This window comes from Pithys albifrons, chromosome 4 (assembly GCF_047495875.1).
Source record: "Pithys albifrons albifrons isolate INPA30051 chromosome 4, PitAlb_v1, whole genome shotgun sequence".
Taxonomy (NCBI): Eukaryota; Metazoa; Chordata; class Aves; order Passeriformes; family Thamnophilidae; genus Pithys; species Pithys albifrons.
This window is the reverse complement of record NC_092461.1, coordinates 50,470,339-50,757,606: the sequence shown is the minus strand read 5'-3', so window position 1 is coordinate 50,757,606 and position 287,268 is coordinate 50,470,339. Positions and strand designations below refer to the sequence as shown.

At 40.9% G+C, this 287,268-nt stretch overlaps 4 protein-coding genes and 1 long non-coding RNA gene across 14 annotated transcripts in view; 4 read left to right on the top strand and 1 right to left on the bottom strand.

The window, feature by feature from the left end:
• The first annotated feature begins 21,418 nt into the window (after nt 1-21,418).
• LOC139670908 (uncharacterized) lies at nt 21,419-35,240 on the top strand. The gene is made up of 3 exons (XR_011697605.1): nt 21,419-21,478; nt 28,671-28,793; nt 35,206-35,240. It is a non-coding gene; the product is annotated as an uncharacterized lncRNA (long non-coding RNA).
• A 19,008-nt stretch (nt 35,241-54,248) lies between these two features.
• Nucleotides 54,249-56,955, top strand: KCNS2 (potassium voltage-gated channel modifier subfamily S member 2). The gene is made up of 2 exons (XM_071553056.1): nt 54,249-54,612; nt 55,144-56,955. The coding sequence occupies exon 2, from the start codon at nt 55,181-55,183 to the stop codon at nt 56,612-56,614; it is 1,434 nt and encodes a 477-aa protein (XP_071409157.1). The 5' UTR covers nt 54,249-54,612; nt 55,144-55,180; the 3' UTR covers nt 56,615-56,955.
• Nucleotides 56,956-72,694: 15,739 nt separating this feature from the next.
• Nucleotides 72,695-192,073, bottom strand: STK3 (serine/threonine kinase 3). Its single transcript, XM_071554097.1, has 11 exons — nt 191,925-192,073; nt 184,444-184,524; nt 183,877-184,005; nt 180,022-180,136; nt 171,748-171,912; nt 171,168-171,335; nt 140,067-140,204; nt 138,103-138,228; nt 128,189-128,381; nt 117,526-117,701; nt 72,695-73,173 (listed from the first exon to the last, which is right to left on the bottom strand). The coding sequence occupies exons 1-11, from the start codon at nt 191,945-191,947 to the stop codon at nt 73,015-73,017; spliced, it is 1,473 nt and encodes a 490-aa protein (XP_071410198.1). The 5' UTR covers nt 191,948-192,073; the 3' UTR covers nt 72,695-73,014.
• A 21,289-nt stretch (nt 192,074-213,362) lies between these two features.
• OSR2 (odd-skipped related transciption factor 2) lies at nt 213,363-219,217 on the top strand. Of its 3 annotated transcripts, none has more exons than XM_071554095.1 (4): nt 213,363-213,617; nt 216,458-217,184; nt 217,844-217,943; nt 218,648-219,217. In XM_071554095.1, the coding sequence occupies exons 2-4, from the start codon at nt 216,529-216,531 to the stop codon at nt 218,828-218,830; spliced, it is 939 nt and encodes a 312-aa protein (XP_071410196.1). In that variant the 5' UTR covers nt 213,363-213,617; nt 216,458-216,528; the 3' UTR covers nt 218,831-219,217. The 3 variants fall into 3 exon arrangements, with proteins under 3 accessions (XP_071410196.1, XP_071410197.1, XP_071410195.1); XM_071554096.1 differs by having other exon boundaries at nt 213,363-213,621; nt 218,730-219,217; XM_071554094.1 differs by having other exon boundaries at nt 213,363-213,621.
• A 60,483-nt stretch (nt 219,218-279,700) lies between these two features.
• Nucleotides 279,701-287,268, top strand: part of VPS13B (vacuolar protein sorting 13 homolog B) — a 427,169-nt gene continuing 419,601 nt past the window's right edge. For 6 of the 8 annotated variants that reach the window (XM_071554086.1, XM_071554089.1, XM_071554090.1 and 3 more), the window contains exons 1-2: nt 279,719-279,826; nt 280,933-281,110. In XM_071554086.1, the coding sequence (XP_071410187.1) occupies nt 280,964-281,110 (147 nt within the window). In that variant the 5' untranslated portion in view covers nt 279,719-279,826; nt 280,933-280,963. Of the gene's footprint in view, nt 279,827-280,932; nt 281,111-287,268 lie in introns of all 8 variants that reach the window. The other 2 variants (XM_071554088.1, XM_071554087.1) reach the window with 2 other exon arrangements.

The window sequence follows — 287,268 nt, the reverse complement described above, 5'->3', positions numbered from 1 at the left end:
CTCACCCATCTTCACCCAGTCACCTCTGCCCCAGCTCAAAATGGGGAGCAAAGAGGTCGATGCTTCTCGAGGCTGGGCAAATTGTCTTGGTAGTCAAATGCTGCAGCGGTGCCCACTAGCCTGTCAGTGACCTTTTCAGTGTGGTTCTCTGTTGCCAAAACTGCACAAACTGGTAGGAGATTGAAAAGGAGTGTAAGGGGAGTGGGAGGAGAGGAGCAGACCAAAATATCTCTTGAGGACAGTTGCTGTTGTTTTGCTTCATTCCTGTTGGTTCACTGCCTAAAATACAAATGTGACTGTGGTTTTCTCTTGCATAAGACAGCTATTGGAACAGGTTTTCTGTAATGTTGTCTATAGAAAACCCTTGTTGAATTGCATTTGAAGTTCTAGCAGTGACAGATCATTGTTCCACACTAAAGTCCAGAAAAATCCACTCTGTCTAAGCATGCCAGGGGCCCTTATGGCATCCTTTATTTATTAAATAACTTGGATTGTTTTGCATATATAACTCCCAAAAATTATTCAGATTAATTTAACTTTTTTTTACACTGCAAGCCAGCCTTATTACAAAAGTAAAGAACATTTTAGAAACTATTTCTGCTCAGTTGCTACCCTCCATTAGAAAAAACAAATATATGCAAAAGTGCCTATGCTTGTGCATTTCTGTTCAGGCTAAAAGTGTTGCTAAGGTGTTTGACATAAAGTTATTAAGTCCTTGGGACTGAAGCTTGAAATATCATGTAGAAATGTCCCATAAAGTGGAAGTAGAAGACGGGATCTGCAGGATGTTTTAACTGACAACATTACTTCAGTGGTGCATAGCTGTGTCCAAAGTCAAGTTCCATTTGAGGGCACTTCTGTTTGAGGGCTGGCAGAATAGATTATAGACACTTCAAAAACATGAAAATACAAGGTGTTTTCAGTGGGGACCACAATACATTAGCAAACCAGCAGGGATCTGGCATCAGGGTAAGAGTCACATCACTGGGGACATGTGCAGAAAGCACCATGTGCTTCTTTTTTGTACATGTATTTTCAGTAGTTGTCCTTGTTGTTCTATGGGGAGACTGGGGTAGCTCAAAAAACAGCTCAGGGAAAGTATCTGCAGAAAGGTGACCTGGATCTGTTTTCACACCCGAGTAAAGGCAAAAGAAGTGCATGTTTGTGTCTGGCTGTGGTGGCTGACCCACATCAGTACCAAGATGTAACTGTTTCTCCCTTTGAGAAGCACACTGCAGGAGGTAGCACTTGTGAATATGGAGGAGATGCTGCTTGAGTTGGTTTGTTGGAAAATCTCAAGGTTGGTTAAACTGAGTAATCTGCAAAGTGGCAATCTGACTCCTCTTGTTCTATTGCCAGTCTTTTTTTGGTAGAAGAGAAGGTACACAACCTGGGAAATTACATTCACCTTCTCTAGTGGTTCTCATCAAGTTTTTAACAGCTTGGCTTACTTCTGAGCAATGGAGATACAACAGACTATTTTGGGTGTTAATTGCATGGCTTCCCTTACTTAGATGCTGTATTCCTATCTGATATTGTTTAGCCAAGCAACAGTTGCTTTTAACAATAGATAGTGTTTCTCTGTTTGGTCACAAGGATTTGGAGACTGCAATGGATGCTTTGTCAACTTGAGGTTCAGGTGATCTGGTACAGTGTCAGTTCCATGTGTCTCCCTGAACTCTGGCTTGTATGATGCTGAGATCACAGAAACAGAGTCATTATGCAGTTTCCTACCTCTAGTTGCTTTACCCTTCTGAAGTCACCCACAGAGAGCTTGACCTGGTACCAGGATTCCTTCATTTCGGATACTCAGTGAGCTTGGATGTCCAAAGAGGAACACTGTGTAGTGGATAGCAAAGAACAACTTGTGAAAGACGTGTCTTGATTTTTACAAGCAGTTTTCATCTTCCTTCCCCCAGCAGCTTTACAAGACCATGGATCATTTTATTTGCTAGCAATTACAGTCGTGACTGGAAGTTGCTTTCTATCTTGAAGTCTGCAAATGTACATAAACCAGGTGTCCTGGAATTAAGACATACATTACAGACCTTGGAGAAGGCTTTTGTCCTTCCTTTCTGCATGGTGGATCAGTGAGAGATTTGTAGACTTTGGACATTTTCATTTTTGCCTTTAAGACCTTACCAATTTAGGCTTAATCCTGATCCTTTTAAAATCAATGTCAAAGTTCCCACTGACTTCAAAAGAGAGCCTGAGCTTTCAAATACTTTAAAGAATAATTTTAAGCAAACAAACCCAATATGAATAAGAACTGCATTTTCTCTCTCTATTAGGCATGCAACTTATTTTCTCCAAATGTAAACGTTACCTGGAGACCTAAGCAGTGATGTGGTTTTTATTATTTCTTTAGGAGGCTACATTACCCAAAGTATATTCCATGCATTCTTCTTCATTTAGGAGCCAAACATAGCTATGTAAAGTGAGCGGCTTGTTTACAGTAGGCCCTTATGGCTTGCTATCAAATTAGTGTCAAATCAGGGCTGTAGTAAACAGAGGTCAAAGATCAAACCCACAATTTCACATAAAATTCCAGACCATGTACACAAAATTTAAAATGCAAAATCTTCAAATCACAAGACCATCAACTGCTCTTAAAAGTAATCAAAAGCAGGATAAGGACTGGAGGGAATAAAATTGAAACAGGATTTTAATCCAAATTTTAATGGAACAGCTACATCATGGGTATCTTTTAACCATGACAGCTGATTCCATGCTACTTATTACTTACCATGAAACAAGGTTTTGATACATCCCACTGGCTATTCATACATGCTCTTTTACTTTATTTTCTCCAATTTTAAGTAAAGATAAAATAAATTACAGGAGAAGGGTTACTACCTAAGATTTTACAGTGGCTCTGTTCCGCTAAAACCCATGGTAGTTTTGCATCACTCCTTTTTAGTGCATTAATTCTCTGTGTTCAGAAGAGGGGACAATAAGATGCTCTATTTTGTGCTGGAACCACCGTGCTTGAGCACGATCAGGTCCCTTGGCTGATGGTACCTCCCTCAGAAGTTCAGTGGCCATGAGCGTGTCTCACAAGAGTTCCAGGATCATGCCAGTTCCATAAACGTGTGTTAGACTAATGCCCAGTCTGAACTGGTCTGAGAGGAATTCTTTTCTGCACCCAACTAAGGAAAAGTAAGAATGTCAACTCCCTATAACTGAAACATATTTGTTTAATGAAGATTTGGTTGCTGAATGCCACCAGATGTCAGCATACACTACGTGATTAAAAGCAAGTGGCTAAGACCTCTGAGAAGTGGGCAGTAAAACAACTGCCTTCTGTCTCATGGAAATGATGGACCAGCTCAGCTTTAACAGGGGAAAAATTATGGCAGGGATTAGCTGGAAGAAACTGATGTGTGGTTCTACTCAAATACAGGCTTAATTCTTCCATCCTTGAGGTATATCTATCTGCATGTTCTTTACCCCTTCTCCCCATCCACAGTCTGTGAGGGGCCTGTATTGGCCCTGTCCCCAGCTTCCACCTCCCAGGGGTTTCCTAGCATGGATCCAAAGACCTGCACCTTCCTCAAATCCATGGTAAGGGGGAGAGGGGAATTTGCTGACAATCTAGAGACCTGGTTTTCACATTTGTATCTATGGAAGATACACCTCAAGCCCAAAATACTGCAGCAGTATCTGATATGACTATGAACAAACATGAGAATTCACCATGGAGGTGGGAATAAAGAGTGGTTTGTGATGATTTAGGGAAAAAGTATGAGTAGCAGGAAAATTGTGATGTGATTTTTTTATTCCCTTGCATACTCTTTCCTGCTCTGGCAAATGCCAGAAGATCAAAGCTGTCCTTTGGATGACCCAGTTTAATACCTGATCAAATGAAGTTTTCTACTATAATCTATGTATCTGAGGGTTGTATTTTCTCCTACTGAAATCAGTGACACAGCTCTCAGAGTAAGGGCTAACCTTTGGAAACCTGCAGCAAGGCTTCTTCCCTGACTCTTAATACCTGTCTTATGGCAGAACATGTAATACAACCAAACATGCCAATCTGTATCCTGGTGGCTGGATGATGTAAATTCTGTACACACTCTGTACAGTTTTCTCTTCCTCCAGTCATATGCACCTTTTGAAACAGCTAAAGCAACAAGGCCCCTTCAAAACTGTTTTTCTTAATGAACATGTACAGAGCTGAAACCATTATTCTGCCACAGTAAGTTTTGACCTAAATCTGCCAATGTCCACACACATCCCAGGAAATCACAAAACACTAATCTATCAGAAAGCACAAGTCCAAATAAGATAGAACCATGAGAGCACCAAGCAAGATGACGTTCCTTTGGAGCTGTGAGTCAAAAAGCCATACATCTGAGTTTTCCATACATGTCCTCTTTTTCTCTTTTGGAGTTTTAATTTAGTTTTGAGGATTTTGCTGTGTTTGGTTGACTTTCTGGATGTACAGCAGCTTTGGTTGAAGGTCCAGTGCAATAAATCCAAGTGCACTGGCACTCCTCCAGACTTCACAGCCATGACTACTGTGCTGCAGCAAATAAATTCTGCTCAAGGCACGTGCTGTTGTCACACGCACCAACAACAGACCTGATGCTTTAAGGGAACTTCAGAGGTTGCACGTTCATAGAGAAGACACAATGCTTCTGGACACTGTCAATGCCACTGCCTGCATGCTATTCAGCTGTTTTGCTCCTGCTCAGCCAGGCTGGTGTGCCCCAGAAACATCAGAGGTTGTCCCAGAGGCACGTGTATGTAGATGATCTGTGCAACAAGCTCACTGCACATGTGCATGCACTAACATTGCTCAAGCAATCCAAGGGCAAAAAAATCCATCTGGTCTTTCAGTCTCATCCATGGCATGAGCTGGATCAGTCTGAGGGTGGTTCTGTTTAAATCAGTTGAGTCTCAAAAGAAGGGCATGTCCTCCCTCTGTCTTATGTTAGTGGTCTGGCAGTAAGGATAGGGGACAAACAGTCAAGAGACTGTCTAAGGAGTACCCAAGTGCCTGTTTAACCTAGGTCTATCCATGGTTTAGGAAATCTTCCCTCTTTTGAAGGGAATAAGGGAGGTACCTTGTTCCAAATCAGTGGAATATCCTTAAACAGGATTTGGGTGCCTGTGTGCCTTTGAAGATCTGACCTGTGCCTCAGAAACCTTATTCCACTGAATAGCCCACTGACTTCAGAGGAAGGAAACTGCATATTATAAAATCTGTATTCCAAAACCACAGTGAAACCAGCCCTGGAGCCAGATACTTTATGTATTACAGCCTTGACAACACTTACATATGGTGGCAGTGAACTGAAACAGAGTGTGATAAGGTCCGATCTGGATTGAATCTGCTTTAAAAAAATAGTGATTTAAAAATAAAAATTATGGTATTTTGGTAAATCCATAAAATCCCTGCAATATTAAACATAAAAACTAAAATAACCTCAGGCAAACTCCAGGATAACTGGACTGAGAACATAGTGCTTTCTTCCCTCCAAGAAATAAATTGTTAACATGAATATCACATATGTCTCTATGTGTGTGAGTGTGATGGGAGCAGGGGAAGAGCTCAAATCTATTTAATAACCAGACAATTGATATTGCAAGGCTTGTATATACACAATATTCCATGTTAAAATATTTGGAGAATTGGAAACAAGCTTTCTTCACATTACAAAGGACAAAATCTCTTTATGCTTTCGTGTTTTAAATTAAGATTCAATAGGTTTACATCCTTAAAAGTTCTGTCTTCATAAATGTACTCTTTTGCCTTCTAAGAACAGATAAGATATTCTGATTATAAACTAGCTTTTATAAATGCCAAAGATCAAAGTCTCATGTTTTTTTGCTATAACTACAACAATACTCACTGTAGTGTTTTGAAAATGCTGCTTTCATCCTTGTAAAACCATTCAAGCAAGCAAAGTCCATACAGATCTTCAGAGACAGGGATGAAATTTGGGGATTATTTGGACAGCCCAACAGTAAATAATAATAAATCAAGAATGTGGTGATAGAATTCTTTCGTGGAGAACATCTTCAACGAGGTGTATTGACACAGATGTTTCCTGAAAGAGCAAGTAGAGATCCCTGAAGCATTGGCTGCAGAAGTGCAGATGTTTGCTTTGTTGAGGAATACTGTCACCGTGTAAGTAAACAGGATTTTGCAGGGTTATCTCTTGGGGGTGGTATTACATTTTCTTCAGGCAAATGATGGATTTTAAGTATTTCATTGGAGAGGAAGCTGACTTCATTAGTGGGAAAAATACATATTTTGCCTGTGATTTGGGGCTTTTGTTTTAGACATAGACAGTTTTGTTAGAATATGTATTCAAGTTCTTAAAAATAATAAATATAGCAAATACCTCCATTAGGGATGCTTCATGAGTTTTAACTTTCTTTGGGGTAAGGATTTATTTTCTTGCCAGAAATTTCGTTCCCTATTTACAGTCTGCAGAACATTCCTTCCCATGTTACTTATATTTTTACCATATCATAATAATTTCAAGATTAATAGATTTAGTTTTTTACCTCAGACTGCAGGACAATGTCACTTTTTCAACTCAGACACAAGGAACTGATCTTTCTTTAGAAAATATGTTTTTTAATATTAGAAATCCATTTGCAATACAGAGTTTACAGACTGTTTATGATCGTTTTGAACACGATGGAAGGGGCTAAAAAAAGAGCAGTTTAAATTGAAATCAAACTATACCAGACAAGAAAACATATTATATAAGGAAAAGATTTACAGGATTTCAATCAAGAGTGGCTTATGTGTGCAACATATGGAGAGGTTTCAGTTTGGTTGTGGCGGATCCTCCAATTCCTCATCCAGTCTTTGCACATGTGGAATAAATGGATTCCACCCAAATCTCGAGACTGCAAGGTTTCCTTGTGCTCTGTAATATACTCTGCTAAGTGGAATAGGTTTTGTGTGTTTCTCCTAAAGGCTGGTGATCAAATCCCAGATGCATGTGTGGGTGGGGAGAGACCACTTTCAGTCCATAGTAGAGCAGGTTTTTTCAACTATTAGCAGAATTTCATGCAGAAACCTACTCATCTCTTTATAAATCAAAAGCAGCAATTCCTGTTATTTTAATAAGCAGAGCTTGGAGTGTGCACAGATACCTTCACTTATTGCCATGGTTATATTGATCAGGTTTGTATCCACTAGTTGGCTGGCTCAGGACATGTGTAACAGAAATGTATTACAGAAACCGTGGAGATTGGCTTTATAAATAGCTCAAATCCACACAGAAACTGCAAGCTGGGGGGAATTTAGGTCTTTGACATTTTGAGGAGATTTTAGTTTTTCCATTTTTCCTAGAGAGTGATTTTAATTCTCTGTGAGAAATGGTTTTTTGGAGTTTGAAGGGTATAAGAGGTTTTCCTTAACTTTTCACATTAGATGAAAGATGTGTTTGTCATTTCTGTAAAGTCTTGTCTCCTCTCCTTGTCTTTTCTATTTTTATGTTACCCTTCAGGATGAATCTTTTGTTGCATATCCTCCTTTTCCCCCTCTGTTCTGGGATATGGAAATGGCAAAGTAGGGATTACGTCCTTAAGCCTGACTTCTGAGATGGCATTTATTTAGCCTGCATAGCTCCTGGTTTGCTAATTTTGAAAATCCAAGTGTAGACAAAGACTACTAAAAAGAAGAAGAAGAAGAAAATTCTAATTTCTTACTATCAGCCATGCAGGGTTAGCCTGGGAGACAAGAAATCCCAATGGACAGGCAGGCACCATGCCAGTGTCACAAGGCCTTCCCAGTCCAAATAGGAAAATACATCCCTGGAGACAAGAGGGAAAAGGGGTGTGAGACATGCTGTCTTTCAGCTGGAATTGCTGCCTGACAGTATCTGCCCCAGCCTGGGCAGGGCTCTGTCTGGCTCTGTAGTGCTGCACAGGCACTCAGGTCTAAGTGCTCGAAAACAACCTTGAGCTGTTATTGTCTTATGTATCCTACGGAATGTGAATTTCTTACCAATACAGCCACAATACTGGTAAAGCTGCTTGTAAAATGGATTTTTTTTCTTTCTAATGATACTTTTTTGTTTGTTTTTTAAATTAAACCTAATAAAAATCAGAACTCAGTCTCAGGTTTCCAAATGAACATTTAAAAACTGTCCAGGAAAGAACGTCTTCCCACAGACAAGACAAAAAATAATTAAGAAAAGCAAATTAAAACAAATATTTTGTTTGAAAAATGCCAAAAGAAAGCATATTTACCAGGCATGTTAGCATTTTTAGGTCACTCATCAGCCTCAGGTGTGGCTTGCAAGTGTTCCCTGTGTTGATGGTTTTAAATAGCATGTTGCAAGAATCAAGCTTTGCAATAAATTAGTTCAGTGCCAGTTACTTAATTTTATGCTGCCTGAAGTTGTGAATACAAATTCCTCTTATCCCCGTATTTTCAAGAAAGAAGGGAGCATTTAGTATCTGTTATTTTTAAAAATTTGCATTCTGGTAGCACCAACTAAGACTCCACAGTACAAACATGAAAAAATGGTTATTCTTTCCCCCAATAATGATTTTCACATGAAGATCATGAGCAACTTCTCTTTGCTCTGAGCAGTTTCTTTCAATGATCCAAAGGCACTGAAAGCAACTACTTCAGAATCATGTTAGCTCTGCATGCAGTCCCATTATAAGCAGTTTTTTGTTTAGGATTCCCCATGTGTAGCACAGTGTCTTGTGATGTATGCTTATTTTCCAGCACATGCTGATGCTGCTGAACTGTCAGAAAGAAATGCCTTCCTTTACAAGTGTAGCATTGTCTTTGAAGTGGTTTGTTGTGAGCTGCTTCTCAGTGAAATTGTGTGCAAAACACACCACAAGAGAATGGAAAGGGAGGTGATTTTAAATTAAGTAGAGAAAGCTCCTCAAGGGATGGCTCAAGTATTGTAGCCCTACAAAACCTAAACTCATGCACAGTTCCTATTTATCCAGTGGAGAATAATCACAGACAATATCTTTGGAGTTACTAGAGGTTTCATAAGCAAAGTTTTTAGAAAGGGGAGATTTTGCTTGTTTTGAGACTGTTAAGAAAAAGGGTGATCTAGTTCTCTGAAGGCTTTTAAAATTCAAACCAAAACAAACAAAGGAACAAAAAGCTTGTTGGCCCTGAGAGCCAGCAAGCAGAGCCTGCCTGTACCATGCCATTGAAATGATGCTGAGGGCTGGGGCTCGAAACTTCCCTGGCTGTAGTGCCTGTGCTCTGCAGCTGAGCCACCCACTGCTCGCGGAGCTTGGACGGGAGCAGGATCAGCCCAGTGTGATGGTGCTTGGCCTCCCAACAGCTGCGTCACAGGCCTTGTTTATGGTGGGAAATACACTGTGGTGGGAGTCACCCGGAGTTTCTAGCAACATGTTCTAACATGATGTAATTTCCCAGTGAAAACCATCCCACTGATGTCTCTTTCCAGTTTCAAGGCCAACAAACAACATTCCTGTTGGGCTTAGTTGCTCGTATTGCAGAAGTGTCCAAAGATGCCAATGAGAAGAAGATGCAAGCTCTTTCCTCGTGTACTTCCAATCCAATGTAAGGCAACTATAACAAGCCCAGGTGAGACTTCGCATCTGTTCTGCATGTGCAGAGCATGAACCAGCTTAATTATGACAGCTTTAAAGGGATTCCATTTAAGCCAGTGAACTTGTTCAGAATCAAGGTTGCAGGCTACCTTTCTGGGTGCAGCTGTGATTGGTGTCCTCCCCTCTGTTAGAATCAAAAGGGATGTTAGCCTCCCTGTCCCTCCAAGCAGGTAAGTCGAAATCCTGTTATAATTGCTGGCCTGAGTCAATACTGGGGTTAGGCTAAAAACACTTCCACCTGCATTCCTAAGAGCAAACCATAGGGATGAGGATGAGGACAGCTGCCACGAGCATCTTCTCCATCAACACAGCTGGATCTTGAATAGGACATCTGTCCATGCAGAGGAGTGGAAAGTTGCACTAGGTACCTCCAAGGGTGAGCAGGCAAAGGAGAGCAGGGATCTCAGCAGAAACATTCACCTGTGTAGTGTAGGTACTTACACAGTCTCACAGCTCTTAGTTACTTTATGATTTATAAGGTGTGTACCAAAAAATACTGGCATTTCCCTGGCTCTTTAGCTGTCCAGTGGTGCTTAATGATTTCCTACAGGCAAAAGCAGATACTTCAAAATCACAAAGTCTCAGCTTCACATACAATTCAACATTTACACCTGACAAAAAGTTGTCTCAGGACAGTGCAGTGAGGGATAGAGAAGCAGAGACAGGGGAGGACAGAAAGAGCATTGAAAATTACTTAGATGTACTGAGCATCTTGACATGTTGGGTGAATTTTGCAGGAGGAAAAAGATATTATGGCAATAACAATAATAATACTTTGCAGTTGGTATGGAGAAGGGCTAAAGCAAGCGCTGAGCTCACCCTGTCCACAGGGAGACCATGGGATTATCTGATCTGTTTGGTTTCACTCATGATATTTTTTCTTACATAAAATTTTATGGACTGCAACGGATTTACACCTGAAAAAATAAAAGCTGAAGCCATTGTAATTACTTACTCATCAACAGAAAGAGGAGAATCTAGAGTTAAGATCCTAGTTTAGGACATTTTTCTCTCTCCTAGCTAATTGATAGGAAGCCAACATTTTCTGTCAGAAAAATGGCACAGTAATGTAGAACTGAGCCTTTTCATAAACTCCTTCCATGCAAGGAGGATCACTGAACACATTCTCAGCACACAAGAGATTCATTTATCCTCCTCTTTTCTTTTAGAGTTGGCAAGCAAAAACATCACAGCCTGAAGTCCTGTAGCTCTAGAGACAGCATGGTCTTGGAATACAACCATGATCTCAGCTGAAGAATTCAGGAAACCTAAATTCCATAGCACTTGATAGCACTTGACCCCTACCCTAGGATTTCTCACATTTGCAGCTAGGAGGGGCAATATATTTGAGTTTATGGTGAAAATCTGGACATGGAAAAGGATGCTATAAGAAGAAAAGTTGGTGTTTGCATTTCAGTTCTGTCCAACCCACAGCTGCAATTAAAATGTATTTGCTTTGTAAATCATATGAATTCAGGGTCTCTTTGCCTGGCTACAAGCATTGCTACAGCCTTGTGGTCCTGGCTTGATGCCCTCAGCTCCTCCCTGCAATATTCACTGGCAGTGAGGAAAGCCCAATGGTAGGTGCAGGTGTCCCCATTACCTGCCATGCAGGTATGCAGGGCCGTGGAAGTCTGACAGCCTCAGGTGATGTTTCCCTCTCCAAAGGCACTCTGATACTTCAGAGCTGACAGCAATGATCTCTTTTTCCAGCTAGAGAGAAGGTAAATACACAGAGTGAAAATCACCCATCTGCAATATCTTAAGTGCTTGAATTAAACACCTCTGTGCAGGAGTTTCCTCTGCAAATAGTGTCTCTCTTCAGACAGCAAATACTGGTTTAACAATGTCACTTCTCACTGCACAGCCACAATTCATTTATATCAACCAGTCATGTGATGAACCTGGTTGTCTCTGGGGGAATTTGATAGCCTTTATGGGATCAAATGTAATCAAACCCAGAGAAATTAATAGAGGGCAAAATAATGTCTCTATTTTGCCATTACTGCCTAATGAAAGGAAAAAGTGTGCCGTTTGTTCCAGAGTAGTTGTATTTAATACTGGGATTCTTTGGGGGTTTGATGGAAGCTTTTATTTTAATCAACTGCCATCCTTGGAAGAGTGGGTATTAATTGCTGAGGTGTTCTAAGCGGCATATTAATATTGAGATCTTTACCTTATTCGTACAATCACCACCAATTGCTTATAGGTTGCAAAGGAGACAGTAGCAAACCATGTGTCCTCCTGTGTAAAGCCAACAATCTCCTCAAAATTTGTCTGTGTGCCTACAGAGACATCTTTAAAACTGTGTGGTTCTGGAGGCTGCAGTGCCTAGGAACAAGCGTGTGCACTGAAGACAAGAAGAGCTGGCTCTAAGTTAAACCAGTGGATTTGTATTTATTTTCTTTTGCTGCTTACTGCTTTACTAAGAGAAAGAACATTTGTCACTTGCTCAGTTTTTCCAGCACTGCTTTGTCTCTCCCTTTCTCTCTTTCTGCATAGCCTTCAGCCGATTTGTGTAGGATATACATGCTGTCTCCTACACCCCCTTAACTCCTGAAGTCTCTGAAACGCCTACACCCTTTTGTATCCACTAGAATGTTTTGGGGGTTTTTTTAAGCTGTAGCAGATGCAGAGCCCCATCACACATAGTGGGGGAGGCAGAGGACACCCACTGCCAAGGGAGCAGAGGAAGGTGTAAGGCAGCGCATCCTGCTCTGCTGAGAAAGCCTTCCGTGCCACCCTCCTGTGGATCTAAAAGCCCAGTTTGCGTTGCTCTGTGTAAGGATGTGCAAAATCCTTATCATGGCTATAGGCTTCACGAATGAAGATTTGGGAAGGGCTCTACCCACACCTGCTGCAAATGTGTTGGTGGCTCAAGAGGCCGATGTGATGCTGCCACTGGAAACAGCTCAGAGGGAGTTAAGATCATTAACACCACTGAAATGAAGCTTCATCTCTTCATCTGTGTAGGGCTACAGAGCAGCAAATGTGAGTGAGAACAGCAGCTCCTGCCTCCTCACTGTGCAGGCAAAAGACATGCAGGCCCTTTCCCTCCCTGGAGAGGGTCTGTCCTGCAGCAGCTCTTTCTAGATGTCCCTGCCCACATTGTCTGCTACACCAGCATACTCCTGGCCTGTTGCTCTCCTTTTGATTTCACATTGGGATGGCAAAAGAATAACCCTTTACAAAGTTGGCCTTTGACAAACATTTCTTGTGGTGGTCATCATGCCTTCCCACCAGGAAACAAAATCTCCCTCCAATGGCAAACCTTGTGCACACTCAGATCCATAGAAGGGCCATTTTCTCATAGGCCAATTCCCATTGCTTTCTCAGGGACTCTTGGAGTTCTCCATTATGGAACTTCATAGATATATATTTACTTATGGCCCTACCTTGTTTCATTTCCTGCCAGCTTCTCTCTAACAGCTTACTTTGTTTTAACCCCATGAAGGCGGGATATTATCAGCCAGGAAAATAGAGAGGATCCCAATATTGATGTACTGATATTTATGACGCAAACAAAAGGCACATATATTTCTTCATTCTTCCCTCCTGGAATTTCCAAATATGCCTTAACTTACAACAGTAGCATAGTAAGGAAGAGCCTCAGCATCAGGGGAGAACAAAGCCAGACTATTGTCCCTTCCCATCTTTTAGGAAATGGAAATGTGAGAACTTCAGTGACATCGTATGCAGGTGGAAAATTAATGCTAAAGTCTTAGAGGAGTGCCCATTTATTACCTGACACTGTCATTGCTCAGAGGAGTCACAAAAATTGGATTGCAATTTTGAGTCCTTTCTGCTTAGAAAATTGCCTTATTTTTAGAAAAAGACATTCCTGCATTTATTTTTTCTTTGTGTGATAGATTTTTCCCATCCTGAGTCTAGGACTTTGTACTTGCCTTTCTTGAATTTCACCTAATTGCTTTCAGACCATTCCTTAAATTTATCAAGATCACTTTAAATTCCTCTCCTGGCTCCCAAAAATCCTGCCAGTGTGGTGGGCATGTGAGAATTTCCCAAGCATGTTTGGCCTTCTATCATTCAAGTCATTCATGAAAATGAAGGACAGTACCAAGCGCAGGACAGATTCCTATGAAATCTCCTGCATGCAACTATTCCTGTTTGTCAGCAAATTCTTGGGAACTACTTTCTGAGTACCTTTTAAATTACATTTTCCAAGTATTTGTGGATCCTTCCCACAGCAGTTTCAGCTAGACCAGGCTGCTGAGTTTCTGCATGAGATCATCAGAAAAGTGTCAAAAATCTTATTAAAGTTGAGATACATCACACCTACTTCCCCCTTTCCATGATGTCCATTTCTTTTCAAAGAAGGAAAGTACATTATTTTAACATGATCTGTTCTTGACGATTCTGTGTTTCCTGTTTCTTATCAATTTTTTTCCATCAAGGTGCTCCTAAATCAATCATCAAACTCACCACAATAAACTGCATGTACATCTCCCTGCTTTGTTCTAACACACTATCCCCTTGTTACAATTAATTATGCTGTGCAGCCTTTTAAAATTTATTATTTTCCAGTCTTTTTGATAGAATTTCTTCACCTTGTACATCAGCTGCATTCACTCAAAATGTTTGGGGTTAGCTGCATATTTTTGCAACTCTTGCTGTTGGCACTGGGCCCTGTAAGTCTTTCTAATAGTTACCTTATTCTTAAGTAGTAGTTTCTATTCAGCTTAAGAACATGCCCTTGTTTCTCCTTTTTGAATTTCCAGATGAAGAAGGGGCCTTGACTGCAATTCTCCTGAGAGTAAGGATCAACTCTCAACAAAAATATTCGCCTGAACCTGGGGAGGGTGTTGCTCTGAAGAATGGTCTGACATTGCTCACAAGTGAATTTATGTGTATGTGTTTGAACAGGGATGGCAAAGGTGTTGGGGCAAAACCAACTTGGTTTTAGGCCCAATCATGTCTTTTAAAAGTGAAGTTGCACTTTGGGGTTCCTCCAGAGACCAAGCAGATATGCAGGAGGCTCCAAGTATCTCCATCATCAATGTTTTTTTCTCATTCCTCTCATCAGGACAATGTAAAACTTTGGCTGGATGAGGGAACTGATCCAGCAGAAACAAAAACATTTTAGCAAAGGCTTTCCTTTTTATTTTTTGCTAATCTGGTCCAGAGCAAAACTGCACAAAACACTGAGGCAGTGCCACAGAGGCAGCAGTAGTGCAGCTGGAGGCAGAGAACAGCCCTGATGAGCGCAGGCATTCTGCAGTCCAGCTCTCAGGGTAGACCAGCTTGTAGATCTGAATTAAGTGCCAGTGAAATGCCATGCAGAGCAGAACTGATCAGGAATTTTTAGTTATTTTTCCTCACAAAAAAGTTTACATTGCAACTGTTGTCAAGAAAAGGGCAATGGCCAGAAACTTCCTTTTTAATGTTTTGTAAATAATTGAAACAGGATAGTTCAAGGGGTTTTGATTCAGAGCCATCTTTTTTCAATTGTAAGTTAATTCATGAATTTAATAATATGATATCAACATCAGAGCTGTTTCTAGATTATTACCGAGGCTGAGTAGATTAATGGGACTCTATGGATTAATGGCTGCTCCCTGAAAAAAAGAAATGCAAGGCCTTTAGGATGGAATTTCCATCTTCTTCCTTTGTCAAACACTAAATATTTATACTTATTTGAGGAAGAAATGTAGGACAGACAGAAGTGATCTTGCTGCAGGCCACAAAATGAGCCAGGGTGAGCTGGATAAGGATTCAGGGGCTGAACTTGATTTCTCTGGGCTGTGCCCTGATGAAGTGGGAAACCTTCTGTTGTCCAGTGATTTTGAGAGGAACAGTAGTAAAAGCTTTAGCTTCAGGCAAAGCTGCCTAAACTTGACACAGCAAAGAAGTGGACTCAAACAGAATGGATCAGCTCAGGGGACTGATTTACCCTTTATTGCATAGTTACACAAGGTAACTGCTCTGCTTAACAGCATGCTTGATAGGGAAAGTGAAACTTTGCATATGTCCTGAATAGCATCACATAGCTCAGTTAACTCCTGAGATAAATGCCAGAGAAGTAATGGCAGGGTCTGGCCCTGCTGGAATGTGATGACTTTTAAGAAGTATAAAAGTCAAATGAGTTGTTGGTAGAGAAGATATTTTCCCAAGATGTAATCATGGAAAATTCCTTTCGAGAGCTGGTGTTTAGACCTCAGAAAATGTACAACAAATTGCATCGTGATTTATTTGTCAGTGTCTTTATAGGTTGGGCGTTACTTTACCCCACAGCTGGAGTCAATTTTTAATATTTAAAAGTGGAAAGAAAGCAAAACCTAAACACATACAGATCTGTCTGTTTTAGATTGTGCTTTTCCCAAACATTACTGTTTAGAATTGAACCCTGAATTAGATTTCTGCAGAGGCCAGCTGGCAACACAGAATTAAAATAACTGGGACTGGGTAGACTATATAGAAAGACCTCCTAAACTGCAGTTAGCTGATCTGGTATTCATAGTCACTCCAGAAATAAATCTAATCTTTCCCTTCTTCTGATAAAGGAGGGTCTATCTTTCTTCCTTTTTTTTTTTTACCTTCATGTCTTTCTCACTCTTTTTGTCTTTCTGTTTCTTACACTCTTTCTCCCTACTCCGTTGCACTTTGCTGTACCGAGTAGGTGTGGCGCAGTGCATGCTTCAAATACAGTAGTTGTTGGTTACCATGAGAGCCTGTTGAAGAAACAGATAAATAGAGTGAGGTGGCGATGGATGATGATTTACATCACTCTTGAACCACACACATTCAGAGCAATTAATGGTGAAACAGACAACAAAGAAATTTTCTGGTGCCCATCAGCTTTTGCTCAGCCCAAAAAGGCTAATGAAATAACAGCTGGAGTCAGATCTTATTTCAAAGCCCATACTATACCTACATTTGAAAATTCAGTCTCCTGTGTCTCATGCTCAAGTTCTGTTACAAAGTTGTGCCTGGTTTGCTGCAGCATTAGTGAACTGACAGGCCAGTGCATAAAGCACAGCTCCAAGGACCAGGATCTGGGCATTTTATTGCATAGTCTGCCAACGATGTGCCGGGTGATTTCAAAGCTCAGCACAAAAGTGAGTTACCATCATAGGCAGATAATCATGGCATGACTAAGCCCCACTAACTGTCTCTACATGTGTTTATAACCTCTAACTCTGCCACTAAAGGCTATGTAACAACTTTACTTGGTCCTCAGAGAAAGATAGTTAAGCTGGATCTGCAGTGGGCTGAGAGCAGAAACACAGACACAGCTTGGCTAATGCACAGTGAGTTGTTAAGTCCTTGTTACCAGCTCCTGTGTTGAAGTGCTGGGAAAATTCACTTTGCTTCTTCATATCTTAGCTACAGACAGTAATGACATTGTCTGACTCACAAAGATACTGTCATAGTCCTTGGTAAGCACTCAGAACTTCTCAAGGACCTTTGGAAATGTTTTAGTTGCTTTATTGTTAGTGTGGATCTATTATACAAAGAAACAAAAATCACTATTTATCCCCAAGCTTCCTCCTTTTTCTTAAGGAGAGGTACCTGTGGCAGAAGCCTTATGGCCACTGACAGCAGCTTCCAGCTTCTCAGAGGATCTCTGTGTTATAGCAGAGCACACATGGAAACAAGATCATCTTTGCATGGCATATCGGACGTCATGCACAATTTCAGTCTCCAAGTTGCTGGTGAGTGGCCCTGGCATCCCTGCAGGGAGCCATGGATATGTTTACCAACAAAAGAGCTCTGTAATATGCAACATATGGAGATAGAAAAAACAACTCTAATTGGGAAAGGCACAATCTCATTTGGTAACATTGTTGTACCTCTTAATAGTATTTTATTTATTCTCTCTTCCCTACTGAGTCATGGTGGATGCCAAAAGCCAGGACCACCAAGCAAATCTGGCACCTTTCCCAAAACATGCCTTGCCTGAGTGGATTCACTCAGTGAAGGATTGCAGGGAGATGTTCTCCTTCAAAGATTTTTATATGATTGGAAGGGATGTTGCGAGATAGGCAAAGAATGCTTCCAGCTGAGAAAGGCTTTAGTTTCCTGACTGTCTAGTCCAGAGCAAGAAACTTTTTGGCTGTCTTTGTGGAGCTGCTGTCTGCAGATCACAAGGCTCTTGGTTCAAACCTCAGCTGTGAAAATGTGCACAAAAGAAGCATTTTATTCCACAGATGGAGGACATCTCTGTTGAGGAAGGCAGCTAATTCAGGGTCTGGCCAGCAGCTGGCAGTCCTGGCAAATGATATATTTTTTTTTAATATCAACTCTTGTGACTTGACATCCCCATCATGAATTTTCAGATCACTTCTTTGAAGATCAGCACAATTATGAAAGGTTTTCATTACAAACCTTTGAGGATCAGAAGGAGTCTTTAGAGCAAGTCCTTGCTCTTAGGGACATCTGGTCTGGACTGGTCAGGTTCCATCATGATACAATTAGTTTATCTTTCAAAAATCTGCAGGAGGTGAGAAAGGTAGTGCAGACTGTTGTAGTGGCTAATGGGAAACACCAGTGAGGAGGGCTCATTCCTTTGTGTCTTAGGTTCTACGTGCATTCTTTGACAAGAAGCATTTTGCTTGCTCTAGAGGCTACCCTAGTCATAGGAAACATGGCAAGGAAGTTTCCTGACAAAACTATACTTCATGGGAAAATCCTTTGTTTCTGCTCCTGTGAAGTTTTAGTTTGAAAAATCTCTTGCTCATTCAAGCTTTCACCAAATTAAATAAGCACAACCCTGCCTGGATTCTGGGCAGGATAAGCAAAACCAGAGCCCTTCTCTCTGGGTCTGTGATGCTGGGCCAGCCCAGACTGCCAAGTCTGCCGTAGGCTCTTGGCAGCTGGGACTTCAGCTTGTAGGCAAGGTAGCCACAGTGTGAGTGACTCTGGCAGCCAGTCCCAGCCTGCAAGACAGAGAGGGATGCCTGGCAGCACACCGTGAGTCTGGAGACCCAATGACTGCAAAGAGTGAGAAGCTTGCACGCTCTGGTTCTGAGCAGGTCTTGGCTCCCTATGTCAGGGTAGGATGCTGGCATCCCACAGGGCCTCAGGTGGAGCTACCCAATTCCCACCTGCAGAGCCAAGTCCTAGGAGGACTGAGACAAATCTCAGTGATTCTGTCTACACAGCAAGATAGGAAGGTGCGACTCTTGCACTTCCTGAATTCAACTAGAAAGGCAGAAATAAAGTTTTCAGGCCAATTTGTTCAAAGACAATATTTTATAAATTTTTCTCAGGTCAGACTCTCTTGTTTTGGATCACCTCTGGTGACACAACATGTTAATATGTCTCACACTGCTAAAATGAGAAATCTATTTTGAACTACAGAGGCTGCTTAAGAGACTATCCCTTTTCCTCACACACATGCAGACTTCTTATGAGCTGCATCTGAATCTTACTCACATGAATTACATGCTCAGCTATGTGAATGGAAAGGATTAGATTTTAACTAGAGCTACCTTTTTTGCAAGAATTGTGCAAATCTCATCAAATTATTGGAAAATTTTCATGTCCATAGAAAAATTCTCAAAATCAAGGAAATGAAAGAAAAACACTTTTTTGGTGTGCAATAAGAGCATGGGAGATGGAAAAGTATATAACATGCAAAGAACAATATATAAAAAATGAAAACAGACACAAATGTAAAGGATTCTCTCTCTCTCAGGCTCCAACTCATTTGATCCACCATGCCAGCTTTATTCATGTTCAAGCCTTTTTTTCTCTCTGTGGCAAGGACAACATACATGCAGAGTCTTGGGATAGAAGGAAACTTTAAAATCATGCAGCTGGATCTCATGTGACAGAAAATCTCAGGAGCTGATATTGAACATGTGCATATACAGACTTGAGCAACATAAACACATGCCCAAGTAAATTGCTCCAGCACTAAATGGTGCCTAGTATGACAAATGTGTCTGCATGCATCTACCTGGTAAGATCTGTTTTAAAAGTGGTGTGAGAAAGGAAAATATTTTAGGTAAGTTGTCAAGTTTTGCTCAAGATTCAGGCATAGTATGTTCTCACTTACCTGAGGCATGAGGAGGTTTGACTTGGGTACATTTCTCTAGAGAAGCCAGGTGTGTGTTGCATATCCCCAAGACTGAGTGCAGTGCATAAATGTGACCCAGCACACCACAGCCCTGCCTCTGTTTCCTCTCTTCAGCATCACTTGAATGTGATGGTCTTGCTGCAGTCACTACAATAGCTTAGCCTTAGCCACAGTTATCTTACTGATAAGGCTCTAAGCTGAACAAGACAATCCCAGCAAATACTTTCGTAATTCCTGTGGTTAAATTTCACTCCCCAGAGACATATGGGCTCATGAGATGGACAGGAAATTTTCCTTCATCCCACTCTAAGCAAAGCACTTCTTCACAATCCTGAGGAGGTAGCACTGTTGGCAACTGTAAAGGTCTGTGTGCCGGCAAGCTCTGTCCTGTCTGAGAAACATTTGCAGCCTCAGGAACTTTTACAGAGACCCTGAAGAATAGCAGAGAAATAAATATGGAGCAGTTCTGTGCTCCTGATGAAGTGCACAAGAGATTGAGCTAGAAATGGAGCTTGCAAGAAGAACCTGAATGGAGGCTCAGGGTCACTTTCCCCTCAGTTGTAGATAGTTGTCAAGTGGCACAGCTGATCCTTCCCAAAAAGCTACAGACATCTCTGTACAAGAAACAGAATCCCCAAAAATATGTCCTCATCAACACAGTGATTCAACAATATGGAGGGAGAGAGCAATTCCAACAGAAACAATGAAATCAGCCTTTCCATTCCTGGCAAAATATGACTGAGGTACTCCCAAGCAGTGCCACAGAGTGGTGTTGCTGGGTATGAAAGAAAGAGCATTAACCTTTAGAAACAAATCCTCTGGCTTTTTTTGTGTCCAGTTTTATAGCACATATAAGGAACATGCCTGAAGGGTCTTAGTAAGACTTTTATATTCCCTTTCAACAGTGTATTTTTAAATATGCCAAACAAACTGTTGTCCATGTTTCCCAGTTGTCAGGAATGGAAGCTATGTAGCGTTGCAGCACTTAAATTCCTGGGTGAAATCTTGGCTGCACTTAGTCATTGAGGCATTTGCTATTTACTTCAACAGGGTGAGAACTGCACAGCTCTTCCTTGCCTGAAACCACAGAGAGATTATCTGTGTAGTTGGCTGCAGGAGGTTTTCTCGGAGCTGTTTCATGGGATTTTGGGGTTGCTGCCTCTTGAGAGGAATTCTTCATTGTTTCTTGTTTGAGAGATCTGTGCTGCGTTTAAATTCTGATGTCAGATATACAGGGTCTCTCACTCCAAAGGGTGAGGTGTGAACATGGACCTCAGAGTTGGAAGGTCTCACTTCACATGATAAGAAAGGAAAACATGTGACTATCCTTAGAACACTTCAATTGCTTCTTTTGATTAAAAAAAAAAGATATTACACAGGTTATGTGTGAACTCCCAGACCTGTGAATGCCTTTGAACATCCTGGACCAGGGACACACCCAAGTTATGTCCTCCTTCTGTACTTGGGCAAAAGCTGCCCACAAATGATTATTGCACCCGCCTACACCCCATAAATACATCCAGAAACTGGGTCTAGGCAGAATCCACTGTGTCCAGGTATCTGATGGGAATAATTCAGTGGTGTTATGGGTTCACCTAGGTGGGCCTAGATTTGGGCTCTGAAGTTTGGATTAGGCCGAAGCTGTCAGCTGACTTGAGCTGGGCTGAGCTAACAGCTGACCTCTTCTAGCCAGTAACTTTGTATTCCATACCACATTATGACATCATCTCCAGGGAAAGTAGGAGCCAGTGTGGGAGTGGTTAAGGCAGTCGCTTCTCAGCCCTCCTCTTGGGAGGATGCACGATGCTGTCCTAGGGGGGATGGAGAGGACCAGGCCCACCACTGGCTCACAGGGTACCTCAGGAAAGTAAAATGTGTTGTTCTGGGTCTCTCCTTTCTGCTTGAGTTTGTCTCCCTGGGGAATAAGCTTCTTCTTAAGTAATGTGTAGTTAAGACAGTAAAGTTTGTGTGTTCGTTAAGAAGTGAGGAATTTGTTGTGTGTTGCAGACTTGTGTGAGTGTATATTTGTACTCTCTTCTAATTGTCTCTTCCTTTCTGTAGAAATATATGTAGTTTTAGTATAAATGTAGTTTGAAGTGGTTTTTTTTCTTTCCCCTCTCTTTTCCTCCCTTTCCCTGGTGTTAGGAGGGAGGCTTTTCTCTCTGTGCTTGAGGGGGGTTGGCAGTTGCTTATCTCAAACCAAGACAGTTACCTATATCTGAGTCATATGCAGTTTGTCTACTACTGCCTATAAAGATGACTGATGATGCTCCATTGCAGTTCTCTATTTTGTTATTCTTGAGATTAGCTCAGTTGGTTAGAGCCTGGTCCCAATAACACCAAGGTTGTGGCTTTGGTCCCCATATAGACCATTCACTTAACAGTTGGACTTGTTGATCCTTGTGGGTCCCTTCCAACTCAGAATACTCTGATTCTGTGATGCAATGTTAACTCAGTCTATGGGACACATGTGTTCTAGAAGAACTGCTTGTGAATGTAAATGTGCTCTGCAAAGCCTTCAAAAGTGAGAGCTCCACTTTTCTGCCACTGGTACATTTGCTGAATTTATTTTCTGGCTGAATTATCAGTCATTGATAATGATAATAACACCTAACTTGTATATAGCATGTTTCAACAATACATCTCAAAATGCTTCACAAAACAACACAAATCCCTTTTATTTCCAAATGCCTCTGGAATTTCCATATTCCTAATTTATCCATTGCTTCATACAGTCTGACAAAATTTATGAGGAAAAGGTGATGAAAGAGGCCTTTGCATGCTACTGTTATCTAGGAGAACATCTCTGCTGTGATACACAGATGGAGAACCTGCAAGAAAGGGTATGTGCAACCAGGTCAGTGGAGAGAGAGCCAGCAGCTGTGTGGGCCCAGCCCCACACTCAGGCACAGCTGCACTGAAACTGGCCTTGTCTTTGAGTAGGTGTAGAAAAAACTAAATTTCACCTACCTCCTTATGGCAGTGGGGGAGCCTCAGAGAGTGATTCATAGGACCTAAATAAGGCAGTAAGCAGGCAGCTGCCTAGAGCTAGTCAATCGGAACATAAAGCACAGAAACACAAATGGAATTTAGCCCCAGTTGTCTAATATAAAAGATCTGCCAGGGACCAACTCACTGCTTGGGTGGTTCTTCTGATGGTAGTTTGTGGTTTCAGTTATTACTTTCAACAAAGGAATGAGGATAATAAAGATTTCTGAGTCTAAATTAATCTTGTAAGGCTTGTAAAAGTTATATTGTGTACCAGCTTTGTGTTAGGCACAATCCAGAGGCTTTTATTTGCCATTATATCCTTGACTTCTGAAATATGCACAGTACATGGAGATACTGATTCTACAAAAAACACAACGATGAAACTTATTCTGCATTAAAACACTCATTGTTGAATGTCAAAGGCCTCTCAGGAGAACATTTCTTGAAAACAGAGCACCTCAGACACAGCAAGATCAAAATTTTACTTTGAATTTAGAGTCAGACACTGTATTAAAAAAAAATAGCTACACTCACATGACTAGCAAATAGGCCAGAACAGTTTCTAAATAAATTATGCTCTTCTGCCAGCTATTGTGAAACTCTGCAAACCTACGCATGCTTGTAAATAGATCACACTTAGATGGAAGGAGATCTCTAAATGCACTGTGACTCATACAACATAAAGACACAAGGATGGATTGTACACTGCACAGAACTGGAGTCTCTTTCAGGATATATTCACAGACTTGTCGTATGCAGTATTACAAGGGAGCACTGACAAGAGCCCTGGGGAAGCAGGGTGGCTGTTTACCTGGAGGGTTGTGAGTAGGAATAGACATCCAATCATCATTTTACTTTGCTTCTGAGTAACTACTAATCAACTGAATAATTATTAACAGAACATATTTAAAGCATTGGAAGGTCTCACTTTACACAATAAGGAGGGAAAATATATGGCCATCCTCAGAACACTATAGTGCATATGAATCTGCTCACCAATGTAATACAGGACAGTTTTCTCCTTTTGATTCCATGGAGTTATGAATACTCAAAAATGAATTACTTACAGGCTTAAAGTTAAGTGCATACTAAGTGCTTTGCCTGTCTACTGCTTTTCTTAAGTGCTTTGCTCCATTCTCAGTAGACTGTGTGCTCAAATACTCATCTGTCTTCCACGCGATTTTGGCATTTAACCTCACAGTCTGTGTCTACATGGCTCTAGAGGGTGATGGACTCTGCAGCCTGTGCATCTCCACATTACTTGGCTGCTGTTAGTGACCACTGGCCAGTCGTTCCTGTTGGCAAGCCATCATGCAGCTGTGTTTAGATGCATATTCCAACACCCCCTGGAGCACGTGTGTGGGTTGTACCACCAATCATGTCAGAGACAGTGTAAGGAGAAAGGGCAGCTGGCACAGCCCTTCTCGATGGGGTCCTGAGCCTGCTGTTACAAGACAGTGGAGATGCAGTCCAAGACACGCAGATTTTTATTCAAAGCTTTTTTTGAGCTAGGAGACAGGAATCAACCATGACCTTCTGAGCATTTAGAGTATTGAATGAGCTCCACTTGTAAAAAACAAAGACTTTAAGGCAGCACTGACATGTTTTGTACATTTTTCACATTATTCCACAGTAATGAGGACTATAAACATCCTTTTTTCAGAACTGAAATATGAGATTTTTGGAACATGAATCTTTGGCAAATTTGGTAAGGAAGTTGCCTGGAGCACTGAATTTGGCCAATGAGTGTATTTGCAGACTTGTGGACCAGGATGGAGACGCATCAGCAAACGCTACAAGGGAAAACCAAAGAATTTTGCACACTGCTATCCTGGGAGCCTTCTGTCAGCCCTGTCCATCGATTAGCACGTGCTTGAATGCTTCCTATAACTGGGCTCCAAAGCAATGCAAACCATGTGCTCCAAGAGAGGAAAGAAGCTCCTGAGACCCCATTTTGAGCATCAAATGCTATCATCATTGATTGCTTCCAACCGAGTTAGCAAAGCCAGAGCGACACAGACCTCTGTGCATGAGCAGCTCACACTAACTCATTTAGGAATGCTGGGGCAAGTCTACTTGAAGGCCAATACTGTTCACCAGTCAAGTTAGTTGCTGCCAGTTATTCCCTGTGCTGTGATTCAGAACATGGTCCTTAAATTACAGATTTCATGATCACAGCCCTTGCTCAAAATGGCTTAGAAATACAAGGCACCGCTTACAGGCTCTGGCTCTGCATGGAGTTTTGGTATGTGGACACCTATATTCATTGGAAGAGACTTGCCAGAAACAACTGAAGAGTTTTCTCCCCATTAATTTTGTTTGTGAAAAGGAAATTTTAAATCTACTCTTTTACTTGGAAAATGACTGAGACAAATTAATGAACCCCAGTAATACATTAGTCCAATTGAGTCTTTTCTCCTATTGAAAAAAAAAAAGATGGCATAAAAAGAGGTTTAAAAATGTTGTCTACCTGTGGAGCTCGTGCCTGCATTTCTTGTGTTATAAGCTGCATACACTATAGGTCTGGAGGGATGCAGAATTTTGAGTGCTTTTCAATGCCTTCCACTTGCTTTGCCCCTGAGATATTTGCTGACAATCTGAATGGGTGGAGGCACCTCTAGAGTTCTCTCTGGGGGTTTTATGGTTTATTTTGTGTTGTATTCCAATCTCACAGCTGTAATTTTAATACTGTCCTTTTGATATTATTACTGCCTGTGAGTTCATTTCCTTACCCAAACTGGCTGTGGCCTGTTTGTAGCCATCTCTTACTCTCACCACATTTCATGCATGAAGAGGCATCCCACAGTTGCTGTCTCTGTGCCTCCTGAGTGGAAAAGGGGGAACACGCACACAGCAACCCCACTTCCCCCATCACAGGCAAGTATCCTCTCTGTCCCCCACAGGACTCTGCAGCCCAGGGGCCATGGAGGCTGGCACTAGAGGTGTGGCAATGTCCTGCGAGGCAGGCAGGGCCACCACCAGCTGTCACAGGGAGAGTCACTACAGCCATGAGCTGTGGATCAAGCGACTCATCTTTCCTTAGGCCAGACATACAGCTTATAGCCCACTGCTGGTAGAGGGAGCTGCTGCCCTCTGCCCAAGCCCTTTGTGCAGGGGCAGCTCACAGAGTCAGGCAAACTGGCAAGGAGTCTCCAGCCTTTTACATGCAAGAGACTGTGTGACCTCAGCATGTCTCCTCAGATTTTCCCACTCTTTTCAAGCCACAAGGTCTTACGTGAGCTGTCCCCACACCACCCATGCACTGTGGCCAGCACAAAGAGGAGCTGGGATTGGCTGCAGCCAGGGCCACAGCTGAAGCAGCCGCACCCTGGCCTGCACCCAGCTGGCATGGAGCTGCTCCCTGAGTGCCCATAAACACAGATGTTTGCTTGAAAACAGTGTGCAGGCACAGCCAGACCATGCTCCTACCTGGGCTGGTAGCAATGCCCATGACAATGTAGTTCACTATCTCAGGCTCCACTGTTGCTTGTCATTTGGGTTCTTGCCACAGTATCTGAATGGTCCAAAGCTGTCAAACACTCAGAAGATACACTGAAAAAACCAGAAACCACTAAATTAGTTAAAGTAGGAGATTTTTAACAGATCAATCAAGTCCTTCACTGTTGTTTTATTTGTGTCTTCTGAGGCATTAGGATGCATGTGCTTCACATTTTGAGTCCTTCCTCTACTGTCCTTCCTTTTTAAAATACAGCGTAAAGTTCTCACTCAAATACTTTTCTTTGCAGCTCTTAGAAAAAAATTAGAGATTTGGTGAGATCTGTGCTAAAGTCAGTGTTGACAGCATTGTCTCATTTGCTGAGTTCTTCCATGACAGAGAGTAACTTTGCCACTAACACAGAATATGGAGAAATATGTAGTTTACTCACAGAATCACAGCCTAGTCACCAACTGCCCTTTATTCCAGGGTGGTATTTTATGGAGAGATAAATTCCCTTGGCTGTCATATGGATGAGGAAAATGAACTTTTTCTTCATGGGTGCACAGGATATTTGAGAAGTTAAACCACTAAGACACATACATATCTAGCTATCCATATCTATCTATCTATCTATCTATCTATCTATCTATCTATCTATCTATCTATCTATCTATCTAGTGTTGTCCTCACATCCTCTCCAGAAGACAGCATTCAATGCTGAGTATTCATTGTCAGCAACAGTAATTTTGAACTTTCTGTGAGGGGAAATACTTTGAGGTCCCCAGTCTCTTCCAAGAGAATTAAAAATCATAATGGTGTAAAATTTCCATATTTTAATGGCATCCATTTTATGTTCAGGCTCAGGGCTTAGAATAATCGAGTTAGTTTCATTTCTGTTTATTGCTCACTTCTGTTCCATTTCCTCTCCTGCCTCTCCCACAATAAGGCAGTGTGGCAGGGCTCACTCCGGCTGCAGATTCTACAGCAAAATGGTTAAGTCAAGTTAAAATTTGCTTCACTATAAATACACTCACAGTTCATACAAACCTATTTATTGATCCCCTTTTCAAAAAGCTTCACCTGTGAGTTCACTGAACTAGATTACAATCCTCTAAGCTTTTGATGATTTGGATTTTCCCAGATATTGCTTGCTGTCTGTTTCTAATTCATATGTTTCTGATCTATGACAACTGGCGGGCTTACTTTTAATATCATCAGTGCACATGAGCAATAAAGGGTGACACTTCTTCAGAAACCCCCAAACTAGCAATAAGCTTCTTCAGTTACAAAGGAAAAGAGTAGAGTCCTACCATCAAGGAGGAATCATTGAATTTTGGGAAGGAGTTTCAAAGAGTAGAAGAGTCTTCACATGATTTGCAATCCATATCCAAATATTTTTTGGCCACTCAAGAGTTCATTGCACTTGCCAGCCAACTGCTACACAGCAAATTCCAGCTCCACTGATGCTATCAGAACTGCTCCAGCACTTTGAAGTTAACCTAAAACTGGCTTATGTAGCTGATAGTCTCCTAAAGATGGCATGACTGGCTGGGAAGATGAAGGGAGAGCAGTGGATGTTGTCTACCCTGACTTCAGCAAGGCTCTTGGCACTGTCTCCCATAACACCCCCTTAGGAAAGCTCAGGAAGCGTGGGTTAGATGGCCAGGAAGTGAGGAGGATCGAGCACTGGCTGAACAGCAGAGCTCAGAGTGTTGTGATCAGCAGCACAGTCTGGTTGGAGGTCTGTAGCTCATGGTGTTCCCAGGGACAATCCTTGGTCCAGCCTGTCGAGCTGGTTCCCCACTGACATGGACGAGGGACAGAGTGTACCCTCAGCAAGTTTGCTGCTATTACAAAACTGTGAGGAGTGTCTGATACCCCAGAGTGTTGTGCAGCTGTTCAGCAAGACCTGGACAGGCTGGAGAGGTGGGCAGGGCAGAACCTTTTGAAGTTCAGCAAAGGCAAGTGCAGGATCCTGCACCTGGGGAGAGAGATGTGAAGGGATAACCCCATGTATCTGTATAGGTGGGAGGCTGACCTGTTGGGAAGCAGCTCTGTGAAGATGGACCTGGGGTCCTGTTGGACAACAAGCTGTCCATGAGCCAGCAGTGTGTCCTGAGCAGTTATTTTCTCTACAGAGTGAGAAGGATTTTACATTTTAAATTTCTAGATCAAATCAAGGTTTATTCAGCAAGTTCACAACTGTATGTGGGTAAAAGGCAGTTCTTCTCCAACAACTGCACTATATTTTTACATTACATCTCTGTTGCTAAAGGCAATCATTATAAATAAAACCCTTCAACTTTGACAAGTTATTAGATCTAGTGTTACACAATGCTCTCATGGTGGTGTTAGCAAATATCAATAAAGTGGACACTAAGCTGACGAGGAACCAATATATCATAGTGACAGCCATTATCAAATCAGGCTGGCTTTATTGAAGCTCTGTCAGGCCAGGCACTGAGCCTGGAACAGTTTGATATCTCCACTGGTGATCTGGAAGCATAAAATCATTGCTAATAAGATATTTGGTAACAGAAAGGTAAATAATTGTGTGGGCTGGACAGTTATGCAAGACTGAAACTCTGCGCTCATTCTATCTACCCTTTAATACAGGTAAATTGTACGTTGTATACTGCTGAACAAGGAATGAAGACCATAGCTTTGCAGAGAGGAGGTATCCTGTTCTGGAATGGGTGACTCAGAATAGGTCCCAGTAAACAAATACTGGAATTGATGGTAAGCAAAACTAACTGAAGTCTGCCAACAAGTATGGGCACCAAAACCACAGTGCTCTATATCATCAGCAATCTCTTTCTCAAGTTTTTTAGAAGGTGTCTGGAAAACTGATGAAAATGCAAAGAGACATGAAAATATTGAAGGGCCAGAGAAAATGCCTCACACTGGAAAATCAGCCTGGTCTAAAAGAAGAGAAGGAACTAATTTACAAGCATGTAAATGAAAGAAAACACTCACTTTGAAAGGGCAGTTCATTTTCATAGGGAAATATGTAACCAGAACCATGAACAGGAGATGAAACCAAATGAATTCACACTGGAAATAAAGAACAGATTCTTTGCAGTGAGAACAAATGGGGGAAAAAATTGGAAAGGGTGGATTTCCACAATTTCCTCCTAATATCCTCCTGTTCAAGTCTGAATGCTTTTATGCAAGTTAAATTTTAGTTTAAAATAAAAAGCTGTTGAACTCAGAAGCAATGGGAAGCAATTGAAAATCTGGAGACAGGCCGTAGGTCAGGCTCAGCTGGCAGTGCCTTCCGGGCTTAGAAATCTCCTGCATCTATGAACTGCACTGCTAAAAATTTTGTCTTATCTTCTAACAAGTGTAATAAGGAAAGAAATATTCTTTGACTTAATAACTTTAACTTTTCATTGGTCAGTGATACATATCACTTAATGAAATCTAAAATGAAGTGAGAGATACCATCAAAAACATAACTGACAGAAATTGTTCAGATGTTTGTTGTGAGCCTCTGCTGTTATACTTCTTTGTTTGCACATTTGCCAAAGAATTCTTGGCCTGCAAGAAGAGATTATATGCCTTACTCTATGAATGAGAAGAAAGCATTCTTTTCATGTGGATGATGCAGACCTTATTGATTGTAGTAGTCAATTTATTAAATAAACAAGTCCAAAATACATGTCATTTAGTTGCTTGGGGATTATAGTCAGTTGCAATTTTTCTGCTAATTAAAGTTACTGTAGAAATAACAATATTTCCATTGTTGATTTTATTTCAAGAGCAATGAGATTGCACGTCTAGTGCACAGTTTCTATTTGACAGAGAAACTTGCATCTGTATTATATCACTGACAGCTAGAGCATTTGCCTGCAGAATACTATGGAAAGGTCATGATTACCAAGAGAAACATAAATGTGTATGCACTTACTAGCTTATTTGACTTGGAAGCTCACACCCAGATATAGCTGAACAGGGTACTGCCATAGGTAGGAATATTTCTAAGAGAGGGGTGTAATCAATTTGTAATTTTAAAAGAAAAGCATGAATGTGTAGGTAATCTACATTACTGCCTTTAACTGGCTTGTTGGTCTGTGTTACATTATTTTAAGCAGCAGCTGCCTATTACAAGATTTGTGAAGGTGCTGCTGATTTTGAAAGAGCAGGTTTCATGTCGACAGATTGAATAATAATACTGTGTTCAAGACTCTGCTTCCCACTCTGATCAATTTAAATTCTTCAGGAAAAGAACATGTTCTTGTGTGTAGTTATCTTCTGTGTGTCTCTTTCCTCAGCGAATAATAAAAAACATTTCCCCAAAAGCTGACTTCATCAGAAAATGTAGCAGCAATTGCACTGAAAGATTCAAGCTCCAGAGAGGGGAAAAGTTCACCTACCCTGGTAAATCTCAGCACGCCTCTGAAATCATCCAGGCTCTCAGCTCTAACTGCCTTTCTCTCCCCCACATCACAAAAATAGCCTTTGAGTTCAAAATGATCACATATTCATCTTACATAAAATGCACAGGTTCCCAGAGAAGCTGAGGTATTTACAGAATGATTTCAATGCCTGCACATGATGGAAAAAATTCAGGGCTTATGCTACTGTATTAGAAGTAATGCACAGGCTGGTAGTGATGAGAAACATAATGTTAGAAATAATAATGGGAATAGCACTTTCACTGATGGATCACCAAAAATATGACTGACCAAATAAAACCTAGTTTCAAAAGGAATTGGAATTCCAAGTATTATGTCTACATTGCCTGCCATGCCTGGACCTAACACTGTATTTGAGGCCCCAATCACCTGCCATGTAGGTAGGTTGGGCAGGTGCTCATTCTCAGGTGTGAATTTCATGTGATCAGTGGAGAGCACTTGGACCTCTTCTGCTTGAATCGAGTCCACTAATAAATTATTAGCCCATCAATTCCTGTAGCAGCTTCCCACAGCTAATAAAAATGGCCAGTACTGATGCTTCAACATTGAAATCACACATTTTTGTCATGTTGATAACAGGCTAAAGAGGACAAGCCATGGTTAGAGACAATATCTGAGTCTTGATACATTCACGTCATACTTTTAGGGGCTCTTCTTCCACATGTGTACCAAGGCAACCAAGCATCTCCCTTTCTACCTGCTTCAGTGGCTGCTGGGCAGCCCAAAATCTACTCCCCACTAGTCAGTGGTTTACAGGACCCATAGCCCCAATGCCATGCCCCCAGGCCTGCTGCCATGAACAAGTGGAGTTTTTTGTGTAGCTCATCTTGCTTCTTTGCTAGCCTACCTGAGCCCCAGCAGGTCCACCTGCTCCCACTTTGCCTTCTGGATTTAACTGTCTATATCCCCATAACCAACATCAAGGTGCAGCTGCTTAGTTGAGGGCAGGTGGCCACATGACCACAGAAATTGTCATTGAATTGGTTTTCCAGATTTATGCCTTGCTTTAAGCATGACCTGGTCTCTTTGGCAAAGATATTCCAGAGAAGCACCTTCTGCCTACTGCTCTGTGGGTCATTAGGCTGCCATAAGTGCCAGGCACTTCAAAGCCAGCAGCCTCTGACCTGTCTGTATGTGTCTGCACTGCTGTCCGGGCAGGTGCACATGGTTAATGGTCTGCAAAGATGCTGCACAACAAGGCTAAGCAGCCACTCATATTTTAGGAATCTGATGCTAATTTCCTGAAGAAGTTCGCCTTTCTTGCACCTTTCCCCAGGGACCTAAGATGTCTCTAGAATTAGTCAGTTTCTGAGCCAGGGTATTTGGGAATCACGTTTTGTGCTCTGACTCCTCGAAATCCACACATACAGGTCCCATGTATCCAAGGGGTTTGGAGAACTCAGAATGAAGAATTTTTGTTGACTGTTCTGGAGACCAGGTGATATTCCAGCCTAAGCCTTTGAGGGGCAGTTGATTAGTCACAGAAAGAAACTAAACACAGAACCCATCTGTTGAAAAGATAATATTTTTTCTTATTTTTTCAAGAGAAAGAGGTTCCCAAGAACCTAATAGCCAATACGATTTACATTAAATACAACAAGTTAAAATGCCCCTTAATTTAACTAGGAGAGACTGTATCCTGCTATCAATGTCCCTGTGGTTCAGGGTTTTATCCCAGTAAATCCTAGCAGGGAGCTATTTAACCAGCAGAGACCAAGCTCAGAGTTTGCAAACAGACCTTAAAATAAAAATGTAGAAGTGGGTTAGACTGAGCAGGCAGCTTGGCATTCCTTAACACAGAGGCAATTTGTTTTTATAACTTCTGTAGCTACAGCCTCTCACTCGTCAGCACATAAGCACCAATCAACCGGCAGGAAATCATTAGCTTAAAACAATTGCCAGCAGATTTCTTGCAGGTCTCAGGAGTGCTGAGGACTGCAAAGCTTATCATTTGGCATCTTTAACCTTTTCCAAGGCAGCTAGAGAGAGCAGAAACCAAGAGGGCCTTTCAAAAATCATTTAATAGCTGCTTTCTGCATTTGTGTTTATAGAGACCATATCTGTTGCAAAAAGCTTCTTAAAGCACTCCAGCCCTCCCTGGAGCAAAGGCTGGCTGGTGCTGTGCATTGTAATAGCAGCACATTGTTTCACAGGTGCAAAGTCACTCTAAAACGTTCCCTCTTCCTCTCTCCAGAGACCAAAGCTGGCTGTAACTTTCCTCACCAAGCCATCCAAGTGTGGTGTCATTACTGCAGATGTGGTTTCAGCACAGTGTGTGGGGCTGGGAATTGCACTGGCAGCTCACTAATGCTGTATCTCTGCACTGGGAACTCTCTCAATTAGAATCACCACGTTGGCTGAATAGTAATGTCTTAATGACATTTGCAGATACCATTCAAACCATGGATGGCTTTACCCATTTAAACAGAGCATTTAGTCCACGTGGCTTGGTGCAACTGATGCTTTGTTCCTCTAAAAGCATGGGCCTTGAGAACATTTTTCACTTGTGAAAAGTCCAGATCCTCCATAGCAGCTGAAACTGCTTAGTAAAACTGAGGACTAGGAACAGCAGTTAGTGGCTTCTAATCTTCAGTTGTACTCTGTCTTCAAACTGAGTTGGAGAAGCTTAATATCATTTAATGCTTTTAACTCCTGAAGGATTCACTAGAAGACAGAACACTCCACCCACCCCCTTACCCTAATATACTTATTTCTGCTACACACTTATGTGGAGAATGAAGCTGAAAATCTGCTCCCTAAAAGTAAGGGAAATATGATTCTTATGCGCTGTTATTCCCATGTATTCCATGGTTACGTGGTTTTTCCATAGGACTGGCAAAATCACTGGTAACATTCATTGACAAAACCAGTATCTCTAGACTGTAGCCCTTATAATTTGAAGAATCCATACAGAAAGCATGTAGTTCTATGAACAGACCTCTTAAGGCCAAGAGATCCAGATCTCATTCATGATAATCAGTATCTCCAGCATCACAGGGACACCCATGAACAAAACAAAAATGAGAGGTCCATGATCTCTCTGCTCTCCGACTCAAGTGACAGAAACCAACCCACCCATGCATTCGATAGTGCAAGGCAAGGTATGGAATATCCCTTTGGTTAATCAGGGTCACCTGTCCTGGCTGTGTCTCCTTCCAGCATTTCAAATTCCTTGCCAGCATGGCCATACAAAACCAGCAAAGGCCTTGGTCCTGTGTAAGCACTGCTCAGCAATAACAAAAACATCACCACATTATCAACCCTGTGTTCAACACAAATCCAGAACATAGCCTCATTTTTTCTTCCCATGGGGTAGAAAATGAACTCCACCCCAGCTGAAACCAGCACACAACCACAAGATACAAAGGCCCACATGCCTGGGGTGCCAACAACCCAAGCCAGTGAGGGTCCGTACAATAATGTCATTGATAGCTATTATCAACAGGGACCAGCCAGCAGATAGACGTGGCCTGGGAGTCAAGTATCAAAGTGGCCATAAGCCTGGACTGGGTACTTGAATGTCTGTGAGTGAGACCACTGGAGGAACTGGCTACCAGACCACCAGGAGGTCAAGGCCAACCCCTGAAGAGACCATGGGGTCTCAGAGTCAGCTGGGAGACCCTTTTGCGTGCGTGTGCGAGTGCACATTTGTGTGTGCAAGTCTTTGGGTGTGAGACAGCTGGAGATAAGAGGATGCAAGGAATAGTTTCTGGATAGGCTTGGTTTCTGACCTTACTGGGGGTCCACAGTGTGTGCAGGGAATGGGGAATGTGTGTGTCTGTGAGTGATGGAAATGCTCTGGATGCTGGCCTACAACCTTTGTCCTTTGCTGTGTATAAAGCATCATCAGTGTAAGCAAATTGAAAAGCACCAGAGACTGTTCCTAGGCACGGAACTCAGTCACAGTAAATGGAAGGTTGCAAGAATAATCCTTGTCATGCCCTGAGTCTGTGCCAACAAACACTCCTATACAGTTTGAAGGTGTGCTTTGGGATGCAGCTCAAGTTTGAGTTTGCATGCAGTCATCCTTTTTTGGAAACTAAGCAAACCTAAGGCCCCTCCTGTGCCAGTTAGTTTCAGTGCCTGAGATTTATCCTGCATACATTAAATTTGCTGAACAAGTTGTAGGCACAGGACCCTTCCTTGGTCCTGCACCCTCCACTTGGTCACTGAGTATGGTCCCCCTTCTTGGATGATTTTGGGTATCATCCTGCTTGTACGGCAGTCACTGGCCCTGCTCCCTACCTGGCTCAGTGCTGGATCAAACATTAGGTCATACCAGCTCCCTTCAAAGGGCAATGGCCCATAGATCTGTTCACACTAAATCAGTCCATTGATTCCCCTGGTCTGGAAGGTCACACTTTTGTCTATACTACCTATCAGTCTTTCTTACTCAAGATCCATAAACATCCATGTACTCTGGTCACGTTGAAAGTTCTCTTTGTAATTCTTGTCCAAAAGCTGACCCAGCAAACACTTGCAGACACTAATGGGCTGAGCTACCACTAATCAGGTTGACCGTGACTGTTTGTTATTTCTTTGTGCTGAAAGGCTTGAACTCTGTTGCTCACTTAAGGGGGAAAAAGAGACTGACAAGACAATAAGTCATACTTCTTGTGGAAAGACAAGATTGTTTCAACTTGTATTTCTCAGTTCTGATGGACTATAAAAAATAAACAGAAAGGCCTAACAGTGGAATGGAAACCCTACACAGTGTTTCTCTTCATCACCAGATTGAGCCTCAATGATGTTCATCCCCATGTGCCTGTCTCTCCTGAAAGACCTCAGAGATTCCCCTCAGTGACTTCTCTGCACCATGCTGTACTGCTGGTCCCCAGCAGCAGCTGTTTGGGGTGTCAACAAGAAGAGATGGAGAGCAAGAGCTCCTATTACCTGATCCTGCCTTCAGAGACCAAGTTGCTGCAGGTCCTACTGCAATGTGGGAGGGATGTTGGCTCTGCTGGAGGTGACATCTTAACCACGTGAATCTCCCTCCTGGTTCTGCACTCCCAGACCTGTCACAATTTGATTCTCCAAACTTTTCAATGGAAATTTCTTTCCTATTGCTACAAATTTGAGACATTCCTAAGCAGATGGATAAAGTATTCGCTAGTAGGAGATAGATGAGAGTCAGCATGGAACAATAACCAGCTGGTTATCATGATCCATATTTTACATTGTTAAGGGACTGGATTAATAAATACAACTGAATTAATAAAATCAGTGAGTGAAGTGACTAGAGAAATTTAATTGCTTGTGCAAAAGGGAGCACATTTCCCCACAAACAATGACAGTGTTTTTGCTAAGGACCAGCATGAAAGTCATCCCACAGAGTCAACAAAGGCTAAATCTTGCCAAACAAATGTGATCACTCCTTTCTTATTGATTTACAAAATCAGCTGATGAAGGGAACGAAGAAGGAGACTACAGCCAGTCCTGAGAAAAGCCTCAGCTACAAAATTACTTGAAAAATGGATGCAAGTTGGCTGGGAAATGAGCAGTGTCATAGAGATTGAACACAGACTGTGAGTCCATAAACAAAAGGAACAAAAGATAAACATGAACATAAAGAGCCAAGGGGAGACTATCTGGGGCATGGATTTGGTGTTGGGAGGGGAGGAAAGGCAGGCTAGAAATCTGCCCTAAATCTGTTTTTATTATTATCAGAAAGGAAGCAATAAACACCACATTCTTTCAATTTATGTGTGATATAACAACTCCTATGAATTAGAGAAGTGTTGTGTAAACCAGTGAGAACAGATAATGAAACATAATGAAACTTAGGCTGGAAATAACAAAGCAACAGCCAAGTGGATGGGCACAAGGCAGTAGTCTGCAGGAGGAAGCTCAACCTCAAATGCAGACATGAAGTGGAGAAATGGGCTTAAAGAAGGGAGACAGAAGGTCCTAATAACAGCAGAGACCAGCAAACTGGCTGTGATCTTGTGGAACAGACTCATCCCAAAGGAATCAATGGGGTAAGTATCTGGACCTATTGATTTATGAGGAAATAAGTCAATGAGATGAGTTTGGCTGTATGACAGCTGAGCAGAGAGCATAGTGTGCTCAGGCGTTAATGTTGAGACTATCTGCTGGAGGTGGAGAAATACCCTGGGGACGTCTATCTATTTTGACAAAGTAAACATCACAAAGGAGGAGAAGGACTGATTATGGAGTGAGGAGGAACAAAGGTCAAAAACAAGCTAAAAGAAATATAGGCTGACTCATTGGCAGTGTGAGCCGTATTGTCCTCTGAAACTGCTACCTGTAGAGAGGTCTGGCATTTCTTTCTCTGAATTCCTTAGAACTAAATTGCATAAAAACTTGTGAGAAAATGGATCCTAGAAAACAGGGTTTTATTTTTGAGAGGAGAGACTGAATGAATATTAAGGGGAAATGGCAGTCAGGGTTTCTCTGCTAATGCACCTTGTCTGTTGTAAAATCCTAGGAAGTGAGCCTCTCTCTCTCATTAACTGCCCTCACACTTCCTGCTTGAGAAGGGGAAAAAAAATCATAAAACCAGGGGGCAGCTTAAGCAAAAGGAAGGGAAGAGAAAGGATGAGAAACTAAAGTGAATGACCTGCCAGTGGGTACCACCTAGGAAAAAATCACATTTAGATCAGGGACCTGGACACTTCATGGCTTAGGGGCTGCACTAGTCCTTAGGGATAAGAGAGACCTGCCTGATCTTGCTGCTTCTTTTGTCAGGCTGAAGTTGAGACCACGTCTCCCAACTCCCCAAAGACTGCCATAGCATACATTCTAGGAGAGGGAGCATGGTTACCAGTCTTCCATTTGTGCATTCACTGTCTTCCCTGGGAGAAAGGAGGATGTGCAGAGAACCTGCAAAATGTGAGCAGAAGTAAAGGGCACAGTGGCAGTGTGGAGTGTGAACTTTAAATCACAATATGGATTTGAACAGATCTGGAGGAAGGATTACAAGCTGATGACTAAGAGAAACTTAGCTGACAGACATGCAGATGGCTCAAGAATTTATACAATCTGAGGGTGAAGAGGATAGGGCAAGGAATTTTGAGGTCTAGTATTGGTTATGGTGTAGGTTAATCTAACACTTACTTTTTACAGGATCATTGTTTTAAGGTGTTAAGCCTCTTTCCTGTGCCGTGTGAATGTCCAGAATATACTGGAAAATTACCCTTCATTTAGGTTTCCCAGACAAGTAGCTACAATGCATTATAAAACAATAGCTTATGCTCTGGGCTGAAGGGGTGAAAAAAGGAATCTACTGAAAATCATGTTGGGAAGCATAAGACACAAGGAATGAGCTTCCTAGCTGTCTAGAGAAGATAAGGACAAAAGTGAAAGTGAGGAGCATTTTGATACATCACTGGTGGAGGAAACATTAGACTTGGCAACAAGCTGTATTTCTTCACTCAGGTATTAGTCAGTGTTTTTGAAAAACCTCACAAGGATAGAAATAAATTTTTAAAACAGACAAAATCCCAATAGAACAAAAACAGTTACGCCTTACTCCAGAAAGCTGGAAAGACACCCAAGCTCAAGATCCTTATGGAGAAGGGAGAACTCTGACCATACAGAATCATAAAAGATATTCAAGCATTAAGCATTTCTACTTTGATTCTCCCTATTACACAGACAGCCCATGAGTGAAACAGCCATTTCCAATTTTGCTGCAAAGAATAGTTTTTCAGTATCTTCAATATGCAGGAGTTAAATGCCAGGGTCATGCTCTCTGTATATGGCTCCTGGGGGCACCAAATTACACAATAGTTGAAGCTGACAAACAGCCCTGCAGAGTGTCTAGTCAGTCTCGTACCCAAGAGAGGGTCACATTGTCCATGACGGTCTCTAGTAGAGATTTGAATATTTCCAGGAGTTGTCTGGGAACTCACAACCTCTCTGGGCACCCTGTGTAAATGTTTCACCACTCTAGGACTGAAAAAGTACAATTATTGTGTTTTAGTGGGATATCCTGTGTTTTAGTTTGTTCCCATTGCCTTTAGTGCTGTCAGTGGACACCATGGAGGAGAGCCTGGCTCTGTTTTCTTTACAACAGCTATTTATACACATTGATGAGACTGCCTCTCCAGGCTGGGCAGCCACAGCTTTCACAGCCTATTCTCCGGACCAGCTCCAGAATATCCCTCTCTCTCTTGTACTGGGGACTCCAACACTGGACCCAGCACTTCAGATGTGTCTCACTAGTGCTGAGCAGAAGGGAAGGATCTCTTCCTTCAACCTGCTCCCAACGCTTTGCCTAAGGCATCTCTGGAAAGTGTTGCCCTTCCCTGCTGCCAGTGCACCCTGCTGGCTCATGGCCAGCCTACCATCTACCAGGACCACCAAGTCCTCTGCTACAAAGCTGCTCTTCAGGCAGTCAGCCCCAGCATGTACTGTTGCAGACCAATGGTCTGGGACAATTTTTAAATATCTTTGGAAATAAAGGAGTAATCCTAGTTCTGCACCCTTTATGTGTGTTCTATGAGGCAGTCTCACAGATGAACATTTCCTTCTCTTCCCTGAAGACTAGGCAAACCAAGAGGAGATTTCAACTAGCTACTGGGAAAAATCTTTTAATAGTATGGAAAGCAAAGTGATGGACAATCATGCAATCATGAAAATTCTGTCACTGGAGCTTAAACCAGTGTCTAACAGGAAAATATCTTTGGCCTGGCTGATCCCACTTTCAGGCAGGGAAAGGGATTTCATGAAATGCCCAGGCCTTTGCCATGGTTCTCTGTTGATTCACTACACAAAAATAGTGGCATCAATATTTGAAAAATCATACCCTGTTATTCTAGGTATGGCACCTATCATGTCTCACAGTGCTAAAACAGCTACTTATTCCAAAGAAAGGCATTTTATGGTCTTCTTCTCTGCAAGACCCTGGTGTTTAATGAACACTGACAAATTGTCTTTCCAGGGCTCCTGAAAATGAGAAGGAAGTATTACCTTCTATGTTTACTCATGGTCACTGACTCCAAATTGCCAAAAGAAAACATAGACTTTGGTTTCTCAATTGAGATGTTTAAGAACAGATTTTTTTCAGCATCTAAAATATATCTTCAAAGCAAATTTCCCATAATATCCCATATCCCATAATATCTGCATATCCCATATTACATTCCAGTTGTCAGGGTTTCCAGAAAATCAGAGAAGTTGTGAGTTAAGTGACTAGACCAGCATTACGTTTGGAATGATGTGCGAGAGAGTAACAACAAAATCCATAATAGCAACAGAATCCAATACCACAGCAACACTCAGTTTCCCAAACCACAGTACAATCCTTTCCTATCTTGAAGTCCTTCGCCATCACCCTCCAAATTCCACAGTTTCTGCAATGAGGTAACCATGATTCATCCCACACCAGGTCTATCCTCTCCAGTGAGGGAAAAAATAAGGCAAAGAAACCACCAGTTTATGGTCATGCAATTAGAAATCAGAAGATAATGTACACAGCAGACCTGAATTATGGCAGTTTTAGTTCTGGCATTCCTTAACCTGGCTTGGCAATTAATATGCTCTTTTCTGGTGTTTTGTTTTTGGGGTTTTTTTTACTGTTTCAAGCAATTTCTTGGGCTTTTTGCAAAAGCAAGCTGGAAATACAAATTCTTCCCGTGGAACCAAATGATGCACAGCTGGGTAAACAGCAGAACTGGAACTTTTGTATCCTTACCACAGTTCAGTGGGTGAGTAAAGAAACACTGGCAGAGCTGCTAATACTGATAGGCTGTTATTGTCAGATGGTTTTTGCAGTTGCATATCTTCAGACATGACTTGTGCATTCCACAGGAAAATAGTGGCACATCTTCTCTTGAGAAAGACACTCTTCAGGAAAATTGACATCCCCTACTGTTAATCCTACCCCTCCATTTTGGTTAATTTTATAGGTATACCAGCATATTGGCTATCCTTCAGATATAAAAGAATAAAGGCATATTGTTAAAAGAGAGTCACTTGGCTGTATTTTTCTCCATAGATTTTATGGCCAAATAACCCACAGTGGATCTGTAACTGGTTAGGAAAGCTTAAGTACCCTTTTCCTGAAACTGTGTATAGTCCCTCTGCTGATTTCTGAACCTAAAATAAGACTGAAAGCATACACCTCTGTTCTGATCTTTCACAGGTTTTATATACTTCAATTGCACTGACTCCTGTACTTTCAGATAAGTAGCAGTAATGTTATACAAATATTTTGTATCCTTTAAACATGGCTGTTCTGCCTTGTTAAAAATTCACAAATGCTCTAATACATATGTTTGTACATAAAGGCCCAGTTCATTTATTTTTTGGCAATGTAAATCTCTTACTTCAATCAAAGTCAACATAGAGGCACTAATAAAGCAACTAGATCTGAAGTACCTGTGGTTGTTTAATTACTTTAGGCCTGTATATAAATGGGTCTTGGTCCTTCAGCTCTAAATATCTAGAATAACTGAAGAATTCTAATACATTTCCCTGCAGAGTAAAAGAAGCCACGAATGAAAGTATTTCATTTGTGATGTAGGAGCACGAATCACAGGATCAATCATGCAAAATAAATGATATTATTATTAGCATCATTCAGAAGCTGTGTAAAAGATGACAACTTGAAAAGGGTGTTTTTAAACATTTAAACATGCCAAATGCATTTGGGATATCTCAGAAACCTTTCACTGTCCTCAAATACAAAATGATTGGGTTTGTTATTTAGCGCTAGCTAACCTACCAAGCAATTCAGTATGCTGTGGGGACAGAAGAAAGTATCAGATGAAAAAGGACATGGTTTTGCCTGATTATTGCTATTTACTATTCCAGTGACATATGGTATAATTCCATGTAACATCATATTTTGATAATTTCTTTGTTTCTAATGACTGTGCAGAATCCCTAAATGAGACAGCTCCAGGGAAGGCTTTGAGCCAGTCCAGAGCTGATGTAGCCCATGAAACAGCAATAATAAGCAAAGGGACCAAAATCTGATGCCACTGATCAAGTTCAGTGCTATGGAAGGAACAGCAGTCCTTGACTGGTAGCTAATAAAGCACATCTAGTTGGTATTTGAATCACATTCCTAGTTCTTCTTACACCTTTAACTGAACTTCATATTACATGCTCGTGTGCACATTTACTACCACAGATGTTCTAGTGCTGTTGCTCCTTTACTGGTGCTTGATCTCTGATCTATATCCACTACTTGAGTGCTCACCAAAAGAACATCCTGTGTCCAAGAGTTAAGAGCATTAATGTTTGCTTGATAAACTGAAATGCTCTGCTTACCATTATTTATTGTCAAGAAAATCTAACAAATATTTGAGATTTTTTAATTTAATCTGATGGAATGGCTGAGGCTGGGTCTCCTCTGGGAAGTCCCTAGGCAATCCCCTGCCCAACTCAGAGTCATATTGCCCATGATCATGTCCAATCAGGTTTTGAATACCTCCACAACCTCTTTGGGGAGCCTGTGGCAGTGCTTGACTATCTTTGCATTAAATAATTCTCTTTCTTATGTTTTAGTAAACTTTCCTGTGTTTCAATTTGTTCCTGTTGTCTCTAGCCCTTTAACTGAGCACCACTAGGAAGAGTATGTCTCGATCTCTTTACTTGGTGGGGCATTTTATACCCAATACTGAGATCCCCTGAAGGCTTCTCCAGGGCAAACAGTCCAAGGTCTCATCACTTCTCCTCATATGCCAGATGCTTCAGTCCCTTAGATCTCTATGGCCCTTCAGTAGACTCACTTTAGTTGTGTCCTTGTCTCTTGTACTGGGCGACCCAGACTGAGCAGACTGCACCTCTTTGGAAGTGAGAGGATTCTTATTCTGAATCTGCATGTACAGAAAATCAGAGCTTTCCACTCTGGGAAATAATTTGCCACTTCCACATGTCTATTCTTCAATTCTTTCACAGGTAAAGAGTCGGAAGTCTTTCTGAAAAACACCTGATGATACATATTCCCTTGGAAAAGAGAAGATCAAAGCAACATACCTGTGCCAAAGGTAGGCATGCCAGCCACTCACAGCTATCCTGAATTTATCTTTAACAAGTGTCTACAGCAGTGTGGTCACAGTGACACAGATTTTAGTAGAGAACATCAATTCAAGTACAGTTCTGGGAATGTAAATAAGTTACCGGCTTATGCTGAAGTCCTGCCTGGCATGTCTCACACTGTCATTATCCATAAGAACCAGGGAACAGCCAGCGGGAGGCTGCCTCTCTGCACAGTGCTTGCATATTAATTGGGCTATGTAAGGAACCCCTCACGTGTTATTTCTTCTTGGGATTTATTCTTGCGCCAGCTTCCAGGAAATCCCGGTGTCCTGCACAGAGAAACCTCATCACTGTCATCCCTCCATCTTTCCCAAGGTTGTCTCTCTGATACAAATCCATTCAGGTTAACAAATTAATTTAGTTTGGGGTATTGGGTCTACAGATGAGTGTTTTCTGGGCTTAGTTGTTTGGTTACATTGCAACAGGAATACCTATCTAGAGAGGGTTTCCTGTTACTAAAGGCATCAGTGAGGAATGTTTAATTCTTGGCAGAACTCCAATTTTTGTTCTACACAATCCAGATGATATCAATAAATAAGCCATGAAACATTCAGAGAAGACAAATCACCAGTCCATCAAAATGCCTGATAAATTAGTTCAACAGGCTGGACTACAGACATGTTCAGTGATTCATCTTCACAAAGAGTAAATAAATTCAGATTAAGCAAAACTTGATTGAATCATGCTGATGTTTGGCAATTAACAAAATGGATCAATCTGAAGTCTTACTTTAGGAACACATAATCTCTTAAGATTTATGGGTGTTATTGCTCATCACATATGTTTTTATGTTATTGTTTTCTCTGTTGAGAAGTGGATACTCTGAGTGTACAAAGGTTTGCCTGCTATTACACATTTTAATCTCCAAGAAACTCTTCTCCTTACTCCCCTCTTTGGGATACAGAACAAATTTTTACAGTAGTAAACTTCTCCATTGCTTTGTCTCCCCCAGTAAAATTTCCAGTTTCTTCCAGGTTGTTTTCAATTCCTTTTGATCCTTCAATACATTTTGCTAAGATATCTGTTGCCTGTTGTGGTGTAGCCAAAATGCAAAATATGAACTCAGGCACTTTGATTTAGCCATTGGAACAAACCTTCAGCTTTTTAAATTCAGTGACACTATTCTCACATACTGGTCATTGTATTAATCTATTGGCAACTGTAGTGTAGGAACAACATGCGCCTATGCAAATCTTTTAAGTGAAAAATTGAGGGAAGAAATAACCTACACACTTTTTATCAGTAATTATGTTGATTTAATGTTTATGTTATGGCAATATCCAGAGGTCACAGTCAGGATGGAGATCCAGCTGTGCTGTGAGAAAGGTAAAGTCCTTTACAAAGCAAATTGAAAAATTATGACCACTTGAAAGTCTGATTCAAGTTCTCCCTGGTGTTATACCATATAGCCTTCAAATATATTTGCATTTGAGGATTTTTTGGGCTACAAATATTGGCTGGGGATACAGTTGGTATTATTAACCTTGTAAAATAAGAGGTGTAATACACAGCACAAGTTCCAGACAAACAGTGGTGGAGACTCTGCTTTCAGCCTTGGATGGCAATCCCATTTTCCAGAATGCTTGAAACAACAAACTGGGATTTTCCAGCCACCATCATGGATTGTGGGTCAACATTGTCAAAAGTTGATATTTATAGTCTGAGTGTTATCACACTGACAACAAAGTTTCATGTCTCTATCTGAGCAATGGTGTGTATTTCATCAGGAAATACTGGTTTTCCTCCATGCCCTGCATCCCAGATTTTACTGAAGGAAGTAATGCTGTCTTTAGAGGGTCCAAATGGCAATGTCCCAGGAGGTTACAACTAGAACTAAAATACAACAGAATTTTAAATATGTTCAGTGGACATCAAAGTGTGCTTAACATAAATATCCTCTACAGCTATAGAAACAAATAAACAACAAAAAAAAATTCCCAAACCAAACCAAACAGAAAACCAGCCACGGGAATATTAGTTTTGTATCAAAACCCTGTCGTAAATTCTAAGTATTGGTGTTTAACATATTATTTGTCATGTTATGACTGGACTCTGCAATAAGCCTGCGTGTTGTTTCTGGTGAACTACAAAAGTAATATTCAGTGAAGAAAACCTGCCCTATGCTGCCTATGCTTCAGCCCATCTGTAGGTCAGACAGGAATGTTTTACAAGGCAGCTTCTGCTGGCTGCAGGACCTTGTTCAGACAGATGTTCTCTGACTATTGGCATGGTCTCTGTGCTGCTAAGTTTAAGTTTTAAGCCTCTCTAAATTAACCCCAGCAATATTGTAAACAGAGAGCACTGCCGTATTCCTACTGCTACACCTGGTAGAAGGCTGATTGAAATACATCTTAGTACACATTTTGTGCTGGGAACTGCAAAGGAAAAAATCTCTAAAGCATGAATCTATGTCAAGCTGTCTCCAGAAAATATTTTCTTTAGGTGATTTACAAAAGTGGTATGTGCACTTGACAGGGAGCACCAGGAGAAGACAGTGGGAGAAAAAGGGATAGTGAAGCAGATCAAAAGGAAAAAAACCTGTGTGCCAGTGGTACAAGCACTGCTACCTCTCAAGCAGCTCTTATTTGCAGGCACAGCAGCAATACATCTGCTGCACTTGTGGCAGATTGTGTGAATCAAAAATAAGTTTTCACAGCCAGCAGCAAACTTGTGAGCCATAAACCCCACTCCCTTCAATTACAGTGATCACCTCCCAGGGACACGGTAAGGCTTGATCAACTGAAATATACAGAGTGCTTTGAGATCCTGAGATGAAAGTCACTATAAAAGGCTAGAGACTTTTCATAGTGTTCATAGACCACCTGCTCAGACCAGAAGCATTCACTTTTAACATGGCTTGAGTCAGCTACCAATCTGATATCTCCACGGGAATTTCCTAAAACAGATGTGGCTGTCACATTTAATCTCTCTTTTACTGGGTACTCTAAAAAAAGGAACTCCTGGAAAAGGAAATAAAACAAATTGCATTAAAACTGATGGTGAGAAGAAGCCCCGTAATTCTGTTCCTGCAGCTCATGGATTCTCCATCTGTACCTTTCTGAAAGCTGCCAGAGTGACTAAATCTGCAAGCTTCACAAATTAGACCTGACCTAGATTCAGCAAAGTCTTTGATCAGCAGCTGGTTAGTGTAATATTCCAACTGCAATGAAGTTCAGAATTGCTCCACAAAACAGCATCTTGAAAAGAAAAACAAATAAAATGAAGTTCAGGTTTTCTTCACAGCATGTTGGCCCTCACTCATGTCTATACCAAATGAATCAGTCAGCAAACTGAATGGTGAAGTTTAAACTACTGCTGTTTTCTCTTAATTTCTCAGTATATGCACTTGAAAAAAATCACTTCATTATTTCCTCTTACTGTATTACAGGAGTAACAAACTCCAGGAGAGCAAAAAAACCCATAATTCTGAAAAACAGAGGGGTTATAATTAAGCATATTGTTAAGTGCTTTCTTCAATTGAGGTTAAAAAATTTGAAGTTTAAAATCATGTTAGCTAAGGATACAACAGTTCAGAGGCTATTCTTATAAACTGATCTGAACCATATGAAACTCCTCACAGCACAGATCTGGACTGGCATCCCTTCAGAATAAGGTTTCCCATGATGTTTTGGACTTTCTGCCTTGTATATAGAAACTGAGCACAGATGTCCCAACATGCTTAAGAAATTTTAAAACCTTTTGTTCTACGATAGCAGTGGGAACAGTGGGAAACATTAACTAGAATCTTTAGTGATTTTTTTAATTGGCTTATTCTTGTTTTACATATGATTCAAAAATATCAAAGTTAATCAAATCCAAAGGAAATAGTTTCTTTATCCTTCACCCACTAGCCAGAGGCCTCTTTACAACCAGAATATTTTTGGAGGCATATAACAGTGTGCATACCTTCAATAAGATCCTTGGATAGGCAAGTCTGACCTTAAGGATAAATTACAGACCTTTGTGATACATTTCAGGCAAGGTGCTGCTTTGTAAAGTTACAGTGAATGACTCAGAGACAGACTGTTGCTGCAAACAGTTCATTGGTATTTTTAAACAAGCAGCGGGTGCTCTTCCATTCTAAAAATGGGGCATAAGTGTCATGCAGGTTATGAAAAAGCTTCTACGTTACTTTTGCTGTGTGAACAGTTATTAAAGAATAAATTATTAAGGTTGATTTTTTTTCACGAAACAAAATTTAAAAAACCCCTTGTCTCGATCACAGTAAGGTTTTGTGCGGCAAAAAATCTTTCTTTCTGTGCAGCACAAAAATCTTTCTTTTCATGCTTGGGGGGGGGAGGGGAGAGGGGGGCAGGTATTGGGGGTCTTACCATTACAGAAATACATTTTCTTGGCAGTGTGTGATGGTCATGCCCTTCCAAGCTATTTGCTACGAATGGCTCAAGGAGAGATTTATCTTAAAATCTCAGCTGGCAAACTCTGCACATAGTGGTTTATGAGGCAATGGTGAATGGCTCACACAAATTGAGAGAAAATATTCACAGTACCTGTTTTAGGAAGTTCCAGGAAACTAAGTAGGTGTGATGTGCCTTCACTCTTCTTTGGCAACGCCAGGCTGTGAGGATATACCTGTATTGCCATTTTGGGACCCTTCCTTTTCAGGCTTGAGGTGCTGTTTCTTTAATCACCAAGGACCCTTAAGCTTCTTCACACTCAGGCTGAGTTCAGAAGCAAACTTTGTTCTTCTCTTGATGGGGCAACCGATATAAATGACGTGAGTACTGAAGGACTGTGAACACCCTCAGCCCTCTGAGCAACAATTAAATCTTTCACAAATAATATGAAGACAAAACGAAGGATCTCTTGTTGAGTGGCTTCATTACAAAACCAAACAATGCTAGTATTTCATATTTAAGAAGCTGAGACCTTTGTTCAGAAGCCAGGAACTAGTAGCTTCTGAATCTGTACTAAGCTGCACAAGCATTGGGATGCAGGAGTCTGGAGCCCCTCATAGTCTTCCATGGTCAGAGCAGAGTCTTGAATTATCTCCTCAGAATCTTGTCTTTTAAATCCCTATGGTCTCATCCAAAGATCCAATACAGCTTTCTCTCAAGAACATGGCTGTAGACACCAGATTTTGCAGCATCAAGATGTTTGGGCAGCCAGGGATGGATGTCAGTGGCAACTCAGGCATTGAAAGCACAGAATGCACCTTCTCCCCTCTCCCTTAGAAACACCTTTGGGAGGGGCAGGGGATGCTGCTGGTATGCCTGCCTTCCATTTCCTCTGTTTCTTTGTTTTGTCTCATTTACTGATCTAGCTGGGCATTAAGGTTTTCAGTTGTAAAATACATACACTGGGACAGATGAAGGGTAATATTTCCTTTTATACTCTTCTTAATTTTTTTAAGGTTAGTAAAGATGTTTATGATTCCAAGCCCTACCTGGCATGCTGCAGACTAGCCTCAGGCTGTGTGGATGTGCTGGCCATGAAATGATCAGTCCATTCTTGCCATTATCCCTAGTGATGAGTCTGGGCAACAAAAGGCAAGAGCATGGGGCAGGTCTCATGGTTGGGTATATGCTGTACGGTGTTGCCTGTATGGGTGAGAAGATCTGGACACTCATCAAAAACTCATCCAAGGAGATGGGAGAGAGAGTCAATGGATTAAGAAACTGTTTTCAGCAGCAGTCATTTCAGGCTGTTACCAACCAATACAATTTCAATGTTATTACTCATGTGAAAAACACAGAATTAGCCAAAGCTCTCCTAGCACGAAACTCCCCCAAAAATACAAGGAAATGAAAGGACATAATACTGATTCACATGTCAGGTGATGGTAACAATATTGGAGCTGTCTCATCATTGCCACACTGAACACCCCTGACCTGAAGTCTCCTAACCTGTGTAAAGTATTGCATGGCTCTTTGCTGCTCTGGAAAATAAGGATATGCTGTGAGCTTGGGTCACCTAGCTTGAGAGACTTCTCCTTCCTTCTGCATGCTGGTTCCATAATCAAAATCAGGTTTCCTTGCAGACTGAAATAGCTGTAAGCTAGGAGGGGGTTCTCAGATTTATGCTTTTTTTGAGTAAAATGTTTCCAAGTAGGAGCTGCTCTTCCTGCTTGTGTTCAACTTGTTGGTTGTTTTTTTTTTAATTTAAGATGGAGATTCCTGTGCCACAGATATCTATGGAAACAAGAAATTATCTCAATTATTATTTTTAGAATAAGGGGCCCAGATTAGCTTTGCATGAGTTTTCTCTAATTTGCATAGAGCAAGAAGCATTTCCCCTATCTTGCTTAACAGTGCACAGAATTAAAATGGAGGTAAAACACTGCACCATTGAAGCATGAGGCATGTTCTCAGTGAGAGAAAATCAGCTGAGAATATATCAAATCTGGGGACCTGTCCAGAGGAGCTGTGCTGTAGCTGGAGTTCCTACGGCTTTGTTTTTCAGACACATGGAAGTGTGAGAAGCATAAGGGAAGAAACATAGGGAGTTCCAAATGCAAGGGAAATAGCCTGCAAATGCTCCATGTCAGCTGACTGATAGCACAGAAGTTGGCTTTTTAGTCATGATTTAAAACTAGCAGCCGTTATCTGGGTACAAGCAAGATCTTCTTTCTCTCCATATCCATTCAGGCAAATATGAAAGAGGTCATGCCCATTGCTGTCTGCACCAAGTGCCACTGGGAAAGTGACCATTGCACTACATTAGGTCATCATTTAAATTCAAAAATCCAGCACTGAAACCCCTTCCCATCGCTTATTGCTATGGCAATGCTTACTGCTGAAGCTCAGCTGGTGCCTGGGAGGGTCTGTAGGTATGGTTCATTTCACCAATCTCAGACACCAGTTTTCAGTAGGGGGCAGAAGGTTGAAGTTCTACAATCTAACTATAAAACATCAAAGTTATCTAATGATCCTTTTTTGCCTTGCACTCCATGATTCTGGGATATGGTGATTTACTAAGGAAGACAAGGCTTCCCACTGGGCTTGCAGAAGATTATATTGTTTCATGTCCCTTAGAGTCAAGATTCAGGTGGAGCAGGCACAGTAGTTACTAAGCAGATCAATTCACACCAAAAGGCAGAATATCACAGAGTCATCACAGAAAAACTTCATTGCTCATGCAAGCAGTGCACTACAAAAGATCAGCATTTGTCACTCTGTTGAGGTGCTGTCAGCCAAGAAGGAATGCTCAGATCATGTTCAGTACATGGTTCATCTTCTTCAGCTGCCAGATGGCCTGTGGTCCACTGGAGTTCCATTCTGTCACAGCACAGCTCTGTTTTGAAAACTTCTAGCTTAGTACATTGTTTGACTCTCCTCCCTCTCCAGTTTTACACTGCAAATGCCAAAGAGCTTGTGGAAAGCCTTTCCCTCCTGAGAAAAGCAGGCATATCAGTCAGGGCTCTTACAGGGTGAGAAGATGCATTAACAAATGGCACTTCTTCTCTGCCTGTGGTTATGGGAGATGTGAGAACAGCTGAAAGATCATAAAGTGGGCATAATCTTAGCTTTCATTAAGCTTCCAGTTAGAAAAGACTTGCCGCAGATTGCCAGCAACCAAACATCATGAGAACGGCTACCTTGCTGACATGAGGGGATAAGAGCAAAATGTGTTTAAAAGGGTCCCTCTTCTGCAATGTTCTCTCTCAGTCAGGGTTTCTGCCAAACTTCAGCTATACTCAGATCATTTGGATAAATATCCAGAGATGGATGTAGCCTTTATGGTTTTGCTTAAATTCCTTTTCAACTTACTCATTCTTTTAGACATGGCAATGTTCTGCAACAGTCCTTTTTGGGTATTTTAATGAGCACAGTGTGCAAAACTATTTTGACATTTTAAAACATATTTACCAACCAGATACAGTCAACAGTTGTGGAAGTAGAATTGCTGTCACAAAAGGGTCTCCGACACCTGTGAGGATTGGGAAAGAAAAACAGATCTTTTACATTGTTCTTCAACAAACACATTAAGACTCCAGGATTTTCCAATCTATCTGGAGCAAAAGGAAATAGCAACATTGTACATTTGAATCTGGCTCTCTCCAGGATTTTCCAATCTATCTGGAGCAAAAGGAAATAGCAAAATTGTACATTTTAATCTGGCTCTGGGGACAGAGGGGAACTTTTCAGTAAGTATGAAGTTCAGACTCAAATTCCACCTTCAGCCTCATAGATGGTTGTGTCCTCCAGTTCAAAGTTAATCTATCCACCAAATACACCATGCAAGTAAAACCACTGATCAAAACTTCTTTTAGACCCTATTCAGTATCTCATTAACACTGTAGAAGTAGTAGTTATCATAGCAGTTTCACTTCTTCCAAAGCTGACAATGCATCTAAGATGCAGGGTATTGCACCTGCAAAACACAGTGCCACGTATCCTCCTCAGTGTTAAATTCACTGCATGGTAGCACAGCTGCTGCAGTGGTGGGACACCCAAGAGGGATCAGGCAGGAGATGTCTAAGGACACAGCTTCTTAGGAAGTAGCTTCCTACACTGAGTCAGCTGTCAGCATGGCAATAATTTCCACATTCCCTCACAGATCAGGTCACCACAAACCCCAAACAGGGTATGTAGTCAAACACTGCAGTTACCATGTCTCCCCAGCCTTGGCAGGCACCTGTACACATGCCGTGTTTTCACACAGCACTGGCAGCTTCTCATACTCCTTATATAACATGGTACCATGTGTACCAATAAAGCAAGCTGTGTCTCTCTCACACAGTCTCAGAGTCAACAGCTACAATCAGCAAACCCACAGTTAGTTTAGCTTTTGTAATGTTGCCCTAGGGTGGTACAAATCACTCATTCATCTCCCCACTTCAACAGGCAGTTCTTTCATGACTCCTTGTGTTCCCAGCCGGGCCCCAGCTCAGCACTCCTCTTGCATTCTCTCCAGTCCAAGAAGCATCCACAAGGCAGTGAAGACAGAGTGTTGTTTTGTATTTGTTGGTATACTACTAGTGCATCCCAAAACATGCTCTTCTTTGACATATCACAAGCTTGTTTTGTGCAAAAATGACATATCTGATTCCTTTTGACATATCTTTTGCCTTGGATTTCACCAGCAACAGTGTGTCCACAGCAATTTTTCCTGTACTTACTGTTGAAAAAAGCAAAAGTATTAGGTCAGTAACAGATTTGCTCTGCTTGTGTGTCTGTGGAGCAGAGTATACACCTTCCAGATACATGCAGATGAATTTTGGATTAATAACTTGGCTGCTGGAAGAATTTCAACCTTAATAGCAAAATGATCAGGCTGACCCAATTAGCCCTAATTACAGGAGAAGTTATATTAGACTAGTGGGAGTTGTATCTCTACATGGTTATATTGCTTTTCTGTTTATCTCTGGTATCTCTGCTTAAACCTTTTAATGAAAAAATGCAAGTTAGAAAACTGACCAGGGGTTTTCCCAAGGTAAAGATAAGAGCAGAGATTGATAAATGAGTAATGAGACTGACTATAACCCTTTTGGAGGCTTAGAAGGTGAGAACAATATATAAAACCTTCAAAATCCTCTAAATATATCTCTACTAGTTTCTTCCAAAGCAGCATTAGGGGAAAAAATAACTAATTTAAGAATAAGAAAGAAGAGTAATGATACTGGTTTTCAACGAATTTGCTGAGGATGTTTAAACGTGTTGAAAGGCCCCACTAGATATGCAGGATAGAGCAGAGCTCACGAAAACACACAGGCAACACTTTAATGCACTACCAGCAGCAGCAGCTCACTATTCCTTGTAACGTCACGAAGGAATGAATATGAGTTATTTTTATTCTCCTAACAGTGAGTGGGAAATTACAACAGAGAAGTTTGATGATTTATCCAAGCCCGGGGGCGGGGGGCAGCCATCTCAGAAATCTCAACGCGGTGGTTCCCAGGGCTGTGTCCTGCCATTCCTTGCCCCAGGCATTAAAAGCCAGCACAATTAGAGCTCCCCAGTGAGTGGTTCGCCAGCAGAGCCCTCAGAGGAGGCGGGTGTCACAAACTAACCTAACAGTTACGCTGCCGCTGGGAAGCAGGAGAGATGCCTCTCTGGACATGAAAAGCCATTGCTACAAGGAAACGTGCAGGTCGTCACTGCGTTTGCAAAGCCTCCTCCCTGCTATGTGCACTCTGTCTCCTGTGTGCCCCGTCCCAGGAGGGGAAGAGCTGGGGCGACCAGACTGCAAGGAGCAGCACTTTCCCTGGCCAGGAGAGCAGCCTGGTGTACATAATTCAGTGTGGTTTCAATGTCCCCTGGGATGTCACTGGACATGCATTGAAGCATGCTGGGACACAGAGCCCTGACCCAGAGCATCAGTAGGAAAGGGAGGTAGGAGGCAGCCACCACTCAAGAAAAGGCAAGCAGGGGCAGCATCTGTAGCATCACTGAAGCGTGGATCTTCTGAAGCATCTCTGGAGGGCTGAGGATGCTATGCACACAGCTATGGGAGTGTCGCCAGAGGCGTAGGGGTCTCTGGCCACAAAATGCACCAGCCTTGGTGGGAAGTAGTGGGGTAATCAAACACTCCAGTCAGGAAAGCTGAGCAGGACCTTGGAGACCTGGCCACGGGCATGCCCAGAACGTACTTGCTGCACTCCATGTCTGCACTCAGTTTCCTCTTAAAGGGCAGTTCTTTAGTACTGGGGAGTTCCTTGTAAATAGGGCTCATGTGCTGCTGGAATCGGAAGGTATAACCTGTCTCCCTTGCCAAGGGCTTCAGGAACAAGCCGAAGGTGATGCGTGTGGCTGGAATGCTCGGGGCTCCGACAGGGCTGGAGGAAGCGAGCAAGGGGTCTTCGACCCACTGCACCTCCTAATCCTGCAAAGCTCTGACAGCAATCCATTTCAGTGAGCCGGACTTCAGACGCGTGGGACCACGAGGGCAAGGTGGCCGCGAGGCAGCTCGCAAGACCTCTGCGGGTCAGCTCGGTATAAAGCACCTGTCTCAAAGCACCTGCGCTCTGCACGGCCAGCCCCTGATCAGGGTGGTCAGGAGCATTGTCGGCTCCTGCTCGCAGGGACTGTCTGGACCAGGCTTTCCGGGAAACTCGGCCTCACGACGGGCTTAGTATGAGGGGGGAGATTTCTTCCCAGTCACCTCCAGCGTGGGCAGGGACGCTGCCATCGCTGGCAATGCAGCTGGACATTACTGCACGTGTCAGCAGGAAACCTCTGCCCCGCCAAGAGCAGCAGCGCAGGAGGTCAGCCCTTCCCGCCGCCAGGCTCGAGGTGCCGCCGGTCAGGATAATCCTTCCGAAGCAGCTGGCAGGGCAGAGTACGGAGGTCGGGGACTCCCAGCTGGCTCCTGAGCGGGCGGCGAGCAGCCCTGAGACGCAACTCCGCTCTCCTCGCACCAAATGGCCCTGACGAGAGCCCCCGACTTTCCCACCGACAGTCTCCGCGGGGATCCTGCCCGGGCAACACAGGGAGGCCCCGCCGGTGCCGTGGCACCCTTGCGACAGTCCCTTCCCGGCAGGATGCGGCTGGGGGCGGGCACGCCCTCCGCAGAGGGTCCGCGGTGCCCGGAACCACCGCGGCCGTGGGTGGGCGTCCCCCGCTCCCCTCGGGAGGTTGTGCCGCTCGGAGCCGGCGTGAGGCAGGACCGCGGTGGGGAGGGAAGCCGAGTCCGCGGCGCCGCTGCCGCCGGTGCGCGGGGGCAGGAGCGAGAGCGGCGAGCGGAGGCACCGCCGGCACAGCACAGCGGCCCCGCCGGGCCGCCCCTCGGCAGCCCCCGCCGTCCGTGGCAGCCCCGATCGCCGCCGGCGGGGTCGGGTCGGGGGTGGGTGGGAGCGGCGGGGGCGGGCGGCAGCCTCGGGGGTCGTCGCCATGACGAGCGGGTGTGCCGCCGCCTCCCGCCGCTGAGCGGGGCGGCCGCTGTCCCTTCAGCACCGCGGGGCCGGCACCCCATTGGCACGGGCATCCCACCGGCACCGGCATTCCTCGGACACCGACATTCCCCCGACACCGGCATCCCCCCGCCACCGACATCCCCCGCCACCGGCACCGGCATCCCCCCGGCACCAGCATCACACCGTCACCGACCCTGCACCGGCACCCCGCGCAGCGAGGCGAGCCCTGGCGGCCCCCGCGGGCGGCGGCGATGGCGGCCGGGGGCCGGGGGCGGCGGGGCGCGCCGGCGGGGGGCCGCGGCCGCTGAGGCAGCAGGTAGGGCGGGCGCGGAGCCGGCCGGGGGCTCCCCCAAGCCGAGGGCAGCGGCACCCCCGGGTCAGACAGAGAGCGGGGTCCGGCTCCTGAGGCGCGGTGGGCATCGGGAGCACGGGCAGCGGCGGCCGGGGCGGCTCCTCGTCTGGCGGGATCGGAGCGGCGGGAGGGAGGGAGGGAACAGTCCGAGCGGCGGCACAAAAGCCATGAGTACCGGGGCTGGTGCGGGGCGACGGACGCAGCACAGGTGAAAGGCACGGGGAGGGACAGGAGCCTGCAGTGGAAACAAAGAAGCCTCTCTCAGGGTCTTCAGTGGGAGAAAAGAAAATGGGGGAAAGGGGAGATACAGGGCAGAGGGTGGAAAAGAGAGGAAAGCAGGTGTACATGGGGGAAAATGGAGTAAAAAGGGAAAGGGAGAGAGAGGAGAGAAAGAAGGAAAAGAAGGGAAGAAAGAAAGAAACAAAGAAAGGATCACTAGGTGAACATGCTGTACATTTGTTCATTCTGCCAACTTTCTGTGCAATTGCATCCTAGGTTTTCATTCCTTACACACCTTTGGAAGGAGCTCACTATGACAGGGCAGAGTCTGAATGCTTTATCTGAAGCGAATTTTGAAGACAATGAGATCAGCATCAACGTTGGAGGCTTTAAGAAAAAGATGAGATCCAACACATTATTAAGGTTCCCTGAGACCAGGCTGGGCAAACTGCTGAGTTGCCACTCAAAGGAGTCGATACTGGAGCTTTGTGATGACTATGATGATACTAAGAATGAATTTTATTTTGACAGGAACCCCGAGCTCTTTCCTTATGTGCTACATTTTTATAACACCGGCAAGCTCCATGTGATGGGCGAACTCTGTGTGTTTTCTTTCAGCCAGGAGATTGAATACTGGGGAATCAATGAATTCTTTATAGACTCCTGCTGCAGTTACAGCTACCATGGGAGGAAAATGGAGCCAGACCAAGAGAAATGGGAAGAACAAAGTGACCAGGAAAGTACCACATCTTCTTTTGATGAGATTTTGGCATTCTACAATGATGCCTCTAAATTTGATAAACAACCCTTTGGAAACATCAGGAGGCAGCTCTGGCTTGCTTTGGATAACCCTGGATACTCAGTCCTAAGCCGCATCTTCAGTGTCCTTTCAATAGTGGTGGTGCTGGGTTCCATCATGACCATGTGCCTGAACAGCCTCCCAGACTTTCAGATTGTTGACAGTAATGGGAACCCTGAGGAAGACCCTCGTTTTGAAATTGTGGAACATTTTGGTATTGCATGGTTCACTTTTGAACTGGTGGCAAGATTTGCAGTAGCTCCCGACTTTTTAAAGTTTTTCAAGCATGCCCTGAATTTGATTGACCTAATGTCTATCCTTCCATTTTATATTACATTAATTGTCAACTTGGTGGTGGAAAGCAGTCCAACTTTAGCAAATTTAGGCAGAGTTGCACAAGTCCTGAGACTCATGAGGATCTTTCGCATCTTAAAGCTTGCTAGACACTCCACAGGGCTCAGGTCTCTTGGAGCCACCCTGAAGTATAGCTACAGAGAGGTGGGGCTACTTTTGCTTTACCTCTCTGTTGGCATCTCCATTTTCTCAGTAGTGGCTTACACCATTGAGAAAGAAGAGAATGAGGGGTTAGCCACTATCCCTGCTTGTTGGTGGTGGGCTACTGTTAGCATGACCACAGTTGGCTACGGGGATGTTGTGCCAGGGAGCACTGCTGGCAAGTTGACAGCATCTGCATGCATCCTAGCTGGTATCCTAGTGGTAGTGCTTCCCATTACACTGATATTCAATAAATTCTCCCACTTTTACAGGCGTCAGAAGCAGTTAGAGAGTGCCATGAGAAGCTGTGATTTTGGTGATGGCATGAAAGAAGTTCCATCCATCAACTTAAGGGACTACTATGCTTATAAAGTTAAATCCCTTATGGCCAGTCTGACCAACATGAGCAGGAGTACCCCCAGTGAACTGAGCTTGAATGATTCACTGCATTAGTGTACAAGTCTGACAGCAGTTTGCATGAGAGCTATCAAGAGCTATGTTTATAGATGTTTTCCAATTTGTTGTCTTTTGGGGGTTTTGTTGTTTTTTTTTCCCTAGAGGATAGTGTTGCTGACACTGCACTTTGCACTTGAGAAACTAAAGACATTTCGATTACAAGTTGACAGTTTGCACATTTTCATTCTGTTGCATAAGGTACTAAATGCTCTATTTTCCACAAAAATGTTGTCACTTCCATGACATTAGTGGTAGTGGTATGTGATGATCTGTTACTTTGTGCATTTTCTCATTTGAGCAGAGAAGTGAACAAGTGGAATAAAAATTATCAGCTGTGACATGAGTAATGAAAACATCACCTATCACCTATACTGGTATCTGTACTAGTGTAGGACTTCCATGCATTTTACAACAGCTTAAAACAATCACCTGTGAATCACGGATACAGGTGACCAGTAATTCTGATCATCACTTGTCTGAAAACTCCTCTAAGTTTGCTTACTCTTAAGTGTGTGTTAAAATCTGGGTGTTCTTGTTCTGAAATATTATGTATAGTAATATTTTCCAGAATCTCCTAAGGCATAGACCTTCCTCTGCTTCCAAGATTAGGTCAATACTGAGCCCTCTGAAGAAGGTCACCTCAGTTTCAGATAGCTATATAGACAAATATTGCATTTCCACAAATGACTCCAGGTGTGGAGACCCATCTAGACCTCTCAGAATCACATTTCCAGAAGTGATCTGCCCACAACTGGGTCCCAGGGCAGCTCCAGATATGCTGTATCAGTCTGTTAAAATGGTTCTGAGCTTAGACCTATGAAGATGTGGGCTTTCAACAATTAGAAGCTCCAATGAAAAACTTGGATTAGTTTAATGAAGTGAAATATTCCCACATGAACTATACAGGGAGCATTTTAGGAACTGACATTCATATACTGCAAAAAGACTAATTATAAAGATGCCATATGTGATGCTGAGATATAAAATCTAATTTTATCAGAAAAGTTTGAAAGCAGGTGTTGATGACAGACAATTCCATTAAGATTTCTGCCAAGGAAACTCTAAGGAAAAAAACACCCTGTCAGTCACATTTTGCCTCAGAAAGAAACTCACAATTTACAGCTAAGGGAGAGTATAAGGACCTAAGAAGGGAACAGATAAAGAAAAAGAGCTTAATACTGCACCAGCTGTGGGTAGATCCTCCTACCTACTTCTGTGATGTAGTCAATATAAATCCTTTCAAGGGCTGGCATGTACTGTTGTTTTTTTTTAAAAAGAAAACAAAACCAAAAAATACATGAGAGAACAGATCATCTGGGATTTCAAGAGTAATCATGGATCTGCATAAAGTTGTTTTATGAGTGCTCGGTCTCTTCCCTTACACAATTTTACAGAGATCAAACACTTGTAGGCAACAGGTAGAAGCTGCTGCTTCCCTCTTTCAACTTCTTGGGATCTGTGCTAGAAAACAAACTCCTGGCACTCAGTGAACAGAACAGCATGTCTCTTCAGATCCTGCTGCTTTTCCCTCCCATTTATTACATATAATGTTCCAATTAGTTTTTGTTTGCTTGTTTGCTTTACTTGTGAAGACTAGAGAGGTTCAGAAATTAAATTTAAACTAGTTAGAAGAGAAATGAAAATACTAAAGCTAAAATTGTTGTGCTTGGAAGACTGTTTTTGTATACCATGACAAAGGATGGCCCAAATGACAGAATAAAGGAAATATGGTATGAATAGGTAATTGCATCATTTAGGCTATTAGAAGTTGCTGTCTGATGTGGATCTTTTGATGCCTTGCTGTATCAGCTCCACCTGAAAAACAGAAAGCTGAGTATCTAAGATCAGAGTCCCGTTTGCTCAGTGATCTCTCACAGAATACACGATGTGAAATAACTTACCCCTCACCTCATTCCTTTAGAACACCCTCCCCTCACGTCAGTTAGCACGTGATTTAGGACAGAAAGTGTGAGGGAAATGTGCCCTTTCCAGCCTCACCAAAGATCTAACACAACCCTCACATGTTCTGCAGTCCATTGGCAAGCCATTGCTTGCTGGCTCTGAAAAGCAAAAACCGTATGTGTGGTTCTAAAAGTAGACCTACATAACCTGAATATAGTGTCCAAACTTGAAACATTTGCTAAGGTTTACAGCTCTGAAGAGATGGTTCAAGTTCTCTTCTGAGTGACAGGCATAAATTCAATGCTCTTGTTCCTGATTCCTATTGCATGTGTGTGAACTATCACACACCTACAAACATCACCCAGAACACAGACCAGCCTGAGCTCATCTGCTGGACTGAAATACCAGGAAAGAAATCAGTGAGGGAAGAGGTGGGCATGTGCAGCACATACATTCTGGTAAGGTCACATGCTGTAAGCTCTCCCTCTGATGCCAAGGACACTGCAAGATGTCCCTAACTCTGTTGGCTGGGGGCCTTCATAGAATGCAGCTCCAAGCAGTGGTTTTATCTGTTTCAGAAACAGTAGATTCACAGAGCTGAAAAACAGTGACTTTCAGGGCAGTTATTTGATGAAACCTGTAGACTTGCCAGAGAGTCACAAATTTCCTCAGCTGTTGCTAGTTTAACATTGCAAATGTTGGATCCAAACTTTACAACACATCATTTCAATAACCTATAGCCTATCTTATGTTCTAGATTTATTATTATTTGTAGGGCTGATTCTCTGTCATTTCTGCCGATATTGAATGGAACTTGTCCAAATTGCATTTTACTAAAGAAAATGAAATACCCAAAGGAATTCTGACTTTTATTGTTCTGGTTGAAAGGAATTTTCGTTATTGCATTTTTATATAAGTGCTTTGGATCAAAGACACTAAGTAAATAAAGTACTGAAATTTAATATGTTCTTATTATCATGACAGTGACTTTACACAGTGCACAGGAATTCCTTTCATAAACTTAACTAACTCCATGTTAAAAGTAGTCACATTTTTTGCTCTCCCCTCCTCCTGAAGACCATTCCAGAGCTGTGCTGCTCTATAGAGCTTGCACAACTTTTAGCATATTTTATTAATGGCTACTTTATACCAAGTTTGGGGTTTTTTTTCTTATGCCAACACTGTTCTTTAGCTTAAATATTTCATTTTCCTCTTCATGCATGCACGGTGAATTTATAGACAGCAACCATATGCCCTTACATGCTTATTGTCACAGGACAAGCTTCCTTTTAGTTTTGCTTTTGCAAGCTGTGTTCCCCTGCCCATCCTAAGGGATGTAGCCTTTTTTCTGCATTACCTCTGCTTAGATTTATTATGTTTGAGCTGGCATTGTACAGTATTGTACAGCATTTTTAATATTTGCTCATGACTAACAGAATTTTTCTCTGAGCAGGGTAACAATTCAGTGATTTCAGTAATGTTGCTGTCTTAGCTCCCCCAAAATATATCTAGATAAGGAAGAATAAGGCACACCTTTCCTGCCATTTTATGAAATAACCTCTATTCTAGGGCTTAGTGCACGAAGTGCTGAGAAACCTTATCTCTTATTAAATAAAAGCTACAGAAAAATCTTTACACTTGGAGGGAAAAATTCAATCTCTCCAAAGCCTCACAGGGGAGAAGAGGCAGTGCACTTTTTGAGCAGACAGTACTTTTGCAGACTTCTTCACTCAGTGTTGTGTAAGAGCAGAGCATCTGCACGTCCATAAACCAGAGGGCCAGAACTGAAGGATAAGAGGACTAACTGGCTGCTTTCTCCAGAGTCTGAAACTTGCAAATTGCTGTGCTCAGAAGTCTCCTTACTTTGGATGTGCAGTTTACTGAAGAACATTGCATTGGCATGTGCTCCTCCTGCCTGTGACAGTCACCTTCCTGGCACTAGTGCAAGTGCTGTGCCTACTCACTTTTGTCTGAGAACTTTGTATTGTTTAAATTAGCCTTGTGGTAGCAATTCAAATGAGGCAACTTACTTTATTACCAGGAATAAACTGTTAGAGAATCTCGATTTCTAGTACAAATCTAGGCTATTATGAGAGTTGGAGAAGCAATATGTTACACCATTCTCCTGAGATGTAAAATCTATATATAGACTGTGATTAAGCTCTTTATGTATGTTCAGGTTTTGCATTATTGCCTGGCTTATTATTCACTTACTTTCATCAGTTGCTAATTCTCTCTTTCCCTTCAGACCACCCATTTTGAAAGCAGACTGTTTTTTCCTCACATATTATAGAGCATGAGCTACTTCACAATGCAAACTTAAAAACAAAGAACTTTACATTTAATTTTCCAAGTTTAATACTTCCAGTGTTTGTACCTTTTTGTATAGATATTTATGAGACTGCAGGGAACTACTGTATCTGGGGCTCTTTGTATTGTGTTTCTTGTCCCAGTAGTGTATAGTGCTCTCAAAAACTCAGCTTTGTGCCACAAAATGGAAATTAAATGCATAAAAAATGATATTTCACCAGGGATTAAGGATTAAGAACTGACTTAAATTTCAGGATATTCTGAGTATATATTATAATCAAAGAGAAGTGTGAGTCTCATTGTGAGGATAAGTGAGTTTTTTTAAACAAATACATCAAGCTAGGTGTCTGTTTTTAGAAATGCTCTTAATTGGTGGTTGTGTTGGGGAACCTAAATTTTTTTGTTGAACAAACAGTGCAGCCTTCTTGTTTTCTCCTGACAGATTTGGGACTGAGCAACACACCACCAGCACTTGTAGGCACTAAATCAACTCAACATGACCTTTCATCTCTTACAAAACAATCACCATCCTCAGAGGCCCCAGCTGTGCACATATAAGCAGCAGAAAGCCCCTGGAGTAGCTGCTCTTGCTGTGCTAGTTATCCATTTCCTCTCACAGCACTCCTGGCTTTAACCTACCTTTGATGGTACTTTCAAGTAACATTCAACCCAAGTCACCACTCATATCCTGTGGTGAGGTATTGTGCCAGAACTGTTCTTTTCTCATCATGTTATTCTTTATTTCTTTTCCAATGTATGCACCTGGCTTCCCATTAAGTTGAACCAGAAATTAATTTGATCTCCTGTAACTAATTTTCAAGTGGCCAACTGTTCAGGTAGGGTAGAAGAATGCTCCTACCCAGTTTAGGAAGCATCTTTTACTGATTCTGCCTTTTTCTTTAAAAAATTGCTTATCATCTGAGAATGATTTACTGTGTTAATGATGGAGCAATGGTCAATATATTATTCAAAGCAACATTTCTACAGAGCAGTCATTGAAGCTGCTAAGAAACATGACCCTCATTAAAGATTATGGGTCTCTTCACCTCTCATATATAAAATTACAAGCTGTCAGCTGGGGGAAGCAACCTCCAAACAGTGTAGAAAGTGTTTCCCAAGATCCCATGACATTGCTGGCAAAGGCCTGGCTCTGGAATTTATTTCTCCTGCTAGTACAGAGTATGGAGAATCATCTCACAGGTGTTGAAATTCAAACTGACTTCCCACTGGACACTGCATAAAATTGTTTGTCTGACATCACCTCACCCTTTACGTACAACCCTAAATCATCCATGTCCTCACTTGCATAAACACGTGCATTTGCCATAGGAGGCAGTGGCACAAATCCAACATTTTAGCTTCACACAAGTGCAGAAGAAACATCAGCACCTTCCACTCTTGCTTTTTTCTTCCAGGATACCTATGGGCTTTGGCTTCTTACTGATCTCTGTTCAGAAATAAGCAGGGCTGTGGTTTTGGGGAATTGTATGAAGTCTGCTATAAATCTGAAAATTTCTTCTATGTATCTAAAGCAGCCTAAGAGAGCTGCCTCTTTCAGACACACGGTCTGACATCTGCTTGTTGCCACCCAATGCACAGGTGCTCTATGTGGGGCACAAGTCTGTGTAGCTCTGAGCAGATTATTCCACTGATTACACTGTTGACTTTCAAAGGAAACTCTTAATCACATTTGTAGGATTAGTGGTGCTCACACAGCACAGTTTGCTTATGAGCAGCTGCTGCGCTGCCCATCTCAAGTCCAGTACCTCTTGCTTCATCTATCTGCCATATCCTGACGTGGCTATTCCTGCAGCCCCCATGACATATGAGGAATGGGTGATGTGGTGGGGTTGAAACATAGCAAAATGAAGGTTTGGAATTCCTGACTTCGGAACATTAATCCCATCAACTTTCTGTGGAAATTATCCTTTTAAAGTTTCTATGCTATTTTTGAAATTAATCTTCTGTCCCATTCTGGGAAGTGTTCTGAATATTGAAACCCCAGCACAGCCCCTTTAACAACTGTCCATTTAATTACCAGGTAAATCATAATTTATTTCTATTGCACCAGTGCCCAGGCATGCCAGACCATGGGCTAGAACACCCATTTGTTAGATTTGCCAAGTATAGCAAGAGGTAATGTGTGCAAAATGTAGCTTACTTTTGGGAAAAATCCATTCCCTGTTTCTTTCTCCTTTCCACATCAAGGCCCATCTTAGTATGATCATTTTTTATCCTTTTGATTGCTACCGTAAAAACACGAAGGAAGAAGCCCTGGATGTATTTTCCTTTGGTGAACTGGATCTCAGCATTCCCTGCGGGAGCACACTCTAAAGAAGACAGCTGAAAGAGGCTGGTGCCACTTGCAAGCACCTTCCAGAATAGTGGGTTGTCCCATCCTGTTCCCCCTTCTGCACTCCCCCTTTCTTGCACAGCCAGTAGACAGGCGGGGCAGGTCCCACAGCAGGGACATCTCAACCGGCCAGTCAGGATGCATCTCCTCCCTGATCCTTTCATATTCAGCCTGGCAAGGGAACTACCAGATTTGACAGCTGATTTTTGCATGGGCCATCTCAGCTCTAGTACTGAAAATGCTTTATAATTATAGGGAAATTTTGCTTATTTTTATGTGGCAAAATGCACCCAGGCTTCCTCATACATTGGTGAGAGCAGCCTCAGCTCTTGCTGCGCAAGCACAACAAACTGGGCCTGTACTGGGGCTCTCACCAGTGCTATGATTGCTTCGTGTGAGCAGTTACACTGGCCCATCCACTGGCACACAAGTCCACAAATGTGCTTCCTCACACTCAGCAGGAGCCTCAGAGCACCAAAACCATTTAACACGCCAGGAGACAGCAGTCATGCTGGGAACAGGAGGGGGCAGGTGTTTCTGGGTGCATTTGACTTTCTTAAGAATCAATTTAGAGAGAGAGGTCAGTCTAGACATACCAAGAATATGGAAGAGAAAGGCTTTGACAGGCAGTTGATGATTGCTGAAGCCAGATACCTGACAATTTTCCACCCTGAGAAAACACTACTGAAAAAGCAAAATGTGTTTCTCCATCCTGCTAGAGAAGGTGAGAAAAAAGGCTACAGTGCATGAAAGGTTAGCTTACTTGGGTTCTGAGCTATCAGAATAAAATGTTCACCCAGTGCAGCCCAGAAAGAACAAACTGAATGGAAAACAAAGCTGCAGCTGTATAGTGTTTCAATGTTTAACTTGCAATGTGCACAGGACAGCGATGTCTTGCATGGCTTCATTTAGAGCTCTGGACCAAACATCAGAGACCAACTTCCCAAAATTTAGATTTCCAAATTTCTAAGCACAGACAGGGGTGTTAAACGCACCCTCCTTGCACTTGGATCAGCAACATGGCAGTCTAAACCTGAGGCTGGCAGCCTCCTATATTGGGAATATAAAGCCATGCAGCTTCTATCACTAGTTGTGATGAGGGAACTCAGAAGTTATTTGGCCCCGCAGCACGGGGCCCATTCAGCCCCAGGCAGCCTCATTTTCATGGATCAGGACAGAAGCTGGAAGATGTCTCAGAAATGCAGCAGTGATCTCTCCTCAAAAATGCCTGAATCATTGTTCCTCACTCTAGAGCAAAGAGCTGAGCTGAACACTTAAGTTCATGTTGGTCAAACACTTTGCAAATAAGCCTTCCTCCTACTTTAGCTGCAAGATAGGACTGAACTGTCAAGCTTTTTGTGGAGGCAGTAACTGAAGATAAGTGCTATGAGATGCATACAATTCGTGTTAGTTGATGGGCTGAATAAATCACTCCTAACTACATTTAAAAGGCTTCAAACTTGTACCCACTCATGGAATAAATTTGCATTACTTATTGGGATGTGGGGCTACTGTATTGCTGGTCCTATAATCCTAGAAATCCTCAATTCCTCATTTATTCCAATAATTATATATTTGGGTGCTGTTTAAACATCTGGTTGTCAACAAAAGTTATAATTACACGAACTAGGTGAAACAGGTTTGTTGAATCTACTACAACATTATTGCAATCGATTTTAGCCACATGACATTGTTGAACACAATCAGGCCCAAAAGCTGATGTATTTCTATACAAGCTGAGCAAACAGCGGTGGATGTGCTCCCTTAGCAGGAGAGAGACCAATATACCCACAGTGGGTTACCAAATTTCTTTTGGTTGTTTTAGAGCTTCTAATGGGATCAGAAAGAATCTTGGAATAAGTCAGAGAAATATTTCAGCTGTATTTATTAAAATACTGAACCAGTACTCACTGCATCAGAGAATTCTATTCACTTTCTGAGGTAAATAGGATTTGGATTAAGCAGTTATATGTGTATATGTACATTAATACAGTCACATTATTTTCTGCATGATTCCAAGACCATCTTCTGTAAAGATCAACTAACAGGAAAAGCAACCCAAAATTTCCACTGGGTATTAGGAGACTCAGAATAAGTTATTTTATTAATTGTATTTATAAATACAGCATTTTACTTGTTTCTGCATTTTTAATATGAAACACTGAAAAATTCTAGTCTTCTTCCATAGTTTCAGCAGGGAAAATTGGTATATGACAGATAAATACAACTTATCTAGAGACTGAAATAACACCTGCACCTTAAAAAGAATCTCATGCTTTTGGATATGGTTGCTAAGAAAAATGGTAACTCTAGTTAATCCTTCCTCAAATAATATCTGACCTTCATAATCTCTGGACTATGACACCTGTTTTCATGTGCAATGAGAGATCAAAAGGACACCTCTTGCTGTTAAGCCTGTATCCCCCATTGTACTGTAATAAAAATGAAATATCAATTGATGCATCACACAAAAGGCTTAGTGTCAGATAAATCAACTCAAAAGCCTTTGGTCTGACTCTTTGATGTATTGGCTGCAAGACTTTCCTTAACAGCAACCACACAGGCTTTGGGAGCCCAGGAGGAGTGCAAAGCAGCAGAAAGATCTGAAGAGGGGGAAAAGCAGTGTTGGCAACATGTGAGGGCCACAGCCACCCTCTCACGCATCGATCCTGTCAATCACACCAAGGGAATGAAAGGATGAATGGGGGAGTGCTTGCATGTGTTTCTGGGCATACCTGGGTGCAGTGAAAGAACAAGTACACTGCTCAGCTCCAAATATTGTCCCTGAAGGAAGAAACATGACCAGGAGACCTACATTTTTCTCTGGGAGCTGGCTATGGAGAGATACTTTAATATAAAATACCTGTCCTCAGAAGAAATATCCACAGGGAGAAGAGACCAGTCTTTAGTAAATAACATATAGTTTAATTAATTTGACAGAGAAAAATATATCCAGATACATTAGCATATGGTCATGGATATTTACAAACTGCTGAAGCTATGACACCTGAAGAAATAAATTCTGAAGATTCTGGAGTTTGCAGTGCCATGTTAAATGGTAAATATCATAAATGTTTTTGCCCATTGTGACAGACAGAAAACCAGCATTTGAGCCCAGAATCAGGTTAGCTTAATTCCTTCTAATGCCTTCCCACTGCCTGGCTCTGGGCAGCTCCCTGCTTACTGCCCAATTTATCCCTCTGAATTTGCTGTAGCCTTTAGAAAGGCCTGTTTGCACTGAACAAGTATTGGCACCAGAACTCTGGTTGCTTGCTTATAGCACATGGAAACTTTCTGTTCCCACCAGCCCTTGTAGCAAAGCCAAACTCAGCACCCACAGTAAGAACTTGGGTGGCTGAGGAATACTTCTATTGGACTAAGAAACACCATGGCACGGGACATGGAGTGATTGTCAGCTGATGCCACCACACAAACTCTTCCACTGCACTGAGAGAATTTCCTAAGGGACACTAAATAATTCTTGTACATCAATCAAAGTGTAGACACAGGAATCTTTACCCTTCCCAAGGGTTAGATGTGATTCTCAGATTCCTTGGTGTGGGCACGCCTTACCAGGTGCTATGGCCACGCTGCAGCCCTGCCAACAAAGTAACGTGGTATCAGAAGCTGTTTGCCACCACAGCATGGCACTGTCCCTGAGGTAAGAGCTTGTTCCTGCAAGGCTTTCTAGACCACAGGCATTGGTTTGAGCACAGTGCTAACCCTGAGGTAGATCAACAGCTTCCACATTCAGCTGAGTCTCCTGGCCAAGCAGTACTCACTGCTGCATTTCAGTGCCTCACACTTTACAGGAGCTTCAGTGCCTGGAGAGGGAGAGGGGCAGGAGGACAACAGCAGTTCTCACCAGGACACAACACTTGCATGATGTCCTGAGCAGGTGCACAGCTCATTCAGCCCTTTTGATAAAACCATCTCCATCCCTGTCTGCCCGGGTTGGAGCATGGAAGGTCTCTCCACGCAGAGACAAACAGTATCTGTTGTCAAAAGCCTCCATTACCCCAGCTGAGTGGGGAAGAAAAGTAGGTAAAAATACCATCGGTGACTTTGATTGTTGGGTTTTATCCATGTTTATTCACTTGGCATTGTTATTTCCATTTATAAAGTTTGAAAAACTTAAAACTTCTGTCTTTGAAAGTGGCAGTGGAATAAAGAGTGAACACAGAAGACAATAAACATGAATGGAAGAAAATCAGATGTGAAGCAGCAACACAGAACAGTAAGTTACATAGATGACTGACTGATTCGCTTTTGTCAGCCAGCACTTTCTCCCTCACATCCATAGTTAGCCTCATAAGCAGCCTGGCCAGGTGTAGATGCCATATGCTTCTTCTTTTCTCCCCAAAGAAAATTTCTAAAAAAATTATTTCTTGCTGTTTCGGTGACAAATACCACTCTTCTCCAGTCCAGAAGACTCTGTAAGGCCTAGTGAAACTAAGCATGAATCTATCCTGAAGAATCTGTGAAGTAAACAATGGAAAAAAGTATCCAGTATCTGTCAGTCTGGGACTAACAAATATTCTGAAAGATTTGTTAGAATCTGAATAGCCCATCTTTTCAAAGGAAGGGAAAACAGGATAGCTGAGACTTCAGTGATGTCTGAACAGAAGAAGAGAATAAAAGCTGTTGCTGACATTTGCATTTGGGCACAATGTCCCAAGGACACTTGGCTCAGAGGATGCTCTTAGAAGTAATGCCCACATTCATCTTCCTGAGCAGAGGGAGGAGGAGAAGGAAAACATAGGGAATTTTCAAGTATTGCTTTAAAAACTTTATCAAATTAAACCACACCAAAATGGATGAGAGCACATCATATGAAAGATAGGCCCTTTCCATAATGAATACACTGAACAGAGATGAGAAATGCATTTTGTGAAAAGGTATTTTAAAACAAATTTAACAGGGCAAATCTCCAAGTGCAACTTAATGACTTCACACTGCACCATCAATGTAATTTGCCTTTCCCTGAAAAGCTTAAGCTATTGCCTCACTTGGCACAACACAATGGTGAGAAACAACGTGCGCTGCCCAGGATGTGCCTTCTCCAAGGCTTTCAGTGGCAATAGGGGGCACAAAGCTGCTGCATCACAGCCTGGTACACAAACACCCCTAAGCACATTTCCCAGCCAAATGCAGGACACAGCCTCAAGTTACAACAGGACAGGTTTTAATCACTTATTAGGAAAGATTTCTTCACCAAAGAGATTGTCAAGCATTGGAACAGGCTGCCCAAGGAAGCAGTGGTGTCACCACCCCTGAAGGTATTTGAGAGACATGTGGATATGGCACTTAGGGACTTAGTGTTTAGTGTGGACTTGGCAGTGCTGGGTTAACAGTTGGACTAAATGATCACAGAGGTCTTTTCCAACCTAAATGAATTTGAAAACCTTCATGAACTGATGGAGTCACCAGCCCCGGAGGTGTTTAAGAGAAGACTGGAGATGACACTCAGTGGCACAAATCTAGTTGACTTGGTTGTGTTTGGTCATAGGTTGGACTCAATAATCTCAGAGGTCTTCAACCCAATTGATTCTGTAATATGACTACATAACACCCCTCATCATCTTTGGAAACAAAGAAAGAAATGCCACAGTAAGCTGGAGTCCTTACTTAAGTATTTAAAAATGCAAAGAAATAAAGACTCCCCCACATTGTGAGGTATTTTTAATTAGCTTTATAACCATGTTTACATTTGAGAAAAGGTAACCCTTGTCAGACCACACTGACAGAGCAGCAAGCACACAAAGTGCTTTACAGAAGTTGTACATACACACTCTGCTTGGAAGCACCAGTGCCTATTAATGGTGAGTCAGACTATCTCACGTTATTTGTGCAGGGTTCACTCATCATGGGCCATATTTATATTTGGAAGCTCAACACACTGGATGGAAAAGCAGCCTCTGACACTGTGCACTCTCACTGGAATACACTGTGCAAATGCAGACAATCTATTATTTACCACAAGTAAACAGTAAATAATCATTATATCCAATAATTATCAGATTAATTCAGATTAGCAGTAGAATTTTGTCACTTCAAACATACTGCAGATCACTAAGGAGTTTTGCTCATGAGCTCCTTTCATGAAAATATCTTTGTGGGCAAATTCTTAAGAGAATAATTTTTAAAATCAGAAAATAAATGGGTGATGGAATCAAATTCAAAACATGAAATGTATTCACTTTTCCTACTCAAGCCTGTCCATTACCTGTTGATTTTCTAGTGTAGTGAGAACAACAAAGGAGCAGCACAAGCCACTTATGTCTGCTAGTACTTCCATGTAAAGATATCTAGGGAGACTTCCAAGATATCTGGGTGGTGCTCAGCTTTCTCAAAGTTAGGCCTTTTGCAAAATCACATTGCAGAGAGAGGGACTTCCACAGAGTACTGAGGATTTCTGTCCTTAGGCTTTCACTGAGAGCCTCAGACTTCTAGATCTTGTAGCAATGTCGTGAGCTGGAAAAATCCTTCTCAGAGCTGACTTTGATAGATGGGGGTTTCTGTGCTCACAGCTGAGCCCTCAGTGTTACAGAAGGAAACACAAAGCATGAGGGATGACTATGGAAATGAACATTAATGGTTACTATTAAGATAATTTTGCTTCAGTTAAAATGAACAAGTCAACAATTATACATGAAAAATTAGCTTTTATTACAAATGTTTAGTAATAAGCACTGATTTTTTTCATTTTTTTTAACTTACTAAACCTAAACATACAAAGTCAGAAGCAAACAAGAAATTGCTTGGTTAAAATCTTATTGAAGGTTAACTTGTCAGTAGTTCTATCAGGTTTTCTGCAAGGCTTGCTTTTAAATTATCTTATTTATTGTACTATTGGCTTTCCTTAACAGAGATGCTCGTCCTCCATTAGAGATGTGCAGTCATCAACATGGATGACTTGATTCATTTATAAAAACAGAAGAAAGAAAAAATAAGTTGTGTCCATCTCTGAGTGTAAAACTTACTTCTCTGTGTTACACTTGCATGTGATTTAGAGCTCCATACTCTGGGTGCTGAAGCCAAAGGCAGCTCTCACTGACTGCAGTGTGCACCACACCAGAATGGAAACATTACTGATTTCATGTTAACTGGTGAAAAGTATTCTTTGGCCACAAACATCCTGTATCTCCACAGTTTACAGGACATCAGATGCTATTTTTCACCCATTTTAAGTAGCTTGTTTATATTTGTTTTATTCCATGGGGTTCAGGTTTTTCCCTGTATGTATGATCCATTCCTGTGTGCAGGCATGTGCACAAAACTTGAGTTGCGAATCAGGATTGAAGAAAGCATGTCCTTTACCTTCTGATAGCTTCCAGATGTCAGACTGCAACACCTCTGGTCTACAGTGCCCTTTTTCTGGATTCCCTCAGGACAGGCAATTCATTTTTAGGGTGTCATGTTACCACAGTTTTCAGAATACACAAAATAGGAAATTCACAATCGTTTTGTTACATTGTCTATTACACTGTAAAGTCACATTATTCAAAATCAAAGTCTTGCTTTTGGTGTGAAAAGTTTAAGATAGAGAAGGGGACAATCTAGCTGCTAAGGATGCAGGTAAGAGTGTCTGGACAATGACACTGCTTAAAAGGCACACCAAGAAAAGGCAAACTAGGTTCCTCTCCTGATGGTTTAAATCTGTTTTATATTTCTTCTTGCACATACAGATATGCATATATATGTGTGTATACCTACACAAATCTATGTATGCACACACATCTTTCAGTTTTTGAGAACAGAAATTTCAAGAAGTAGAAATTAATTTTAAATAAGTAAGAATCATTGATAGGGGGAAGTTGGTACTGTTATTTTTTTCCTGCATTATGATTATAATCTAATGACACAGTGACATGATTATACCATTTTTTACTTTACATAATTTCATTGGATAAATGTGAGGTGTAAGACTACCAGGTGCACTTTAGCTTGCCTAAAGTAATTTTTATGGATCTTCTGTGTTCTTGCATTTTCACAAGCAAAGGTCATTGCTCTAGGAAATACAAAGAGAACTGAGGATAAGGATGTTCTAACAATCACAATCAAGATTTATTTGACTGTAGGATTTACATGTCAGAGTGTGGTGTGCATGCAAACACAGAGAGAATGACAATGACAACGATGGCTGTTTACGGCTCAAACCCAAGTCCTGGTCCCAGCACTGCTGCAGAATGCTGATCTTGTGAAAACTTTTGGTTTCCTTTTGCATAAGCTTTGTGATATAATGCACTATTTCCAAAATCTGCACTGCTCCATCTAAATGGTCCACGTATGATGACAGTAAATGTTAAGAGGTATGAGATGATTACTAACTTCCAGAAAACATTTAACACAACAGGCCCATACAGTAGTCACCATTAAAAGTTTAACAGCTAAAAGCTGAATGTAAAGATCTTTTCAGCTGTATTGTTCAAAGAAGTATTACTATCACAGTGAAGTTATTTACATAAAAGGCAACAATAGTAAATATTTCAATAGAGAACACAGTGGATTGTTCAGAAAGTGGATCACATTTTCTGCTAAGTATGAAATATTTCTTGCAATGTTGTAAATTCTACCTGCTAGGCATTCAACAATATAAACCAGATAGAATAACTTGTAAAAAGCTATTAAGAGTTTGGTCCTGCATTTCTGATTTCCCAAAATCTACCAGCAGAAGACCATAGGAATTTTGAATGTTTAGTGACTGCAGGACAAAACCCTCAGAGGACTCTAAAATGTTGCTTCTTTTCTGTACTTATTAAATATAAGTATTCATTTTATTTTCTTTGGCTTTTAAATTACTATCCCTTCTATCTATAATGTGAAAACAAAACAAACCCAAACCACTAGTAACACCCTCTCCCCTCAAAACAGTGATAAAGAAACCCAAATGAACAAAAAACATCCAGAAAGTGTAGCTGTTACTTCATTATAAAACTACAGTGCAAAACAGAGGTTTATACTGGTCAGAATTGCAATAGCAATTGGAAGTTTACACTGAAGGAGTTGACTGCAAGTATTGCTTCTCCTGAATAAGAAAAATCAAAACTGATTAGGCACTTGTTTTCTTGTTTAATGACAGCTGACTCAGTGTGCGTACAAATGACAGGAATACTCTTTAAAAATGCTCTGTAGTGTAACAACTGTTCTGCTCAACTACAACCACAGTCACTGATTCAGGAGAGCAGAAAAACATGTGTCTGTTACCTACTTTCTGCTTAAATCCTACTGATACAAATGGGCAGGATACATGTTCAAGTGCTGTCCTGAATTGGGATGCTTGCTGAAATTGGAGTTTTAAAAGATAATACAGTGGTGAGCAGCTTTTCATTATACTACAATACCAATTTTATCTAATCTGACACGGCTCTCCCCAGTATTATCCTAATACTTCCCAACATAAAAGGAAACAGGCATAAAATAAATAGGATAACCAAAGATTACATAATAAATATGCTACTAAGTGGAAGAAAAATACATTGTAATATAAGGCTCGGTAGTGTTGCACAATCAAGAAATCATTCCAGGTGCTCCAAAACATAATTCCCAATGTACAACACCAAGTTACCAATATACACCTGAAAAAGATTGGGAAAAACAGATTAAACTTGTATTACATTAAACATTTGAAAATGGAAACAAGTGGTGATGTGTTTCTCTGCCTTTGCAGAATGCCATATGTATATTCTTTCACTGCTCCAATTGTCATTGTTTGTCAAGGGAATTTCAATAGACTGGGTCTTAAAAACTCTCACAATCAAATTCCTTCAGACTTACAAAGTTACCAGTGTCCACAATGACTCATAGTATTCTGTCTGAAAGTAAAGCAAACTCAGAAATTTTGCTGCCTTCGTTTCTTTGCATCCATGGCATCCAGGATAGGCTGCCTCTTTGCAGTGTACCTCTGACGAAGCTCCTCAATTTCTCGTTCCATCATAGGGTCCAAAGCCTTTAACCTCATCTGTAATTCTTCTAAACTCAGATTCTTTAACTGGAAAACAACCAAACAAAAGAACAACCACACAAAAAATATTAGAAACTGTTTACAATAAAAATTAAAACCACGACCATTCATAATCCTTTAATTTACAGTTGCAGTGAGTGCTTTTACACACTTGGAGTGTATGTATACTTATATATAACTGTATATATATGTATGTATACATATGTATATAATGTATACATATATATAACATATATATACACACAACCAAAAGCCTTAGTATTCTTCATAGTAAAGAATTTAATAGCATATGAAAAAACCCACACACTACATTCAATTTAAAAGAAATCACTTCACAAACCTTGCAAATAAATTGCAAATAAATATAGGGCTGAGTTTAACTAATTAGGCTGCCATAGCATACACAATTATAGTTATGTATCTAAATCATACTGCCTAATCAAATACTTCTTACTGAACATTCTCCTACAGAAGCCTGAAAAATAGCTACTGTAAGTAATACTCTGACAGATATTTAGAGGTACGTCCCGATAAGAATGAGTCCTGATAAGGCACCTGCCTTCCTCAATAGAATGCTGCCAGAACCAGTCAAAGCAAATTACTAGCAGCGTGTTTAAACAATACATGAAATAATTTCATGAATTCATGGGAAGGTTACCTTTGACTAAGTTCTTTTCTTTCTAAAAATATTCTTTTCACAATGTTTAACAGTTCATTACATTTCATTCATTAAAACTGACTGGTCATATAAGAAGTAAACCCCTTTCCTGTCCTGCTGGCTGTTGCCAATACAGATTGGAGTCTTGTCAGGTACTGAGGCATGTCGGGCACTACTGCTCCTCCACCTGCTACTGCAGGAAAGAATCTACACTGGAAATTTGTTCCTTGTCTGGTCTATCTGTTTTTTGCTGAGGTAGCTTAGTGCCTTTCTGCATTTCTCTCTTGTTGGAATTTGCTATGTGCCAATTATTCTTCACTGAGTGTGAAAAATAACAAATTTCAAATAGCACAAATATTTTCCTCCTGGAAAAGGAGGAATCTTTATTTTGTTTGCAAATATTCTGACACTGCAAACAAGCACACTACCTAACTTGCAGGTAAAAAACCCTGATTTTCTGAATCAACTACTAATGAGTCAATGGTTTGTTCATGAATCTAGGGCAGGCTTCCAAACACACAGTCGGACCTGTTTTCCCCAAGGAATGAAATACTACTTTTGATCTTTTATTTTTATCAGCGATTGAGGTATGTAATTTAGCAATCCATATTTCTACACAGTCCAAATCCACTATGATTTCTACTATCAGACCACATTGTACACAGTAAACAAATAACTGAAAGTCACAATAAAGAGAGAGGGCATATCAGAGCATATGGAAAAGGTGGACATATTCACGCAACATCATTTAACCATAAGATTCCTAGTAAGGATGAAAATTAAACCCCAAATGTCAAAGAATCTTTGAGGACTAAAGATCCAAGACCTTTATGAATTTCAGAGACCTCAGATGTGCTCAACAGCTCATCTGCAATGCTGATCTCACAGAAACTGCTGAGTTGGAAGAGACTCCCATGGATCACTCAGTCCAACCCATAGCTCTACACAGGACATTCCCAAGAATTACACCATGTGCCTGAGAGTATGATCCAAATGCTCCTTGAACTCTGCCAGGCTTGGTGCTGTGACCACTTCCCTGGTCAGTGCCCAACGCCCCTCTGGGTGCAGAACCTTTTCTAATATCCAACCTAAACCTCCCCTGACACAACTTCAGGCCATTCCCTTGGGCCTTGTCACTGATCACCACAGAGAAGGGATCAGTGCCTGCCCCTCCTCTTCTCCTCAAGAGGAAGTTGTAACTGCAGTGAGGTCTCCCCTCAATGTCCTCCTCTCCAGGCTGGGCAGACCAAGTGTCCTCAGCTGCTCCTCATAAAACTTCCCCTCAAGGCCCTTCACCATCTTTGCTGTCTCCTTTGGACACTTTGCTCTCCTTTGGTCTCTCCCAAGGACAAATGACACCTTTTGTTTCTTAGAAGGGAAAGAGTTGCCTCTCAAGGAATCAGTATCATCCAGTTTGTTGTACTTCTCCCATTTGATATATGGAAAAAAACGGATGGGGAAAAGAATTCCTTAGTCAGCAAGGCTTGCAGAAAAAGACCTTTTCATTTTCAGGGGGGAAAAAAAGATTAACAAACTGCAACACTATTTACTTTTTAGCCCATTGGGAAATGTAACTGGTACATTACATCCTTTTCAGTGAAGATACTCTTTTAGGGGAGTTACATGTCAGCGATTTGAAGTAAAATGAGAAGAGATGACAGTGCCAATTCCCCTGTTTAACTGATCCCAACACAAGACAGATGAGAGGAGCAATAAACCCACGGTTTTTAGCATGTGTGGCAGGAGGGGGATATTTATTTGGGCATTTATTATATATTTGGGGCTCCATAGATGAGGAAATAGACTAAGTCAGGCACTGAATAATCTCATGTGTATATGTTTTGTGAGAACTGCCACTGATGAAATCTCCTACCCACTCTGGACCAGCCTGGGCAGCCCTTTATTCCCTCTCAGTCACCACTGTAGACATCAAGCTTAAACTGCACAGAATAGACTCCAACTGATCTAATCACATAATTATTCTGCACTGAAAACCATTTTTCCATAAATTATCAGAGAAAAATGTGGTGGGTGAGTTTTTATTTAAATTTCAATCAAGAAACAGAGCCAGCAAGCAGAATTAACTATTCTTTAAAGATTACAGACAGTTGGGATGGATATTAAAATATAAAGGGAATGAACTTTTTAAGCCAGAGACTAAGAATCTTTCAGAATCAGCTCAGACATGTCACCCAGGGGACCCAGGGAGCCACATTACTCATCTGTATGAACGGCTGATGCTTAGGATATCTAAAGAAAGGAAGTGGCAGAAAACAGGGGCATTAACCTGAAAACAGGAGTTAGGAAGGTCTCATCTATCTCACATCAGACAAGAAAACCACTTGGTCAGCCATAGCTGAATCTGGGGTATGTGTGTGTGTCCATGCACATCCATTTCTCCTTGGCAAACTTAAAAGTATTTTTTCTTGACTTCTGTCTGTGCTATTGATATTATCTCACAAACCCTGCAAAAGTCCAAACACTGAATGAAACAGAAAATATATTATACAAGATGTGCAGAAACAATTCAAACAAGATATTTAATTACTCCTATGTCATTTATTCTCCTGCATGATAAATATTTTGATTCAAATTTTTAATGTGATAGAGCTCAGCATTTGTTTACTTTCAATTGCAAACAGTTTGGAATTTAAACTGCCATAAATAATTCACTGTGTAGTTTGCTGTGACTACTGGGGCTACTGGCATTAATGGGAAGGCAGAGGACAGCATTCAGCAGTGCAAGCTACAGGGTTTCAAAAAGGTTTTAAAATATATTTCAATAGCTTTTTAAAAGCTGTGAACTGTAAAAAGCCAGTAATTGGGATAGCATTTGTTTGATGATAGATAGTTCAAATTCTGCCACTTTTCCAAATGATGGAATCAATGGTGTCCCTTCAGAGATTGAACACCCACAACCACGTAAAATAAAGCAATTAGTCTCAAGAGGGGCCACCCCAAGACAGAGGACTTCAGTGAATGGAGTTTTTGGTAAAAGTGTTTGCTTTCACTGGGACACTTTATGATCACATGGGTTTGGGAAATCAACAGTCCAAACTTCAACTTACAATGCCACATACAGGCACAGTCTTTTAGAGTGAGTACACATACCCAGTTTTCCAGAAGGAAAAATAGGTGTGTACAGAAAAAACCTTTTATCCTAAAGGTGTATTTGTTAACTTAATCACTAAGAGAGTTACAAGGTGTAAGGGAAGAAAGGCAAAAAAAAAGGAAAGCAACCTCCAGAGCCAGATGACTTTGAATAATTTCTTCTACAAGATGACATTCTCAGGACACAGTTGCACTTAAGGAGGCCTCCCTGAAATTCTCTACTGTGCTTTGCTAGAGCACAGGAAATCAACTTTGCCTACAAAGAGATGAGCCAACAGCCATCCTTGTGGGACAAACTCCCAGTGTTGCCAGGTGAGTGCCAGCAGCTCCTGCCTGTACCACATCCTCTCCCTGATGCAGAGGGAAATCCTGATGGAAAAAAGGTACCTATGCAGAAAGGAAGTCCATCAAAGCAAGCTTCCAGCAGCAAAAGTAGCTTTCAGCAGCACAAACCTGAGCTGGGAAAAATAGCACAGAATAAAAACATAACTAACCTTCTAACAGAACTATAATGTTCACTTACAATCTCTGGAAAAGGCACTCAGCCCCACACTTAGGAGACCAGTCTGGCAACCTGGTGCACCTTATCTCAAACTTTCAGCAAATGGGGCAGCAATCATTTAACTCCTCCTTCCTCATTTTTCAACTTATTTGTCAAAGGGATAGTAAGTTTTCCAGGAAAGGCTACATGTAGAACTTGAAAAGCAGCAGAACAGATTAAGAAATCATTACCATGCTTTTCCTACTATGACTGCTCTCATTAAGCTGGGATACAGTAAAAATCCAAATGCTGAGGCAGCTCCAGGCATGAAGTGTTCAGTTGTGATGAGAGCACAGGTCAGAGCTATGAGCACTGCACAGACAACGCACTGCCCTTGTCCCAAGGTGGCAGGAACCACTGCTCATCACTCTGGGGGTTTAAAATAATCAGGCATGATCATGGAAGGTTGGTTGCATACACTGCAGACCAGCATTTTATCAGAAGAATATTTCCTATTGCAGTGGGTTGACCCTGGCTGGTTGCCAGGCACCCACCAAAGCCACTCATCACTTCGCTCTGCAACTGGACAGTAGAGAAAAAATATATAAAAGGTTCATGAGTTAAGATCTGGGAGAGATCACTCACCAAATAGTGTCACAGGCAAAACAGACTCGAATTGGGGATATTTATTAAATTTACTAATAACAAAACTAGAGCAGAATATGAGGAGTAAAATAAATCTTAGAACACCTTCCCCTCACCTCTCCCCTCCTTCCTGGGCTCTCTCTCTTCCCTGCCAGCTGCAGAGGAAGACAGGGAATGGGGGTTATGGCTAGTTTATCACATGTTGCTCCTGCTGCTGCTCAGGAAGAAGAGTCTTTTCCCTGCTCCAGCATGGGGTCTCTCCCATGGGACACAGTTCTCCATGAACTTCTCCAACAGGAATCTACACCACAGGCAACAGTTCTCCCCAAACTGCTGCAACCTTGGTCACTCTGCCACAGGGTCAGTCCCTCAGGCACAGGATGCTCCAGCGTGGGTCCCCCACAGGGCTGCTCTAGCATGGGCCCCTCTCTCCATGGGTCTGCAGGTCCATGCAAGGAGCCTACTCCAGCACGGGTTTCCCACAGGTTCACAGCCCTCTCTTGGGTCTCCTCCTCAGGCTGCAGGGGGATCTCTGCATTCCCACTGACCTCCATGGGCTGCAGTGGCACAGCTGCCTCACCATGGTCTGCACCACGGGCTGCAGGGAAACCTCAGTTTCAGTACCTGGGGTACCTCTCCTCCTCCTTCTCCACTGGTGCCTGCATAGTTGTTCCTCTCACATACTCTCACTCACATTCTCTGCTCTTCTTTGCCTGCAATTACAGCTGTGCAGTAATTTTTTTTTCTTCTTAAATATGTAACCACAGAGGCATTACTGTCATTCCTGATTGGCCCAGACTTGGCCAGAGGTGGGCCCATCCTGGAGGCAGCTGGCACCGGCTCTGCCAGAAATGGGGGAAGCTTCTGGCAACTTCTCACAGAAGCCACCCCTGTAGTGCCCCCCTGCTATGAAAACCCGGCCACAAACCCAATACACCTACACAGAAAACATTCTTACTCTGGTCTATTCTGGTTTCAGGCTGATTGCTTTTTTCACATGTCTTCAAACTGTACTGATGCAGTTGCCTCCCAAACTTCTGCAAGAAAAGCGCAACAGCTTTTACTTTTTTTGTCTTTGGTCTAAATTCTCACACCCCATATGGACCAGGTTCCTTTGGATCAGTATTTTCAGCAAACCAAAGAATAGTTCCTTGCAGTCAGTACTACTTCTGCCTGCAGGAGGACCAACACTGTAACTTACCTGTTTTGTTCACAGCCTTAGTCAAATCAAACTGATGAAAGCTCTGGCCAAAACAGGCACTAGGAAAATAGATGTATGTTCCTGTCTACAGCCCTGAGTTCCATAGCAATAAGCTGAGAAGGAAGGAGATAAAGTACAACCAAAAATGGACTCTCAGAAGCCACGAAGTCAAAGGGTGCAATGTAAATCCTGACGTGTGTCTAGCACAGGAGACAGGAGCAAGGACATGTATCTGAGATACTCGGTGGTGCTTGCAGTCCATGGATTTACGTGAAGGTGTCTGGAACTCATTAGCCACACTTGGCCAGCGCATACCTGTAGCCATCCAAACTTTTCAAGGGGTGAAAGCCAAAATTTTGGTGGGTGTAGCACACTGTAATCTTAATCCACACTTGACAGCAACAGAGGTAAATAAAACCTCTAGGCCAGTGATGTTTTCAATATAATAAAATTAGATTTCATTAGTAATTCTATAATGCTTGAGTTACAATTGCAAGCCTCCAGTCTATCAAACTAAATTATGGAATCCTACTATTAAGCTGGTGCAACAAAAACAAACAAGTATATTTTCAGGGTTTAAATTGTTAAGAAAACAGATAATCAAAAAATAATCTGTATCAAGTTTGTTGTATTTACTTGAAAAAACAAATTCTTCCTAGCAACTGCTTGAATGAATCTTACAGATGCAATGTGCCTTATTAGGGGCCTTTGATTAAAAAAATATGGATTGTTAATACTATATTCTGAGTCATCTATTTTCCCATCTGCTAGTAATTCCTACAATATGGACTATCAACAGAATGGCTAACAATAATTGCAACAATGGCAATTGCAAAAGGGTGTTGCCCATAGCACTTTCTAAGATTTAACCAGTGTATGTCTTGGATTGTGTTGTGTGTTAGTGGTCTCAGGAAGAGAAACTTTTCTCTCCTGCGGCTCACTTCCCTCTGCTGAGCAGAGAGTTGTCTCTAGCAGAATGAGCTCCACTGATGGCTTCAAACTCTTTTTTTTACTGGTATAAAAAGTTAGAGTTGAATCAGAATCCAAAAGGTACAAGGTGAGCCTTTCTGACCAATTTATCTCTGCTATGAATTCACACCCAGAACCTGCGAATCTCACTAATGAAGTTGCCTCATGATTGTGTGCAAGGAAATACTCCATGGCCACTGCTGTCTGTTCAGCTGCTCCCGTGCAGCAACAGGAGGGGAACTGCTTAATGTTGGCTTGTACAGCAAATCCTGCTGATCTTGGGTAAGCACTGTCAGTGGTGAGGAGCTCTCGGGCACCCATCAGAGACGTGATGTGCTGCCATCCCGGCCCTGCTGTCACTGCAGTGCACAGTTCAGTCACAGGAAAACAAACTTGGGTGGGGAATGGAGTGAGAGCATTTATTTCACATTGTCTAAAGAGCAAGTATCCTCCGTGCAATGCACAGAGTTAAACAAATGTAAAAAAGACCTCATTTACTGTAATTGTTTTTGACAATTTATGCGAGAGAAGGACAGACAACTAAAGTTTCAAAAGGCAGAGCCCTGCAGTTACCTCCAGCATTTCTGGTGGTTAAATAAGCACACAGCACTAAGAGAAATTAAAGATGGACAAATCAATGTAATTTTAAAATGTTTCTCTAGGAATAAAATTGTATATAAATTCTCCATGATCAGTAGAATTCTCTCTGCTCTGACATTAAAACTGAACATAACTAGCAACACAAAGCTAAATCTTAGTTACTACCATCAACATTTTTCAGCTCTAGAAGACTTTGCTCAGCTTCATACAATGTGACATTTCAATAGAAACCACCGAGGCAGGAAAAAATGTCTTTCTACAGCCTTAGTGCATGTTATCATTTGCATACCTTTTCTGAATACTGCCCAGGGCTCTCCTGTCAGCACATTCAACACTGTCAGAACTAAAATTCAAAAATCATGAGCTGAGTCCTTTATCTTCATTAAACTACCCTTAGAAATTAGATTCCTAAACTAAGGTGTTTTTACAAGATGGAAGGTGTCTTTTTATTTCCCTTTTCATTTCTAAGTCATCAGGAGGCATCTAGAACTTAAATATTTCTGCAATTAAAAAGGCTAAAAAACTCACAGGGAAAACGAGCAATCCTGACTGTGGGAACTGAAGTCTAAGAAAAAGCAGATATTGTTGTGAAAAGCAATGTAAAATTAGCCATAATGTCAACTTTGCCTGTTGGGATTTTACCCAGTTCCTGACAAAACCAGTAACGTAGAGTGCATTAACGCTTCATCAAATCCCAAGCAGTTCAAATATATTTTACACTGTTTCTACCTACTACAGCAACTGGTGCTCATGTAGCTGTCAGGTATATAATTTTAACTAAAATAAATAAAGCAACACAGAAGAGTCTGAACATGGGGAAACAAACTGAAGCAATGTATTTCAAAAGCCTGGCCCAGCCTGCAAACATCCATTAACAAGTATCTTTGAGATCAATTCTTTAGTATTTGATTGATAAGTGTAAAAACTAAATTTAATTGAAGTGTACAGAAGGAAAAAAATTCCACCATTTTCTCTTTTCTATGCCATTTACACAGTGTGTATTGTTACACTTCATGCTTGAGTCTACTGCAGCATGACACTTTAATTTGCTATCACCTTCTCTTTAGAATTGCATCATCCATCACAGACATTTTTAAAAATCACTTTTAGAGCATCACAGGCAAAAATTCACAGTTTGCATTCCCTTAGAGAAGATCTTAGTGGTTTTTTATATACTGTAATTTTTTTATATCAGGAATGTCAAGCTTAATGGTACAGTTTGTCCTGAAGAATACTATAAATATTTACTGGAGCTCCCAATAGAGTAAATAAGCTAAAACTTAGGAAAAACACTCCACCTGGATACACATCATGATGTTTAAATTTTATTGCAAATATACTCACACAGTGCTGATGGCAAAGTAGCTACCATACCTGATCTAAAAATATACAGGATTTTCCCTGCAAGCCTTTCTGCTTTTGGAGAAAAAAAAGCATGGGAATTAAAAACAAACAAAATAATCCCCAAAACATCTTTTCAAATATTACCAATCAAAGCTATAAAGCTTTTAGAGGAACATGAATTCTTTAGCTAGATCTCTTAGTGTGTGAAGTAAGTGGAATCAAAAAGTCAGCATTTTATCTTTGTTAATCTGCAGGTCTCTAGGGCGAGTGCTTTTAAATTGTCTTTCATGAGCTGAGCTATCAGCAAGAACATTACAGTGCCCTTGAATCCATCATATCACATTTCAGCAACTGCAGCCACCATTCAGCTACATAAACCCAAACCTGACCTTCCTACCCCAAAGTTTTCTCAAGTTAAGGTACTGCCTCCCTGACATCTGATTCTTCCATGAGAAGAGCATTTTAAGAATACTCAAATAACAGCATTACATTTTTGTAAAATTCTACTAACTTACACGTAAATGCAAGCTGTATTAAGAACAAAGGTATAAGATACTAGGGATGAGAAACATTTCACAAAATAGAAACATTCAGTTAGGGCACCCAAACATCCTAATGATAAAACAAAGAATGGAAGATGATCCTCGTTTTGCTGAAATATTTTGTAAGTGCAAATCTACAATGAAAAGTAAAGATGTAAGTAACATCAAATAGAAACCTTGAGGTTAGAAAAAGGCTGTTTAAATCTACAAATTCATTTAATAAATACATGATGATATAATTTAAAGGCATTTTTCCTGAACAGTTCCATTTAAGATTATTTTTAAAACAGGAAGGAAAATGGAAGCTCATTTAATGAGTTATGACACAGCAAGATGCATCCACAGCAGTAATCTAGAAATTAAACCCAGACCCAGAAAAGCATTTCACCTGAAGAGCATGCAAGAGACTAAAAGAATTTTAAACCTCAAATCTTAGTGTCCTAATGAGGGACAAGTGAATCCCAATCTTCTGAGAAGCATGAAACGTTGATACCCAAAATTAAACCAACAAAACTCCATGTTCCTAGCAGGGGAAGTCTGTTGGAAGAGAGAGGCAACCCCAAACCCAAACCACACATGCAAATTTGAATCTTATTTGCTGGGAAACCTTAAATTAGTTATATTCTTTATAAAGAAGAAAATTCAGTTCAGTTTAAAACAGCCACTTCAGAAAAGATCTAAGAAAATAACAGATCATCTTTAATAAATGGAAAAATGATAGACATATTGTTTGCTGGGGTTTATTTCATGCAGAAAGCATTCCTGTAGTCACGCATGAGAGGGGATGGGTTTCAATCACTTTTGATACAACACAGAAAAAAATCCTACAGTCCAGAAACTCAGGGCAATTTACAGGCAACAAAAGCCAGGATTATTAATCACTGGGACAAGGAAGAAAATACAGCAAAGGCAGCAAAAAGCTCCAAGGAACACTGAGACTTCAGTTGAAAGAGGCCTCCAAAACATCAAAAATTGTAGAATCTGAACTCGCAGCAACTGAATAAAGACTGGGCTAAGCTGAGAGCTTTGACTGATCTCTTCAGTCATGGCAGGAAGGAGATCCCTGCCTCAAGAAAGCCCTGCAGGTCACCACCTTGGGATAGGGACTCGGGGTGGATGAGAGCCAAGAGCACCTGAGTTTGCTCGAGCACCAACACACAGCCCATTGACACTGCACAGAGAGACCTGCAGTGAGCTGGGAGGGGAGAATCACCCCCCAGCCTGCAGAGACTGGCATCTTTGCCACACAGCACCAAATAATCTTTTCTGAACCTTTGAAGATTTAAGGGAAGCACTGTCGGCTTTTAAAGAAGACTTCTCAGTCTGCAGTTCCTCAAAAATTCTTTATTATTTCCACAGTAATTTTCTGAAAATCTTTTCTCCTCTCCACAAAACTGCTTGACTACCTATTCAGTTTGCTGTGGTTTGATGTGGCACTGGAAGAATTCAGGTAACTCTTCCTAATGCTGCCTTCTATTTAAGTCTTATCAGTAAATCTTACTAACTGGACAGATACTGCAGAGTTTCAGCTGGTTTGTTAAAGTGGATTTAGTTTCTTTTGGTCAAAATGCACCAGTCCCGCATTTGGGAAACACATCTTAAATCAACACTGACTATCAAATAAGACTTAATGATCCTCATGAAATCCACTGTATGATGGGCTAAAAATCTAGTAGACAGCTACTGTCTTGATTTTAATCCACACTAAATTAGATCTAAAATAAATGAACAAATACAGAAAGAGATAACCTATCAAATAACACCACTTAGCCAGCAGCTTCTAGATAATATACCACAAACGTCTAGTAGACCACTGTTGCCACAAATAATATACTAAGAAATATCCTGAAAATACAGAAGAAGATAATCACTCATGTCATGTCAAAACACATTAATCAAGAATTTCATGTGCCAACATACAACTAAAAGCAACCCTAAACTAAAAAAAATTGACCACTCTCATCTACTGAACAAGAAATCCACTTAACCATAACCTAAATGGAGTCTCTCAACTATGATCTACCTTGTGAAAAGTTTGATGTTCACTCTGTGTTAGTTTGGAAACTACATTTATTCATTTAACGAGATTCAGTGATTCAGTGGCATATTCACTTACTGAGTCCAGAACTGACAAAATTGTTTGCCAAATAAATATTTTATTATGAAACATTTTGTCTATGAGTCAAACATTAGTGCAATCAAGACAAATATTAGCACAGTTCTTTCTTACCTTCTCAGTATTATCTCCTGGGAGGGTCTACAGCATCTGATCTGTTTGCTTTCTTGCAGGGGACAGAACACCACTAATTTACTTAATTAGGTTTTCCAGATCATAATCTGCAGATATAGTTTATTTATTACTCAATGCAAACAGGTACTGTACAGGCTTTTGTGCCAATGCTGTTAATTAATCCCCATTCATATTCAGAGTGCTCACTATTACCCTTCTGCAGCTCTGGAGTACATGATGGCAATTACACAGTCCAGAACTCAGGAATGCTACGAGATCTGCAAACCCTTATGATGGGACCTGAGTCTCAGCAGAATCTTTCTGGCCTCTCTGCTGGCTGTCCAATTTCTCTCTTGAGTGATCGTGTAAGGTTCAATTATGCTTCAATTTTATAGACTTAAAAATCCACAAAGAAAAGGAAAATAATTATAAACGTTTATCCATTGCATAGCATATCCACAATGAAAAGGCTACAGACACTGCACCTGAACATTGGTTAAGGTCAGTGTTCAAGTGCAGAACATGGGTAATGTTCAAGTATCTGTAACTCCAGATCTAAATCCCTCTCCAGAAAAACTGTTGGGAATTTAATCCAGCTTTTAAAATTGATTTTATGTTCATGATTTGGAAGCTAAAATTGAACCAAGGGCCTCATCTATATTTCCAACGCTAAGTACCGGGGCAGGAAATAATGTGAGCTCCCATCCAGCACATTCCTAGCCCACATAAAAAGCATAAGGAAAATGTGAGCCAGACAAATGCATTCCTGAAATGCAAGGTGTCAGAACTCAAACAAAATCCACGCTCAGTGCAGTCAGCTGCTTTATACTTAACAGGCTCAGCTTTAAATAAAATTATGTATTTCACAACTGCACTTTCAGAAACAATTAAAAGCTAAAGAAAATTTTATTTCAAGTTACAGTGCCTTGTAAAAGCAGTTCCATTGCTTCGACCATTTTCATAGCAGTGCTTTTCCAAAGCAAAAATGCAAACACAAATGTTGAGGTTATTAAATGCTCTCCCAATTTATTTAGAATACATCACTGGGGTTTTTGCTCACAGAACATCTATTCCTCAGTTTGAATGGTATCCTGAACTCAAAGACACTGGAGAGAGACCAAGTACAAATTTATAGGACTGGTCACATATTAAGTGTCATTGTTCAGTTTGTAAGAATAGAAAGCATGTGAATACCTCTCATCACTGACAGATCTGATGGATATGCATGAGCATGAACAGATGCAGGAAAACACAGGGTTAGTGTCAAAAAGACTGCATGTATGTCCTGGACTTAAAATGTTAATTTAACAACGCAATCAGTTCTTGAGCCAGTTATTGCACATGTCTAGAAGAGGGCACTAGGATTCACTGCCAAAGAAAAACTACTCCCAGAATATATGGCACACATTCCTGAATGGATGCACATGGAATTCACCTTATGTGGCAGAAGGATGCAGGACTAGGGGGTGGCAGGAGGGGAGGAATCACAAGTACCTTTTTAACATCTACATCCTGTCACATCAAATACTTTAAAACCTGGTATTAACACTAAGCAACAAATCCCCAAAACCTCAAAAATGTAATAATTTAAAAAGTCCCCAGTATAAGTCTCCTCAATCCTTTTCACCCCAAAGAGAGAGATGTATTTTGATTTGCAAACTCAAGTAATTTCCTAGGTAGATTCCACTGGTGACAGAGAAGTGGCTTTTGGCGTTAAGCCACCATCTTCTGAAAACTGTGACAGCTTTGAAAACAAACTGCCTTGATGAACTACCATAAACATTGAGTAGTGGACCAACCAGCCAATTCTTTTCTCCCAGAATAAATGAACTGCCAGTTCAGGTTTGGACAGGGAAAAAATACACTTCTTTTTCTGCATAATGTCTTTGAGAATTGCAAGGCTGCTGACACAGCTGCAGACCTGGCATTCTTATGGTCTGAAATCAGAGCGTAATCAAAGACTAGATGTCTCAGAATCCCATCATCACAGGAGCTACACTAGCAATTGAAAAATACTATAGACATGACAAAGGCAATGTTTTGTTGGTTTTTTGACAGCACTGAAGAGGTAAGGCTTTCATTTTAACATTCCTACTTCATCTCACACACGTATTTGAACAAAGTTGAAACACCAAATGCTGTATAAGCTATCAGAATTCACAATGCTGTAAAATCAAACACATTAGAGAAAACAAAAAATAAAGTAAGCAAACTATTTTGTTACAACGAATGTCAAATTCACCAAAGGCTCCATTAAAAGCACAATGAATGCAAGTAATGAATTAAAAATATTTTAAAATCTCAATTGTGAAGAAGTATTTTAAACTAGTAACATAATCATGTTGCATACAAAAAACCCCGTGGGACTGGCCCATCATTTAATTTTGTAATGTAACTTTGCTTCCATTTTCATTAGTGATTCTGACTTTATATTCTCATCCTTGCAGTCCTCACCCATTTCAGTCTCAGACATTTTCCTCACTCCTCCATCAATATCTCCCACTGATTTACATACAATCTTAGAGAAATACCTCATTCTTCTGGTTTTTGGCCTCAATATCTCCAAGCATCTTTCATTCTGGGAGTTTGTATTTATGCTATCTGATGGTCTGTATTGCACAGGGAATCCTAGTAATTATGAATTAAATGCCTACTAACATGGTTGATGATGATGTTGCTAGAATGCCAGTCACATTTTCCAGATCCTGGCCATTAGAATAATAACAACAAAGGAGTATTTTCTGTAATTTAACAATTTCTGTTACTTCAACAACTGTATTCTATTTATACTATCCTAACTAGAATCACAGTGCATAAGTTGCCTGGCAGCAGCAACATTGCAAAACTATAAGGTAATCGAAATTAATCAATTTGCCTAATTCTGATGAAACTATTGCACCTCTTTCTCAGCAACACAATGCAAAATTTTGAAAGCAATATCACTCGAAAATTGACAAATTTGCTATTTAATGTTGCCATAACGACCATAGAAAATTGTGTAAGAAAATACCAAGCAATAAAGGATGAAATGCCATAGAAACAGATAAGAATAGAACAAGTTGTGTCAGTACTAGCCTTAAGGAAAATTTTAGGCACAGAACAGCTCATGGATAGAATTATGAAAAGGTGGAGAAATAGAAAAGGGCAGTTAATGTTGGGAAATCACAAACGTAGTTGCATGGCATAGTGCCAGTGTTCTCCAATAGAGATTACACGAAGATTAGTTGAAACCTCTAAGAAAACTAAAACACATTAGATAAAAATTCAGCAGAGATTATGTCAGAGACTTGGTTTGCTTTTTGTTTATTTTAAATCTCTTGCTTATAACAATACTGCTGCAGTGTTGCATGATATAAATAGTCAAAAGCCCTCAAAACCTGAATTTAGTAACAGCTAAATTGCTGCCAGTTCTACCATTCCCTCCAGCAGAAGGAACCAACAATTGACTTGGGAAGTTATGAAGGAATTCAAATGTAGGGATCTATTTTCCTGTAGGTCAACCCACTACTGCACTGTATAATAAATGAAAACATGAGATGATATCATTTCATCTCTGCTCCTCACCTTTCCAACGACCTTTCAGAGGAAACATCCTGGAGCCTGAATTTTGTTTAACATGGAAGTCATAGAGGTTGGATAATATGACATCCCTACCTATGAGCAAAACATCTTTAATGCATTTATTTCTCCTAAAATAAAAATAGATGTTATACAGAGATCTCTATATCAAAGCTACAATCAACACACAGGCCAGTCAAAGAAAAGTTCTGTGTACAGCAGAAGAAATAATACATTTACAAAATTAACAAAGTCAGAATCAAATCTCTCTCTAGTAAAACTTCATTTGGGATGTTATCCACTGCCTCAAATTGAGGGCATAATCAAAGAGAAGCACTTTCTCTTCACATCTCTCATTTCAAAGAAGGACAAAAAAGCAGATGGGATTAAAATGGAGCTCAAACCAAAGATGGTGTATTTAGATTTAATTCAGCAGACATATGGAAACCATCATACAAAGAAGGGAATTGTTGCATAAAACCATTCAGGTGAGATCCAAGTTAATGAAAGACAAGAATCTTGGGAGCAGCATAAAAAATTACAGAGACTAAGGAAGTAGCTTCATTTTACACTAAATCTTAATCTAATGACAGGAGGTACCCAGAAGGGTTAGTCCCTTGTGAGGGTGAACCCCTGAGGCTCCTGCCCACTGCCCTGTGTGAGAGTCAACAACCCTGCAGCTGCAGGGTGAGATGGGAGAGAAGGACAAGGAGATGAGGAACATTTTTTAATTGACTCAGCTCTCCGGCTACCATGGCACAGCTATGACTGATCCATGGAGAGAAATAGAAATGAGCTGGTGTCCCCTTCTGCCGCGTCTCTCTCTTTCCATGGTTCCCATCTCCTGAATAAGCCCGGGATATGCCATCCTTCTGTTCCTGGTTCCAAGCTACAGAGGCCATGGACCAACGTTTCAGCAGGCCAAGGACAACAGCTGATTACAGACCTCAAGCTAGAACCCACACCTCAGCACAGGTATCAGCTGGATCCCTCCTCTCAGAGGCAAATTAGCAGTGCAAGTATTGAAACTTGAGCAAATTAGCCCTTTGAAGCCTCCACCTTTGCTGAATATGGACAGTATGACTCAAAAGTTACCAGGACAAACTGCACAATCACATAAGTCTAATTTCCTCAAGAGACAGACAAAAAATATATAGCTAGATGTCACAAAAATAATCTTTATAGAGGGTAATTACAAATTGGAAACACCAATACAACTAAACGTTAACAGAAAGCACATAGTAAAAACTGAGTATCCCATTTTGGATGAGTATGGGTTGGGGGGAGGTCACAAAAATCTATGAAACATGGCTATGCTTTTATGGCAAAGGGAATAAAATTGATTTTATACAGTACAACTACTAAATCATATAAAATATTTCCCCCAAAGCTCTGGCACCAGGATTAGTAGTTTCCTTCAAATTCAGTCTGCATGCACAACTGTAAATAAGTAGTTTAAATACAACAGGGGGGGATTCTGCAGGGCTGGGGTCAACCAACACAGCAGGTTTTCTTTTCCTGGTATTCATGGCAATTTAGAAGAAACACAGACATGGTGCAACCCCAGCACATTTTAGGATTCATGATATATTTGACATTGAAATAACAAGACTAATACCAATACCTGTACCAAAAAATGGCAGGGCATCTGAAACCCCAACAAGCTGTAAGTGAAAATTTAATACTAGCAAGCAAAGCTTTTGCATCAGTTATTTCTTGTGAGTTTAAGAATAGTAGACTTGGAAAATGCAATAGTAAACTTTTTTTCTTACTTCACAATATTTTTTTAATGCCAAATGCCCAGAGTAAATGTTTTGTTATGATCATCAGTCATTATCAATATGCTATGTAATAACTGCTTTTGAAAAACCTTTCTATAAAGCCATCTTATAATATAAACTATTGCAATATTTTCTTATGTTCTTATACATCTTCCTAATATAAACTAAAAATATTACAAGAAAAATGAAAAGGGAGTAAAAGTAATAGAACAAGAATCTAGTACCATGGATACTTTCATTCTCTATATAAATTTGATCTCACATTTATAAAAGTAATGGGAATTGGGCCCAATAATGGATATAGCAGGGAAAATACTCAAATGCTTCAGTTATACAACAATGAATTTTAATGCACAATTGTACTCATCAATTATATTTCTAAAAAGCCTTCACACCCTTGAAGAGGAAGAAACACTGTCTTTGGAGAAAATGTTCCAGGTGTTACCTGCAGCCCACACTGTATTTTGCCTCAGTGTTACTACTGAGGTTCTGACCTGTGTTTCATTAACTGCCTTTGGATGAACTTGGAAGCATTCAAAACCCCACTCAGAAAAGCCTCCAGAAACTTGGCATCACACCTCCTCACCACTGTGCAAAAGTATTACTTTAACAAAACCATGATAAATTTAAAAGCAATATATGAATAACAGAGTCCACAATGGGAGACTATCACTGATGTGACAGCACTGATGAAAACGCTATGACAATCTTAACACTTCAACAAAAATGTTTTAATTAAAATGTTTCAGTGAGGCAAGTGTTCACTTTTTAACATGGATTTTGATTATCATTGACAACAACACAACTAATTACAATAAAAGCTTAAGTCACAATCACAGGCTCATTAGGAAACATTTCATCAGAAAACGAATGTTTATTAGGAAATTTTCTGTCCTATTAACTAAAAGGCATGTGAATACAAGAAATCAATGAAACAGTTGTTTCTCTGCCTTAGCTAAAGGCAAGGCTTAAGTACATAAGGTGTCTCATGTCTTTGGTGTTTCTTGTGTTTCTAGTGAATATAAAAAATGGGGGGGAAAAAACATCTGCAGGTATTGCAAAGTAAGCTACCATACAGCCTACTACAACTCTCCAAACACTGAGATTCTGCAACACTGCAAGAAAAATCTCCCTTACTCCTGAAGCAGTGATACTTTTTGCTGATAAGGACTACAGCACTTCCTTGCATTATACTTCGTGATATGCAATATGTAACACTGAGGTAAAAATGTGTTACTAAAACAACAGGCTACGATTATTCCCACCCTGAACTGGCAAAACAAAGGCAGTGTAAAGGAGGGGTTTCACTCACTGTCATCCAGCCCTGTACATGATTCAGGACAACGCAATTCCTTATCACAGTCCTTACCTGGTAAGGCAGATGGTTTGTCAAACAGCAAAGTCTGATGAGCAGGTGAATTGCATTTAGATTCCCTGTATCACATCATCATGAGATACATGCTAATTTAAAGGATTCAATTAATTTCAGATGACTGCTTCAAAAATTTCAAAATCAGAACAAGTCTTAGATGGCTACTGTCAGTGACTTTAAAGCTCTGACTGAACATGGCTCGGTTCAACCTTTAAATATTTATACTTCAAAAGTAAGATATCACTTCTTAACATAAAAACTCACACAGACTAAAACTGGGACCCCTTCTCTTCCCAAAATGTGAAGTCACTTTGTACATCCACTCAAGAAGGAAGAACTGGAAAGGAAATTTTGGCAAGGAAGAGTCAGGAAACTCTCTATTAATTATTTCTATGACTCTCCATCTAGATCGTAAAGCACCAGTGTCAGCACGAGCCTTTGTTAAACTGAAAACAATCTTAAGACATTTGCCAAACTCCTGAGTGTCTCCTGTAGATCTCTCTAAACTGATAAAAAGTCCTTCTGTATTTACAGCAGAATTCTATCTCTTGCTGGCTTCACAAGCAGACATGGCTGCTACTAACAAAAATAATAAAAAGCATCATTTTCACTCTGTACTTTTGTCCTTGTAAGTCAATACATGGGGTTTTTTATGTACATATGTAGCAAATAGTCGACAGCAACTACCACAGTAAGGAGTAAAACTCCCTTAAAGAATATATCAAGCATGTAAGACATTATTTCTATCTAAAAATACAGATTGGATGTTCAGGAATGCACTGAACACAGCAATTCTAGTTAACCTCGCAAAAGGTGAGCTGTGATCATGGACTGCCTGGCACCAAATACCACGCACTTAGATGAGTACCAGGCAAAACAAAGCATGAAGGTTGATGGCACAGTCAGATAAAAAAAGTAAAACTACTCCTAAAACCCTCCAGATGGATAAGCCAACATGCTTTCACTTAAATACCTCACACTTACTCAATTGATAACCACCTGCATACAAAGTTCTTGGCAGCTTTAAAATACATTTTTTTTCTTTCTTCATTTTTTGTTAAAGAATAAAATATCCTTCAAGCTATTTCCCATCACATCAAGCACAAATATGCTTTCATTTAACTTCAGAAATGGAATGTGTCTTATTTTAATCTTTCACTTTTGCTCAGTTGAGGGAACTTGTATTGTTGATAAAAGAGGCAAACCAGATCTTACTTAAATCATGATTTATGCTATATGTTTATATATTCTCAAGAACACTGCATTCCAAATTGATAGCTACTTGGTTTTGTGGGGTCTTCTGTTTGGTTTTGTTTTGGGGTTTTATTCCTGTTTGTTTGAGTTTGGTTTTATTCAGGTTTTTAATGCAGTCAGTTCTGCAAAAGCAGCTAGCAGTATTACCAGGCTCCTGACTCAGTCATCTCATATATTAGGCACTCATTTCAATTTTTAGCTGAAAAACTCTAGTATGCATTCCATAAATCATGATCTGGGAACAGGGGCACTTCCATGGCTCTGGCAGCAACACCGACTTTTGTGAAGGGGTCTGCGTATTCCCAGTTGCATTCCCAGACCCTGCATGTAAAGCTGCTGCTGTAATGCATGTGAACCCTCTTCCTTCAAGGGCCTGGTTAGATCCCAGCACAGCAGTGTATGGATGTACCGGTGCCGGGATGGACACGGGCAGGGTGTGGGAGCCTCCCTGTGCTGCACTGTCCAGCCCCTGGGCTGCAGGGGAGCGTGGGCACCATCACTGCCACTGTCCAGCCCCTGGGCTGCAGGGGAGTGTGGACACCATCACTGCCACTGTCCAGCCCCTGGGCTGCAGGGGAGTGTGGGCAGCCGCTGCAGGGCACCATCGCTGCCACAGCCCCAGTGTCACACGGCCCAGGTACATCCCACCACCTTCATCTGCTTTTTCAGATGGGCTTACAGTGCACAGCTTGGACCACTTGCTTTATTTTCCAAAATAGCAGAAGGATTCCCACGCAATAAGCAAGCAGTGGAATTGTTTGGCAGCAGGTTCCAAGAAGAAAACACTTTCGTGGACCCAAGGTTATCAAGATAAACTACACAATGAACTCATGTACAGTAGAAAATAAGATTAAGAAACAAAAATACAGACAACAGGAATCAGGATTAGTTATGTAGCAGTAAACAAGGGGAATGCAAAACCATGAAAAGAAGTAAGGATATCTTTTAAAAAATAAGCAGCAATCTGACATGAAAGTAATTTCAAACATTATCATATTCCCATAATTACAACTAAACCAGCCCAGCAACACCATGCTAATAGTTTTTCATCATTTTGGAATTTAACAAGCCTAAGTTCTAAACCAGATAATGGGATAAAAATAAAGGTTAAGAATTATCCCCAATGCTGATACACTTGTCAGAGTTCTTGGGCTTGCTGATATTCTGGTCCTTCCTCTACAGAAAAACGAAAGGCAAAAGGAATTGCCCACTTATTCTGTGTAAGCATTTTGAAATTTCTCCCTCAGGAAACATAGCATGAAGCTCAGCAACTTGCTGCTAGTGACTGCATTTTTATATGGCTGGCTACTCTGCAGGCCTTCTAAGGCATCTTTTCAGTTCCTGGTCGCTTCTGAACAGAGTGAAGATGATACTCTCACCAAAAAGCATTTCCAAGTACATTGCAGTCTACAAAAAATGTATAACTAAACAATCTAGTCCTTTAAATTTCAACTGCAAAGAAATATTCAAAATACCGAAGTATAGATATTCCTTGTTTCACCTGAATTCAGTGAGGTAGATTTACAGTATTCCAAACAGATTAATTCTACAGCATGGACCTCATTTTCTTTAAAAAAATCAATCAAATCCCACAACCAAACAACAACAGGAAAAACCCTTACCCAGAAAAAAACAACCAAACCAAGCAACACTCCAATCCCCAACAGAAAACAACCCAAACCCCTAAACTCTCATAAATCCCCATAAAACCACCAAGAGCTAATCAAAATCACTTTTGAAAGTACTAGTTTTGGACTACTTTAATTTTTGAAGACAAATCTAAGGGATTTCACTTGCAAATATGAAATCAAAGCAGCATACTTTAGTATAGTTCTTTTCAACTTAATTCTTCCAAAATACACATGGTATGAATAAAAAGGATGCCAATCTTGGGAAAAGAAACACCACAAAAATCTCCTTGGTTCAACCAACTTCCCCAGACTCTGCCCTGGACTAGTCAGATCCATAGTTTACAATCCACTCCTGCTCCATTTTGGGAGAATCGCAGGTGCCTCAGGAACATCAGAGATGCAGAAGCCACGAAAATCATAATGAATTCTGCATCCATTAAACTTCAATTACTGGGTACAGTGGAGCTAATTTGCCACCACCATACCACATGAAGAATTTTCTGAGCAAGAAATTCAATCCACCATTACAAAAGTAGTTCATTCCCTTTCAGGTATTATTTCTGATGCTTTGAACCATTGCTCGGTACCCTGGCTGTCAGTGAAGTTCACCCTAATAACAGATTGCCTCATTGACTAACTACTTTTTTTTCTTTCTTAAATCTATGCCATAAAATTGTACATCATATATATTTTATTTCCATTCAAATTCAATGCTGGGAATGGGAACATATTTCTATGCTACAGGTACTTTTGTAAAAATCTGTGAGTAGTTTAATTTAAAAGCCATGGACAGCAACCTAAAGCAATTTTTGACCATGCGAAATGTTTCATAAATAGTTCCATGTGCACTGTTCATCTGGAGTCTCACTAGAGATGAATAATGACCTTGTATTTCATTCTCTTTTACTCTGAATTAGGCAAACCGTGTGGTTTTAATTACAAACTTAATACACCTGGCATGGTCTAATTACAGAAAACAAAACATCATTTAAACAAAGGGTGACCTTGAACTTAGTCTATCAAAATAACAGTTAACTTTAAGTTTTCAGTTTTTAACAAACTGCCAAGACATGCAATAGCAATTTTCCAAATGTGATCATATGCCTTTAGAGCAACAGACTTACTGCATTAGGAAACATCTGTACACACCCTTTATGGCTTTTCTCATTATTAATGCAAATCCCTCCTACATTTCAATAGTGCTATAAACAGTTCTACAGGTAAACACCAAGTTCACACAACTGATACATTTAATGTGTTAGACTACACTAAATCTAGATTGGACAAGCAGCAGCTTGTTCAAGCAGAAGTAATTTTTTTCAGAAACTTAGTGATTTTGTATGAGTATTTGCAACAAAGGCAACATGAAGCTGTAATAATGATGACATGCTGCAAAACAGGCAACAAAGGGCTTTGATACCAGAAACTTAAATAAACACATTAGAAATTCTAATGATGGAACCTGCTTGAAACTGAATATGTGCTTAAATTTCTTCTTCAGTTGTGTTGAAGAATCTCAGTGACAGACTGGTTTTAGAAGAATACTTCAATACAATAGTGAATGGTACAGCTTTTTTACTCCTATTAGTGACCAAGTAATGCTAAGAAGTGTATTTAATAAAGCATCTGGGATTTAAACTCAACAGAATGCAATGCCTACGCAAAAATTAATAAAGCCTAAAATTTCTGTAATACAACCAGATCACATATAATTTTACATTATATATCTTTCACATTGCAAATTCATTTTAGTACAGGAATAACTTAAGTACAAATCTCCTCAAAAGATTTCTAGCTATTTCCTTGTACTTGTGACTTTGGTCATCACTACAGCCCTAGAGCTTCCCACCTCAACATGCCAGAACAGCAAACGTGCAGTGCATTTGAGGTAAACTGTGTCAGTAACAGGATTAAGGAAAGACAGGAATTAAAATCTAAGCATGCTCAGCAAAGATCTACCAAACCACTGGTTAATTCACAAAGAGCTGCGTCTCAAAGATGTATTCTCAGAGTATCTCTCTGTGTTCCGTATTGCCGACCACAGAGTCCTTCTAAAACAGAACACTCCATGCACCGGGGTAGAGAACTTGTTTTAGACATTTTGACAATGTTTCAGCACGAAAACAGATGCTGTCTCTGCTGACATAGCCCATGTTTTGAACACAGATGACAAGAAAGTTGGAGCGTTTTGAAAGTATGCTGTGTCTGAATGGGTGATGTTTGTTGAGAAAAATAATTCTTCATCCATCAAGAGACTGAAGAAATTCATAGGAAAGTATTCTACATAGATAAGCAAATCTACTCAAGGTTATCATGAATGCTGACAAACATCCATCCCTTAATTTACTTGGTTGGCAAAATAAGAGCAACATTGATTGTCTAAAGGAGAAAAGAATTCCAAACTTTTAATACCCAACACATAGAAATCAATACTTAAAATACAAGAAAGAGTAAAGGAAGATTTTACAACATAAAACATATCCGTAATAGATAGTGATTAAATAATTATCTTTGTCACTTATTATTTAACTGAACTGCAACAGCATTCAAACCAAGACTCCATTGCCTGACACATACACAATCTACAGTGCCCAGAAGGGGATTCAATCTAAATCAGGTTTGTCACAAAGTAGTACATCATTAGAAAGTGAAGATGAGATATATGGGAGTGAGCAGAATTTACGCTTCACAAGAGACTTGGTGGCAGAACCCCTTAATCTTATTCCAGCTCTACTGTGAACTCATTGTGAAATCACACACTTCCTGTGTGTCTCTGCCACCACTCTCCTGATAACAGCATTCATTCATTTTTTTTCCATTACAAGGCTACAATTAAGAAAGCCCTGAATAAATACTCAGATCTGAATCCTTCTCGCTGTGGTCAATGAACCAAAAGGTCTCTGTCACTGCATTCAGATCGCGTCAGCTCTACCAGAAACCCTGTTCTCACAACACAGGCTATGCCAAACACACAGACACGGAACAACTAACATACCACAAAAATAATGTGCCATAGGTTCAAACAGCATTTCATTCTCTTCAGATCTGGCATGGCTATGCTACTTTGAAATTAAAATGATCCTGTCCATCAAACAATGCTAGTGACATAAACATAACCCAAAGTAAAAGAGGCGTATTACACTGGAATTTATTACAGAGGAATAAAACCAGCACCAGCAGTTAAAAAGGTAATCTGGAGAATAAGCCTTGAGACTCTGCAGGGCAAAATGTTTTATAGCTGCATTTTCACAAATTCTGAAATGAATGGGCAACAAAGAGCAAAAATGCAGTTCATCTGCAAGTTCAAAACTGTAATAGTTTTTCCTGAAGAGAATTTCTCTAAATAGAAAAAATAAAATAAAAATAAAAATCACCACTTCTCAAGCACAACACAGGCAAATTAAGACAATCTTTCTGTTTAATTAGATCTCATCCAAATGACATTTTTTAGTCTCTGAACTGTTCAAAGCACAGTTAATTATTTTGTATCTAGAATGACAGCACAATGTACTTGTCAAAAATACTGTAAGGTAAATCTACAGTGAAAATAAGAACACGATCCTAAAATCAGTGCAAATTCATCTCTTTATTCGTTTGTACTAGAAGTAAGTACAAAACTTTAAGTTTCAAAGACCGTTTCCTTAAGGTGCCATTCCTACTTATAGTAGTGATTTTAATTAACCTATCTCAATATACATACAATACAAAACACTTTCTTCTTTCAAGCCCTTAATACCAGCCCTAAGACATCACAATATAGTCCAAACAGAAAATCATCCACTATAAAAAAGATTTCCTACAAACCAATGAATTACACGAATGAAACACTGAGACTGAAGATAAAGGCTGCATCCATGTTTTCTGCACTACACAACCCTTTTAACAATCCTAGCAGCATCCTTTTCTCTTGGTCTCTCTGGGATCCATTCTGGACAGCAGGGAGAGAAAGTAGTCCCTTTGAGAAGGTGAAACACAGACCAGCTACTCTCCCCTGGCTGTTGTCAATGGGTTTACAAGGATTTTTACAAGGGTTTCCTGTGCTACAGTTACAGAACCAGGATGACTTGTCACAGCTTAAAAGCAGTGGCCTGATGACAGGTGTCCTGTTCCTGAAGAACCAGTTATTCCCACCCGCAAATGCTCATGAAGCAAGTACAGAACGGACACGTAGAGGAATGGTTCATATTCCTGGCAGCTACTGACAACTTGGTTATGCTCCAGGGACCTTCAAAGCAGACATGAATGTCAAAGCTTTATAATAATTTTGTGGGAGGGTATTTGTACAGTCACATATAGATTGTTTTAGTTGTGCAGTATTCTCCCTAAGACAAACACGTAGGGGAAGACTGAATAACCTACATAACTTGAGTAAGTTATTCCTCCTTGGAGGAGTAAGAACTGTGGAAGATTGGTCCAAGAGCTATAACTAGGCATAACATCATAAAATTTCAAACTGAAGATAAAACATACTGTTTAGCTTTCAAATCTGTACAACTGTGACAGGCCCTTGAGGGAAGTGATGGAAGTACCTTCAATTCAGACATGTTAAGCTAGTCTGGAAAAAGCATTTCCTAGCACATTTACTTTAGTAGAATACAGAAAAGATCATTTAGTAAGTACTTTTAATCTCTTATTTTTCAGATTAATAGTAGTTTGGACAAGTACTACCTTAGTAAATAAAATAATACAGTAGTTCACAAAAAAAGAAACTACTGGAATCAATACTTAGTTGCTAATTTACTTTAGGACAACCTCTGACATGCACTCATATTCGAATTACCATGTCAACACATCCCAAGTATAAAAAGCTCAAAAACCACTGAAAGAATAAAGTATTGTTCTCATAGTTTTAGATATTGCAATGGGTATTACCAGTGGACTTGCATGGTTTCGTGACTTAAAGTTTTCTTTAAATTAGGTTTCATTTGAAACATAATGGGAAAATGAAGCTCAAGTTTATCTGAAATAAAAATTTTGGAAGACCACCAAAAAACATGACAGTCTATATAAGTCACCTTTTATATCCATTGCAAGAAAACCATCTATTGACAATATTTCTGGACCTTCCTGCTTTTGCTTTGAAGAAGAAAAGTAACTTGTATGATTCTTTTCCGATGATTAAAGTGTCAGTATTTCCAGATTGTTTTGGAAAACTCCAAAGGATAAGGTCAGAAACTGATGATCCTCAAGTAGTAGTGTATTCAGGTACATGTCTTTGGAGAAATTCTGCCTGCCCACAAATTAGCAGCAGAAGCAAGTTTTCCTCAAATACAAGGAATTTTCAACATAACCCTCTCTACTCCCAACTTATCAGCAGATACAAACTACTACTGAGACCCTGCAGAGTTTTTCACATAACTGAAGAGAGACTTCTGAATAAGTAAGTAGCGTTATAAACACAAGTTGTAAATTACAGCCTGTCTTGGTTTGAGATAAGCAACTGCCAACCCCCCCAAGCACAGAGAGAAAAGCCTCCCTCCTAACACCAGGGAAAGGGAGGAAAAGAGAGGGGAAAGGAAAAAAAAACACTTCAAACTGCATTTATACTAAATCTACATATATTTTTCACAGAAAGAAAGAGACAATTAGAAGAGAGTACAAATATACACTCACACGAGTCTGCAACAACAAGTTCCCCACCTCAACTTCTTAACGAACACACAAATTCTACTGTCCTAACTACACATTACTTAAGAAGAAGCTTATTCCCCAGGGAGACAAACCCAAGCAGAAAGGAGAGACCCAGAACAACACATTTTACTTTCCTGAGGTACCCTGTGATCCAGTGGTGGGCCTGGTCCTCTCCATCCCCCCTGGGACAGCATCGTGCGTCCTCCCAAGAGGAGGGCTGAGAAGCGACTGACTTAACCACTCCCACACTGGTTCCTACTTCCCTGGAGATGATGTCATAATGTGGTATGGAATACAAACTTACTGGCTAGAAGAGGTTAGCTGTTAGCTCAGCCCAGCTCAAGTCAGCTGACAGCTCCGGCCTAGTCCACACTTCAGAGCCCAAATCTAGGTCCACCTAGGTGAACCCATAACACAGCCTAACAATGTAGGCAACCCAACTTAATGCCTTGCTGAATTAGAGGTAAAAACCTGGTATTTTGAAAGAAGAGTTAAAGAATGCCAGTATGAATTTTCAGAGAGGCAAAGCCAGAGACAGGCAATTACCTTACATAAATAAGAAAGCTTAAGTAGTTGATTATAAATTACTGGCAGGAAAATCTTAAATTAGAACTAAGTTTACACATCTTCAGAGTTCATACCAAAAAAAGGTGATAAACTACCGTTGACCCAGATTAATTTAATGCAAAATATTTGACCTAACCATTAGTTAACTGTTATCACACAGTGTTGTGCTGAATGAAAAAGTGGAATGACGAGACAAAAAAAAGTTAATCTGTTTGTATATTAGCAAAAGGAAACTATCCAAAACCCAAGAAAATACATTTAAAACAAGGGTTATTTCACAGGAAAGTGTAAAACAAGTTTTGATTTGTTTTTATACTTACGGAGTTCCCAGGTGGCTCGGATTTGACACCTATTACAATAGAAACAAAGTAGTGCCTCAAAAAAACTCCACCCACCTTTTACCCAATTTCATGAGAAATCTTCTTTCTATACTTTCTTTTTTCATACTGTATGGACATCCAATTTTAACCAATATACTAATAGCTGGTGAAATAAGAGAATGTGAATGTTTTCTATAGTCATATTAACATGTAGGATAACTCAATATATTAAACCAACTATTTACCTCCCCATCTCTGCTTCTCTAATATGGTTACAATTAGATTGTATTCCCATGGAGAATAACCACCGTCCTCTAATTTTCAATGCTGCTGCAGTTTTTCCCTTCATCTTTGTCCCAGAATGCCTTACTACTGAACATTTAGAAATCCCTGTCCTTCTAAATGCCCTGATAGGAAATCAAAACCATAAACCTGGCAGTGAAAAAGAACAAGCATTACAGTTTCCAATATTATCACAGAAGACTTGCAGCCTCATGGTGGTTTCATTATTTTCATTTTCTTGCAATAGTGTATGAAATTAATAACCCCAAAACTTAACTGAGTGGTTGTTATGTAAAGAACTACACATATAGATGAAGGATTCTTCAAGGAGAAGTTTCTTCTGAATTTTTATTTTCTTGTCTCTTAATTCCTCTTATTTCATCAAATTAGTGGATGTAGAATTATCCTGCATGAAATTTGCTGTTTAATTCCCAAAGAGCTTTTTTCCTTTTTATAAATAATATACACCACCACCTAAAACAAGTTATTGAGCAGTAACCACATGTCTTTGAAATGTGATGCTCTGCACATACACACTCAAGGCCATGTTGTGGAGGTTGCACATGTGAGGTACCTGCTGGTAAATGTGCATCCTTGGTGCCTCACATCCAGATTGCCCAGTAACTCTTAATGGGACTTCATGTAGAGTTAAAAATATACACACAAATGTACTTTCTTGAAGAAATTCTGTTACAAGCTGAATCCATCAGTTGACTAATGGAGAAATGTAAAACTTCGAGGAAAACAGTGACTTTAGAACCACTCAAGCCAAATCGTGCACAGAAGCCCCCAGTGATGGCACCATGCTTACCAAAAGCACATATGGAATCTACTGGGACAAATGTCCAAGTCTCAGGGATGGACACATTTCTCACCCCTCAAAGCACACTTGTGCTCATGTGGGTACACAAGAATCACCCCTCTAGCTCTCCTGCAGTAGATCCTGACCCAGCACACTACTGTACTATTTCCTTGTGGGGAAATCTACACATTTTTGCCATCTGTTTAGGAAAAGAAAAAACCTGATATGCCTCAGCCCTGGCCGTGTGTGACCTTGGTAAGAACACAGGCAGGGTGATTTCCTGGCTTCATTCACACTCTACAGGAATCACATAAAATGCAAACTTACACAGTTTTTTGCAGCATAAAGAAAGGCAATATGATTCAAAATACAATCACTAGAAAATACTATTCTCAAAAATACTATACTAAAAAATTGAAGAAGTGAATATGCAGCCATAATTGCATAGAGATGATCCACAAGGGGATGCATTGAGACTTTAATGTAGCATTAACGTCTCAATAAAACACTGGTTCATTAGATCAGTCAGAAAACTATTAAGCCCTTGGGAAATTTTGCTGAAGAGTACAATGAAAACAGTTCCAGGAGCAAGATGTACTCCTAAAGAGTGCCTAAAGCAAAATTGCTACTTGTATTTTCAAAAAATTATTTCAGTCAAGGAGAAGGAAACTTCCTGGTCAAAACATAGAGGATGAGTACAAAGCTGGCCACCACTCACAGAAACTGGTTCACTTGGCTCTGTGTGTATATATACTGAACTCTGTAACACTTTTGATAAGGGCATTCTCTGAGGATCAGGAGACTTTCAACAATCTAGATTAACACCTAAGGCATCCTGTGACAGTGAGCCTGTAAACCCCAAACTAATTGTTATGGAGAACTGGAAGAGATTATAGAATAAAAACTGCCTTCATGAAGTTAGGGAAAACTTAGGGCTTTTGACTATCACAACTTTCTGAGGATTTTCAAGAAAAAGATGAGTTTAATGATTCTGACTACTGTGGATAAACCAGGCCAAGACCAAAAATATTCATTCACTTAATAAAAAATATTTCTTCTTATCCGGAAAAACAGGCCCACTGTTTTAGACTGTTCAGGTCCCACAAGACTGGCTTGAGCATCTTTCTGAACCCTACTTACAGTTCTCTAGTCTCCATTACCCAGTACTATGAGGGTACTCAGGAAATACCCAGTATACATGTCTGATACTAGATAGATCAATTCCACATATGACCATCTTTTCTGCAGAGCATAAAGCTCTCATGCCTCCTCCTTTGTTCACACCCATTATTGCCCTGTATGTTCTTGGTGTTTGTGGCATACAGAGGCTTAGATTGTTCCTAACACTCAATTGCCAGGATGGAGCACATGGTAGGATGGACCAAGTGGGATCAATTGCTTCAGCCCCAACTCCATCTGGGGTGTATCTGAGCAAAGCACGTGCCTGCCCAATGAACTTCACCAGCTGTAAGACTGAAACACTCACTAGAGTACCTACTCGGCAATCATCTGGCCACTGTAAAATACCAAGAAGGCTCCGAGCAAGGTCTGACTTGGTCACAGTTCTGAGGACAGCAAATCACTCCACTAAACAGCCAAGAAATGCATTCAGGACACCCCGGACCCCTTGTATTGCAGAAAAGGCCTTCTTCTGAGAAGTTCCAGAGAAAGATGACGACTTTAATGAGTAGGAATTTGGAAGCAGTACTTCTGTACATGTGACACGAGGCAATTTAAGGACAGTTCTGAAAAAAGAAATGAGAAAGCAGCTAGACTGATTCTCTGTCTCTGGCAAGTGTGAGCAGTTATGTAGAAACTCACTGAAGTGATGTTAACTGTAGGACAGATGGTATTTGTGCTTAGATCACTGAGGGAGAACCAGACTCGGTGTTCTTTCCAACAAAGCGAGCATCTGCAGTGGTGCTTCTCAGCTACAGAGCTATGGCTGCACCACAGAAGTGCTGCATCAGGAAAAGACTGAGAAGAGCTGACACAGAAAACTCATAAAAACTTACGCTTGTGTCAAAGACAGAGATGAACTTGTAGGTATAGAAGACTGCTGAAATGGGTCTTACCAGGTGTGGTGGATTAAGCCTTACTAACAGCCAAATGCCCACCCAGCTGCTCATTCCTTTGTCTTTCTTATCAGGGCAGGGGGAGAAAATAAGATGAGAAAGGTCATGTCTCCAGATAAAGACAGGGAGATTGCTTACCAATTATCATCATGGGCAAAATATACTCAACATGGGAAAAAATTAATTTATTGCCAACAGATTTGTGTAATGAGAAACAAAAAACAACCAAAAAATACAACACTGAAGCAACAGCTAGTCTCTTTCCATTTCCAGGCTCAACTTCACTCCCTCATTAAAGACTCTTGTACGCGCTCCCACCACTCCCCCCATAACACAGAGGGATGGAGGGTGAGCAGCTATACTCAGTCAGTCCCTTGCTGCTACTCCTTCACTCTCATGATCTTCACTGAATCATAGAATGGTTTGGGTTAGAAAGGACCTTTAATGATCATCTATAATCTGACTCACTAGTCAGAAGAAAGGGCATCTTTCATCAGATCAGGTTGCTCAGAGCCCCATCCAACCTGACCTTGAGCACTTCCATCGATAGGGCATCCACAGCTTCTCTGTGCAATTTGCTCCAGTGCCTCAGCAGCCCTATAGAAATTTCTTCCTCATATCCAATCTAATCTATTCTCTTTCAGTTTGAATATGCACTTGCAGCTCCCTGAATCAGTTTAAAGTCATTCCACCTTGTCCTATCACTACAAGCCCTGGTAAAAAGTCTCCCTCCATCTTTTCTTAGAACTTCACTGTATATATTGAAAGGCCATATTAAGGTGTCTCCCGAGCCTTCTCTTCCCCAGGCTGAACCACCCTAACTGTTTCAGTTTTTCCTGGCAGCAGAGGTGCTCCATCCCTCTGATCGTTTGTGTGTCTTCCTTTGGACCCACTCCAACAAGTCCACAACCTTCTTGCACTGGGGATTCCAAAGCTGGATGCAATACCCCAGATGGGGACTCATGAAAGTTGAGTGGAGAGAAAAAATCACCTCTCTGGACCTGCTGCCCATATTCTTTTTATGCAGCTTCATATTTAGTCTAATAATGTGTTAGTTAGAGATGGAGGAAGGCTTTCACTCTATGGCTGAAAGAGTATTCTATTCTGTCACAGTTCCCACTGCAAGGCAGAGGCTTCGGTATCACTGTAACTAAGGTGCTTCGCTGGGGTCCCAACTACTCCTGTGAAACTGAGAAGCAGCTGAAACAAGGTCTTCTCTTGAAATCTGTGCTTGGCAAGAATGTACTTTCCTTTCAGACACAGACAATATTAAAACCACTAACTCTGTAACGTGAAAAGTGTACCAAATTGAAAATTGCATTACACCTCTACAACCCAAACCTTTCCATTACTGTACTGCTATCCACCTACTAAGTGACAGTTTTCACAAGAAGCACAGTACACTCCAGATGCCAGGTGAAGTTCACTGCACTGATTTTCAACTTAAAGCTATAAAATAGATTCCTGAATTGGCCATCTGCAAAATCCTCTCTCCCCCATATGTTATAATGGCAACTGCCAGCTGTAGAGACATTTCAAACAGCAATTCACTGATTAAAACTGTCGGGTTATTTTTCAGTGAAGGCATCTCAGCTCTGGAATTAATTTCTCCCAAACTCATGGTCTAACAGCTTATGTTTGCTGACTTCCACAACATGGGACATACAATTGCAGAAGAAAATTATCATTGTGTTTGGTGACAGGGCAGTATGAGGACCACAGGATATGGGGACTATCATTCTTTGGCAGTGTTTTGTTTTGGGAAGCTGCAACGAGATGAAGATGAACAAAGGAAGAAATGAGTTGAAATCAATCTAAATTAGTAAACAGCTCCAGCAGGATTTGGATAATATGTTTTCTAAAGCATCTGTGCTAATTATAGGGTAGCATAGGTATCTGTAAACAGGGGGTGCAGGGAACAGAGTTTGATGCTGGAAGTGATCCAGCCCCTCCATGCACACATGACTGCTGAACCTTTGAAACTCAGCAGTACTGGGACCTCGGTGAGCTGCTGTTGCCATAGCAACAGCTCTTTAAAACATGGAAAAACAGGTCAGGTAGTTTCAAACTAATCATTGTTTCCGATGTCACTGTTTTCCCCTGTAGTCTTGAATAAGCCCACCTCTGAGATGATCACTGGGCTGTTGCCATAGAGTCATCAGCCAGCAAAGACAAGAAAACAAGGCTCTTGAGTTTCACAGGTCACAGGGATGCTGAAGTCACATGGAGTTTGGCCTCCCTCCACCCACTGCTCTTTCCCCCAAATCCGTCAAAAATCCCCTTCAGACACATCAGCTCTTTTACATCTATTTTTCTCTGCAAATATTCTTTACTCTGAAAACTATTTGGGACCTAAGATTTTTAGTTTTGCTTTTTAAATAAAAAGGCATTGCAAAATTTGGGAGTCAAATCCTGTTAACCGCTGAGAGTAAGTGGAAGGTGCATTATTTGGCCATAAAGTCATTACTCCAAAAGGCTCTGTGTTAACAGTGACATTCAAAACCTCATGTAAGGGAAAACAACCATTGTAAACCAGGTCTCCAAAACCCATGACAAGGAAGTTAACCAGCTTGAGAATACAAATGAAACAGCTGAGCATGTACACATCAAGCTGCACTACGATCAGCATATTCCTAATAATCCCTTCTCTGTTCCTCTGAGGTAGCATTGAAGGTGAACTGCATGCAAGTGCTTGCATCTTGCCAAATCAAGTCACAGACAGAATCCCCACGGACAAGAATAGGTTTCACTTTTTAATTTAATGACTTTGTTACTTTAATTAAACCTGCCTTAATGTGGCTTATTTACACTGGTCTCTTTATCTTGCCTCACAGTTTATTCTAATAGGTAATGGCAACTCTTTAGAAAGACAAAAATAGCAATAAAATTTACAACTGTGCAAAAGCAAAACAAAAAGCTCATTCCATTCTATACACACACATTCACAAGCACCACAGTAATACCACATTTCTATCTCTATGAACACTATCAGGATAATAGTTCTCATCTTGAGGCGGTTATCCACCTCTGAAGAGTGCACATTCTTCTTGTGTGGATGGCATTTAGAACATGTGACTCTAATTAATGGCAATCTTAGAGTAACCCAAACATTTTCACTTGAAGCACAACTTAAAAAAAAAAAAAGGCACCTCTTCCAGGTTCCAGTGAAAACAATGCCAAAGGAGCTTCCAGAAAAAAAGCCTCCTCTTCCATTTACATACCTCTTCAATTAATTCTCTATGCCAAAAAGCATAATCTTCAAAGAGAACACACCAAAATGAAACAGTCATTTTGGGACAATTCATTTTTACTAAGAGAACTTCTTGCATCTAGACAACATTTGGGTGTAATGTGAAAGTTTCGTCTGTGTCGTTTTTGAAAACTTTTTCCTCCATTCTTAGAAACCCCACACATACTGGGCTGTAGTGACACCATAAGGGAAAAAAATTCAAACATGTTTTTTAGAAAGTTCTACCTAATTCACTTCTACGAGCACTACAGGACATGGTAATACAGCATTATGCACTCAAGGTTGCACAGTTTGCAAGGTTCCTGCTTCTCAGATCAGCTGCAGACCTAACCTTGGCCATGACCCTTGTCTGCTGCAATGCCAGGTAAAATAAGTTTAATTCTTCAAAATGGTTTAAGTTAACTTGGTTTAGTTCTCACTATGGCACACTAAAAACTGTCATGGAAATGCAGACAGGGTTCTCAGCTGAGCATCAAGCAGCTACTTGAAATAGCTATAACCATTCTACTGTACGTTTAGCAACTGGATTTTGTAACTAGTATTCTTATATCTGTACAACTTCCCACATCAAACATAAATGTAAGCAATACCATGATCGTTAAGTAGGTGCTAGGGAAGTGTTAATTCTTCCACTGTTCCTTTATTAGGTATTAGAGGTACATGCTGTAAACTAAGGAATGCTGAGATAAATAGTCTAAGTTGTGAAATTTCTAACCCTAAATCTAAATGCAGTTTCACACTGGGGCACACTAATGAAAGTGGCTTCCTCAATAGTTAGAGCAGCAAAACTTAACATTGAAATCAGTAGTTTTGCCACTGACCTTAACAAGTATGACATTAAGTCTCCTATAAAGAGTTTGGCAATAGCCACAGTTTTATATATTGGGCTTTATTTTTATATATAGCTTTATTTTTAAATTGTTACTCATATAAAAATATCAAGGAGGTATAAAACCTTGTCAAATTGATTGTTTTGTTGAGTTTGTTGTGTCTGTCTACCTTCCACATCCTGGGTGATTTTAAATAGGGTTTTTTCCCCTTTCAGGTACTGGTGCTGTCCACGAGGCAGATTTCTATCTAGGCACAAATAACAACAGAAATGGACGAATAAAATCCTCCCAAGAAATCACGTCTCCAAATAGTCAAATTGCAGATTCACACTGCACACATCTTAGCTTTTTAACAAAAAATAAAATCACTAGTGCAAAGCAATGCTACAACTCCCAATAAACAAAAGTAAATGTGGGTTATAAAGCATTCACAGTCAGAGCTCTAACGTGAAAGAATGACATTTGGATAATTTTAACACATATATTTCACATATTGCTAAAATACAAGAAAATAATAAGTGTATTCTGATAGAAATACAGATTTTGCTTTCAAGTTCCATAGAAGTTCCCTTTTATGTCTCACTATGCAAGTTATAAAGAAAGGAAATAAAATTTACATGGAAACACAAATATTCTGGGCAATCCCCGGTTTTGGTATACATGTACTAAGTCCAATCTAATCAGATATCTGAAGATATTAATTCAAAATAACAAAGAACTTCAAGTATTAAGAGCCTTCTGTTCAAAGCCAATGCCTTAATGCAAAAGTCACTTTCTTGAAATTCTATAAGACATTTGCAAACAAAAGCCACCCAGATTTTTTTTCCGTTCTTCATGAAGCTCAATAGTATTAAATGTCAGCCATTTAATTTCCAGTATTTCACTTATGAAATATTGTTAACATCTATGCTTAATATATAGTACACATGGTACTCACTGACTGACAATCAAACATGAGACACAGAAATCTAATACAAGGTTTGTGATTATTGAGAGTTGCCCTACAGACACTAAACTCATCAGATTTTTTTTTCTGTTAAATTGCTAGAATCCTATCTGACAAGTTTTCACTTGAGTGCAACAAAAAGGGGGGGAGGGGTGTAAAAGAGCCCTAAACTGATAAAAACACCACATGTTCTTTACCAAACCACAAAATGAGGAAATCCTCCTTGAAACTAAGAAGATACAAAAATTAACTTAAAACAATCTTGCAAAATTCCAGTCACCCACACTCCTAAGGCAAGTTTTATTTTTACTCCTTTTCATTAGCATTAATCATCATAGCAAAGAGTAGGAGAGCAGATTTTCTTTCCTGGTGGTAAATTTGCATGATACTGTCATAGAGATGATTTCAAAGAGTTCTGCTGAAACCCTGGAGTGGAACACACATCCCTTGGTGTGAGCACTCAGTCTGGGGATCAGACATTACACATGAAGGTGTGGTACACTGTCTTGACACTAACAGTGATTCATGGAACATGGAAACTCTTTGGATTAAATATACTCCCTCTTTTTTTTAATTTCTTTTTTATTTTTTGGTAAGACAGAATAGAGACCTGAAACTGAATTGGTTTGATGGACAAAAATAGCAACATCTAAAACTTGTCCAGCCACTTGTCCAGCTTTTCTTCAAGCATTTCAAAGCTCTTTCTAGGCTACACACATTACTGAGCTATTACACAATGATCCTAAGGAGGTATATTAATAGAGACAACTAGTTACTAAGGTAACAAGATGCTACTTTAAACCAGCAGCACTGTCCCAGCTCATCAGCTTCACTCATTTCTTTCTTTTGTTCTCCTTAAACAATGCACAAATTACAGACCTGTTGTATAAGTGAATCTATACACCAAGGCTATGCTTCAGTCTTCTCCATTCGAGCTAATGAGAAAAAAAGGCATTAGATGATGCAAGCATTTCAACTCTTTGGTTTCATTCTTACCTCTGTACTAAGAATTTGAAAGTTGGCTTAAAAACAAGTTTTAAAGTGTTTCTCACTAGAAACTATTCTAAAATTAAAACCACATTGCACATTGAAACTACTTGACATGATAAAATAAGATGGCAGGGATCCTTTAAACTTTTGGGAGAGAAAATATGGTTAAGTTCTATTGACTACATCTTGGCTAGAATTTTCCAGAGGCAGGCTCATGTTTGGAAATAACACTTGACTGCTAATTGCAAAAATTGTCAAGGTTACCCAAGGTCTAGCTCCTCCAAAATACTAATGCTCCTAATAAACAATTTAAGTATGTCACTATTTCTGAGAGCTGGAGCTTATAAGACTTAATTGTTCTGAACATCTCTTATGATTACAAACATCAGGCAACAGCAGTAGCTTAAAAAGCCACAGAAAATAAGGCCATTGGAAACATTTACAGGAGAAGGTCACTCACAGTAATTCTCTGCTCCAAGTGGGATTAAATCCATCAAAACAGTTCCTGATGTGTTTATCTAACCAGGTCTTCAACACTTAGAATACCGGCAATTTTGGTGACCCTCTGAGGCCATCTGTCCTTGTACAATGTTATCCATCCTTACTATCTAATTGCCAATAAATTGCCACAATTCAAGCTTGAGTTCTTGCCTTGTCTTCAGACTACATGTCAAGGATAAGTAAAAACCTTTAACATGTAAAACTTTTTCAACATGTAAGAATGCAAAAATCTTTTGGGTCTAGAAGGGTATTTTCTGTGCTCTACAAAAATTCATGTGATTGGTCAGACAGCACAATTCACCTTCCACAAGTGTCCAAGTGCTGCACTAGAGCTTTGGCATGAATCACTCAGTGATCAGAGTAACAGCTTTATCATAGTCCTACAATTTAAGATAAAGTATTGAATCTGCCTATAGCCTAGAAAATTGCTAGGTGTAATTTTCAGTTATTTACTTAGACACGAATAGAAGGAGAAACACATTCAAAGAGAAAGGACCCTATATTCAATACCAGTTGGAGAAACACTCTGCTCAGGTTTTGCATTCCCCCATTCTCTGCATGAAAACTAATGCTCCTTTTATGATCAGAATACATAAACAGAGTTTAGTTAAATCAGTGAGTATTTGACTTAAGAGAGTTTAAAACAAAAAAGACAAGTGTAATAGGTCTATTCTTTTTGCCTAGAGGGGAGCTGCGGGGGAACCCCATAACTGATAGGGCATTTTTACTTTTCATGTCAGGCTGCAACAACCTCCCCTGCTGCCTGCCTGGACAGCTGCATGGGCAGAGTAACAAGCCCTGGCCCTGACCAGGCTCTGTGGACGAATATCTTTCCCATCAAATTACCCACACACATACTTTTCATTTTTCTTAAATAATCACTCAACACACAATAATTTTTTGTAACAGCCACGCATTATGAAATGTACAGAAAATCTCCAGTGCTGAGGTTCACACTGTCCTCACAAAATGACCTATATAAAGCATATTATACTAATTGTATCCATTTTACAGTCTCTTTTAGCCATGTTGGAACTGAAATGAATGAAATTCTGCATGGAAACTGTCAACACCAATAATGCATGTGTTTATCCCCTATGCATACACCCTGTGCAAACCCTGAAACCTCAGGTTCATATTTACTTAGTTAAGAAAACATTCTTCCTGGCAGCATCTGGAAATGCTTCACAATATTCAAGTAATTAAAAACAAAGCAAAATGAAACTATGTTAATTTAAAATTTTCAAATTACTTAGAAAAGAATCAAAAATGATTGAAAATAGATTAAATATGTTCATTCCCATTAATTAAAAGAAGATTGTTCCAAAAAACCTCATCCTCTGCTTAAATAAAATCAGAATAAACCCAGCCAAGGTTTTGGACCAAGTCATATCTTCAGTGAAGCTCACTCAGCCTAGCTTTATTACTGAAGTTTTAATTAAATTCTACATGGTCTTCAGTCATTTTATGGTGTTTATTTTTTTACTGAATCATCACATTACACATTTATAAATGTTAACTGAAATGCTCCGTATCTGCAATACTATCATTTCACAATTATTATACTCCAGTGTATTTTTGTGCCTTTTGGAACCAAGGGAAATATTCTGCCGAGGGTAACAGATGGCTTTGTAATTTTTTTGTTGCTATTCCAGAATCTTTAAGTCACCCAAAATGCATCCACTTAAACGTGATACTGCAGTTATTGCAAAACATGATCTTCATGTTCACTGTTTAATATTTAACAATCTGGGTACCATTCCTGTTTGGAAACAATTCTGCTGGAGACAGAAATCATTACCCCAGCATTGCTATAATAAATAGATTTGCCTTTTTACATTTTATCATCTCATAAAAAAAAGTACCTGACTCATTTAAAATGAACGAATATATTCAATCAGTGCAAATGAAGTTTAGCAACTCATTCCAACTAATGTTAGTTCACAGGTTATCACCAATTAGGGATCACTTCAGTGCAGCTCATGTAAATTCTTAGTTAATATCATGTCTCACGCTGACATACATTACTAAGGGCAGAAGGACCTGCAGAGTAACTTTACATCTTAATGAGATCTAAAATGCCATGATATAGCAAAAATGTAAGCAGCAGGTTACTTAACAGCATGTACACATCAGTCTAGCAAGCTAAGATTTATCTGGGCATCCCTACATAATAAAATGTTGAGCACTTCTTATTAAAAGTGCACCTTTTGTGATGAAATTAATTTCTATAATGCCCATAAAATGTGATAAATGTATCACAATGTTTCACAAAATCTTGAACTGTAAAAGGCAATAAAAAATTCGAGCAAGCTGCTTCAACACCATCTTGCTGTTATACTGCTCATTTATTACACAGCTCTCTCTCCAGCACAAATGTATCTCTTGTGAAACATTCCCCATGGAAAGAACAAAGCTATCATAATAGAAACAGTCATACAAATACACGGCTGTAAAAAACAACTCTTCTTAAAAGGACTGGTCAGTCGGATGGATTAAAAAAACACATCATTTGCTCCAGTTCAGCACTCTGATCCAAACTGCTGACATCTGAGCTAAAAGTTGGCTCATTAAAGAGGTAAGCCTCATGAAAAGCTGTTTATACCATACATCATTAATACTTCTAGGAATCTCATACCCATACACTACAGAGCTTTACTGCATTTTCACTTATTCAATGACATTACTCCACTTGGACTCTCAATGAGTAGTATCTTGTTCATTACACTTACTGACATCAAGGTTTGTCATGAATAAAACAGCAGTTAATCCCAAAAAAACTGACAGAATTAAGATTAATACTGGTTAATTTTGTCATCTGCTGCAAGGCCCTTAAAAATAATTAAAATGTCTAAGAGAATTTCCTATAGACTGATAGAATTCATTGACAACAAAAATCCACAGTGATCGTGGAGTGTGAAATACACATTAACAATAGAAAAGCTGGCATTTGAATAAACATTAGTTTGGTGGTTTTGAAAGAAATATATATATCAAAGCAGAGTTTCAACAGTTCCATTGGAAAGGCTGAAGTGAAAAAACAACAAAACAAAACATTTACAAGTACTTCCCCAGAAACACATTTCCCTAAGATTCATGGACATCAAAAGACTCCTGCTTTCGATTTTGAGAATTTATCACAAGACATAGAAACAGACAACAGAACAAGGGAAAGCAAAGATTAACATCAGCAACTCTACGTAAATTCCTAGTCCCAGACAAGGCAACACTGAAAAGTGTTTGGGGTTGAATGTCTTTGTTTGTTCGGTGGTGGTTTCTTTTTAGAACGCAAGAGGAAATGTAGTATAAAAACCCCAAACACCTCTTACACACAAACCCCAGCACTTTAACTCCTGAAGCATGGCATAACTGGCTAAATTTGGAATAATGTATTATTTAAGGTGAATATACAGTGCCAGAATTAAGTCTAGTTAGAAGTTATTTGCAATATACCTGATTCAAAATAATATAAACCTTGAAGGTCTCCAGCAGCAATTTTTTCTTACGGATTCATGGGACATCAATGACCAGCACAGCCTGATCATGGAACTGAAGGCCTGCAGGACCAACAGTCAGAGATGGATCTCAAATTCCCATAGAGCATCAGTGAAAAAAAAAATAAGATCAGCTTTCAAATTTTAAAACAGATGTACTCCAATATTAAAAAGCATAAATACGTATTTAAAGAACAAAATACACTGCTAAATTTTTTTTTAGGCTCAGATTGATGACTAAGGCATCTTATTTTCTTGGAAAAGTCTTCTAGTTCAATTTTCATTGGCAAGGAGTTTTTAAAACATTTATGTCAGGGCAGAAAACTCTGCTCACAGAAAAGCTTTCAAACCAGACCTCACGCTAAGTTCGTTTGCATTATTTTACATAGTCATTTCTCCATACTGTGAGAAAAGTTTCCTGTGTAATTTATTTACATGATCTAAAACCATCACCAAGTGCATAAAACTGCTCTATCTGCATTACATGTATTTGTACATTTAAACAAATGAATTAACTATAATTTATCAAACAATAACTGTTTTATCAAACAGTAAGACCGACTAGGAATAGGATACAATATCAGTGGCCCAAAGCAAATATACTATTTGGCCACAAGAATCAGCTCCCAGTTCTGCAAGTCTCACCCTATAATACATAGGAAAAAGTCAACTGATCAGTTGCAGTGATTTATAAAGTTTGTTTTTCCTTCCGTTTCCCTTCTCTCTCCCATCTCAATGGCATTTCTGCTTCTCTAGTTCATGCTGTAACAGACACATTCACTAATAAACTTCTAAGTCCTTCCACCAGCACACCTGAGCATCTCTCCCTAGCCTGGCACTGTCACTCAACCTGCCTCACAAGTGAGGTACTCACTGGCTGCCAGCACTGCTGCGATGTGTCTGGCTTACCAGGGTATGAAAGAGGCATGGTATCAATCAACAAAAGAGTTTGGCAACCTCTGACTTACAGAGCATCCCTCCTCCTCTTCTACACAGAATGTTAGAGTACTACTGGAATATACGAGAATTTTGAAAATTTATATTTTAGTTCTAGTATATCAATCCATTCTTTAAATAAAATTATGACTGTCATCATTTACTGTTAGGATCCCTTTTTAGATCCCATTAAGGCTAATTCCAAACAAAACAGAATGGAGTTATTTAGTACAAAAAGTTTCCATTATTTATCCCTTTCATGACTCATTTAAAGACTTCATGTCAGCAACTGAAAACATTTGTGTCGATCTCACAAAGAGCAGACAATACATTATGCATGCTGCCCACTGATTTATCCTTTCAGAAAGTCTCTTGCAGGCCGCTTGCCAATACTGTCACTTGCTGTCTAATATAAATAGAAGTGCTTCTAAAATATATAAATAAATAATATTTCCCTGTAGTTCAAATCGGTGGGCTGTTAAAACCCATACCCTGTGTGATATCTGCTGGTACCAGATAACTTCAGAGAAATGTAGTTTTGAGTGGACTATTCTGAAGCAGTACATCCACTACTGAAGAGTCTTCCTAGCCTCTTTCTTAGGCTGGTTCATCTATGGAAGCATTTGTCCTGCACCATGTTTAAAACAAAGTACCATCCCACACACGGACACCCGTACATTGTCCATGCAAACAGCAATTCACTCTTCTAAAAATCCTAACTGGTTTTCAATCAGAATAATGTTGTAGCAACAAGCCTCACAACACTGCCTTTTCTAGAGGCCAAGGAGAACTGCACATCACGTAAGTTCCATGAGACATTGGAAGAGGTTTCCCAGTCAAGTAGAGGCTTCCCCACCATTGGAAGTTTTCAAGATTACAGTTTTGAGCAACTGGTGAAAGATGTCCCTGCCCATGGCAGGGAAGCTGAACTGAATGACCTCTACAGGACCCTTCCAACCCCAAACCATTCTAGGATTCTTATGTCTATGAGTTGCCAGCCTTAGTCTATGACTAGCAAGGTTTGCCCACAGAGAGCAGTTAAGTTTCTGAGGAAGAGAACTCCTTGGCTTTGGTTCTAGGATGAATTCCTATTTCCAGGAGGCAACTTCTTATGTACAACCAATGTCAACAAGTTCCATGTGACTATCCATGTGTGAAATATTCATGAATAAGCACTTACAGAGTCAGTATCTTAACGTTCACAAGAAGAATCATTTTTGCTTGCATTTCTTCACAAGTACTGGAGAAGACAGGATGAATTTTAATTTGTTCTAAAGGCAATTTTATTGCCACTATAATAACCCCATCGAAATAATGGCCAGTTATCTTCCAGTGAACAGTGTAAGCCTAAAAAAACCTTCAAAACAAAATCAAACTAAATGAAAACTCTCCAGCAGCCACAGCTTGCACTGTGCTATTTAACTGGCTTTACTCCAGTAGTTCAAATTTAAGAGTCAGCTTTAAGTAGAAATGCAGTAAGTGAAAACTGGGGAAAAAATTCCACACCTACAGCTGTCACCTAAAATTAAACTCATTTCTCTCCAAATCCCAAGTGTCCTTTCGAAAAGGTGCCCTGTGATCATATTTAGCTACTGCACTGTAATTCAGAACCTTTCAGCCACAACAAATAAACTAAATTCTTTCATTGAAACAAGTTAAAAAATTAGCAAAGGTGAAAATCAGGTATAATGCAATTCTAATCAGGCATAATAAGGACTCTAATCAGTAACTATTTCATTTTAAGTGCAACCTGTAACTTGGAACATTTTCTTTTTGTCCCTGTTATAACATGCAACATAGGCAAAAAGACATTAACTATACATATTTTGTAGGGGGGAAAACCCCACTCTAAACCAGCCTGGTGCTGGAATAATTCTGTGCAGAGAGATGTGTGCTACTGGAGCAGTACCAAGAAGATGACTTGTGCAAAACAGTAGGTGATCTTAAACATCTCCAAGGAGACTGATTAAATGGCTCCAATCCAATTTAAAATGCTTATCACTTGACTGAGTTATGCAGCAAACATGACAGCAATATTCCATGTCTGTAGCAATTTATGTTCTTTTAAAGAATTGAGTCAAATTTTGAAGTTGTTATAGCACATAAATTTTAAGGAACCAAAAGCACTTAAACAAAAAGAGCAGTTACAAAGTAGTATAATGTCACATGCCATTCCTCACCTAAAAGGTCCTGTGTTAATCAAATGTAATTATTTCAACAATCATGATGAGGAGGCATTAAGATTAGATAATTGGACAGTATTTTGGAAAGTTTACTTATTTTACTTGTATTAACATGGTTACAGAAAGGGATTAAATATTTCTGGCATAAATAAAAAAAAGAGAATGTAAGAAAGTAAACAACAAAAATGTACTTACGAAATCAAAGTCTCCATCTTGAGGGACCTTCCAGTTATCAGGGAAAACGTTTTTGGATATGTGGTAAGGTTCATGCATGTTCTGATTACAGTTTTCAGGACTTTTATTCTTGGAATCTTGTTTATCAAAGTAGTCCATGAAAGAAGGTCTTTGGACTTGTGGTGAAGTGGCATTTCCTAGTTGAAAGAAAACAGAAAAAGGTAAAAACTATTTAAGGATTAAAGATTTAATGCACTATAAAATAAGTTTCACTTATTAATTTTCTTGGATTTTGCAGAAACTAATACAGTCATCTGTATATGATGCAAGCCTCTGTTTGTCCCCTGAGGAACTTTGGCATAAAAGCTCATAGCCGAGGAATGATATTTTTGTAGCGAGATACAACGTGGCAGAATGTTCAAGACATTTCAGAGTTGCACACACAAATAATATTAGAAGTTACTTCATGCAGTATCTATTTGTTGTTATAGAAACTGAATAATACAAGGTTCTAAGCATTTCTTTGGGTGCAGAATGCCCCTGACTTCAAGGCCTAGTCCACAGGCACTTTAAGGAAAGGAACGGAGTTTCACCAAAGGTGTGATTATTTAGAAAAAGAACTTGCAAAAAATAACCACACACATCATGTCTAGACGCTGCTTAATTAAATTCATTGCCAATGAGGACTCTCAGCAAAATATGGGGTCACACTCTACAGATGGTTGCAAAGCACCCTGTCTCCATGGTGCAGAAACCCTGGGGGATTTTTGTCATCATCTACATAGCTGCAAAGGCTTTACAAATGAGATTAAGATCAGCTTGAACTCCTGTTCTATTATTCTTTTCATGAAACTAAAAAAAAAAAAGAAAAAATTACCTTCAATCCTAAATTACTGAAATTTGTTTTCATTTGTGGGATTTCAAAGCAAATTAATTACTAAATAGCTCAATAAATAAACATAACTGTCACCTCACAGACCATATTCTGCATAGCATTGACACATGAAACATGTACTTGCTTGCAGCATAACACATTCTACATAAAAAAATACGAAATAAATTTCCACAAATAATATATGAAACATGATGAAAGACATAAATAACTAAGGCAGGGGAAAAAAACCCTAACACCAAAAACCAGAATACTAAACTTTTAAATTACAAGCATAACAAAATTTTATTTGATCTACTTGTTTTAACAAGTGGAAAGGTAAACCACTGGAAATACCTTTAGAGTTTGTGTTTAAAATGATTACTAGGACTTGCTGATCTCCTTATCTGGCTTTACACTTGTTTTTATTCATTCATTTTTTCCCCTCCCTTTCACCTCTTATTTCATTCTCTCTTTCATTCTAACTTTTGCTGCATGACTTTTTTTCATTAATGTTTATTTTTGTACTGCCGTCTTTCCACAGAATAATAAAGGTTGCAATAGACCTTCAAGATGATCCAGTCCAACCACTGACCTTGCACCAGCATAACCATCACAAAACCAAACCCAGACACGTCCTGAACACTTTCAGAGATTTTGACTCCACCACCTCCTTGGGCAACTCACTCCAATGCCTTATCACTCCCTCAGTGAAAAAAAAAATAAAATTCTAAGATCTAATCTGAACCTGCCCTGGTGCAATATGAGGCCATTTCCTCTCTCCCTTTCACTTGAGATGTGCCAGAAGAGACCAAACCCCACTTGGCATCACCCTCCTTCCAGGGAGTTGTAGAGAGTGCTAAGGTCACCCCGGAGCCTTCTCTTCTCCAGGCTAAACATCCCCAGCCCCCTCAGCTGCTCCTCACAGGACTTGTGCTCCAGACCCTTCTCTGGACCTGCTCCAGCACCTCAATGTCCCTCCTGAACTGAGGGTCCCAGAATTGAACTCAGGACTCAAAGTGCAGCCCCACCGGTGCCAAGTACAGAGGGACAATCACTGCCCTGGGTCCTGCTGGCCACACTATTCTTGACAGAGGCAAAGATTGCATCTTTACTGCTTCTTCTCTTTCTGCTTTTCCTACATTTTTCTGTTCTAGGAAGATTTCTTATGGTTTTTTTTAATGTGTTCTTCTGACTCACTCTAGGCTTTACTGCATTTGACTCCAGCTGCTTCTCTTCAACTGCACAGCAGTTCCTTCATTTCCATATACACCTTCTCCTCACATTTTTTAGCTGATTTTTCTCTCAGTTTTTGCCATGTTCTTTTCAAATACTGTTTCTAATCCCAGATCATAGTTGTTGCTATTCACCATCTTTTAATTAATAACAACCATGATCATAACAATTCAGTGACCTAAACTCCAGGTTGAATTTAACAGAGTAGATGGCAGAAACCTCTTCTCCAGAAGCTCCCAAGTTTGCCCCTATTGAATGCAAGATCACTTGAAGGAGGTTTCTTGCCTTCTTGAGTCTGGGACTGAGAAAGGGATGAGAAGTAAACAGGAAGGATGCGAAACAACTACAGAAATAAGCACTCAAGGGCAAAAATCATAGAGTCAATAGAGACATAGAATGGTTTGGGTTGAAGGGGGCCTTTAGAAACCATCTAATTGCAAACCCCCTGTCATGGGTAGAGACAACTTCCACTAGTCCAGGTTGCTCAAAGTCCCATCCAAACTGGCCTTAAACACTTCCAGGGCTGGGGCATCCACAGCTTCTCTGGACAACCTGTTCCAGTATCTCACCACTCCCATAATAAAAAATTTCTTCCCAATATGTAATCTAAACTGGCCCTCTTTCAATTTAAAGCCATCAAACATTCCCCTCCAGCTCTTGTAGGCTCCTCTTTAGGTACTGCCAGGTATACAAGGTCTCCCCAGAGCCTTTTCTTCTCAAACTGAACCACCTCAACTCTCTCACCCAGTTTTCATATCAGAGGTGCTCCATCCCTCTGATCATCTTCATGGTCCTCCCCTGGATTTGCTCCAACAGGTCCATGTCCATCTTATTTTGGGGGGCCCAGAGTTGAACACAGTATTATGGGTGGGGTCTCATGAGAGCTCAGTAGAGAGTAAGAAAAATGGAAGAACCTAAAACTTAGAAAAGCACACTTCTAGAAAACAGATCCAAGCAAAGGTAGTAGTATGAAGGAGGTGGAAATAAAAATAGAAACACAATGTACAACTTCTCATTACTCAGTGATCTCTGCCCAAAACCCCAGAAACTACTTTTACCAAAAAGACAGGACACCACATCTCTGGCCTTTCACAATCAATTTTTCCCTTCTGCTGAGATGGCTGTACTTACATTTCATCCCTGAGACACACTCATAAACAAAATGATTACCAGTGTCTCTGTTCAAAACTCCAAGGACCAAAATGTTGGCGCATTACAGGTAAGACAGTCTCCCTCCTCCCATGTAACAGCAAACACTGAAGATTTTCCAAGGACTGCTCTTAAGCTTTAAAACTATTTATAAATATCTTCCTTCAATATGTAACAGAAGACTGCTTACATACGTATAAAAAACCAACCCCTAAGAATTCCTTGCTATCAAATGCATATTATGGAAAGCGGGTCAACAGGACCAAAATCACTCCAAAATAAGTAAAGCACATTTATTTTACACTTTGAGGACTTGTTTTATTTGTTTTGGTAAGTAAGAATTTAGAACTTGCTTCTGATTTCAATGTAGTACACAGTTAGTTAACCCATTTAAAAGAATAAGAGCTGCTTACCTTTGCTGGAAATATAAAAAGTCACACATAAAACCAGAAATATGACTGCAAAATGATGGGATCAGAGGTATTTCAAGCATTTTTGTTTTACTTTTTCTCAAATGTAAAAAACACATGAAGTATTTATTTAAAGATTTGTAAGGTTTTATTTTACTTGTATGAATAATAAAATGAAAAAAGAGAGACACTTTTGAGATCTCCAGCTAACCTAACATTAACAATTTAATGGGATTTAACAACAATTTAACATTAACAATTTAGTAACCATTTAATGGGAAACAGGGTAGTTTGGCACCTACCACTATAAAAGCCTTGTAAAGACTCCTACCTCTTTTATATTTACTTTATAAAAACTCAGGCTCTTTATGGCAGAGAAAACTGAAGTAGGTTGCACTTGGCAAAATGGAAGGTCATTAGAAGATCATTTCAGTCTGAATGCACTTTTCTAACTTCCATGAGCAACACAGTAACGTCTTCTCAACTGTCTTTCAAGAACCATGAAAATTAGAAGTACAATACATAGAGATTGCTTGAAGGGCACTTAATTCGCTCATCTAAACAGGTTACTTTTAACATAAGCTATATACTTGCAATAAAAAATCTGCAGCACAATCAGTATCACTCCACACTTGCACTAAAAACCTACTGTGCAATAAGCCTGTTCCATTCTAGGAGGATTTTGATTTTTTCAGCTTTTCTATTTGTTCTTCAACAAGTGATCACAGAATCACAGAATATGCCAAGTTGAAAGGGACCCACAAGGATCATTAAGCCCAATTCCTGGCCCTGCCCAGGACCATCCCCAAGAGTCACACCATGTGCCTAAATGTCCAAACACCTCCTGAACTCTGCCAGGCTTGGTGCTGTGACCACTTCCCTGAGGAGCCTGTTCAGTGCCCACCCACCCTCTGGGTGAAGAACCTTTTCCTAAAACTGAACCTAAATCTCCCCTGAAAACTTCAGGCCATTTCCACTGGCCACCCAGAGAAGAGGGAAGTGCCTGTCCCTCCTCTTTCCCTCATGCGGAAGTTGTAGAAGATCATGTTTAAAAATGTTTGCCACAGTTTCAGTGTTTATCTGTCTTTTACCATCCTACATTTTCCTACTGCAGGACTTGAAGATGACTTTGGGGAGAAAACCATAAGAAAACAGCAGTCAGAAATTTCTGGCAAGCCATGGAACACAGAGACCACAAGGATGCTGAAAAATGCACATTCTACCTCAGCAATACCCCTGCTAAGAATACAGTCAATAGCCATGTCCCCAAATAGTTACCTAAGAAGTTTCTTCCAAAAAGTGCACTGAATAAAATGAATGAGGCAACAACATAACACAACACCAACTCTATTTCAACACTGTTTCAAAAACATATCACAACCAAAATAATACTAAACACACATTTTAAAATAAGGAGGCATGCACATTCCATTCTAATGCATGCTTTGATAAAATTAAATTGATGTCATTTATAAAGAAAATTAATTTTTAGTGATGTATTACAGGAAAGTAATATATTAGGATTAAATTGATTTTAAACCAGTTTAAAAGTTCTGCTGCTAGTTAGCAAGTAGCATCAGCAGATGAGGGTATCCAATACCTACAGAAGGGAATCTCTCACCACAATTTCCTGGGATGGCACAGGTGGTGATATTTGGTTTGTTTGGCATTTTGGGGCGGGGCTTACAACTTCCTATGGGAAATATCTAAATCTTTCTCTCATTCTATTAATACCAGGGCACTGGACCTGTTCTGCAGCTGTGTATCTACAGAGGAAAGGTTTCTTCCCTTTAAAAAACCCCAAAGCTTCCACAGCCTTCCCCAGGCTGGGGATCTCCACCTACCACTCAACAGAGGAACAATTTCCAGCTGCTGCCTCTTGGGTGAATTTAGGGATCAGGCTTTCCTGTCTGAAGTGCTTCTGTGAACATTCTGTCAGTATCTTTATTCCCTCAAAATATATTGCTTTGTCACTATTAGAGTCAGAAGCTGCACAGCAATCAGCTTTCAGCCTTCTCTAGACCTGCTACCCACCTACCTACTCTCACCCCTAACACACACAGGGTACCACAGCTTATCCAATAGAATACACTACTCAGGCTTTATGTTCCACACATTCCTATCACTACTCCTTCACCACACAAGTTGGCCTACAACACAGTGGCAGTAATTCTCCTGGGAAATGGGAGAGACGACCCTAGAATTTTGGCCTCAATCTCCAGTCAAATGCACTTAACAGTGAATTATATGTAAAAGCTGCCACAGCCACTACTGTCAGCCAAATTTTAAACAGAAATTGTGACTATTTTATGAGTGTGCAAGTTCTGCTGCTAACACATGCCTATTAGAAAACCACCCCAGAGAAACAGAGGTCAGCCTACTCAGAACCTCAAGGAAGCATCAGTAGAAACCAGATCCCCAGTTCCTTAGGTCAGAGCAGTTGGGAATCTGCCAAAGGATGGATCTAAGAAATGTTTGACTACACAGAGCAGTGTAACAAAGTGGTTACCAATTTCACAGTTTTCACAAAAGAGCGACTTATACACCCAAGTCTTCATTCAGTTTCAGGCTTCACTCAGTTTTTGTTTGGTTTTTTTTTCTATAATATACCTATTTATCAGCAATAACTGCAACTGGCACTTAAATGGAAAATCCACATATTTTTCAACCAGCTGATGCCTTCAAAGACTTTTTGAAGGACTATGAACTCAAGTTTAAACAATTTTTCATGGGGAAAGGTTTCTGGCACAAAACATTGCTTTGCTTCTCAAAAATAAGACTTGTAAAACTTGTTTAGTAACTTTTCTTCTATTTTTCCCACTTCTGGAGAAAAGAAAAAAATATTAAATGACATTACTATTATAAACACATTAGTCCATTCCAGATGAATTATACTTTATTTCTGCTTTCAGCAAAACAAAGCAAATCCGTGTTAAACCAGCATTCTGCAACAGCTCTTCAAGCAGAATGGCTAACATCAGTATTTAAAAATTTAAAAATTCATTTTTAAAATAGACTACTACGAGTAACATAAATGAGCAACTTTATACCAGTCTCAGGAGAGTTGAGGACTGAAATAGGCTTGCAAACATCTACCATCTCTTTACATATACATACAGAAGAGTAATCCACTAGTATACCTCCATATGGCATCAAACAAACCATCTTATTGTGGGCACAGTAACAATCCCTGAGCAAAACTACATCAGTGAAATATCAATGTCCAGGCTACAGCACCTGTAAAACCACCCCATAATTAAATTTCTGTGTTGAATTTCTACCAGGCTTAGGTCCCAGGTTGTCATAAAACACACATTGCCAGCTTTTGTTTCTCAGTTGTAAGATTTAAGCCTTTTTTTGAAGCACCACTCCAGAGCTATCCAAGCATCCATCTGATATCACAGAGGAGACTGACGTACAGTATAACATAATCCCTTACACTGGATGCGGAAATCACTGAAAAATAATGAATAAACCAACTCACAAATTCTTCTATCAATATGTAGGTTCTTCAGTATGGTGCATATCCCAAAAGACCATTATACAACAAGATGAGAAAGTTCAGGAAATAAGTGCTGAAACCAAACCTTTTGCCTGAAGCTGAATGGTGAAACCATCACTTCCCATCAGGCTACCTACAGTTTGCTGGCTCTGCTTTGCTGGAGTTACAGAGCTCAAGACAGTCACTTATGGAGGATGAGGGAGAGGACAGAAACCTGCTGTCCCAAAGATTATTTTCTTCTGTTTGTAAGAAGGAAAACATGTTTGAGAATTACACTGGTTCAGGTCTTACAGGGCAAAAAGTAACATTCTAGCTGTCAAATGCCATCTCATTAGTTCACTGTCCTTTCTTTTAATATATGCATTACCAAACATGAAGAATATATTAATATATTCATTACCATCTAGAAGCTTCACCAAACCTGAAGCAACAGTTAGAAATCCAGAATAAATACAAATGGCACTAAGAGACAACTTGCTTTCCAGCCCCAAGCAGATGGCAAATATAAATTTAACAAGGAGAAGAGAAGCAGGGGGAACATTCCTGAAGAGGAGAAAAGTGAACAATCGGAAGTACTCTTGGTGCACCAGAAAGCCCCAACATTAAACCTTGCCAAAAAACCACAAAGGGAATGTAGGAAAGCTGGTCTGAACACTGGTCTCTGCAGTGACATGTGAAAAAACTTCTACACAAAATTGAGTACAACCAGGCAACTGAACACAAGTAATACTTCCATCATTCCCCTCTTTCTTCCCCTCCACGTTAAACTCCCTAAAGTGAAGTTCTGTCCCTCCACCTCTCTGTGCTCTGCATTTCCTTCCTTCCTTCCTTCCTTCCACGTACATGCCACAGAGTCTCTGCTCAGAGCATGCACAGGGCATACTGAGCAAGATGGCATAAATATTGTTTATTGCTAGACTGTATAATGTATGTTGGGGTAGTATGACAGGCCTCTTTTTGTTTCAAATTCCAATTTTATCTGGGCACAATTCCCTATTTGTGAAAAAAATATGGTTTTAGTTATTTTCTGTCATGGCTCCCAGAGGCCTCTAAGCATGGGTACTTATAAATAAAAACATATTACTGTTTCTTATTTTGTCCTTGAGCAGGAAAACAAAAGGCAGAAGGAAACAAAACATGAAACTAAACACAACAGCAATTAAATAAAAAGTTTGTCACAATATTTTGTGTCTCTAGGAAGGAAATGAAATCCCTCTTCCCAAGTAAGTTTATTTCTCCAAGCTTCTTGCTTGCAATGTTCTATCATTCAGAAATATCAGAGAACACTTTTACGCTACTGATTTATTACAGTCAAATCACACAAGTACCTAGAAAATGCCCACTTTACCTATAAAGGTACATTGGAAAAAGCAAACAACTCCAAAGTCTTTGTTGAGTACAAAGAAGCACAGCGTGTCTCTCACAGACAGCAAGGATTTGTATGTCCCTTCCTGGTAACATTTATTTAGGACACTTGCTGCTGCTCCTGTTTCAGCCAATAGCTCAACAATCACAGAACCAGAGGACCAGCTAAGGCAGATGTGATTGACATTTATTTTTAGCTGAGAGATATGGAACTCCTGTTCTTGAATTATTTCTAGTTTTTAATGCAAAAAATGCAAATAATGAGTGCCTGACAGCTGAATGATGAAACCATCACTTGACATCAAGTTACCTCCATTTTGTTGGGTTTGCTTTGCTGGAGTTACAGGGCTCAAGGCAGTCACCTATGGGAGAGAAGGGAGGGGAAGGAAACATGCTGTCCCAAAGATTATATATTCTTGTTTGACAAGAAAGAAGAATGGGATTAAGAAATACACTGACCAAATGTAAAAGTGTAAAAAGGTAATTCCACTTATAGCTACAGATTGTTACTGGAATCAATTAAAAATTGAAAATAACAGTACAGCTTAAAAGCAATGTCTCCAGCAATGTAGCAGACAAATTAGGACAACATAAGAGATTGCAGTGCAAACCTAATGACACTTTTTTGATCAGTTTGGCACAGTAACAGGTATTTCCTCTCAGCACATACAAAAACTACATGTATAGTGCAATGCCATTTGCTATAGAACTTGCTTACAAAGCCTGAAGTCATCTGTCAGACAGCACAGAAACTGCACTAAATCTTTAAATTATAATACTTCCATCCTATGAATTACTTTACTCCAAATTTGTTGGTACTATCTTTCCCTCTTTCTTTTTCCCCTTTAGTCACTCATCTTTACCTTATCTTGTTGAAGATGATGGATTTGAGATCACTTGTACTAACCCTCCATTAGTCGCATGGTCTAACAGGCCAATATTCTGTTTCAGCATGAAAACAAACTAAAGCACATACTGAGGTGAATCATTGTACTTAAGCTGATCACTCATCAACAGGCATGTGTGCTATCTTATTGCTGAGAACACTGACAGAAAAACGAAAGAAAAACCAAAACAAAACCACAAAAAAGCCAAGCAAACAAAATCAACAAAACCACTTTTTCTTTTCAATTTGCTGTATACTAGAAAAAACAAATTCCCGCTTTGCACTTTCAACTAGTCTTGCACAAATTACATCAGGTGTCTGTATGCAAACACAAATGCAGCTTTATGTTTGCTATGAAACATTGTACAAAGTTATTTATTTGGCACTGATTTCCACTCTTGAGACATTAGTTTTCTATATTACACACACACACAACTCCCCACCCCCCCAAACAATTGCCTGGAGTTAAACATTACATTCTGTCTCATGAAATCAGGCAGCTACAGCCTGAGTTAGATTCATCTAGTGATGCTGCCCATTCAAGCAAATAATTCTATTAAATTCAGTGGGCCTCAATCTGCAGTAGTCTTCTGCCAAATAAGGACCACATCAGTACATAAGTATGTAAGCTAACTATATAAAAGATATGTATTAATGCATATTTCAGTATAAGTTATAATTTTATACATTAAAACATTCATAATTCTTTTCTCTTTTATGTACTCCCTCACATGCCACTGAAGTCAATTAAAACTTTTTACCCAGGTTTCAACAATCTTTTGATCATTGCATTAAATCAAGCACTACAACTCGCTTATGAAAGACATATCTGCTAATTGATCATGAGTTACAGAACAGTTTTGCAGTAAGATTGCTGACCCCATGGGGAGTCATGATGTGTTCCTGGGACCACTGACATTGAAACAGCAGACTCTCAATCACATCGCTTCAGTTTAGCTCCAAGGAGCTGGTCCAAATGAGGGACCAGAGACAAAAAGCAAGAGACCACTAGTAAAAAGGATAATTCACAGAAGGCCAATTTGATAGTCCCCCAGAGAAAGGAGCAAAGCAGCAAAACCAGGCTGCTGTTTTGAGTCTCCCACTATAACCACCTTTTTCTCCACAGAGAGGGTACTTAGACACAAATAGCCCTCTCCCCCTGTTTTAACCACAGAACTCGACACTTAAAGCCCCTGAAAATACAATGTTGTCATGCAGCATGAGAAAACATTGTATTTTTAGAAGAAAGCAAATGGACAACATACGTTTCATGGTCCCATCTTCCTCTTCGTCGTCATCACTATTTATTACCATGGTCCCCAGGTCCGATTCCAACATAGTGCTGTTGTGTTCAATCATTGTCTGGGCGCCTTCACTCATCGTACTCGTGGCTCTCATGGTACCAGCGCTCTCTGAGTTGGTCTTTACCATGGTGTGAGAATCCAACTCATCTTCATCCTACGAAGAAACATTTGCCAGAATGTAACAGATCATTTAAAAAAAAAAACAAGGTACCATGCAATCACTTAGCTCTTTATTGATTAGCTTTGTATCTTTACCTAGTTGTACTGCTAGACTTTCAGGTTTAAAAGTTTAAAAGAAATTACAATATAAAAAATGTTCCACATAAAGGAAGAATAAAATCTTTCTTCTTTCTCACAGATGAATGGCCGGGTGAGTATAATGTGACCCACACACCCACTTTGCATCAGCATCCAGTTCTGAGGAACTCGGTTATTTTCATCACCCATTTTACCTCTCCAGGTTCAAAAAATCAGTACCACAATTTATAGAAAGCTAATTTAGTTGTTTTGCAAGGGACTGTCACCAAGGATTTGTGTTGACCACCCTTACCATAGCACCATGCCCAGCATCTAACATCACACACAGCAGCCAGATGACAGGCTCTCATTCGACTTAGCCATTGAACAATCCAACAGAGTTTTTAAAGTCCCCCTCAGAAACAGAAAATCAACCTGACTTACTTCAAGTATTTAGTTCCCTTTTAAAATCTCTGTTACAAGAGTGAGTAAATAACCTGTTAATACTATGGATAAAAATACCTGTTGAGCACACACTTACCCACTAAGTGGGCCGGGCAGGTCATATCATGAAGACACACAGTAGCATCTTGAATTGGTAACAGTAATGGGCCAGAATGTGAAACCAAACTAATGACAACCAGTTAATGAAACATTAAATACTAAATTTTGAAAACACAAATGGGAAATCCCACTGCTTTCCAAACTCAGATTTAGTTTATACACACAACATCATAGCATTCAGGAGTAATGTGACAGACTGTGACTATTTCTGTATGAGTAACATCTCAAGGAAAATAATTCAGACATTCTCGTTCGCTGAGTACATATAAGAAATAATACCCATCACTGTGAACTTACTCTATGTCAAATTGTTAGATTTTAAATACAAATGCTACTTTCACCAGTTTTATAACCATTTCCTCTATTGTGTCAAATCTTTATTTGAGTTCCTTTTTAAATGAACTCTACCCCTGATTAACAAAGTATTTTAGCTAAGCCTCAAAGACTATTGGATAACACTGTGTTTGTATTAATTTGCCCATTACAAATAGCATGCTTGTTGCCACATGAATTGTTTAGGTTGGAAAAGAAAAATTGCTCTTTTCCCTAAATCTTTGTGTTGTTTTATAGATTTTAAATTTTTAACAATGAAGAGATTTGTAATGGCAGGGGCTGGTGGTGACAGAAAAAATAAACCCAAGATTGAAATGTCTGCAAGGTCTGGCACTTTCTGTATCTCAGTGAAGTCCTTCCTTTTCCCTCCTCCTCATGCCCTGCCACAGCAGACAATTTGCCTCCAATGCAGGCACCAGCAGCCACATTGCCGAGTGCCTGTCTCACCAAGGGTTGGTCTGAGCAGACACAGCCAATTGTAGTTGGCAGCAATACCAACACAGCAGCTCCTGAAGTTTATTCTATTATATCCCAACTAGAAGACACAAAAATAGATCTCATTTTGATTCAGAAAGTCAGCATATGATAATGAAACCAGGATACAGACCTACACCTGGGATTTAAATTCCAAATGTCAAGAGTCATTATTTTCCACATTATAATTTGCAAAATTCTTGTAGTTCTTCATTTGCATTCTTTCTCAGTTTTTTTTAGTTGCATTCTATTTAGTACCCTACTCTTTAAAAATTATTATATTCCCAAAGATACAGACAGCTTACAACTACAGCACTAGCAACAGTGACAGAAAAAAAAAAAAAGAGAATACTTTGGTACTGCTCCTCCTGGTGGCAACTTGCATTTTCTTTACTTCTCCCCACCAAATGTTCTTGTTAATCCCAGTGTTTTCTATGCACTGTATTTTTCCCTTTCTAAAATGGTACTCAGAAAACAAGGTGAAGTTCTGTTGCATTTTCGAAGTGCCAGAGGAGTTAAGCGACCTTTTTCAGTTTAAAGAATAGTTACATCTGATCTGCAGATCTGCTTGACTAATATTAATGCCACTTGCAGTGCATATGGTCCTGAATTTACCTAAACTGAAATCAGAAATTAAGCATTTTCCTGATGCCCAAAAGTTTTATTTTAGAAGTCAGTGGGGAAAAAAACGATCTTTTATTTCTTCAGTAAAATCAAGTGTCTGGACTTGTTCCAAAGAATAGCATTTAATTCTCGAGTCTAAGAATGTCAAAAGCCTTTATCTTCCTATTGTCTCTCAGTTGTCTTTTAGTACCTAGAAGACCAAGGATCAGAAAAGCCCTCTTTAGCACTAATGGAACAGCTGTCCCAAAAAGGGAAATACCCAACAATTTCAAAGAATGGTGTTCTCCCCAGTTCAGGAATGATGAACTGAGATGGAACAATAGAAAATTTTTTTTGCATCCTGAGTATGCCCTAGAATAATTAATTTTGTGGGTTAGCAAAGAGGTTTTTCAGAAATGTCATTCCAGTATTTCTCACAAATATGAGACTTAGCTCATATGGCAGTAGACTATACTGGATCTGAAAAGGTAACTTTATAAAAATACTCAGTGGATCGAAGTTAGGGAAGTGCATATGTACATGAGGGATGAAAGTGATTCCTTCATACAAATTCCAATTCATGTTTTACAGTTCATAAATATTGACGTAGAACTTCTGATCTGCTGTTAAAAAAGGTAAACTCTCTGATTAAATAAAAGCAAACAATCTCAATTTTAACCAGGAAAAAAGTTAAAAAGGTATTAAAGCTGAAATGTCCTGCTCTCATACTGTTTATGAAAACAGATCCAAGAATCAAAGAATACAAACAGCTAACTCTGGAATTAAACTGTCTGCTATTCTTCTGTGTATAAATAAAAAGCACCAAACTTGTATTCAGGAGGGGGTTCTGTCACACCACTGTAGAGCAACAGAAGGTGAGCACAAGCGAGGACTCTAAAATCTCCTGAAGTGCTACAGAAATGACAATAAACCAGAGAAACTCTGAGCAACATCATAATTTAAAGTACAAGTAAAACACTAACAGTTTCCTGCAACCCTAAGGGACTAACTCTCTGCAACTATTTATTTACCAAAAGAAAAGTTATAATTGACAAAACCAACCTTTAAAGCACAAAAATGCAATCACAGAGGTTTGGTTATCAGGATATAACATTCAGAAAGACTTCACTATATGCTTGTAATATAAAAGATCTCATTGTCACATGAGAAGTTTTCTCAGAGAAGTTGGCCTTGCACATCATATCTGAATCTACATCATGACAAAAGTGAATGAGCCATGGCGATAAAGATTAATGGATTTTTCTGTTTCATTTTTAACACTGATAGGAAAAAAGGGGTGAAAACAGACAAAGAAAAACTGAAGAAGAGTAAACATAGCAACAATTTGCCTTTAAAATCTCTTCCCTATAGTTTGGCATGTGACAAAACCACTAGAGGGCAGCAAAGACGGCCGACTCGGCTGCAAGGCATTAAAGGAAGATTTACATGGTGGCAAAATTCAGTATCCTGTAAAATAATTTCATTTACTATTAACACCTCATCATCACCTTTGAAAAACGTAGCTGTAGTCACAGCTATCTTTTTTTAGAGCACTGTAGTAGCTACATAAACACACAGTACAGTTTGATCAAGCACAAGGACTTTGTAAAGCTCCTCACATACAAAGCCAAACTACAACCTGAGTATATGATTAATACTGAGCACACAAAGCTTAGACCCATCAGTAAAACAGGTAAAAACTTAACTTTCAGCACACAGTCGAATTCAACAGACATATGTCACAAAACAGCACTTAAGCTTGTTTTATACCTCCATCTAATTAATGATACACTTGGTATCAACGAGTTGCTGTGCATTCTTACCTGTCCATGTTTACCCTTCCTGTAATGAGTTTCTGGCTCTGCACCGATGTGGATTTTAACAATATGCTGTATTTCACTCAACAATGCCATCTTTACATATTTCTAACTTCAGGACACCTAAAGGACTACAATCAAATTTAACTAACATACAAAAGTGTTCTTCAGCTTAAATTAAAAATGCTATGACAACAGAAAGTTTTAACACTGCTATGCCAAGTTACTCATATATAGAGAGATCCATCATCACCATGGATAGGCTTTGGAAACCAAGGTTTGGGAGACAGATCCATAGCTATACCAAATACAAACAAAATCAGGAAGCAAGTATGAAAGCAAATATAAATACCTTCAGTAAAATACAGCACCAGGTATCAGATTTTAAATACGGAATAACTCAAATGATTCACTAGTTCCTTTAAAACAACTATAAAATTATTGTGAAAATATAATAGAATAATTGCAGTAATTACTTCTTAAGGTCTCAAAAGACAGATGCCAACTTTTCATAATTAATATAGGATTAACCAAATAAACTTTAGCATGAATGAATAAATAATTTTACATACAGAACAACTGATTAACAAAGGTTGGCTTTGGTGTTGATAGTTGTCAACCACTAAGAAAAGACAAGTGCCCAAGAAAAAACCAAAGCAATACTAGAGCAGTAATTCCTTGGTTTAATATTCTAAAAGAATTAAGCATTTCTCACATAATAGAGACACTAAAATGTAAAAGAAAACATACAGAGAGCTGCTTGTTAGCTCATTCCTTAAAAGATCCACAGAAACAAATATTTAGACATGTTTTCTGTGAGCTGCCAGGCAACGAGTTACTTTACATTCCCATAATACAGCTGCCCAGCCTCAGCATCCAACTCACATCACACTTCAAAAAATGCACGAGAGAAGAGATTGGTCATGTTTAGCAATGCCTAAACTAACATTTAAACTTTGATATTGGGATTAACCTTCTGTAGAAGACACCACTTGCAATTCTTGCTTAATTTAAAAAATCTGTACAACTACCTCAGCACCTATCAAAACATGTCAGTTTGTCAGAAGGGATTCTCATCACAGGAGCAGCTCTCAGAACAGGCACAAAATCAATCCTGAGTACAACTATTTGTAATGATACTGTATCTTTCTGGAAGGATATGGACATGAAGCCTGTATTCAACCTGGCCACTTATTTACAGTTGTTTAGTATGATGTTTGAACAGCAAACAATATTTACATTACAACTGACAATTTCACATGCTATAAAATGTTCACAGGCAATGGTAAAAAAGAAAAATAAGAATCAGTTTCAGAGATGTGACTCTTCCTAACATGAAGGAAAACAACCTGAACTGACCCAGAAAATTAAGCACATAATTGTGACATTTTTGCATCTGATTAATTCTCCAAAATCACCCACTCCTCTTGGAGTTACACAAGCCACTTTTGACTTGAGTGCCCGTTACTATGTAGTATACGTCTTGAAGAATGAATTAAAGCTAAAAGATCTTATTCAAACATAACTGTTAAGGTTAAACCTGGTGTCCTAACATAAGAAACTTCATATTACAACATTTTACACCTTTCTCCTTGATGGGTCCCAAATCGTGTACCAGGGCTTTAACCATAGGAAATTCTTGGGGGTTTAGATCAATAAATTCAAGCCTCTGATAAGGTAACTGAAACCATTCTTTTTCTATAGTACATGGACTCCACTCACTGCCCATGAGAGACCTTTAACATCAATAGACTCTACTTAACACTAACATCAGTATTTTCGCTTGCTTTTAGGTGTTGTTAAATATGCATTTCTCCAAGTTTGAGTCTGCCTTTGCAGTTCTACAGTGAGGACTTCACAGTGATACCAGTGGGAAAAAGTACATTTTTGAGGTGTTATTTTCCAAAATTTATGTGCTAGGTAGCTAATACTTTCCAATTGAACAATGACACCAATTCCATATACAATCTGAAAACATTTATAGATACTAAAATATGAAGAAATATACACATTAGTCACTGCCACTACTACTACACAGGGTAACCTAGGGGCTGTCATTAGCTCTTTCTAGGACTGCTGCCATCCCTGCAAGCCCTGTATTATCATTTGAACTGTATGATTGTGTACTCATGCAAACTACACACAAGCAGCCCTGTAGTTCTTCAGGGTTCTGTGAAACTGATACATAAGGAGGAATGTGCAATGGTGATTTATCTTTATACTTGAATGCTGGACTGCTGACTTCATCCACTACCAAACTGTGTACCAAGTATACCAAACTGGCACTCATATTATCTGCTTTCCTTTTCCAGAAAGGAAAGAATAAACACTCAGAAGTGCAGAAAGAATTGGTTTACTCTTTTTCTGGCAGTTCCACAAACAATTTACAAATTAAATGTAAGACACAATCTTTGAGCTTATTTTCAAATTATGTATTATTTCAAATTGAAGTGGAGGCCCTAGCGGGATTGATTTTTTTGGTTTTCTAAAATGACAAACTAGAATCAGAATTCCACTTAGTTTAGGCTTCACTCACACCTACATGTTGCTCAGAAGTTTTCCACTATGCAGTACTTGAACAACATGCATTAAAGAAACACTTTACAGAAAACTCTCATTAAAGAGAAAACGGTAACAGTTTCAAGGAATCATAGAATGGTTTGGTTTGGAAGGGACCTTAAAGATCATGTAGGTTCCAAGCCCCCTGCCATGGGCAGGGATATCCTCCACTAGACCAGGATGCTCCAAGCCCCATCCAATCTGACCTACAACACTTCAAGAATGGAGCATCTACAACCTCTCTGGGCAACTTGTTCCAGTGTTTCACTATCCCTCTTTGTAAAGAATTTCTTCCTAGTATCTAATTTAAATCTACCTTCTCTCAGTTCAAAGCTATACTCCTTGTTCTATAACAGGATGGCCTTCGAAGGAGTCCTTCTCTAGCCTTCTTGCAGGCTCCCCCCTAAGTACTGGTACAAGTTTATGCTGCTGCTTCCCAGTTTGGCTGGTTTTGTGCTTTTAACTGATCAGAACCTTCAGTGACAGCAGCTGGACAAGATTCTGGTGTCATCTCAAATGAATCCACAGTGTCTCACAACAATGTACTGCACTGAAACTCAGTTGCAAGACACAGAAGTCTGTATTACAACGAAACAATTACTAAAACCAGTCCAAAACAAGATTTATTCTGCATTGTGGCACACAAAAGCTATTCATAAGTCACTCCCAAACATGGAGTTTTGACAAACTGTCAACAACAAAACCCCTCCTCCTCACCTCACCTTCAGTAGTATTCTTTTCAATTTCTGTAACCTCAGTTTTTCTACTAAAATCAAGTATTTCCAAACTTTTTTTACTCAAGGATTACCAAGCAATACAAAATTATTAGACATGCATTGATTGATAGCAGAAGTCACACTTTTTAGCAATCGTTAAAAATTGTTAAATATTTCATCCTAATTACAAATCTTACCACATACTACTTTTTGAATTATAAAATTGTATGAAAACTTATGGAATCAAAAAAAAATCTCAACAGCATAAAAGAACATAATAATATATTAATAATAGGAACAAAAATCCTCTTGTATCTAAACTTTTTACAACAGGAAACTTCTGAAAAAATTTAACTCTTCAATATAAACTTTATAGCAAAACACATGACAATCTCTTATTTTGGCATCTCTCTTAACATCCCCGGCAAACAGAGTTTGGTATTATTTATTAAAATTAATTATAGCCTGAAAGTCAGTATCAGCATGGAAAACTAAAAAGGATTACACAACATCATACTACTAAGGATCATAAAGGCATTCTGAAAGAACATATTGCTGAAGTTTTTATCCAGACTCTCATCCCTTTCTTTTTGTCATCTTAGTCTCATCTAGTGATGCCTCCACTTGAGGGAACACTACAGAGGTTCATTTTCCAATTTCTCCTCTTCTATCTTTGATTGTGCTGAAACCATGGTCTTCTTTCTATTTTTCTACTACCTCTCTTTTCCGAACTACCTTGTCTCACCCACAAGCCCACTTTCATGGCTTTCACCTACACCATCACTCTGTTCAGTAGTGAGAAGTCAGCACTGCCTCAAACCGGCCTCTTCCATTACTCACCTGCTAAGTTTCCAAACCTCTTTACTCTTCCCTGAGGTCTCCTGTTACTACTCATAACCTGTTCCCTGACTGCACCACAACAGTACATGGCAGAATTCCCAACTCCTGCAACACTAGCACGAATCACAGATTCCTGCCTCAGTCCTGGCTTTCAGGCTCCCTTTTACTGAACACCGAATGGGGGGAAGTGTGGAGGGTGGGAGTGTGAGTGGCTGCTGGAGCAGGGAGGGCAGTGTCACACTCTGACTTGTGCACTCATGCAAAGAGCATGGGGAGTTACCAAATGCTTCTTCAGCTGAGGTGAACCGAACTTGTGTTATACCCTTTGACCGAGCAATGGGAGAGGGAGGTGTCTGCCACATACTGAGCTGGCATGGACTGTGACTGGCAAACTCATCCCACATCTGAACCTCAGACTACATAATCAGATGCCATGCCTAATTTTGGGTTAATGCAAAAGACATTGACTATGCCCAAGCATTTGAGTTCAGAAGGTAATAGCAGGGATGAAAGCAAGCTAGTGAAGACAGTAGGTTTTTATGTCAGTAATACATCAGTCTCTTCAGAGATGAACTGTTCAATAAGTCAAATCATGAACATCAACTCTGTATGTCAAGTGACACACAGGAAAATTTCCAAATGTAAAAAGAATAGTCCCTGCCTGTTTTATTACTGACTGAGCAAGTACAATCCAGAGTAAACATCTTTATAAACACAAGCTATAGATATTCTTAGAACACTCTTACAACAGTGAAGCATGCAGCAAACAAAAGACCACATTGACTGACGGAGAAACAAAACACTCCACAGAATCTGCTTGAAAAGTATTTCTATATATAGATCACTGTGACAAGGATTCCACAATTTGCTTTACGGCAAACTGCATTACTGCACTGCTCTTTTCCATTTGCACAAAGCTGTAAGTTTTCTACTAACATTCCAGTCTCCATCCTCTCTGTGTGCTATTCCCTGAACAGCCTTGGTTCTCATTGTATGTGTGGTAACACGCTTCTCTGAGGCAGATCCTGCTGCTTTGCATGAAACTGCCTTGGAATAAACCACGTAAGGAAGAGTAATAATGCCAGGAACACGGACTTACTCCCAACACTGCCAACCAATTTCAAATGCAACCTATTTACCACACCACCTGCTTCTCTCCTCGAACACACGCTGACATCATCATCTGAATAATGAGGTGCTGTCACCATTTTCAAGTTACAGGCGCAACTTGATTCAAACCACATTGCAATCACTACTTACTGTATGTCATGACTAACTAGTCTGGGCATTAGACTTTACCAAAACAAACCAAGAAATCAAATAAAAACACCCCCCCCAAAAAAAGCCCAAACACACAAACAAAAAAAAACCCACGTGCCCTGAACTGAAAAATTAAACCACTTGTCTAGAAGTCCACTGTGAAAATGGAACCTTAAGAGTTTTGAGGTTTCTTTATGTTAATCTGAACAGCTGAAGTTTGACATGATTTTTACTCTCCCTAAAAAACCTTTCTACTAGGACATCTCATGGAATAGTGCTGACAGTTGGCTCATAGAGCATTACTCACAGCAGCAGCATTACTCATGATTAAGAGTGGAATACTCAGAATTTGTAGGCTTTACCACATAGAAAACTGGTAAAGAAAAGTCTTTGAACACAGCTACTGGAAGCAGAGGAGAAAGAGGATCTTAGTTGTAAACTACAGATAGTTACAGGAAAAATGGGTACACACCGAATTTTCTTCCTCCTCTTCTAGTTCTCTCTGCTGTTCCTCATGTCGCTTTGCCTTTATCTCCATAGCTTCGGTGATCAGGTCCCTTAAAATTGAAACTGGCTTAGCATTCTTAATAAATGTATGCTGGGGGGAAAAAAAATCATTAAAATATATAATGTGCTTATAGTAGTTGCACTTCAGGTGTAATAACTGTTATTCAGCACTACAGACTTCAGTGATAAAAGGTAACATATATTACATGATAATTAAAATCTACACCAACACAACATACAGTTATTTTTAGCTGCTTCATAACTAAAATTTTACTTTACTTTTAATTGCTGCAAGCCTTGGGAAATATAATAATTTAAGAAATGCTTTATAATTAAAGATATCATTTTCCAAAGGAAAGGTGCAGTAAATAGTAAATAGATACAGTGGTGATGGTCTGACATGGAAAAAGAAACTTACTCAGATAGTCTGTTACAGAATTTGACTAAGCTTGACATAAATTAGCATCTCTAAGCAGAGCAGCTATGGCTACTCACTTCAACAAATCTCTACTTTATGTGTCATAAAATATTGCTTGATCTATGACACAAACATGAAACCAGCAAAAGAATACCTTACTTTTAGCAGGAAGAATAATTTTTAATTCTTCCTTTAAACCACATGTGCATGATACTATTTACATTCATTGTGCTGTCTAATAAACACCTGCTGTTAGAAAAAAACTGATTTTCACATCATTATATGCAAATATAGTTCAGGCAAAAGATAACTAAGTACCTAAGAAGCATTATAAAATATTAAAAAAAGTTCCACGAAGAACAGAATTGATGAAACCTTGAGTCCTATACCTATTAACTATCTTCTCCCTTGATATATTAATTCAATTATTCTCCTTTCCCTCAATGATCTTTCCACACAAGCAGTCCTTTCCTTCCCATTCACATATACCCACAGCACCTCCAGCTCCATATTCCAGCCGGAGAAAAAGGCAACATGTACTTGTGATGAACATGGCATTTGATTTGCTGCTCAGCAGGCATGTGGAAGGAACTGCACACCGAAGCTTTTTGTTTGTTTCTCCTTACTTGCTCACATGAACACAAGTCTGTTCTACCCAGCTGCTGGTATTCAGCTAACCACACGAACTTCAGATCTTGAAAGTCTCAAGAACTGATTCATACATCACATAGAAACCTGCAACTTCCAATTCTTACTCACTTGTAGTCTACATTTTGGTGTTTTGAGGTGTATAAAATCAGATATTCACAACATGATTTATGAATTTGATGGAACTATTACCGAAAACTACTTAACAAAATTGTTATGTTCTCCTTGCAGTGGAGTTCACAGGAATTTATATTTGAAAAGCTGCTATTGCGAGCTCAACATCAAACAAATCTAGCAGGAGAGTCTCACAGCAGGTGAAAGCCTGGCATGGCTCCCTGCCTTGGCTCCAAAGGTCCGTACTGCCAGGTGTGCCTCACATTTAAAGGTGCCCACTCGATACAACTCAGCTGAAAACCAAACTCATTATTCTGTCCATCTGCATCAGACCCTTCTAGGACACAGATAACCTGTCTGCTTAATCTGACATGACCAGAAGGAAACACTGAATATACTCCAAGGGTGGTCCACACAGAAGGGTTACCTGGGCCCAATTCTTTTACTTAACACTTGTCTAAATTGCTGAGATGTATTGAGGGCCTCTAACCACAAAGCAAGGATCCAATTTTCATAGCAAGAACCAGCTCTAAACTATAGAAAGAGCAATGAATTTTTAGAAGCAGCAAAGGAGAAATAAAATGGGGGTAGAGATACAGGAGCTGACAGAGAAAATATCACAAAGTGGAAAAGAAATAAGGCATGGTAATAGTTAAAATAAGATTTGCGCTTAGAAATTTTCAGAATAGTTCTGGTTTGAGGAAAAAAAGCCGTAAAATCTGCCTTTCCTCAGTAACTTAAATACTGACCTGTAGCAGCTGGGTTGCTGTAGCTCTTTGTTCAGGATTTTTCACTAAGCATTTCTTCACAAAATCAGTGAATTCATCAGACCAGAGCTCTGGCTTCCGAAAAGTTGGAGGAGGATTTGTAGGAATCATAAAAATAGCCTAGATAAAAATCAAACAATAGCAAGTTTAAACAAAACACATCGTTGCAGCACTGAATTGCTTTATCCACCTTTCTTATCAGGCTAACAATCTGGAAGACAAATTTTAAGTAAGCGAGGATTTCCGCTCAAATCAAGATTCAGGAAGTAAATCCATCTGCTACTAATGTAGCTACTTCCCATTAGATTTTCTCTATTTAATCCATACCCCAATGAGCACAAGACTCATAATTTAATAAATTGCTGTTCATCAAACTCAAGAGATTATTCTATTCCTTCAGAAATTCTTAGTAGAAATGACAGCACTGTTTGTTTAAACAGACACATATGAAGTTGCTGTGAAAAGCCAAGCTCACTAAGAATTTACAAGAAATTGAAAAGGCAACTTTTTACCTGCATAACAGAAATCTCTTCTGACAAGAACCACATGCAGACAGATTTTTCAACTAGGAAACAAAATTCATTTTACATAATAAAAAGCTTGTCCTACTTAAGATTATATATATTGCTCCAATTTCTATATGATTCTTTTCAAGGTTTCCTCTAATTATAAATTTACACTTGTAGGTGAAAAAAAGGCCATACAACTCTGACAGACTCCTGCAATGCAATGACAAATCCTGGACTTCTATTTGGAATACCCCAAACGCATTCAGTATCATCACTTTAGACTCACACATGACAGCAACATACTACTCAGAGTAGGTCTAATGACAGAAACAATAGGCTATTATTTTCTTCTAAACCCGGGTTCCATTCAACCACATTTTCCACAGTCACATAGAGTAAAAGTTCTTCATTTGTTTTCCTACAAGCATACTCAGAAAAGGGTTAAAAATGGAAATGGGAGATTATGGACACTTAACATAGCAGAGACACCAGAAGCTTCAGTCTGTGTTTGAAACACAGGGAAAAGGCAAAGGCAACTTCACGAGTTTTTATCCATAACTACTCTTAAAAAGTCTGACTGGCCTTGGAAGTTGGTTGAACTCATCCAAATTCTCATCTGAAAATTCTTCTTAGATTCCAAAGGAAAGTAGAATTCATGCAAAATGATGCAAAAGCTGTTTTCTATCATTTTAATGAAAAAATTAATTCAGTACTGCATAGTTGCCTTAATTCAAACACTTAAATGCTTACAAAACTCAATTATCTCCTGAATACAAGAATGACAAGAAAAGACTTGGTCATTTTGTTTAATAAAGGTGTATGCTACAACGGCTTTCTATTTTCAGTGGGCAGCCGTGCCAAACTAGTACATGGACTCAGGAAACGGGGCACTTGGTAATTGGCCTTATCTACTTCACTTATGATGATGTAAGATTAATTGTCAGTACAAGTGAAGTGCTTGTGGCATAAAGCTGTGGCTAACAAATTGAGCTGTTTCTGTCCTTGAAATTAATGATCTCTTCTGAACTTTGAACTGATGACTTTATATCTTATCTTCAGCTCCCCTTAACAGCTCACTCTGCAGTAGCTGTGGAACATGCACAGTTGTAACAGAAGATGAGGAACTTCTGTTTACGTGGTGTCAAAATGTGTACCTCCTATTTGATAATAAACACCAGCCTCCTTCCCAGAGGTAAGCAAAGGTTCATTACAAAGGCTTACTCAGCTCTACAGTTCTATGAAAAATGTTTGCCTTTGCCAACTATTTTCATCAACTACACAGCAGTTAAGAACCACAGCAGAGACTTTGTAATTCACAAAGGACAACGAGAATAAAGATGGAATTCATGAATTATTCTTTTATAGAATGCAATAAAATTCACAAATGGAGACAAGTGTTAGTTAGGATCATAAATCCATATTTATGCTGTTTACAGTTGTACACTTCAGAAACATGTGTATTTATGTAATGCGGAAATGGGAGGCTTTCTTCAAATCTTGCTGTGCCACAAGCTGTGTGAGCTGAAAAGAAAAATTAGATGCATTTCTGTACCACGACAAAACACACAGAAACTACTTATTCCAAATGTTCAGTCCAACTTGATGATCACGTCACACACTTGCTGGTGTGTGCCTCTCCCTCCAGCTCTCAGCACGCCGTTGCATTAACCAGCCTAACATGCTGGGTTTCACTTCCCTCTTCCTTCTCTACAACATAATTTTGGCTTGAACGTTTCTCTGCATAAAAGTTAAGCTCCCTCTCTCTTTCAAAACAGTCTATGATTTAGCTTTCAACTACTTTGTTTCCTTCCAAGAAGCTTAGAAAGCAATCACTGGAGAACTATAAAGCTAGTCCCAAATCTCCAGGAATAAAACCAAAACACTTATCTGACAGGAACTTACTGCTTCCATTTCTTATCAAATTGATCTTTTCTATCCTAAAATAACTCTACACTCTTAAAACAAAACTATTTCAGTCACTGTTCCATGGGTGCCAATGGAAGAGGGAAACCTAAAAGACTTGGGTCTTTTCATGCTTCTTTCATCTCATCCCAGATTTCTTCAGTCCTTGTTTTCCCAACCTGTTACTTGCAGTAATTTTTTTGCCTCCACTTCACTTGTAACTTTCTCCTAAGTTTCCCACAGCTATTGGTATTAGTTTAACTCTCACAAGTAGGGTGATTACAATGCTAATGGAGCCAGTGTTAGGCAACTGTTGCTTAAAATAAAACCCAAATATAAGCTGCCATCCACCCAATTACATGGGCTGAACTGGCAGTAATCACTGCAGCAAATATCAGGACGAAACAGTTCAACAGAGGGGGCAGGCCCTGACATACTATGGAAAAACTGGGGCTAATTCTTTTCTCTCTCCCACCTTCAACATCACCTTCCGTATTTCCTTATATTTCTGAGATAGACTGATAAGTCTTACATGAGTAACACATCAAATATATAGCCAGGGCATCAGATTATATGACTCAGTTTTAAATTTTAACCATTCAATCATATTTTTAAAAAAAATAATAAAAATCTCTAAGCTGCAAGATGTCAGAACTCAGGCCTGAGGGATCATGGTAACCTAATCCCTGTTTGCCTTGACCTGTCTATCATAAAGAGCCCATTCCAAATTCATACTGAACTGGCCCTTCCACCTCTGAATGCTGAGCCCAGTTCTGCCTTGAATCATCTTTCACACACTGGTCCAGGGCAAATCCTACACCTTGCAGTGCGACCAGAATTCAAGGAAGATTATAACATATGCACAACAAAAGATGGGGGACAGATCATCCAGGGCAGCTTTGGGGGCCAATTCTGAATGGGGCCTTAGACAATCCAACACAGCTTCTACCACACCTGTTTTGTGGCAGCACTCACCTCACCTGCCCATCACCAGCAGTTACAGCTAAGCTGAACACCAGACTGAGGAGCAGGTCTCAAATAAGAGCAGAACTGCGTAAGTCACCAGGATTTTCTTTCTATTATTTGTACAGGGCCTAGTATTTTAAATTAAGTCCAGGCTGAAAACAGGGGATTTTTTCCATGAAGGTTCTTTTACAGACAATTTTATTGGCATGAAAATTAATTATGGTGATGATGATGAATTAGGAAACGCCAAAAGAAAAATGAGATGCTCATATACCACACTTGGAAATCCCTAATCAGAAAACCCTTGCAGCTCATACTTCCTGTCAGTCAGGGTAATGCATCTGTATTTTGCACAGCCCACAAATACATTAAGTGATTAACAGTAACTTGGTAGAAGTACTATGTCTTTTGGGTTTCAGCTCCGTGAATAACTTACCTCCATTGCTCAGTTGAAATTAATTACTTGTAATAAAAAGCAGAAAATCAAAAGTATAACTTTTACTGTTGTTATTATTTGCCAGGGGTCATGAATGCTACTAAAGGAGACAGGAAAGATGTTTATATTGTGGTAATTTTATAATTTTCATGCTGTGAAGTTCCATTTCTAGAATCTAGAGAGAGAAGCTTTCATATAAATAGGGTAGGCATACATGACATCAATCTGTGACTCCACAGTTTTTGCCACCACAATTACAGTACTTAGTTCAAGAAACAAACATCAAAATACATTTAAACTCAGTAACACATTTCAGAGTACAAAAACCTATTTAAGGCCAAGGGAGTTAAATTTTGAATACTGTAACATTTTACTAACTTTAAAAACAAAGAATCAGCTAAAATACATTTTTCTTCTCTTTGTGATACACGTCATAGAAATCCCGTTCCTTGCTGAATAGCCTTCAAAAAGGCTACTGAAACACACCTAAATATTCAGTTACACAATTCAGCAGGTGTCTAAAAATGAAACACCAGCACAGAGAAGGGTGAGATACCATCATGTTCTACATTGGATTTGCTTTGTTGAGCGTTTTTGCTTGGTGTGGCTTTTGGGGTTTTTTTATTTGTTGGTTTGGTTTTGAAATTCAGGACTACAATACTGTAAAAACAACAGTGGAAAAAAAAGTTACTGAACACCATCTCATGTGTTTGAAGTCAAGGAAGTTGGTTTACAATCTGCTTCCAAGTAGATAATCAATTTCAGTGTTAAAACTACTCTAAAAATCAGCAGTTTTCTCCTCCTATCTGCAAAAACACAGGCATTGATGAAGAATATCTAGCATATTCATATCTTTTGTGCAGAACTACAAACGTGTCTGGTTCCATCACACATCTATCAAACACCTGACGCAAACTGATTCCCATTAGAATTATCAACACAGAACCAAATGCAGAAAGGGATAAATGGAGATTGAGTTCAGAGAACTTGTGGACAAACAGATACAGAATTTTTTATCCTAATGAGGGGAAATATATGTGACATTTACCATGCAATTCTACTGTGCTCACCTGGACAGTTTTTAGTAGCAACCACTAATTAAATCATGTACAAAATATTACATAAAATAAAAATTACATTAAATTATTTTATTATAAAATGTCACATATTAACACCAGGAGCATTTAAAAACTAAAATGAAACATCACAGGGGGAAAAAACCCAAATAAAACAAATCCCAACTGTTTCCAGTGGCTCTAAAAGTCATTCACTGTCATAAGCTTCCCCCGGAATAATGACCTTTGCTGATCAAAGCAAAGTATGATGCACTTAAAATGTAAAGTAATAAAGTAATAAAAGCAGAGAAAAGATACATAATGGAAAGAATAATCACATGATTAACAGCAAAGAGGAGTTACTGAAAGGTAAGCCATTTACATTCACTTGTATATTTATTATTGCTGGTAGGCTCGTAACATTTGAAGAGCGTTACAATAGGTCAAGAATGTAAAGATACCAATCTCAAACATTTTGCAATACTAAATGCACTTGTAAATCCATTGAGAAGAATCAACCCTTGCCTTGTTAGCACCACCATGGAAAAGAAGGGTGCCTCAGAATTCACCTCTGAATTAGTCTTCCTGCTAAAGGTTAGACTCAGTGATCCCTATGGGTCCCTTCCACTTTAGCATATTCTTTGATTCTGAAAAACTGCACTACATTTCAAAAGAATATTATAGATAATTTGTTCTGTGACAACAGCTTGAAGAAGTTGGCATTCTGTGGCCACAAATTCAATCAGTTTGGGTTTTTTGTAGATGGTTTTAAACGAGCTTCCTTATACAACTGATCTTTCAACCCCATCGCATTTCATAATGTTGAACTTCTAACATATCCTGCACTGATGTATTTAAAAGGCAGAATTTATTGCACTACTTGCTATCCCTTTATCAAGACAAAGAGTAAGTTCCCCCTGCTAACTCAGCTAAAAGGATCATGTCATCTGCATTGATACCTGTTCACTATCAAACCCTTTTGTCAGGTAAGTAATAAAATTATTTATTACTACCAATCTTTCCTGGAAATACCACCTCAGCATGCTGCCCTTAAAAATTTATCCATTGCTTTGTTTCATTTTTTGACCTCTCAGAAGCCATCACTTGTATTACCCAAAGATATCTGGAAGCTACTCAACAAATGACTTGATGGAGTTGTATGCAAAGAAACAACTTCATTTATCTGCAGTGACATTCTAGTGTTTGCTTCCTTCTTCTTCCTCTCCTTTAGAGTCCAGCAGACCCATCAATATTTCACCAGGTTTTCTTCCAACATATTTAAAAAATACCCTATAATGTGGAGAAGTCTTCATTACTTTTGCCTGTAGTTTTCTATTGTTATCTTGTCCCAACTTTCCATCTCCAATTTTAAAATGGAATAGTTTGAATTTTTCCATACAATTCAGTAGGGTTATTTTGATTTCCTGAACTCAGCTCTTCAACACAAAATATTCCTGAATTCTGCAATCATTGTCCTCTCTTTTCAGTTTAGAAATGTAACATTCAAGTTCCATTTCATCTGCAAGGATGTGAAGTCACTGATGTCAGTGACATTTCAACAAAAGACAGTAAGAAACCTGATCCTCACAATTCTCCCCTCCTTCAACTTGGACCACAAGCCTTTAAAGGAGGGCAACAATTGCCTTTCTAAAGTCTGCAGATATTTCCATGTTTTATTTTTTACTGATACAGTCTCATGAAGGTTTTTTTAGCTATTCTATGGCTTCACTGGGTTTTCTGTTACTTCCTTGGTTTTGTTTTTTTTTTGAGTGGGAGGGTAAAGTCTTTTAGATAAGTGAAATTATACCATTTTCCAAGGAAAGGCATTCACTGAAAACAAAAACAATTTCAGGCCACTCAAGATGTTGTGCTTAAACTACTCAGGCAGACAAACGTTTTGAATTTTTTTAATTGACACATACAGGAATTTTTAGAGGGAAATTGTTAATTTGCAAATGATCTCACGTAGGTACTAAACAGCCTAAGTACTTAACATTTTATTTAAAGTTCACATCCACAATAATTAGAAATCTACACATTTTTAGTATCCTGGGACATAGAAAAAATAAAATTAAAAAAAAATCCTGATGACTATAAAACCCAAAGGCTACTAGAAAACAAGACAATGAAAGTCATAAAGTCTTACAAAAGTACCAAAGGGTTTCAAACAACTGGAAGTAACAGCAGCATTCAGACACCACCTAGGACAGTATTTCCAATAATTTCACTCACCAAAAGGAAAACATAAATGAGCTGCAAATGAATTCATCACTGTTATTCTGGGAAGTCCCCTCAATTTCAGCATTAGGTGAGCAAGACACATTTAACCAGGAGGAGAAAGAAGGGTGTGTGAAGTGTGTGTATGTGGGCTCTCAAAGTGTTTTGGAGGGAAGGAAGTGTTTGTGGGAAGCAGAGTTAAGATAGGGAAAAATAAAGATATATTAAACTGTCTTCAGACTGAACGAAGTATTCCTTATAGTGGTTTAATCTTATTGACACACACTGGAAAAAAAAGTATTTTTGAACATTATTGTAAAGGAGAAAAAATCCATTCAATAGTGATGAGCAACAGCTCCTCTTAGTGAGGAAATCAACTTAACAGAGAGATGGGACCACTTCAGGCCACTGGCCAATTCTATCCTAACACTAGGAGAACAACATTTAAGGGTCTCTCAGACCAAATTTATACATTATGACAGATCCTTGCTCAAGAACCAGCCAATTCACTGCAAAGGATACTTCCACATAGCTGTTCAGGAATGAAAAGAGATAGAATCGTAAAATTGATTGGGTTGGAAAAGACCTCCGAGATCATCAAGTCCAACCCTTGATCCAACTCCAGTCCCTTTACTAGAACATGGCACTCAGTGCCACGTCCAATCTCAGTTTAAAAACCTCCAGGGATGGTGAATCCACCACCTCTCTGGGCAGCCCATTCCAATGCCTGATTACTCTCTCTGGAAAGAATTTTTTTCTGATCTCCAACTTCAATTTCCCCTGGCAGAGCTTGAGCCCGTGCCCCCTTGTCCTATTGCTGAGTGCCTGGGAGAAGAGACCAACCCCCACCTGGCTAGAACTTCCCTTCAGGTAGTTCTAGACAGTGCTGAGGTCACCTCTGAGCCTCCTCTTCTCCAGGCTAAACAACCCCAGCTCCCTCAGCCTCTCCTCACAGGGCTTGTGCTCCAGTCCCTTCACCAGCCTTGTTGCTCTTCTCTGGACCTGCACCAGCCCCTCAATATCTTTCCTGAACTGAGGGGCCCAGAACTGAACACAACACTCAAGGTGTGGCCACACCAACACAGAGGACAGGGGAAGGATCACTGTCCTCGCCCTGCTGGCCACGCTATTTGAGATACAGGACAGGATCCCATTGGCCTTCTTGGCCAAGATGTCTTCTTGAATGCTGATACCTCTCTCAGACAGAAGCATCTTTCTATCACTTAATCACTGTATTATTACCCCCTTCACAGAATCCAAGAGATCAAGAACACAACTCTTGAACCTGAACAACTTTTTCTTTTTTTTCGGTACTGAACTTGAACTAGTTTCTTATCAGTTACCAAACAAGGAAATGGTTCAGAAACTGCACGGTATGACTGAATCCAGGGAATACTCTTATGATTAATTTAATCTTCTTTCACCATAGTTTGTTTCACTTCTGATTCGGTACCATCTTGAAAATTCATAAAGTCTACAAGGTTCTAAGCTTTTAAACTTACTTTCCCACCAAGAAAACTCCAGTAATAGAGCTTACTTTAATAACAGTATTTTCTCTTCTTCTTACATTCCTTTCTGAGAAAATGAGGCAGTAAGTACATCCAGAAACACACTAATATTTAATGAGACATGAAGTGGAAAAACTGCATTTGCAATTACATTTACTAGTACAGGAGTCAAGGAATGAGTAATTTGTGAGGAAAAGCTGCAGTAAATTCACTAACACTAAATGTGAAAGCTGTGACAGAGCCACATACAGTAGTAATGATAGAAGGCATTCAAGAAATGTGTGGTAGTTCTTCATTCACGGTGTGTTCAACCTCCAGCAACAGTACTGTGATGTGAACCAGCTGAAGATGGTACAAAACAGAGTAACTGTAACACTAGGATATTTAAAAGACACACTGCAGGTAAAGACTGAACAAATTAGAATTGCTTAGTCTAAAGTGGAAGTTAACTACAGTGAGAAACATGGTAACCAACTCCAACATGTTAAAAATGCCACTTCAAAGGGGGACAAAGTCTATAAAGAAGAAGAGATAGTGAATTTAAATTTTAACAACGAATATTCAGATTACATAATAGGAAAGGTGTCAATAAACAACCTGGGGAATTACAGAACTTGTCATATTATTCTACAAAAAGTACAGACAAACACAGTTTCAGAATTTCATTATTAAATTCTGGGCACGTGTTTCAAAGATCTTTTCCACCAGCACCACCACCTACCCATTTACCCTGTGCTCAGCTCAGGCAAATCCTGCAGTCTCAGAAGACATAGGATTTTCTTCATGTTTAACTTGAAAATTCAATGCAAGAGTGCATTACACAAACATGGAATGAAATTAAATTAAACTCTGGGTGCTCCTTCCCAGGTTGTTCTCTCTCCCTTGTAACTGCTTCCCTGACTCTGATTTTAGGTGGATTATGTAAAGATCTACATTTAGAGAGTCGATACTTTGAGAGGTTACAGTCTGCGCAAAAGAAAGTGGGAATTTCATCAAGACATGTCTCAACTGTAGTAGAATCTTGCCAGAAAAATAATCCGCACCCTATAAATTTAAAAATCTAGTAGCTGACAAGTGACTTTGGCATTAAAAATTAATGTAAAAAAATTAAGTTTAAAAAAAAGAAAAATTTCTCCCAGAAACAGAATGACCAAGAAACACAAAACACAAAGGAACAATGTTTACAACAATGTTTGCTGCTTCCTACTTCACCTTTTACAATGGCAGCAGATGAACAGGTGACAGCAAAAGCCAACCACCAGCACAAAGGAAACCAACCCACTCAGTGTTCAATTAAACTGACAGATCACAAAATTCCAGATTTTAAATTTCACAATCCCATTGAAACAATGGAAACAACTAATTAATTACAGAAGATTTTGTAGTCTATGAAAGAATGAGTTCTTGTACCTTAGAGCTCTGTCTACCTTCAAGCAAAGAATGAAAACTTCCTCCATCTCTGTTCCACTGATACTCAAGGGAATACAAGACTCAGTGGGGTTGCTTTCCCAGCTACCAGGCAGGTACAGAGAGCAATGTTACTGTCCATGTCTAGCTGGCCTTTCCAGTGTCCTCCCTTCCAATAAACACCATTTATACTGTAGCCCCTTAAGTTCCATTGTTAGATGAGTGTAATAGTTAGCCACATCCTTCCCTGTAAGGAAATGTTGCTAGAGCTAAGCTATTTTTTATGTTCCACAAGCCATGATGCAGACACACGCAATGGGAGGTACCACAAAGTAAAATCTGGACATTTGAATAACCAAGTGAAAAGTATAACCAAGGCATAGCATTGCTTACATAATGACACTAACCTTACATTTTCCCAGGCACTCAGCAATAGGACAAGGGGGCACGATGGGCTCAAGCTCTGCCAGGGGAAATTGAAGTTGGAGATCAGAAAAAAATTCTTTCCAGAGAGAGTAATCAGGCATTGGAATGGGCTGCCCAGAGAGGTGGTGGATTTACCATCCCTGGAGGTTTTTAAACTGAGATTGGACGTGGCACTGAGTGCCATGATCTGGTAAATGGACTGGAGTTGGATCAAGGGTTGGACTTGATGATCTCGGAGGTCTTTTCCAACCCAATTGATTCTATGATTTTGAAAAACTAACACCCCTTTTAAACCAAACTGAATAATACAACTATGAGATCACAGAGTTAAAATTCAAATACACTGCTGGACATGATACTTCAGTTCTTCATGGCACTTTGTTAAGTTGGTAGGTGTAAGCATTGCTCTTTCAAACAGAAAGTGAAAAATATGAACTACATAATGAAATTGAAGAGTAATCCTACCAAATGCCAGAGGTAAACAATATACCACATTCTGGACAAGGTAGATCAATAAAAAATTATCTCTCTGAAATGGCATTGTGTCTGAGGAAACTGGAACTGGTAATGAATTCTCACAATTTAATAACTGACACAGCATACATCCCTAAGATTCTTCTAAAAGGGAAAATGTTCCAAAGAAAAAACATCACACAAAATTCAAATGGCAATTACTTTTTTAAAAGGAGACAGCAAAAAAGTAAAATGAGCTGTGAGGCAAAGTTGACTTTCAGTATCTTCAGTTTTATTTATCAGACTGAAAAATCTCTCCAACTTTCTCTTTTCCTGTATAAGACCAAAACTATGAGATGTTCTGTTTGTATTACAATTACACTAATTCAATGCAGGTCACTTGCTTTTTACTGAATCCAGATGACATTTAGTAAGCTAAACATGGGCCAATTGGCTTTTTTTTCCCCTCCCCAAGAAGAGGGGGGCTGATTGCCGCTGGGTAGGTCATACAGTGGCTACAGAACACAATTGCTTGAATTACATTTCGACTAACTTCAGTCACAAAACTGAAGCTAAAACCTACCTCTTTTTCCTGTATATCTTCCAGATTTCTCATATTGAAATGTACTAATTTAAAAGGTACCTCTTTCCCACCCTGAGGTGAGAGATATGAACAGATTCACCAGAAACTTTTGTTGCTTCCTCTTTCTCCACTCAATTTAAAAATCCGCATTTTTAATAATCTAAGAAGTACAATTTACTTTCCCCTTTATTTTTAATATCCCCAGTGGTTAACTAACCTTTTCAAGCCTGTTCATTTGAACACCACTCAGAAAAAAAGAAAAACGTAGCACTGAAGATTTAGTGAACACTAAAAAAATAATGGTCTAAAGCCTCTTTTATTTCTGCAATAACATTTGTATTCTTAAATCAACCTGAACTTCCATGTAATTAGCCACACAATAACCTGTACTGATAGTGCAGATAAACTAGCTCCAGAGGGGCAGGAAAATCCTCAAACTTATCCCCAAGAAACAAGTAAACAATATGCCTTTGTTAATGTCTTAGTTGTGATCAACAGCCGATTCTCTCCTTACAAAATCACTGGCTATAAAATGGTAATTAAAATCCATGCTACTAAATAAAACATCCATTTAGACTTAGTGCAACTGACTGCAAATCTGTCAATGATATTCTTTTTAATCATGTCTGGACTTGGTATCTTTTTTTTGGCCCCCAGAAGTTATCCACCTCTCAAATGGTATTATCAACTGCTAAAGTAAAATGTAATACATATTTTATAATCATAGCCCTGTTAGTGTTTATTCTGTAACACATTGAATTATAGGTTAGTTATTTGTATCATCACAAGGTTTTGTACCCATCAGTAACTTCTCCCAACCTAATCTGCTCAGCTTTTAACAAGCTGAAACAGAAGCAAAATGCAACATGGGCTAATTAACATGCATTACGATAACAGCATCCAAGGCTTATTAGATGTCCTTCAGATCTGGCCATCATCTTCAAAATACTGCACACTCTATAGGAAATACACAAAAATCATGCAGACAAACTACTTAGTTGCACGTACATGACATCACTCTATATGATCAAGGACATAGAAAAGAAAAATTCTTCACAATTAAGAAAAAGAAGTTCATCATGTAAGATGTAACATTTGGTGGCAGAAAGACAGAGACACTGAGAGAAAAGATCCACAATGGTGTGAATTGGCCTTGCATTGGTATTCCTGAGCTTAAACCAAATTTTAAACAAATTGCAAACATCTATCAAGACTCCCAAATTATTTAGCCCAGAATATTTTACAAAATTTCACAGGTTTTGGTTCTGAGTTTGTGGTCTGTGTTGTACTGCCTTATCCACACATTTACTTATTAATTATATTTTCTAAATTTTGGTTAGGGTCTGGTTTAACCTGTTGTATTTTGCTCCATTCGAAGGCATGTGTCATAGCTTTCCTACAATGACTGACACTGCAGAGAAAACAGTCAGAGAAAGCACGGCCCTGTTACTATAGGTACACACAGAAATAACATTCCTTCACAAACAGTTTAGGGGACAAAAATTTACAGCAAACATTACTGAAAAAATTACAGTTTAGCAATGTGGCTGCTGCAATCACTCAAATATGCAAACAATATAGCAATAGCTGAAGCAGTGACAAGAAATGCTGATATTGTATAAATAGGCCATATCATACCCTTAATTCCGAGCAGCTTGCCCCCAGTTTATATAAAAATACCTCAGGGCAGAAGGGGGGAAGGATTTCTGAATGCAAAGGTTCTTCAAGACACGGCAGCCATATACAGTTACACGTAAATGGCCTTCCCTCTCCTTCAAATAATATGTCAGCGTTCATACCGCTGGCTCCTCCAGCAATATGATAACCACTCACTGAGCAAACTGCATATTCACAGAAAAACCATCCTCAAGACTCATCTTGCTTGACCAACTTTTGAATGGCACAACACTTTGCAGCATGTGTGGAACCACCAAGTGAAGGCTTTGCAGATCTGAGAAGGGCACACTTTGAAAACAATTAATATCTCACCTCTCTCTCTTGCTCTAATTGTATGTATTCATTTCACTCAAGCAGCTACACAGAAATTCCTCTATCCAGCCTGAGATAATGGTGTCTGAAGAGATCCGTTATAGCAGAGACAACAGAGGCAAAAGACATTCATAACCAAATAGAAAAGTAAAGCACAAATGACATCCACATTAGCTTTGGGATGCATACAATTTTGAAACAAAGTATCAGCTGGTTAGATTGCCAACATAAGAAAATAATAACCTAATTCCTAAGAACGTGTGCACAAACTGTGGGAGAAAGCACTCCCTCTGACGAGATCACTCCTCTTGGTCACATGTACATACAACATCCCCAGGGCACAGAGGAGCTCTTTTCTCTGAAGTTTCTGATGTGAATAACAAGAGGTAGATGGTCATTGTGTTAGGAAAGGCTGACACTGAAGCTCTGTCAGGGAACCTGAGTCTCAGAGAGATTGTCAGAGTTAGCAAAGAGAGAGTGCAATGTGGATGCAAATCCCAGACATACAGACAACTCACCCATGCCAAAGCAATATGCTAATATAAAACTAGGCCACCGTAACACTTCACACTAAGAGTGCCATGTTTTTATGGCACCCTCTTTCCTCGATCACTGTAGTCAGAGCTGTTTTCTTCCTTCTGCAACCCTACCCGTGTACCCTAACACCAGACTGCACAGTGCACCAAACCTATTTCAAATTAATGAGAGCAACTGAACTGGGAGACAGCAAAAGCTGGAAAGCAGCTGAGGACTACTGGCTTGAACTTCAGGTAAAGAAAGGCTGAGCGTGCTGCCTGAAGACACAGCACTCAGCCTGAGAGCCCTGAGTGTGAGCGACAAAGCAAAGGCTTCCCCAGGACAGACAGCAAGGCCAGGTAGTGCAGAGGGTGGAATCGCGATTATTCCTCTGGCAGCTTCTCTTGGCTCCTAACGAGAGCATGTGGGTTGATGCTCTCAAGCAGTATTTCAAAAACAGCACAGCACACTCCAAAGGGTCTTTCTTGCAGCACAGCCCCAGGCACTACATAACCAAGGTCACCAATTCCCATGCCCAGTGAATTATCTTCTTTGTTCATAAATGGATATGCCCACTGAAGAAGGGAATAAGCCTTCATAAGTTAAAGGGAACATAAAAATATAACTAGGAAAGGCATAAAATGATTAAACAAACTATCCAACCAGTATAAAGAGCACTCACTTGAAGAAGTTATTCACTTATTTTAAGCAGGCCTTTATTTTAAGCAGTAGCAAACTCCACAGACGATCCTAAATGACCTGACAGGAAAGGGAGATCTGAGATTTTCCACTCTCCCTCTGCACACAGAAGAATAAAGAGAGGTAGAGTGTGAACATGCCTATTATAGGCTGCCGGGCTGTAGTGCCTTACTATGTTAGACTGACACATGCAATGATTTAGAAGAGAACCATGTAAAGACAAAAGACAAGTAAGTCAAATACTTGAGTTGAAATTCAAGCACACGTTAAACTAAAAAGCCAATCTTAGAAACAGCAGCAGAAGTTTTTAACAGAATAAATCCAGGGTAAATTCCTTCAGAGATACAATGCCTATAATTACAATTTCATATGACATTATCCAACAACTGAAAGTAAAAGTTAAAATGTTTTCATTTGAATCTGCCCAGCAGCACAGATAAATACACAATGATCTACCAGATGCTCTGATTAACTTCACTCCAAAGGACATACCTGATATCCAATTAATGTAGAAAATGCATAACAAGACTCACAATCTTCAAACACTTTCTACACACCAGTTTAGCATTCCTGAGGCATCCATGCCTAGCAGTAAAACTGAGAGCACCTCAGCTGAGCATCAGATGGAGACTGAAGTTCCTCGTCACTCTTGGACACAAACATTCCACTATACAGAAACCAACAGCTCATGTTTGTGGGGTCACTAAGAAGACATTATGCAAGTTACTGAACAAACAATGCCTTCTGAGTGTTGGTAAACCTGGAGTTAAAAAAAAATTAAACAAATACTTTTTTGCCTGCCTGAAATGATCCATTTGTAACAGGGCATTATTTGCAAGTATACAGAATCAAAAAACCCTGTATATAAAAAACTCCATATATATACACACATAATTTCTTTGATTTCTAGTTATTATGTATATGGATTTTATATACACACACACATACCTCTCAAAGAACTAACCCTCTATCTTTCTATCTAATCTATCTACACACCCCCACACACAAACACACACATACACACCAGTAAAAATAAAAATTCATTGTTTTCTTCACCTTCACACAATGGAGGCAGGTTTCCACACATCTGGAAGTAGCTTGCAACCACGGGAAAGAAAATACAAAAGAATACAATGCTCATTTTTGTAGGAAAATCCTACCTATTTATCTTCTGGAGCATTTTTTTAAACTTACTGCTCTGCCCCTGAACAAGATTTGCATGTATTCCCCTAGCAGGACTATCTGCATTGGAGATGAAGTATGAAGTTCATGAGCACAAGGTAGAGCAGTTCAGGACTGGTGAATCCCATTAGCCACTCACATGCACACCCTGAGCTCACAGCCACTCACATGCACACCCTGAGCTCACAGCCACTCTTTTGTTCTGCTTAAGAAGCTGGTGTGCAGGGACAACAAAACACAGGTGAAACAATTACTATGGAAAAATCTGGAAGCAGAGCTTTCCCCAGTGAAGAGATCACTATGGCTGGGTTCTCATCTTCACTAATATTTGTAACACACTGCAGCTAAATATGTGCTTAAAAATAATGAATTAGTCTAGTATGTCATTGTTCTCTTCTAATATGCACATTTCACAATATGAAGACCAAAAATGCAAATCAAATTCACACTTAAAATTTCCACAGATGTGAAGAAAGAGAAGCTGTGTGAAATAGAACTTTGGTCTCTGACAGAGCCTTTGTCAAGGTTCACCTCTCTGGCTTTACTTACCTTTTCTCTCTTGCCTGCTGGAGAGCTTCCCTTTGCCCAGCCAAAGCATCAGGAATAAGAAAGGAGGAGATGAAAATTCATGTGGAAATCAGAAAAAAACACAACACTTCTGAGCACATCTTGCCTGTCCTTAACAACACAGACTAAGTATCAAAATTTGGCTTTGACTTATGGTGGGGGACCAGCCAACCATTACTCTGGCTCCAAACAGAGCCATGTAACACTCTCCACTTCCAGAACACATCCTGCACCTGCCAAATGACACAAAGTATCTTGGGGTTTTTTTGAGAACCACTGTTTATGTACTTCAAGCATACTAACTTTAACTGTCAATAAGTATTCACCTTCTCTTTTAGTGAATACTCACCCTATTTCCTCAGTTAAATTATAAATACACTTAATGATAAATTTAATAAGTGAGAAGATATAAGTTAACTCATAAATTTGCCAGAGGTTCTATAAAGAACACCATCCAAAAGCAACACATGCCACCCAGCATTAGCTTTTCTCTGCTATTTGGACTTAACACCCCAAACATATAAATGACTCTCTCAAGGAAAGAAAAGCCATCTTTGGTTGACTATCACTGGAATGGTTATCTGAAACTAGTAATCACACAATTCTTTCAATTCTTATCATATTACCAGTATTTTACTGGAAACAGATGTCAGCAGCACAACTTAGTCAGAATTATTGAACAACTTTTCTTTCAATTTCATAACAAATTAGGCAATGCTTAGTTGACGTATCTGAAAAAAGTTACAGAATTGCAAGCCCTAAGGCACAGGACTGGTGTCATAATTTAAACCACCATCATCCAAAATGCAAAGGCATTAGAAACATAATGTTCTACTCTGTAAAACAAATTTCTCTTGCAGATGATAATCTCTATTTGTTAGTAGATTCTGAAGTCTCAACAGCAACCAAAAGCTACCATTTCAATGTCAAAAGCCTAGCACAATTCTTACAAACAGAACATTAAAATTCCCCAGATATTTACAAATGATTAGTGAAGCGCAAATACATAATTAAACTATTAATTTATTATTAAAGACTGTCTTGGGCACAGTGATCATGAAATGATACCATTTTTTTATTCATATCACGAAAGCAAAATGAAGGTAGAGAAGGGAATAATGCAGAAGTCACATAATCTGGTTTGTCTGTTACAGCAGTAAAGACTAGATAACAATTCTCCAATTTAAACAGAAAGAAAGATATTATTTTCAGTGGCTGTTCTCAGCTCCAGGTTTGGTGTCTTTGCCTCTGGTAGTCCAGTTTACTGCTTTTAAAGTCACTGGGCTAGGCCATTTATAAAAGTGTAACTGTCAAAGGAAACCAAAAAGTGTGGAGACTTTTGTCAATTGCTGAAACTCTGGAGTGTGAAACCACTTATTTTGGCAACATGCATCAAGAGACTATTTTGATCAAAGTAATGTTATAAAAAGCAAAAATCAAAAGTTCCTGTGTCAGTGCCAGGGCTGTCAGTCTCCTCCTAGTCACCACGTGTCAGTTAATTGGGTTACAAATGCAATTATGATATTCAGGGTAGACCTTTTCCTTTTGTTAATTTTATGGAAAGTAAGTTCCCTTGAGGTGTGGAAGAAAGCTGAGCCAAACTTGCTTTTATTTTCTGAATATAGGTAAGAAAATAAGGTAACAGCCTAACTAGACTACTGAACACCAGTGGGCAAAAAACGCCCTCAGTGCACAGAACAACACTTGGAGGACGTGTGTGACCCTTAATGGCTCACAAAACTGCACATTATACCCACTGACTTCATCTATAAGAAAAGGACAAAGTACTAAGGTATCAAGAACAAACTCTTGTCCTATGGGCATGGTAATCCAGTTGATTTTTATTTTTTTCAAAGCCCTTTTCAGGCAACACTAAAGCAGCTTTAGGAATGCCCGACCAGAAACATTGTGAAAGAATACACTGTCTCCCTCCAGTAAATTCACATAAAAAAGAAACTTAATGGCCTAAACTTTGCATCAGCTAACTTTACGCTGAACCAAATCTTAATCTAACCTCAATTTGCATAAAGTCAACAAGCCAGTAGCAGAAATACTGCAGCATATGCTTTAGTCTCCTTAGAGAAATGCACTTCTGTGCCCAGACTCAGTCCAGGCACTATGGATGAATCCAGTATTAAAGGTTATGAATTACAACCTGAAAGGAAGGATGGACCCGTGGCATAAAGGAGAGCACTCTGGACTCCAAATCCCAAGGTCCTTAGTTCAAGTCTCAGTGGGGCTGTCCCCTGGCAGTTCAATGCCTCCCTGCCATCCCATACGGTCACATCTCAGATGCTCAGCAGGGTCAGCCCCAGTTAGTACCGGGTGCTGTGACAGTCCCAAGGACTTCCCTGTCACTGTCCAAGCTCGCTCGGCCGTGGCAGACGGACCTCAGGACTTAAAACGGTGGGGCCAGTTCTGCACATGTTGTGCCTCACCTAAAAAATCCACTGCACAGGCTGGAAGGGCACACCCACGTGGGGAGAGCCCTGCCCAAATCTGCGTTCGCAAAGACTGGCCATACACATACATACATACAGAACCTTCAGCTACTTTGCACTCCACGTATTTTCACACCCAGCAAATGGCAAGGCAATCAGTTGCTCCAGAGTCACAATTTATACATGACAATGCACATCACTGCTAAAAGGATCAACCTCTAAGAAACTTTGTGCCATCTTCACTAAATAATTTAATTAATTCGACTGTTTAACAACAGCATGTTTTACAAGTTAGGAACATGCACATGCTCATTTTGTTCACCCCCAAAAACCAAATTTTAACCACTTCTGAACATCAAAAAATACAGTTTGCACAAATTAGGCACATTATTCAGAGAAACAACAAAAAAAGCAAGACATTTAGAGTGCACACACTGTTGCTCTGGGGAAACTCCTGGAAAAAAGCAAAAGGAAGACAGCACAGGCAAAATTGACTTGTGTATCTATGTACCTGCCCCACGCAGACATGCCTTCTGTCCCACGGTTAGAGCTCATGATTATTATATTTCATAAGGAACATCCTGCTTGAAACAGATGACTTTTTCAACACACGCATGTCCGTTTTCCCATAAATCTTGTGCTTGCTGGTGCAAGCTGTTCTACATTTCCATAGCATGAAAAAAGAAGCAGCAGCAGAGAGAGTATCGGGCTGTCAGCTCTACTGCCAAGCCTACAGTCACAGCACCAGGACACTGGGAAGTACTGCAGGGCTCATCACAGGTTTCCTGGAATTCCATCACAGGGTCTTCTCTTTTCTGAGAGCAGATTACATCATTATCTTGCAAAATTATTATAAATTTCTGAGGGAGAATGGAAAATGTAAGACCCCTGAAAGTTTCCAGATTCATAACTCTCACTATAAATCTGATTCGCTCCGGCAGAACACTAATTTATTTTTTTTAAAAAAGATCAGTAGATTAGCACAGAATTCAGGAATATACATTGCAGAGGAGGCTTTTGTCAGTAAAGCAGAATTTTTCAGAAAGCAGGTATTATAAGCAATATTTGCAAGAATTATGATCATGTTTGCTTTCTGAAACACAAACTTGCAACGGATTAAGATTTGTGGTGTTCAGAATGCCATATAAGTAATTTCCATAATCAATGTGAGTTCCCACACATGGCAAAGAGGCACAGAAAAATGCAAAATCTGGAGGTAACGCTCATGTTGGCTCTGCTTCTTTACCATGTCAATGCAAATAATGAGAACTTATACCTGAAATAAAAACTTTCATCCATAAAGCTTTAAAAATAGACCATGTTATTTAAAAACTATGAACTTCTACTGTACTTTTCTGCAGGTGGTCAATGCAACTTTCAAACGCAGCTTTTTCTGCCACAGGGTATCACAGATACTTCCTGTATTTCAATGCATTTTCAAAATAGCAGAACAACACAAACTGGCACTAATAAAGAAAATTCTAATTAGAAAAAAAATTTTTAAATGACAAATTGCATACCCGAATCATTTGAGCTAGTTCACAAAGTACTGACTGTGTGTTAAACCTGGGTCTCTAAGTACTTTGTCAGTAAAATAAAAGGCTGAAATGAAAAAGCCAGGCTGGTTTCGTTCCTCTTTAACACCAGGGTGGTCTATGGGCAATTTTTGATACCACTGGTGTTGCCAAGGAAACAAAATGAAAACAGGTGCCATCAAATACAAATTAAAGATTTAGTTCTATTTTAAGCCACCTTAAAACAAAGTTTCCATAAACTTAACTGATACTACTACAAATTTGACAATACTTTATAACAAGAACAGGATTATAAGTTGTCTTTAGACCATCAAGTTTTAACTGAAACAAATTTAGACTGATTGGCAACCCTTCCTTTTAAATAAATAAATTTCTTCATTAAATATGCATCATCCTCTTTAAAAATTACTTAGTGTAAATTTTGAGGCAATATAATACCATGACAGCAAAAAGGGTACATACAGTCTTAATAAGCTTTCTTTATTCCAAATTTTACCTTCCTTTCAATCTAAGCAATATTTAGATTTTTTTTGTTTTGTTTTTACTAAGTAAACAACCAGTATAGACTTAAAGCATATAAAAATCTTACGGTAAGTAGCCACAGAAGCTTAATATTTTCCTCCTAATCTGATTGTGGTTTTCTCCCATGCAATTAAAAAATCAAACATCCCTTTAACTAAAACCCAAGTAAATACACTTTTGCTTTTAAAAATTTTATTATGTTAAGAATTTGGCAATACAGCAGTCAAGTCTCTGAAGCACTTCCTCCAGGTCAACTCGCTATACTAACAGAACACATGTTTAAGAAAAAAATGAACATATAATTCATTTCAATAAATAAACACTATTTCATGCTTCCAAGAATGCCTTAAAATTATTTACTGAGGTTTTTTTTGGCTTAACAAGACACTAGTCATATATAAGAATCCAAACAGAACCATTTCAATTAAAAGCAATACATAAATTGTCTCCAGTTCAATAAAGCTTGATGTCAGAGCCTTGAATAAAAATTAACCCTGAATATTCTGTGCTAATCCTGGAACTTGAAAAATAATAGAAATAAAAAGAAATAGAAGCATTTCTAGTAATACAACCCTTCATTTAAAAGTTTTAAAATCTGTGGTATATTTTACATTACCCTGTAAGATATTGTAAAATTTTTAGGAAAATAAATTCTGCTAAATTTGTGCATGAACATTTTGCTAAATAATTTTCCAAGTCTGAGTTAAAAAGTAACTGAATAAATTCAGCATACAATGACATCTACAAATGAGAGAAAGGCTTTTTGTTTTTTTTCTAAATAACAATGACTGTAAAGTTAATTTAAAAAGTCTTGTGCTGTTAAAATTGTGATTCTAGTTTGAATGCAACACAATGATTTACTACAAATTGCCTATTTCAAACAAAATTTTCTTGAGATCTTCAAGTTGCAAAATCGTTTTGTTTTGCACTCTGATCTCTGTTTACAGTATTATTAACATCACAAATGAGCAAGTCTATAGTAATTTAAAACTTCTGAAGGCAGGAGGTTGTTTGTTTGTACCATTTGTCCAGGGGGAAGGCAGCCTGAGCCGCCGAGGGCAGCAGTAACCTGTCCATGCCAGGTCTGTCGAAAACATTCTGGGCTTAACCCACATTAACAGTCCTATAAAATAATCTTTAACAATAATTACAGACAGAGATTGATGCAATACTCCCCCTAGTCATCAAGAATATTTCCATTAATTTCATGGCTTCATTCAACCTCCATTTACTCTTCCAACATCTTTGAAAAATCATATTCACAGGTCAACCATTTCCCTACTGAAGTGTCTTGTAAATAACGGGGAGTATCATAGTATGGTTCTTTTTTCAGATTAGCACTTCTAAGAATCTGAAGATGTACAGCATTGCATGAAACCAACCAAGATGTAACTTCCTTTACAGTCATTTTAGTTAAAGTTTCAAGTTAACTCACTCGTGTGTAATTATGAAATTACTGTACTGATCCTCTGCTTACTTTGAAAGTGATTAATCAAAGTCAGAGAACACCAACCATCAACTGAAGCATGTTTCAAATTTCCCATTCAGGGCTAAGTCTAAAAAGATGAACTAATTCAATTTTAATTAAACCCTCATTTAGAAGCATGAAATAAATGTTTTCCATTTAATTCAAATTAAACTCCAGTTCCAGTACAAATTTCAAATATTCTCTGCTTCTGCTACTTTATTACACATGACAGATTAACATTTCCTTTTTGCACACATATGCAACCAGCAGATCTGATATCATTAAAAAACATAAAGAATTTATACTTTTAAGAGTAATAAACATTCATTCTACTTCCAAAACTTCTAGTGATACGAAGAAGATTCTAGTGAAGGAGTGAAGATGCACTCTCTAAACCGCAGTGAAACATTTATGCCAGATTCTATAACCACAAATGCTTTTCACTGCACTGTATTGATATTGCAACAGTTCTACTGTGTGAACTTTCAAGACATCTCTTACTGAAGGGAAAAACAAGACAAGGAGATGCTAGAAAGAAGTAGATAAAAAAAGCAATACCCACAGGAAGAGTAATTACACACATTAGACTGTAGACATTTTCAAAAGCTGCAATGTGGACAAGAATAGGGTCTTGTCATACTCCTGTTTGAACATCAAACACAACTCAAGCCATCTAATGTTTTCACAGTGCACTTATCAATGCTAATGTTGTATCAATACTAATGGTTTATCATTCAGGAGTGCCATAGACCAAGGAGATCTGTCAATCTTTTCTGAGGGGAGCCATGTGGTGAAACCTCGTCAAAAACTTCCTTGGGTTACTAGGGAGAAAACTTTTATCATCAGTAAGTTTTGACAGAGAACAAATGGTATTCTTCCTCTGTTGCTTTCACGACAGTATTACAAAACCTCTCCTTTCATACGAAATGGGCTGATGTTAAGCACACCATCCCCTGGCACAGCAAGCTGTCAGGGCTTGGAAACCGATACTCCCAGGTGTGCACATCATCCTCGAGGAGGCTCAGGACATGCTACTTGCACTGGTAGAGTCAAGCCATGAACTATCAACTGCAATTTAAGAAAATAAGTAAAATATCACAGGCTGTATTTCGTATGTGCATCCAGATACTTCTAAACTTGTCCTCTGTGTCTGAGGACAATTCACAGCTTGATACCATTTCTTTACTCTATCTTTCTTGTCTAAGTCATGCTTGGTACACAGGAATTTTCTTTAAAATTCTATGCTAAGCATTCTGAAAAACTGCATGAAATTATGTGTCTGTGTCACAAGAAACGGGACTGTACCCCAGGGGCACTTGCCTGCATTCACTTCCTCGCTCATTGGACTATTCCCCTGTCTTCTCTACAGCAAGTCCACAGAAGGGCTGATCACAAACAAATAAATAAATTAAATCCTTTGAAATTTGCTTTCTCCATTAATACTGCAGTCATTAAATACTAAAAAAGAAGTTACATTCCAAAGGTACTATGTCTGTATCTATGACCAGTATTTCCACAAAAAATAGGAGCTTAAGGAAGAAAGGACTTGAAATCAGCAAATACAGGTAGTAAGTGAACACCAAGCACATTTTAGCCAACATAATAAATCTTAACTTCATCTTCATCATCATGGCTCAGCTTCACGAACAATGATTTGGGAAGGGCACTGTCTGGAGAACTGTATATATCTTGAAATGAAAAAGAAAGAAAATAATCTACAGAACAGGATTTCTGCACCTCTATGAGCAGCTTGCCCAGAAGCCACAAGGGCAACTTTGACAAATCATGATTTTCCTGCAGGGCCATAGTTTGTCCTTTATTTACTTTTCAATCTACAGCTAAAACTAACTCAACTACAATGGAAAGTCAGGTCAAATGGACAAAATTACCAAGTACCTAAAAACTGTCTCTTTTCACCCAGTAAAAATGACATTACTCCAATAGTTAACAGTTGCCTTAATTGTATAACAAAAGATTTAGAAATTTATTTCTAAATAAGGTACATAAAACAACCCATGGAAAACACGCGTTTAGATACCTATTGAAGAATGCTGACCAAAGAAAGCCACCAAGTCCAATTCTCATTACAATTACAGCAAGCACTAACTGGCACCTTAACTCACAGAAAGAACAATTCTGGTGATCAGTAGAGATCTATTATCCAGATATTAAAGTTCTAGCAAACTGTGAAAATATTTCATTTAGGTATCACATCAGTTCACTGCTCAAAATGGAACATGCACAGACATGAAAGTTCAAATGTACACATTTACTTATTTTAATTTGCCCAATATTTATCATCTCTTCATTCCAGAACCCTCGTTGAAAGGAATCAAATCTTGAACAGGGTTTTGTGAACCGGTCTGAACCTCAGTAATAACTTACCACACCAGAAGCAGTTGAGGTAAAGAGGTCTGTTCAAACACCAGAAGCATTGATCATTCGTTTAAAATAAATAAATAAATAAATGTTTCTTTTGACAAGTGAAATAAATCCAGAATCAAAAAGCATTTGGCACCTTTTTTCTTTCATTTACTGCAGATAGTTTTGTCTCATCTGGTTTGGTTTTTTATTCATACAAAAAACGTCATACAACAATTGTTCCTGTTTTATCAGAGCAGACAGGCAGGTTACTTACTGATTTGGTGTAGCAGCATATTTAAATGAAAATTTAAAGGTTTCCTTTTTTGAAAACCCTTAAATAATTAAGTCACTCTTCCTCAGAGTTCAGTCTTGGAAAGCAGTTGAACAAAAAAAGGAATCTACCACAGATACACTACCCAGATCACCACAGGTATTAGTGTAGGTGCAACTGGTTTGAACCACATACTACTACTCCTCAAAGAAAAAACATTACATATTCTATTACCATAAGAACTTGCATTTCTCATTGTGCTTTATGTGGAAAGAAATTCCTTTGACACTGACTTTTTATTTTTTACCTTTTTTTGCTCAATCTATATAGAGAACATACTTTGTTTCCTACTCGACAAATACTGTCTGGAATTATCTGCTCATTTTTTTATCTTGAATGAAGCTGTAACACCTACTTGAAATTTTGGCTCTAAATAGTATCACAGAAGGAAATATATTGTGAAGCAAAACCTGCCTTCAGCTGCGTGCAAACCGAACGCTGCTGGAATTTCCCCCATGAAGTTCTGCTCTATGCTGTCCAATTTTATTGACATGCCCAATAAGAAAGAGTCTGAAAGGACAGGCAGGACAGCTACACAAAAGTCAGTTTGCCTCTTAAAACAAGCTTTTTTAAGGGCCACCTTCAGAGAAGCTCCACAGTCTGCAGACACTTACTAGTCTATCTGAAAAAGGAGGAGGAATCTCTTCCATTTCCCTCAGACTCTGCATTCACAGGTGAAACCACCATGGCAGCACTGCACCTCTGGCTACAGCATCCAAACATGAAGGTACATCGACACAGTCTGACCTATGATGTGCTTATGGATACAGCAGCTTCCCTACACAATTATTAAGTTTTAATCATAATAAATTTACAAGTGGTCAGCTGTGACTGGTTTTGCAATGACCCTAAGTCAGTTGGATAATGCCCAAAAACATGACCCGGTTCTCCTACCAGTCCCAGCCATACATTTTTGTCCCCACCTAAGTTCAAGGACAACTTTAACAATATTAGCAAAAGAAGCTACTTCTCGTTACTTAGTTTTCAGATGGATCCATTTTCTGATCCAGCTCATCAAGTGGCCACAGAAATGCTCATTCCAGCAGAAAAGGGTGTTGAAAATGCACAGAAACAGGTAGGAATATTCCCCCTCTGCAACCACCGCCTGCATTTAGGTCTGTTTAAAGCAAATGCAGAAATTCCATGTAAAGCCTAGAGACGTCCAAAGGTCTTCCAAGACCTCTCTGAAAAGCCTGCAGCCAAAACACATGCTTCTCCAACTCCCCTCTGCGGCCTCAACCGTATCACATCAGTGCCTTAGGTCCCCACTGCAAACACACTTCACATGTCCCCAGGATCATCACAGCTCACTGTCATTCTTCCACAAGATTTTGAAGGGTAGTAAAATAATGAACAGCAATGCACAACCAAAAATCCATATTTTAAACTCTTTAAATATTAGCTTACTCTATCTTGATACAGCAGGCAAGATCCCAAGTTACAAATTAACAAGTATCTCATAGAAAGTTCTTAAAAGGTAAAGGGCTTTTAAAAGTTAATTCAAGTCTTTTCTAAAGATAAGCAAAAGCACTAAAATAAGAAAACCATATACTTTTACAAACCTACTCAAAAGCAGTAATGCTGAGATAAGATAGCTGAACTCTCATAGAAAATAATAAAGTGATGAGATAACACCACCTGTTGGAGAGAAGAAATGCAAGAGTGACCATACAGAAAGACATCTGACATCACCAGAAGCATTTTTTATTTTTTCCTCTTCTCAACTTCTGGCACAAAAGGCATAAAGGAAACCATTTTCTCAATAGATGAAAAACTGGTCCCAATCTGACTTGCTCTGCTCCATGTGATACCTCCTTTTTTCTTACAGCTTTACAGAGCAATAATTCTCACTTCAATCTCCAGTTTTAATGCAGTATGTCGAGAATAAAAAATTGAGAAATGGTAATTGTTATAAGACACATCAGGAATAAAAGGTTATTGCAAACAGATTAGTCCAGGGTGGAAATGACATGGGCTAAGCAGGAGGCATGGATAATCTGGGCAAGTGCCATGGAAAAATAAATACCATGATTGGACTTAAGGCAAATGGAAGCAGTTCAAATTGGCTTCCTCCAATTCACTAAAGAACATGTGATGCCCACATGTCCATTTCCAACATACTTCACTATAAAGAAACAGATCAATACTGTGAAGTGTTGAAAAACACATCTACCACCACCGTCTTCCACACCTGCCTTACCACAGAAAGGTGAATTATTGCAGATGCCTGATAAGCATGAAAGAAAAGTGTTGGAGTGGTTGGGCTTTTTTTTTCCTTCTCCTTTTTAGGGGAGCTCCCAGCATTGACTTGAAGCACAGCAACCTGTCATTAACTGTTGACCTCGCAAAGAAGAGCAAATTTCATAAAACACACATTGCAGTACTAAAGTTGGTCTAAAAAGCAAAAAAGTAGTAATTCCACCCATCCCATTTCACCTGTCCATTTACAGGCTCCTACAACTTCTCCAGCTCAGTTCTAGCAGGTTTCTATTGGGGTTAACTTTTCAGAACATTAATTCATTTATCCACCTCCATGTAAGGCCACAAAAATGTTAGTGCTTGCTTAACAGAAAGGTCAGGAACTCCTGCCTAAGGACAGGCTGTCTCAAATACCCACACTTGAACACAAAAATCTCAGCCTCACAGGAGTAACTGACAGTGTCATTGCAGGAACATAAAGGAAAATTTTGGTAAGGGTGGTCCAGAGAAAGGACCTCAAGAAACAACCATTCTTATGGTTTAAGATTAGCTTTAGAGCAAAATGTTATTTATCTACTTCTTAATAAAGCCAAGTATCAGCAGTAGATTGATCAAATAAAATAAAACCTCTGCATCCTAAAGGATATTCACCAGAAACAATTTTACATGACAATTTGAGACCACAGCTTCATTAGCAAAGACTGTTTCATAAGTATGTTACCAAGTTTTAGCAAAAAACAAAATCACCACTACTACAGAAAAACAGTGCCAGTCTCCATGCTTCCTTTACAGACAAAAAAATGGAATTTTGAAGTTAAAAGTGACAGACATGACGTGATAAGGAGTTACTGAACAAAACAGTTAATGGTTTGAATTAAATTGTGACAGTGGTAGGAAATAAATACTCCATCACTACAAGACAGTATAGGTGCTGCAGTCAGTGGGGGACATGGAAGCACAGCTGGTAAAACACCACTGCAGCTTCAGAGCAGAGACACAGCCTTGCTCTAGAACCATGCTCCAATCCCCTTTAATTGCCTCCACTATAAATTCCTAACTGCTCATCCCAGCAGAGCAATCAAAGGGAGATGCAAACACTCTTAGACACATTAACCCTGGCTGCTGCACAGTCTGCTGCAATCAACGTGCTTTCAGCCCTCCGAGATGGTTAAATTACCTAGGTCTGAGTGATTTCTTCTCGGCAAAGCCTTTGCTGTTTCTAGTGGCAGTATCACCATGTTTTAGGACAACCTTAAGGACACCTGTATTTCTCCCTCCTTTAACACTACCTGAAATAGTCCTTTGCCCCTCCCCAACCCCCCTCCCCCTCAAAAAATGACCAAAAAACCAAAAAGCCATAGAAAATACCAAAGTTTCTCTTTTCATATTAGAAAAAGAAAAAAAAGGACTCATTGAATCTGTGAGGCATTTCATAATTTTTAGATGAATGAAGAAATAGAACTGAGCTGGCAAGTGGTCTTGACTTTTGAGCCTTACCACAAGTATGGCAACGACAGGTCCCGTTGAACTCAGATTTGCAGCAGAAACAAGTGAAATATAATTGATTACACTTATGCAGTCAAATATACTACCACAGGAACACTTACACAGAAAAAACCTACTTTTTCTTCCTCCCACCCCGAAATTCCATTTTGCACCCCCTGCTGCTTCTTCTTTCCCAGCTGAAACTAGTACAATTCTTTGGAGTAGTTAGAATGTGGTTAAGCACAGGAAGCTATGCTTGTTTGCATGGAATCTGCTATTTCCTCTCTGCCAAAACACTTGTTTAAAGAAGTCATGTAGTATTTCTGCTGAGCAGTAAATGCAGTTGACAAGGAAATGGCCTACCGGCAGTGCATTCCCCCTTTGTGGCAGTGCCAACCAGCCTACAGCAAAACTGCACATGGTAATTCCACTGTGCATTCCCAGGCAACAAAATTGTGCCCTGCGTAAATACCACAGAACTCCAGCAACATCGAGAAAAAGCAATGAAAATTTGCACAAGCTTTCATGCTTGCCTGTATCGATTCTGTGTCATAGCTAAAACAAAGTAGGAAAGTATCTACATATGTCCAGAAGTCCTGTGAAGCTGTATCATATGACAGCAGGAAAACTATTGCAACCTAAATCTGTGTACTTCTTGTTAACCACTGTAACAACTCACTAATAAAAATTAAGAAAAATTGTAGGTATCAAATATACAAAAGAGCACTAACTGCATACAAGCCCTTAAAGGCCGTAACGTAATTTATTAACAAGAACACATGTTCTATGTAATCCAGAATTGTTGTGTTAAATTGCTTTGGCCTTTGGTAGCATTCACTTGATTGCATGAATTGAACAGATCCACAAGCACTCAAACTCAGTGACCTTTGATTTATAAGCAGCTATTGTCATGCACATAAAAATCCCCTCTGATAATGCAGTCCTCACCTTTCAACAGCTAGTGCAACTAACTATGTACAATGATGTTCCTCACATGTAATTAAATTAAGACACTTTTGCTAGAAGTATAACCAAAAATCACTGCATGATCAAATGTCTGTCATTTGTGATCAACTGTTTTTCAAAATATTTTTGAGATGTTATGCCATCATAACTTAAATTACCATCAAAAGCAAGCTTCAAACATGCTTATTTTGTTCACAGCTTTCATGTGCGTATTTGCAATCTGAACTGTAATTTAAAAACCGTTAATTACACAGAAAAAAACATGGTGCAGGGAAACTATGAAAATTTGCATTGAAAATTATGCTGTGATTTTAAATTGCAAAACACTCACTAGCTTTAACAGATTTGCACACTCCCATGGAATTTCAGGAAACCTCTGCTCCAAAGAGGGCACACTACCAAAAACCAAGAACCCACAACCAAAAATCAAGAACCTAACAGCACTAAATACACTTGAACCATTGAAACATTGGCACCACCTTGCAGCAATTATACATGAATAGTACCTTCTCTTTTGATAGTGGCAGCTTCCTTATATTACGATCCTGATATATGAGGCACTAGCAAAAGGAAATTGAATAAAATAATCTCATATGCATTTTTTGCAGCAAATTACAAAGACTATTTAAAAAAATACACTTTAGGCAATATAAATTGCCTTATTAGCAAAAAATGGGCTTTAGATACAAAAAGTTTAGGATGGAGTATTTACTGATGCTCAGTGCAATCAGCATAGCTATTCTATAGCTCATTACAAAAATAATAAAAGCATAACTAACAGTGGCAAGTTATTCCTAGATAAACATTGTTCCCCGTGAACTTCTCCAAGTAATTCCTCTGCAACTGCTACTCCTCATAAAGCGATTCATTCTATTTACATTTTATTTAGCAAAAAGTAAACTAATTCAGTAAGAGACTTTAGGAGTCACTAATAAATAAAAGCTGCCAGGTGTTACCAATATTAGCACTGCTCACATAGGACAATTCTGAATCCTTCTTTAGGTCACCTCAATTTCAAAACTGCCTTTCAAAGGAGGACAGACTCAGTGATGGAACCCTTCAAGTGCAGGTACAGTATGGAACAGACTCTATTGCCTTCAAGCCAATTAAATGCTTACTGCTTTAGCTCCCTCTCAAGGGGAGATAAAGGCATTCCGAAACCTCACAGAAATGGGTTAAAATACAGGCAAACTGGATCAAATAGGAAGCAATGGAAAAAGTAGAAATTGCCAGTTTAAGTGTCCATTCATAAACATACAGTTTCGTGATTCCAAAATTAGGTTTCTTTGAATGTTTTGTGGGTTTGCAGGGTTTTTTTAAATGCAACAAATAAACAAATGCCGCCACACACACTTACCCTCATTGGGTGAATATCAGCATATGGAGGCTTTCCTTCAGCCATCTCTATTGAAGTGATGCCAAGGGACCAGATGTCTGCCACACAGTTATAGCCAATCTCTTGTATTACTTCAGGAGCCATCCAAAATGGAGTTCCTATAACAGTATTACGTTTTGCCATTGTATCCTGTAATTATATTTTTACGCAATTAAAACATATGCTTATTTTCATATTATTATGATACCAACTCTATTTTTAAAAGTTCAATTAGCCATCCAAAAGTCAAATGGTAGTGACTTCCAATTAAGACCAAACAGATTCAGCCCATCAGCCTACAGAAGCCAATCAGGTGATAATTAATAATAAACCTCAAACTAAACTTTAAAGTGAGATCATCAGGAACTTGACATACACTGGCTTACAAAAACAACTGAAAACTAAATAGCTCTGCAATACATTAAACATTCATCATGATAAAGAATGGCAGCACTACCACTAGTCGTTTCTCAGACACAAAATTCAAGGCAGAAAACAAAGGTAAAAGAACACGGTTTGGAGCACTAAAGCATTTTCAAATGATGTTTGTACAGGTACTTACTGTTAACTGGCCAGCCACACCAAAATCAGCCAATTTTGCGTGTCCCTCAGTGTTAAGAAGGATGTTTCCAGCTTTAATGTCTCTATGTATTTTTCTCATAAAGTGCAAGTATTCAAGTCCTTTAAGAGTAGATTTCAGAATAGTTGCAATTTCATCTTCTGTTAGCTGCAAGAAAACATAAAACCATTTTCAGATATACACATAAGGTCTATATATTGGAACTATTCAAAAACATGACCATTTCATAGTGATTATGATAAATAACACAATGCTTTACTTTCTTCTTTTTTAGCAGACCAGAAAAATTTCTGTTTTAAAGCTAAAAAGAAAAAAAAAAGTCAATTATTAAACAGCTACTTGACAGTCCTAAATGCTCCTCTTAGCTTTAATATGTTGCAGAATCACATGGCATCACAAACGACAGAATGAGCTGCAGGTCGGGTGGCAACAAGCAGACAGACGTTTCATTACCAAAGAAAACACAACACAGTAAAAAAAAAAATAATTTGAGATATATTTTCATTGATTTGCTTTACCACTACTGGGTAAGTCAGCAGTTCGCAGTTGTTTATTCTCATTGCTTTAGATCAACATAATAGGGACACACAAGCTCCTGAACAAGCATTATTAGAGGAACAGTTAAGAGACTCTTTTTCAGGTACCAGATCCCCTGAGAACACTTCTCAGATTTTCATCAACATTTATTCTAGATTAAAAGCAAAAACACACAAACATAATTCATTCCATGTGATGCAATTTCTCAAGGAAATACAAAGAACCTATTGATACAACTGAAATGCTAATTAATTACAGTACATTGATGCTTTAATATAAGAACTAAGCAAGTGAACTTGACACATTCTTATAAAGACAAGAAACTGCAAAAACTGAAGATGAATACTCCAATTTGGCCTCAACACTGGGTTGCATTTTTCCCCTCTTTTTCTACTTTTCCAATCCTACTCAGAAATTAAGCACTACCAGTTCCTTCCAGTTTCAGTTTTAGAAGTGTTAGTACACTTCCACACCTCCCTCCAAAAAACTACCACTACTAAAAGCCCACAGGAGACAAAAAACACTCATGATCACTTCAAGCCAACAGAACACTCAACAGAAAGAAAAAAATTATTAGTCAGCAAGATTATCTCCACTTATGCTGCTCATAACAAGTTTTAATTATTCAACAAACAGAACCACTTCCCTATTCCAGCTTCTATCTAGTCTCATAAAACCTGGGTGTGGAGTCCAAGGGCATATAAGTAATGCCATTGATAACCACCACACAGACAATCAGAAGAAACAAAACTATTTATTATTTTAGTACTAGAAATACGCTCCAGTCAGTGTTGCTATCCTGATCTGGATGTATTGTTCATATACCATACTATTCCTGATCAAACTGTATGGGTGATATGTTTCCTGTAAAAAAGAGTTGGTTTATTTTAATCTGAGCTTTAAAACTCACAGCATCATTCTTCCATCAGCACAGCATGGCCTATACCTTGCACCTTAGTGTAAGTTCACAGTCATAATCTTCCTGCTTTGTTTCTGATTTCTATTTGAGTTAAGATATTCCCTTAAAATGTTGTGGAACATTTATCTGCTTGTTCTAATTGTTGGCTAGTTCTGATTCTGTATGCTCTGTCCCTTTGATAGGTTGCTGCTACCCTCTAAATATGAGTCAGCCATGAAGCAACTTCCAACCCCTCATCAAAACCACAGGCAGGTTATATATTAAAAGGAATGTAACTGATAAAGGTGAACAACTTTTCAGCCTACATAAAAACATTAGGCATGAAGCCAATCTTTAAAGTCAAAATTTGGAAGAAACCAAATGGCAGCAAATTCAGGTGTTTCACATCTATTAGGAGGCCAGTTAATGCACATGTTTGTGTCTAACTGGCTACAGACGCCATGCACAAGGAGGACTTTAAGGTGAGTTTACACAGTCTACCACACACTACCTAATCCATGCAGCTGTTGGGACATCCAAAGGTGCCAAGGAGTTGGGTAATGACAACTGAAGGCTACTTCTTATCAGTCCTAAAAAGTTACAGCAATGAGGCTGTCCCTTTTATGACACCATCATCTTCAAACAGCACAGGAAGAATGATCTGAGCAATGACAGGCTGGTCAGCTCATCCTCAGTCCCCAGGATATTACGGGGTGAATCCTCACTTTAGACACACAAGGGTAAAAAGGTGATTGGAATCAGTCAGCACAAGCTGACCAGAAGGAAACTGCCAAATTCATCTGGTCGCTTTCCTATGAGGATGAAGAGAGAGCTGCAGATGTAGTTTAGTTTGACTTTACAAAGGCTGCTGGCAGTCTCCAGTAACATGTTTCTAGCTAATCTGAGGAATCATGAAGAAAATGTAGAAGAACAACTGGTTGGGCTGCCAGGCACAATGGTGGTTCAAATGTACCCGACAACTGGTTCTAAGCAATGTTCCTCAGCGAATGATACCAGAGTGAGTATCTCAGCACCTTTACCAACAACCTGAATAACAAGATAGAACGTGCCCTCAGCATGTTTGTGGCTGACACAAAATAGGGGGGAAGCAGTCTATGCACTAAAAGGTAGGGCAGGATTGGCACACAGAGGGACCTCAACAGGCTGAAGGAATTAGGATGACAACAAATTTGGTAGTTTAAACAAGGCAGAGTCCCTCACTCAGGAAAGAGGAACTTCATGCCATGACCAGTGTGTGGACTGAGGATCAGTGCCACAGGTAGCACTAATTACTGCAGGAAAGGTTCTGGGGTGGCTCCAGCAGACAAGCTGAACATGAGACAGCAACATACCCTAACCATATACTGGTCTTCATTAAGTAAGCACAGTCAGCAAGTCAGGTCCAGTAAACATTCTCCTTTATTTAGCACTTGTGAAGCCAACTCTGGACCACTGTGCCCAGTTCCAGGCTGCTACCAAAGACATGCTGACAAACTGGGGAGTGCAGCACTGGGGACTAGAACAGGTGACGTACCAAGCTGACAGAGCACGGTTTGTCTTGCTTCAAGAAGAGCAGATGTTTCAATGCAACTTTAAACAATCTAAATGGCAGAGGATACAAGAAGTTCAAAGGCTGGAGAGAAAGACTGTTGTATTCCCATCCTCTCCCCCCGCCTCCAGATTGTTAAACTGGGCTGAACACGGTCCTGAACACACTGGATTTCAAAATTACCCCTCCTTAGAACAGTAGACTCAACTCAATGATTTCCAAAGGGCCCTTCCAAAGTAAAATTATCCCTTATTCCAAACCTGTGGCACACCATTCACCTCTTTCCTCAGCACCTCTAAAAAAACCATCCAATTTCTACATTTCCTCCACCTCATCACAACATACAGCAATAAATCCATCCCAACTTTAATATAGATTATTTTATTGTAAAATAAAACACATATGGAAGACTGAAATGAAACTTGGCTTAATTCCTTGAATTGAGACACATTTTATTGCCCAGATTATAACTTTATATGCAGAGAGGTTGATTCAAATGGGAAACACATTAAAAAATTCAGCTGATAGTTCTGGCTCTCCAAGGCAAACAATGATGAGGTTCTTTGAGGGGAAAGAGCAGTGGGGGGAGGCAACAAGGTTAAACTCCCACCCTTTATTATAATAAATAAAACACTGTGTTTTGCGATGCGAGCTGTATATAGAACAGCAAGAGATGACTGACCTGATTAAACATTCATTTACACTCTTATTGGAAGACTTTAATATAAATTTCTTTACAGTCTGTGTTTACATGGTTATTTTATTGTTTCAACAAATTCAAACTGGCAATACCAAAACTTATTTACAAGAGGAGAAAAAAAAGCTGCTGCTCACATTAAGCAATTCTAAAAATCTTTTATTTGAAATGTCTTTAGCAGCTCGGATTGAAAAAAGAGTAACTGGCTTTGAACCACAGATGCAACTTTTGCCATTCTCCTAAAAAGTGCCACAAATTTCTTTTCTGAGACTTGGGAGAGGGTGGGGAGAGAGAGGACAGCTGTTGAATATGCAACTAGACAGTCTGTACAGATCAGAAAAGAAAGTGAAAATTCTATTTCCCGCTCAAGATATTATAGCCTCTCTCAGCTTTCAGCAGTGACACAGCTGCAGAGAGGTCAGTAGCAAATATAAACATTCCAACTCAGAATATTCTGTGATTGTGAAACCTAGCAAACATAGCCATTAGAACTCAAGAATTATTTTCTAAGCTTTCTTCCAAGAAACAGACTTTAAAAACAGAAAAACAGTGAATTATATGATCCTGAGCATTTTAATATTATGTGTCTACCAACAATTTTAAGACTGCCCACAAAACAAACTCCAATATTCTATGCACCTTGGGTAAGATAGGTAGGAAACTACAGAAATCATCCAGGAAGCTAATTCTCCTTAGCACTGACGTTCATAGCACTAGTAAACAACAGTATCTATTTTAATGAAAATATGAAGGTCAGATTAAGTTTAGGGAAAGGTAATTCTGTCTTCAGAACAATTGTTATAGTATTTTCCAAATAAATACCAGACTTCAGAGCATGTATTGTTTTACTACCATATTATTCCTTCTGAATGAGCATGATCCACCTACACTGAGTCCTGCAGAAAAAGGGGGAAGAGTAGACAACTAGTGTTTCCCACTGTACACATACCAGAAGGTGCTGCACAGCCACTCTTCATTCTGAAACTTCCCAACTTCTGAATGCTTTTTTGGTCAACTGTATTTGAACAGTTATTTTGGAAACAGATTAATAACAGTGTAGTTTAAACTTCCTCTTCTTTCATGAAAATTAGCCAACGGCCAACTTGTGAATTCGGTCCACAAAAGAGTCAGGATTAGAACGACTCAGTTAATCACAAACAGTGGATGATCAAGTGCATCCTAAATTATCACTAGAGAGGCATGGTTGGTAGTATGCAAATATTTCCCCATATGATAGGAGCAGCCAGCAGGAGTCAAAAGTGTTGCTTCACATTGCAATTATCTCATTCTATTGCAAGCTGCCACTGAAAAAGTCTCATACCTTCTTTTCCTTCCATTTCCCCACTGCTCATTCCTAATGTCTCTCTTACATCAGACCAAGCCACTGTGCTGCCATAATTCCCAAGTTAGTTCATGAAGGGATGGGGAAGACAGATCAGAGAGAAAAAAGTCCCACAATCATATGGTTGAGCTTATCCAAGATCATCCTAGAGCCACACACAATCACTGCATCTGAGGCATGGAAAACACAGGACACATCAGTCAGGTTGGGCAACAACAGCAGAACTGCCTGTTCAGGCAGCAACTCAGAGTTAGACTGTACCAGATACATGTATGTCCCAAACTAGTCTCTGAGAAAAGCAGACAAAACTAGAGCTAAGCTTTGTGCCTTGGGCCGATGAACACCACACCTCAGATGAGCTAAAAGGAATGGTAAACTTGATGAAGCACTGCTCACCTGACTGGCACACTGGAAGACTCCAGGCAGAATTCCAGGGGCCCATTTAACTTGAAAGTAGTGGCTTGGGCCTCTTGGACAAGAACCTGCTCCTGTCAAGCTGAAAACTTCTCTATATGAACAGACTTCCAACAGTCACTAAAAATTTTCCCAACTTTGAATTCTGCTTCCCTTGATTTTGGTCCATTAGAGCAAAGCCCACTGTTGTTGACTTTCTAAACAAAACTTTTTCATAAGTGGGGGAACAATAGATATAGAAAAAGAAGATCAGTAAATTCTTAGAAATAAGCAACAAAGGCAAATACATATTAATGTCTCCTCACCAAATATGAGGAGACATCCACCTTTTCCTATGATTTAATTTGATACGATCACAGAATCATTTAGTTTGGAAGAGACCTTAAAGATCAAGATCACCAAGTTCAAATGATAATCCTAATGTCCTTGTTTCTTTTTCTTAGCTGTGAAGATACAGGAAATAAAAACTTCCTTGGCCCAAGCAGTCTTCACTGGACAACTTAGGAAAGTTACAGAATATGTAACTGTATGTGTCTGGCCACATTCAGTAAGTATTCTGACAAAATAAGAATCAATTCCCTCCTGGCTTGAAAGTGAAGACATCTCTTTTTTTTTCTTATGAAACCACTTCTTGTTTCCATATTAAAAAAATAAATATATAACACGTGAGGTCATCAACAGAATGCTCAAGTACTTGAAGAAGCTTCATTCCAGTAACAATCAGAAGCTTCCCATCACGCAGCAGTCTGGGTGATCAGATCACTGATCCACAAGGAGCAAGAGAATTCAAACAAGTCCAAGGCCTCTGCCTAATTCTTCCAAAACATTCAAATAGGTATTTCAAGCAAGAAATGGAAAAATTTGCTTTGCTTTTTTTTTTGTTATAGGCACCAGAACACCCCATATTTTAAGCCAGAATTAAATGTCTGACCTGCTTGCCTGTCTCAATGTCTGCTTCCCCTTCCCAGAGATCTGAAGCACATGGATTTCCTGTTTCAGCCATTAAACATTTGTGTCCAGTCACTTTTTCCTGGTCTTACTTAGCTGCCTTTTCAAAACCAACTCTTGGCAATTACAAGAACTTCTACAACTATACAGTGGACCTCATAATCATGGGCAAAAAAATTTTTTTTGCTTTGTATCTAGTATCACAAGTGAAGTCTTGCTTTGTAATAAACAATAAGATACCCATATCTTACTTTCTTTGTGCTACTCACCATTTCAAAACATTTCACCATGGCTCTCCCTCCAGGTACCTCTTCTCAGAACAGAAGAATCCAAATTCATTTGGTATCTCCTTTTATAGAAGTCTTTGCCTCTGATTACGCTTGTCATTTTCTTCTAACTTCCATAGTTCTGCTACATCCTTAGTACTATTGTAATCTTTGACAACCACTTTATTTATTCAACTATTTCTAAACATCAAGCTGAAGTGCTCATGAACCTGAATATAAAGAATCTGCCTCCCTTGCCACGCCAAATGTATTTCTTCACACTTATTTGTGCTTATTTTCTCAGTACCACAAAGCCTTTCAAGTCTTTCCCAGTTTTAACCACTTGGAATATAACCTCTGTCATCAGTATTTTTACCCTTTTACTGAAAGAGTATCGCACAGACACATGTAGTAGACCCAAAATGACCACTTACACCCTCTTTTTTATATTTCAAACAATTACCCATCTGTGACAGAACTCCCCATTTACTCCATTACAGATATATTTTCTTGAAGAGTCTCTGGTGTGGCAGTTTTCCAAAACCCCTTCAGAACACAGCACATCCAGACCAACCTGACACCAACCAGCATTAACTGTGTCCCCACCAACTTCATAGAATACAACCAGCCATGTACTGCATTGCTTCCCATTACAAAAGATATGTTAGCTTTATCACAAGGACTGATTATTCTGGTTCTTAAAAATAGACTTCATGCTATTGAATCGCATTGACTTTAACCACAAACAGCAGAAGAGGAAGTTTGTCTGATCATCAGTATGCATTTTGCTCCAAGACTCAAATATCTCTTCCCCTCAAATCTTATTATCTAAGCCTAAACACTGTTTTCTCTCCTCTACTTTTCCTCTCTGCTCTCAAGTACAGTGCAAAGAACATTTCACGTGTACCAAATGTGAAGCTCAGCAAGGAGAGTGTCACCTCAGAGTACTTGTTGGTAAAAAGAATACCTCATGTTACAGCGCACTACTGAAAACAATGGACTCAGAGGAACTAAAGATTGTTTGACACAACAGAACATTTTTCAGAGAAGCTGTTTCTTAATTAGTAATAACAAAGCCACTTCCTACAGGCTTCCTCTACATTACTGCTGTTTTAAGTCCATTATGACACTTCCATACAATCCTCAGTTTGGTTCCCTCTCACATTCCTTAATGGAAATCTCTTCCCCTTCTCATTCTTTGAGTAATGACAGTTGCTTCTCATGCTCCCTCATTACTGAGCAGAGCAAGACAATTATATGCCTCTTCCAAAAGATGCATGCACTAAGTGGTCTGCTGACAGACTGAGAGGTGGAAAGGGCAAGGGGAAGAAGCCACAGTTTTGCCTTGAACAAAGCAGTGATTTTCAAGGAACTCACAAGATCTTCATGTTTCAAAATGCATTTGCTGCTGCTGCTGATCACTCCACAGCGGAGTGCACAAGGATAGTCAGTAACTGCATGAGCTTGCTTCCTGAGGAACCAAGGCACAGACAGGCCCCTTGGCATCACCCAGTATCTTGTCTCATAATTCCAATTTCTATTCTGGCTTCTAATCTTAATCCACAACTTAATTTGCCTAAGTAAGTAATTTAAAACAAGACTCACCGTTTTATTCCGCAGTCTAATTATGTCCGAAACAGAGCCGGCTCCACAATATTCCATAACGATCCATAGATCTGTGTTCTTAAAATAGCTGCCATAGTACTTGACAACATAAGGACTAGATGAAAAAAAAGTTACACAAATACACGAATCTAGCAGTAGAAAAAAATTCATTAGCACAATTCTTGTTATAAATTACAGTTTGATACACAGTAACACAGCTAAAGAGCAAGTACAATCATACACATTTTAAAACTGTAATTAGTTTAAAACTGTAATTAGTTTAACCAGTGCCTTATTAGAATAGAGTCTGACTACTTAGTAACATTATAAAAGCACTACTACATACATACATATACACACACACACAAGTTTCCAGAGATAGTCAAATACAGACAGTTTTCCCAAGCATTACTCTTCTGATATAAAGCTTTTCTTTTCCCTCCCCTAAGGCCTCTCAGTTTTTAAGTCTTCTCACACAGCTGTTGAGTGGTTCCCTTCTTAAAAAGACTGCCTTGTTTTCTTCTCTCTTGTGCAAAGCAACACGGAAACTGATCCATATTTTTCTGGTTTTCCAAGCATAAATTTATTTCGAGCACAGGGCTAGACTTAATTGAACAGGACTTCCAGATTCACAAATGCATTCTCAACCTCATGTAAAGGGATAGTATTGTCATAAACAGAACGTGTTGCTTTGCTACTCATCATCTTGCCATTTGACATAATGCAACCTTGGAGTCACCAGCAAAAGAAAGGCAGAAGCAGATGTGATAAACATAACAAGGATTATCATTCAGAAGAGTTATCAGTCGGAATATTTATCAAAATAAAAGATTGAAGGTTTAGGGTGGGTTTTCTTTGCAGGAACTTGAACAATGGAGATTATGGGTCAATTGCCATCCATCTCCCACAAAGCTGGGAACAAAGATACTGAGATTTCAGACTGGTTTTTCATTAGAACACCTACATTGTGGGGTGGAATCAAAGACCATTTGATTTTGGAGCAAGAAATTATACTTTAAGATCAGCGTGTCTGGCAGCAACATCCTTGGCTGGAAAACTGAAGATAAGAGAGGACCTATGGCTGCCTCTGCAACATGGTGCTATCTTTACAAAAGATAGGTCAAAACTATCAGCAAACTACTTCATGTAAGAGCAACTGCTAGTACTAAAGGAACTTGCCTTTACAGAAGGCAAGGTGGGTCAGTCTCCTCCTAAATAATCCAAATGCCTACCATTTACAAGTACAATATACTGATCTTGCTCCTTATGAATTTATCAAGTGAGGAAGGCTACTGTTACTTCTGAAGAAAACCCACTGATTTTTGTATAAATCTCTTGCCAGATTTACACTACATCAGTGTTCCCAGCAAAAACTGGTATTATCAATCAAGACACAGTAATCTTCTCAAAACATCAAGTGCTGTGCAATCTTGAAACGCTGTTAACATTTGCTTGATGCCTCGTCCCAGTTAACTACACAGAACAGCCTCTTCCAGACCAACTGCTTGCCTTAGCATGTATACTTTTCCCCTTAGAAGAGCTTCAGCACATACAGACAGTGCTAGAAATGGGCATGGAGAAGAAAGAGTAAAGTGTCAAGATTTTATCATCTTTTATTTGGGACACTGCAACAACTCAGTACCTTCCTGTAATATCTGTGGAATCATCCCATGTGAAAATGAAGTACTAAAAAGTGTGTCATCCTTCCCATCAGTGCTGCACAGCACTCACTTGCACAGACTGTATACATGACACATATACAAGAACATGGGGCAGAGCTGCAGCCCAAACCTTCTCTTCAACCAGCAAATGGCTGCATCTTCTCCAGTGAAGCAAGAATTTGTGTTCTAAAATTCTGAACTCTTAAAAGAAGTTTCACAATACTACATGTCCAGAAGATACTAAATGAAGGATGTTGTTCAAAGCAAACAAGGAAACAAAGAACAAGGGGTAGAGAAAAGAGGGACAGGACAGGGGGCACAAAAATAAGGCTAAGTAGGACCACCTAAGACATGAATGAAAAGGTCATAAGAAGCACAGTACAGAAAGGTGAAAATTTCAGAAAATTCTCCAGTGTCACCACTTCTTTTCTCTGTCAGTATATTTCACAGACATTTGTTTTAAAAGTACCTGTTTCAACTCTGATCTAGTACTTAAAGACATATACAAAATACAACCTTCACCACTGCTTCCAGTCAGCTCAAGCCTATGCAGCCTGCTATGGGGTTAGAGGTAGGATAGAAATCTTCCTGAGAACATATAAGGTGCCATTTTCCAACTTATCCCTATGCTTTCCTTCATCTAAATGGAAATAAATGAAGCAGAAGGGATATAAGAGCACAGCAACAAGAAGAACAAAAGTGAACATATTTTAACTCTTCTTCTAGTGTACAGAAAGAGTTGAAGACCTGCTCTGGGCATCAAATCTAGTTCCACAGTTAAGCAAACAAGATTGCAGCTTCCTTTTCCATCTGTATCCCTTACAAAACTCCAATTGGCCAACCAGACAAAAACAGTCTCACCAGGATGAAAATGATCAAGAGCAGCCCTCAAAAAACTCAAGGGTCCCAAATTCCTTTAGTATCACCTAAAATAACCTCACCAGACATCTTTTTGAGGAATGGGGGGGAAGCCACAAATCCTTCCTTTTCCTCCCATTCACCTGCCTACACATTTAAAAAGCTTCCAGCATTCAGAGCAGTCCATGCCAGAAGGGAAGGTCCACTGCTTTCCTTGGTCACAAATACTCAGATCAGATCAAAAGTTCTAAAAACGTTTGAAGAAGAACTGCATTCTCATGTGCAATGTACTCTGAGGTCTCTATGTTTAAGGATGAATATTTGAAACTTCTCTCCTTCTTCATGACCCCATAGACAAGATGTTGTACAGCAGGACAATCAAACTTCATGTAACACTTCAGCAAAACACTCAGCAGCAAATCTGAACTAACTCAGATGTATTAAAAGGATTATCTGTAAATCTGAGATGAGTACTGCTCACTGCAAAACAAGAGCAGATTTTTCCAGTTAAAGATAGAACTTCATACAGACACACACAAAAGTAAAACAAAATTGAGAAGTAACAGGCCACTTGCTATAACACAATTCACCAAGTTAATGACCAAAGTAATCACTGTTTTAATGAAAGTTTTGCCTTACTAGAGCACAAAGCTTTTCTGGTTGCACTTCAAGTCACAAAAACAGACTCCTACCACTTATTAGACATAAATTAAAACTGATACTAGCAAATGTGAGTTTGAACTTGCAGCCTAAAACTCCACAGACGACATGAAATGTTGAAAAAAGTAATTACTGCTTCCTTGAACATACTTTATGTTACGCTTCCATTTCTACCAGACTAGCAATCACAAGATACATCACCTGTGAACAAGTGTAGGGTAACAGTCCACCAGAACTATTACAAGATTGCTCACCTTTTAAAGGTACATTCCTACATGGAAAAGGCAACCAAGAGAACACTATTTTGGAAGTTAACTGCTAGCCATTCTTGTGATAGAAACAACCTCATTGATCTTCTGAAACAGATTAACTCTGAACTCACAAAGATATTTAAAGGAAACAGTGACCTTCAGGCTTGACAGTGGAAGTAAAGGGAAACAAGCAGGAGGGTGAGCATTTATTCTTTGAGCAGTGTCAGTTATGTACACTTGTACATCCTACAAACTAAGGATAGGAGGAAGTCTGTAAAATGGTTCCTTTAATTACACACCTGGCTTGTACAATTTACTTTTCCATGAAAATAAAGGTTGCAGCTGCATATATTTCAGCTATATGTGCAAGTACAAATACATTTTCAGATAAACTTTTAGAAAGGAAATAGAAATGTCATGCCTACCTGTCACATTGTTGCATTATAGAGATTTCTTTAATTATTTCTTGAAGATCTGACTCCACAGGGACCTGTTTAATTGCTACAACTTGTCCAGACTCTTTGTGTATTGCTTTGAACACACTACCATAAGACCTAGAAATAAGAGAGAACATCATTTAAAAACAAGATTAAATGCTCCTTATTTCCATTATGCATGAAAAGTCACAGAAGTTGTATGTTCACGCAGCAGTTTGAGGGGTTTTTCAGGGTGCAAAAGGATCAGTTCTGCTGGGACTTCAGGAAATAGGTGCCTCTGAAGAATGCATCTCTGTCAAGATTTAGAGTTTCTAATTCCAGTACAGATGCAAGCACCTTTGCTGTGTTAATGAACAACAGACACCAAAAATACATAAAATATTGGGGGGCTGTTGAGATCTACCAAATGCATGTGTTTGCTTTATTATTAAAACTTGTCTTTAGAAGCATTCCTTAGGACATCTACAGTCACTCTCTCTGTAACTTAATATTCCAACATATGCTTTATGTGCTGTTTCCCTCTGATCCCATCCCCTTATAAAAAGCTGCACTTACCCTTCACCAAGTTTCTCCAGAACATCAAAGACTTCTTCAGGCTGTTTAGTTAAACTATCTTCACTTAGCTTTTTCAGTTTGCTAAAAGAAAGACACAAGTTATTTATTTGTTTGGAGGGAAAAAAAGACACAAAACTCAAGGAAATTTTCATACAAGTGAGTAGACAGGAAAAAATATTATAAAGAAAAATACATTTCAATGAAAATAAAATACTTAATTGACGTGAAGCAGTAAAATTTTAATCAACCATCATATAAGTTGGATAAAGTTATGACAATTTTTGTCATTATCACTTTCCCATAATGTTCACTCATTTCAAAGCAGCATGGGATGTGTTGACCTGTCCAAACCACTTGCTTTACTAAAGTAGAAACAGACAAAGAATACAGGAAAGTTCACCTTCCATCAAAAAGCAGCCAGTAAACAACATGCCCATTACTGCCCAGAGGATGTCATGTTGTTATTCAAGGAAGTATAAAGCAATCCTTCTCCCATGGGAAGGATTCACTTTTTTAAACTGTACCACTCCTAAGCCAGTGAATGGCATTGCTAAAAGCAGAAGTCTGAGTCAAGATGATCCTGGAAGAACATGGTAGGACTTGACCTTCACAGGTGGCAGCAGAAAACCAAAATTCAACAGCTGAGTCCTGTAAGAGCTGTTGGGGCAGCCCCTCTTGTATCTTTGTGACTGTCCAAAGGGACAGATGCAAACCACTCAGTAACACCCAATGATTTATTCCGGCACCTTCAACCCCTTCTTACCACTATTCATTGTCCTTCACAGGCCACCCCAGCCTTTGCCAGCCTCCAGCATTCCCACCTATCCAGCCCCCCAGACTCCGGGCAGATCTCAGAACACTGCTTGGCTGCAAGCTTGCAATGGAGCCAACGCTGACCATGGCACGGGAAAATACACCCCACACACACTGCAGCAAGGCTGGGTGGCTGCTACAAGTAAATCCCTCACTGAAAAGTTATAGGGAATCTTGCTGCAAGACTGAAACAAGTTAACTCTACATGATAGCCAAGGGTGCTATTGATGCAGAAGATGCACTGAAGAACAGCTGGTTGCTGTAGTGTTAAATAGAGACAATGCATTCCATATGCAGGAGGAGGGAAAAAAAAACAACTCTGAAGAACAGCAGATCATTGAGAACTTATGGAAAAAGTTATCCCACAACACTTTCCTGGAAATCAATACATAACAGAAGAAGGGTGGAGGAAGAAGAAGTTCTTTACAGAGAGAGTGGTCAGGCATTGGAATGGCCTGCCCAGGGAGGGGGTGGATTCTCTGCCCCTGGAGGTTTTTAAGGTGAGACTGGGTGTGGCACTGAGTGCCATGATCTAGTAATCAAAGTGGGGTTGGATCAAGGGTTGGACTGGATGATCTTGGAGGTCTCTTCCAACCCAACCGATTCCATGATTCTATGACAGAGAGAAAAGACTGACAAATCTTAGTACTGGAAGAACAGCGATCAAAGAAAAATGCCTTCATATTAAGAGCTGCAATTCTTTGATACACAGAATTCATAAAAATTAAAGCAAAATGACCAATGAAGGAACACCTGAATCAGAAGAGACTTCTAAATGCCAACCATCTATGTAAAGACAAAATTTTAAAGTAATTGTGAAAGCACACACATCACGTGGATTGGTGTTAGCCAAGAGAAGTAAGGCAAAGAGAAGGCCCAAAGGTGCACACATTTATAAAAAGCATCCACAATCAGTACGAAAAGGTGCATGAGCTGCAGCAGAGACCATGTAGTTTGCTACAGCAAACAGGCAGGAGCTGGAGACCACGTGTGTTTAGGGAAAATAAAAATCTTCCCAGCAAAGGAAAGGCACAACTCATGAACATGAAGGAAAATAGCAGAAAATTCAAATGAGCACAGATAAAGAAAGTCTACAAAAGTGGCCTACAAATCAAACACAAGAACACAACTCTGCTTTCTTGTTCACTCTCTCACTCTGCTAGTTTGACAATAGAAAGCAGAAAGATGGAATTTAAATCTTGCAGGGAAACACATTTTATTACTGAACAAGTGTCAGTTGAGACAAATAAGAGAGGAACACATATTTTGCAGGTCAGTATTAAAGTAACAAATGATTAATTTTCCTTCTTTGTTTCCAATTTGTTTCCCCTCTGAAGGTTGCATGGTTGTATGCAGCCTTAAAGGCAGCATTCAAAAATAAGTTGCTGCAATCATCCTCTGCTTACCACCAACAAAAAGTACACACAGTATGTTTATGATACAAGCAGAGCCTCAAAAAATAAAAAGCAGGACCTTTAGCCAAGTCTCTTACTTGATGAAAAAGAGCTGTGCAACAGAAGATGTACCCAACAGAACTGCAGGTAGGGGTTGGTCTCTTCTCCCAGGCACTCAGCAATAGGACAAGGGGGCACGGGCTCAAGCTCTGCCAGGGGAAATTGAAGTTGGAGATCAGAAAAAAATTCTTTCCAGAGAGAGTAAATCAGGCATTGGAATGGGCTGCCCAGAGAGGTGGTGGATTCACCATCCCTGGAGGTTTTTAAACTGAGATTAGACGTGGCACTGAGTGCCGTGATCTGGTGAATGGACTGGAGTTGGACCAAGGGTTGGACTTGATGATCTCGGAGGTCTTTTCCACCCCAAAGCATTCTATGATTCTATGAACTTTTTAGTAACAGAATGAAAAAGGAAAACATAAGTAACCCTGACCAGAGATGGCTACAAAGAGAACACTTCCACCTGCTCATTGAAAGAGCAATGTCTGCTAAAATGAGAAAGGGAAATAAAAAATCCATACCAAAAATGTTTCAACAGCACCATTAATGCCAAGGCATTGGGAACGCTTGAGAAAGTTGTAGAAACAGCCACAAACTGATCAAAATCAACATCACTGTCAAATATCAGATTATCTGGAGTACTTAAAAGGCAAGCAGAGATCAAATCAGTAGTTTTAAAATTATTTTCATATTACCCAACTCTGACAAACATTTTATGAGACTATATGGAACTTAGCAGTATGGCAGCTAAACACAAAACCTCTTTACAGTAAGAAAGGTATGTCAACCCCAGGAATGTCATCACCAAATACAGCGCTCAAAGTTCCTCACGCTCCAACTCAAACACTGTGCAGTGTTCAAGTGACAGCAATAACACAGCAGTTCTTTAAGCCATAGAAACACCCCGTGACTCAGACTGCTTAATGAGTTCTGTTTCTAGATGTTTAATAGAATATTCAGCTCTTGAACTACAGAGCAGCACACGATACACCCCGAAGGGTTGCAGTAAGGAAAGTGTTTATGAAAACATCATGAGAAACAAGGAAGAAGGTGGTGACCAGTGTAACTGGCTGTAAAGCACCAAGCAGAATACAAAAAGGAAAGACTAGAAATGTCTTGTTGGTTAAAAGCAAGCAACTAAAACTTGGGACAGAGAAACAGCTAAGACTTCAGAACCACCTTCTTAACTGGGGGGGCTGGGGGAGTGGGCAGAAGGCACAAATCAAGAGAGAAAGGGCTCAAGAACAACCAGAGAAAGATTTCTCATTCCTCTTTCCCTCATTCATCCCCTACTTTCATAACACAAGCATTTAAATCAGAACAAATAAATCAGGATATTCAGTATTTGTTTTATTCTGGCAACAGGATACAAATGCTACATATTTATACACATATATACATGCACATGTATCTATGAAAACGTTTGAAGGAGATGCAGAGAAGTTCAGTATAAAACCTGAGCAGAAAGTCATTCTAGTTTCTTTTTCTCTAGAAAATCATCAGGTAGTGAGTATGAGCTATTTTAAAGGTCTACCAGAAAGAATTCTGTTCCTTAAATCAGAAGAACTAACTAAACTAGAATTCAGGGACAAGAGCTATCCAAAATCTTCTTGTTCCAAGGGGGTTTGACCTTCTGCATAACGACTGGTCTCTTAACAAGAAAAATACATCCTAGCAAATAATTTGACTTCTATAAATCTAGTTGATAGGAGTAAACACCAGAATCTTTTGTGTCATTGAGCACATCAGGAAAACTCAAAAAAACTAAATGCAGAAAAACCCAGAGAGAGTAAGAGGCACCCAATCTCAACATAAAGATCAGAACTACCATATAGCAAAAAAATTAGACGACTAATCCCAGCATAAAGATCAAAAAAATCTGAACTGGGACCTGAAAGAGCAAGAGCATTCTCATCAAACATGAAAAAAACCCAAAGGATTAGTTTAGTGTCCCACAACCATTATATACAGAATTACAAAATTAATTGGTGATGCACTACAGAAGTAGGCACCAAAAGAAATCCCTGAAGGTTCACATAGAAAAATAAAGCAGGAATAAAGAAGAGAATACCATCAATTACTGCCATGAGTTGCAGAAAACTAGACAGCTGCTCCAAGAAACATGAATATAAGTGGTTTACTTTGCAGAAGAACCAGCACATTGAAACATTTAAAAAGAATGGCTGGGATCAATTACACTGATATATTAAGAGAAGGTAGTAATGGAAATCACTGCAGTCATCAGAAGTAGAGGTGGCATGTGAAAGCCTTGAGACATTTACATCCTATGATTGCTTTACACCATTCACACAACTAGAAGCAAGATTAAGACAGTTTACATCATTGTATAGTGTATTTATATTTAGTTTTCTACCAATAAAACCCAAACAAACTTGCATTTTTGGTCTACCATTTTCAGGAGGAACTTAACAACTGTCAACCTGTCCACTGACACAAGCATTAAAAACTGCATTTTTCACAGACAGTTCTGAGTCTAAGAACAAGTTTTTCCTCTTTCCACAAAACCTGGAAAGTTATATTTCAGTGAAAATTAAACTGCCCAAGTATAAAGAAAGGACTGGAGAACCTTAATTAACCCTCCTCATTCTTGTTAAGAAGCCTTTTATTTGGTAGCAACACGCAAGAAATGGGCAAGATTAAGAACTAGGTATTTGAAAGAATTCTGTCTCTGCTTTGCTTTTCCTTTATATGCAACCCATCTCCCCATACATGAGTACACTAATGTGTACAGAAAAACAAGGCAATAATGACAGAGGAGACTTACAAGACTGAGACAAATTTTGTAACTATTTCCTTTTTAGTGTGATAAAAACCTATAGAGCACATCTAAAGTACAATTCAAATTCAGATGCAAGAAAACAGTGTTAACTCCTGCACAAATTCTTCAGCATAAAATCAGAACACCTACTCTAAATTATTTTTAGAGTGAAAAAAAATCTTCTGAAAAGGATTCCTCCTTAGAAGTCTTGTGTTACAGCTGCAGGACATTGGTCAAAGAAGCAAAGCCACTTGTTTCTACAGCACCCCCACTGAAAAGTCAAAATGTCCTCGACTGTCACTTGGGTCACTGCTGCTTTCTCAGGGGCTGTTCTAAACATTTACATAACACTAAAGCACACCGTGTGCTCCTTACAGGGAAGGGTGGAAAAAAGTACCCTATACTATAAGGAAACACTGGGATTCCAGGACATTCCTGCAGCTTCAAAATGCTGAGCTTCTTGCTACCTCTAAATGGATGTTTTGCACCACGAGTATATGATCCCAGTAGATCCCAGTCAGGAGCTGCTTCTGTGGACAACAGGCACCAAAGCAAAGAATTCAAGTGCTCACATCTCTTTTGACAAATAAACATGGTGTGTCTATTGCAAGACACTACAGCATCCAAAGACAGCATCTAAAAATTCAGCCCATAAAAAGTAATCTGCACTCCTTCTGAACTTGCAGAAAAAGAGGGTGGCCTAGAAGAAGAGCTGGGAATGCCAACAACCAGAAAACTGTAAAAAGCAACAGGTAAGGGGTGATAGGTAGATAATATAGCTAGGATAGATAGATTAGATAGATAAGATAGATAAGATATAATATAGATATATAAGATAGATAATATAGATAGATAAGATAGATGTATATGCACATTTATGAAAAACTTTGTTCAAATCTTACCCAAACCTAAGTTGTTAAGAAAAACTGAGTTCAAATCTTCCCTTCCACTAAAGAAACAAATTCTTTAAGTTCTCATCACATTCAAACTTCCAAAAATAAGCTTCAAAAAACATATATAAAAAGTGTATAAAATTAGAAAAATGTGCCAGAGTTCGGACATTCTGTCATCAGTTTTCTAATTGTACCTGACGGAATGTAAGGACTTCAACAGCTTCTCACTTTCAATTAGGCCAGAGGTAACACCTCCAGCTAAACACTGAGGTCACAACAAACCTCAGATCTTCCCCAAAACATCCTGTAGGTTATGCTAACTACACAGTTTGATTTCCAATCCTTTGACAGCACCAGATCCCAAGCTTTGCACTGCCACTGGTGACACTGATTACTCATCAGACATCTCTGTTTCTTTCCCTAATCCCTTCTTGGTGCCTGTCCTACTTCCTTTATTTGAGACAGGCAGGACTGTCAGCCTCAAACTACAGAGTAGGCCTATCCCTCCTCACTCCACTGCCTCCTAAAACCACCCTACACAGTAACTACAACCCAATTCCTGGTCAAAATTTTCTGCAGCAGATACTGTCACTTGCTGTATTACTGGAGGAGAAACGATCAGAAGTTCAAGACTGCATTCTTCTCCAGTCCTGTCATCCTGCAGGAAGCTGCTTTTAAAGAATTTTAAAGGTTCCAAAAGTAGAATGTAAATGTTTCAAAGCAGAACATAAAAACCTATTTATTATCTAATACCACAAACTTATACTGTGCAGCCCCCAGAATTTTCATTAAACTATCAGGAAGCTAAAGCAAAATTAGAGCTCTAAAGCAGTAAGTATGTATGTAAACTGTGGAACTACATTCTGCATAGCACACAACTACATACTGTGCAGTCTGTAACTACACCCAAGAAAGGATTGTTCCAATTGAAATATATTTGAAATTGACATTTCAATTTAACACGATTAAAGCAAAATTACTTTGTGTACAAAGAAGTCAAATGATAAATCTTTAAGAAAACAAAACCACCATGCATAGTAGCTAATATGACCTGATAGCCTACATACTTCATAAAATACATCTACTGTGGGAATACTCTTGATTTTTGCCTCTTCCCACTCCCTGATTTGCAACTGCAACTATGCACTGCCCACCTCCACAAGCATCCATTCCTCCAGCAGGACACTAAGGGTACTTTCCAGGGTGGACAGAGAGCTGCTCGCTGGCTCCTGCCCCAGCACTGAGTTACCGAGCGCGCAGACCCCCGGCCCAGGGGGGACTCTGCCCGGCAACCAGCTTCCCCTCACTTCACATTAAGGACGTTCCTCTCGTAACTCAGACAGCCCCGGAGGGTCCGCCTCCACCAGCACTTACCGCGGCGGGTATTTCAGGACACCCCCCTGCAGAAGACCCTCCCCAGCGCGACACAAGCCCCAGCGGCCGGGCAGGGCTCAGCACCGTCCCTGTCCCGCCGTCCCTGCACAGCCCCCGGCCCCGAGGCCTCGCCCGGCCGGCGAAGGGGCCGTCGCGGAGGGTCGTTACCTCTTGGGCGCTGCCTGCTCCATGCCGCCGCTGCCGCCCAAGCCCCCGGGCCCGGCCGGGCCCCGCGCAGCTCCGAGCGGGCTCTGCGCGCCTTCCCTCGGGCCCGCGCCCTCCGCGGGCCCCGCTTCGGCCGCCACCACCTCCGGCCGGCGGGCTCGCCCCCCGAGCCGCTCATTGGCTGCCGCCGCGCAGCGCCGGCGCTGATAGGGCAGCGCACACGTCACTCAGAGCGGAGGCGGGATCAGGCCACGCCCCCTTCGGGGAAAGGGCGGGGGCGCTAGCGCTCCCGGCATGCCCCGCGCAGCGCGGGCCGCGGGGCACGCCGGGAGGTGTAGTCCGCCCGGGAGGTGTGGTCCGCCCGGGGCACTGCGGGGCCGGGCCGGGCCGAGCCGAGCGGGGACACCGCGGCCCCGGGGCTCTGTCCCGCGGCGGCCCCTCCGGCAGGGCCAGCCCAGGGCAGCGCCGCCACGACAGGCCGGCTCTTCCCTAGCGGCACCCCGTGACCTCGGGGCAGCGCTGCCAGAGGCCGCGCCTTCATCCGCTTGTGCGAGCCGGCCCAGCCCGGCCCACCCAGCGCGGTGTCCCCGCGGCAGCCTCGGCGCGGCAGGACGGGCGGGCTGCGCTCCCCGAGGGCCAACCCCAGCACGGTGTCCCCGCGGCAGCCCCAACGGGGACCGCGCTAGGGCTGCCGCGGGGACACCGCGCCGGGGCTGCCGCGGGGCTCTGAAGCGCCAAGCACCGCAGTGAGTGGTGCCACAGCACACGGGGCACCTGCACAGCCAGGGAGGCTGTCACACATCGTGGTTCGAGAAGCAGACTTTAGTCCACAGAGCACCGTGAGATCTGCCTGCAATTTCACCGCGTTACAACTTCTGACTCTCTGCTGTTCCTGTAGGTGTTGGGTCCGAGTAGATCCAGCCAATAAACGAACAGCTTAAATGTTCCAGCCAAATTCTATACCCTTTCCTACAGTAGGCTGATATGTATGTATGACCAGACTTCGTGAACGAAGATTTGTGAACGGCTCTCCCCACGTGGGTGTGCCCTTCCAGCCTGCGCAGTGGATTTTTTAGGTGAGGCACAGCATGCCCAGAACTGGCCCCACCGTTTAAGTCCTGAGGTCCATCTGCCACGGCCGAGCGAGCTTGGACAGTGACAGTGAAATCCTCGGGACTGTCACAGCACCCGGTACTAACCGGGGCTGACTCTGCTGAGCATCCGAGATCTGACGGGATGGGATGGCAGAGAGGCTTTAATTGCCAGGGGACTGTCCCCACTGAGACTCGAACTCAGGTCCTTGGGATTCAGAGTCCAGAGTGCTCTGCTTTACACCATGGGACCGCCCTACAGTACGTTTATTTGCCTAACTAATGGAAGTTTGAGGTAGTAAAACACTTAGGCAAGTTCCATAAAAATACTGAGATGCCCAATTTCCACTTCAAACTGATTTTAGATGTACAAGTATTGCAACACTTCCCGCTAAAAAAAAAATCTGTGCTCCATACCTAATTTCATGTCTTTGATGTGCATTAGCAAGGGAATTTTGAATGACTGATGTCCTACTGTTGTGCAAGTCTTCTACTTTGTGTGAGTCAATCCAACCCAGTTGACTCACTGTGGTGGAGCCAAGTGCACAATGGCAATATTGAATGAACCCATAAAACAAATCACACACCACCATATGACCTTTTAGGTTTCTTTGTTTTTCTGAGTCACAGAAAAACTGCAATAGAACATCTTCCTTTGCACAACAAATTAATGCAGGGCTCCCCCCAAGTATCATCCCACAAGCCAGAGTGGCTCACCAGCAGTACTGCCAGATGTGTCCATTCCATAGACAACCATTTGTAGGATGTGCCAAACATAAACCCCAGGAGAAGGAGCCAGCAGATGCCTCAGATGCAGTACAGTATGAGTGCCTCGGGAAGTGGTGGGGAGGAACCCCCACAAAACTTCCCATCTCCCAGTTCTAGGACAGGTGAGGTGAGGCAGATAGCAACTGCCATGTGGCCAGTGTCCAGCTTGGTTTTACTGGGTATTTATTTGGCTATATCCACTGACCAGTTACTATTTACAGTTCACCAATTTCACCTAATGAAGTAGGTCTGACAACCCTTTTTGGCTGTAATACTCCTGGAATGCAGAGGCTGTCTCCACATCCTTTAACACAAATCTTTAAGGCAGCATTTTGTCCAGGTTACTTCAGTGGAGGCATATTTTGCTTTTCCCTCTCAAGCCAAAGCTGCCACAAGCTATACATTAAAGCAGGGAAAAGTATTCTTAGAAAAAAATACAGGTACTATATTATAGTTGTAACAGCAATACAAAGAAAGGGAGCCAAGAAAGTGTTCCCTCTCCCCATTCACAGATACATTTCTTTCTCTGGAAAAATTTAGGCCAGTCTAATCTGCCACTTCTTACAACAGTTCACAAGTCTAAAGAAAATTTGTCCAAAAATAGCAGATTTAGATATTTGCTTTGTTCATTCAAAGCTATTGAATACAACAATCCTCACTTCCAAAAAATACCCTGACTACTTGGTAACTGAGTAAGAAGGTGGCAGGAGTGTCCTACACCTATACCACTGAAGAAAAGTGTGTAAAAAACCCAAGATGCCTGAAACAGAACAAGGTTAGGTAACCTGGCTTTATAACCTAGTGAGACAGACAGTGCCAAAAAAGTATGGACTAATTCCATGCTTTTCTCACAGAAATTTCATTCTGTCTTATGCAACTGCCTGAATGCTTTCTAAGTACATTTAGGCTGATAATAAAACATCAGTAAGATAACATATATATACCACAGTGTTTTGCAAGATCACTTTATTCATCTCATATAATTTCAAATGCTATTTTTAGTCAATGACTTTAGAATAAATAACACCATCTCACCTTTCCCCTGTGACATGAATTTGGGAACCGTGCTGTGAAATACGACACTGATTTGGTATTCATTACAATACTGTACCTAGCCACTGGCAAAGAAGGAACTTTGAAAGGGAAAACAGACTCCCTCTGTTCTACTACCTCATTCAGGCTCTCCAGTAAAGGGAAGTCTACATGTTCTGGAGGCATGAATATAGTATGAGATTGCTGGTGTCTAGACAAGATGGAGATGAGGAAGTTGCAGACAACCACATGAGTACTCCCATGATTTCTTCCAACAGTGGGACTACCTAACACTGCTAGGAAGGCAGCTCAGCAAGAAAAGGCTTCATGTAACTCAAACTTAAAAATATAGGAGAAAACTAACTGACTTACTCTTTTTCTGCTAAAGTATTTCACTCACTCACAAATTTGTCAGCATGAATCAGGACTCCCTTCTCTGCAGAACTGGCATCAACATCAAATATAAATCCTTAGACTAAAGGATTGATGAAGACCATACTTAGTTTTTGAGTACTATAATTATTCTATATTACAATGTAGTTTTGTAAGCAGATAAAATAATTTATATTATAATTACTTACATTGCAATGAAATCAGGAATCATGATGACATGGACAAATATTAGGTGCTATATAACCACAAACTAAGAAAGTCCCCAAGTCCCTAAATATGAACAAACAAAAATGTTCCAAGATGTCAGTCCTGCCTCACTTGCACACAGTTCATAACAAACCTAAGAAGTATAAAAATTACTTAAGAAGGTCATGTCTGAGTTTCTAACAGGTATTAGTAATGTTAGTATTTAAATTACAAATACATACTTCAAAGTCATTCATAAACATTATGCAAATAAATTACGTATGGTATAGTAGGGACCTTATCTTGTTCCTTTGGTAGCAAATAAAAGCAGCATTCACTTCAGAAGGCATTCGATCAGGTTCATTTAAACAAAGTGCACTGGAATGAGCACATGACGCAACAAGAAAACAGCAGAATTAATAAATTGAAAGTACATGTTTTCCAAGAGGTAAATGTCATGAACCCGTTATGCTCCCCAAACAAAATGTCCCTAGTCCTTCATCGCATCTATGGTGCTTTTCACAGTCCAGCTCTTTTCCCTGTATCCTTTCTACCCTTTCACCATTGGTACCCGCTGGTTCTCTCACAGGGTCCTCAGTGCTCTCTGCCTTGATGGCCCCTGTATCATTCCACAGTAGCTCCATTCACCTGCTTCCCACGCCAAAACCTGCAATATCCATACAGCCCACACAGACCTCCAGGCATGACCCCACCCCTGTTCTTCTTTAAAACCCCTCCACATCACTGATATCCCAACAGCTGCCCACTCTGGCATTGCCCCCCAGGGTGACTCATCACACATGCCTGTTGGCACGCAGGAGAAGGGCTTTGGCTCGCAGGGTAAGGCTGCCATCCAGTCCACAGTCTGGTCCCAAACCCATCATCTAAGGACAGTTTCCCTTATTTTTCCCTTGCCGTGGGGTGAACAGCCCCACAAAAAGAGCATTCCCTCCTCTACCCATGAATTTTGTAAAAATAGGGACTTACTATAATTACAGACCTCCAGCTTTTCATGAAAAGTGGTTAATACTAGCCAGATAAGTCACAGACGATTGTGAAGGGGAGAAAGGCAGGGAATGGCAGGCAAGCACAAAGATGGAAGGAATGCAGGAGCCTGCTTTGCTTGGAATCCAATTCATAAATTCAGTAGACAAATAGTCAACAACAACATGTTTGCATGTCTCTCCCTGTGACTGCCTGATAGCAATCTGGTATGCTGAAAGTTAAAGAAAAGGCCTTGAAAGAAATACCAGCTTGTTTACACAGAAGATAAGAAAAACTGACTTCTGCCTGTATTTTTTTTCCTACCTATCATGTCTAATGTGATGTAACCTTGAAAGCTTATCTAAGAATTTGCTATATACTTTCCTAACCCTGTCAGTCATAAAATAGTTATTAATAAAATATAAGAGAACAGCATATCGTCAAGTTTGGAATAAAACGTGTATTTTTATAGAGAGTTTTTAATCAAGTTTAGGAATAAAAAAGAATTGGGGGTTTTCTTTTCCTGAACTATTCTCTATTTAATGGTTAATTAATGTCACCTAAAAGGAAATTGATTTTTTTGCTGGTCCAACAGAAGAAAGATGCAGAAAATAAATTGTCAGGCAATATAGGTACAGATTCTGCCATCTGTATTCACTCTGTTAAAATTAGCATCATTCTCAAAATTACTACTTAACATTAAAAAGAGGTGCAAACCCCATAAAATATGAACTTTACTACTACAATTTCTCTCACTACCTAGTATCCATTATTTTGATATCCAAAATATTATTACTAGACCTAAAGACTCTTGTTGATTAGGATAGGATTTTTCTGTTGACTAACCATTTAGCTCACAGTCTTGGTAACAGGCTATATATAGACTTACCATTTGCTATTTTTCCTATTATAGCATACTATGGTAAAAATAAACCACGGATACAGAGTTGCTATTTACAGTTGACCACAGAAGATATTCCAGTTACTACAGCTGCATTGATTGTGCTCATGGGATCTACAGATTGCCATTAGCATGAAAAAAAATCTCATTTTGCTTTGTAAAACAATTACTGTTGTTGTGATAATCCTGAGGGTTACTCTGGATTCCCTTCTGCAAAAAAATATTCCTCCTCTTTGTTGGAGCAACCATCTGCACTCCAGTCTGCAAAGAAGTGTGCTCACACCCTGGAGAATAAGTAAATAACATTTAACTAACAAGCCTTGATGCCTGCACAAGGAGTGGAAAGTAGTATCAATAACCAAAGAAAGACTGAATCATCGTTCCTTGATGAAGCAAGTACTACATGAAATCAGCTTCAGCTGCCTGAATACACACAGCCTTATGGCCGAGGCTTCCACCTCTGTGGCGACTGGGTTTGCCTCTCACTTGCGAAAGCTCCTGAGATGAGACTTTGCAGAGTACATGACAGAAATGTTTGGAGAAGATTAGGATTTTTAGGATTTTTTTATTTTATTTTTATTTTCTTTTTAGGGACACAGCTTTCAAGAGGGTAACAAGGCCCATTCTTTCAGATCCAAAGGAGGGAAGTTTCCTTGCCCTTGTGGGCCTTTCACAGAAGTGCTCAGAAAAGTGTAAAAAGGTGGGAAGCCAAACTACAGAATAAGAAATTACAGATAAGGAGAATCCAATGCAAACAGAAAGCATGTTGTGAATACTGAGCACTACAAAAGCAATGCCATGAAATACTTACATTTTATTCACTTACAGAGTTTGGGGGTTTTTTTAGTAAAACCTCTTCTATTTTTTTCTGAAATGCATCTCCAGCTTGCTTCATAAATATTACAAAGCAAATGTTTTGTATGAGGAAGAATCACTCATCTGAGTGTTTTACAATCCAGAAACCACAAAATTTCAGTTTCTTACTTTTCTCCAACTTTCCCAATCAAAACATGCCAGAAGGTCATAACTCAAGTCCAAATAAGCTATTTGTATAAAATGTACAGTCACATTTTTAAAAAAAACCTCTTAAAAAACCCTCAAAACCTAAATATAATTCTAGTCTTAAAACTTCACCAAAAGAAAAAAGTTCAGGAAAGTAACAGCCATTTCATGACTGACTGAGAAGTAATGTGTCTGACTACAAGGCAAGACTCTGTGGAAAGTAGAAATATATTCAAAACAGGAAAAACATTAAGATTTGCTCTTACATTCCCATTTTGCTCTTAAAAGCAGTGAGAAGCCTTTTCCAGAGCAGCCCACATGCTAAAGAAACAGCAAATCAGCAAATAATAAAGTTCTGCAGAACTGTCTTCATACAATGCACTCATCTGAGTCTCCTCTAAGCACGTTTGGTTTGGTTCAGTAGGGGAGAGTTTTGTGCCATCCTCACAGCAACCCAGTATGAGACCTTAAACTGCTGTCACTACCAAGCAAGGGAACTTTCTGCTGAAAACAGAACTTTGAAGTGATGAGTGTCCAAAGATCAGCCTGTAAAACTGCAGCAAAACATAAAGCAAGTTACTATCTAGGGAGCTGATGAATCCGATTAGATTTGAGAAATAAGCTTTTTCCACTATTCCTTCACTAAAAAAATGTTCTCAGTGGAACACTAATGGATTTCTTTAATACCAAAAAAGATTTTATCAACAGCCAACTACACAGCTCATTTTTACCCAGGCTGGGTTTAGCAAAACAAACAAACAAACAAACAATGTTTCGGTGGTGTAATTTTCTCTGCAGAGCTGAGGAAAATGGAGCAATACCACATGCTCGAAGCTTTCTTAATAGAAACAGTTAATTTACCACATGAGGAATATCACATGCATACCACTTCCACCTAACATGAATCACTCCTTCCAGCTGAGAGAACTGAGGTCTTTTATCTTCCTTAGGGTGGAGTTCCACCTCCTCCCATAGATCCCTACAGAGTAAAACTGCTAATCATTTAAAGATTTAAAGACATTACTTCTTTTATGTTCATATATCACATTTCAATGTCTTCTAAACAAGAGGGAGCTAAATGTTTTTTTGTAACCTTGAACTGGCTTGTACACAACTTTTATTGCTTCATCCTTGAGCTCTTCTGTAGTTCCATGATCTAATTTGTTACACCGGTGGTATTAAGCTGCGCTTACCAGATTAACAACGTGCAGTTTGAATTCCTTAAAGCTAATTTTAAAATGAATGTGCTAATTTGAATACTAGGTTAAACAAGGAAAAACTGAAACAAAATGTAAAAGCCAAACTCCATTTTAGTATATACCGTGTCTCTCCTTTGGTAAGATTAATAGATGGTAAATCACTGCCCTATGCGATTCAAACTAGGCAGAATGTCTCTAGGACCTGATCCAAAATCTATTAACATCAACAGCCCTTCTTACAAATGTGCTACTTTGGGGATCCGTTCTCATAGGACAGTCCTGTCTAGTTTTCTCATGCAAGCGTGAATATAAATGCAGATTTTTTTCTTGTCTGGTGTTTCCATCCTTGGCCCAATTCATGTCCCAGGGGGATGGGGGAGAAGTCAAAATTGGAGGCAGATCAGATTAGACAGTACCATTTTTTTTGACATAACTTCTTAATAGTGTGTCATTTGTTCATTAGATTAGAAATTATGCAGAGAAGATAAACACTACAGAAGTCGTCCCCTTATTGTGGAATAGCTACGAAGCATCTGGGATTTCAGACAGTGAGAGTATCTGCTGTTCAGAGTCATGGGGACACTTATACAAAGTTGCATTGCATATTAGTGTGCAATGCACCACTGCATCTATGTATACTATGCATCACAGATTATACAATATGCAATAATATAGCAATTTTAAGTGAGAAAACATATAAGTAGACTGAAGTCACACAATTGTGTTAGTTTATCCACAAATACATACAGCACCAGTTCTACAGCAAGTAACAGGAACAACACATTATAAACATAAAGGCTTGATTCTATGCTGTGTTACTGGCATTTTTCTTAACCTTTCAAAATGGTCTTTCAAGACCAAGATGGGCATGGGCTACTCAAAAGCTCTTAATTAAAGGCCTCAAAGACTTTAAAACTGTGTTCTAAAGTATATTGAATTAGGCTCCACAGAACCAGTTTTTGGCACCTGTTCTTGATATAAGGAAAAAAAACCCACAGTAAAACAAGATTATTTCCCAGGAATTCAGCAAGTTCTTGGAGAGATTAAATTTACTGCAGCTTTGAAATAACAGGGTTGCTGTACATTCTGAATGGCTGAGTGTCTCTGCAGGACTAGATACCAGCTAGCACAGGAGTCTCAGGGGATTTTACTGTAGTTAACGCCTCCTTCTGTTCTGTTCTTACTTTTAAATGCAAAAGAAGATGTTTGTGCTTAATGCAATATTTATAGCTATCAGTAATAGTTGGTTCTTTTCTGGTTTTACTGTACCAGCATGTACAAGAAATAGATAGAACTATATATATTATTACTACTACTTTGCAAGATGTTGTATATATTCCAAAGCTGGCTCTGCAGTAGAAAGCAGCTAAAGACTTCTGCACTTAAATCTGCCAAAGCTGATACAGCAATCACAAACATGTGTTGTTACATTTGTTGTGGCTCATCTCCACATGGTGCAGCTGTTGTGTTGGCTAAAGAAAATGCAGGCCCAAGGGAAACAAATTTAATTCAGCTGGGGTGACTTCCACTAAAAAAGTGCTTTAAGGAGAACAGGTGTCTTACAGTGAGAGGGATTGTTTGAGAAGTTTTTCCTGATCTTGCTTTGCTTCTAGGAAAGCTATTCTAAAGTGGTATGCCTGTGATAATAATCTCTTGTGGTCTAATTTTTAAGTAATACTCTTCAGAAATGCAATGGATTCCAGAAATTCTGTTTTTGTTTGTTTGTCTCAGTCCTAGGACAGGAAAGCTAGCACAGGACCCTATCCTGCAAATTAGGAGCTGGAGGGAGCCTCGTTACTGTTATTTGGATTCCTCAGCCTTGGGAAGGTTTGTTTAATCAACAAATGACTGCCAGGACAGACCTGCAGCCCATGTAGTCAGAAGCTGATACCCCTAGAGCTTTGCCTGTTTAAACCTGTATAACTATTGTCTTAAGCTTAACTTTTTACTGAAGTCACTTAAAGGTAGCTTCCTCCTGAGTATGTTCTTATTTATTCAAAATAGATGAGCTGAACTATACTAAATAAAACAGTATTAAGTGTATGTTTTTTTCTTTTCCAGGAAAACATTTACTGGCCTACTATGACACGTCCTCGAGTTCCATCGTGCATTCCAGTCTCTGCTTTCTGTGTCCCCTGGTATATCACAGTGGAAGCTCTTTGACTGGTGTTCAGTGGCTCAGCAGTCCTCACGCTCTGGTCAGCAGCAGATCCCGTGCCACTGAGGCAGTGGGATGCCTGGAAGCTGGGAAAGACTTTTCCCAGCAGTTTTGCAGGACGTCTCTCTGTCAGCACTGACTGAACCAGCCCTTCAGGCACAAATTGCAGCAGACAGCAGGTCTTTCTCTTCCTCTAGTCAGCCCTCTTTCCCAAATAAGGTTATTCCAAATGGGAGTCTCTTATTGTGTAGATGTCTTCATACTACACTTTCCTCCTTTGGGCTTTTATTTTTTTCTGTCTCCTACAAGTTCAGAATTCCCTCTTTTTGAGGCAGAAGAAGTCCAAATGGGGGATGATTTTTCCAGAGATCCCATTCACACGGAGACAGTCCTTCTGTAGGATGTATAGGAATTGCTTTCAGTACTTCCTTCTCATGTCTTAACTAAATAAATGTTATGACAAAATTCTGGTTTTATTTTTGTAAGGTTAACCTTCTTAGCTCTCTCATCAATCTTTATGGACAAATGTTGTGTCCTCAGAGTGTCAAATGCAAACCTTGGGCTGTTTTTTAGGCTTTTTCTCAAATATCTGAATTGGAGGTCCAGTACTCCTCCTTCTAAGTAAAATCAAGAACTCAATGAGGTCAATGGCAAAATTCATGAGATTTAGGATCTCTGTCTATGTCTGCACATAAAGACCTGCAACGTCTTGCATTTTCACAGATTTCTCCTTACCAAGGAAAAGAAAATGGTTCTGCCCTTGCCCTTTTTTCAACAGGACTTGTGACAAAACCCCTAAGTCACACTGATGGTAGGAAATGCTATGACCATGCCTGATGTCAAAAGCTAGGAGTAGATGGACCTACTGGGAGGTTTTCCCCTGCCAGTGAGGGGAATAATTATCCAAAGTAACAAAATAAACAGAAACAACTGTAAAGTGAAACCTGTGTTTACAGTGAAGCCATTATGAGGACACTCACTCTTTGCTGTGTGTATGTACAACCAATATGTTTTCTGAACGCTTAAAAAAGAGATTTATTTGTAGAGTGAAATAACTTCAGCAGAGTTTCTGAGTGTCACCCAAGGAAGCTGCTTAAAGCAATATCTGAATTTCAGATTAACCTCTTGCTTTTCATGGTGTTTAAGTGTGTGCTTATCGGGAAGTTTTATGTTTGAGGTTCAGGGAGAAGGTGATGGCCATGTCCTCTGAATGCTTTCAGATGACTGATTTTCAAAATGCTGCTGGCATTCTTCCAGCCAGAGGCCTGGCCATTAGATAAGCTTAACATTACGGTGGCCATTTGCAAAACAGATGAGAGCAGGAATAGCAAGTGGAAATGAGAACCCTAAGAAACATACTGGAACTCCCTGAAAATAAAGACCTAACCTTGGAAGGAAAAGTCTTAGATCCTTCCACTGAAAGAAAAACTGTTGAGCATAGATTTTCAGCTGGTAAAACTATAACCATTATCCCAAGGGAGATAAAAGCTCTGGCTAAAGTAAGATCACCAGAAATGCCAGCTTCAAGAAATCTAGAAAACATTACACTAGCTTCCTGTGTGAGAGTCTACACCAAAGTTTCTAGGTGTTGCCAGATAGGATCCATTTGTTACTGCTTTCAGGTGTTGTTTGGCTTTTAAGGGTTTTTAATGATGAAGCCCATAGTACTCCTGGCTAAGAACCCTGTTTAATAATCCTTCCTTTACCAGTATCTAAATTGTGCTACATGGTATTGGAGCATTATGCTACCAAAAGATTTGACTGATATTATTTGGCACATGCTGTGGTGGCTGTTCACATCATCCTTCCAGCTGCCTCTTCCCCCTCTCTGACAGCAATTACTGTTTCTGGAAGTGGCTTGGCAAAAGGGATCATACCTATAGTTCAGCAATTCTTGTTCAGCCAGATGCTGTAATTCTTGCATCAGAGACAGCTGAAAGTTAGTCATTTTTTTCTGTGTTTAGTAGCTAAACTCTCCTTTGCACTGGCTTTTGGAAATGTTGCAAACAGTGATCCTTGGTTACCACATTTTCACTATCAGGTTTGTACATGGCAATGAAACTGATGCAGTGGAAACAGGACAGGGTTCTCTCCACTGATAACTTCCTGGCAGAGAGAAAATATTAAGTCATTTTTTTTATCAAATAACCTCACCTGAGTAAACATTCTAGCAATTCCAATTTTTAATTTTATTATCATAGTCTATTGCTCAAGCTGTGTTTTCTAACTGTGCAGCAATAATAGTGCTATGAGCACAAGATTTTTCAAACTGGCATTGTATTTGGTTCCTTTTACATTTCCACACATAATCTGCATAACATTATTAAATCTTTCCTGCACATAATTTAGCCTCTGGGATCAAATGTAATCATACAAAACTGGAACTCTTTGGACTTTGACAGATGTCCTCTGGCAGATTTTTTGTAACTGCTTTCAGCTATTTTCTTGGCCTTTTCCTAGAACTGGATGTGTCTCAGCTGCTCTGGTGGAAAGCACTAACCTCTTAGCTTTTAAAGATGATAAAAGTGGGTTTGAGTTACTGCACTGGACTTTGAACTGAAATTACTTGAAGCAAAGGTATGGTCCTTTTCATCAGCTCACCTACAGGAACAGTAATGCTTCATAGACCACTGTAGAAGGGGTTGAGAAGGTCTTCTTCCCCTAAAAACATGGAGGTCATGATAGAAACACATAACTTGTGCAGTTCTCTTTTTTAATCATTTAGATTTTTCTGAAACCAATCTGCTTCTGTGGGCTGTCTCCTACTGTGGGTTATAAAGTCATCCTAAATAACACTGTACCTAGACAGCACATGGTTTATTTCTTTTCATCTGTACACCTGTGCAAGGCTTTTCATGTGTGGGAGAGCTTTTTCTGCCTTGTATGTTTTATAAATAACCTTTTAGCTAAAGAGAACCCTAAAGTTATTATCTCTGCCTAAGTTACTACACATTCTACAGATTTGGAGCAAAAAAACCTGTTATCTCAACATCCCTCATTTGTTTTTTAAAATCTCTGAATCAACCACTTGGTACAACAAAACCCCCACACCATCACATTTTGATGAGTTCAGGCGTGTTTGAACAACGGAGAATTTAAATCTGTGAATAAACTGAAGAATGTGTTACTGCTTTCAAGAAACATACCTTCATTTTAAGAAACCACAGCTGCAACAATAAGATGGAAATTTGACACACACTAGGTTGAAGGTGGCAAGGATTAAAGGTATGGAACTAAAAAAAACCAAACCTATGCTGTTGAACAGAATATGGGATATAAATCAATGCCTAACTTTGGCTAAGCTTTGCCTTATGGAAGTATGCAGCATTGCAGCTTCGCAGTTATCAGTATTTGTCATCTTGAGTATCAGTACACATGCCAGATGCAAAAGAGGGGCCCAGAGAGAACATGGGGGATGAGGAAAAGAAAATTAATAATTTCAGTGACAATGTACAGTATTTTGATATGAAACAGAACTCCTGTAATATTTCAAGGGACTTACATATATATGTATATATATGAACAAAAGCTGTTGGAAATAAGTCTTTGACTTCAAAATGTGCCTGATTAAAAAGAATACTGATAAGAATTAAGACAAGAACAGCTGGAACTTTGATTGCAATTATGCTTTCTTCTGGATGTTTATTTCTAGATCACTTTTGCAGCTGCTTTTATCTATTCCTTAGAAGTTCTTTAGATTTGAGGAACCATTAGCTGTAAAAGTAAACATCAGCTCTGGTCTGGTTTTATATATCTTCTTGAAACAGTTGAGGGTGGGAAAGATAACATGAGACTAATGCTGAACTAGATCAGACTTAAGTGATGCTTTGAACAGCCTTTTAGCATTTCAGGCTCCACCTGTAACTCTAAAAGAAAGTGAAAGTTGAGTATTTCTAATATGGTTCTTGACCAAACTCTTAGGAATTACCAAGCTGTAGGAATTAAAATACTTTTCTGAAAAACTTAAATTTATGTCTCACTGTGGTTCAAAAGACAGAATGCTTTCAAGTATGCCTTCCCTATCTAGGTACAGAGATGGTTCCTAAAACCGGTTCTGCTGCCTTTCAGTATCTGTCATATATAAATATTATGCTTTGAATAAAACAGATCTGCAGTTTTGACTCCACTTCAGTCTATTTTGTTATTGTAGTTGTTTAAGAGTTCTTTAATATCTGTGATCTGTATTTACTCAAGAGCTGCGTGCTTGGAGACTGGAGAAAGGTCAAGGTTAACGCTGCTTAACCTTAGCTAATGACCTTTATTGGTGGTCTCTTTTTCAGATCTCAAGAGTGTCAGCAGTGCTGCTGTGGCCACCGACTGACTTTCATGCCAGTTCCCACTGAAATAAACACACTGTTATACTTGATGCTTCTTCCCAATAGAAATGCTTACCGTGCTCTAAGACTTCTCTATTTTCCAGCTTCACAAAGAATTCAAGGACAAGATATATTTTGTTCAAAAATCCTTTCATATAGCTTCATGAGTTTTCTTGTGGGACTATTCCTGGATTCAGAAAATAATTTTTCACTTTCTATACTCAGCTTTCATTTCTTTGTCTGGAGCATTTCTGTTGACGATGGAGATTTCCTCACAGCTCTCCATAGGCACTATCCCGAGGCTCCCTGAAAGGCCCTGGTCTAGCAGATGCCATAGGTCCTTGCTTCAGTCACAGGCAGAAAGGCTGTCATTCCAAAGCATTCCTTGTCCCATGGTCTCTGCTGCTCCCTTCCCCACATATCCTGAAACAGCGGAGTGCTTTACCTTCACAGGGAGGCTCCATCCAGCCGTTCAGAAACAGGCAGATTCATGACAACGGTAAAATTCAGAAACTCTTGGTTGCATTTGCACACCAACTAATCCTCAGGACAAATGAAGTGGAAAAGGGGAATATATATTGTACTGGAAAGTTTGTAGTGTGGCTGGCAGTATCTCCTCTCATCACTGAAGCTGAAAATAAGAGGCCTCAGGTCAATTCTGTCTCTGGTGCAGTGTCATGTCCTCAGCTTCCAGCACTCCTCTGGTGCTAAAATGAGTTCTGGTGCTGAAATGAATGGGATTGGTATTTTTCCTCGAAAGAGTTCCCATAGGCAAATTTGAAAGAATAGCATAACAACTAATAATTTTCACCAGCCTACCATGGGTGAGAAAGCCAAATAAATGAAATACTTAATGCAAACAAGTAAAACCTGCAATAATCATTGATAGTCTTTATGAGATGGACCATGCCATCTACCATGGACTAAACAGGCAAAAGAGCCATTCACTGTCTTCATCCTACCCTTCACCAGCCCATGTAGCTCCCTCAAATACTTCTGTGGGGTGTGTGAAAGGGAACTAAGGAGAACAAGCAAAATGCCAGTCCCCTGAGCAGGGACCTGTACCATCACAGGAACAGAAAATGAAAGTCCATGAGCAAAGAAATGGAAACCAACTGCTGGGTCTTCACTCTGATTCATCCTGGTCTCACCTGCTTTCAGTTTGTTGCTGACTCACAATACCCAGAGACCAGAGACTGTCTGCAATGACAGACTGGATGTGCATGTTGTCTTCTTAAGGCCTCAGCTTGAAGGGAAGGAAAATTAGATAAATAATATTTTTTACAAGAAAATCTTCTGACTGGTCCATGCCCAGCTCAGTTCCAATCTTGAACTGATCTGTACTCCAGAGTGATCTTGCCCTGACCTTTCCTCATAGTGTCTGTGGAGAGTTCATGGAGAAAAAGGGCTCTTTGTCCCGTGTCACAAGCTAGATTCAAACTGTTCCAAACTGCAGAATGTCCAAGGTGTATCTATCAGCATCACGTCCAGAGACTTTGTGTTGGAGAAACTGTCCTTTCACCCAACAGGATGATGCACACATTGCTGCTATGAAGTAGCAGCCGAAGATGAGGACAACACTATCACTTTAGGCAAAAAAAGGTAGTAATACAGATGACAGTGCCAGTAATTTAATTCATGGAAAAGGACATAAAAGAAGGCATGATGAAAATTCTTGCCTCGAACAGTAACTGTTCTTGGATTTTTTTATAAACTTTTGCTTGTTTATTTTTATGAGACACTCTGAAAATAATATCCCTAATTCAGTAAATATTTTAAACCAGCAGTAAAACACACATTCAACAGGTGACTTTGGCATATAAAGACATCGAAGCGCCTGCTTAGATATTGCTCTGGATAGCAATGAACTTAGGCATATGCTTAAATGTTTTTTGGATCATACCCAGTAGAGATAGAGGATGATGTTCAGCCTTGGCAGTGTCTTTAAGAGTTTTCAAGTGCCTTGCCCTTGTCAATAACTTAGCCTTAAAAAACCCTGATCATATTAAGAACTATAGGGTTTCATCAGTAAGGTGTGTCTGGACATTTTAGGGGTCAGTCTGCCCAGGAACAATTGGTACTGTTTTGTAATATCCATTATTGTCCTTTTCTTTAAATTAGATGCCACAAACAACTGAAAAGACACACAGAGATTAGTACAGACGTTATGCACATCTGTAAGTGATGATTTGCATATGCTTGGACCGTGCTTGTAATGCTCTGAAAATATCTGAAATGCTCCATAGTATCCTGGTTTATAACATATCCTTCACCACAGTTTACACATTGAGAATGCATGCTGAAAACAGGAAACACATATGAGGGTAGGTAAAAGGGGATTATAGTATACATGCATTCAACAGAATAGTCCCAGTTTAAGAGTATCATAAGCATCAGGCTTGCATAAACAAATCAGTGCTTAACCCATAGATGTATCTAATGACCATATGGATTCTGCATGTTTACAACTGGAAAAAACTCTCTGAGCTTTTCTATTGTTTGCTGACTTACACCCTACAATATTAATTTTATTTGTGAAATCAAGTTATTCACTGGCATGTAGCAAGTTCTTAAAAGGAAATGGAGTTATTTAATATACGCCACAGGACAAGATGTATGGGCCCTGTTCTCTGTTGCCTTGGAGTTCTCATGTCCTAGGTGAGTTACGAGGCATGGAACCAAACGTACAACTGCATTTCTTAAACCAATTTATTGCTTTTACACAATATTTCTTTTAGATCTCCCCCCCTAACAGTTGGCTCTGAGATTGCAAACTTCGTGATCCTTTCAGCCTGAGGCAGCTGCAGAACATCATCCCTGAAACCCCCTTTTACACAGGAGTGGAGCGTACAAACCCACGGTGGTGCAGCAGGCAGGCAGCCCTAAAGCTCCGCCGACCTTCACCTTGCAGGCTGTCCTTTGACACGTCTGCCAAGAGAGGTAAAATGCCACCACCAGACAGTAAGCAAAGCCTGCCAGCCTGGGGACCCTCTGCAGTCCCTGGGCTCAGTTTGGAGGAGTGGGAGTGGGACGGTGAGGTATGGAGCAATAAGAAAAGGGCCCACCAGTGTGCGATTGGTGTCTGCGCTCCACAGCAGAGCCCTGCTCAGTGTTTCAGTGCTGACGGCAGGAAAGACTTTAGCCAAAAGGTTGCTTAAACCAAACTATAGGAAGGTACAGCGTTTTGTATTTCTTTATGTCGTGACAAGTGCTCACTTCATGCACCACAGAAGTCTCTCATTGCTGATGGCGGGGGAAGGAACACTTTAGTCTAGAAAAGTCGATTTATCGAGAGCTCGAGGCCCGCCGTCGATGCAAGGCGGTAACACCGCGGCGGGCGGCGTCCCCTTCGCGGTTCCCGCGGCGCCGACGGCCGCCTCCGCATCCTCTGTCGCCCCATCCGCACCACGCTATTCCACCGCGACAGTAGTTGCAGCACAGAGTGCAAGTTCCGCGGGATGAGCGGCCCGCACCGCCGCGCACACGGCGAAGCCGCCCTTGCCGAGGGCCGTTTCAGGCTTCTCCCGTGAACCCTGCGGTGTCCGACGTGGGGCCGGGAGCTGCCGGGGGCGGGAAGCCGGGACACGGCCGCGGCGGAGAGCAAAAGCCTCCGGGCTTCTGTGCTCCCTAGCGAGGGGACGGCGAGGAGCAGGCACCCGTCGGGCTGGCTGCGGTGGTGATGCACGTCGGGGCGGGCCGCGGTGCCGCAAGTGGGGCGGCTGGGCCCGCTCGCTGCCGCCCAGAGGCGGCCCCGAGGCTGGGATCGCGGGCAGGGGCCGCGGGCGAAGGGATAGCGGGGCTTGTGAGCCCGTGGGAGACGCGGGCGGGTTCCAGCCCTCTGAGGTCGTTGCGTGCTTAATTGCTTTCTTCTTTCATGGAAATTAATCGCGGCGATGTTCTACGGGGATCTGAGTCCGAGGAGGGAAAAGGGGGACACTGAGAGGAAGTTGCAGCGGCGGTGCTCCCCGGAGCCTGCCAAGCGCCGCGCACCCAGCCGCCTACGCCTGTTTGTCAAATCTTGGCATTTCCTGACTGGTTCATTAAAAACAAAACAAAATATCCCACCCCAAAAAATCGCAGGTAAGTCGGTGATGATTTAGTCACCACGAAACACCAGCGAAGTCAGATGCCAGATCGACGGGCGGTCACTGTTTTCTTCAAAATAAAAACGATAAGTCCTCGGTGTGTAGCCCGAGTCGTTTGGAGCACGGGCCTGTCTGTCGGCCACTGGCAGCCCGGGGCTGAGCCTGCTCCGCGGGTGCCCTCCTGCCCCGCGGCCACTCTACCCTGCGGGCCCGGCAGCGCCCCTCGAGCCAGGGGCCTTCGGGGGCCGTCGCGGCGACTCCCAAACCAGGGTGCGGCAGTGTCCTGCACTAGGGACTGTGATCCCCTTCCTTTGGCATAGCCCCGGTCACCAGCCGAAGCCGGCCCAGGTACCCGCTGCCCCTTCTCCCTCCGGCGACGGCTGTGGGCGCACCCCTGGCCCCTTCTGAAGATTCTGCCCCACTCATTCTCGCGGGGGTGAGTCCCCAGCGACCACGGCCCCGCACCACCGACAGCGGCGGTCTGAGCCGCTTCGTGCACTCATCGCCCCGCGGGGGGCTGCGCCAAGCGCGGCCGCAGGGGCCTCGCTGTCTCCCGGGCACATTTCGGTACTCAAGAAGGGACTAGCGGTCAAGGTTTGCTCCAAAATTCATGGCCGCGGAGGAACTGCTTTAATCTGTTCCTCGCAGTGAAAACAAGCACTGCCTATCTGTTTGGATAGAATCCAGCTCTGCGGATGTGTTTTTGGGGGATGTGGGGTGAGAGAGCTGGGGACGCTGAGATGCCCGCGGCGGTATCTGCACGGGTGGAACGCGCGGGAAGTACGGAATAAGCTCTCGGGTGACGGCAGATAGCGATGCTGCCTCCGTCCTCCTCTGGGCCCCGCGGCTGCCGTCTCCTGGGCGGTGCGTGGAGAGCTCCACGCTGAGTCCGCAGGGACTCCCACCCAAATCGCCGGGTTCGCCGAGACACCCACCCAGCCCGGGGCCGCAGCCGGAGCCGAGCCGGAGCCGATGCCGGTGCGGGCGGAGCGCGCAGGGCTCCGCGCCGACCTGCAGGCGGCGCTGCAGCACCGCGGGCCGCCGCCGCGGGGCACAGCGGGGCTGAGGACGCTCCCCCGCACCGCCCGGCCGTGCCCGCGCCCGGCTCGGGCACAACGGTGCGGCCGCCCCGCCGAGGGTGGGTTCGGTCCCGTGCGGTGAGAGGCGCCCGCCCGAGGTGGACGCGGAAAGGTGACGCTGGGCTCCGGCGGGACCCGGCGGCCCGTGCCCTTCTGGTGTCACCTCTTCTCGACGCCTGGCCGCCGCCGCGGAGCTCCTCGGCGTGCGAGCACCCGCGAACTCCGGCGGCCTGCGAGGAGCTCCAGCAGTACAGGCGGGCCGCACCGCCCACTCTAGCCGCGCACCTGCTGGCCGAGCCGGGCGGAGTCGCTTCGGGGTCACCGGGGGCTCCTGGCCAGCGCAGACGTGCGGGGCGGCCGCCGCGCTGTAGGTGGTGGGATAGCGCGGCTTTCCCTGCTCCCGGCGTACCACGAGCGGCCGGGGACCGAACAGCCCGGGCAGCGACTCCGCACCGCGCCGTTCCCCTCTGGAGTTCCGCCGCCTTGAGGGTTTTTGATTTGCCTGGTCGTTTGGGGATTGGGGAGGTCGTTGTTTGGTTTATTTTTTAAAATTTGTTTTGGGTTTCTTTTACATCGATATTAAAAATAATATATATATATTTACATTTATTCATATATTTTATGTTCCCCAGCAAGCGCGGCTTATTTTTGCTTGCCGTAAAGGGCAAGAAATGACAGTTCTCCCCAAACAATCTCCCTTTGATCCCTGTGTCCGTGGGGATTGTTCTTGGTATCCACAAGCAAACAGTGTGGGGCAGAAATTGCGACTGCAGAGTCCCCTTTTCACTTCGTTCTTGAAGCACCCGGCCTCCCTCTAGAAAGTAAAACAACGACGGGGTGAGGGTCCCTGCCCCGCGTCCTACCAGAGCCCCCCAGCTCGGCCGCGGCCGACGAGCCCTCGCCCTGCGCAGGCTCCTGCGGCCGCTCGCACCCACCACGCACCCACCCGGCCCGGGGGAATCGCTCCGTCTCCCCAGATTGTGAACCTCCGTATCCTCATTGCCCGGGAGAGGATTGCTATTTATTTAGGACGTCTTGGAATTAAGATAGGGCATTTTCGAAGCAGGGATTTTTGAAAAGAAACGAAAAATAGCCCCGGCGACCGGCGGCAGCCGCGGGCTGCAACTTGCGCCAGCCTCGGCTGCGCTTCGCTGTGAGGGGACACGGCCAAACCTTCCTCCGCCGGCTCCTATTCCCCTCTTTGATTTATTTTTTTTACTGTACACTAAAAGGATAAAAAATCCCGATGCACCCGTCACTTGTATCCTCTTCCTCGGGCTCGACTTAACCAGCACAGACCCTTCCTCTGAAAATTTTTCAAAGCTGTCCTTCAAGTGCTATTTCCCCCGACATCTTCTGTACTTATCAAATCCTTGTTCCAGTCTCCAGTCCAGACTATAGGACAAATTCCCCATGCATGTGATTCAAGTAATGCACAAAACCACACAACGTTATAGGTAAAAATGGAAATTCACCATGTGCAACCAGCCGTATTGCGCTCGACGAACGTGAACAGAGCGCCTTAATCGAAAAATTTGAAGAGGGTCACGGAGGCCCCATTTAGCAGCAAAGACCCCGTTAATAAATCGAAACTGCTTTCGAAACTATGTGTCTGTTCCAGGTAGGGACTGTGTGCTTAGTCACCGCGCATGGGGATGCCTCCACAGAGGTTCTCCTTCGGAGTCTGCCTTTAGGCGCCTCAATCGCTGTGAAAGGGCAGCGCTGAATTGCTGAAGGATGGGTCTATAGGGCCACCCGACACGACGGCCACGAAGACGTTTGGACCGTGAGCATTACTTGCAGACCCCTCGGAGACGTGGGTACCCACAAAACCCCACGGTCTGGGTTTGGGGGGAGTTATTTTAGTTATTTAAGCAAGTCGAGCCGCCTGTGTCACTCCGGCTGGGGCACGGGCGGAGGGCAGTGCGGAGCAGGGAGCGCGCACATCCCCGTGGTCTGCAGCAGGGCGGGGGACGTCGGTCTGTTCGCAGAGGGAAAAGTCACCTTAGGTGACGCGGGAGGAGCGGGGGGCGTCCTGTCCCTTTAAAGCCCAGTTGCTACCCAAACACAAGTAAACAGTGGGGCCGGCGGGGCGGGCCGGGGCCGCGGCCGGGGGCGGTCCCGTCCCGTCGGGGCGGAGCGGCGCGGCCCCGAGCGCGGGGCTGTGCGCGCCGCGGGGTGGGCCGGCGGCGGCGCCGGGCGGGCGGGGACAGCGCTCCACGCCACTCACCGCTGAAATGTGATGGACCGAGCAGGGGGCGGCTCAGACTCGCGCCGAGCCTCGCCGGGGTCGAAGGCGGGAGGCTGCGGGCGGGTGGCGGCGGTCTATGCCGGGGCCCCGGGACCGCCGCGGCCAGAGCTCGCAGCCGCCCAGCCCTCCGCAACATGCCGTCCGCCGCTGGGCCCGGGCCCCTCTGAGCGCCCTCGCTGTGGATCTAATGTCTCCGTGAAGGTGCCGCGGCCACCGCCCCAGCTTTGCGCCGGCAGGAGCAGCAGGCTGCGGTAGGTGAGTGGCTCTCCCGGCCCCCCCGTCCACTGCCGTCGGCGGGAGCGGGACGGCCGCCCCGAAAACGGAGCGTCCCCTCGGCCTGGAGCGCGGGACCGCCGGGTTTACTTTCAGTTCTCAGCTCCACGGCAGTTTGGGATGCGGGTGCTCTCCGCACTCCGTGGGCGCGTTGGTGTGGGACTAGGCGGGGGCCTCGCGGGTGCGCAGCCGATGTCCTTCACGCGAAATTCCTAGTAGAAGCCGGTCTGCGCGCGGACCGCGGGTCACACGGGAGAAATTCGCAGTTCGTGGAAACACCTGGCTGAGCGGGGAGCGGCGGCCGCGGCTTCGGGTGCGGTTGGCGGGGAGCAGAGGCGACCCAGAGCCCACTCGCTCCCCGGGAACCACGGCAGCGCCCTCGGGCCACGGCCCCGGCCCCGCCGCGGGAGGACGCGGGCCAGCAGGTCAACGACAAGCAGGTAGTGAGGGGTGTCCTGCCGAGGCATCGGGCTTAATTTAATTAAGAGCTCTGAATGGAAAGGGAAAAGGAAGTGCCAAGGTTTAAGTAACATCCGTTTTTGGTTGACTTTCTTTCCCCCTCCCCCGCCCGACGCACCTTATTATAAATGGCCTTAAAATCACGTAGGAAGGCACTTTTTGGTCTTTTAAAATAAAGTTTTCTCCAAATACAAACATGTGCCGCGGTTCAGACAGCAGTGTAGTTTTAAAAGCTTTTGCCTTGAAATGAGAATTGTGTGTTCAGAATAGTTTTTTTCAGACTTGGTTGTTTGACACGAAAACGAGTGTCATGCAATGACAGCCCCACACACGGCCACCAAACGCGGCTGTAACAGAGGGAGCTCTGCCTTACAGAAACGTTGTCTCTCTCATAGCTCCCAGCCAGTGGTTCCGAAACCCAGACGCAGACAGCCGGAATGGAGGCAGAAGCCACGGGAGCAGCCAGGGAAAAGCGATTTTATTGCTTCTGTGTCAGTTCCTGACGGAAAGGGAATAGGAACTCACACTACGACATCTTTAAAAATAAGTCTCTATATATAACCACCCCCTCTCCAACAAAACGAAAAGGTCGCCGTATATAATAGGTCGTATCGATAACACTGTCCCTGGTGTCGATACAATCACAAACGAGAAAAACTGGGCAGCAGCGGAGGAAGCCCGGGGGAGCCCCGGCTCGAGGAAAACGAAAACAGGGGTGTGCAGCTCTGCAGCTCACACCCGACCTCCTTGCCGCAATTTTTTTTTCGCCGTGGGACAGTTGTGCGGTCCCACAAGCCAGGAGGAAAGGTATTTTAAGAAAAAAAAATCGAAAAATATCTTTCCAGGCGGAGGGTGCCCGGTGCCAGCTGCGCGGCCCGAGCCAGGAGCGGCGGTGAGGGCTGCGGTGCGGCGGCGGTCCCGGGGGCAGGGACGCCTCTCCCGGAGCGCGGGCTCTGCGCTCGGACAGTTTCTTTTATTTTTGTTCTTGGTTTTGGGAAGTTTGGTTTAGGATTTGGACGGGGGCAGGGTCTCTTGTTTATTTGAGAAACTGCACCTTACTAGTCCCTCCACACAAATCCCAGTAGGTGCTGAGGCACCCTTGGCCCTACCTCTTGTTTACAGGCCCGGAGAGACCCCGGCGCTTGCTTTGGCCGCTTTCCTGGCTTGCAGCAGCCTCTTGACTGCTGGAAGTGAACGCTCAACCAAAAAAAGGAAAGAGTAGTGGCTTGTCCCTGCGCCCCTGGCCCCTGCCCCTCGGGAGGGGAGCATCTCCCAGGGGGCGCCGAGGGAACCCTCCGTGCGACGGGAGCGGCGGGCCCCGCGGTTTCGGTTGAGTGGGCTGAGTGAAACCCTCTGACAGTCACACACCGCTCATTAGCTCCCGGCCCCGCCGCTCCAGCGGAGCTCCCTGCCAGGGACGGCCGAGGGGGTGCGGGGGCTCGTCCGTACAGCTTCGTCCCGCCGAGGCTGCGCTCGCCCTGCTTGGCCCTGCGGGACAAGCCGCGTGCGGGGCAGCGCCGTGCGGGCAGCGCCGTGCCGAGCGGCCCTCGGCGGGCCGGGAAGGCCTCCGGGCCGGCCGCGCTCCTCGCCGCCGGTGGGATGGCTGCGGCACAGGGGACTGGGTAGGAGGTGTGCATACGGGGCAGGGGTTCCTTTCCTCTCCTTCGGTTATCTTGATAAATGAGTTGTTGTTGAAAGAAGAAAAATAAGCAACTGAGCTTGGATGGACGCAGGGTTTATCTCCTCGCTCCGCTCCCCTCCGGGCCTGCCTCGACCGTCCGTGAGCACCCTGCTCCATCCCGGGGAGGCCCCAGCCAGGAGGGGTCGAGGTCGGGGCCTCTGAGCCCGCGGGAGGCCGGGCGGAGGGTGGGAGCGACGCCGGGGGCCGGGGCGGCGCGGGGGGGCAGGAGGGAGGCGGCTCCGGGGACCCTGCGGTGGGTGCTGCGGGGGACGATGACGGAGCGACGGGAAGCGGAGGGGCTTCGACCCCGGCCCCATCTCCGTTCCGCGTGTATTTTTTCACTATTCGTTTAATTTGGATTTGCACCGCCTTCGGATTAGCTCCGCGCTGGGTTTTCTCCTTTCTATTTTAATTTCAGGTGGGAGTTTTGGGACCGAATTTTTTTTATGCTTTAGTTTCTCTGCTCGAAGCGATCGCGCCGTGGGTCAGAGTCGGCCGCCTGCTCCGGCGGAGGGCGGGAGCCGGGGCTGCCGCGGGCGCTGGGGCCGCGGCAAGGCAGCGCACCGGAGCCGTGCCGGGCCCTTCCTGGCCCGTTCGCTGTGTTCGCCTGGGCTATGGGGGTCCACGCTGTTCTCAGTAATAGTCTCTTTCCCCTCCTTTCTCTCTCTTTCTTCTTAGGATTTTCTCCCCGTCTCGGAAGCCCAGCAGAGGCACCAACTGCTCCACCGGCCCGCGCCTCCTCCGGGAAGATGGGAAGCAAGGCTCTGCCAGCCCCCATCCCGCTCCACCCGTCTCTGCAACTCACTAACTACTCCTTCCTCCAGGCTGTGAACACCTTCCCCGCAGCTGTAGACCAGTTGCAGGGTCTGTACGGACTCAGCGCCGTGCAAACCATGCACATGAACCACTGGACATTGGGCTACCCCAATGTGCATGAAATCACCCGCTCCACCATCACGGAGATGGCGGCCGCGCAGGGCTTGGTGGACTCCCGCTTCCCTTTCCCCGCTCTCCCCTTCGCCACGCACCTCTTCCACCCAAAGCAAGGGGCCATCGCCCACGTCCTCCCAGCATTGCACAAGGACAGGCCCCGCTTTGACTTTGCCAACCTGGCCGTGGCCGCCACGCAGGAGGACCCTCCGAAGGTGGGGGAACTCGCCAAGCTGAGCCCCGGACTGGCCTCACCCCTGTCGGGCATCAGCAAGCTGTCGCCGGACAGGAAGCCCTCCCGGGGCCGCCTGCCCTCCAAGACGAAAAAGGAGTTCATCTGCAAGTTCTGCGGCAGGCACTTCACCAAGTCCTACAACCTCCTCATCCACGAGCGGACCCACACGGACGAGCGACCTTACACCTGCGACATCTGCCACAAGGCTTTCCGGAGGCAGGATCACCTGCGGGACCACCGGTGAGGGACCACCGGGTCGGGCCATGGGGAACCGTGGTAGGGTGAGCCGCTCGCGGGGGGATGAGGCTGAGCCGCTCTGGGAGCTCTGGTCTGAGCCACGAAGGCTGCAGGAGAAACCCCACTCCGACTCTGCGGCGGCCGCGGAGGGACCACGGCAGCCGAAACCTGCTCTCTACGTGGGACGCGCACCCGCCTGAGGGAGAGTCGAGGGGGTTCACATCCGGGGATGAAGCCCCCCGGGGCTTTTGTGCTTCTGAAGCGCGGCCCTGGGGGCGCGGGGAGCAGGACGGGGAGCAGGTGGGAGCTTACCCGCTCTCCCCCGCCCCATCTGCACACCCCGAGCCCGGTGCCGAGTGGCGCTCGCGGCCGCAGGGCGAGGAATCCTCTCCGTCTTCGGAGAAGAGCGGGCTCGGGTCCGGCCGGAGGCACAAATGCTGTCCCGGTCTGGCACCAGAGAGTGCAATCGCGCTTCGATACAGATTATTGCAAATGTTTTGAACCGATAAAAGAGTTTAACCATAAACAGAAATATAACGCGGGAAGGAGGGAGGAGCAGGGTGAGGGCGTTTGGGGGGAGTCGGGTTTGGGGGAGCGAGGCCTGGGAATGGGTGATCTCCTCGCCTTCGGCAGCGCTGCTCATCCCACGGATTGCCTTCCAGGTACATCCATTCCAAAGAGAAACCCTTCAAGTGCCAGGAGTGCGGGAAGGGCTTCTGCCAGTCCAGGACCCTGGCGGTCCACAAAACCCTACACATGCAGGTGAGCCCGGCTCTCCCCGGCCTCTCCACGCGTGTGCCTTCGGCGTGGTCGCGGCCCGGCCCCGCTCGGCTCAGCCCGCCGCGGGGCAGGGACGGTGGCCACCGAGCGAACGGGGTTCTGGTGCGGAGGGGAGAGAGTGGGCTCCGTCACAGGACGGCCTTGTGCTTCCCGGGGTGGGCGCAGCGGCCGGTGGTCACCTCCACGGCCGCGGAGACCCGCGGAAAAACGGCGGCCGCGGGAGACGGGCTTAAAGCCAGCGGGGACGCAGTTGGCGGCGGGAACTGAACCCCGGGCTCGGACTTGTCCACGCCGCTGCTTCGAGGCGTTTTGCGCTGAGGGCTGAGCCCTGCCCTGGCGGCGGCGGCAGGCGCGGGGCTGCGGGACAGCCCGGGGGCGGGATGCGGTGCGGGGCCACCGCCGCAGCGGCCGGGAGGGCAGCGGGACTACCGCAGCAGGAGGGCGGCGCGCCGGCCCCTTTCCGTCCACGCCAGGGGTGCGAAATGTCACCACTCGAGTGCTATAAAATAAGGCTTCTGGGGCTGGACAGGGTGGGGTGGGTGGCCGGTCGCCCGCCTGGGGCTGCTCTTGTTCCTGTCCACTCCCAGTGTCTCAAGTTGTGCGTTGCGATGAGAAAAAGTGCAGTGATACGTTAAGCCAGGTGGTTTGTGAAGGATTAATCCTTTGCTTGCTTCAAATCTGAACAGGAATCTCCACACAAATGCCCCACATGTGGAAGAACCTTTAATCAAAGAAGTAACCTGAAAACTCACCTTCTTACCCATACAGACATCAAGCCCTACAACTGTGAGCAGTGCGGCAAAGTGTTCAGGCGAAACTGTGATCTACGGCGGCACAGTCTAACTCACACCCCGCGGCAGGACTTCTAGAGCAGCCAGGGACCCGCGCCCGCTCCGGCAGCTCCAACTTGCCCACTTTATTCAAGGACTGTATTGTAGGAACTCACAGACGCGCGCACACATACACACACGGAGACAAGCACGCAGACTCGGGGCCAAGCTTTCCTACCACATGTCTGCGAAACTCGTTTCGAGAGTGCGGACTGCAGGATCGGGCCCCTCTCCAACTCACACCCAAGCGTAAAACTCATCTTGTAGATAATCGCGGCTCATTTTAGAGCTCTGTACAGAACGTGGTTTTTCCTTCGTTTGTTTGTTTTATATCGTGTCAGTTGCACATCGATAACAAATCCGGGAGGCAAAGGATCTCTTAAAAGTGTATTTCAAAATAAATCCTTTTCTTTTTTTTCCAAATACCTCCTGCCTGGTTGTATTATTCTCTAAATATCTGGGCTTTTTTTTTCCTGCTGTGTCAATGCAATGGTAAAGCATATTGAATAAATTTTCTAGCCGGGTAATTGTACTGTCACAACAATTTTGGTGATCGCTTTTGTTTGGTCTGTTTCACTGTCGCTGTTGTGTTATCTATTGTTAAGTAAAATGAAAGTGCCTTATTTGAGAGTTTATAGCTCTATTACTTAGTAGTATGAATGTCTAAATATTAACTTCTGTACTTTTCCCGAACAATTTTTTTAAGCAGAAAAAGAAAGAAATATTTGCAAATAAACAGATCTTAGGAAATAATGCATAGAGCCGTTCTTATGCCAAAGCGGCTTATTAGTAACTTATTTGCAATCAGCCCAGATATTGTAAAAGTCATCCCTCTCGCGGGGATTGCAGCAGGCAGCCTCCTGCCTGTAGACTTTGGACAGGGGCAATACACCCACGTAGACAGGGACTTTATCCTGCAGAAGACGATTCTTTCCCGACAGCTCTGGAAGCAAACAGCGAGGCGCCAATACCTCCCTCTGCCCGGGAGTCATCCGCAGATCCTTGGCAGAGCCTCGGCCCTGAAAGTGGGGACCCACCCCGCAAAACGTTCCCCTCCTTCCTCTGCGCTGCCGAGCACAGATCACTCCCAGGGGGTCAGATGGAGAGGTTCTGAAGAGCGGGATTGCTCCCCCTTCCCGGGAGATCCTCACCCCACTGTAGGGGCCCCCAGTCAGTCCCTGTCGAGGTGACTCTCAGCAACTCAGCACGTCCACCCCGTGGGCCACACGCTCAGCACCTGCATGGGGTATGCAGCTAGCAGGATGGTGGCACTGAATGGTGGGCTTCCCTTCCTTGTCATCCTTGCAAGCTCTCATCAGTGCCTCTGGTCCCCTCTGGAAAGGCCTGGTGCTAAGGAATTTTCCCTGATGTACTCCAGGGTGACTTCAATATGCAACGCCACATCTGCCACCTCACTGCTCTTGTCACTTGGCACCCTCCCCACACTGTTTTGAGTAGTTTGGGGCCCCAAAAATGGCTCTTCCTTGGGCTGAGGGCACCCATTCTGTGTTATCTCTGCCAAACTAAGGAGCAGGTCAGAATGACAGGGAGAAATCTTTCCCCCTGGCTCAGGGAGCCCTGTCCAAGGGAGAGCAATCCCCTTAGCACCAGGTCAGTGGAGAGGGCTTCAGTCCTAGGCCCCACCTATCAGGATGCCAGAACTCCAGGATGGTCCATCCAGGGGGAGGGTCACAGATCCTAGCATGCCCAAGGGCAGCAGATGCTGACAGAGCTTGGGTGGCTGCACTGTCACCATTTCTGACCATTGCTGGTCCTGTGGCAGGGAACCCTGATAATGAGTAGCAAGTCAAAACCAGCAGCATCTGGGTCACAGTCAGGCCATCGGTGCAGAAAGAGCTGCATCACTGCCTGTGCCTGCTTGTTACCTGTCTGCTGCATCCACATACAGCTACCATGCCCACAAAGGGGCCAGGGGCAGGGACCCCTAAGCCAGTCCTGCACTGCCCCAGACCAGGCAGCCAGGTGAATTTTCACTGATGCAGCAGACATGGCAGTCTTAGACTCCGTCAGAATTTCTTATGTGGTCAAGGCCTATCTCTTCATCTGCTCCTGTCAAGGAAGATGGGGAAGGGAAAAATGTTTCTGCAGCAAGAAATATTAGTCTGCTGGCTGAAGAGCAGCTTCCCTAGTCAAAGTTTATGTAACATCTACTCTCTTCCTCTTCACTTCCTGTGACTTGCATCTCTTCATTTGCTCTGGTGCTGCACCCCTCGAACTGTCTTCTCCCCCACCCCACCCTGCCTTGTTGGCAGCCCCTATCCTCCCTTTACAAATTGCCCCTTGCTCCACACTGGTCCTTTCTAAACCTCTCTCCATGGGTGTCTCTTGCTCCCCTCTTCATGGACATCTTCCCAATATCTGATTTCTTCTTGTCTGAATGATTCTTCTATTTCCAGTGCATTCCTGTTCTCCCAGTAGGTTATTTCCTCTAAGTTTCTCTATCCTCATTGTTCTCCGAGTTCCTGTCCCCAGGCCCTTTTACATCCCCAAATACGCACAGCATGGCTGGGATAACTCTGTTTGAGTAAACACCCCTGTCAGGATACATATGGGCTTAGTCTGCTCCTTGCAGGCCAAGTTCCATGTGAAGTTTGTTTGGAAAGAACTTAATCAGATGAACAATATCAAAAGACAAAATTAAAATGATTGCATATTGCTAAGGTTTTACATAATTGTTTGAGGTTTCTTGTTTAATAATCCAACCCCTGAGCAGATTGTAAATTTATCTTCTGAGGATTTCTGAAGTTCAGCACCCAGAAAAAAGCTCAAATTGCTGAAGCGGGTCAAGGACATGCATCTCTAAGAGTTGTCCATGGACTGTTTTTTTTGTATTTAAACCAGTAGCTATCATATTAAAATGTCAGAGGATGATCTGGTATTTCTCTTTACTATCAATATCCTTGCCTATGGCACTGACACGCTCCATTCACTTTTTAAAAGATTGTCTCTCCCTGGGAAGTTTCAGAGTCAGCTATAAAGAACATGTTAAAACACACATATGGTTTGTTGGCTTTAGACCTGTTGGGCACAGAAACCAGTTCTGTAAAGCTACCTTTTGGGCAGGGCCAGGATTTTATAGCCATAAAGTGCCATCCTGACTTTCACAATGCAAACACTAAACACAGCAGTATCCCTGTGACTGCTGTCTGTGCCTGTGTGAAGTATCGTTCTTCCCTCTGGAGTTCGGTTGCAGAACATAGCACACAGCTCCACGCTTCTGCAGTTTCCTGGAGCTTCCCAAATCACCTGCTTCCTACTGCCACATGTTCTGCTCTACTATTGCCCCTTCTTTTTCGGCACTGGCTTTCCCTCTCCTCCCCCCCTTCCCCCACCCCTCCCGCACTGCCATGGTTCATTCTGCACTTTTTGCTGTGTTACAGGCAGCAGCTGCAGTGTGGTAGCAGGGTAAAGATCTAGCTGTGCTACATACCTGGGAGAAAAACCAGCAGATAACATGATATCATTTCACAATAATCTCAATTTTCTAGGGGCAAATTATAGCCCTTTACCTTGGATCGGAAAACTGAGCTCTTTGCACATCAGTTTGCTGGAATGGATGCTGTCCAAAGCTGATGGCACAGCAGCTCATCCCTGCTATGTGTGCATAAAGCTTTTCTGTGAGGTCATCTATCACATAGCAAGAGCATGTGGTGCTATTCCAGACCAGCACAGACTATTCCTGATGCCAGTGCAGATTTACTGGCAAAACTCTACTTTATACAAGTGCCACCCCAGGAACATGCACAGTCCAGATCTAAATGACAGACACCCAGTAGCAATCCAGGAATGTGGCATGGCCGTTCTCCTTGGAAATAACGGCTGATGCCTCCCTCACCTTCCCCTCCTTCCTTCTCACTGCTGTACTTGTGGATGTTTGCTTCAGGAGCTGCTTTTCCTACTCTAGACTCACCCTGTACCACACCCTGCCTCCTGCCTAGTCTCCCCTCTGTCTTCTTCCCTACGTTTTTCCTTCCAGTTTCAGTTTTGCCTTCCCATGTCTCACTCTGTGCTTCAGCCTGTTTTCCTGAACAATTTTCTTCACTCAGATTTTTTGGTTCCTTCTTTTGGACTGTCCCAACTTCCACTTGTTGCCTCATTCAGTCCTTCAGCAATCAGCCCATATGAGCTTCTCTGTCTTCCCTGACTCAGAGCCTTTCCCCTCCCTGGTACTTCTCATACACTGCCAGTCCTTCCTTGCTGATGCCATTAAGCAATGCCATGCCCACATGGTGTTTGGGAGGCATCACTGCTGGTGAGACCAGTTTCAGCATGCTGGATCTGACACAAAGAAGTAGCACGGTCCCAGAAGGACCAGGATTGGTGTCATATGCAGCCAGTGGCACCCTGAGCTGCTCTGGGTGCAAGCACTGTTGACAGCAGTGCTGCAGCCCCAAAATTCCTCATGAAGGTCCAGAGGAGCCAGTGATTTCAGGTGCAATGTACTGGCCACAAAATGTCAACATTGAGCTTGCAGTTAGCCAGCTAAGCTGCACTGGTGGATCAGGGCCTCTAATCATTCCATGCTCCTAATATTGTAACTGCAGGTAGTCCTTTATATGTAGAGGAGTGGCTTGGTTTACCAAACTACATTACACAAGGAATTAGGCATATGTTGCTTTTAGTTTAAAACTGTACTCTTTCCAGCTTATATTTCTGTTCTCACAGCATATCTCTTCCTTCCTATGTATAGAAACTTGTATTAACTATTTCTCCAACTCATAACAGTGCAATTATGACAAAAACTAGGGTACCTACTAACCAAAAAGGGTTTTTTACTGAAGTCACTAAATAGAGGAATAGTTAGATTGAAAAATACTTATTTGCATTCAAAATAAAGCCATAATATCTGTATAAAGCATTCATTTTAATATCTATTTTCAAAAATCCAGCTGTTTGTGAAACTTTTACTAGAAACTTTTAGTTTATCAAACAAGATACAAAAATATCTACACTGAAAGCACTAAACATATTTCCTAAATCTGTGGAATTAAGGCAATGGAAGTGTAGGTTGCTTCCTCTCCTCTGAGCCTCCCTCACAAGCCTGAGCACCCTCTCCAAGCTGCAACTTTCAAACACTACTTAGGGCTTCATGGTATGGGGAGCAGGACCCAAAAGCAGTGGGTGGGACCCAAAAATGTTGGCTTTGCACCTTCATCCTTACACAGTCAGTCTGGAGCAGTGCATGGTCAGCATCCCTAGGAAGGTTTCTTACTCTGTCAGCACTGGGGCAAAACTTTGTGATGCAGATTGACTTAAAAAAATTAATTTAAAATTTGCAGCTACAGAAACACCAAACTCAACCTGAAGTGAGTATTCTACACAGAGGGAACCTGCTGGCATGGCTGTACGAGTAGGGAGTGTAAACAGGTTGCGTCCCCAGCCTACATACAGGCAGGGGTACAGGAGGGCATGGGCAGGGGGCCTGGCTTCAGCAGAGACCCCGTGTGCAGTGTTGGCAGATGAACTGGCTTCAGGGGATGGACAGACGGCTCCTCTCAGATCTGGTGAGGCTGGTTGAAGGCAGCATCTCTCCTGGTTGTGGGTGATCACCAGACCCAGCAGCCAGGCCTGTCAGCAAATAGGGCTGGTTTGGACTTTGGGAGTTGAGGAGCACTCCCACAAACTGTCCTGCATTGGGGCCACAGTGAAAGGAGGTTAAGGAGGGTGCTGGGCAGTCCCTGGGATGATCCAGAGCAGCTGAGTGAATCTCCAGGCCTTCAGTCTATCTGCCACCAGCCTCCTCTCAGTAGGAGAAGGGGAACAGCAGGACTTTTGCTTCCCTGAAATTCTTGTAGGATCCAGAGAGTGGCTCCATCGCCTCACAGGGCTGAGGGCTGTGGCAGAGAGCAGATTGCAAACCCCTGCTCTTTCGACTTTCCTTCTCTGCAGAAATCCCCCAGACTTCTGGCTTGAAACCTCCCCTTCCCTGCAGATCAGGGAAGGAAACCTGCCCGCGCGAGTGGCGCCTCTGTTGTCCTGTCACAGGCAGTGCTGTGAGACTCCCACTGCCTGCCCCGGGCAGCACCTTAACCTGCAGCTCCTTTGCCGCACACTTGTGAGGGCTCTCCTACACTCTGAGGCGTTTTGGAGACTCATTTCTTCATCTGAGGAAGTAGATTGACTGATTGCTTGCTTTTCTTTTTTCAAGTGTAAGAGGAAATAAAATATTTCTTTTTTCTCAGAGATTATTTACAAGGCATTGTCTCTGCTGCTGCCAGCTGACATCCTTTGGCGTCACTACCACTCAGTGCACTGAAGATGCCTCAAGGTGTGTCAGTCGTGCTACACGTCAATGCGCCTTGATGTATCTCTTTGGCTGCAATTGAAAGGTACAGTTTCTAAATCTCCCGGTGACCCATTTTACATGGATCACTGGTGCGCTAGAATGTAGCTGCTCCTTCCCATCGTGTTAATGCAAGTTTGCCTGCGTTCAAAGCAGCCTGGGCTCCACGTGCCATGCTGAGCACACACCGAGAGCTCATACTCGGCTCTCTCAGTGAAACGGGCACGGCTGCTTCAGGCTTAAGACCTTCCACACAAGTTACATGCTTTAAGTGTTTTCATTGCTATATCACCGTCCCTTTATTTAAACCTTTTAAATTCTTTTACTTGATAAACATAGGCAGACAGCTGGATTATCTTAATCTTGGGGCTTGTAGTCAGCAAGTGCAGTGAATGCTCCCAGGTTGTGGAGGCACCCTCTCCTGCTTGGGTCCCATGGGCCCCCCCAGCTAAGGTCAGCACTTAGTGTGTCACCAGGAAAAGGCCAAGTAGCCTGCAAGGGAGCAGGTCCACACCAGCTATGGTCACAGGTTGCCTGCCTGAGTGCCCTTGAAGTCAGCCCTTGGGACAGCCTTAAAAAATACTTCCAGTGCAACCCTATGGCTCCCCGTGCTGTGTCGGCTGCACACTGCTCTGTCTGCCTCCATGCTGGGCTGGAAAGGACAGTGGTGGGAAGGCAAACCCTCAGGGGTTCTTCTAGAAGGCCCCAGGGTCCAGCTGGTATGGCAGATGGGATGCATGGGCAGCTCCAGCCCCAGGCGTGCTCAGGCTGCCTGGAGGGCCATGCAAATGCAGTGCACCAGCCTGGGGACAACGTGGCCTCCAGAGTCCTTCAAAGGACGCCTGACTGGGGGACAATGTAAACCCAGTGCTGATTTAGTCCGGGAGCTGGTTCTGCTGGGATGAATCACTTAACAACACAAGCACCCCATGACTCTGCCTCTCATTTCCATGTTGTAGCCTGCTTTTCCCACTCCACAGTGGAAATAATAGCCAGGTTGTGGGCATAGATGGCACCAGAGAAATGCTAGGAAAATAAGGAAGTATTCAAGGGGATTTCAGTTACATTTATGACAAAACAAATCTGTGTGACTGGGTCCAATCCTCCTCAACTTCTTTTGCCATATACCTGTCATCCTCTAATTTTATTTCTCATAAAGTGGGTCTTGAAATTAATGCTGCATTAAAAGACATGTGGCAGCTCATAGCATCACATCTTGTGTTCTCACCAAGCTACAAGCATAGCTTTGTCAGAATTCATATTTTCAAACTCCCATTAAAAAGGTTAAAAACTACCTAACAGATTTTCAGTAAGTCAGTTGTGGGCAACTCACATTTTTCTGAGTCTCATTTGCTTAGTTAAAATAAAAATCAAACTGTAGACACAGCAAGTTTTAAATGAAAAATTGGACTGCAATATAGTTGTGTGGTCCTGTCCTTTCCTACAGGGCACAGCAGGCTCAGTTCCTTAAAGTCACCCAAGAGGTCCAAATGACTTGGGATTACTGTGCAGAAGTGGGTGCTGAAGGTGGGGACCTTGCTGCCTTTGCCCAATTCTATCCTTACATAGGTGGCATTTGTTTGTCTGCTCCAACTGGGAAGTGAGGATGCAGGCAGATGAACTAGTTACTGCAGGGAAAACAGGAGATATGAAAGTACAGCACCTCAGCTACTGCTCAGAAACTGCTCTCACATATTCTTTAACCCCTCATAAATGCCATCTCACATTCCCTCTCCCACAAGAGATGAGATACCTGGCTTTTGCTACATGGTACTACAGATAAGAGAGTGCAGATGGACATATGGATCCCAGAGCAGGCAAACTGTAGGTTGATGACACCTTGTCCTGCAGTTAGTTGGTTATGTCCCTAAACTCTGGGGCACAATGGATTAATTTCCCTAAAAGCCCCACTTATAGTCCTGATTCAGGTGAGGGAATGGCATGGGAATGCTCAATGGGCCCTCACAGCCACTTGTAGGCAGCAACCTGGTTTGATTGAAATTCTTTGGGTTTCAGCAACAGGAAATTGCAGATGAGAAAATGCCCTGTAAAATGCACTTAAACAGTTTCAGTCTCAAGCTGTGGATAGTAACATCTCCCTGAGCTCTCAGTTTTACCACTGTTATTAATACTGGTTTTTCTAATACATTGAGATCAGTGGAGCATCAGGGTCTTGTTGTAAACAAGAAATCCACATCCTACCATCACACGGTTTGCTGTCTAACCATCCCAGCAAATCCCTAAGCACTTTACAGCATCCCAGCCAAAATACAGGTGGTTAGGAAGGTGGCTCTGTTTAAAAAATTAGTTTTGAGGTGTTATCTCTGCCAGCAGAAGAGGCGCCCTGAAATGCTCCTCAGGGCAATGATAGGTGCTGTTCGAGGGCCACAAGAGGAGAAATTAGGGGTTTGGTCAGTGTATTATTCCTTTTCCTTGGCAAAAGTCCCCAGGGACTGTTCTCATACAGGTGCTTGCCATGCTATAGGGGGAGAAAATTGTCACTCTCAAATTGGATGGGCTTTGCAAACTGCCCCTGAGGGCTTAACACCTCTCTGGTTTCCACACTGTGCTCACTGGTAATGTAGACAGTCTGTGGTAGTATGGAGGCTGGTCAAGATGGTTGAATGAACTACCAGGACTCCCTGCAACACTGAAGCCAGAAGATTATATTCCTTCCAAAGCAGCCAGGAGCAGGCTGGGTGCATGGCTTATAGGAGCAAGGCTGGCTGGTTTCTGCCCCATGGCAAGGCAGAGACTCTTCCTATTCCCTGAGGACAATAGGCCCAGTCCTAGGAGTGGACTGGTTTCAATATGGGAGGCTCCATCTTGATCCAGTTTGGATGGGTCAAGAAATGTTGAGACATGCCCTTTCAATATGCTGCATTTTATTAAAACCAAAGTAGCTGTGGGCCAGATTGTAAAACTAGGTGGGCCTCATTTGTCTGTCCCTACTGTAAGCCAATGAAACCTTCAACATACCCAAACTCTCACCTTTTTACCCATTTGAATGAAAAAGCATCACTAATAAAAGAAAATGACTCACCTAATGCTAAACCTGAGCTCTGTAGATCAGCTTTGATCAAATTCACTGACATTTGGATAACTGCATTATTATAACTAAAACATCTTTTAAAGTTTTTTTTTCCAGACGCTCATTCTTTAAACTTTGCTTTGATCACTGTGCATATCCTTTTCAGCAGAAATTTGTCCACAGAGGGTGAATTTTTTTCATTTGTTTTTCATATGGATTCCCTTTCCTTTGTTCATATTTTAAATCAGTGAAGCTACCCTTCAAGCTAGCCCTTATAATAAAAATGCTGCTACTGTGTGGCTTTTAACAACTCATTTAACCCATATGTGCCTCAGTATTCTTGTTAGCAACCTAAGGCAACTAACACTCATTTATGCAATGCAACTGATCATGAGGCTTAATTAGATTTTTTTTTTTTGTAGGACAAAGTAAACATTTCAGAAGGGCAGAGCAGGGAAGTGGTGGTCGCTGTTATGGTGGTCTGACACCACCAATTTGTAATATGTTACAACAGTAGTGTTACAAAATGCTGTGTAAAAGGGTATTTCTTTCAGAAAGTATTTTTGAATTAGTTCAAGTGCTCCGGTTTCCAAATAAGAGTCACAACCCGAGACAATTAAAATAAATGGAAGCAGGAATGTGTCAGGACAATTACAAATGAAAAGATTGAAATCTCTGGAGCTGAAAGGGCAAAAATTTGCCTGTGTATAAGCATGCATCTGTGTATGAAGCTCAGTGTTGCATGCTGAGTAGGGTAAAGTTTGCTTTTCCTATGGAAAAAAATTCATACATCTACGATGCACTGAAACTTAGTTTAACAATAGAAAAATGCATTTGTCACCAATTTCCCTCTTTCAAACAAGCAGGAAGACTGTTTAAGCTTCAATTTGCTAATCATAATTTATTATGCTTTGACCATCCAGCTGGGCAAGGCAGGTGCTGGTCACTCATTCCCAAAGAGGGCGGCTGCCTGCCCACTCCAGAGTCAAGACAGTCTTATTAGTGGTTTTGTACAGCACAGGCAGAGTTCTTGTCATAGCTTGTAACAGAGCTGGATTAGCCGCGCATAATTTTCAAAACTTTGAAGTCTAAAACTGTAACACCTTATACCATATTCTAGGAGGGGAAAAAAGGTGACTGTGCAAATGCTGTTTGCTGGTGTGACTGTTCCCGAGTGGTGCCAAAGTGCAGGCTGTGAGACTCGCGGCAGTGCCTGTGCAGCCATGTTGCACACACGCCCGCCTGTCGCCTCCAGAGTGAACCCTCCAGCCCCACGTGGCTCCGCTCCCCGATAAAACTCTTTGTGAGCACACACAGTCGCAAAGATCAGGCCTCACAAGCATTAGCGTCTTAGGCATGGCTTGTTTTCCCAAAACACTTTAGGCTGAGGATTCCTATTAATATAAATCTGCTTTAAACAGGAGATAGTAATTTTTTAATGTAGACATTCTCTAATATTTTCATGATGTGGCTCATACCTTAATAGATAGCAGTTGCTGTCCAGATCTAGCCATGCAGGCCACAGTTGCAAAGCATATTTGTGGTAATGAGAACCCTTGTTGACATGGAAAATTAATATTAAGAAAATTAATGTAAGGAAAACCTTTAATGGGTTTTTGGTGGTGTCTAATGCAGCTTAGCAGTTAGCAGCAGGAAGGAATTTAGTACCAGGTGAGTAGCCAGCTCTTTAGAAATCATGTTTTGTTGACCACATTTTAAGACCCGATGTTTTGATGTAGCACATTGGGGGGAATATCTGCTTCATAAACAACAGCATGAAACATCACACTCAGGATCCCGCCTGGCAATCTCAGCTGTCAGAACTTTGCCCATGAGAAAGAGTCCCTTGGCACAAATGTTTTTCGTGTTGGTGCCCTTTCTGCCTGGGCAAGTGTTTTGAATGTTCAGAAACTTCAGCAGCACAGGAGAGCAGCTTCATGCACAAATCCACCTCTCCTACCAGTGGCAGGGTGAAAAGACACATTGTCTTTTCATAAACAGCATCTGGCAGAACAGAAGTAGCAGTTATCCCAGTAAGAAAGGCTGCTCTGCTCACATGCTCAAGGAGAGCAGTGTCATGGGAACAGGGCAGCATGCAGGCACTGCTCAGCACAACAGGGAAGAAATCCTGCATGGGGACCAAACTTCTCTGTCTCCCACCCCACCTTTGTTCTCCCAGCTCCAAACTGCCACCCTGTCAGAGAACACTGATGCTGCTATCAGTTTTTGTTCAAGCTGCTCTGTGTTTAGACACTGGGGTCTTTTTTCTGTCTCCTGAGTTCCTCTGGAATGAAGGAAGTCTGGCATATTTTTCCTCTTTTTGATGCTAGGAATGTAGGTGCTGACCCCCTTCATTTCCTGGTGATTGTGGATATTAGAGATTATGGAAGCACAAGATATCAGCAGAACATAACAGAAATCAAAGGACAGAGAATTTTTGGAAGAAAAGACATTTTTTTCAATTTAGACAGCTTGCAATAGTTTTGTTTTGTTTAGCTCCTGCCTAAATTTCTTGAAAATAATACTTGGCAAGAGAGAGGGATTTTTTTGGTAAATATTGTGTACTGTCTGCAACTTTTCAAAGGCTGGGCAGACTCGTAACAACCTTCTGAGTCCTCCCTGAGAGACACCAATTGCGAGAGAAAGGGTTGTATTTGATTGATAAGAAATGTGTGTGTGCAAATAAAAGGAGCAGCAAATCCAGTCCCTTATCTCCCTTCCTTCTTGCATGCCAGACCACCTTCAACATTAGCCCTAGTCCTGCAGTTACTACTTTCAAGCAGGTCTCATGGACACCAGCTGTGGTTCCTGACCTGCTCTGAGTGCACATTCAGCCTCTGTCTTTCCTTATCCCTTCCCTTCACTCTTTCATTTCCACAGCCCAAAGGAAGTGAAAAATGAAAGTCAATTGTTTACTGCACTTGTTCAAAATAAAACAGATGTTAGAAGTTCTCTGAAAGTGAGACAATAACTATTTTCTAAAATGCTAACATAATGTAATTTTTTTTTTTTGGAAAACCTCTGCTGCTCATCCATTCATTACTGAGAGTGCACAGAGGACAAGGCTGGTTTTATCACAGAACAGATTGTCTTCCTGGAAATCCCAATAAACACATAGAGAAATGTTAACTTGAAAGATCTTTCAGGATTTGGATGGCTAGTTTTAACCAGCTAAAAATTAATTTATTCTTCATAACTGATTCAGAGAATCTTTAAACCAGATCAACTAGCAATGTGTTAGTGCTCAGCATTGTCTTGGTACTGGCAGTGGCCTGATCACATTGTTCAGAAATAATACATTGACAAAACATGCTTATAAAATACAAATATTGGTGTCTGTTCTGTGCTGTGCATGCCCATCTCACATATTTATATCCTCAAATATTTAATGTAACTTCATTTTGCAACATGAAAAGGGAATTCATAATTAGTTTATATACAAAAAGTAACAGAGTAATGCAAATATTGCACTTTTTTCCCCCCTGACAGACTGAGATTATTAAAATCAACTTTATTTCGTTGTCTATATAGTTGTTTTATATAGACTAGATAACACATATATGTATTTGGACACATATACATTAACACTCCCTCCAAAATATAGATGTTTTATGACTAAACCAGTTGCATTTGTCATCAATAATAGCAAAACATGGACTCAATCCAGTCGCTTTACAGTTTTCTGTCACAGAGATGCAGTATAGGAATATTAAAAATATATATACTCACCATACAACAGTAGAAAGTTTTCTGTCTAGATTTTGAACTCTATGCTCATCTCTACTAGAAATCACTCTTTTATTATGCTTTACAATGTTTCTTTCTCATCCGAAAAATTACTGCTCATATTCTCATAAACCATTCACCAGACTGATACAGATGTAAATGTGCACAAAGAATAGAGGACAAAAGTTATATCAAACAACGCACATCGAAGAGGAGAGACTCCACTTCCTTTTTGCTACCTCCACCTGTATATTTTCACACTAATCAAACCATTACTACATCATTGCAAGTGACCACAAACAGCTCATATTAATTTATTTCTTCTCATGCAAAATAATTTTTACTCAATCCTTAACTGTCATTATATCAAAATAATTTACTTTTAAATATTTGATAACGTAGACCATTTGAACTTTTAGTTCTTGTTATGTGGACCCTAAAACAAAAACACATGAAAAGAGAAGAAAATCTAAAATTTCCATTAATCTTAAACAGAATTTCAAGTAATGACAATATTGAAGACACTTTTTAATACCTAATATTCCCTGATTTCAAATCCACATGTGAATACAAAATAACTACTCGTTTGACTCTGTTGACCAGAATTGACAGTGGAATAGAAGCTTCAGTAATGTCTAAAGGTAGCAGAATGTGATTTGCACTGATTTTAGCTTAAAATATCTGTTTGTCTATATCGGCTTTTTCTCTCTTCAGAAAGCAGAGAGGATTTGTTCGTTCATGGTCTTTAAAAACACTGTCTTATTTTCATTAAGCTAAGCCCAATGCTGATGTAATTCTTGCATTACAAAGGTCTTAATTTAAACCATGACATAAATGCTTTTCATCAGTTGATTTTTTTGTTCTTTGTGCCAAATTTCTTGCATTTTTAAAATAAAGAATATGGTGTATAATAACTGCTGCGGGACAGGCTGCTTTATTCTTCAATATGAAAGACAAATGGGGTGTGACATGCATACGTTTCAACATGCAGCACTTACTTCTTCAGGACCTTTACTTTTTCCACTGTTTTCTCAGTAGACTATTTCACTTCCTTTGAATCAGGCCTAACGATAACACCGGATTTGAAGCACAGTTCTCGGCGTTGAGCACACTGACGGAACCAAGAGGTGAAAAGTGCTTCTAATCTCTCTCCTTTCTCTTTTTCTCTCCCCCTCCTCTCCCTCTCCCTCCCTGCCTCCCTCTCTTTCCTTCCCCCGTCTCCACTCACGGATTTGGGGTCTGCAGATGATAGTTTACAGAGTGTTTTGGAAGAAGGGTGGGGATGCATTCCTAACACCCCAAATCCTGGTTTGCATTACACATTAGGGATTTCAAAGCACACCAAGATTTAATCATAATCAGAAAGTAGAGAAATCGTTTCTACAACATTCCGCTGCTTTCTTGTGTTCCCCCCCCCCCCCAGTATCACTGTGACTAATATAGCAAAACTGTATCGTCATTGTGTCATACTATCATTGCAGGGATCGGTGAGCTATGCTAATGCATCTGGGAAAACTGTGTAACTTGTTTGGGTATTATTTTGGGTTTAGGAGCTTGTTTAATTTTCAGATGGAGTCAAAAGACACAAGCTGTTTCTCCACTTAAATGTGAAAGTACTGAAGAAATTTTTCTTGATCAATGCTACTATAAATAAATCAAGATTGCAATGAAAAGGATGCAAATATTTCATTTAAGCAGAAGTTTCAATGTGATCTACATTAACACTGAACTGCAGCATTAGTTCATTGACCTCCACAGGACAATATTGTCAGATACAGAACAGATTTAGAAAATCTCAACTGAATTTATGGAAGGAATAAAATCTTTCGATGAACTGTGCACCGGCTGCATTTGAGAAGATGTTGACCTGTTAATTCTATGTTTGTCCTGGCTTTATACTTTGTCCCTAAAGAATGCTCTTAAAATTGCCAAAAGCAGGATACAGTGACAGGTTGACCTTTATTCCGTCAACTTTCTTGTATTATGCAAGACACTAAATGAAATGGAAAAGGTATCTTTTTCATTCAGATTAAATATCTGTAATTCGCTAACTTTACTTGATGTAATTTAAATAGATTAATTTTATTTCTTCAATATTGGTCATCTCAATAAAATTTAAGCTGAGGAAATCAGTATTTTTACTATTAAATACTTAGGACTGCAGTATGTTGCGTATTTCTAAATTGCAGACTATATCCATAAGGTTGGATATTATTTAGTTTCCTTTTTATCATTTCTCCTTTATTCACATTATTGTCAGTGAACCATTCTGTTGCATGGACCTGAGCTGAAGAGAAGAGCAGGGCTATTCTTTAAGGGTGTGTTCATCTTTACGTTTTTGAAACATTTTTTGATAGATTTATATCAAGGCTGAAGTAATTCACTCTGGGAAAACTTGGCATCAAAACTTTTAAATACAAGCAGATTTTTCTTTCAAATTTTTTTTTAAAGAAAACTTAAAAATAATTCAGCATGTTCTTAAATGCAAAGGTTTAAGTTCTGATTTATTTTAAGTCAATGGGAGTTTTGCCATGACTTCAGTGGAGCCAGGACTTCCTTCAAATGATGGGAAACAATTACATTCAGCATTTTCAGATGGAAATTTTGTGCTTGTATAAATTAAAATTGTCTCTTTTTTGGGGAGTGGTGGGGTATACATATTGTATAATCCATAGCGTGAACTCATCTCTGGATATCTTTCTGTTAAGTGACTATCTTTTTTTCATTAAGATAAGTAACAGTTCAACATATGTGGTTACTTAAGAAATTCCTCAGGATCTTTAGTGGAGTCTTTTGGGATAAGATGTGAAATCAGCCGTTGTCATTCATGACAAAGATCCTACATAATTTTTCCAAAGGGTTCGGCATGCCAATGAGAATGGATAAGCATGAGTGAGTGTAATTTGCCCATGCACTTTCCATCTGAGGTTTGGATCTCAGATGGGACTTCTGCCTTTCCTGCCCTCAGCTGCCTTTGGGTGCGTTTGCATCTAAGTAACTTAAATCTTTGGCCAGGCCAGGAGAGGCTCAAACTTAATTGGTGTTCCTTGCTTCCCAGAAAGAGGAGGTTATTGTTGGCAAAATCCTGCTTACCTTCATCAAAGGACAAAGCCTGACCCCAGAGAAGTAGTTCAGGATGACTTGCATGAGGTACCTCTGTGATGGGACCAGACTCTCTCCCTTCCAGGTAAGGCTGTTCCAAAGAGATTTATCCTATTTTTCACCTGGCTTTACATCTCCAGTTGTGTTCAAATAAAGTGATACTAAAGATACAATTTTTGTACAAGAGATGGGTAGTTCAACCCAAACTATCCCAAACTCCCTGGACCCCTGATACTCCCCTGGGGCTTTAACTGCACATGTGGGCCCTTCAGGACAAGCCAAGCCAGTGTAGGAAGGACAGCCCCTTCCCCATGCAGGCAAAGTGGGACAGTGTTTGGCTCTGCTGGTTAGTACTGATATTCCTGCCGGTGTTTCAGGATGTTAGAACTGGACTAGCTGTATTGTTGTAGTCTGAGATGTGAGCCTGTATCTAGGGCCTTTTTGGGTGTTCCCTTTGTATACGAGATTGATGATCATTCTCTGGTGCAATCCTGTTTATTTACAAGGAATAAACAGCCTGCTTTCCCAAGCCCTGTGAGGGACCAGCAGCAGCATGCAACACTGTTACCTGGAATCACTGGCCGGCACTTCCAGAGGGTTTTCTGATGAAAGAGAGCTCTGCTCCCTGCTTTCCTTCCTGGCTCTGCTCAGCTGCACCCTGGCTGACATCTCTCCTAACACAGATCTTGTGGACCTTTCTCTCTGTTGCCTGCACCACTCACAGCATCTGCACCAAGGGAGGCAGGGCTTCCATGCGCTGCAGTGCATGTGCTGTGCAACCCGGGCAGACCAGAGCTCCCATGTGTCCCCCTCCTCCCCAAAGATGCTGTGAACCTGAACAAACTGGGTCAGCACCACATTATGGCCATGCCCTCCCAACCCGGGCACAGCTATGATAGAGCTGCCCCTGGCATGTGTAGCGTGGCTGCCTGCCCTTCCCAAATGCTTGGCAGAAAGCTGAGTGACAAATGTAATTATCCAAATAGTTTCTTCTGCTAGGTGCACATGTACATGGCCTTTTGAGCTCAAGTGTGTATCCTACTGTGCTTGTGATGAACAGGCAGCACTGCAAAGGTTTGGAAATGCAAGTGCTAACCGTAAGCACCAAGGTAAGGCTGAACAGTGAGCTGGATTCAGATAAAGTCAGCAATTGCTCTGTAAGCACACAGAAACAGAGCCAAGAGACTGGAATGCTTTTATTCCTTCCTCCATAAATAATGTTCTGCAAATGGAGTCCCTATATATCTGGGCCATTCTCTGCATGTAAATATACTATTGCAGTGTGTAGCTGACTCCACACATACACTTTCATCATTATATTCATTTCAGCCTATATTCATTATATTTCATTTCATGAGGAATAACTACATTACTTATTAATCCTATCAATAGTCTGCACTGTTAACATTTTATTATACTCCCATAAAATCTAATAATAATTCCATAGTTAGAATAGATAGCTCTATACCCCCAATTTCAATTTTTGTATGTATGATCAAACACCATTTTTTTCTGTTAGGTTGAAGCATTTTCTAAGATTTTATAAGATTTGCTTTTTTACATCAGAATACTGTCCAAAGCCTAACATAGATTCCACAGAAGCTCAAAGTTGCAGGAACTGCCAGGCAGTGGCATGTTGCCCTGTGCTGCTGTCTTTTTGTGATACAGAGTTAATACTACCTGGTTCTTCACTGGCATAGTCCTTCCCACCTGCCTTGACAGAGAGCTCTCTTCCTACCTTCTGTTTCCACAGTTATGATCTGTTGTGTTATGGCTGTGACCAAATACACCTGGTTGATGTACCTGCATTTTCAGTTAAATACATAAGGTGTTTCACAGTGTGATGAGAACTTGTCATTTCCATTTGTGCAGCTTTTAGTGTATGCAGAAATAATGTGCTCCTGCATGCTTCTTATAAATATTGTAGCCTTTTTATTTTGTTGCTCAGAGTAAACACTGGCCTCTGTATATCCATCCTGCTCTCCATCTGGTATTCTGAGACTACAAGCAGTAGTAAAGGTGGGGCTACAGACATCAAAGATACTCATACATCTTGAAACTAAGCACTGCGCTAAACTCCTTTTAATGCTTCTGTGGGAAAGTGTCTCCATATGTCATCCCATGTATTTTCTTTGCTATTTAAAGTATTGCTTAATAGTACACTAAGCTGGTGGAAAACTATTTGCTTTGTTGGGTTAGTTCTACTCTGGCTTAATGCAGGGCTGGTTAAGCACCAGAGCTGGTGCACAGGAGCGAGTGGGACCAGGAGCAGTTGGGGTGGGAGGAAAAGGGACTGGGGTACCCAGCAGGCAATGAGATTTCCATTGCTTGGAAGTGGTTATCAGTCCAGCTGGGGGGAGGAATCCTTGGCTGGCAGGGAGGGGTTAAGGCAAGGGTGTCACTGGACTTGCACTTCATCAATTCTATAAACACCCTGTGGGAAAGTGTGGTCTGTATCTGGGAAATATTTTCAGATCTTTTAAATCCCCATCCCCATCTCCTTTGTTTGGGTTCTACTCCCTTTGGACTGTTCTTCCCAGCTTCATGCTTTCTCTCTTTTCTCCTCAGCAATTAGAGCACCTTCATGCAATCTTGTTGTCTTGTTTCTTGTCTTCTCTGCCTTCCTGTGATTCTCCCAGCTCTGTAATCACTCTGCTAACAAGTCCCCTGGAAACTCCTGATGCTCCCCTATTGATTTTTGAAGCCCTCTTTCAGGTTCTGACTTTGATCTCATTCCCTGATTTCTCTACACTTTACCTCTGAACAACCTCCTCCATAAGCAGATATGTAGAACTCACTATTGTGCTAGGAAGTCATAGACCTGCCATCCATCTTCTTCTGTGTCCTTCCACCTTTCACTTAGATTGTCTGCTTTCAAACAAAAAAAGTCCATCCTCTTCCTTTTCTTAAATCAGGGCCACCACACATCCAGGAACATGGTGACATCTTTTGTGTCTTTTCAGCTTCTACAACTTTGCAGTGGCAGTGACCAACAAATTCCCCCTTGGCTGTTCTCTGACACCACTTGGGTTATTGTGCTTTCTTCGCTGCTGCTCTATTTCTGCAAGATACCCCAAGAAAGAAATCATATTAAGGAGTAGCTTAATTATTTTACCTGTGCTATTGCAGTGGTCAGGAGCCCCACTCCTGCAGCAGGACTTCTTTTGTACAAGAGAGGGTTACATTAGTGAAAGTCTGGTGGGCAAACTGTTTGATTCAGCCCTAAATCTTCCCTCTATGCTCTCCTTGCTGTCTTCCTGCAGGACATGATCAGAGTGCAGGAGGCTGTTCCATAAATGCTCTGGATACAGCCCCACCTGTGTGTCACACAGTTGTGCCCTGCACGTCAGTGCCTGCACTCAACCCCATGTTCACTTTTTCATTGCAATATCACAGAGGGAAAAGTTAGAAGCCTTCAAATGCCATGTTTTTATTGGAATAAGGGTGATTTTACAAAGGTGACTTTTAAACAGATGGCAGAAAATTTCATGGCTTCTGCTAATGTTTAACTGTAATATGGCATTGGTATGGAGGCTGCGTTATGAAATGATAATGAACTCCAAACCTATAGGATGTGTGTGGTCAGCAAGTACACTTATTCTGAGGGCTTTTTAAAAATCTTGCCATTCTTGAATACACATTACTCAAGCTTACAGGAAAACTGTTTTGTCTCTCCCTCAATTTATATTATTTATAATAAAAGGTAGACGTTAGAATATCTGTTTAATACATGTCATTGCATTTTCCAAAGATCTGCATTTAGGGAAAAATACTTTTGACAATCAGAAAATGAGTGCCCACTACCTGTTACCCAAAACATTTAATAACATTTGAGTCTGAAAAAATCAGGTCTCACACCTCCTCACAAGGGAGCCCAGTATGGTGATACAAGAACTGCTTTGCATTGGAAAGGTTGAAGAAGAAGGAGTTTGAGCAAACTAACCCCATACACTCAGGACTAGAAAAATACTGGTCCATAAATTAAAACTTTTCAGAGAAATCAAGTTCTACTTACTTTGTTGGAAGCACAACTGTGTTTCTAGCCAGAGGAATGAGCACAGTTGATCCCTCTACATACAGTTTTCTGAGTTTAAAAATTTGACCATGAGAGCAAGTATCTCTCTGACTCTTCTATAGGGGGACTCTTTTTCCTTCACTGATCTGAGCAGGGCTGTAACTGTAAGTGAGGACAGGACTTGTTTTGGCCCTGTGTTTGTGCTTATATTATTACCCCTATCCACAGAGTGGAAACTTGCTGGATTTTTTCCACTAAGTGGAGAAATTGATGATAGGAGTCAGGAATGTCTTTGCTTTATTTACAAAGCATGTACTCAGAATCTTATTTCTCTGAATGCAGTAGAAACAAACAACAGGCACTTTCCTTACTCAAAGTTTCCGAGCTTGAGTCTGTAGTGCAGTTTGTTCCCCACAGAGCTGTGCTGCTCCGGTTTGGGTCTCTCGCAGCACTGCTGCCCTGGCTGCTGTTTCTCATGGACAGAGAGGTGGGACATACATGTGCACATGCCCCCTCCTGCCTCACCTAACCAGCTTTCCTTCCTACCCTCTGCATGCCACAACCCATTCTGGCCAAGCTCACCTTACTTCTGATCCATCTGTGGCAGGATTTGGGTGGCATCTTCTGCTGCCTCCAGCCTCCTGCTCCTGAAGAGACCAGAATGCTCTGCTCATTCAGCGTCAAGGACAGACACATGCAGTAGCTTTTCTGAGATATGTGACTGTAGATTAAAAAACTTCACTGCCATGAAAAGATCATATAGATACAACCCACATGTGCACATGCAGACACAGGCACATTTCTGCATGCACATATGTAGAACTTCCAAGCCTTTGGAACAGCTGAGTAACTTGTACTGTAAGAGAACTACAAAATTGTTTCATAGTTGTCTAAATAATTTACAGTTCTTGGTTTCTTACTTGCAGGCCAGATTTCACACTAGTTTTACAACCAAATAGCTTTCCTCAGATCTGTGGCATGAACTTTTGTTGAAGGGAAATAAGTCAATGAGAGTAAAAAATCTTGCAATTTAAGTATCATTTCTGAATACCTGTGACAAGACAATGTTCTCACATTTCAAACAAGTGCTAATTTTTGTGGTATCGAGCCAGTCATTCATGAACTCTGTTAATCATATTTTGATAGGAAGGTGCAATGTATATTGTGAGAAAGAGATTTTTCTTTCCATGAAAAAAAATCCCCAAGCATTTCAAACTGAAAAGATGGGACTATGGGCAGGCACATTTACTCTGTGCTGTATTTCTCAGCTCACAGCCTTAAAGCTTTTTTCCCTTGTGAGTAATCCTTACTTATAGCAAAGAACGTTAGAATTGTTACAAGTGCAAGTGAAGCTAAAAGCAGACTCTCATCAGAAGCCACTGCACAAGAAATGGAAAGCTGATGGAAGAAAATACTTCATGGGGTTGCAGCTTTGCAGTGTATTCTTACTTTCTTCCCAAGACAAACTGTTTATAACCTGAAAAGCATAGTTTCACCTTTTTCTCTGATCTCTGCAATTTCCTGATCTCTGTAATTTGTATATTTCCATATGTAAAATTGATCTGATTAATTCCATTTTAGGTACATATGCACCATTATAAAACAATTTAAAAACTATTGGTAGGGTGTGATAAGCATTACATTTATCACATTTGCATCAAGTAAGAGTTTATGAAACAAGTTTTTTGAATCTAATGTTGGGCCAATAAGAAAGGGATGTTTTCAGTGATTCTTTTCATATGTTTACTGGATGCACACATTGCTTGTGTCTGTCAATAGCATTGAAAGCTATGATTAGATAGGGCAAAATAAACATTTTTAAACATGAACAGACTGCATTGGTAGCAGTGGAATGCATCTAGTTAGCTAAAGACATTGTCCTCAGGCACTAAAGAGATCATAATTACAGTTGCAACTTCACGTCCTGGTTTATTTTGCTCTAAGGAGTCCAAGATTTTGGATCCTTTATTTTGAATAAATGTGGATACTTCCTCCAGGGTCTGAAAAAGGAAAAAATTGACAGCTACATTCCAAAGAAAGCTTAGCTGGATGGCAAATGATTGCTTGCAATACAAATGTGCTCTTTGTTTAGGGGTGCAAATTATTATCATCACTTTTAAAAAGTGCAACTAGAATAAATATTGGATAAGAGACCAGAGAATTATCTTCATTTCATGAGTTAAAGATTTCCATATGAAAATAAGTGTATATGTGTGAAGTTGTGTTTATGAATAGCCTTCAACAAATCTGCAGGGAAAATCTGTGGAAAGCTCTTCTCGCCTGTGGCATTTGGGCTGCTCCAAAGGAACATACAAAGGATAAATGAGTCAGATGGAGATGGAGGGTGAAAACACAGCTACATCCTTGATTAATTTTGTTCTGTGATATCAAAATGTCTGAAGTTTTCCATATTTGTCTCCATATTTGTAAAGCTAGAGTACTGCCATAAACACTCTTCTGTACTGAGGCAGCATTTTTAACATCCAACATTCCTCTTCACCCCACCTATCTGTAGCAATTAATTTTCTGATTACTCTCAGTGGCTTCAGAATAAGATCTGAACTGATATGTTCCTGGTCAGAAAGCTTTTAAGCATGTAGCTCTCTTTTAAAAAAGGAATTACACAAAGATTTGGTTATAAACATCTTCCTTCTGCATCTTTAGAAATCAATAGGGACTTAGAGTTCTACATGGGTTTTAATGGAAAAAGTTATAATCCTGTGTAAAGACAAGCACCAGCAGCGAAACAGTGATAAATGAAGCTGCTCAGGCTCCCTGGCATGTTGACTCTGCAGAATACATTTTCCTGAAACAGTTTCCATATCATGTTCGGCCTCATGAAATGTTCTGTGGTAGAGGCCAAATGCTGTCCTCAATCCAATCCCTGAAATTCCCTTCCACCACGTTGCAGCTTTCATCTGTTTTCTTGCCGCAGATTCTTTCACGGGAGCTCAGGCGTGCCAAGCATCTTGAAGCTGTATTACCAAGAATGTTTCAAGTACAAATCTCAGCCTCACCACTGAAGACAAGGGCCTTTGCCCAAATGCAGAAAAGGTTGCTTTGCCTTGAATCCAAGGGAAAAACTGGCAGTTTTGCACCACACTGAACTGAGATCTTGGCCTTTAAACCTGTGGCATAAACATAGGTGTTGAACCAAAGCAGGACTTGGACTTTGGAAGAGGAGTCAGTGTCAGTAGGAATCTCTGAAATATTTCCAGGTGAAAAGAACATTCTCCAGTATGTCCCTAGACTAGCCTTTCTGCAGAGCTTGGGAAAATCAGCATTTAAATTTTCTCCTTTACAGCCCACATTTGCAGACTGAAATTAGGGATGTGCCTTGATTTGATTGCTGCTTCCGTCCCCTCCCTCCCTCCCTGGAGTACCAGCCATTTCTCCCTTCCTCCTGAGCAGAAATTAATGGAAGAGAAGGGAAGATTTTGCTAGTCTTGGCTCAAGGTTGGCTGGGGCACTAATGAGCTGCCCAAAGTGTCAAGATCTTCCCAGAGGAGAAAGGACTAACAAAAAAACCCCTGCGATGAGCAAAGGCAAAAATGGGCAGGAGTGTGAGGGTTGAGTGTTCTCAAGTAGATCAGGAAGGTGTCAGGGGATCACACCAAGCAGAGGACCCCCCAAAATTTCCACCAGTCTGCAAGTATCTGGTTTACTGCTCAGTTCTTCAATTTTCCTTACCTAGACTGCTGCACCCTGATAAAAAACCTTTTGTATCATCATCCCTCACACTCCTCTACCTCACTGTGCTGGTGTGTGCCCGAGGGAGAGCTGTTTTCCTCTCATTCCCAGCCCCAGAGCAGGCTCTGCCTAAAAATGACCCAAGCTGAAAGTAAGAGGAGAGAGGAGTTTTTGCAATGCTGCCACATTACCAATCCCAGTGTAGGCAAACCAGTGCCAGAACACTGTCAGAGTCATGGATTGGCTTTTGGGGTGCTCAAGCACATTCCCAGATTAACTCTCTTTAAGAGAAGCTTCAGGATAGAGATGAGAATGAGTGGAGGACAGAAGGAGAGAGGCCTATGAGAAAAAGCAACTGATGGCCAAGAGCAAGGAAACAAGGAAGGTATTGTCTCTTCCCCTGCTGAGAACAGGACCATTTCATCTGAAGAAGAAACATCTGAGAAATAATTTGAAAATACTGTCTCAAAACACTTAGGACTAGCAGACATCAGTCAGGGGAAATCTGGCTTTAAGTTCCAGACTCTGGAACTGTATTTCTATTGTGTTTGAACCAACTCAGTCAACCCCATTTAATTTCCATTGTTGAGGGAGTCTAAAATAGGCAGAAAAGAAAAAAACCCAAAGTCTACTGAAGAGATATGTTGAGAAATAAAAGAACATTTTGAGAGAAGGGGGGGAAAGTGAAGAACTGACAGGAAGAATGCAAAACATAGCTAATGAAGCACTTTTTTGGTATTTTTTTCTATAAAGAATTTGTCATCAGACTATTGTAATCTTCCACCTGTACAGTAAATATAAAATACACTGGACATAACAAGCTAATCTTCTGACTTTTCTTTGCGTCACCCTTATGGGGGAAATGCCACAAGAGAAATTTATCTGACATGTCATATCTCTTTGCATTTTAAACCTGTCCAAAATGAAAAAGTGAGAAAGTTTGTTTGAGTTGCAGAAGGGGTTTTGGCTTATTCCCCATGAAAATATGATTATAAATTCCTCCTGCATTTACTGTTGGCATATTGTAAACAGTTGAGTCCACTGATTACTGGGTTACATAAGAATTCTCATGTTATTTGAGACTTAATTCATCAGGTGCTGTATGAAAGTGACATATTTTTTAACATCTAAAACTCAATCTAAAAGGCACTTTTTCTGTTCTGTGGGATTTTTATTGTTGGCCTGGGGAGGAGGAAAGAAACTGTGGGAGTTCTTGCCTCATACTCCCAAGCTGATTGCTTTCAGCGCAATTTTTACCCACTTGCAGCTGGGCTGAGAGTATTCCTGCTCTGTGACAGTGATGTCCCCATCCAGATATATCAAAATGTCAGTGTCCTTATTTAAACCTCTGCAGTTCAGCCTCTGCATTTGATTCAAGATTTTGAAAGTGTTGGCATCTATCCCAATGCTTCTTGGTGAGTTGTATGGCATGAAAGAAACTTCATTTTGACCATCCTATTTTACCTTAGTGTGGAACACTGCATTGTCTGTCACAGATGGGGAAAAACCAGGGAATGAATGTAATCCATTTATTAGTTTATGGTCACAAAGTCCTCAAGGGAGTGTTCCAAATTCAGAATGCTGGTTTTAGTATTTCTGTGAGTTAGCAGAAAAACATGACTTCCTATTAACTAAATGCCCAGTAGTGCCTAAATTTTTAATTAAGTCATCAAAGTTGCAGAATGGTCACATACAAAAGTACCTATCGGATCTTTTTTACAAATAATGATTTTTTTTGGAAAAGCTTTCTGACATCTTCAAAATGAAATTTTAAAAGATGCCTTTATGAGAATGACCCAGCTGAAGAACACCATTTCAGAAAACATTATTACCCACACTGTGGAATGCAAAGCTCTATTCATTCAATTGTATTCTGTAGTATTTGTCATATTCTGACATATTCCTACAAACTGTATATTGTTGCCTATTACTGCTGTACTGGTCAAACCCAAACCTCAAGTATTTGGATAAGTGAGAGTGAGGGTGTTGTAAATTTCCTTTTTCTGCAAGCTTCTCACAGGTTAGAAGGTTTCCTTAAGGAAAAAGGAAAGCAAGGGTAGTTACAGCCCAATGGACTCATACTGTCCCTTAAGTTTTCTTCACCTTGATCAAGAAAGGAACTTTGATATCAATGAGAGATATAAGTGACCTAGCAGACTTCATTCTTTCAGTTTGACTTCTCAATTGTGGAACCAGTTTTTCTGGTATAAGGCCATTTTCTTAGTCAGAAAGCTGTGGAGATCATAACATTCATTTTGCTGGACTCATAGAACCTCCAGCAGTACTCGGATCTCTTTACATCACAGTGGATTTCCAACATACTCCAAGTGCATACTCCAAGGTGTTCAGAACATATCATAGATCCCATTTGATAAAATATGCAAGTGAGGTAAAATATGTAACTTATAAAACAGGTAGTTCAGGAATCGATTATTCATTGGCAAGAGGCTCATACAGCAAAGTAAGAACACACTTACTATATAATTTTCTACAGTAGGCTGTGTGGCCCACAACATTAAAAGATGAAGCAGGAAATCCTGTGTCCCAGCTTTGATTCCACAATCAGCTATTTAATGGCATTGTTTATTAATACAATCATTATTTGTACAACACTGTCACTTAGAAGCTTTGAATGTGAGACCACAGCTAAGTCAGTTCATGTCTCAATCTCACTGTAATATTTTAGAGCCATGTTGTTAGGAAGACTTAGTAATGTTTGCTGAGCACTTTGAACAAATGATACAACATATTAAGATATAAGGAGGGTCATTATTTAAAAAAAATCTTCATTATTTTTCAAAAGCAAACAATTTTGGCAACAGGATAAAAGGCAGAAAGAAAGAGGGAGTGCAGGACTGAAGACAGTGCGTTCATTTTCTTCTCACTAAACAGTAAACTCTTTAAGGAACACTATATACTTTCATTCTCATTGTTCTATCACCCAGCCTCTAGCACTCAAGAGCAGTCATTTCATATCTCTATTTACACTTCTCAAGCCACAGTCTGTGCTCATGCTTTTCAGCACTTTATACATTTATTTAAGGATCAACTTGGAGCACTTATTCCTCTTATTGGGAAAACACATCACATTCACACAACACAGCCTGCAACAGCAAAGCTACTATAAATCATAAGATATCACTGACACCTCCCTTTCATCTTCTGAGAGATGCAATGCCCTTTTCAGGGGTTTTGCTTTCATGTAATTTGCTTTGCTACTTTTTCCTTGGGATTGAAATACATAGTCTTTCACTTCTTTTCTGAGCCAATGGATTTCTTTTTCCTCCTGATAGTGCACAACCATGTGATTATTGGTTATTGGTGTATGGAAGTCAATCCATGCACCTCTGGCAGTCAAAATCTATACTGCAAAGTCAGCTCCTTTACCAAACGTTAATGCCCAAATCAAAACCATTAACCCATTCTCCTTGCACGGACATTATTGCATTACGTCTATTGGTAGTGTATTTCCTGTCCATTCTGTTTGTCTAAGTACCAGTTTGGGGATGAAAAACAAGAAAGTGCAACTCAAGTCATGACATTTGGGTGCTGTGAAGGATAGAATACAATGTTGACTTTGCTCTCAGTGGTTTTAAGCTGAATTCAAGTAGTATAAATTACGTAAGCATCCAAGTGAGAGGGAAATGAAGCTAATGAAAAAGACATAACACAGAAGAGACAACATCACGAACGGAAGGAGGATGCCTAGAGGAGAGGGAGTCCAGTGGGAAGGTGTCATAGGCAGCCAGAAGTGGGATGAGATTTGGAGTATGTGACCGTAAAGTTGTAGTCAGGATGATTAAAACAAAAACTCCAACTAGATGTTACTCATTTTGAGCTCTGCTGGTAATTCTGGAGCATGCTTCAACTTGATCCACAAGTTGCTGCTTGTCGGCTTATTAAGTCAATCCACTTGTTTTTTTAATCGTCTCTGTTGCTGATGATAAGCATGTAAATGTTTTGTGGCAATATTATGTGACAATTACTTCCCAACATTGAAAATATGATCTTGCTCTGAAGAAAAGGTGATTAATGAGACTCCACAGCCCTTTGGAAATGTCTTTTGTTTTGACTATGAAAAATAGAATTATAATTTTAAAAAACATGCTAATTCTGATGAACTTTAGAAAAAATAAGCAACGAAGAGTCTTATTGGGACAGTTTGGGTAAATTAAGCTTGTGTGAATCTGTAGCTAACATGACACAGCTGGCTATGTGGTATTCCAACAAATTTCTTTCTGTTTTCTGCTCAAAGTCACCACTAAGTCCATTGCTTGTTTCTAAAACAAGCAGTTACTAAAACCTGTTTCTGGTTTCTAAATCTGTACATTAGTTAAGAATATGTGTTCTGTGAATCTGGTCACAAGACACCGCCTTGACTGTGCGTGAAAAACATGCTGGAGATAAGCTATTTGTCTGTCTTTTTGCCTAATAACAAAAGGTCCAATTCTGTACATACAGTTAAGCCAATCCATCTGAAAAGGAATTGAGCTTGTTTTAAAAGCCACTTTCTGAAAACATTAATTTCCTATCTGTAAAAGGTGAAATGGGCTCTTTTTGAATTACAAAACATTATCTTCTTCAGGGTTTGCAGGATTATGTCTCCACTGCATGAACCCAATACTCGCACAGGATTGTGTAATGGCAAAAGTATTTGGCTGGAACAGCAAGCTTTATGATTGACTGATGATATTCTACTGAAGACTGAAGTGAAGATAACATTTTCAAAAGAAAAATATTGCTGGCACTTGACTACCTGTTCTGTACAGCATTTATTCGCACTTGTCAACTAACCAAAATAAAACCTCTAATGCGCCAATTTGTGACCTTCTTTGCTGTAAAATATTCTGTTACTAAATCAGCACTTCTCTGCTGCCTGTGTTTGTCTTAAACCTTTTTGTGAAACAGTATCTACCTTCTTAGAGCCATTTACTGCTCTTGCTGTGTACGCAATGAGAGTTCTGTGCAAAGATCAAGGGGACATTAGGTGTAGTTACATCCAGGTGATAGTGATGCAGGGTTTACTTTAGGGTTGCTCATTTATTAGGATACATTTTGTGTGTTCTTATTGAAGGACAACTCAGCGGTATCAGAGCCTGAACTCATTGTTCTCAACATTTAAATGCTTTTTACACTGAATAGTTGGGATGAGCTGGGTAAATGTTTTGAGGTTTTTTAAGGTAATGAGTTAAAGACACATGAAAATGCAGTTATGTTTTACCAGCTTAATACAGCCATAAATTGTAATGCCTGATTTATCCTGATGAAATAATGAGATGTTAACATTTCTCAGAATAATTTGTGATGAATAGGAAGTGTTTTTGCCTATGGCTATATTGTGCTAGGGTCTGATTATATCACAGCTCATAAATTATAAAGTCAGAAGGGACCACTGTGATCATCTGGCTTGGCCTCTTTTATAATACAAGCCATGGGACTTCCCTGATTTAATTCCTGTTTGAACTGGAGCACAAAGTTTAGAGATGCAGCCAATCTCAATTAAAATATTTTCAATGATGAATAGCCCACAGCAACCCTTAGTGAATTGTTTCAAGGAAAAACTATCTTTGCCCTTACATTTTTGAGCATTATTTTTATTTTGAATTTCCCTTGCTTGAGCTTACAGCAATTAAATCTTATTATGCCTTTATCTGCTAGACTAACTCTTATTTATAAAAGTCATATTCCTGCAATAGATACCTACAGTCTGTGATCATCTCAATTCTTAGCCTCTTCTTTTTTTAAAACAACAGATGAAACTCTTAGAGCCTATTGCTAATAAAACGTGTTTTCTAATGGTTTAATTAGTCCCATGGCTCTTCTTCATAGTCTGTGTAATATCTTAGCATCCTCTATGGATTGTAAGCATCGAGAACATTGCAGTCCATCACGAGTCCTACCTAGGCTAAGTGTAGCAGTGACATCATCATCCTCACTCTTTGCACATGCTCTTGTATCCATGGGATCCCTTTTGGATGCAGTGCCCATTGAGAGGTTCCATTCAGCAGGTCACTGGCCATCAGCATTCAGAGTGTAAGAGGAAGTTTGAGTAATTTAGAAGTTATATATATATATATAATATATATATAAATAAATATCAGAAGAGATTTTGGCTTCCTTATGTAGGACCAAATTATATTCAAACTGAGCAAAGCTGCGCTTGAGTGCAGGGAAGATTTCCCCTCACTGCCTAACTCTCATTTATGTCTGTGTATGTGGTTGTGTGCAACAGCTTTAGTGCTTAGTGGAGCAAGAGGGTTGAGCTTCAGGTGCTCCACTCCAGAGCACAACTGGGGAAGGGAAACAAGGAGAAAAAGTAGTGAGTGGCTCCACCCACAGCACAGCTTACTACCCACCTCTCCAAAGTGCTGTGAAGCTGAGCCAGGGACAGGGATGTTCTCTGCCATCCCCTCCCTGGGCTTCACCAGTCCCAGAGGATTGTACGGAAGGAGCACATGGAGAGGCAAGGGGGTGCCTGGAGGCAGATTTCTCCAAATCTACATGTCAGCAAAAGCATGGGAAAATTCCGTTTTTTAGGCAGCATTAGAAACAGAGTCAAGACAATTCAATAGCCTGGCAGTACTGCTTCAGCTTTGCATGCTGTCTTCTCTGACCAGTGCCTCCACAAAGTCACTTTACACTTCATTTTGGAAATGTTTAGGCATTCTCACACCACTTTAGACAGTGTCATCGGTAATTTGTGAGTTGCACAGGCACCTGTGTAAACCAGCCACTCATCGCCAGGTTAGATCAGTGAAGCTTGTGCTAAATCTTATTCCTGTGTGTGATCACTGTTGTTGCATGAAATATATAGATAAAAGCTGGTGTAGGTATTGCTGCTGATACTTGCATTGTGTTTACTGTGGCAGCATGGATAGATCTTTACAGATATTACTGGTACCAGCCAACAGTACAGAGTAAAGATGGACATATTTTATACAGTAGACTAAACTTTGACAGTGTCCCATAGGGACTATATTTATGTTAATGTCCAATTTACTGTATTTATTTGAGATACCAAAATTAATTGCAAATACCACAGCCAATTTATGTGCTTAGTATCTGTTACGCACCCTTGAAGTCTGAAATTCATTCACATCATACATATTTTAAGACACTCATCTCTCCAATTCTCTTTTCTTAACTGTGTGTAGGATCTAAAATATTTTCCTCGGGGCTTGGAGCTGTGTTGCTCCACACTGTGCTGTAGTACAGGGTCTTGGATATACCCTGTAGGAGCTTAATGACTGTTTATCTTCTGATGGTGCCAAAAGGCTGTCTCGCAGTCAGTCCTTCCGGTGGCTGTAATTTCTCTATGCAGTTCTGATCATATCTCAGTGGAGGTAGATTTTACTATTCTTCATAGCAATGTCAGTGACCCAGTGTTGTAATAATGTCTCAAACACATGCTTGCCCCCTGCTGTGTTATATCAATAAGAATTTACTTCTTCAATGCCTTGAATTTTTTCAAGATCACAGTTTGTCTTAGAGAAATCCCCAATTACTACAAAGTCACCTATTTAGAAGGCAATTACTTTTTTTGTGGTAGTGAGTTCTCAGCTTTTCATAAGCACCATTCTTCCTCATCCTCTTGCCACCACTAGTGACAGTGATGCTGGGGCTATGGATGTAGAAATATGCAGACAACACTGTGCAGTCTCAAGATGCTGTTCAGGCAGCTTTACTGTATTTCTTTATTCAGGAATAGTTGTGGAGATAATACAGTCTCATACTCTGTTCAGGTCATTGTGACCATCCAGGGTAACACAGTCTGGGGTTAAACTACTGTGTCTCAGTTGTGAAACAGTCTCAGTTCACAACATGCAACTCAAAACCAAAGTAGTATGGGATAAATTTACACTCAGCTGTGACAATGCTTTAACTTCACATTTGCAAGAGATGTACAAGTACTTACTAGCTCAAAATTGTAACTTCTCATGTCCCTTTTCTCAAAAGGTCCATTCCTGCTATGCTCCAAGGCCTGCTAGGGATGCTGTAGTTTTTCATAGGCTCTTTTGCTGTTTGGACCACATTTCCCCACGTGTCTCACATCTGCTCACCAGGTTCCTGGATATCCTTCATATAGTTTGGCCAGTCTGCTGTGCCTCTGGCTCTCCAGATACAGAATTCTCTTCCAAAAAGACTCTGAGTTATTCTCAAGAGTTTCTATTTTCAGTCATCCAGCTGCCCTTACGTACTCTATCTTCTGTGCCCAATGCATCTTGATAGCGCCAATATTTTTGAGAGGCAAGCAAAATTTTTCCCTGATGTCTGGCTACCCTATCAGAAAGTGAGACACAACCACTTGTACAACTTTGTCTTGTGAAGTTTGTTTTCAGATATTTTCCAAATCCCTGCCTTGAAACCATCTGTATGAGTATAAAAAAGGGGAATCTATCCACTTCACACATACATTGGGCAGAGGATCACCTTTTTAAAAAACATTGTATATAGCTGCATTTTCTATTTGTCAGAGTACTTCTTGCTTGTTTTCACTGTTTTCATGCAGCAGGACTGCTATGGCTAAAAATTATATACAGAAGTAGAATTGTTTTGCAGAATCAGAAACTTTTATTAAAAGATGGTTATGACTTTCTGCCTTCAAACATAGACACACACACACTGGTATTGCCAGACACTTTTCCCAGTACATGTTTTAATCCTGTTGATAAGAGTGACTTTGACTGAAAAGCTACAGAATATTTCTGTCTTCAGTGCAGTGCCTCAATTCTATCTTAATGACATCATTTTATATACTTGCCTATTTGTTATAGTCATTACTTTTAAAGGTATGAGATATGTGTCCTGATAGATGTGATGGCAGCACCATGCTGAAGTTTTCTTCCTACATTATCCTTCTTCAGTAGCTGCAACAAGGGTTTCCCAAGCATTCAAGGTGCTTGGAAGAAATATCAGTAAATATTCCTATAATCTAATAAGAGAAAGGAGACAAAATAGTATGGCAAAGCATAAGGATAAATAATTAAAATACATGTAAATGAGATGATGAGAATATAAAATGAGAATGTAATGGAAAAAAATGAGACAGCAGTCAGTCCATCTTCTGCCTCCTTCATCTCCTCCTCCTGTCCGCCAGCGCTCCCCGGGAGTCAGGTCTTGTTAACATTGTCTGCACACTGAGCCCAGCAGTGATCCCTCAGCTCACAGGGAGTCACATCAGCAGCTGGCATGGCACAGATCCTGCTGTGCAAATGAGCCAGACAGGGGCTGGCAGCAAGATGGCGTAAGGCAGAACTCGTTTGGTCAGGCATATTTCTGCCGCTTATCAAACCACACCAGCTCAGGCAGAGGTTTCTTCACCAGCGGTGTAGGCATGTCCCAGGCTCCTGAGATTAAACAACACTCTTGAGAGACTTTCTGTGAGTTCAGACTTCTGTGACAGGGTGTGTTCCTGCTTTTTCACAAACATAATACAAGAGGAAGCCACTATTATGCAGGTTTTAAACCAAAGAAGTATCAAGTCCACAACAAAACCTACTCAAGAGGAGTCTGGTGGCATAACTGGCATACAGGTGAATCAACCTGAAAACTGCTTACCACAAGACAAATAAGGTGACTGTAAAAAGAATGCAACATCATTTTATGCAAATAATAACTCAATGCTTACAATGTGACTGGTATTTCATTATGAAATGATACAAACATTTAATTGATAGTTTTCTCCAATTTGTACCAAAGACTGGCCATAGATGGCTGTAAGACAAGCACTGGGACTCAGAGTTGCTGTGCAAGTCTATTCCATTTCCTACTCTTGCTTTATTTGTAAGATAGGAAACACTGACTTTCCTGGGGTGCTTGAGAGCTTCCCTGGCTGGCATGATGAACTAAGGTTACCTCTAAACTGGGGGCCCTGGAAACAGTCTGGAGGTCCTGAAATTAGGCAAGCAAAATACCTGCATAGGAAGCCCCTATCAAGCTGGGCTCTCAGTACATTTGACTTTCCTCTTAAGCTGCACTGTACCTCCATTTCCATTAAGAAGAAATGTCAGCACCCTGTCCAGAAGAGAGCTGCTTTGTATCTCAACCAGATCCCATTTAGATCTGAGGAATGAAAACCCTAGTACAGTCCAAACACACACCCACCAGTACACCCAAGTCTAACTGCACTCTGAAGAGCTGCATAGTTCCGTTTTCCTTCTAAAACTTTCCCAGTGAAGATGAGGAGCAAGCCAGATTGCATTAGTTTGAGTGGAGAGCCTGAGAACAGCTTGAGGGCTGAAGGCAGCACATGTGGATTGGATCACACAGTTCAGCTGTGTGGTGGGGCATTGAACAGAGAGGGCACAGGGCAACAGTCAGGGCTGATAAACAACAGGCAAGATTCTGCTTTTAAGTGTCTCAATGATCAATGAGGGAAAGTCCCATGGGAGCTGAGAGGGTGCTGGTGAGGGGAACATTGCAGAGGCCAAGAGCCACAATTCTGAAGGACTGTTAGCAAAGTGTTTCAAACACTTCCACTGTATCCTCACAGTAGCTGGTGTGTGCCTGGTACGGGGTCTCTGCCTCATGGGACACAGAAGCTCAGGGCCCAGCTGGACTGAGCCATGGCCGAGTGCTTGCCTGTCCTCAATGCAGCTGCGACGCTGACAGTGCTCTGCTGACCAGCAGGACATGAGGAAGGCTGCAAAAACTGTTCCTGCACAAAGGCTGGAAGTCGTACCTCCATATTGTCCTTAGCTGGGTGGGCAAGAAGAGCAGAGATTACCACTTTGCCAGCCCTGAAGAAGAGTTGGCATTTTAGCTTTTACACCTCAGCCATTAGTCCCATAAGAACCGACAGTTCTGGTTGTCCTGTCTTGTACTGCTTTGAGGAATCTCATTTCTGTCATGAAACCACTCTTACCTCAGTTTTTAATTTCTTCTCTGAAATGCTGGAGGTCAAGAAAAAAACCTAAAACTAAGTGTGATAAAAGCCTGCTGTAAGTATTGTCCTCTGAAAAGTCAAATAAGCGTCCCTCTAAGATCAAGTAAGGATACAGGTCCAGCCCAGTTATTCATCAAGGTGCTCTCAAAATCCAGCTTTTCAAAATAAAAGTGCTCTTTGCTCCTTTCAGGAATCAAAAAATCCAAAAATCAAAAACCCTCTCTTGAAAAAATCTGGAGAATTTTTCCAAACTAGACTAACAAACCTGTCCCCCACAACATACACTCCACTTCTTTCAGTCTAGCTCATAACTCAAAATCTGAACACCTTTATTTAAAAGTCTTATGAGGGTGGATCTATTAAGAAAGGAGAAAATACATGAGAAGAAGGTTCTGTGTACATGTGGAAAAACAATCTAGAAGAAAGTGGGGTACATGTGCTGAAGTGAAATTAAGCATGTTTTTCAGTAGGAGGTTGTATTCCCACATAAACTGGGTCTGGCACAGGGCCTGTAAAGTGGGGTTTGAGCCTGCATGACAAACACATATTGGAAAAATCTTTATGAGTCCACATATTTGGTTCAGCTTTTGAAATACTGGTGCAATGTGTGTGCATAGGAGAGAAGGAGACCACATGCAAGGGAAAGAGAGTCAGTTTCTGTGTCTGTGGCAGCAAAGCATGAATGCATAATTTGAAGCTGTCATAGAAGACCTCTCTGATGTTGAAAGTTTGATGAAACTCCTGAGTTATGAGATTGATACACAGAGGGTACATGAAAAGTCTGAGTGAGGAACACAGGAACGAGAAGGAGCTATGGGAGTGATCCAAAGAGACAGGGACAGTACACAAAAGGCAGAGGACTAAAGTAGAAGAAACCAACTATTGCACACTGTAAGAGGAAAAGTCTCAAAATACAAGGAGATAGGAAAGTTAAAAGGAAAGAAATGGTATGAAGAGATTGAAGAAATACAAAGAATATAAAGCCAATTTTTAAAATGGTTTTTGATAAGTTGGGAGTTTTCTAGGCTGAGGTCATTTCTTGGGGTCATTTCTCTTTTTGTGTAAAATGCACTACAGAGACAGTCAGTTGCATCTTCTTGCTACCTCTCTTATGATTTCAGTTTGGGGTTTTTGTTTTTTGGGGGGTTATTTGGTTGGACTTTTTATCTTTCTTTCTTTTTGTTTAGTAGCTCTTTCTAACTCTACCTGTGCATCACTGTTACTGGCTGGTGTTCAAACTTCCCCACTTACTTTCCAAAAGAGAATCCTGTCTCTTAAATGTTTCACAGATTTTGCCATGTTAAGGGAAATTCTCAGCTATTCCTTGACCAGTCAATTCAGTTGCAGGGAAAGACAACAAGAATATTTTCCCTCCTGGGCTTGCCTGAGATAGTTCCATACTACTTAGTCAGGATTTCCAAGTGCAGGTAGGATGGAAATGTAAAGGGTTTAGTGAAGGGGAGCATAAGTTAGAAAAGGGAAGGAAAGAGCCAAGCAGAAGAAGGATGCGGAGGTGAATGAAACAAAGCAAAGGTTGGCAGGAGACAGGCCACAAAAAGTGGAACAAAAGAAAAGCAGAATACAGAATAAAAACTTGGCAGGTAGAGGAAATGAGGTGACATGCAAACTGAAAATTGAGTAAAAATAGAATTGAAAAGAAGAAAGTTAGTAGGGAAATGAAAATGAAACAAAATTTGTGCAAGAAATCTAGAATGGTGGGAAGAAACTAAAGGAAACTGTACAGCAAAAGAGAGAAAAGCAGAAAAATGAGTAGAAGAAAAGAAGAATAAACCAGTGCATAATTTTTTTAAAGAGTAAAAATTGAGGGAAGTCAGTCTGTTTATTTACAAGTATTGTTAGAGAAGAGATGCACTATATTTTTATGTAAAGTCTGAGAGGTTGGAAGCAAATGTTTATGCAGGCACTCCTGCTGGAAGATATATTTTTGTTTTCCTTAGGCCTTTTATTAACACACAGTTAGGTCTCTGTAGCTAATTAGGCTGCTGCATTACTGATATGTTATGTAGAGTATATTGACTTTGAGAGAGAGTGGACAGGAGGCACAATAGGTTCAGTGATGTGTATATAAACATTTCTAGCTACACCCTCCCAGGAAAAAGTTCCAGCTCTCTCCATGCAGAAAACAAGTCAAGACCTTTGAGAAAATAAGCAATAAAGATGGGTCTAAGCTTCCAGATTTCTTATTCCTGTCCAACAGGACAGAAAGGAATGCTATGGAAATTAGAAAATTGGCTTAGTTTTTTAAACTCCAATTCTATGCTTACACACCCCTTTTTATTTTACCACAGGTACTTTGGGTTTTTTGCATCAATTTCTAACCAGAACCATGCCCAGTTATTCTATTTACGTTTTACCCCAATTTTGAAACACTATCTGCACTAATACACATACAGACATTGACTTTGCTCATGTATAAGTAATCCCCATTGTTACTAAGGCCTTCTAAATGCTTTAATTCACAGAACAGACTGTTCTTTTGGTGTGAAACCATACTTCTTTTGGTTAAACACTAGCAGCTGCATGGACTTTAAATATGTTTTAACAGGGACCATGAAACTGCCCTTTTTCTTGTACTTAGATTGTACCCTCATTCCTTGTATCTCCTACAGTATTTAATGCAGATAGTTTAAAATGCATATAAAGGAGGCAGGGAAGAGTTTAACCTCTGACAAGGGCAGCATTTTTAAATTCAACTGTAAGCACTTACTTAAGAAAAGTCTGTTTCCACTTTCCTGATGGATCCCTTTAAACAAAACGCAGGTTAACCATGTACAGCAAAGCCATGATTTCAGCCTTGCCAGAAAAGGCCAAATCCTGCAGATCCCTATTCAAATGAGCAGTCGTTCAAACTGTGAGCTTTTTCAAGTGAAAGGAATACTCTTGTGATTTCAGGATTTGCAGAGTTTGGCCTCCAGCTAACCACTTGGCAAAACTTGTGCCTCCACAATATTTGTTGTCTCAAGATAAACCTCTTAAGTGGCTTTTTACAGTATTAAACTCCTTTAGAAAAAAACCCTGCTAGGTGATGAACTTCAGGGATTCAGAATGTTTGCTAAAATGCTAACAAAATAAGGCACTAAAAGCTGAGTCATGGAATTGAGAAAACCAAAGTTTTACAACAGTGTAACCTAGGGACTGATGAATTCATCTCACTTCCTCTATGGATTTACATGAATGTAAACAAGAAAAAGAATTTGGCTTGAAAAGCATATTGAAGCATAATCTAGTGTAGCCTTACCAGAGCAAAATTCCCGGTGTTGTCATTTGACATCAGAAGAGTGTTGCCTGACTCAGAGCTGTAGCTCTGTAACAAGGGATGTTACTGGAGCTAGTATTTTTATTCCCCTCCACAAATATTTTCAGAAGTGAAGGAGAGGTTTCCCTCGCCTCTGTGAAAAGGAGAGAGGGATTGCTCTTTTCCAGCCTGTTTGATAAGAAGCACTACACCACAGCACAGCACAGCACATCACAGCACCTCATACCGCTGTCTCTTCTTGCCTGTGTCAACAAGAATGTTCTGCTGCTTTAGAAGATATTTGAGGGTGACACGTGCTGATCTCTGGGGATCCTCCTGCAGCCAGTAATGTCACTTCCTATGGCTCCAGTGCATTGCAAGCCAACACAGTGTGGAATGGTCTTCAGAATCCTACCAGGAAGGAGAAAAAAAATCCACAGAGCAGACATTCCTCATGAGAGGTTCACAGCAGAAAAAAAGTCAAACAGAGCTACTGTAGGTTAACAGCAGAACTACAACTGTACACAACTCCAAGGCATCTCTATCCGATTATCCCAAAGGATTTGGCAAATGCCCCAAAGGAATGATATGGTTGTCTACTTTTGTGGGAAGAAACAAACTGCTTAAAGTTAATTTCTTTCAGTGAGCGACATCTGTGATTTTTTACTGGGTTTACAAATGAAACTAGTTCCAAAAGGCTGGGAGTTACAATAGTCCTGAAGCTCTGCCATCTGAATGTTACATATTATTTTATTCTGAATGTCTTTTCACTAAATCAGGCTACTGATTTTGCATGAGTCAAATTAGACATCTTAATAGAGAACACTTTATCATTTCAGAATCCTCCAAAATGACTCCAAAATAGCTGCTCCATGTTTCACAATACTATAATTTTGCAGCTTGCTATCTCTAGTGCTCTCTCTCTCTTGCACTGTTCTCCCCATTGAATCTATCCCAGCTGCAACACTGAGTACCACTTTACCCAAGATCTATGCTTGTTCCTCCTCTGAAGAGCAAAGGAAACCTTTATCTGGAAATACATATTTTTGGTTGTTTGGCTCTTAACATGTTCCTGGCTGTTTCACGTCAGTCTCAGAGGTCTAGGTGGCACACAGAGCAGAAGGAAGGTGAGACAGGTGATGATAAATGAAATTTATCTCATAAACATCAGCACCTCATTTGTGTACATGTGTGTTTTCCCCATTGCTGAGTTAATTATTCTTGGTAATAGTACTGAGTCAGACACTTGACTATATCATTGCAGACAAACCCATGTTATTAATGCATTTTCACTAAAGTAATCCTTGCCACAGGCAAGATTTTAACCTTCTAAGGGGTTATAAGCTGCTCATGCACGTAGTTGCTCTTCCCAAGGAACAGACTGAACAAACAGACTCGCAGTCGCAGTTCATGCCTTGCTCTCCCTCATCTGTGGGGAGGGGTGACAGATGGAGCCACAACCATTTTAAAATCCCTGAAGATTATTTGGTATACATGAAGTCTTATGTGAAGTTCATTTAAGACGAATAATACTGGGTTGAAGAAGACTTCTCTCTTAAAATGACTACAATTTCTTCACTAGATACAGGAAGAAAGGAAAACAGCAGCTCTTGCTCATGACGGAGATAATCCCGGCTGCCATGCAGCACCCAGCAGAGCTGAGTCCTGTGTGCTCCAGGGACTAATTCCAACTGAACAGAGCACATCCTGTGTCTGCTGGCATTTGGATTTGGAGCACCTTACCACTCAAACCCTTGTATCTCTATTTGTTTCCTCTACCCCCAGCAGAGAAGAGCCCAGCCTAGTGACACTGGGGCCAGTGCTGGAACACAACACAACTCAGCTGCCCTAGCACTGAGCAGTCGGGGCTTAAAGCAGAGTTATGGACAGCAGCGTTAGAGAACACAGTCCTCCTCACCAGAGCAGTTCCCTGCACACCCTGCAGTTGGAGTGCTCACTTTTCTGACCAAAAGCCTGTTTTTACTATTGTTAGCACTGCAGAGCCAAGGCGCTCTGTGAGGGCGAGCTGGCTCCTATTCTGTTTTGTACATCCTCAACCACATTGTCAGCTAATTTCCATTTAGAATTTTTAATACCAGCAAAGACCTGTGAGGCACAATGAGTATTTTTTAATTTCAAATCCCATGTGGAAGCTTCAGGTTGGCGGCTGGAAAAAAAAGATTTCTGACCTGTAAACTCAGTAAATATGATATCAAAGGCATTGAAAATGAAAAATAAGGATCTTCATTTGGGCTCTGTTAAAGAATAACTGAATTACAAAGGCATTTAAAAAAATGTCTTTCTGGGAGTTTTTGTGTATGTGTTGTTTCTCTTTTTTTTTTTCTTTTGTGACTTCTTTTTTGTCAGCTGTTCTTTAATGTTCTGTTAAGTCCATTGGTTTCAAATCATGTTGAAACATTTGTTAAACCTAAAACTGGCATCCTACAGGTGTCAAAACCAATGAAACTGTCTTAAAAATCTTAAGTTCCAGAAAAAATAAGACAGAATTTTTAAACTTCAGATCTTTTATCCAATGTGTGGGTTTGTACTCTCAGATGTTACAAATGTGAGGGGTAGAAATGCCTGCAAAGAAAAAGCAGCTTAAAGCGGTCATGGGTTCATTCACGTCCAAGAATGGCAGTTATAAAGGAAGAAGCAAATATTGAAACTCAAGATAAAATCTTGAGACTTTTCAAAACTGAGCACTGCCATCCCCCCAAACCAAAAGCAGCTCTTACTCTGGAAATCAGACTGCAGATCTCCACTAAGAAGGTAGAACAAAAATACACTACAGCCGTGGCATTTCTTTAAAGAAAAATTAGCTTTAAAAATATCCTGAAAGCAAAGCCACTTAAAGCTCAGCAGCTGGTATGAAAAATACTGAGGCATTGGAAGACTTGGGAGTGCATGTTAAGATATACTTCTCTTAGTCAATTCTGTCCCCATCTCTCTTTGCCCAGAGAATGCCCTTTTTGAGGTGAAGACAGTTAAAACCAACTATCTTCTTATGGTTTGTTGAGGTCAACAGGAGTACTAGATGTGAAAGGATTGAAGCACTTAGTCCTTGTCTAGTTAGCCATTATAGCAAGACCTGTTGACCCTGTTGCTCCTTCCCCTACAAAGGTATTTTAGGAAGCCCTCAAAAGAGTTTAAATTATTCTGAAATAAAGAAAATAATAAAGAAGAAAAGCATGTAAGTGAAAAGTATCAGTCCTAGTGGAGAGTGGATTAAATAAAACTTTTGCAGGGAAAGTTTACAACTATGCTGTAAGAAAAAAAGAAAAGAAAAAAAAGAGTGAGACATTTGCACAGTTTGTAACCTAAAGAACAAAACTCCATCCAGTGGCAGGAAATGTAGTGCAATTACATTTGGGCAGGAGCAGTAAACAGGGTTGAATTAATTTTCTGTTAGAAAGCTCATTGTAGCTCTAATTCTACAGAAACTACAGCCACTTGATATAGTAAACAGCCTATGGGTAGAGATCCCACTGCAGCTTCAAAAAAACAAGAAAAGTGGAGATCATACAAATGACCTCTCTACACCTGCAAAAGGAAAGCACTCAAAATAACTCATCAGTGTAGTGAGGAGTAGATGTTCACTCAAAACATGAAAAATGTATAGATCTACAGGATATAAGGTTTTCCTGACCATAACACTTCTCCAAGGTGTAAAATATGTTTTAAAGAATTACTTATGCTGTTCAAAAATGAGCTACTTTTGATGGTACAGAAGCTCATTTTATCTAAGGTTTGGCTGAAATCTGAATACATTGTTCTGTGTGAACTTCTGTGTTTTTATCAGCTTTGCAAAAACATCAGGTCAAGATAGAAGACTAATCAAACAGAGGGAGCTTTTTACCCTCTTTAAAGGCAGTGAACTAACACAAAGTTAGTAAAACTAATGTGAGTGGAAGCAGTTTGCCTGAAATTATTGTCAGCAACTTTTCCCAGAACACAAAGTAAAATCATTCTGAGACTCGAAATGCCTGTTACACTTCTGAGAATTATTTTATTCCTTTACTATCCCATTTGCTCCACTTACTTTTGGCTGGAATGTACAGAACGGCTGACTTGTGTGCTGAGTGCAATCTCAAGCCAAACCAGTCACAACCTTTTTCAACAGCTGTTCCTTTAAGTTTTCCAGCCTAGATCTTCATACTCATAAGAACCTGAGAAGCTGGAAAACTTAAGATTGCTGTGTGTTCTTTCAGGCTGAGCTCCTGAAAATTGTTTCAGGGAAAACAAAACTAGCATATTGTGTTAATTTCATTTCCGAATATACAACCTTCCCAAACAAGGTGAACAGAAAAAAAAGCCACAAAAGCAGACCACATTTGAAAACCTTTGAATTTGTGGTGCCTTTATCGTATACTCTGCCTTTCCCCTGATGAGAAATTATCTGTCTCCTGAGACAGTGGCCATTTTCTTTGCAGTTGCTCTTAGGCACAAAAGGTGCACTCCGTGTCCTCCAAGAACAGAATTACTATCATTTCTTGGTTTTCATCTTGAAATTGAAAGGAAAACAACTAAAAGTCTGAGAGAAAAGTGGAATGGTTTTGTGTACATAACAGATATAAAAAAATCCCCAAACAAAAACTAACATATATATAAAGTAAAAAGTCCATAATCTATAATGATAGATGGCGTTGTTATTTGGTACTTACCTGCATTTTCACATACATTTTGGTGGAGAGAAAATAGGAAGTCCTACACCAGGAGATGTTGCAGAGCTGCAACATGAAGTCCACAACACTCCTGTCCAGAAGCAGCTGAATCTACAGAAATTCCAGGCTTGATTCCCATAATCATATCAGGTGCTATCATTAGTTTGCAAATCATCAACATAAAAAATTGTAGTTTTCATCAAACATCGGGCTATAGAATGCACTAGCAAATTACTCAGATTTTGAGTGAAGAATCCAGATTTAATCTGCCAGTTCAAATCCCCATTTTTGTGACAAATGCCAACCTGCATAAGGGCAGTGAGGGGGACACCAACAGACAGTAGAAGAGTCCCTAGCTCCATATCCCTATCAAGCAAACCCATTTTGTCATTTGGAATAATGCATTGTATGGTATTTTCTACCTTGTTTGGTATTTAAAGTTGGAATTTATTGCCAGGCTTCCTGGCAGCAAGCTGTGCAGGTTGCAGGCGGAGGCTGATGGAGGTGAGTGAATTAATGTGGTGGCTGTTTGGAATGTCGTCCAGCTGCCAGGGAGAATTATGTTTGTTTGCCTTTGGCCACAAATGTGAAAGGAACAGCCATAGATTTCAGAAGTGTGAGTCTACATTTTTATATCTCACACTAATGAATACATTTTTTGTATCCTATACATTTGGGGAAATAGAATTTGTTGGTAGATTTTATTTACCACTTGTGTGGTAGAGAGGGAATGTTTCCTCAGAGACCAAACTTGTGTTTTAGAAAAGAAGGGTTAAAAAAAAAAGAAAGACCAGACTAAGCCAAAACGGTGTCAGTAAAAGTTACCCTAATTTCACTATTTTTGCAACTATATCTAAAGTCAGATCATACGATGAGGAATTTCAGCAAGATTTGAAGTTTTTCATGTAACATTTCTCTGGTGATGGAGAAATGTCACTGAAAGACATAACTTTGTTTCCTGATGGCAATTTATTTCTTCCAGTCGAGTCTTTCCTTTACCTGTAACCTGTCAGTTATCCCTACCCCAACCTCCTGTGCTATCAACAGAGGGATGATAATGCTATTTGTAATGTGCTCTGATGTGAAAAGTACTATAGAAGATTGAATTGTTGCTGATAGGACTAGAAATTTCCCCAACTAGATCTGTCAATAGCTGACACTAAAAAAACAAGGTACAAAGTGCATTTGAAGACTGTCAGACACCGATGCTTCTCTGTTTTCTCTAGCAAACTATTCCTGAGATAACTGACTTGACCCAGTGTCATTTAAAGAGATCAAGCACACAGTGTCTCAGAAAGAAAGAAAAGGATGGAAAAGAATAATTCGAGTTCCTTCATACTGTGTAAAGCCTAATGATCTCTTGTCCCATTATATTAAGCAAATAAAACTGTCACTTACACCTCTTCTCTTGGTCTTAACAGTATAGAAAAGGAAAGGCTGTCTGGTCTTGGTTCAACAATGAACGAAAATAGTAATTTGCAAAATTATATACTTTTAATAATCATTTGCAAAAAGTCACACTCTGGGACAGATTTTAAAAAGGAAAACAATGAATGTTTATACCTAGCATCTTAGTTTCTATGTACAGGCATGCAACTGAAACATATGGTCAGGAAAACCGTAATTTCAAAAAAGCTTTGCCATTGAATTTTAATTATTCTAAATTTATTGTTTATATGCTAATTGATTATCGTTAAGACTGCAATACAATATAGCATAATTCAATATCAATTTGAGAAAAAGCAAATATATTGAACAGTAATGAGAAAATAATTTGTTAAATCAATATTCCTGAAACCCTTTTTCATTCTAACCATTTAAAAAAAATGTTTGCAACCTTTATCAGAGCCCTTCAAGGAAGCAAAGATGTTTTAAGTGGCATGTCCAGCAGAAGGAAATAAAATAGACGTGAGTTTGCAAACAGAACTATTTTCTGGTAGGATGAAGATGTGAGATACCTCTTTGGAGATGAGATCAGGAATGAAGAGACAGAGACAAGAACAAGGAAGAAGGAAAAGGGGGGAACAAAGAGAACAAAAAGAATAGAAAACAGGGAGTGGAGGGTAAAGAGTGTGATGGAGAAGAATGAAAATAAGAGTCAACGGGGACAGAGAAACAGTGTATTGAGCCAAGGGGTGAGTGTGAGGAAAAAGAGAACTAAATAAAATAAGGGCAGGGTGAAAAACCTTAAAAGGGAGGAAAAGAATCCCAATGAACGCTAAATTTAAGGAAGAATGGTGAGTCCCTCTTGGATCAATCAGTGCTTCCCAGTTACCCACATGCAGTCCCTCTGAGTCACCCCATGGCAATGGCAGTGCAGCCTTGATGCCAAGATAACTGTTTGGAGCTGTGGTCCAGAGTCAGAGGGAGCAGGAGAAGATGGCAGAAAGAGTCCTGTGGCAGGGAAACCTTACTCCTCCCCAAGCCAAGGGCTGCTGCCAGCAGACTCAGCAGCATCCAGTCATGGCTGGAGTCATCTGGTACTTGCTCTGTGAGCAGGATGAGCAACCCAGGAGCCACAGGGGAGCCGCCGGCAGCCAGAGCACTGCAGCTTCCAAACCTGCCTTGGAATCTCAGGCCTGAGGAACCCAGGGCAGAAGGATAGCTGGCAAACAGAGCAGCAGGGGAGATAAGGAAAAACAAAGCCAAAGGAGGGCAACAGAAGGAAGAGAGCAAAAGAGAAAAGCATTTAATGGTCATGGCCTCTTTAAAGGGAGAAATGACTTGCACTACATACATAAGTGATCCCAATGCAAACCGAAGGTAGGAGAGGCACAGCAAGGAGCCTGCTCTTGATGTCATGAGCTGAGTGATGTACATGTAAGCACAAGATTGACATATTTCCATCAAATCCAGCCACTCTTAAACGTGGAAATACTTCTGCTAGGGCAGTTCCTTGGCATTTATATGTATCAGTTCCTTTCTGGTCAGCTTTGCCCTTTTCCAGAAGGCAAGCTCGGAGATATCTTCTTTCTTTGTTTTGCCAATATGGCTGTATTTGTCAGCAATTAGTAGAGCTCTGGGAATAGACTTCCAGTTAACATGCACTCCCTCTACTGGCTGGCATTTGCCTCCACACAGCAAGATCAAAGTAAAGACGGAATTTAGATCCTCTAGATTTTTTAAAAGAAAGAGTCTTAAAACACTCTGCTTACTCTATTTTGATGTGACTGTGAGATCCCTGCTGGTATTGCCTCAGTGGACCAATAGGACATAAAGACTGATGCACTTCTGCTTTTAAGACAAAAGATTTTACAGTTCATGCAGTTGATTCACAGATTTGTTTGTTAAAATAGTATTTCTACTGTTTTACTCCTATGACAGTGCACTTGTGCCACTGTTTGCTTCCCCAGGTCAGTTCTGCTCCCTCACAAAGCCATTCCCAGCCCTGGAACACAGGGCAACCAAAGTCCCTTTTGGGGACATCTATACCTGATGAAGTCTTGCTGTTTCACCTAATCTGAATGCAGAGAGAGTAGGGAAATGCAATGCTAAAATATATCCTTGCTGAAACAGCTCTATTTGAGAACTTCTGTGGAAAGAATTAATTCCTCACTTTGACTGAGGCCTGTTATAGCACAATTCTGGGAGCAAGTACCCACAGCTGGTAACAGTGAGACAGTTCACAGAACCAAAACCTGCTGCGTTCAGAGCTGGGTGGGCACTGGTGTGAGCACCAGCCACAAGAGCTCCAGGTACCCAGCAGCACGCCTGGCACTTTGGGTTAATGGACTAAACTCCATAGCAATCAACTCTCGAATTCTAGTCCTGCCTCTAACACTGAGCCCTGCTCAAAATCTAGTTATTATTTTTCTGATTTGCTTCCACATCTACAAAATGGGAATAATCCATACTTATAATACTTACCAGGCACTCTGAAGCAGATCTTCAGCATTTACACTTCATATCATCTGTTAAGTTGCCTCTGCTTGACTAGGTCATGCCTCTTTGGTGCTACCATATAAATGTTAAACTTCACCATCATCTGGTCTTCAAAAAGAGCAGCTCCAATTCCCTGCCTTTTTTTTTGTTTTAAATAACCCTTTGAAATACTGTTTTAATAAAAAAGAACAGAAGAAAAGTCTACTTGGCCAGTTCTTATGTCAAGATCTGGGACAGATTGCTGGATAGTATTTAACATTCAGAGTGGAATTATTACTTTGGCCCTTAGGCAAAATATACCAGAAACTTGTCTAGGGTTATGCCAACAACAAATGATGAAGTAAGCAAACATTTTTCATTTAAAATATAGTCTGTGAGTTTTTTCAAACATGGAGACTAAATTTGGACAATTGTCTTGGAAACTCAGAGAATATTTAGATTTTTTCCCTATTCATAATTTTCCAACTATTCAAGTTTAAAATAAGCAGTATCAGTCAATTTCTATTTCCACTTCTAAAAGTTTTTCTTTATTGGTTTTTAACTGTTTCCTACTGTTTTCACAGTTCAGTGCTTACAGACAGTAAATCAGCTGAACAAAATAGGCATCTGCTAATGTCTCCAAGTCTTTTTAAACCCACAGGCAAAACTATATTCCATTTGCCCATAAGAATTTCACTGATGATTTTTGAGGTTTCTTTTGGGGTTTTATTGTATGAAATCAATATTTAAATATATATTCAGTTAAATTAAATTATCAGCTAATATTTGTTGGAGTTTATATCTAACCTTGTTAGAAACTTTGCAAAAGTTAATTTTTATAGTATTATTCAAATGGAAATGTAATTTGTGTGAGAATTGTTTTACTATCATTGTCTACCACATTATTGCAGAAGAAATCAGCACATGGTTAAGACAATATTTGTTGGATACAAAATGCTCAAGGTGCACAAACCAATTTGCTCATTATGTGATACAGATATATCTCAAATGCGGAGGAATCTCAAAATCTTTTTAGTAACACTGTCTTTTTTCAAAGGAACAAATTGAGTAGTGCTTATTTCCAACTGAGGCCAATGAAAAAAAGCAGAGCTGAAGGTGTTTGTAATCATTCAGCATTTCTTTTCTGACCAAACACCACTCATCAGACTGAATCATTTACTCCCTTGGATACCCAATTCCTTGTAAAGTCAGAGAAAAGCCAACACTTCAGAAACACACACCTCGAACAAAGATTCTGTAGCTGCAACACACAAACTCCAGTGACAGGGAACTCTTGTGGTGCATTACAAAAACCTGAGATTTAAACCACCACATCACTGGTGCCCAGACTCTGCTCCGTGACTGCTGCTTGCTGAGGTGAATGTGGCTGCTCAGGGGGCAACCACTGGGCACGGGTTTAGGGAGTCCTGAGGGGCAGCAGAGTAGAGCCCCATGGGCAGTCACCTGCCCTGTGACCAAGCTCCACAGGGGTCCTCTGGCACCAATACAGCTCAGGGCTGGATGACGTTCTGCCGTGCTGCCTGTCCTGCTGAGAGGGTACTGGAGCTGCCCACCTCAACACAGAATGGAATTTGACTCAAAATGAAGAGGAAGGGCTTCACTTGCTCATGGACAACAAATAATGTAGTAGCAAAGAAATCCATCCTGCCCAGTTCACATCCAGTTTTAAATCAGATTTGCTGCCAGATTTGAAGCAGTGCCTGAAATGGGGATTCACCATGACAGGTAACTACTTAGATCCAGTTATGTGTCTGTCATCTGTCTCCTTTGTGGACTCTCTTGCTTTTAAATCAGGCTGAAAAGTCTTGATTTCACCCTGCATCAGAATGAAACCAAATGCCAAAACCTCAGAATTTTTCACGAAACAGAATCCTTGTTTCCTGGCCAGCCTTATTATTGAACCTTAATATGATACAACATGTGCTCATATTTGCACACATGGTCCACAGCCCTTACACATGTGTAAATCCTACTGCAGTCATGTATAAAGGATCAGGCTCTAAGGCTGTTATAGAAAAAGTTCATGTTTCACTGACTTTTTGGTATTCTTTGAAGATATTACATTAAGAGTAAATATAGAGAAGTACATGTTATATGCAAGATTTTCAGAGAACATTTAACTTCCACACCAGAAGGTCACATCTAAGGCAATATGGTCTTGGAACAAGTTCAAAGTTGTCACACTTGATAAAAATAGCTTAAAGGGCACATAGCTGTGCTGGAATACGGGAAAACAGTGGAACATGAGAGGGAGAATGATTGAAGGCTCCATTACTAATTATGTACATACTTTGCAGCTATTGAAAGCTGAGTTTCCAAGCATCTACACCATGCTTCAGTTAAACAGAAGTGCAAGCAATTAAAAAATATAAATACTTTTGCATTGCAATAGCTAAGGAAAGAACCTTTTACAAATATAATTCTCTAGAATAACTGAAAAAACATTAACAATAAAGAAATAGAGGATAAATGAACTTTGTTTCTAATTTCAAAATTATGTTTATACACTTACATTTTTGCATTATTGTTTAATATTTTTGTAATACTTAATTGAAAAACAAAGCATATCTATTTCTATTTTAATATAAGAAACTACATTCACTTTTTTCATGTTTCATTTCAAACTGTTGTAATTATTTCATAGTTTCTTCTAACATCCTGAAACAGGGTCAGATGTACACAATAATAAACTGAAGCTCAGGAAAGGTTAAATTATACTGGAAGATGGGCTGTTATCTCACAGTTTGTGGTACATTATAATCAAAAGTTTGAATTAAACTGCTTCTTGAAATACACATCACATTGGCAGTAATCAGCCCTTAGGATTGTGTTCTGTGTATTGGATACCAGTTAAGCCACTGTCAGATCTCCTGATGATGCTTCAGCCACACATTTAAGTGAGCATAAAAGCAGGTTCTATAGCCCTTTTGTGAACTGATCCACATGCACCAAAGTGCCACTGAAGGGGTGGGTGTTTCATGACTAGAAGGACACTCAGTAAGTCACGGGTCATATGTGTCCTACATGGAAAGCCACACCATAATAATCCTCCAGTTTACTGTTTTGATTTATTGTACTTACTTCTTATTTTTACCCCTGTAAAGAACATGTCATGCAAAGGAATCTTTTACTTTGCTTTTGATTGAGACATTTCCATATTCTGCACAGAGCTTTAATGATTGATGGCATGGTACAATCTTTGTGCCAAAACTTGAAAAAAGCTAATGTTTAATGATTTTGTATTGCAATGCTTTTGACTCAATTCTGCCAAGAATTACTGCATGCAGGGCTCTGTCATGTCCTGATCCTACTTATCTCAGTGAAGATCTTGATGAGGAGGAAAAAAAATGCTATCTTCCAGGCTTGGAAACAAACTTTTCATTCATCTGCATTCTTGCCTGTAGAGAAACAGATATTTTTGACCAGGTTTTGTCTCATGGGAGACTTATGTAAATTACCTTGTAAGGTAACATATTTCATGCTAACAGTCTGCAAAAGGTATGTTTTGTGGCAGCAACACCTTTTTTTTGCCCCATAGCAATGAAATGCTCACGAATTGATGATATCCCTCCAACCAGAGAGACAGCCGAAAGCAGAGGTCTCCCGTGATGGAAACAGCTCACAGGAGGATTTTATAGCTTTGATGATTAGGAAGCAAATGATAGGAAAAGGACCCTAAAGCCACGCTAAGAGTAGAGAACAACAAAACTCCAGGAGGTGCACTGGTTACACAGGACTCTCTATACCTCCCTTTTAAAATGTATAACTACAGAGAAACGTTATTATCTTGAGGCAGAGAAGCAACAATGTAATTTATGCTGCTCAGTTTAAAAGCATCACATTTTTATACAATAACAAAAAAGCAGAGAGTCTGAGTCATTAGAAAAATACTTGCACAGCTGGTAAATTGTATTTTTTATGGACCTTATACATGTGGTTCTAAGCACTAAGTATACACATTATTAGGGTCAATCCAAATCCAGGCTGATGAAAATTCCAAAGTGTTGGAGGATTTAGGATCTTCCTGTGGATTTTGTTGTAGCCTCTACATCTATGCTTTCATTAAAATAATATATGTTCTAACTTTCCAGGTTCTGAAAGAAGCTTTTACAATGTTAACCAGTGCACTGTCTCACAGAGCGTACAGCCAACAGATTGAAACAATACCACCAGGACATGTAGAATAACAACAATATTTATTCTGTATTTTTCTCCTCCTAGAACGGATTGACCACTGATTCAGAAGCAAAGAACTACTGTGATATGGCCCTGGCTTCTCACTCAATTGGAGATGGCAATGTTTTAGTGGTTTTAGAGCCAACCACCTATGAAAGAGCATAAAAGGTAGCACGTCCCCAGAGAGCAAGATGATCAGGGTCTGTGTGGTTGTTACAGCCCCACTAAAAGGATTATACTGCTCTGTTCTTTCATCTTTGTAAAGTGAGAGTGGAACAGTCCGTCACAAATTTGCTTAGTTGGGAAAAATTACACATCTGCAGTCCATTCTTATTTTGTCTGGTGTCTGGAAAGAAGTGCTTCATTTCTTATTGCATCTGGGCAAAGACAGACCCAACAGAGGTGCTCCGAGCTCCAGGCATTCTAGCTGAGTTCTAGGATGTTTGGATTTAAACTGCTCTATTCAGACTTGGGTTCACCTACTTTGCACATTGCATTTCTTTCAGCTGTGTTTCCCTCTCTTTATCTAGTGTACAATTCTGAGAACTGCAGTGAATAGGAAGGCTTTTAGTCCTTTTACCAGTTTGCACAGTCTGCTGCTAGAAAGCCCTTGAACTGGAAAACTTTAGATGTGTAATTCTCCATGAGCCAGTACCCATTGCTTTTATCTCAAATGGTTTTACAGGCCATCCAAATAACGCAAACTGGATTTACATTACTGCAGTTCAATGGATTGGATCTCACTGAAAGGATTTTGCTACCAAAATTACTTACATTGCAGCAACACTGAAAGCTGAAGTCAGGTATTGAAGTAATGTTTTACAAGGTGCTGTACAAACACAGAACAAAATGATGAACCCTGCCTGAAAAATAAACAACATAAAGGTGTCACTTGGCTTTATGCTTTCCCCAGATGTAACAGTTGGCATGTGTTTTGTACATCAGCTTTGCTACATGAAAAATGGTTGCACCTAATTACACCCTAAGGTAACAACATGGAGAAATGACTGATGGATGGGGAGCCCAAGGACATAAGCACATGACAGTGATCCAGCAGACAGGCAGGGTATCCGTTCCCTCGCTCCTAGCTGTTGTCATTTTGGTAGACAACCTGGTGACAGTGAATTTTATAGCAAGGAGATGACAAAGCATAGGAGGGGCTTCATAGATGTTTAAAACATGTCATCTCAATGTATGAAAGACTGCTTAGGTGATAACATACACAGGGTGAACCTGGTGTTGGGATGGTTATTTGCATGTCTCCCAGAGTAGAAGTGAGGATGTATCTGCTGCAGGAGGAAGGGAGGGAGAGTAAGGGTAATATGCTTGAAAGAAAAGATAAGCACTGAAAATTCAATCCATCTCTCTTGTGATAAACTCAGACAATTTAATGGAGGAATGCAAAGGGAAAATTGGTACTTTGGTACTTTCTCTACATTTGTAGAGAAATGGTGCAGATTTGCAATTGTCAAGTGCTTTAGAAAAGGGTGCTATGCTCCCTCAAACATAAGCTGATGAGAACATGAACTTTACCTTGCTAATTAATAGCAGCTGTCCGACTTTCAGAAGTTTCCCATTAGTGAAGTTTAGGTTACCTTGATATTTTTTCTTCAGCTTCCCTAAAACAAGTATTTATCATTTCTCAGTATCCAATTCCTATGTCTGAAAGAAGCAAATATACCCTCCATGAAATAACACTATTCCTCCCTTTTCACTCAGATTTGTTTCTTGTTGAAAAAGAAACTGTGAAAGATTAGAGAATGTGGAGGTACAAAGAGAAAATAGCCTAAAATGACTCACTGTTTTTCAGGTAATTTGTGCCCAGAATTAAAATCAGCAGCTGTGTTCTGTTGTGAACAGAACTTCTTTTCAGTACCCTAAATTGTTAGGCCTAATTTGCATTTCCAGAAATCTTACATATTTGTTTGAAAACACAGTAAAGGTTATAAGAAAACATCTGGACGTAAGAATGAGATCTGTTGCTGCAAAACTGGTGACTCATGCAGTGTCAGCCTTTCAAATAAAATCTAAGAATTAGTTTTGGAATGTTCTTTCCATCTCATAGACTTGTTGCTATTTATTCTTAGGCATGAGATATCTATGTAAATCTTGAATAAGGTATCTGAAGCTGTCCACATGTCAGCAAGATTTATTTTTGCAGCCTGTGTCACAAATGTAAATTACTGATAGATTTAGTAATTTTTTCTTCATTTCCCACAGACCTTAAAAATTTCCAATATGAAGCAAGATTCAGAAAAAAGCGAGAGCCATCACAAATAAAAATTTGTGTAATATCTTATATAACATTTTAATAACCTCTCACTTAAATCATGCTATGAACATTTGTGTACTTTATAAAACAATCTCTCAAATTTTGACTGCCATTAGTAAGCTGGGGTCAGTCAACACTCTTCCCGTCCTTCCAGGTTTTAGATTCTATGGAGAAAATAATAGGTGTATAAATATGACTGAAACGGCATCATGACCATCAAGTCCATCATCTTTGGACAAGTGAATGATATTGACCTATACATAAAAAGCTATTCCCTGTATCATGGGTGGATGAGACAAAATGCATAACAAGAAGTATAACAAGAAGTCCTTGTGCATCACATCAATGCATGTGGGAAACAGCACACTGGAAATCAATACTAATTAATGGCATGTTACATAGAACTATGGACTGACTGAGAAAACCCAACAGATGAAGCCCTTGGAATGAAACACAAGACATGCAACACTGCCTATTTAGTGAACTTAAGATTAAAAGAAGACGATTCCACTCTTTGCAACCTTCATTTCATATGCAGATTTAGCAATACTGAATCTGAAATGTGGACAGGAAATTACTTGAATGAAAAGAAAAAAACCATGGAAAGCAAGCCATTGATAATGCCTGCTGAAATACCAAGAAGCACTTGCAGAGTGCCTCAAAATTTGTAACCAAACAAAAAAATGTCTCAAAACTGCAGTGTGATAAATAGATGGCGTAGTTTTCCGCTAATCATCTTTTCCAAGTCTCTTTTACATTAACTGTTTTGTATTCACCCACTCTGTCGTCTCACTTTATTATTATTATTATTATTATTATTATTATTATTATTATTATTATTGTTATTGTTATTGTTATTATTGTTATTGTTATTGTTATTATTTAAACTACACCTTGTTTTTCAGGGGTAGAGGGAATCCTGAGCAGTCACTCTGTTAGAAGTGGGATCCTTACAGGGTTTTTATAGCCATTGATTTTTGGAGAGGTGTGAAACAGCTACTTAATTTCCTGACAAAATATGTCAGAAAATCTTTTAATGCTAACATCTGTAAGTTTTATGGCCTGTAAGTTACATGCTAGGACAAAGAGCTAAAAAATTAGTAAACATTTGGGCAATGACAAGAAGCCTCCATCATATTAAAGGTCCATATATCTTAATTATCTGCTTTCCATATTTTCTCTTTCGTCCTTTGTCTCTTTCACAGTCTGATTTCAATTTACACAGGCTGTTTTCAATATTAGGACTCATGTTTACGTATCTATAAAGTCCAAGACACCCAGGAGATCAGTCCTGAAATAATAAAGACTTTATTCCCCCAGAGCTGTGGCTGCCAATCAGGTTCCAAGTGTGTCTTTGTGGAGCTGACAGGTTTTCTTGGCTTTGCAGTTCCTGTAGCTGTTCAATATGCCTGATATCCATTAAGATCAGCTCTACAATACACAAATCAAAGCTAAGATAATTTTTGTGCACATTGTAAAGAAGTTTTAGAACAGACTTCAGCTTCTGCAGAAATGCTCCAGGTACAGCTGCAGGACAAGCTAAAGAAAGCGCATCACAGAACGTTATAGTTGCACTGTAAAACTCATTTTGGTCATAAATAATGAAGGGAAATGGATTTTAGCATAATTTTAGCAAAAATGGTCCTGAGCTTTTTCATTTCTATTTTCATCCTCTAAAGAACAAGTCAGTGACACAGAAAACAGCCAATGACTTTCAACTTTGATAACATATACCATTTTTAAAGTAAGGAAAAGTTATAATAGAAGAGTAATATTTATACTTATAAATATTTATTTGAAATATACTTACAACATATTTAGGTATTTAATATTTATTGGAAGTAATTTGTAAGTACAATATAAAATTATATACTTGTAATTTTTTGTAAATAAATATGTAAATACCAGAGAAAAATGATCATTTAACTCCTGAAAAGCAGGAATATTTTAAATGAATATATGCTAGAAGTTGTTGTTAGAAATACACATTTTGCATGAGCAGTACAGCAACAGTCTAGCAAGACCAGTGTGAAACTTTTAGTGCATAAATCTCCTCATACTCAAAGGCAATAATAAGTTACATGTTTCTCTACATATACATTTAAAAATTGTCAAACATACATTTCATGTAGCAGAACTAGAAATAACATCTTCTTGGCTGACTTTTTTGGATGTATTTCATATTAGGTGTAGAAGTGAAAGTTACCACTTTATACCCAAAGGATACATAAACCCTTCAAGCATAGCAGAACAGGTCAAATATCGATGTACACCCTAAGATTTCACTACTGCAAGGTGGGCAATTGTTCTTTGTTACCAAGTCAACAAAAACTTGAAAAAACGCTTTCAAACTTTAACTTTCCTAGTTGGATGACCACTCTTGACTCTCATGATTCACCTGAAAGTTACAGTCCTAGAAAACTAAACTGTACATTCCCACCCTCTTCCATGCACGTTTCCCATCTTGTCTTCCATTCATTCTGGTGTGTGAATAAAAGCTCAGTACCATGTACATTCTAGAGATGCAATTTCACCTCTAAATTTGAGGTTCAATAATTCCCAAAATCAAATCAAATGAGAGTAAAAAGAATTAATTCCTGCAGTCAATATTTTACAAAAACAGTTCCTGCAGTTAAATCCTTATATTTGGGTGCACCACCGCCGTTTGGACTAACCCGTTCCCACTCAGCGCTGCTCCCCCTGGTTCAATCCGCCGTTAGTCCATTGCTCACCCTTGCGAAGAGGGGGTTCGACAGATGTTTGCCGAGTTAACTCGGAGGGAGCACGCACCGACAGAGGAGGCACTGGGGGAAGCTGGTGGAGCCTGAGCCGGCTCAGCAGCCGAACCTGCACCAACGTGCCTCGCTCCCCACCCCCCTGGGCGTTCTGTCCCCACGCTGCTGCAGGGATGCAACATCAGCAGTCAGGAAAAGCGGTTTCCTAAAAAGCCAGATGAGGCAGCAATGAGCTGGGATTGTACATCAAAAGGTACCTGTTCCCAGAATTTCCTGACCTTTGTTCACTAAATTAATACTTTTCTGTGTGTGTTTGTTTTACTCAGTGTTAATGTAACTGTTCCAACATTCTTGTGCATAAGCATAGTTACAAAACCTACATTTATTTTAATTTTTTTTAATACTAATTTTTCATTTTAAGAGTGCCACAATTTAGTCTGTTTTCATCAACACTTGAAAAAAATGTCTTCTTCAAACCTACAGCTGAAAGCTTTTTCTGCATGATTTTCAGGCACAGTTTAGGGAATAGAAGAACAAATAAAACTTATGATAGACAACCTTTTGCACATTTAAATCTAGGATATATCTAACATTCAGATTAGAATGAAAGCATATGTGCATATTTTTTATTTAAATTTACTTCCATATTTCCATATTGTTTCCATATTTCAGATCTGTGTGCATTTTGGTGAACTTGAAAATAAGCCCATAGTAATAAAAGTGACATGGCAATTTTTGTTTCACAGTTTCTTTTGGCTATATATGACTTAATAATTAGATAACATGACATTGCTAATAAGCTATTTACTCCCAATGGCAAAGCAGGCTGATTTATATTGTTTGCTTTGTTGATGTAGTTTTTTAATGTATGAAAAATATTTGAAGGTAAGTATTCTCAGTCAGTTTAGTCTTGAACTCAGAAAATTCCCAGTAAAACAGTGAGGACAAATCATAATATGCTTATAATATGTCTTATATATTATCATATACACACATCTATAATACATACATAATATAGAATATAATTTTGCTACAAATAACAATTTTCAGTAAAAACAGAAAAAGGAACCAACAAGGAATGTTACAAATTTTTATTTCCTTCACAGGTGTTTCTAAAATATCTCTTTTAGTACTGATTATTTATGACGACCAATTCCTTCGCAGTGTCAGTCTCATGCTGTCTGTGGGACACCTAAGTAGGCTATAAAGCATCATAAAAGAGCAAAGTTTCTCCCATGTGCATAGGCTGAAGGCTTCTGGGACCAGCTGCCCATTTTCACACTGCTATACTTAGAGGCATTGGAGTGGAACAGGTAGAATAGGAGTAGGACAGGCATGGACAGCAGTTTGCCCAGTCAGTTATCCAGGTTAAGTACCCAGTGTTAGCCAAAGAATGCAGAGAGGATGGACCCAGGCTCCTCTTGATGTTGCCAAGCAGTAGGATGAGAGGTAATGGGCAGAAACTGAGGCACAGGAGATTCCACCTAAACATGAGGAAGAATTTTACTGTGACGGTGACAGAGAACCCAGGGAACAGGAGAGGCTGTGGAGTCTTTCTCTGGAGACATAAAACTGACTGGAAACGATCCTGTGTAACCTTCTCTAGGTGAGCCTACTTTAGCAGAAGGATTGGACTAGATGGTCTTCAGAGGTCCCTTCCAACTCCAACCATTCTATGACTGAATGATTCTGTAACAGCCACTTAGTCATCCTCTACCTTTCCTAGACTTTCTTTTTTTTTTTTAATGAACTTCATTTTCACCCTCTTGTTTGTATCTCCTGCTTCTGTGGCAGAGAATGGCAAATGGCCCATAGCAGCAACACTGAAGCTTGAAACACACTGACAGAGTCTTTTCTCAAGAAAAAGTACCCTGCAGGTAGATACATTTCCTGAGGATCTCCTTGAAGTGCTGCTCTCTTTTCACTGTTTGGCCAGAAGTTACAGGGTCTTGTGTAAGTTTTCCTGGTCTCCAGGTTAAACTGTATCTACTTTTGTTGCCTTTTAAGGGATTCACAATTGCTCAAGTTATAAGAATGAACAAGATATGCACAGCAATAGACCTGCACTTTTTAATTATACCTATCCTTCACGTTTCACTGAATTGCTGAAATACTGAATAAATTGGACTAGCTCAAGCAGCTGACATTTCTAGCAGACATGCCCTTGTTGCTTCAGTACGCCCAAGTTCATTACTGCACACCACCTGCCTGTTACCTGCGAATTCCCCATGTACTCTCATCCCTCTGTACATCAGGGACTTTTTGGAACCATCTCCAGCTACTCTCGTTTCATGCCATACATTTTCTTTCCTTGAAGGATTTATTCCTGCATGATCCCTTCCTTCCTTTTTTATTTTTTTTCTTCTGTAAGAAATAAATTATTCAGGGCGTCAACATACTTGAACTAGAACTGAGATGGAGGTAGTTATAATGAAATGCTAATAACTGCCAGGAAAATTACAGAGTTGTTCTCAGCTGCAAGGTCTGCCAAGCAGCTGCCAGGAGCACTATGTGTTTCCCTTACTCTTCTTCTGCTTTACTGATTTTTCACCAAAACAGGGCGTTGGTCTTCAATTCTAAACTTTCAGACAACATTCCAGCACTGATTGGATGTGTCATTCAAAATTAATCACATAATGGACAAAAAAACGGAGGAATGTTTTCCTGTTGAGATGAGGGCTTTTGATGCATGCTTAGGGTGTGCTTCAACATTACACTTATCTATTGGCACATCCCTCTGTTGTGTCAATGCAACTCTACAGGGAGGCTGTGCCATAAATGAGGTTGCTGCCATTAACATAGATTATTTCACTGAGCTGGTTTGCAGTGCAGACTCCTGTAAAGTTTCACCAGTAAAATTCATCACTCCCACTAATCTCTAGGACAGGGACAGAACCATGTAGCAGTTCTGTAAAGGAACTCTTTAAAGAGAAATTGTGTCAGCACAATCTTAATTAAAGACTACTGATTCTGTTACAATCTTTGTCCCTCACCTGCCTGCTGCCACCTCTTAGCCACAGGCTGCTGAAGAATGGTCAAACACACTCTCAAGCTGTTGGAGTGGTTACCATGGCAAGAAGAGAAACAACCCAAGCTGCTTCAACCCTTTGTGAAGTGAATACTGTTTTACGGGCTGTGATTCACGAGGGAAGATGGTACAGCAAGTGAGGTGATGGTTTGTGTAGAATGAGGCTGGATTCATGGTTAACTCAGCATGTATACACCAGAGGAGGAACAGACAGGTAAACCAGCTGGAGCTGGAGCCTCTAGACCTTGATTAGTTCAGCCAGATTTCAACAATGTAGTGCTATGAGAGATAGGCTCCCACCCAAGCACTCACTGTTTGGGTTTCACATGAACTATCTCAAATGCTGTACAGTATTGTCTTTTCTGTTTTCAGCCACATAACTACACTGCAGATTAAACACATGGGATTTCAAGTTTCCAGGAGGAATACGTAACTCAACAGACATATCCCAGGCTTTTCTTTAAAACTCAAATCATAGGCCTTTGGAAAAGGTTATTCATTATCTACATCAAAGCCATGCCCACAGGCACTGCCTACTGCACTTCTCTCAGAGAAATGGGCCCACCACCTTTCCAGATCACCAACGTGCCAACACCCAAGGAGTCCATTAACTCACCTTTTCAGGGCTTTTGCTGCCAGCAGCAACCCCAGAAAGGCTCAAGGCTGTTGGCAAAGGCTTTTCTCCATGATAAACGTAGTGAGAAGCACTTTGGGCACACACAAAATCGAGGGCACTCCTGGGTGACAGGAACTCCTCTCACATTTGAGATGGTGAAATTTAGAATGTAAGAAGAGCTTCACTCAAAAGCAAGCCAGAAAATGCCCACTTCTATTAAGCACAGTGGAAACAACAAGAGTTTGCCACCACCGAGTTCTGCTTCACAGTCACTCATCAACATTGACAATGTGAATCAAACCTCGGAGCTGGGGCTGGGGCAGTGGCACACTCCAGGATTTGTGCCACTCTGGGTCAGAGCCCACTGTGCCAAGTGCCCACAGTGGGTGCTCATACACACCTGGCTGCTCTGCCCTGGCACGGCACTGCTGGGAACTGTGTCTGGCTCTGGGCCCCTCACCACAGGACACACACTGAAGTTCTGAAGTGTGTCCAGGGATGGGCAGCAGGGCTGGTGATGGGTCTGGAGCACAAGTCCCCTGGGGAGTGGCTGGGGGAGCTCGAGAAGAGGCTCAAGGGAGACCTTGTCACTCCCTGCAACTCCCTGGAAGGAGGTAGTGGGCAAGAGTCAGCCTCTTCTCCCCTGCAGGATGAGAGGGCACAGGCTTAAGTTGTGCCAGGGGAGGTTTAGGTAGGACATTAGGGAGAAGTTTTTCACGGAAGGGGTGATTGAGCATTGGGATGGGCTGCCCAGGGCAGAGACCTGATGTGGCGCACAGGGCGGAGCTGTCCCGCAGCCCGGCTCGGTGTCCCCGCCCAGGGCGGAGCTGTCCCGCAGCCCGGCTCCATGTCCCCGGCCCCGCCCAGGGCGGACTGTCCCGCAGCCCGGCTCGGTGTCCCCGGCCCCACACAGGGCGGACTGTCCTGCAGCCCGGCTCGGTGTCCCCGCCCAGGACAGATCGTTCCGCAGTCCGGCTCGGTGTCCCCGCCGAGGGCGGAGCTGTCCCGCAGCCCGGCTCGGTGTCCCCGCCCAGGGCGGAGCTGTCCCGCAGCCCGGCTCCATGTCCCCGGCCCCGCCCAGGGCGGACTGTCCCGCAGCCCGGCTCGGTGTCCCCGGCCCCACACAGGGCGGACTGTCCTGCAGCCCGGCTCGGTGTCCCCGCCCAGGACAGATCGTTCCGCAGTCCGGCTCGGTGTCCCCGCCGAGGGCGGAGCTGTCCCGCAGCCCGGCTCGGTGTCCCCGCCCAGGGCAGATCGTTCCGCAGTCCGGCTCGGTGTCCCCGCCCCGGGCGGACTGTGCCCCAGTCCGGCTCGGTGTCCCCGGCCCCACACAGGACGGACTGTCCCGCGGCCCGGCTCGGTGTCCCCGGCCCCGCACAGGACGGACTGTCCCGCCGCCCGGCTCGGTGTCCCCGCCCCGGCCCCGCCCCCTCGCGGGCACGCCCCGCGCCAGCCCCGCCCCCGCAGGGCACGTGACTCCCGCGCTCCCGCCAGACGCTTCCGGCCGGGGCCAGGGCGGAGCACACACGCGTCGGGGAACCCGGAAGTGGCGGCGCGGGGCGGGAGCGGGGCGGGTCCCGCGGCCCGGCCTGCCCGGGGGTGCGGGGCCTCGGGGCAGGTAACAGGAACCGAAGGTGCGGGGTCTCCGGGCAGGTAACAGGGAGCGGGGGTGCGGGGACCGGGGGTGCGGGGCAGGTAGCGGGGACCGGGGGTGCGGGGCAGGTAACGGGACTGGGGCTGCGGGGCTGGTAACGGGGCCGAGGGTGCGGGGCTGCGGGGCAAGTGACGGGGACCGGGGCTGTGGGGCAGGTAACAGTGATCAGGGGTGCGGGGCAGATAACGGGGCCGGGGATGCGGGGCCTCGGGACAGGTAACGGGGCCGGGGTGCAGGGCTGCGGGGCTGGTGACGGGGCCCGGGGTTGGTGGGGCTGGTAACGGGGCCGGGGGTGCGGGGCAGGTAACGGGGCCGGCCCGAGGGTGCGGGGCCTCGGGGCTGCGGGGTAGGTACCGGGGCCGGGGATGCGGGCCCTGGGTAGGTCCGTGTCAGGCTGTGTCCCGCCGGGATGTGCGGGGGCTGCCCGGCGCCGGGAGGGCTGTCCGGGTGAGGCTGCGGCGGTGGCGGGGCGGGGAAGGGAAGGGTCCTCTCAGAGCGGCAGCGGGGCGGGGAGGAGCGTGGGGAGGTGGGAGAGCGACGGGGAGCGCTGGTGTAACCTCGGCTGGGGTCACGGGGGTTGTCGGTTTCCTGGAGTGGCACAAAACGAGCGAGTTTTCCTTGGACATGGTGCTCGGGGCGTTCAGACCCGAGAGGGCATCTGAGGGCATGTTTTACTGTAGACGTCTGTCCGTTAGAAGTTAACTTTTTTTGAAGACATGAAAAGTTACCCTTCTGATGACTCCTAAAAGGCGTTTTCCTGTCAAGTGAGTCCTACGTGAAGACATGGTAGATAGTTGGATCATCGTTTTGGTTTGCTTGGCTGGCTTTTTATTTTGATCGAGTTACTAGTTCCAGTATACACACACACATTCACACACACTCACACACACATATATATCTGTAAGATGAAAATATTTAAGTGCAAATAGATGTGCTTTCATCTTGCTATACATTTTATCTTTATATGTAACTATATGTATCTCTGCCCATAAACATATATGTATAGAATTATTTTCATGCATTCAAGCAATGGGATTGGTGTGTTACTGAAAATTAGGCTGGCAGATTCATAACTAATATCTCCATCTCTTGACCTTTTTTCTAGTGCTTAGCCTGTAATACAGATATCTTCCAGAATGCTCGAGTCATACGTAACTCCTATTTTGATGAGTTATGTGAATCGCTACATAAAGAACTTGAAGCCTTCAGACCTGCAGTTGTCACTCTGGGGAGGAGATGTTGTACTTAGTAAACTCGAATTAAAGTTGGATGTACTTGAACAGGTATGTTATGTTTGTAGTAGTTACAGTCTGTGTCTTTGTTTTAAAAGAAGTTGACTGCATTGTTTAAATTGGTCTGCACAGCTACATAATCATTTAGAGCTTGTTGGTTTCCTTCTTATGCAAGTTCTTTTTTCCCCCTCCCCTGAATTTAGTTGTTCTTGCTTTAATTTCATGCCATTTGTTTAGCAATGAATACTAATTCTTTGCATAATCTGTAAGTTATGGGGTGTGAAGAGGAAGGCTTTTTTGTGGACATGTTTCTTCTTTCTGTCACCATTGTTTTAGAGTATGAACATTAATTAAATTTATTTTCCAGTCATATTACTAATTGCATATTGTAGCTAGTTCAAAATGCCACAAAGTAAAGATTCTTTAATTATGCATGCTAATCACAGATTTGTGTTTTCTGACTTAAGATTTCATTGTTCCAATTGTATCTAAATTTAGGAGTTAGAGGGACAGTTTTGATCAGCTGATTTGTGTGGATTAGATAAGAGACTCTTTAACATCTAGCCTTAAAAAGACAAGCTTGACCAGGTAAAACACTAGATACAGTATTTGGAGTCTACTGTCAATATGGACTGTTAAGTTTTAGCAGAGAGATGGTTTCCTTTTATGCTTATCTGATTTGACAACTTGAGTGTGAGACAGATGAGGCTGTTTTCTGTTGTGCAGGTTGTAGCAAGTCTTAGCTAGAGTCCTGTGTCCAGATATAGTCTAACCAAGTGAAAAAACTGAGAGAAGTGCAGAAAAGAAGAATGGAAAATGTAGGCAGTATGTCCATTGAAAGAAATGAAGTAGACAGGGAGTGCGTTTTTAATTTTGAATAAAGTACAGTGAGACAAGATAGGACAAGAATTATTTGGATGTGACAAGAAACAATGGAATAAATTGCATATAGGGAGATTTAGGTTGAACATAAATGAAAATCTCATTTTTTAGTTGGATTATGAGTCTTTAGAGTAGACAGAGAAGACGTCTGTGGGGTGATAGCCCTGATAAACTCTTGAGGAGTTGAGGGAAAAAGCCTGAGTCCGTTGGAGGGGTGCTCCCAGAACCATTGTCAGAGGGCAAAGGCATCCCAGTGGCTTTCCAGAAAGTGCTAAAGGCAGACTGGTGAGATTAACAAAGAGTGGAGTGTTGTGAAGATGACATGGCTCTCCTTTGCAAAATCTTCTGGGAATACAGGGAGCCCTTCAGGCCTATGCTATCTATCATCCCAAAACCAATTAATGACTAAAGCCACCCAAACCACCTAAGGGAAAAAAAAAAAGCAATTGGTATTGGGCATGAGTGAAAAATGGGGAAGAAATACCATCGTCTCTGTGAGAGTAGCTGAAAGCAGCTGCCCTGTCCCCTCCCACCTCTTCAGACAATGTAGGGATGAGAAAACCATGTACTCTCTCTAGTCTATATTTTGTATTTTATACTTCACTGTCTTACAAAGCCTATTACTTTATACATTCTATCTTATACTATGCCTGTTACATTACACCTTAAAAAGTACCTTATACCCTTATAATATGCTTTCACTTTCACCTCACAGCCACTTTGATGCTAATTTCACTAGGATATATCTCTACTCTAAAAGCACCTTGTTTACTAACTGTTTTGCTACTTTAATACCAATAATTATAACTTGCCCTACACCTCGTGACTTGCTAAGTATATATCTTACTTTGTATTAGTTGTTGTGTTCCTTTAAGGTGTGTAGTTCTTTTTTAACATGTGTGTTGATGTGAAACACAGAGAAGGTTGTGTGCAGGTCAATTTGTTGCTCTGTGTTACTGAACGGGGTTCTAGATTTGTGTTTTAGGTTGTTGTGTTTCTGGTTAGTAGTTTTCTGTGCTTAGTTAAGTCTGTGATGGGTGGGGGCACACTGCTGTATTGAAACTTAAGTTTGGTGGGCTTGTCTCTGTAGAATGTATTTTGTGCTGGTTTCTCTTGGGGTTTTAGGTCATCAATTAAATACAATCATGTGGCTAAACGTTATCACTGGCAATGCAAAACCCACAATAACTGTCACATACGTGTATTAATAAAAGTTATATGGGGAGCTGCTGTAAAGAAAGTTCTTTTCTTGCTATTAAGTATGGTCCTCACAGCAGTGTCGAAGACCTTTCCAACCTGTGTGCTGTCCATTGTTTGACAGGCAGTGTTGGGTTCATAAGACTTCGATTTCCTGGAGATGCTTATAGCTAGTAAGTTCTCCCTGGCTAAAGTGTGGTCCTCACAGTAAGGTTGAAAACCTTTCCAGCCTGTGTTCTGTCCGTTGTTAAACAGACAGTGCTGGGTTCATAAAGCTTTGATTGTTCTGAGGAGGCTTATAGCTATTAACTTTATATTAATACAGATGGGACAAGAAATCTTTGCATTTCTGCCCTTCCTTGTCATGTGACACTGTCTCTATTGGAGACACCTTTTAAAATGTGAAAGAATTACTAATGGTTAATTAAGAATCTGTGATCCTCTTCTGGAAGTAGAGAATGAAGAGATCCTGTCGTATTTTCTGTGCTTTGTAAAGAGCCTGACTTGGCTGCCTTCAAGTGTTTGGTGGCCTCTGTAATTTCTCGCTGCATATATTAAACTTGCTATATTACCTCATACTATTAGGATTTTCCTGCTGTCATTGGTGATACTCCTTTTGCAATAGTTGAGTTTGCTGGTGGGTGGTCCCTGGCTTCATCTTTAGCTACTGGTGTATCAGCTGGGTTCTGAAATGGCGCATGGCTCTTGTAGTGGTAAATGCTGCCATATGTACCCATGCTCATGACTTACCAGCCTGGATAGGAATGTGAATGAATATGTGATGAATACAAAATTTAGCTCAGCTTCATTGTGTTTCTATTATTTGGCTGTGTATTTGTGAAATGTAGTGATCTTATTTTGACTCATATTATTCTTTGGAACTTGTCTGGACCCACAGCCTGTATTTAGGGTATCTTACTGTTCTGTGTGGAAGGGATGCTGCTTTAAGCCTGCTCAGGAAAACTGTGAGTGTTTAGTTGTTGTAACACAATGACCCAGGCCTTTGCAGCTGGCAGGAAGCAACCTTGAAAAGCTGCTTTCTAAAGATTACCAGCATCTATTATTTCATTTGGGTTCTCTGCCATGATGGATTCATGATATTTGAAGTTAGTCACCTTAACTGCTCTGCTCTTCTAACATCCTTTCTGTCCTGGGCAATCTATCGCCTGTCTGGTTCCCTACTCCTTATCTGACATGAACACAGCTTTAATTTCATGCTTTCGGTTTTTAGATACAACTGCATGTACCCTGGACACCTTTGTCTACAGCCCTAAACATATACAGAGAATTCCATCTTTTGTGGAGTTATACACAACTTTTTGACAGTGTTAGCATAGGTGTTGTGCTACCTGGACAAGGCACCTTATAACAGACCTGGGAACAAGTCTGTGCTTCTTCCTATCACTCTCTACACTTCAGCTGGTGTTGTGTGCCCATATCCTGTTGTGGTCTTACAGGCCACCAAACATAATTCCAAAGCACAGGTGAGAACAGAACATAAACTGCTGTCTGTCTTCCAGAAGATTTTACTAAATTTTTATGGCCAAGTTGGAACCAGTACCTTTTGAAATCAGATGTAATACAGTAGCTGACATAGAAAATTTATCAACGCCAAAGAGAATAGTTCAGTACCTTAAAATACTTTGCATGTTTTTAACATGTACATTTTATGTTCTCATTAAACTAAGCTGAGTATCATTGCAGTAACTCTTGGGGTCTGTCCTTCTCTGCCCCCTTTGTTTTGCACGCTGTCAGTTCTGTAGTGGGAGTCAAGTACTAGTTTGTACTCGGTTCAACAATCTAGGCACAGTGTAGCTTTTATACATAATTGTGTCACTCTTTGAATAGCCAGTTAATTTTATTATAATTATCTTCAGTTGAAGATTAAATCTGATGAAAGTTTGATTTTGGTTTTTTGTCTTCCGCTGTCCTGGATGATTCAATTACTACAAGATTAAGCATTCCAAGAAATTTTCCCTCTATGCATAATACACACATTGTACAAAGACTACTTCAAGAAAATAATGTGTAATAAAATTTTAAAATTACTATTTTATATGCTGCTTTTGGAAAAGCCTTTTAAGCACTTGTCAACTTTTATGTGAAGTCCCCATGGTAGGTGAGGTAACAGAACTACCTATGAACTTGATAACTAACTTGTATGGTACCAGAGAGAGAGGATACATTGTGAGCTTTTTTTGCTGCCTGTGTATATTCCCGTAACAAGACAGGTTTTTATCTTGGCTGTTTTACAAGCTCAGAAGGGAAAAAAGAAACAGTCTTTGGAAGACAAAGGATAACTTGATCTAAAGATTGAGTTTTACTGTAAGTATGGATTTTTCATATCGAAAAGAATTTATGAAGAAATATGAAAAAGTCTCATGTAAATAATTTTAAGGAAACTAGAGCATTGAAATATCTTTATTTTAGGTGTCTGTGTTATGTGCCATTGGGTTGCTTGTAAAATACAGCTTTGACTGTGAAGAAAAGGTATTTAAGTTAAGACTGATGTGGAGAAAAATATTTGCATATCACTCCAAAGTCTGGGATAGTCTTGTGTGTTAGAGCAAGAGGAGATTTTAGATAAAGGGAGATTATGATTATCTAGTCTGCAGTCTTGTGTGATATGAGTCCATTATTTATGGGTCAAGCCCAGAAGTTTGTTTTTAGTAGTATCATATTTTTCTGAAGGATTTCTATGATGTGAATGTGAAATCTCAAATGTAATGTCTAATTGGTTATGAGTACAGAAGAAATATTAAGAATTTCAAGCAGCACTTAATGAAAGGGGAAAGATTGCATAGGAAACAAGGAGGAATAAGAATGGTCTTTGTTATGTTGTATTATGAACAAGTTACTAAATTTGGCACACATTTGTATTCTCTATTGAAGTAGTACAACAGTGAGTGCATTGCTGTAAGGAAATCCATTTGTGCAATTAGAGTAATGTCAAACAACTTTTGTATCTAAATTTCTTTGAAAAAGGACTGTCTTTTAAAAAAATATGTTGTGCATTTACTTCTATCACCTCATTTTGAAATAATTCCTACTTCTTTTTCTTTCAGTATCTTACAGTTAAGTAAACAAAAATGATAATGTGTTAAATCTGTCCAAAAACAGTGGTAGAAGAGCTATTCTCGAATGCCTTTTGAAGTAACACAGGTCAGGATCTAAGCTGACATTGTGGTATTGATAAGTGATATAAAAATTACATATCTCCAAGTCTGGAATGGGAATTTATATCTGCTGCTGTTAACAGTGATAGTTGGTGTCTTGATCCCTGATAGCTTTATCTCTTGAGTGGTAATGCATTTTTAGATGGCGTGTTTCTTCATAATTTATTTCTGTGGTGCCCCCTCCCCCCAAAAAAACCCCCCAACAAACCAAAAAAACAGTTCTGGGACAAAAGGCACTGTTTAATTTAGTGTATGATTAGTGTAGCAACATCTGTAGCTAAACTGCCCAGTACTTGCTTTTCAGTGTTTTATCCGAAACTGTTTGGATTAAAATTTTACTTGTGTTGCTTGTGAGCCTAGAGGAGAATTATTAGGACAGAAGCTTTTGGCTAAAATCCTTAAGTATAATAGTAAATGACATGAAGAAAAAACACTTTATAAAAGCAAATTAACATTATTTTTCAAACCTTTTATGAGAAAGTCTCTGTCATCTTTTAGAATGGAGACTTGAAATTAATGTGACTCTGTGTAATGATGGCTGAGGAAGGAGTCAAGAGTTTCCCTAACATGAGATGGGTGTGGTTTGTTAAATTTCATTAATGAAAGCTCATTAAATCCCTAAAACTTTACAAACTGAAAGCTGTACTTGGCAAAGAAAAGGGAGCTATAATTTTGTGTAGTTTTCTTCTCTGAGGACTTTGTCAGCAGTGAATATACTTTTATCTACTCTTTGCTCTTGGATGCAAGATGAATGTTTTTCGTGGTACCAGTTGAAAGGCTGAAGGGGTATGAGCTGCAGAATGGAGAGTGTTTCTTAAAACCAGTTGTTGCTGTGGTGGTGATAGGTATTCTTGAGTGAGAATTGTCCACTTATTCTTTGGGTGACTGAGTGGAGGCTGTCTCAGCAAGCTGAGCTGTCACAGATGTAAAAGGGCTCTTTTCAACTCTCAACTT

Coding starts and splice junctions, on each gene's coding strand:
- KCNS2 (XM_071553056.1), top strand. CDS start 55,181: ATGACAGGGCAGAGTCTGAATGCTTTATCTGAAGCGAATTTTGAAGAC.
- STK3 (XM_071554097.1), bottom strand. CDS start 191,947: ATGGAGCAGGCAGCGCCCAAGAG. Junction 180,137..183,876: donor ATAATGCAACAATGTGACAG/GTAGGCATGACA, acceptor TTTTTCATCTAG/TCCTTATGTTGTCAAGTACT. Junction 73,174..117,525: donor AAGATGGAGACTTTGATTTC/GTAAGTACATTT, acceptor GTTGTTTTCCAG/TTAAAGAATCTGAGTTTAGA.
- OSR2 (XM_071554095.1), top strand. CDS start 216,529: ATGGGAAGCAAGGCTCTGCCAGCCCCCATCCCGCTCCACCCGTCTCTG. Junction 217,185..217,843: donor GATCACCTGCGGGACCACCG/GTGAGGGACCAC, acceptor ATTGCCTTCCAG/GTACATCCATTCCAAAGAGA. Junction 217,944..218,647: donor ACAAAACCCTACACATGCAG/GTGAGCCCGGCT, acceptor AAATCTGAACAG/GAATCTCCACACAAATGCCC.